This window comes from Geotrypetes seraphini, chromosome 7, assembly GCF_902459505.1.
Source record: "Geotrypetes seraphini chromosome 7, aGeoSer1.1, whole genome shotgun sequence".
NCBI lineage: Eukaryota > Metazoa > Chordata > Amphibia > Gymnophiona > Dermophiidae > Geotrypetes > Geotrypetes seraphini.
The window spans coordinates 66,966,499-67,210,291 of record NC_047090.1 but is presented as its reverse complement, the minus strand read 5'-3'; the positions used below and the strand labels follow the sequence as shown (position 1 = coordinate 67,210,291).

Sequence of the window (243,793 nt, the reverse complement as noted above, 5' to 3'; positions counted from 1 at the left end):
GCGGGTGCGGGTGGGAGCACGTGCGAGCGGTCGTTCGGGGTGGGGGTGCGAGCGGTCCTGCTGGGGGGGGTGAATCGGGCGTCGGGCGGGGTGGGAACTATGTAAAAAAAATTTTGTATACCGCGCTCACGCGTATAACGCGCGAGGGGTATGCGCGGTAGGTAAAAACGCGTATAATGCGCGCGTTATATGCGTGAAAATACAGTAGATCCTTTCCCTGGACAGTGACTCCTAACGTGGAACCCTGCATCACATATAGTTCGTGTTGCTCTTTCCCACATGCATCGCTTTGCACTTGCTCACATTAAACATCATCTGCCATTTTGATAACTAGTCTCCTAGTCTTGCAAGGTCTTCTTGTGATTTAACAACTTTGTGTCATCAGCAAATTGAATTATCTAACTAGTTATTCTCATATTTAGATCATTGATAAAATATGTTAAAGTAGTGATTTCAACACATATCCCTGGGAAACTACTATTTACTCTTTTCCATTGAGAATGACTATTTAAACCTTCTCTCTGTTTTCTGTCTTTCAACCAATTCTTAATCCATAGTAGGAAATTACCTCATATTCCATGACTTTCTAATTTCCTCAGAAGTCTTTCATGAGGTACTTTGTCAAATACCTTTTGAAAATCCAAATATACAATCATCAACTGACTCATCTTTATCCGCATGTTCATTCACCCCTTCAAAAAAGGGAGTAGATGGTGAGGCAAGATTTTCCTTGACTAAATCCATGTTGACTTTCTCTCATTATTCCATGCTTATGTATATGTTCTTTCTACCATCTTGCCCAGCAAGGACGTCAGACTCACTGGTCACCTCTGGAACCCTTTTTAAAAATCAGCATCACATTGGGCACCCTCCTGGCAGCATGGAGTTTTACTATTTATTTGGGTTTCTGCCAGATACTTGTGATGTGGAAACAGCATACTGGGCTAGATGGACCATTCGTCTGACCCAGTATAGCTATTCTTATGTTCTTATTGTTCAATCTGGATTGAAAGCAAGAAGGAATGCAGCTAAGTACTTGTGCCTGTGTCTGTTTTGACTTATCATGAATTCAGTGAACCTGTGGCCTGTAGTATGTTGATATTTTTGAATCAGTTTGAATGGAAATGAGCTTTTTGAAACTTCTCGGATAAATGAGACTGATATTCTATATGGTGGAGTTTTTTCTGGCCCATGAAGATCAACTAAGGTCCTTTTTGAGTTCCTGTTTTCATATATATAGGTGTGTGGTATGTAGAGTGAACGGGGTAGTTGTCCCAAAGCTTTCCCATCATCATTGTGCAGCCAGATTTTGGTGATCATGAAGATGTCCCATCTGTTATCCATAAGGAGATTGTTGAGGATGATATCTTTATTGACTGATTTGGTGTCTGTTTTTAGGTCTGTGTGTGTGTGTGTGTGTGTGGGGGGGGGGGGGGGGTGTGGAGAGAGTGGAATAAGTATTAGAGGTCTTTCTGTGAGGGCAGTGTCTTAGGTCTTTGTAGCTGCCCTGGCCTATAATAATTGGGATGGTAAAACATGTCATGGCTAAGATTACTGGGTTTATGAGAGAGTTAAGCCATTGTAGAGTCTGTGATTTTTGGAGTGGACTTATTCTTTGCATAAGCTCAAAGAGAGAGGTTTTGTGTGTGTGTGAGAGGGGGTGGGGTGGTTGAGCCAGGGTTTAGCAATCAAGATTCGAGCCTGGGTCTGTACTAGTGGTAGAAGGAGGTGAGAAGGGGCAGCAGTCTGAACATGCAAGGAGGGGTTTGAAGCACTCCTGTTCCTAGGTAGTAAGTAAGCAGAGTTGTGGCTGTGGGGGAGAGTTCAGGCAGCAGTCTGTTGCATTCAAGAAGTGAATTAGAGATTCACCTGCTCCTCAGCAGAGGCCAGTAGGTTTGGTGTTGCTGTTTCCTTTCATCACCCCACAGTCTTTGGGATTTCTAGGGTACTTGCGTGCTACAAGTTGAGGTCTGGGGAGGAGGTTCAGGCCTAGTTTCCAGGCTTGGTTCCACTTGGTCCACACAAAGAGCCACAGTTTGGTGGGGCTCGCTAGTAGGAGAGGCCTGCCTGGCTCCTGCTCCTCTTCAGCATTGTGGCCTCTTAATGGCACTACAGTTGGACAGGGGGGAGGCAGGTGGCTCCTGCTGTTTTTCAGGGGAGCTCTGATGGCATTGGGATGGGCAGAGCCTCTCATCAGCACTGCAGTTAGATGTGGGGGAGGCAGGGAATTCTGGCGGCATAGTGGTACTCCCTGCAAGTATTTTCTCCTTCCCCTTGAGCTGCACAACACCCTCACTCGTAACATACAATAATAAAGTGATATACAATATGCATACTTGATCGTCATCTGTATTTTACTATTTGTGGGATATAGACAGTAAGGACAGCATTCTGTAGATAGTGCCCAGTCTCAGCAGTTGCCTTAGTTCCCTAATCCACACCTCTCTTCTGCTGTTTATGGGACACTGATCATTGAGGTGGGCATCACTATTTAATAATACTAAAGTTTTAAATACAACCAAGAAAATGGAAAAATAAATTAGGAAAACTATACTGTAAATTTAAATAAATAAAAACAGCTGTCTTTCATAAAAGCTTCATGTTGGTCAGAAAGTACAGGATTTAGGGTTTAGTTTTGTGGTTCTTCTCATTTCTTGACTATAAGGAAAAGGATAGGCTTGGATTCTTTGTGTTAAAAAAATACATTTTATTATTTATGTATTTTATAAAATAGGCCTCTTATCTAGAAAGATTTAATGGTACAAAAGCAGGAAGTTACTGATAATTATGCTTGCAAAAATTTGTCAGTCATTCCACAAACTGCAATTAGTGTTATTAATCTGCACAGCAAAATGGGGGATACAGGCAGCTGTGAGTTTCCAGCTTATTTACAAACAGGTCCTCATTGTCTTTCCAGGGCTACTACAAAGCATACAACTTGCTGATAAGTTTGTGTGTCTCCTGGATGCAGTTTCTTATCTCACTCCCAAACTCCTTCAGTCTTTCAATGAATGGTAGGCTTTTGTTGTTCGGTTGTTTACAAAATCTGCTTTCTTAAAGTTAGCCTTTTGAAGAGAAAGAAAAGCAGTTATTGAGGGGTTAGCAAGATTAAGAAAACTTTCAGAATAAGATACTACATATTGCCTTGCATAACTCATTCTAAAAGGCTGCAGAAACATCACTGGCTAGCAGTACAAGACAGGGCTAAATTTAAAACTCTACAGCTGATCTTCAAAGCCCTTAAAGGAAAAGGGAAGAGTATTTGAAGAACAGGATCGCCCTCTATACACCTCCAAGGTCATTAAGGTCCTTCCAAAGAGCATCCTTAACCCCACCCCAAAGGACATAGCACACTAACTCTCGCCAGTGAACCTTCTCTGAAGTATGCCCTATGGAATGAAAGGCTTCACTCAATGCATGACTCTACTTCAGGCAGCAGGTGAAAGCTTGCAAAAGAGATGGCTGAGAGGAGATATGATTGAAGTCTACAAAATCCTGACTGGAATACAATGGGTACAAGTGGATCGATATATTTTTTTTTTTACTTCATCAAAAATTAAAAAGACTAGGGGACACTTGATGAAATTGAAGGGAAATACATTTAAAACCAATAGGAGGAAATAATTTTTCACTCTGAGAATAATTAAGCTCGGGTAAAAGCAGATAGTGTAGCTGGTTTTAAGAAAGGTTTAGGAAAAGTCTATAGTCTGTTATTAAGACATGTGGGAAGCTTCTGCTTGCCCTGGATCAGTAGCCTGGAATGTTGCTACTCTTTGGGTTTTGGCCAGGTACTAGTGATCTGGATTGGCCATAGTGAGAATGGGCTACTGGCCTTGATGGACCATTGATCTGACCCAGTAAGGCTATTCTTATATTTATTCAAGTCTTTAATGAAAGAAGCAATTAACTTGCTGGTCACACACACATATATGGACTACACTGACTGTACATACTACAGCAGGATATGCTCTATTTACTTAGACTCTAGCTGAGATTATATTTGTGCACCTTTCTGACTTCATGTGCAACTTTCTTTAAATTAGCTCCCGTATTTTCACTCATGTCTAGTGTGACAGGAATCCTGATAGCCCTACAAGAAACAGGGAAGAAGATCCTGCAAGCCCCATTAAAAATCCTGTTATCAGGTCTAGGAAACATCCTGAACAGTTTAGAAATCCTATGCACAGCTTTAAAGAGGAGCCTGCCTCTTTAAAGTGCCCAGAGCTCAGGCTGACATTCAGAGTTCAGGGCCCTTTAAGATCTTGCCTGTCCCTGCTAGGAGGGGGTGTGGCTGGATTCCGAGGCTACCATTTCCTGAGCTTTCCTTGTCAGACAAGGGAGGGAAACAGTGGCATACCTAGGGTATGTGGCACCCGGGGCCTATCATTTTTTTGATACTCCCCCAATGTAAAAAAATATTTTTTGTAATAACCATGAAACAGAATAAATGGTCAGAATAGAAACAGGCAGTGAAAATTTTCTTTTATTGAACCTCATATATGTAACCATTATTCCAAACATAACATAAATTATATCTGAATTATCATGACATCAGAAGTACATATGGAGTAGTTGCAGGTGATGCTTGGGACAGTTCTGATTGTGTTAGTTCAGTTTTCTGTGTTTTTTTGAATAGAAGGGTTTTTATTTCTTTTTTGAAGGTTTTGTAGTCTGTAGTCAAGGTCAATAGGTTGTAGAGTTGGGGGTCAGTGTTAGGAGGTTGTCGAACAGTTTTTTTTCTTTTCACGATTTTGGTTGGAGGGTGTGTGAATGGTGCACAGTTTTCCTATGTCTGGCTGAGGTGGATTGAATTATTTAGCTGAAGAAATTAGTTACCTCCCCATTCCACCCACATTAATTCTCTTCCATTTTTTGTTCCCATTATAAAAAAAAAACACTGATAAGTTCCCAGAAAAAAAAATACATTAAAATAAGTGAAAACAAAGGCCCATATAGATGAGAACATAACATAAGAATAGCCTAACTGGGTCAGACCAATGGTCCATCATGCCCAGTAGCCCATTCTCATGGTAGCCAATCCAAGTCACTAGTACCTGGTCAAAACCCAAAGAGTAGCAACATTCCATGCTTCTGATCCAGGGCAAGCAGACACTTCCCCCATGTCTTAATAATAGATTATGGACTTTTCCTCCAGGAATTTTGTCCAAATCTTTCTTAAAACCAGCTACGCTATCTGCTTTTACCATAACTTTTGGCCACTTCATTTTTAAGCTTAGATCTTTCCTTCCAAACAAGACCTTGCTAGATGTCAAATACAGCACAAGGTAACTTCACACGGACTTAGCTGTGCAGGAAATGTGAATCTCCTCATTCACCCACCATATAGTGCAAAAATGTGCAAAGGTCTGGTTTTTTCTTTTGATCGCTACATAGCCTAATGCCACACAAGCAGCACTGTTACAAACATATTCTGAAGGTCAATGCTAAGGTTAACAAAGTTTCCTTCCTTGGACCACAAGGAGATACTGACAAACCACTGGAAGAGATCCCAAAATAACTACCCAGGCACAACACCCAAAGACCCACTCAGTGTGTGAACCAGTTGCGTGAAGTGGACTAACTGGGGGGTGGAAATGGGCCCGGAGTTTGCTCAGCAGAATTTCCCAGACCACCTCTTCCTCTCAACACATTGATACCACCACCACCACTAGGAACACCACACCGGGTATGCCAGCAATGCTTATAAACTTTATAAAACACATTATTATATTTTCTTATAAAGCACATATTTTAACTGAACTCTGATATCCTCAGCCTTGCCATTCACAAAAATAGAAGGAAGAAAAGTTCCCATTTCCTGCTGTCGCATGTCCCTGGCCTATAAAATACAAGACTGGTAGCTGCCCTCTCTCTGAATCCCCCCCATCCCTTCCTGGTCTACCTCAGAGACATCCCAGCCAGTGCAGTGATTCATATTCATTGCCTGTACTGGCCTCTGTAGGTTTTCCTCTACTGCATCCCACCAAGGAGGAAACGGGACATGATGTCAGCAAAGGTGGGACATGGCAAAAGGAAGCCTCTGGGGGCCAACTCAGCCAGTGAAGGTGAACACTGTGGCTACCGGGACACCTCTGAGATAGACTGGGGAGAGAAGGAAGATTCAGAGAGGAAGCAGAACCAGGGCTGCCAGAAAGGTAGAGAAGGAAGTGAGATGCTGCCGCTGGGTGGGCCAGAGCCAATAATGGATGGGCATGTGCCCACTCAGGCCCAACCATAGCTACATCACTGGTACACTCCCTTGCAAATGCACACTATTTAAGTTAAGCCATATTTACAAAATAGCACTTAGGCAGAATTGTGGTAGTTACACAGTGTGTACCATGTTTCCCCCATTATAGGACCTCCTCCTTTAGTAAGACACCCCCCTTTTTTCCCCCACCTGGGAAATATAAGGCCCTCCCCCCCCCTGAAAATAAGGCACTATTTGGCAAGCATGTCTTGGCGATCCAGAGTACTGGTACAGTACCGTATGCGTGGTCACACAACTTCCTGCTTCCGCTGTCCAGGAAAACAAGCCCAGGAACAGCCTCTGTACACCGAGGCCCTGATTCTCCAAAAGTGCGTCCCGATTTTAGGCAGCTGTAGATGTCCTACAGCTGTCTAATCAGCCAATCGGGATGCACGTTTTAAAAAAAAAAAATACTCCCCAGGCAGGCCGCCCGGGAGAGGCGTCCTATACTAAACGCCGATTCTGTAACCGGCGTCTTTAGAGAATCGGGTTAAATTAGACGCGGCCGCTATACTTATGGCAGCAAGGGATCTCCCTGCTGCAATATGTATAGCGGCCGCGGTTGTTGCGGCCGCCTGTCCCATCACCGACAGGAGAATGCCTAACTCCTCCTGTCGGAACCCCGAGCCCCCTCCCCCCCAAACTCGTAATCGCCGACAGGAGGATGCCCAACTCCTCCTGCCGGAAAGCCCAACGACCCCCCGCCCCAACTAATCTCCCTCCCCCAACTAACCTTTCAATGTTGGTCAGCTGGACGGGTCTTGCTGCCGTCCAGCCGACGGGTCTGCCTCGTGGAAATGAGACGGCACGCCCCTTCCCGGCCCATCCCCGCTAAATCTAAGGCCTGATTGGCCCAGGCTGTAGAAGCCTGGACCAATCAGGCCTTAGGCATAGCGGGTCCGCCCATCCCCACTAATCCTAAGGCCTGATTGGCCAAGGTGCCTAGCCTGGGCCAATCAGGCCTTAGATTTAGCGGGGATGGGCCGGGAAGGGGCGTGCCGTCTCATTTCCATGAGGCAGACCCGTCAGCTGGACGGCAGCAAGACCCGTCCAGCTGACCAACATTGAAAGGTTAGTTGGGGGAGGGAGATTAGTTGGGGCGGGGGGTCGTTGGGCTTTCCGGCAGGAGGAGTTGGGCATCCTCCTGTCGGCGATTATGAGTTTGGGGAGGGGAGGGGGTTCTGGGGTTCCGACAGGAGGAGTTGGGCATTCTCCTGTCGGTGATGGGACAGGCGGCCGCTATACATATTGCAGCAGGGAGATCCCTTGCTGCCATAAGTATAGCGGCTGCGTCTAATTTAACCCGATTCTCTAAAGACGCCGGTTACAGAATCGGCGTTTAGTATAGGACGCCTCTCCCGGGCGGCCTGCCTGGGGAGCATTTTTTTTTTTAAAAAAACGTGCATCCCGATTGGCTGATTAGACAGCTGTAGGACGTCTACAGCTGCCTAAAATCGGGACGCACTTTTGGAGAATCAGGGCCTTAAATGTTTTTCTGGTTTGTGATAGTTTTTTCTGGTTTGTGATACAGCTTTTCTGGTTTGTGATGACCTGTACCATATACAGGTAATAAATGTCTTTTTTTCAGCAATAAATTTGTACTGTATGCTTCTTCATGGAAAAATAAGACATCCCCCTGAAAATAAGACCTTGTGCATATTTTGGAGTTTTTAAAAATATAAGACAGTGACATATTCGGGGAAACAGGGTATATGCATAATATATACATATGTACAATTGCCATGCTAATTATGCCATTAAATATGTTCTCTAGTACTTCAGAAATTTCTAGCTTCTTATGAAACTTAATTTCTACAGTACTAGTGAAGTTCTGACAGTCTCATTTCAGCTGGTTTCAAACTGAAGCCTCTCAATAAAAAAAAAAATAATAATAAAAAAAGAGTTAGCTCAAAGGTATGTAGCCCCATAGATTTTAAACAAATAAAACAACCCTTATCATTTTCTCTTGAAATCAAAAGTGGGATAAGCTGTGAGTCAAATATTTATAGCGTCAATCTGGAAACGGCCAGAACAAACATTTTCCTTCGATATGCAGCTGTGTGTTTCAAACTTATTCCTTCAGGCAATATGACAAGCTCGGAGACTTGTAAAGTTCACGCCTGTGAATGCTCTCAGATTCACAGAGGTCAGATATAGATTTCCAGGTTCAGCAGGTTAGAGGCAGACCTGGATTAAAAACTGAAAAACTAATCTTGAATACATTTACTGTGAATTTTTCTGAGAAGTCGGAGTTCTCTGTAGATCTGTGTTTTGTTGGTTTTTTTCATTATTATTATTATTATTACTACCAGCTAAATGTACTAGGAAGTGAAACACCTACTATAATTGCTTTGTGAAGTGTTAATTAACTTACATGTTCCTGTGCAGTACCTAAGGAAGACTATAGGCTTCTTGCAACAGAAAAAACTACATTTTTTGAGCAAATTAGAACTTTAAAGAGTTCTTAAATGCATTCAACTAAAAAAAAATCACCCGTGTTAAACTGCAGGATCCACATAAATGGATGGCACATAAATGCGCAATTCCTGTGAAGATACTTTTATTTATTGATTCTTCTATACTGTTCTCCCAATAGAGCTCAGAACAGTTTACATGATTTTATTCAGGTACTCAAGCATTTTTCCCCTTTCTGTCCCAGTGGGCTCACAATCTATCTAATGTACCTGGGGCAATGGGGGGTATTAAGTGACTTGCTTAGGGTCACAAAGAGCAGCATGGGTTTGAACCCACAACCCTAGGGTGCTGAGGCTGTAGCTTTAACCACTGCTCCATACACTTAGAGCTATGTGAAAGTAAAGTACATATATATGCTGCAAGAATTGATTTCAGTTGTGGCCAAGAGGATAGAAATATGTAATGGAAGAGGGTACATCTTTGGGAAGGGCACAAACAAGGTCAGTGCACAGCATCAATCAGTGTTTCTCAAGTCGATCCTTGTCGATTAGGTTGTCAGGATATCCACAGTGAATATATGTGATTTGCATACACTGCCTCCACTGTCTGGAGATCTCTGTCCTGCATATTCATTGTGGAAATGCTGAAAATGTGACTGGCAAGGGATACTTCAAGACCAACTTGGGAAACGCTGGCATAGACAGTGGCATAGTAAGGGAGGGGGCAGAGGGTCGTCTTGCCTGGGTGCCATATTTCTTTCTCTACGCCATCTGCTCCGTCCCACTCTTCCCCCTGCTGTGTGCACATACCTTCACTTCCCATCCACCATACATCTAGCTCTTCACTGGTGCGAGCAGTAACTCCAACCTGCTCCTCGCACCAGCGTTGGCTCTCTCTGACGTTACCTCCGGGTCCCATGCCTAGGAAGCGACATTAGAGGAAGAGCTGATGCAGTGTGAGCAGCATGTTGCCGCTGCTGCTTGCACCGGGGAAGTTAAAGAGGTACGGGGGTAGGGAATGGGCGCACACAGGGAAGGAGGAGGCAGAGAAGAACGCGGGAGAGGGAGATGCCTCCCATCTTCGCTACGCCACTGTAGACAGACATCTCTTAGGGCATTAGTCTTGAAAGGTAGCGATATGCCTTAAACTGCACTATTTAGGGTCCTCTAGGTTGCAAGATTATGGTCTTCAAAACCACCTTCCACTTTTCAGCCTCACAAGAGCTTATTTAAAGCACAATTCCCTTTGTTCCATGTAATCCTGCTCCTCTATGCCAGCACCAACACAACCTTGCTAACTCCTGCCATACTTGGGGCTTTCAGAAAGACATAAAGTTGCAGTGGAAGAAGTGAAAGTTAAGGAACAGGTTTTATGAGACAGATGACAACGACTGGCATTATTATCATCCAAGAGGAAATGCAGAGAGGCAAGCCTTTTGACTATGACTCCAGCTGGAGCCACCTATGCTGGAACAATCTCTGAGCAGAAGAATCGTTGAGTACTGACGAAACCATTGAGAACCACAAAAAGCACCATGACCCGTCCCCCTAGAGGCACATGGTCTACTGTCTGGCAAAGACTTAGGGTGATGATCTGCCACACTGGCAATAAGATTATCCAACCCCTTGCCAAAAAGCTTGCGGCCCTTGAAAGGTAGCCTAGTCAAAAGTATCCTTGGAAGCTGAATTTCACACCCATTGCCTGATCCATAACATTCTACGGGCAAAGATAGAATATGAAGAGACTTTGCTCATGACCCTGAACACATCATATAGAGCAGTGGTTCCCAAACCTGTCCTGGAGGAACCCCAGGCCAGTTGGGTTTTCAAGATAGCCCTAATGAATATGCATGGAGCAGATCTGCATTCCTGGCATCTCCATTATATGCAAATCTCTGTCATGCATATTCATTAGGGCTATCTTGAAAACCCGACTGGTCTGGGGGTCCTCCAGGACAGGTTTGGGAACCACTGATATAGAGCATCCACTACATAGTCCACTCCTGAAATTAACAACTAGGGGTAAGTGTCCTCCTCCACTGTCGGAGCCTGATGCAGGATAGTATGGCAGGCATATGCAACAAAGGACGTTGCTTCTACCGCTTTCAGCCCCAAAGCCAAGGCCTCAAATTGTCTCTTGAGGATTAAATCCACCCTCCGGTCTTGCACATCCTTTAAAATTACTCCACCTTCACTAGGTAGAGAAGTAGGTTTGGTTACTTTAGGCAGGACAAACAGCTCTTGGAATCAAGAGCCAGCAGATATAGCTTTGCCATAGTTCTGGCAACCCACAAGGAACCTCCGTTAACATCATTGTAATATCTGGATGTGGAGGAAAAAAGGTGGTCTGAGGCTTAGAGTTGCTTATGACAGAATGCTGAGCAGCGTGTGTCTACAGGGGTCCTGCATGGACTCTTCGTGTGGGCTCAGAGGCATGTGCATATCTGCGCTTCACTGAAGACACTGATTCGCTATCTGAGTGCTCCGGAGGGGGGAGTGTTTCTTCCCAAAACAAGCCACTTGCAAGTCCGTCACCCTAGAGCAGGGGTGTCAAAGTCCCTCCTTGAGGGCCGCAATCCAATCGGGTTTTCAGGATTTCCCCAATTAATATGCATAAGATCTATTTGCATGCACTGTTTTCATTGTATGCTAATAGATCTCATGCATATTCATAGGGGAAATCCTGAAAACCCGACTGGATTGCGGTCCTCGAGGAGGGACTTTGACACCCCTGCCCTGGAGGGATCAGAGGGGGCTAAGTTCAAAGCTCCCGCCTTCCTACAAGGACGCTCCACAGCTAGCCATCTAGCACAAATTGGGTTAAAACATCCCAAGGATTCCATCTCTAACAATTTTAATCAAAATATAGAGGCTTTTAAAATCAGACCACTCACCAAATGGCCCTTTGTGTGGGCCGAGGAGCGCCAAGGAAAATGCAACCACAGATCCAGGGAAGCAGGAATAACTAAGTTAAAATAACACAATATAACACCAGACAAGTTCCAGACATTAAGCCAAAGAAGTGACAAACCAAGACAAACTGGCTCCTATGCTTAAGTGCACTACTCACAAACTTATACTCCACCAGAGGAAAAGCTTCACGTCAGGCACAAGATAGCCTCTCAATCCTAGACCACCCAGTTTATGCCTGCACCATGACAATTCCCGCTGAAGTCAGCCCGCGAACCACTAGTACCATCTCATACCTAGTACCTGAAGTAATAATAGGCAACATGCCTTCCTTCCCACCCATCCACAACAACAGGAGGATAACTAGAACCCTGAGGTAAATTAAGCTCCTTGAAGCAGAGCCTCCCGAAGACTACATACCAATAGAGTGCAAATACCTTAATGCACGTTCTGTTTGCAAGGCCCTAATCATAAACAATCTTATAGCTGACAGCCAAGCCAGCATAATCTGCATCACATCACAGAAACATGAATCCCAGATGAAAACTCACCGACCCTGTTAGATCTATGCCCTCCAGGATACAAGATAATACATTTGCTGAGAACACATAAAAGAGGTGGAGGCTTCCTACTAATATACAAGTCATTCCTCACCATAAACACTCTTGACAAATAGGTGGACCCAGAACTGGAATACATGATCTGCACCCTCAAGAACCACAAGGTAGGTAAAGACACAGGCCTGCTGTTACTATACCGGCCACCTGGTAACTGGTGCCTGGTGGAGGACAAACTCCTCAAACTGATCTCCTACTGTGCCACACTCTTCCCTAACTTGGTGATGCTGGGGGACTTCAATCTCCATCTAGAAATGTACAATGACTCCAAGGTCCACATCCTCAAAGAACTACTCGATTGACTAGAGATCCACAGTCCACCTCCAGTCCCAACACAAAGAGATGGCCACGGCCTTGACCTTAACTGCTTCGAGAGGGCAAGTCCACTACTACACAAACTACACTGGCTTCCTCTGAAAAAAAGAATCCACTATAAACTAGCCTGTATGATTCACAAGTCCATCTTTGGACTAGTGAATTCACAAGTCCATCCAGTAGACTAGTGACCAACATTCCAGTCTCGCACACCTTTCTTAATTCAAGGACTATGCAGTAATTTAAGATATCCTTTTCATCCTCTCAAAGAGAATGCCAGAAGAGGATGTTTAACTCCACCTTCAAGTTCCTAGGACCACACATCTGGCCCACCTGTGATGACTACCCACGCTTTGCCTGTTCAGGAAAAGATTACAGATTTTTCTCTTCCCCAAGTAAACTCCTCCCAGCCTTCTTCCCACGAACTGACATCCTTAAACCGACATAGCAATACTAAACTCACCTTCAACAACACTATATCATAAATGTAACCTCTGTAGCACCGAAAAGCCGCTAAATTTAGACCTGACAAGCCTGACAATAGCAAACCGAAATCAGAGCAGATCAGAAAGACACCTTCAACTCATGTGTAGAAAGAGAAACTGAGGAGCAGAGCAAAGTGCAGAGATAGGGGAGGTGCAGACAAAAAAATGTATAGATGATGCCTTCTACACAAACTCACGAGTAGAGGTGAATAACTCACTGGTTCAAGACTCGTATGTCTTTTGCACTAGAAACAGAAATGCATTGCTAATATTGGGATCAAAAATTGTTGGCTTTTAGAACTTATCACTCACGTGAAAAAACATTTGCATGCCTCCATACCACTCCTCAGAGGGAGCATTGCTGATGACTTAGGACATGGACACCAGACAACCGCAATAGCAAGGCAATTCTATAACTCGACATTTCCACTTAGGCACCCCCGAGGACTGTATAATGGCATCTGTGCTCCCATATTCCATTATAGAATATGAGCATAACCCAGTTTTGGCAGACATTTACATGCCTGCAGATACACTAGACAAAGACAGGTGCATAAATGCGGCAAGGACTTGTGTAACGTACAATATTTATAAGTTACATGTATAAGTGGGAGCCCCACCCACTGCCTGCCCAATCTCCGCCCACATACATGTCCCCTGCAGTTCCATACCCAGTGCATAGACATTCTACTAGCATTATGGGCTGGATTCAGTAAATGGCACTCAGTACTTTTCTATAAGGGTCAGTCCAGGCTGAGTATTCTTTATAAAATGACATGTGGTGCCGATTCCTTCACCCAAATTTGGGCACCAAGACTTATTTCTGCTGAAATCAGGTGTCATTTCTGGTATCCAATTTGGGCATTCATCCCCGGTATTCCATAACACTGAATGCAAATTTTCTGAATGCCCTTGGCCTGACCTTGTCCCTCCTTTGGCTGTACCCTTTTTGGGATTTGGGTATCCAGTGATATAGTAAGCAAATCCTAATTGGTGCCAATTAACATTAGGAATTGATTGTTAGCACCCAATTGCCACTAATTGGCTCATTATCTAATTAGATTGTGTGCTACTCAGGATCGTGCCATTTTGGCATGTAAATTTGGGTGGCCTATAGAAAATCAAGGAGTACATGCGTAAGTGGAACTGACATGAAAGTGCTAGCATTCTGCAAGATTTCATGTGCAATGTGGGTGCCCAGCTATATAATTGCCCTTCATATGATTTTAATTGTTAAAGACATTACCTTTTTGAAGGCACTGTGAAGGTCATTAAGTTGCCACATGGAGTACAAGACAACTGATGCAGCTTTGCCAGCTTTAGTGGAAACATTCCTGCAAAGAGCACAATCCATGTTATATGTTTTCACAAAATCAACAATATTTGACATCTATGGCACGTTACATTCCCCACCCTCATGTTTTTTTTTTCCTTTTCATGATTAAAACTTGGTTGATTGAACACAATAACTTCAAGGTTGCTTAAAGATCTTTACTAAAAACAAGGTTCATCGACCCTGTATCTTGTCTCTGACAATGGTCACTGTAGGGCTCAATACTATTTTTGTTGCACCTTTTTTGAGATAGGGTGACCACACCTCTGTATAAAATTCCCATGATTCTAATTTTGTCAGGAGTCTCATGAGGAACTTTGTTGAAAGGTTTTTTGAAAATCTAGATAACACCTTCTAAAACTCTTTGGACGCTTATACATTTTTTCACATTCTACTATCTAAAAATATTCAATATTTTTTCCAGTCCTAGCCAGAGACCTCGGTAATTCTATTAAAATCAATCTTGGGCCTAACAGGTTTTTTTGGGGTTTTTTTTTTTTACATTACATTAGTGATTTTTATTCTGCCATTACCTTGCGGTTCAAGGCGGATTACAGAAGAGGATTTCTGGACATGTCAAGAGGTGTTACAGAGTAGAGTGGGTTGCTTCAGAGGATTGAAATGTTTCATAGGGTGTTAGTTAGTCTTCATGGATTTTTTGAATAGCAGGGTTTTTTTTTCTTTTCTGAAAGTTTTGTAGTCTGGGGTTGCGATTAGTAGATTGGAGAGTTGGTGGTCTAGTTTTGCTGCCTGTGTGGCTAGTTTCTTTAACTCAGTTACTGATTTTGGAGGCGGTGCTGTGCTGGTGCCAAACTGTTGCCTCTTCATTATGATGGACTTGACACTGCCCCAAGGGCTATTCAAATATATTGAAAATTTCTTACAGAATTTCTTCAGAATTCTTTCAGCAGCTATGTTTGATACCTTTGCTTCAGATTCATTTCATACACAGAAACAGCTTGATTCTTCATCTAGGATTATTCTAATCAGCTGAATGATTGTGATTGGATACAGCTGGACTCTAACTTATTGTGCACCATGTTGAGGCCAGCATTTTAAAGCATGTGATCACTGTCAGTTTCAAAAACATCTCATATGACTTTGAAAGCATCCTAAAAACAATGTAAAATTTAAAAAATTCTCAGTTGATTTAGCAAGGAGTTCAACAATTGAGGCCCTATAAATTGAAAAACTATTGCCTATTATTACCCACTTTCAAACATAGAGCCAGTCATAATTATGTTTCTATATATTTCATCATCAATCCACAACGGCATATAATAAACTTTAAAGTGCCTAATTTCTAAGCAATTTTTTTTCAGATAGTACATTTCTTAGAACTATTTGAAAAAAAAAGATTGCTTAGAAATTAGGCACTTTGAAGTTTATTATATGCCGTTGTGGATTGTTGCTATATATTACATAGACAACGTCATAAACAACATGGGGCTATTTCAATACATCTATATATTTCATATCATATATTTAAAATATTCAAGCCGATGAGGAAGCTTGCAGCCCTGTGAGAGAGCCGCTTCTGAGGGCCTCTTAAAGTGCTAGTGAGATATGTGTGTGTGCCAGAAAGTTAGTTAACATAGAAATATAATTGTGATTGGCACTATGTTTGAAAATAGGTAATGATTGGCCAGTCAGAAAATATTTTCCTCACGTCAAAGAGATTGCCTATTATTAGACAGCATGCATCTCACCCAAAGCAGACATTTTCAATAGAGTCTCCTAACTAGATCTCAGACTCCTTGAGGGAACATAACTTAATTAAGAATACAAAAAAAGATGGTCACCATTTCTCAAAGCTTTGAATGTTATTGCCAGCAGTTAAACTTAGCTTTCCATTTGACTGAAAACCAATGTAGTTTAACCAGTAACGGCACAGTTGACTCCCACTGAAGTACCCCCCAAATTGCCCTAGCTGTAATATCTTGACTGTGCAGTTTTCATACCATCATGTTTGGAAACGTTATCTAGAAACCATTACAGCCAAAAGCTGTACTAGCATTTATTATTCAGCCCTGTGGAGAGGTGGGCTTTTGGGTTAGCTTTGGGAGATTCAGTAGTTGGGAAGGAAAATTAGGAAACAGTCAATGATGGAGTGGGGGACAGGGAGTTGGCCATATAATCTAATCTAATCTTCATTTTATATACTGAATCTACTCCCTAAGGAGCTCGACTCGGTTTACAGTTCGTTTAAAAATGAAAAATAACAAGTAAAAACTGTGGCAGAAAAACAGAAACTGGTTAGATGGATGGAAAAAGTTAGAAAAAAGTATGTTGAATTGCTTAAAATTACTATACAACAGCTAAAATCAAATTAACTATTGTGAAAACAACCAGGTTTTTAAACTTTTTCAAAATTGAAATTATTGATCTACCAGTCTTAGAGAATCTGGAAGTCCATTCCAAATTCTCACCAATTTAAAAGTAAAAGATTTACTAAGCTTCCCAGTGCATTTAATACCTTTCAGAGAAGGAAATGCTAATTTGTGAATTGTTGTAATTCTTGAATAGCAGAATCTAAAAGAATTCCCACTAAGGGGAATCAAAGAGTCAAATATTCCATAAAGGAGTGTGAAAACCACACATGCACACTTGAATTGTATTCTATGATGGACTGGAAGCCAATGGAGTTTTCTCAGCAATGGGGAAACATGATCGTACTTTCTCTTTCCAAAAACAAGTTTGGCCGCTGTATTATGTATTAACTGGAGACGATCTAAACTGCCCTGTTTAATACCCAAATAAATAGAATTACAGTAGTCCAACTGGGCCAACACAGTGGATTGAACCAGTAATAAATAATGTTCTTGATAAAATAGTGCCCTGACTTTCCTCAGCATGCGCAAACTAAAGAAACATTTCTTTGTTAAGGAATTTTTCTGGTCATTAAAAGTGAGAGAGGAATCCAGAATAATACACAAAACTCTAGAAGTGAAGTCAAGTTGTAATATAATATTTGATTTCAATGCAATATTAGTAGGGAGATTAACTAATCTAGGTCCGATCCAAATCAGCTTAGTTTTTGAAGCATTCAGTTTCATTTGAATGGAATTCGCCCAATTCTGGAGCTTAGAGATACAGCTATCTATGCCTGTAACAGGTCACTGAAATCATGTTTGACTCCCAACAAAATAAAAATGTCATCCGCATAGGTAAAAATAGATTCTGCAGGCAAAAGACAGAAATTTTTTAAAGACATCATATAGATATTAAATAAAATAGGACAGCAACTTTGTCCTTATCTTGATAGGATAGGCTAAGGATCTGGATGCTTGGCCACGGCTATTTTTCTCCCATCTTGCTGGGAAGGAAAAATATATTGTTTGCAGGGCTGCTTTTTTTTTTTTTTTTTAATGTTAGAACATATTTGCTGCAACCAAAATAACTGCCTAAAATTAACTGGACAGTTGATTCTGACCCCTGACTTTAAATATTTATTTCTATCCTGTACTTATCTGGACACAATTTAGCCATTCTTTTGGAGGAGAAAGAGAGTGGAGGTGTGGCCTAGTGGTTAGTAGAGAATAACACGGGGACAAATTTATCCCTGTCCTTGCAAGAACTCAATTCCCCGTTCTGCCCCATGTGTTTTGTCGCTGTCTCTGTCCCATTCCTGTATGCACTTATTTTAAAGTGTTTGAGACTTGTGCAGATGAGGACAGAGCTTGCAGGAACAGGGCAGAAACAGGAAAATAACTTGCTGGGACAGGACGGTAAAATGAGTTCCTGCGGGGGGAAAATTTGTCCCCGTATCATTCTCTAGTGGTTAAAACTAATACCTCAGCACCCTGAAGTTGTGAATTCAATCCCAACCTGTTCCTTGTGACCAGGGCAGGATTCTTCAAGGGCCCCTAGGCACACATGCACTCTGGGTCCACCTGCCACACCCCGCCCCCATTTATCTGTTTTCTTATTTACTTCTTTATTTCCACTTGTATTTTTTTTTTTTTATTCAAAGCAAACAAAGATCAGCATACCAGTGCACAGTTTTTCTTCTATGCAACCCCCAAACATCTCTGAACAAATCCCTCTTCCTTCCCCTCCCACCTACTGACTCAGGACTTTAACTCTGAACCCTTTACATACATATATAAAAGTGTTCAAATATACTGTATTGTAAAGCAGTAATACTATCCGAAATACAGTATAAGTCTATATTAATAACCAAGTGTACGATGCCGCTCAACTGCCTCACTCTATGTCACAGTTCTTCAACCGCCGGTCCGCGGACCGGTGACGGTCCGCAGAAAATTTCTGCCGGTCCACACAGGGCCGGCGAGATCAAGTCGGCAGTTAAATTTCCTGCCGACTGCGGTTCCTTCTGACTAATGTTTCTCCCAGCCTCAGGCGATCAAGATAGGCTGCCAACGTCGGGGCCTTCCCTCTCTGAGTCTCGCCTGTTCAGAAACAGGAAGTTGAAACAAAATAGGCGGGACTCAGAGAGTTAAGGTCCCGACGTCGGCAGTGTGTCTTGATCGCCACCCCTGCCGAGTTGCTGAAGAGGGCCGCGGGGAAGTTGCGATTAGACCGGAGAGAGCTGCAAATTCAGGTGCAGGTGGAGGGAGATGGTCAGCGTGTGCGAACAAGATCCTGGGGAGCCTTCACAGTGGCTGTCTCCCCTCCCATCAGCTCTCCAATTTGCCAGGGAAGTGATTTACCGGCAACTTCCTGCAGGCAAGTACCAGAGCTGCTGGAAGGGGAGGAAGCCACTGTAGGAGGCTGGGAAGATCTGGAAAAGGGAGAGCTGTTACTGGACTTGAAGGGAGTTAGAAGGAGAGATGCTGCTGGGAGGGGAGGAGGGAAAGGGATGGGAAGAGAGTTAATGTTGGATAGAGAGAGGAGGGAAGGGAGAAGAAGGAGAGATGCTGCTGGGAGGGGAGGAGGGAAAGGGATGGGAAGAGAGTTAATGTTGGATAGAGGGAGGAGGGAAGGGAGAAGAAGGAGAGATGCTGCTGGGAGGGGAGGAGGGAAAGGGATGGGAAGAGAGTTAATGTTGGATAGAGGGAGGAGGGAAGGGAGAAGAAGGAGAGATGCTGCTGGGAGGGAGGAGGGAAAGGGATGGGAAGAGAGTTAATGTTGGATAGAGGGAGGAGGGAAGGGAGAAGGAAAAAAAGGAAGGAGGGTAGGGAGAAAGAAAAAAAGGAAGGAAACAGCTGGCAGGGAGATTACAGGAGGGGAAGGGGGTCAGGGTGGAATGGAGAGATCAGATGAGAGAAAGGGGAGAGAGAGGAATGAGAAAGTAGAGAGACATTGATGCTGGAAAGGGGGTCAGCAGAGAAATGAGAGAGGGATAAAGATGCTAGATCTGGTGTAGGAGAGATAAAAATGAAGAAGGCAGTGAAGCTGGAATGAATGATGTAAAAAGGAGAGAGGAGGATGGACAAGGAAGAAGGGCATAGAAAGAAGTCAGATACATATGGAAGGGGGAGAAGGCAGACATTGGATGGAACGGGCAGATGCTGGAAGGAAAAGAGTGAAAAGAAGATGAAAGCAGAAACCAGAGACAACAAAAGGTAGAAAAAAATAATTTTATTTCTATTTTGTCATTAGAATAAATCAGATTTGAATTATATATCCTGCTAGAGACATAACTGGGGACTGCAGTATTCTGTTAGCATGATATTTCTATGTAGCATTCTATAATAACTTGGCTTGTTCAGTTTTCTTGATAGTAGAGGGGATATATGTGAAGGGGAGGGGAGACAGGGGTTTTGTTGGTCCGTGCTCTGTATATTTGTATTTATAAAATCACAATTGTTCAGGATATTGTTTCTTTTTATACTTTAATAAAATACGTTCAATATAAAATCATAATTACGGCTTGTGCAGATGGGATCAGATGGTTTGCGGGGACCGAGCTCACGGAGATGGGGCGTAAACGGGGTTTTAAAATTTTAGTCCTAGTAGTTTGCCGGTCCACAAAATAATTATTTTATTTCTGCCGGTCCACGGGTGTAAAAAGGTTGAAGAACACTGCTCTATGTCAACCAACTGTAACCCATATGTATGGATAAACAACCAAATTTGTAACTCCTCTAGTACATTCCACTCCATGTATGTTAACTTGTAACGAAACAACAAGGCAAGCAGTCCAAAGAATCCAACATGAAACAAAAGATCAGCAGAAAATAAGGAGATTCAAATCAGATTTATTCAAGGTGCTCCCAAGAACCATGCCCGATGCATTTCACCAAACAAGGCTAGTCAATGCTAACAGAAAACCATGTCTTTCATACACACAGAACACAGATACACCCTCACCCAGTATGGAATAAGTAATTACAAACTAAAAATAGAAATATGTAGATAAAAGTTAAAATGAACTGCCAAGAAGCCAAACTGCATACAGTGAAATGCCACAGAAACCATGACACATAGCCCCCTAATACTTTGAAAAATATAAATATAGCAGATATACATTTGAAGAAACTGACAATCACCACTTTACAAATTAACAAATAGAAATAATGCAAAAATTGAAAATAATAATATACCATTTTATTGGACTATTCCATTTTTCAATTAACTTTCAGAGGCCATAGCCTCCTTCAGGTCACTATAGTATACTGTTGTTACATATACTGTCCTGACCTGAGAAAGGGGGTTTTGGTCTCTAAAAGTTAGTAAAAAAAGTATTAAAATTAGTCCAATAAAAAGATTACCTTAATTTCTGTTTATAAAAGTTTTATCACTACAACTACAATTCTATTTTATTCTAAAGCAACCAAAATAAATTTTACCTTTTGTTGTTTCTTCTTTAATCATCTTGTCTTCATGCTCTTCTTTCTAGCCAGCAACTGTCCTCTGTCTTCCATGCAGCATCAGTCCCTTCCATCCACTGTCTGCCCTCTCCCTGTTCCATAAAGTATCTTCCCTCTTTCTATGCTCCTTCCATAATGTCTATCCTGTGCCCCTTCTCTCCTTTGTACATGATTCATTTCAGCTTCACCCCATTTTTCTGTCTCCACCCCTCCCCTATGCTCAGGCATCTCTCTCTTTCCTTCCTTCCTACTCCACCCCAGTCTGGCATAGATCCTTTCTTTCCTTCTCCCCATGAATTGGCATCTCTTTCCCTCTATGCTTTGGCACCTCCTCTCCCTCTGGTCTGGCATTTGTCTTCTTAATTTCCCTTTCCTCACCCCATGCATTTGTCTCCTTAGTTTCCCTTTCCTCGCCCTCTCCTTCCAACTCCCCCTCCATTATCTGGCATCTCCTCTCCTTCCTTTGTCTCCCTCCCTCCTTCCTTTCCCCTGGTCTGTCATCTGTTTCCTTCCCTCCCCCCATGCCCTGGCATCTCTTCCTCCCCATCCAAGGTCTGGTATCTCCTTTCCTTCTTTCCTTTCCCTCCCTCCCTCCCATGGACTTGGCATCTCTCAAGTTCCTCTCCCTTTCCCTTCCCTCTCCCCAATTGGGTACAGCAGCAGCATTTCTCTTCCTCCCCCCCCCCCCCGTGCAGCAGCATTCCCACCACCCATGCAGCAGCAGCAACAGCATTTCTCTCCCCTTCCCCCTTCCCTGTGAAGCAGCAGCATTTCTTCTGTTCCTCCCTCCGGCAAGTGTTTTGTTTCTGGCCGGCTCCTTTGCTGCCTGTTCAAAGCCGTAGGCGTTGGCTCCTCGCTCAATCCGCATCATCGTCGGAAGCCTTCCCTCAGACGCAGACGCGGATCATGCGAGGAGCCAACACCCGCGGCTTTGAACAGGCAGCAAAGGAGCCGGCCAGAAATGAAACACTCGCCGGAGGGAGGCACAGAAGAAATGCTGCTGCTTCACAGGGAAGGAGAGAGAAATGCTGCTGCACGAGAGGGAGCACAAACTGATTTAAAGGTTTGTTGCTGCTGGTTAAGGGAAGCAGTAGTGGCAGAATAGAGAGGGTGGTTCTGGCGGTGGGCCCCCCTGACCATTTCAGGCCCTAGGCCTGTGCCTACTGAGCCTACCCGTTAATACGGCCCTGCTTGTGACTCTAGGCAAGATACTTAATCACTCCATTGCCCCACGTACCAAAGTTAGATTGTGAGCCAGCCGGGACAGATAGGAAAAATATCTAAGAGTACCTGATTACTATTCAGTGCATTGTAAACCACTATGTGAATCTTTTTATAAAAGGTGATTGATAAATCCTAAATAAATATCTGCCAAAGTTATCTATGAAAATATACTTTGAATATTGAACTTAAGTGTGTCTTTTGTATCTAGTTGAACTTTTTATATTTAGCTTAAATTATTAGTCATAAACATTGATTATATTGTATTATTTTCATAAATTAAGTATGCAAAATTTGAAAATATTGAACTCAATAGTCAGTCCATGGCAGTATGCATTATGCATCTGGTAAGCTACTTCTAGTTGTGAGCTGAACAAACCCTTATATCCGTGTTTTTCAACCACTGTGATGAGTCAAAACCGCGTGAGACAATCGTGTGTGGACAATGCCAGGCAGACAATCACGCGCAGGACGTCAGCGCGCTGGATTAAAACATTATTTTAATGCGCTCCAAGGGGGTGTGTGTGTGTGGGGAACCCCACCACTTTACTTAGAACTGCTGGCGCTCCTGTTGGGGGTGGGTGGGGGAAACCCCCCCCATTACAGAGGAAACTATAATTTTTCCCTAAAAAGGAGGGAAAGAGACTGTTTCCTCTATAATGGGGGGTTCCCCCACAGGCGCGCCAACAGTTCTAAGTAAAGTGTGTGTGGGGGGTTATCCCCCCACCCCCTAAAAGCGCTTTAAAATAGTGTTTTAATCCAGCATGCTGACATCCTGCGGGTGATTATCTGCCCGGCATTGTCCGCACACGATTGTCTCACGTGGTTTAGTCTATGTACCCTGTGCTGCAGATGCTCCACAGGTGTACCTTGGTAATTAGAACAGCTTAATTTGTGGAATAGAGTCTACCTTTTAAGTTTTCTTGTCTCTAGAGGTCGGCAGCAGCAAGCAATGATTTATACATCCTGCATGTGCCAGCCCCAGAGCTTTCACTCTGATGTAACTTCCTGCTTCCACATAGGCAAGAAGGCTCTGGGGTTGGCACAAGTAGGGTGCATGAATCGCTGCTCGCTGTTGCCAACAACTAAAGACATGAAAACTTTTTAAAGTGTGTGTGGGGGGGGAGGGACAAGAATAAAAAGGGGAGATGTCTGGTGGCTAGCTGGAGAAGGAGAGATGCTGGCTATTTGTGAGGTTGGAGGGGGAAAAAAAGGTAAATGATGGACTTTTTTTTTTGAGGGGGGGGGAGGAGGTTAAATGCCGGACCATGTGTGGGGTTGCAGTTGTGGGGTCAAGAAGGTAAAATGTTGGACCACGTGTGGAGGTGTGCTTTGATAATTTTAGCGCCATGTAAAGTGTGCTCCGAGACAAAGGCTGAAAATTTCTGCCCAAGATATTCAATGTCGGGGCATGTGCAGCTCCCATCGTTGAATATCTGGGTATGTCTGCTGACCCAGAGATTAACTTGGCGCTGGCTGATATTCAGACTGGTGTCCAGTTAACTTGGCGCATAAAGTTAGGACAGCTGTTTTTGCTGACCTTACTTTATGCAGTTACTTGGGCGTTAGACGAAAATCTCTGCTAACAAGCTAAGTTGAAGATCTATCCTAACTCTGCACTTGGACTGTTCCAACCTATCCAGTTAGCACTAACAAATACTGAATATCAACTGCTGGTTTGCTCAACGGAGATAACCATGCTTGGTTAAACATTTTTGAATACTGGGCCTATTCTACCCAGATTTTTTTTTTTTTAAGTTCAATAAGTTTTATTGTTTTAAACAAAGGAAATTTTTTGGAATTTATTAATAATTATTATATTTTTCACATAAGCAAATAAACAGGAATAAAGCAATCTTCATACAAATATTTAAATTACAAGTAGTCGTTGACTTACGACTGCAATTGGTTCTGACTGCTAGGTCGTAAGTGGATCAGGACGTAAGTCGGCCTATGTTAAATTAAGGCAAGAATATTATGATATTTTAATCATTTTATTCATCTTAAAACAATCTGTTAACAACATTTTCTTTCTTTGGAGAGCGGAAGTCGCGTCGTAAGGTCGAACAGTCGTAACTTGGATAAGTCGTAAGTCGACGACTACCTGTATAACATACCAGTAATACATGTTTTCTAGCCCACATCTTGAGGAAAAAAAGGCAGATTCAATTAAGAAATCTAAGAATTATCCATCCATTTATCAGTGCATGATTCTTTCATACTCCTATCTCAATACAATCAATCATTTCTCTAAACTGCTAAGGAAATTTTCCTATTGCAGAGTCCCCAAAATATAGTCCTTTCCTTGAAAAAAATAATAAGACATTTACAAGGGTATTTTAAGAAAAATGTTGTCCTCAGAATTGCTGCTCTTGATTCCAAAGCCAACATGGCTTTCAATCTGAGCTGAGTAGCCTAGGAAACATTAGGAATGAAAGATTAGGTTCTTACCTGGATAACCTTGTTTTTATTGACTTCAATTGGTTCAGAATGCTGCAGTTCGCCTGATCTTTGGTCTTAAAAAATATGATCATGTAAGCCCTTTTTATGCTAGACTGCCTGCCTTTTGGGGCCAGAGTGTTTTTAAGTTTGGGTGTATCTGTTATAAGGCTTTTTTTGGATTAGTACCCTCTTATCTGGTACCTTATTTGAAACTGTTTAATTAAAAAAAAAAAAAAAATACCAGAAATTTGGGTATGTTTATCTTCCCTACCCCAAGGGCCTGTCGTTATAGAACTTTTTTTTGACAGGACATTATAATATCAAGCGGGAAAAATGAATTCCTGGATAAGTCCGTTGATTGTCCAAGCTTATTCCTACCCTATGGGCTCCTTTTATAAAGGCGCGCTAGCAGTTTAATGCATGTAATAGCACGCGCTAAACCGCCGGATGCGCTAGCCGCTACCGCCTCCTCTTGAGCAGGCAGTAGTTTTTGGCCAGCGCGGGGGTTAGCACGTGATGAAAAGTCACGCACGTTAACCCTCCTAGCGTGGCTTTGTAAAAGGAGCCCTATATTTAGAAAATTATTAAGAACTCATTTATTTGATAAACAAGAATGTTGATTTTTACTAAGCCTATGTTTATATGGGTATTTTTATCAGGTTACGTTTTTTCCAATTTTCTTTTTAATTAAATTGTATTTAATTGAGGTATTAATAGTTGTGTGTTTGAAACTGTATTTTAACTATGTTGTATTAATTTGTTCATTAGACGCAATTGTGCATGAGATTGTATTTGAAATGTTTTAATTTTTTCTGTTGTGAACCGCCTTGAACTGCTGGTAGGATGGTATACAAGAAAATAAATTATTATTATTTGTTAATATGCACAGAAGTGCATACATTAAGGGCTCCTTTATTAAGCTGCGATAGCATTTTTAGCGCGTGAATTGCTGCGTGTGCTAAAACCACGCCACGCGGTTAGAACTAACTCTAAGCACGCGCTAAAACCGCTATCGCAGCTTAGTAAAAGAAGCCCTAAGTGTTCTGATCTGCTTTGTTTGGGAGGGATTTTCTCCCTACCACTTGGCCCCCCTGTAGTTCCCCAGCCCTAGAGGACTCGGAGTAGGTTAAGCCCCTTCGTGTGCACCACGGCACGCGGTTCATGGTTGCTCCTCATTCGACCATCAAAACTGACATGATAGAGGTAGAACAGCCCGAGGAGTCCATCCCAGTCGATTATGAGTCAAATTGAGAGGTTTTGAGACATTTGGAGGCTTTAGAAAAAAAAAAAAGATTGTTTAAAATCCAAATTGGCCGCCATCAGAAAAATTGCGCCAAAAATGGCCTGTAGGGGCTTTCCTGAAAATTACAAAATGCAGGGAAAGGGGTTTTGGAGGTGAGGGGATCCTATTTCTGGCCCTATAAACCCTTAAATTCAACTTTTTCAGACCCCCCCCTGATTTTCCCCAAAGGGAATAATGGGCTGTACTCATAGTGCTGCTGCTGGTGCCTGCCTGTGTTAGCTTTGCAGATGCCACACAAAGCAGTGAAATTCTTGTGGAACAGTCCAGACCTGCAAATCTTCGAGCTGCCAGTCAGACTAGAACTGACTGAAGGCTCAACCCCCACAAAGTCTTACAGCATGATTGGGGGAGGGGGAGAATAAAATGCTGCTGGCTCCCTGAACCTCAAAGGAATTCACATGAGCTCCACAGCCTGCACTCAAGCCTCTAATAAATCAAAAGGTGAGCAGGCTCCCAGGAGAACAGACCCTGAGCCTCGAAGTAACACAAAGCAGGCTGGTTCATCAGGTATACTCAGGGGTTGACCTGTGAGCTGCAGCCTGCTCTTGCGGAGTCTGCATTCTCTCCCAGGCAGAGTAGCCCCATATATGGGGTCCTCTAGCACCAAAGCCTCCCAAAAACAGAGTAAAAAGACCCGGAAATAATTTAAAATAAAAAACCAAACTGAGCAGATCAGAGCACCTCTTCTTGGTTTGCTTGCAAATGGAAAACCTAAGAGGGAGCTATACTCCATTGGTGAAGGAGAAGGAGCTGAAAAATATGATTGCCACCCGTCTGCAAGTGGTTCGTGAGTATGGATTGATCAGCTAATGGACAGACTCCTGGAAATATGTAACAGCTAAACATTTATCTTAGCTTCACAAAAACTCTAATATTTCTTTTTAAAGAAAGTCTTTAAAACTGATGCTTTATTATTTTCATTAGTAAAGAGTAGCTAAAAGAGTAGACCTGGTTGTAATACCATCCTGAGTGTCTTCAAGATAAGCAGATAAATCAAATTCTGGGGTTACAAGTCTGCCTACTCCTTGTTGAACATCCTGGAGTTTCTTTTTAGAAGGCAAATAATAGCAATTACTAAAAAGCATAGGGCTCCTTTTACTAAGGTACGCTAGCGGTTTTAGCGCACGCACCGGATTAGCGCATGCAATTTAGTGCACGCTATTCTGTGCGTTAAGGCCTTAGCGCACCTTCGTAAAAGGATCCCATAGTTTCAGAATTAAATAGTTTTAAAACCTCTCAGAGACATTTCCTTAACAGAATCTCAGGAGATACCCCCCCCCCAAGTTACAAACCCTATGTGCATTCTCCATCATCTCAAATGAAAAAAGGAGGTATCTTTAATTGCTAAAATGGAATTGCTTGCAGGATGGCCACTTAGGTTTGAATATCTGAAAACTTCTTATCCAAGAACTGAATATTATAATCCACATTTGCAAACTTGTTCACAATTTCTTCAGAAAAGGAAACAGTTTGGGAAATGACTGACTTCCAAGTACCCTTCCAAATGATTACAAGTCTGCATCCATATATCGTTCAAAGTTACCGTATTTTCACGCAGATAACACGCACCCGTGTATAACGCGCACAAGGGTATAGCGCGCAGAAACCACGATTTTATGTATAAAAACTTTTGTATACCGCGCTCACGGGTATAACGCGCGAGGGGTATGCGCGGTAGGTAAAAACACGTATAACGCGCGCATTATATGCGTGAAAATACGGTACTTCCTTGTCTATATCTCCTCCCTCTTTCTTCTCCCCTACTCCCATCTATCCATAAGAAGCATTTCTTCTTATCTCTTCCCTGTTGCACCCATTGCTGTGCACCATCTCCTCCATCTATCTCCCCTTCTCCTCTATCCCTATGCACCATCTCATCCCTCTCCCATGGTCAGACATCTCTGTCTTCCCCCTTCCCCCCTCATATGGTCTGGCATCTTTCTCCTCTCTTTCCCATAGCCTGGAATATCTCTCCCCTCCCATGGTCTGGCATCTCTCTCTCCTTCCCTCCCTCTTTCCACGGTCTAATATCTCTCTCTCCCATCCTTCCCTTCCATTCTGTGATCTGACATCTCTCTCTCTCCTTCCCATTCCAGTGGTCTGACATCTCTCCCTTCTTTGGGTTATCTCTTTTCCCTCCCAGTGTACCATTTCTCCCTCCCTCCTCTCCACCACTATCATGTCCAATAATTCTCCCTCTTTCTTCCTTTCCCCATATATATCATCTCTTTCCCTCATGCCACACACATATGTCCAACAATTCTCCTTCCTTTTCCCTCCTCCACTGGCAGCAATTCTTTCTCTCCCTTCCCAGTACTCCACCTGTGCAGCATCTCTCTTTTCCTCCTTTCCTTGCCCTCCCACAGCCCCTGCATTTGTCCTTCCCAACCCTCTCCCAGTATGTGCAGTATCCGTCATCCCAACCCCCTTAGCATCTGTCCTCACTGCCTTCCCAAAGCCCTACCGCCTGCATTCAGCCTCTCCCTCTCAGGCTCTGTAGCCAGCCCCCTTCCCTCCCTTCCCTGTCAGGCTCTGCACCCAGCCCCCTTCCCTCCCCCTTGTCGCGGGAGCCAGTCATGAAGCTGCTCAGTGTTGAGCAGGTGTGCCAAAGCTTGTTGCAGCTCAGCAGCAGAAGAAACACTTTTCCACAAGTGAAGACAGAGCCTGACAGGGGTTGGGAGGGAAGGGGGTTGGGGCAATGCTTGTTGCCGCTTTGTGGCAGGAAAAACCCGATTCCGCAAGCCTGACAGAGGTTGGGAGGGAAGGGGGCTGGGGCAGTGCAAATTTCTGGGGAGGCCATGGCCCCCCTCCCATCCCGACGCCTATGCTATGACATATTTCATTTTATTTTTATGTACAGAATACCTACATCTTTAACCAACACACATTTTTCAACAGCCTAACCTTTGCTTTTTTCATTACATATGATGTTCCAATTCTCTGGTTGAAAGACACTTTTTATGAAGCAGCTTATTCCTACAGCTTATTCAAACATTGTGGAATCCTTTTGCTATTAACCTGATCAGACAGCTGCTCACCCATCACTGATGCTTATGTTGAAAATCTTTGACAGACCATTGTTGAGGAGAGTCTGTGCATTCTGGGAACTGTGCTGGATCAAATTGTTCAATAAATAGCACATTGATGCTATTGTTTCAGTTTCTATAGTGGAATCCCAGGCAGAGTCAGGGAGTAAAGTCACCAGATCCGGGATGATGTCTTTAACTGGAAAATAAAAATGAAATATACTTTTCAGATTCTTCATTTGTGTACTTTAATATACTTGAAGAGCAGCTTTATTTAAACACATATTATAGAGTATATCAGCTGGTGGTTTAGGCCCCCCTTTTATCAAACCGCGGAAGAGCTTTTTACCACAGGTGTCAGAGCATTTATCTCGCTGCCCTGCGGTAAAAAGTTCTACCATGGTTTGATAAAAGGGGCCCTTAGTTATCCTAATATAACACATACCTTAGTCTACTGCACAGGGCTGGTTCAAGCCCAACAGATGGGCTGGTCCTGGAGGCACTCCAACAATGGTGCCCCTCAGTCCTTCCATTGCTTAACCGACAAGACATTAAGACACAATAACTGCTGAGAAATATCATTATTGCATGAAACAAATCATTATATATATTTATAATGATTAGAAAAACACTGAAATTCATATTGGATAATGGGTGTGGCAAATGACAATGAAAAAGTTAAGGGCATGATCAGTGGCGTAACGACGGTGAGAGGAGCCCGGGGTGGCGGCGGCGTTCCTTCCCCCCCCCTTCCCTGTACCTCTAGTTCACTGCTGCAAGCAACAATTACTTCAACGTGCTCTTTGTGACCCCATCGTCTCTCCTGCTGTCAATTCCTGTGCGCGGCACCCGGAAGCGATGTCGGCATGAGAGATGATGTGGTCGTGAGAAGCACGTTAAAGTTATTGCTTGTGGTGATGAACAACTAGAGGTACGGGGGAATGGGTGCACACGCATGGTGAGGGGAGGAATGGGAAGAGGCAGGGTGGAGAGGAGGATGAGGAGGGGGGCCGGCGCTCCACCAACATGGTGCCTGTGGGCAGACCGGCCTCCCCCCCCCCCTTACAATGCCACTGAGCATGATAGCTAGTGGGAAAAAGTCTGTGGTGCTCCCTTTCCCTTGGTACCCGAAGCATACGCTTATTTTGCTTAACAGTTAATCCAGGGCTGATATTGTATACAGTGTTCCCCCACAAATTTGCGGTTTGTGAATTGCGGACTCGCTCATTCGCGGTCTGCTCCAACCGTCTCTTCCTGTAGTAAAGTCGGGCTACACCAATCAGGAGCTGCGTGTAAAAGCAGCTCCTGATTGGTGTAGCCCGACTTGACTACAGGAAGAGGCGGTCGGAGCAGACCACGAGTGATTTTCTTCACCCGCCGGCGCTCCAGCTGCCCTCTCCTGCCTTTTGAAATTCGCAGGGGTTCCATTCGGGGAAGTACTGTATTGCATGTTGAAAACACCTATGCCAGTCATCATGGGTCATAAAGGTAGGGGAGGGTGGAGGAGAGAAATGTTAGTTAATGTGAAGGGAAGAGGCAGATTGTAGGAGAGACATACCAAAGGGGAACTAAAGGAGAAAAATACCAGTTACCACAGGGGGCAGGGTGGAGGAATGTCCCCATAAATAGCCCAGCCTAGACTAAAAAATGCTCGAGTACCTGAATAAATTCATGTAAACCGTTCTGAGCTCCCCTGGGAGAATGGTATAGAAAACTGAATAAATAAATAAATTGTGTCACAAGACTCTTCCTGGCTTAGTGAACCAGAGCATATCACTAATAAGTAGTATATCAAGGAGACAGAGGCACAGAGAGACCTTTGATACAAGGATGGAAAAAGGGTTATCTCTGATCCTGGAACAGAAGAGGGTTCAAAAGACAAGCCCCGGGAGCTGAGAAAGGAGGACAAGGGTTTATCAGGAAAGAAGCACCTGCAGCCAAATCTGCATTGAGTCTCCAGAAACTGCAGGATATTTAACAAGTGTTGGAAAAAAGCAGATTCCCAGAGCCAGTGAAGCAGAGTTTCTCTACCCCAGAGCAGAAACTACAGTGGGAAGGTAAATGAACTGTGCCTTTTGCTATTTTACACTTTACATCATTATATGCTTTCACCTTGTTCACTATAGTGTTTCAGTACACTGGAATAGCTCAGAAATTAAAGCTTGACTAGATTGTAAGTTTGATGGAAATAGAAACTGATAGTGTGAAATGATCCCAAGTCTATTGCTGGGTCACTTGCCTCTTTGTTTTGAACATGAATGATCATTCTTTCCCCATTGTAAAACAGTTTCCTTTCATCTTACCTAGGTCTTTGTGCAGCGAACTATTGTGAGACAAGTTTCTGAGCAATGAAATTGATGTTTTCCTCACGCCAGGATTGCTGGAGTTCATCATGCTTCGAATGTGCTGTAGACCATTTTCCTTCTGTACAACAGAATGGGCCACAGCAGATGGCATCTGGCAAATGGCATGATATTGTTACCAATATGACTATAGTAAAGATGAAATACACCATCAAAATTCCTGGGCTACCTTGTCCCGTTGGTAGGCTCTTAAATGAACTCTCTTCCTCTACCCTGTTTCTATTTGCATCTCCCCAACTCTGTCAACTTTTTCACTATCAATTTTTGCATTGTAAACCGCACAGTTGTCTTTGCATAATGTGGTATATCAAAACTTAATAAAAGCATTCTGGTACTTAAGCATGCTTTGATAAAATATAGGGTCTGACTGAGTTATTTTCTTATTTATTTTTAAAACTGCTTACATCTAAGCATTGTACAGGGATGACAAACTTCAAGCTCAAACTTAATTCAGAAAAAACAAAATTCTTCATTGCTTCACCACATCCGTTTGACACCAAAACACCTCTATGCATCAATGAACTTAATCACCCCATCCAGCCCACCATAAAGATACTAGGCGTATCTCTAGATCAGTGGTTCCCAAACCCTGTCCTGGGGAACCCTCAGCCAGTCGGGTTTTCAAGATATCCCTAATGAATATGCATGAGAGAGATTTGCATATAATGGAAGCGACAGGTATGCAAATCTCTCTCATGCATATTCATTAGGGATATCTTGAAAACCCGACTGGCTGGGGGTCCCCCAGAACAGGGTTTGGGAACCACTGCTCTAGATCAATGCCTAACCATGAAAGACCAGGTAGACTCCTTAATCAGAAAGGGTTTCTTCACTCTTTGGAAACTCAGATCCATTAAAGCTTATTTCGATACGTCGGCATTCAGAACCCTGGAACAATCCCTTGTACTAAGTCAACTTGACTACTGTAACATCGCCTACTTAGCCATTTCCCCAAAAAATATGCGACGTGTACAACTAATGCAAAATGCAGCGGTCAGATTAATCTTCGGACTAAAGAAATTCGATCATGTATCACCCTACTACCGGCAGTTACATTGGCTACCGATGGAAGCATGCATAAAGTTTAAATTCGCCTGCTTCTGCTTTAAAGCGCTAAACGGATTTGCCCCTAAATACATAATTGACCTTTTCTCCTTCTCTGCCAACAGACACAAGAGAAGCTCTCATTCCTACTTCGTTTCCCCCCCAGTTAGAGGTTGTAAACTGAAAAAACACCATGAACACCTTCTTTCACATCAAGCAGCATTGTGGGGTAAAGACCTAGATCAACTGCTTTCGCCCACTACTTATGAGGAATTCAGAAAACGTTTAAAAACTCAACTGTTCCTAAAGTATCTAGACAACTGACCCACTCATCTTCTTTCTCCTCCATAGTGATTCCTCTGTCCTATTAATCTCTTTCTCCTCAACAACGCATTTCTGGTCCTATTAACTCAACTCTTCACCCCTCTTAAATTCAATCAATTTGTACCTCGCTTAATCTATTGTAAACCGCATAGAACTTAACGGTATTGCGGTATATAAACTGTTATTATTATTATTATTATATATCATACATACACAAATTATAAAAACAAGAACATTATCATAATAAAAAATACACACATTAAATGAATAATTTATTATTTTATTTCTAAAATTTCTAGACCACCTATGATTAAGCAGTTAACAATTGAAACATTCACAATAGTTCAAAGACAGTACAATTGCAAAATACTTTCAAACAGTGCAATCAAGTAATAGCACATGAATAAAATAATAAACGAAACATCATAAAATACTACACTCCCCCATCCGCATTCGAGGTGATAGGGGAATGGCAAGGCAGCGAATAGAGAAAAACCGCAAATACTTTTCGTATGTTATTTGCGGTTTTTATGTTAAAAAAAAAAAAAAAAAAGACACAAAACCATGAATAATCTGGCCTGTTCCAGTGAAGAAAGTGCAGCTGGAAGGAACGATTTTCTCTGTGCAATGCTGAGAGTAGCGATTTCCTGTGATGTAAATTTGGGGGTGGGGCCTTGTTGCGCAAATAACCAAAACCGCGAATATGGAGGGGTAAGTGTATACTAAGTTCAAATCATTCTTTCTTAATCTTCTGTTAAAATTAAAACCACTCAAACCCGGAACAATCAAAACCCCATTGAACTTCTTAAATGACATATGATCCTCACATAATCTCTGTTTGGGAATCAGCATTTGGAATTTTTTTGAACCAGTGTTGGAATTGCTATTGTCCCAATTACAACTGTGAAGATAAGTGCTATACTGCTTGGTGGAATTTGAAGATCTGACACATTTTAATGGAGGAGTTTTTTTTTTTTTTTTCAAGAGACCAATGACTCTGCTTAGCCCCAATACAGGACACTTGTACTGGATTCAGTGACGTAGCGAAGGTAGGTGGCAACTGGAGCAATGGCACCCCTCCCTCAACCTCTTCTCCGCCTTCCCACTCCTTCGTGAACCCCCCTTGCTGCATGTGCACTCCCTTCCCTTCCCTGGTACCTCTTTAATTTTCCCAGTGCAAGTAGCATTATGAATTTGCTGCCTGCGTCGTATCGGCTCTCCCTCTGAAGTCACTTCCTAGGCGTGAGATCCGGAAGAGACGTCAGAGTTCCGATAGTGACATGGGCAGCAAGTTTGTGATACTGTTCGCGCCGTGAAAATTAAAGGGGTACAAGGGAACGGAAGGGGCAGACATAATGCAGCAGGGGAGGGTCGGGAAGGAATGGGGGATGCAGAGGAGGGTAGGTGACTGTGCATCCAATATTTCTTCCCTTCTTTCAGCCTTCTGTATGCTTCCTCTCCTCCAGACCTCATTCCCTCCTCAAACTTTTTCTTTGTTTCACCCTGCCCCCTTCTTTCTTTTTCTCTCTCTCCATATCCCCTTTCATTCTCTCTCTCTCTCTCTCCGTGCCCCATTTCTTTCTTTGTTTCACCCTGCCCCCTTCTTTCTCTCTCCATGTCCTCTTTCGTTCTGAATGTCTGTCTTTCTCTCCGTGCCCCATTTTTCTTTGTTTCACCCTGCCCCCTTTCTTTCTTTCTGGCTCCCTGTCCCCCCCCCCTTTCTTTCTTTCTCCCTGCCCTCCCCTCCCCCATGCCACCACCATTGGGAAAATGGTGCCACCGCCGCTGGGGAATAGGCTGCCACTGCCACCATCGGGAACAGGCCGGCACCGAGTTCGCCCTGCTTCTCTTCCCCATGGGGCCGACCAACTCTCGCCGCCCGATGTCAATTCTAACGTTGGGGAGGACGTTCTGGGCCAGCCAGGCAGCGAATGGCTGGCCCAGAACGTCCTCTCAGACGTCAGAATTGACGCGGGCGCCGAGAGTTGGTCAGCCCCACAGGGAAAAGCAGGGAGAACTCAGCGCCGGCCTGTTCCCGATGGCGGCGGTGGCATTCAAGTGGCTAAAGAGCCGCAGTTTGCCGGCCTAGTGAGAACACTGGAGGGTGGCTAGCTGTGCACCCCGTTGGGGCGTAAACCCGGGGCGGACCGCCCCACCCCCACCCCGGTATACCACTGTCTGTACCTCACTCCCTCCCTATGACCAAAAATTCTCCTTTCTTCCATTCCCCGTGTACACAACCATCTCTTTCCCTCCCTTCCTCTCTCCCAAGTCCATGCCTTCTGTGTCCAAAAACGCATTCCCTCCCCCTTTTGTGTTCCGCGTTTGCCTCCTAGCTCTCATCTTAGCAACTTTCTCAGCCAAATACAACTGGAGCCGCGAGGCTCGTCTTGTGTTCCTACCTGCCCTGCCGCGCACACATAGCCAACCGGAAGTCTTCCCCGATGTCAGCGCTGACGTCGGAGGGAGGGCTTAAGCAAAGCCCTCCCTCCCTATGACGTCAGCGCTGACATCGGGAAGACTTCCGGTTGGCTATGTGTGCGCGGCAGGGCAGGTAGGAACACAAGACGAGCCTCGCGGCTCCAGTCATCCCCGTTCAGCTGTCTCCTGTGCACCACCTTGGAGCGTGCACGCGGACCGCACCCCCCCCCCCCCGCCCCCCTAGGTACGCCACTGCTGCGAGGGAACATGATTGAAACTTTCAAAATACTGAAAGGCATTGACAAAATAGAGCAGGAAAATAAATTATTTACATTGTCCAACGTGACACGGACAAGAGGACATGGACTGCAGCTAAGGGATGACAAGTCCAGGACAAATATCAGGAAGTTCCACTTCACGCAGCAAGTAGTGGACACCTGGAATGCTCTCGCAGAGGAGGTTATTACGGAATCCACCGTTCTAGGATTCAAAAGCAAATTAGATGCACATCTCCTTACGAGAGGCATAGAGGGATATGGGTGACTAAAATTACGCCAGGTGTACACCTGACTGGGCCTCCGCTTGTGCGGATCACTGGACTCGATGGACCATGGGTCTGATCCGGAGATGGCAGTTCTTATGTTCTTATGGCATTTGGAGGTACATTTTACATTTGTGTCTCTGCTCCTTACCTGGCAGATTACCACACAGTGAATCCCAGGATGCCCTGCATGAGGTCAGGCACTACAATTTTGAAATATGGTAGTGCTGAAGCAGGAGTTCAAGTTAACATAGTAGATGACGGCAGATAAAGACCTGAATGGTCCATCTAGTCTGCCCAACCTGATTCAATCTAAAAATTTGGTGGTTTTTTTTTTTGGGGGGGGGGGGTTCTTCTCCTTAGCTTTTTCTGGGCAAGAATCCAAAGCTCTGCCCGGTACTGTTCTTAGGTTCCAACTACTGAAGTCTCCGTCAAAGCATTATAGATAGAATAATTACTGTTGTTATTACTTGTTGTAGTCATTATAGATAGAATAATTACTGTTGTTATTACTTGTTGTAGTCACATTTAAACCAATCTTCTCAGCAGCCAAATTTAATCAAGCAACTTAACTCATTCCTAAAATGGAAAAGGTAAGCTATGCCTACTTACAGGACCATTTCCAGCTGTCAGATTCTGGAGGGCACCGAGAGCTGCTTCTTGAGTATAGCTTCTATTGCTTTTTGCTATTAAAGATAGGTACATCCGTGTCACTATGGAATGCCACAACCATTCCACACCTTTTGGGCTACTTTTCTCCTCTGGGAACGGTGCTTCCTTCTGTTGCTATTGAACATATAAATAAGACATGTTAGCAATAGGATTTTAGGAATCTGCACTATATTAATATTTACTAGCTAGCCCCTCCCCTTCCTTTTAGAAAACTGTAGTGCAGTTTTTAGCACCGGCAGTCACAGCTCCAACGCTCATAGAAATCCTATGAGTGTCAGAGCTGTTACCGCCGTGGCCAGCGCTAAAAACCATGCTACGGTTTTGTAAAAGGGGAGTAAGATAAATAAACTATTTCTCGATATTTGGCCATTGGTAGTGAGTGTTTTGCTTCCCACTGCCAGCGTTACATCTAGATAACTCTGTCTAGGCTTTGGCACTGAATATCCATTTTCTGAGCAGACTAATACATAGCCGGTTAAGTCAACATTCGGCCCTTGACCACATAAGCCAAATCGCCTAAAGATAGGACTGCTATTTATGTGGCCTCATTTAAGATGTTCGTGATTAGGGGCTGAATATTGGCACATAACCTGACTCTGCCCTTGGGTTAGCTGATTTTGAATTCAGTGCTAACGGGTCATTTTTCAGTGGAGATAACTGCTGAAAATGACTGGATAGCAACGAACACACAATTTAACCAGTTGGAGGCTACAAGGTGGTAGGCGCCTACCAGCAAATAATTTTTAAAATCATTTTTAAATTGATTTTTAACAGTGCTTTCTAGGCTGCGAGCTGTGGGGAGAGCCTCGCTTTAGCCTAGAAGCAGAGAGGTGGGGGGGGGGGGAACTGGCAGACCACGGAATTAGGAAACCCGCCCCGACTCTCCTGCTCTCTGCTGCCATTCGCCTGTGGTTTTAAAGCAGGGCTGCACTGCGGGGAAGGGCGGCAGAGAGCAGGAGAGTCGGGGCTGCATTTTTCCCACACAGTGGAGTTTCTCATATCCAGGCTGCAAGCAGGGAGTTGCAGGGCTGGCATTTGAGCGCTAGAGAGAGCAGGAAAGGAGTGAGCGACTGGTCCTCACCAGTCGCTTGGTTTCTGATCGGCCAGCCCAGTTGCTGTGCCTGAAAAATGTTGGTGAATCGCTGCATTGCTAGATTTGCATGCCATTTCCCTAATTTGCATGCATGGATCGGATCAGGTGCGGCAAGAAAGTTAGTGAATAGGGTCGGGCTCGTAAAGGGGTCACAAACCGATCAGTACATGATCGGTTTGCTTAGTGAATCTAGGACTTAGTGCCTAGATACAAAACCTGACCAAGATCTGCCCCTAACCACACCTTCTTTCTGGTAGGCGCTTCGGTCTAGGCACCTACTTGGAAGTTGTAGGCACCTGCAAGCTAATTAATTAATTGTTTTTAATCGCTATTTAATTGCAATTTTCAATTACCAGTGCAAATTAAGCCTAATTGAATAACTAAGGCAGTAAAATCGACTATGCGCGCCTATCTAAGCACCTAACTTTAGGTGTTTTTTAAAAATAGAATCAGTGCCTAGGTGCCTAAATCTAGGTTAATTGTTATAGAATAAACCTGATGTAGATGTGGAAAATTCAGATTTACAGGTGGGGAACTTACAATTTATCAGTCTGTACTGAACATCTAAATCGGTGTCTCAAACTTTTTTAGCTCTGGCACACTAAACAGAGCAAATGTTTTTCGCGACACATTATAATTGAAATTATAAAATTGCAATACCAACAAAAAATTAAATTTAAGAGTTATTTATTTAAAGTTCTTTAAGCTATGTATGGGTATTTATAAGCGGTGAAACTAAAGTAGATAGAATAGAATTATCAATGTGATGGATGTACTTGTTTTTGAATGCAAATTAACTCAAAACACGGCTCAATAGTTGACAAGCAAACACACATTTCATCATCCACCATCTGCATTCGTTCTCTTTTTTTTCCATTTAATTTCTGTCAGGGCTGAAAATCCAAGTTTGCAAAAATAATAAGATCCAAACGGTGCTTTGTTAAGATAACTATTGCATAAAAAATAAAATTATTCTTGTTATTAGTTTTCAAGGACCAATCGTGTTAAATAATGATACTTGTCTGGCAGTTGTATCCTTTTGCACACAGACGCTCATAACACTGACAGACTCTTGCGTATGTGATGTCATCTATTCTAGTCTAAACTTATGAGGGGAATTTTTTAAAAATAAGTAAAATTCTGGAATCTCTTATGGCACATGGCACACCTGGAATCTCTTCAGGCCACATCATTATGCCACAGCAAACAGTTTGAGAAACACTGATCTAAGGGCTAGATTCATTAACCTGCCCGAATCGGAACAATCCGTTTCTGATTCAGGCAGGTCCGACAAATTCACTAACCTAAAATATGCAGATGGTGGCGGTCGAAGGAACGCCCCCATCTGCCTGCACAGATTTCGCATGTTGCGACTTTTTTTTTAACTTTAAAACTTTTGGGAGCCCATGGGTTTAATCTACTTCGGGTTAAAACTACGAGCTTGCACAGGTAGTCGGAGGCAGGCATGTTCGGGGCCCGACTGTCCTGCTCCTATGCGGCGGTGGCAGCAGCCTCTTCCCTCCTTCCCTTCAGTGCAAGCCCGCGGGTTTAAAGCTGGCGCTGCACTGCGGGGAAGGGCGGCAGAGAGTAGGAGAGTTGGGGCGAGCAGGCAGGAGAGATTAGGGCAGGCAGGCAGGCTCATTTGGGGCTGCAGGAGATGAGGCTGACAGGTTAGAAAGCAGGGCGGCAGAAGGCAGGGCAGTCGCAAAGGGCTTCAGTGGCTGGTCCTGAGCAGTCGCTTTTTGCGAGCCCAGTCGGATAGAAAAAAAGTTTAGTGAATCGCATCCCTGCCTACTTTGCATGCAATTCCCCTCATTTGCATGCACACACCGGAAGCAGATTGCTACACAGGTTAGTGAATACTACAGGAGGGAAATCTGGTTGCTAAGGGCTCACAAACCGATCGGTGCACGATTGGTTTACTTAGTGAATCTAGCCCTTAGTGCTTTTGAATATTGACCCATATAATAATGGACTGCTTGAAAGATCACAGAAGTAATGAAAAGAAAGGACATACCTCTTTAATTTTTTTAGTGTGGAATCCAAAGCAGCCCACTGATTTATCGCTCTGGGGAATGCTCCTATTTTGCATGTAGATGTTCTGGGTATAAAAGGTTGGCAGCTCTGACTCCAGCTGATATGAGAGGTTGTGGAGGATACATACACAGTTTTCTGTGGACTTGAAAGGAAAGACAGACTTATTACAGCTGCTGGATGTTTTTAGAGAGGATAAGAATGGAAGATCCAATTAATTGATTGGGTGTTACAGTCAAATTGTTGTTTGGAAACTCAGAATGAAATTTCATCATTATCTTTAAATGTTTTTATCAAGGTTAGAAGGGGAGGCTATTCACATTTGGACCATTTCCTGGATGGATTTTAATTTGGGTGCTGTTCATACTCATTTCCCTTGCTCTTGACTCGTAATTAACTACTGTTCTAAGTAACTACTATATGATGATGAGATGGTGCTTTGAGCACATGGAAGACTGACGGAGGCAACTCGATTAAAATGAAATATATTTATTTGTGCAAAAACAAGTTGAATAGCTGTTATTTTGAACTCTGGAAATTACAGTGCCCTGTTATGAGGAAAATCTTCAATTAAAAAAAGATATAGTAGAGACATGTTTGGTCAAGGCTGGAATTCCATATCCAACTAATTCTATTCTATATTCTATTTTGCACTATAATGCATAAACTCCCATATTTTGTATATGGTGCATTAAGTGGTGTGCACAACTTAATTGTTTAACAGGACTGATTGGTGCCAATAATTGGCCATTAACATCTCATAACTAATGCTAATTAGCACTAATTAGAAGTTACATGAACAACTGTGCATCAGTTCTAGTGCTACAATCTGAAAAAGGGGAGGAGCATGGGTGGATGGAGGGCATTCCTAAAAGTTAGGCGCACTGTTATAGAATACACCCGATCCACGCACAAGTTAGGTGCAGGTATTTAGGCCTGGTTTTCCTTGACCTAAATAGATGTACCTAAAAGTTATGATGTGCACAGGTGCATTGTACAATTCTGTAAGGTGTAGGGACCTTTTTATAGAATTGTACTAAACACTGTTTTAGTCAGCGCCGATTATTTTGGGCACCATATATAGAATATGGCCACAGTACATAGCTTCTGTATACCTTCCTTATAGCACAATAGAACCCACAAAGCGGGGGTGTCAAAGTACCTCCTCGAGGGCTGCAATCCAGTTGGGTTTTCAGGATTTCCCCAATGAAAATGCATGAAATCTATTTGCATGCACTGCTTTCATTGTATGCTAATAGACCTCATGCATATTCATTGGGGAAATCCTGAAAACCCGACTGGATTGTGGCTCTCGAGAAGGGACTTTGACAACCCTGCTATAGAGTGACCCAACAATAAAATATTTACTAAGGTGGGCTAGAATAATGCAACTTTAGCAAGGGAAAAATCTATGTGGAATCCTGAAGAATTTGCTAATCTGTGATACCAGAATACCTCAAGTTAGTAAATCCTGTGGTACTTTCGAATAGGTTAATACATCTGAGAAAATTTTGCTTTCCTAGCCACATTAACAAATGATAATAATTGCACTGTCTAGCCAAAAAGCTCTAAACAGGTTACATAAAACGGGGGAAGAAACACAGAATAATTTGCTCAATTCAGCTATTACAATTGATTAGAAATGAAAGCCTAATGTAAAACGTTTTCAAAGCTTTCTCAAATAATCTAATTTACCTCTCAATTCTTGTGATATGGAATTCCATAAGTTTGGGTTCACTGCACTTAGAAACCTCTCATGCACAAGTTGGTTTCTTAAAATAGCAGCTGACTAGTTCAAATTTGTTCAAATGTATTGTCCTCTTCGATCTTAAATCAAATTGTGTGACTTGGTATTTTTTCAAATAAGATGGACATTCACCATACAACATTTTAAATATTAGACATAAAACTTTAAAATCAATTCAGGCAGACACTGTCTGGAAGTCAATGTAATGAATGCAGCAAAGGAGTTACCCTCTCCCATTTTCTGTTTCCTTAGTACAATTTTTGCAGTAGAGTTTTTGATTAGTGGCAGCCTCTGAATTGCAATTTCAGAGGGACCCAAATACAGAGAGTTACGACAATCCAACCTTGATGATATAAATACATGTGCCATCTTTTACAGATGTCATGCCTCCATTCTATGCATGAGAGAAAGTGGCTTGTAAAGCTGGCAGGTTAGGCAAATTGGGATAACGCCTTGAAAAAGCTCCGGCAAAACATGTCTGTGGCCTGAGTATCCCTATGGTTAAGATCACACTGACTAAAAGCTAAGTACTTGTATAACGGTTAAGTACTGGTTAAAACCTTCAATGAAAAAGATAAAATGAGTCAATTTATTTGCACTTTACACTTTAAAGATGAAAAAATATATAAAATTAAATTAAATCATAAAATTATTAAATTTGGATAATTGAAAAGAAGAAAATCTAGAACCTGTGACTAACTTGCACGTCGAGCTTAAGGCAATGATTGCAAGGAGCCTAGATTGAAATAATGAGTGAGCACTAAGGGTGTATTACTGCAGTTGGTCCATTCTTTGCTCGACATCTTTTAAAGTTACTTTAGCAACCTCAAAATGTATCCTCTTCATGTCCCCTGCTGTGTCAATCAAATATTTGGTGGTCTAATAGTAAAGCCCAAGTCTTCCCTCACTGTGTCCCAACCCAGAGCTGCTAAACGGTAAAAAGTGTAACCTCCTAAACCATTTCTCCTATTGAAAATAGGCATAAAATTCTCTAAACCTCTAAATTCTTCTTGATACTTACTTCAAAATCATTTGTGGTTCAGTGAGGAACAGGAGTCATTAGGTGTCAATCTGCCATAAGAACATAAGAATAGCCTTATTGGGTCAGACCAATGGTCCATCAAGCCCAGTAGCCCGTTCTCATGGTGGCCAATCCAGGTCACTAGTACCTGGCCAAAACCCAAAGAGTAGCAATATTCCATGCTACTGATACAGGGCAAGCAGTGGCTTCCCCCGTGTCTTTCTCAATAACAGACTATGGACTTTTCCTCCAGGAACTTGTCCAAACCTTTCTTAAAACCAGCTAGGCTATCCGCTCTTACCACATCCTCTGGCAACGCGTTCCAGAGCTTAACTATTCTCTGAGTGAAAAAAAAAATCCTCCAATTGGTTTTAAAAGTATTTCCCTGTAACTTCATCGAGTGTCCCCCTAGTCTTTGTAATTTTTAATGGAGTGAAAAATCAATCCACTTGTACCCGTTCTACTCCACTCAGGATTTTGTAGACTTCAAGCATATCTCCCCTCAGCTGTCTCTTTTCCAAGCTGAAGAGCCCTAACCATTTTAATCTTTCCTCATACGAGAGGAGTTCCATCCCCTTTATCATTTTGGTCGCTCTTCTTTGAACCTTTTCTAGCGCCACTATATCTTTCTTGAGATAAGGAGACCAGAATTGAACGCAATGCTCCAGAGGAGGTCGCACCATGGAGCGATACAGAGGCATTATAACATTATTAGTCTTGTTAACCATCCCTTTTAAAATAATTCCTAGCATCCTATTTGGGTTTTTTTGGCCGCCACACATTGGGCGGAAAATTTCATTGTATTGTCTACGATGACACCCAGATCCTTTTCTTGGGCGCTAATCCCCAAGGTGGGCCCTAGCATCCGGTAACTGTGATTCAGTTTATTCTTCCCAATGTGCATCACTTTGCATTTGTCCACATTAAATTTCATCTGCCATTTGGATGCCCAGTCTTCTAATTTCCTAAGGTCTGCCTACAATTTTTCACAATCTTTATATTCTACCACTTTTAGTGTTCTAGGCAGACAACATTGACAGTACTAAACAAAAATAAACCCATCTAGGTCTTCTTACCAATGTACACCCCATTTATCTAATCTGCCTAACTCCATATAACCTCTCTCTATCCTGCATCAGTTGTCCTATTCTCCCTCCAGCACCTATTTATATTCAACCTCATCATCAATACCTTTTCTCGCTCTGTTTTACCTAGCAAACAAAAACAACAAAGGTGGCCAATTGGTGCTCAGTCTCTTTTATTATGATGGACTCGACACGATCGTGCTTCGGCCCACAAGGGCCTGCCTCAGGAGTCTTGTGGTAATCAGGTTGTACAAAATCCACAAAAAATTTTCAACACATTCTATAGAAAACCTCTCCTTGGTGGACTAACGTGTACTGCTGACTGCAGCATGAGTGAACAGCGTCTGCTGTTGCCCGCGGTTAAATGTTTTACCTACGCTATGTCTGTGGCAGTCATCCAAAGGCTTCTGAAATTTGAATCTCCAAGGGTTCCATGATCTGAAACTAGCTACTGCTGTGTTATTGCAATGGAATAAGAATGACCCTCACAGGGACAGTGCAAAGGTATCTTGGTACCCTAGGTAAAACTTAACTATGTGCTCCTCACCCTAAGACCAATCCAGTTCCTCCCCTTAGTGCAACATTTCATCTCTTCTCTTCCCTACAGCAACCCCTTTCCCCTCCCAACAACCCCCAGGTGTCAACATCTCCCCTTTCCTTCCTTACACCCAAAGCAGCATCTCCCTTCCCCTCCCTACCCTCCTTTCTATGCTTTCCCCAGGTCCAGCATCTCCCTTTTCCCTCCTTACACCCAAAAGCAGCATCTCCCTTCCCCTCCCTACCCTCCTTTCTATGCTTCCCCCGGGTCCAGCATCTCCCTTTTCCCTCCTTACACCCAAAGCAGCATCTCCCTTCCCCTCCCTACCCTCCTTTCTAAGCTTCCTCCAGGTCCAGCATCTCACTTTTCCCTCAGTCATCTCACATCCATTTCCCTACTCTGGCCCTATGTCCAGCAGCTATCGTTTCCTTTCCATCATGGCTATAAATGTACCTCTTCTTGGCTACCCCAAAGGTCCTCAGTAGTGGTGCAGGACATTTCAGTAAAGGTTCGCACTCAAGCCCTGGAGGGACGTGATAGTGCTTAGTAACATAGTAAATGACAGCAGATAAAGACCCGAATGGCCCATCCAGTCTGCCCAAACATACACTCCCTATATTTAATGATTTAATTTAAATTGTTCTTTTTCTTAGATATTTCCGCCCGGTTTTGTGCATCTGTTGGAGTCTCCGTCGAAGCTCACTCCAGCTCATCTAAACCATCCCAGCCAATCCTCAACTAAATGGCCATATACAGGACACAGACCGTGCAAGTCTGCCCAGTACTGGCATTGGGGTCAGATTCACTAACCTGCCCGATTGAGCCCGATCCGGGCAGTTCTGGCAAATTCACAAAATAAAAGCATGCATATGGGGGCGATCGATGGAACGCCCCCATCTGCCTGCCTGGATCGCTGGCGTGCGATCCCTGCGCATGCGCAGACCATCTGCTTTCCCTGCAGATGGTCTGCTCATGTGTTTTATGTCCTTTTTTTTTTTACTGGGTTTTTTTTTTTGAGCCCGACTCTCCTGCTCCTATCTCCGGTGGCGGCAGCCTCTTCCCTCCTTCCCTGCAGTGTGAGCCCGCAGGTTTAAAGCGGGGCTGCTCTGCAGTATGCAGCCCCACTTTAAACCCACCGGCTCGCACTGCAGGGAAGGCTGCTAATACTGATTTCTGCTAGATGCAGCATAATTGGAAGTCAGAGAGCCAACAGATAGCGAGCCAACAGGCAATGGAGCAGGAGAGTCCATAGAGAGGTGTGCGGCTGGTCCCCAGCAGTCGCTTTAGGAGTTGATCGGCCAACCCAGTTGGATCAAGAATTTTGTGTAGTGAATTGCTGTCTTCCTGCTCAACTGGAAAGTACGCAGGTGAGGCTGGGCTCATTTAGAGCACTGGTCTTTGACCTGGGGCCACCGTGTAAGCAGACTGCTGGGCACGATGGACCACTGGTCTGACCCAGCAGCAGCAATTCTTATATACTTTTGAATGTCCCTCCCCTCATTTGCATGCGTGGATCGGAGGATGGTCGGCAGAGAGGCAAGTCAATCGGGTCGGAGGGGAATTTGGTCGCTAAGGGTTCGCAAACTGATTGGTACACGATCGGTTTGCTTTGTGAAACTAGCCCTTAGTTCTTCAATATATATCATTATTTTCTGATTAGAGATCCTCTGTGCTCATCCCACGCTTTTTTGAACTCTGTCACTGTTTTCCTCTCCACCACCTCCTTCCATTCTCTCCATAAAGAAGAATTTCCTAACATTACTCTTGAGTCTACCACCCCTCAACCTCAGATTATGCCCTCTGGTTTTACAATTTTCCTTTCTCTGGATGTAACATGTTCTTGATGTAACATGCAGTAAAAAGGTTAAAGCAAGCTGCTTAACCCTATTACATAACAATGTGCTAATTTCATGAGGTACGGCTGATTATGATTTCCTTATGTTGCACTTGACCCATCCACTTAAGGAAGGAACGTGTTATAGACAGATTTAAAAGCAAGTTAAAGTGCTTTCTTTTTAAAGATGCCTTTGACTGATTAGTTTCTTAGATCTGGTTAGCTCCGTTAAATTTTAATCTCTGTTCCCTCTTGAAACCTCTACTTATCTCTCCCTGTTGTTTTATCCCCTATTTGTTTCCTTTTCTATCGATTATTGTACTTCTTACCCTTTTTTTCATTTGTATGCGAATGTCAAGTACATTGAGTCTAGTTCAGATGTTCCGTCTCCCCTGAAAGTTGTAAAGCTTTTAATTATGTACATCGCTTTGAAGCATTATTAAGTGATTAATCAAATTTTAAATAAAACTTGAAACTTGATCTTTCTTTCTTTTTTTTCCCTGCCTTAAAGCTCCATTGTTGTTTAATCGAGTGGGTGAAAAAAAAAATGGACACCTTTTCCCATCAAAGCCTATTGCCTTCCATTCTATGACTTGCCTTGCCTTTGCAGTTACCTTGTCATTGGGCCGGTAATCAGCGACAGTTCCACGGACATAATGCACAAGAGAATCGATTAGCCCTGCACATTCCCGCAACTGCTGCCTTCCTTCTGGACCTTCACAGCTCAAATTTCTATCAGGCAAGGAAAGAAATAACAAGTAATAGCAAGTCTACAAATTATTTTAACTAGGCATTTTCAGTTTGTTTTACTGTTTTTTTCTTGGCTAAATAGTTTGCTCTAGTCCCATTGTCTATTAATCTGTGATAACAATAGAGCACAGTTACTTACCGTAACAGGTGTTATCCAGGGACAGCAGGCAGATATTCTCACACATGGGCGACGCCACCGATGGAACCCCGGTAAGGACACTTGAAAAGTGAATCACAACTTTAAATTTAGAAAGTTTGCCATCAACCCGCATTGCGCATGCACGAGTGCCTTTCTGCCCGACGTAGGTGTGCGGTCACTTCAGTTAAGATAAGCCAGCTAAGAAGCCAACCAGGGAGATGGGAGGGTTGTGAGAATATCTGCCTGCTGTCCCTGGATAACACCTGTTACGGTAAGTAACTGTGCTTTATCCCAGGATAAGCAGGCAGTATATTCTCACACATCGGTGACCTCCAAGCTAACTAGAATGGGATGGAGGGAAAATTGGCCTTTAAGAAAATACATTTTGCAATACTGACTGGCCAAAGTGCCCATCCCATCTGGAAAAAGGTGTAATGTGAAGTGAATGTATGAACTGAGGACCAGGTGGCAAGCCTTACAGATTTCCTCAATAGGAGTGGATCTGAGGAAAGCAACAGAAGCTGCCATAGCTCAGACTTTGTGAGCAGTGACACGATTCTCCAGGGTCTCCAGAGTGTAGCAGAATAATATACGGGCAGCCAACTAGTTGGAAAGTGTCCTTTTGGTAACAGGATAACCCAACTTCTTAGGATCAAACGAGACGAAAAGTTGAGGAGATGTTCTATGCAGCTTTGTCCGGTCGATATAATAGGCCAAAGCGTGTTTACAGCCCAGAGTGTATAGCGCCCTGCGACACTGAAGTTAAAGTTGGTGGATCCACCGTGGTTGAAGATCTCAGTGTCGTCTTAGTCGGTGCACTCGTGGTTGGCACGAACGGTGTCGGAGATGACGTCGGCTCCGCTTCCATTGCAGCGCCAAAAAGTTATTTTTGCTGAAGCAACCGGTTCTTCAAGATGTGCTTCTGGAGAGAAGAGCAGCGAGAACAAGTTTCAGGACAGTGCTCGGGTCCCAGACACTGGAGACACTAGCGGTGAGGGTCAGTGACAGAGATAGCCCGAGCACAGCAACTGCACTTTTTGAATACCACGGGCGGTACGTGGACGGAAAGACCGCCATAGAAAAATCAAATTAAATGGTGAGAGGAATTCAGAAGGCCCCGCCGGGCTGAAGACCTGTAACGGCAAAAGAAAAGAAAAAAAAAAAGTCCTTATTTCTTTTCTCCCTTAAAAAAAAGTGACAAAAAGTCACAAACCGCAAAAGCGGGAAGGCAGCGAAAAAGGAAAAAATTTTCAACAAACGTTGAACGCTACTTCTTAGCTCCGCGGAAACTAAGAAACTGAAGGGACCACGTGACTATGTCGGGTGGGGAGGGGGGAAGGCACTCATGCATGCGTGGTGTGGGCTGATCGCGAAGTTTCTAAATTTAAAGTTACGATTCACTTTTCAAGTGCTGAACCGGGGCTCCCTCGTTGACGTCACCCATGTGCTGCCTGCTTGTCCTGGGATAAAACTGATTTGCATTCAGCACAAACATGGGGAGTTAAGAAATAAATGCACATATATTTAGCATCTTCTGCACTTCAGACAAATCTAAAACTATGGGCTCAGTTCACCTCCAGGTGAACATCTGGGCTTTGCAGATATTCGGGCACTATTCAGTGTGTTTTGAAATGCTCCAAATGTTCCTCTTAAATCAGTGTCTCACAAACGTTTTCTGCCAGGGCACACTAAACTCGGGGCCATATCTACAGGGCCTTTGAGCATGTGTGGACATCAACAGGTAACATCACACGCGTGTGTGTGACATCATCACGTCGAGGTCTGCGCATGCTCAGAGGCCCTGTAGATGTAGCCCTGAGCTCGGGAGCCTTCCAAAACCCAAACTGCTGAGTTATGGAAATCCCTCCATCGCTGGGAGGAAGAGAGGCACTGGCGATGGTGTCGGCAGTGACCAATTCATCTCTTTTGCGGCACAGCTGGAATCTCGCCATGGCACACAGTTTGCGATACACTGCTCTAAAGGAAATGAAAATTAGACATTAAAAGCATGTGGCATATAGAGACCAGCTAGTACAGCGTTAAGTACGATTCTGTAAAAGTTACGCATAACTAATATCACGCTTAGTGCTGGTGCGTATCATAACTTTTAGACACACCTATTTAGGACAGGTCGAAACGCTTGCGCCTAAGCTATCCACTGACCGATTGGTTGGTGCATAACTTAGGAATGTCCTCAGTCTGCCCCTGGCCATGCCCCCTTTTAGATTCACATACTAGACATGGCGCTTTACACTTTATGCAATGTACCTACCAATTAACATTAATCAACAGGTGTTAATTGGTAATTATTGGTGCCAATTAATTAAGTTATCCATGCAAATTGGCTACACGCGCTGATGGGCGTGCACAACCTTAGGCACCATATAGAATTTGATGGAAAGAGTCTACCTATTGCTCCTTTACTGAGCTATGGCCCCACCACCAAAGAGTTAATCCTAGCCTAGATATGCAGAGATTTAGAAACTTGTGACCTCCAGCTAAGGAAAAAGTCTACATGGCCTCCCGTTTGACTACATAGCTCCTATTAATTCCTTTAGAAGGAGAAGTGCAAGATTTGTTTTATTTTCCTCCAATGGAAAATCACAGAAGCCTTCTTTCCTGTTACTGATTGCACTGGAATGTAATCTGGAACATTTTTTGATACTCTATTTCTCAGCTTTTTTTGTATCACTTTTTAAAAAGACTATCATGATTACCACTTGTCTGCTGAAAAAAAAGCTTTCGTAATCCTTACCTTATGGATGTCACAAAACAGAGCAGCAGATGCACAAAGGCTCGTGTTAGAGCTGTTAACGGATATCTGAGTGCATGGCTTCTACCCAAGCGTAATACCACGTCATGGAAAAAATTCACAGCATGCAAATTTTATACACGGAAAACTTACAGCTAATGAGGAGAAAGCATGCTAGACACATGCATACAAAGTTCTGTAGTATGTGCAGCTTCTTGCGCTTGTGTCAAAAAAAAAAAGAAAGTGCCAGCATACATTGGTGCCTATTCTTTTGTGCCTAAAGAGGAGCCTCACAAAAACTGCGCGCACACAGAATTTTTTGCCAGGCTCGTATTTAAGTGTAGAAGAACAGGTGGCAATATTTGCTTTCACTTTCAGTTTTGTTCAGACATTTGCACATGTCTGTTACCTCCTTTCTTTGACCTTGCTGGGGCTTTCTTCTAGTTGCGATAGGAGACAACACTGGCAGTTAAATCTCAGAACCTGACATGAAATCCTCTCCATGAAGTTTTGTATGCTTATGGTTATCAGACATCCGAGAAAACCCGGACATGTCTAATTTTTAGAGGACTGTCCGGGTTCCTGGATGGACTTTCCAAAACCCGGCAGTTTATCTGGGTTTTGGAAAGCCCTGAGCTCTGGCCGCATCTGGAGGGCCTTCAACAAGCATGCACAGATGATGTCACATGCATCTGCGCATGCTGGAGGCCCTTCAGACATGGCTTGGAGGTCAGGAAAAAAGAGACTGCTTTTTGTGGGTGGGGTTGGAGGCAGAACAGGAAGGGGCTAGAGGTGAAAGAGGAGCCAGAACAAGGTGGAGCCAGAACAAAGCGGAGAGAGAGGGAGCCAGAAGGCCTTAAGCATGCACAGATGCTCAAGGCCCAGCCCAGGCAAGAGGCAGGATCTTCGGGCACCGTCATGTCCTGTGGGTTGGTGCTGCGTGCCAGATTGGGGTAAGGGCTTGTGTTTGGGCAGGTGGGGGATGCCGGTTCTTGAGGGGACTCACAAATCGAGTCAATGCTCGGTTTGCGAGGCACAATTTTCTCGAGTGTTTTGCTTGTCTTGCAAAACACTCGCAAACCACGTTACTCGCAAACCGAGGTTTGACTGTACTTCCCTCCATTCCTCCCTATTTTTGTGGTTGATTACAATCAATAAATACAGAAATTCCTTCATATCAGCCATTATTTACAGCACTCAACAACGTATCAATATTGTCTGACTCAATGTCCATATCTTTGTAATCTTACAAATCTTATGTAAGCCACAATGATTCCTACCTGAAATTTGTGGGGTACAAGAAAAAATAAGGTATGGTATGCATAAGGTGACCATACGTCCCGTTATGGGACCGACTGTCCCATTGTCCCGACCCACTGCTTCGGGACGCTGAAATGTCCCGTTAGCAGGGACAGCGTCCCGAAGCTGTGCGAGGGGACAAGGGACTGGTGATCGCTTCCCCTCCTGCGCTAAAGCCTGCCTCCCTCCTTCCCTCCCTACAGCGCCGAAATGGTCAGGGGGGGGGCCCGCCAGGTCCGGAATCACCCTCCCTATTCTCAGGGCCGGCATTAGGGGATGGCAAGGGGGCCCCGCGATCCAGGCAGATCACTTAGCTTCCATCAGCTGCGCCGGTAATGATAAACTGGACGGTAAAAGCAATGAGAAACGCCGCGGGACTTTTCCACTTGCCTACATCGCTCAAAGATCTTCCACTCTCGATCCCGCCCCTCAAAAACAGGAAGTCACTTCAGAGGGGGGCGGGATCGAGAGCGGCAGAACTTAGAGCGATGCAGGCAAGTGGAAAAGTCCCGCAGTGTCTCTCTTTACTTTTACCGTCCAGTTTAGCATTACCAGCACAGCCGAGGCAGGGCTGATGGCAGCTAAGAATCGCCTTCAGTCTCGCATCAGCACTGGAACACTGAGGGACTTCTATACCATTCAGGCCTATTAAGTTGGGGAAAGAGGGGAGGTACTGGAATGGGATGTGGGAAGATGGTGGGTTGGCTGGCTCAGGAAAGGGAAGAAAGCTGCTAAATCAGATAAGGAAGAAAAAAAGGAACACAGGAAGATGCTGGATATGGAGGTTGTATGGTGAAGGGAAAAAACCAGACATGATGTGAGTAGAAAGACAGGTGGGAGATGATAATCACGGGGTGGATGCAATAAGAAAAAAAAGGAGGTTCTGGACATTGGAGTAATAGGTAGATAGGGAGCATGCTGACAAAGAAGGAGGGAGAAGGAAAAGGGAGAGGAACAAGAGATGCCAAGTTCATGGGAGGGAAGAAAAGGAAAGGAGATACCAGACTATGGAGGGGGAGGGAGAGATGCCAGGGCATGGGGGGGGGAAGGAGACAGATGCCAGACCATGGGAAAGGAAGGAAGGAGGGAGGGAGAGAAAGGAAGGAGAGAAGATGCCAGATATGGAGGGGGAGGAGGGAGTTGGAAGGAGAGGAGAAATATGTCAGGGCATGGGAGAAGAGACAAGAAACAAATGCCAGACCAGAGGGAGAGGAGGTGCCAGAGCATGGAGGGAAAGAGATGCCAGGGCATGGGGGAGGGGAAGAGATAGAGATGCCAGACCATGGGGTGGAGTGGGAAGGAAGGAAAGGAGAAGAGAAAGATTCCAGAGCATAGGGAGACAGAAAAATGGAGAGGGGGTGAAGCTGAAATGAATCATATACAAAGGAGACAGTTTATGGAAGAAGCATAGAAAGAGGGAAGATAACATATGGAAGAGAGAGAGGGCAGGGACACTGGATGGAAAGGGCAAAGAATGGAAGGGGTGAGACAGAGGGGAACAGACACTTAATGGAAGTGTGGAAGAAAGGAGGGACAGACGCTGAATGGAAGTGTGGGGGAGAGGGGCAGACTGAATGGAAATGGAGGGAGAGGGGGAGCAGACACTGGAAGGAAGTGGGGAGGAGAAAGAAAAAAGGGCATATGCTGGATTGAGGGAAGAGGATAGAGTTAGATACTGGAAGGGGTGAGGGAAAGAGGTGGCAAGCTATAGGTAGACACAATGAAAGAGGGAAATTGAGGACTGAATAGTAAGAAAGAATTTAGACAGAGGCAGAAAATAAATTGAGAAGGAAGAACAGGGAATAACAGGAGGAAGGGAGCAGAGAGAGAGATGTCTGAGCAGGGGGGAAGGGGAGGAGACGGATACCAAACCTGGGAGGAGGAAAAGAAGAAGGAGACAGATACCAGATCTGAGAGGAGAAAAGGAGAAGAGAGATATGCTAAAATCTGCTGGGAGGGAGGAAGGAAGGCGAGAAAGAGGCAGAGAAAGGGGGGTGGCGTTGTAAGCAGATTAGAAAAACTAGAGAGAGAAAGGCCTGGACCAAAGGGGAAAGACAGGAGGCAGATACAGGACTATGGGAGGTTCAGACAGAGGGGAAGAGACCCTGGGGAAGAACAGGGAGATTTAAGATCATAACAGAGGAGGGAGAGAGAGAGAGAGACCTGGAACAAAGGTACAAATGAGACCTGACACTGGATCTGGTGAGGGTAACAGAAGGAAAAGAGGGAAAAGAGAGAGAGACCTAGACCCAAAGGGGATGGGGCTGGATTGTGAAAGAAATGTTGGATGCGAAAGAAAGATTGGATGCAGTCAGAAGGAAGTGCAACCAGAGACTCATGAAATCACCAAAGGTAGGAAAAATTATTTTATTTTTAATTTAGTGATCAAAATGTGTCCGTTTTGAGAATTTATATTTGCTGTCTATATTTTGCACTATATTTGTCTATTTTTCTATAGTTACTGACACTGCATATTTTAAAGTAATCTGCCTTGACATCTTTGAAAAAAAACCAAAACTCGTAAATGATAATTAACATTTTCTCTGCGTACAGTGTGCTTTGTGTTTTTTAAAAATTTTATGTTTACCATTATGAATTAATAAGATAGTGTGTACATGAAAAATGAATGGAAGAAATTGGGGGTGGGGCTAGGGCGGGATTGGGGGTGGGGCTGAATATTAATAGATGGCCCGTTTTGATGAAAAAAATAAATGGTCACGTTAGGTATGCATTACTGTAGAATACTCAATGGCCACATTAGCATTTTAGTGCAATGTGTGGCAATGTATTTCACACAAGTAAACACCCATGTTCAATCCCTCTCTACATTGCTCAGCAGATGGAACCCGTGTTCAACCTGCCGTAACCATGTGGTTAGGCCTACAGTAACTTTCTACATCAGCCCCTCACTATACTTACATGTTTCCCCACACACTCTTTATGTCAGCATCACATTTACTCTCACACCTATACTATTGGGACTTACAGTACAGTGCATTTATACATCACTAAGTGGTGTGACTACATCATGCTTCCAGGAAGACTGGGTAAGTTTCACAGAGCTACAAGGGTACTGATGCAAGGTGCAACAGAGGCATGATTGCTCTTATTGAGGCTGAGGCCTCAGTCAGGTGACAGAACTCCCCTTCTCCTCAGGTCAGGAGGTGTCATCATATCAGAATGGCACCCAGACACAGGCAATGCCACAGTCTGGCCTCTAAAGTATTTTGGAAGGGATGTTCCTAAGGCATTGCTGTGTTGGTGTCTGTGGTATATGAAAACATTGCTGGATGCCCCTGGTGAGATCGTCCACTTAGGAGATTGTCTTGATGAGTGGGGTGAGAGCTCTGGGGCTGGAAGATTGGTCTGCAGATGGTGTTGCTAACATCAAGCTGCGGAGGAACTCTTGACACACTGATATGTCAATCAAGCCAAATCTCCAGTAGTGAAACTTGAATCCCTTTGGGTTGCCACTATAGGAATGAAGAAACCTTTAGTAGCGAGAAAAAGGAGCCGAGATGTCCCAACAAAATATACTTATTGTGGCAGTATTAATGCAACCAAGTGATATTTATTAAAAGTTCAACATGTACATTACATTCATAAGGACCTGACACGAGTTGTGGGTGATTCTCATTTCACCCGACTGGCCGAGACGGCCGTGGTATGCTGACCTAGTTTGCTTACAGCTGGATCTGGCTTCCCCATCATCTTCATCTCTTTATGCAAGGCCTGACTGCGCTCCAGGATCTGGACCGATTTGGTCTTGTGGACTGGCTCTTGAGAGCACAATCTTAGTCAACAGAGGCTACTCTTTCATGTGTGATAGCTATTCCCTTATGCAGTAAGAAGTCAACTGTGGCAGCCTATGCTAAGGCTTGGAGATGTTATCAATCTTGGTATGTCCAGAGGAATGAGAATCCATCCTTGCCTTCAATACCCCCCCGATTCTAATGTTCCTTCAGGATGGGCTGGAAAAGAGTTTGGCCGTTGGCTCTCTGAGGGTTCAGATTGCCGATCTTTCCTGTCTTGGACCTAAGCCTCTGAGAGGCTCTTTGATTGCTTATCTAGATGTTGTCAGGTTTCTTAGAGGTATATTGAGGCTTTGGCCCCTGCTGCGGCTAACCTGTCAGACTTGGAATCTCAATCTAGTTCTCCGGCTCTGTATAGCTATTTCTTCTGCCTATATTGCTGCCAGAAAGAAGCCCCATCTTTCTGTGAGGGCTTATTATATTAGAGTTGTTTTCTCCTCCTGGGCAGAGTCCTCAGTGATTTCTCTTGAGGAGATTTGAAGAGCCACTACCTGGTCCTCCTTGCATACTTTCATGAAGTTTTACAGGATTGATGTGGCAGCCAAGCAAAATGTGGTTCCTCTGTTTTGGCAGCAGGCTCATCAGTCCCATCCTGACTCAACGGGACTGCTCTGTTATGTCTCAATTGCCCAGAAATAGAATGGGATTGTACAAGAATGAAAGATTAGGTTCTTACCTTTGCTGATCTTCTTTCTTGTAAATCCACATTCTATTCCTGGAACCTGCCCTGGGAGTTGCTGATTTTCTAATTGTCTGCCTCAATAAGTATTGGTAAGCTGAACTTCTGGTTTCTTGACCAGCCTTTCTAAAAGTACCATCTGAACATGTTATGCACTTTGCCTCAGGGATCCCTAACTGTGTCGCCCCAGTTCTTGTCAGATGTTTACTTTTGCTAACCTGTTTCAATTGTTATAAAATTTTAATATTATGAGCAGATTAGACTTGTTTGTCAGGGAGTTTTCCCATACCCCTCCCTTTTGTCTATATCCTCTATAGGTATCACATCTGCATTTGCACGAACTGGAGACCAGAGATCAGAGGCAAGAGGGGAGAGCCTGAAAAAATTATATAAATGAGGCTTCCCACATGAGTGCAGATTTACAAGAAATAAGATTAGCAAACAAACCTAATCTTTCATTCCACATTCATTTTTCACCCATGGTACATCCCCTTCCATAAATATTTTTCAAAAATAAATGCATATTTAGTACAGGAAATGGCAAATTACCATATAACATTTTAACATGTTTGCAATGATGACACACTAAAATAAGAGTTCCTTACAGAGGCCAGAGAAGGAACCTAATCAGCTGCAAATATTGCTGGATAAAAAAAGTGTTTCCTTTGTGGTGCTGTGGGTAGGGACTTTGGTCAAGGTTGGGACCAGAATTCAGATTTTAAAATGGTGTGAGAAATGTGCAATAGTGTTAAGAGCATCTTTCCCTTCCTTTTACTGTTCGTATTTCTGCTTGTTTCAGACCTTTTTTTTTGGGGGGGGGGACCTCTCCCCCTACTAGTGTGATCTCTATTCAAATTCTGTTTGTAAATTGTGGTATTTTTGTCTTTTTTTTATTTTAACGAATCTTTGAAAGGATATTACTTTTCTTTATCAAAAAAGTTTTTGACTTATATTTCAACATCTTAAGAGAAAGAAAATGACACCAGGATTACAAATCATATAAGCAGCCAGATAATGAATTCCACTGCTTATGTCTGGACAGATTCAAATGCTTGGTGAGGTCTTACTACTGCATGATTCAGTACTATTTGGTCTCTTGTGAAGCCTCTACCCAGTTTTGAATCCATCCCCCCCCCCCAAATAATAACATTTTATAACTGATTTTATTCTAAACATTTTTTCCTTCCAATGCCATTTTATGGCCTTCAATCAGATGAACTGAGACACAATATCTTTAACGACTTTTGTAAATGAATGGACTGTGGCCAATTTCCCTTGGCAAAGCTAGTGCACATTTAGCACAGTTACTTACCGTAACAGGTGTTATCCAGGGACAGCAGGCAGATATTCTTAACGCATGGGTGACGGATCAGCTCTGAAACACCTTACAAGCTTTTGCATAAGCAGCAACAGTTACTTGTTTCTTAGACCAAAAGAAAGTAGCTATGACCAGCTCTGAGTAGCAATTTCGCACACTCAAAAGCCATACCATAAGCCCAAAGTGTTCCAGATTCTCTAGAGCAATTGGACCCTGTGAGAAAAGAGCCGGATGAAGCGGCAGTTTGAGACAATTGTCTCTCTGCAGTCTGACCTGATCCATGTACCACGACTGACACGGCCAATCTGGAGCAACCAACATTACCAATCCTGGATGGGTTGACACTATATTATGACATGCACGTGCAATATAAGATGCCGCTATTGCTAATTTTAGTCCCAACACCAAGGCCTCAAACTGCCTTTTGAGGACCAAATCTATCCTGCGATCCTGCATATCCTTGAAAATCACTCCCCATTCATTGGGCAGAGAAGCACACTTGGCAACTTGAGCTACCAATGAATCCACCTTAGGTGGTACAAATAGCTGCTGAAAATCCAGATCCATGGGGGTATAACTTTGCCATGGTCTTGGCTACCCGCAAGGAACCTCCAAGACGTCCCACTGCTCCATGAGCATAATTGTAATAAGAACACAAAAACATAAGAAGTTGCCACCACTGGGTCAGACCAGAGGTCCATCGCGCCCAGCGGTCTGCTCCCGCGGCGGCCCACCTGTGAAGTGGTTCCTGACCATTTCTGTAACCTACCTCTACATCTATCTGTAACCCTCAATCCCCTCATCCTTTAGGAAACTATCTAAACCTTCCTTGAAACCCTGTAGTGTGCTCTGGCCTATCACAACCTCCGGAAGCGCGTTTTATGTGTGTATGGGAAAAATTTGATCTGAGCCTTAGCATGGAGCAGCAGAGGTCTGCAGTGGCTCTAGTTTCAATTCCTTCGGCACCTTAGTAATGATTTGCAATAAAGCTTCTGGCTTAAAGAGGTGATGCACTGTCAGTTCATCTCCCAGGTCCAGGGTCGCAATAAACTCCTAACTAGTGCTCTGGACCCAAGCACTGGAGGCACCAATTGTGTGGGTCGGTGAGGGAGATCGGGCGTGCACACCGCTGGCACTTCTTAAAGCCCGGTTGAGGGGGCATGAAGGGAAACACGGCCTCCGCAAAATCGAATCCGGAGGCTTGTATGATGGCAACAGGCCCCGCCGGGGCCGGCCTGAAAAAATAAAGAAAACTCGATGAGTTTTTTTTTTTTTTTGAAAACAAAAGGAAAGGGAATCCGATAATAAAAAAGGAAAAAATTTAGAAAATACGCGAGCGGAAAGGCAAAAATTAGTGTTTCAACGGCCGTTGAAAACACATGCGTCTTCTTCGCTCCGTGGAAATGAAGAAACTGGGGACAACGCTCTCCGTCGGGCGGGAAGGCACTCGCGCATGCGCGGTGCGGCCAACTAGAACTTTCTAGTTAAAAAGGTCCGTACCGGGGCTCCGTCGGTGACGTCACCCATGCGTTAAGAATATGCTGCCTGCTTGTCCTGGGATAAAAGGCTTTTATGCTGATGTCAACTTCCATGGAAAGTATAATAAGATTGCATATATTTTAGACACTTCTATAAATGTATTATTTTTATTGCCTGGGTGTGGAATATGCTTAGGGTGCTGCTGGACTTTGCACTTACAAAGTACTTTTCATACAAAAAGTATTCTGATGTGCTCTGTAGTCATTAACAATAGCATGATGCCAAACTATTTGTCAGCACACTTCATGAAAACTTTCAAATAGAAAAAGGACACACGGGGAAATTCTATAACCGGCACCGAAACTTAAGCATCGATAGCTGCCCTACTGGTGCCTAAGTTAATTGACAAACGCCATTAGAAATGGCGAAAAACCTCAATGTTCAAGCGCCTACCAGCGGCTAAATAAAGGGCACCAGAAAACGTCTACATAGGTGTGATTCACGGCATAGATAAGCACTGGAAATGTAGGCCCGGAAAACCCTGGCCTATATTTTCGGTGCCTATCTTGCCCGGAGGCGCATGATTGACAAGCGATTAGCAGCCACTTTTTAGGTAGCTGCCAATTGCGGCACCATATACAGAATCCAGCTGACAATGCTATTCATATTTTTCAGATCTGATTGGGTCAACAAAGGCATGAGGCATTCACCAACCTTGTGAATTTAATTTCCAATCCTGTGTTGGAAGTTAATTATACCATCCTTCTATTTAGTAAGCTCTCTGGTCATATTTCCTAAAATCTCAAGTTCTAGTAACCATTGATACAATATGGAAAAAACAATAAGGGAAGATTAGGTATAATACTCTTAAATGTTTGGGTTATGTCCCTCTTTAATTGTGAGATTGCTGAAAGGCATTCCCTATCTTTTTTCGACTCCGCCTCCTTCCCCAGTGGGCTATGCTGTAACTCTTCAGTCTACATACCAAAGCAATCGCCAATCACTAGAAAAAGAAATGAGAAGGAGGGGTATGGAGAACCGTCCCAATAATATGAACACTGTTCTACTCTGTAACAATTAGTGAAACAAAACATACTAATTCCAATAAAAACTTGATATAAAACAAGATGGAACAAACTAGCCACCTACCTGAGTGCAGCCTGCACTAACAGTTATGGAGATCTCACACTCTCCCTCTTTGTAGTTTGTAATGAAATATCTTCTCACTCTTTGACAGGAAATGATGAGCCAGCTGCTAGGACTGAGGACTCAAAAGCAGCATCCAGCCAGTTCATCACATCCACCCTGTAAAAACTCTGTGACAGCATGGAAGGTGGGTTACATAACCACCTGTGACACCGCCCGAGACTCTGTCCATGAAGAGGCCACACTCCTAGTAGAATGTGCCCTCATAAAAATTGGGGAAGGTTTCCCATACCCGATATATACTGAAGAAATCGTCATACAAATCCATTGTGAAATGGAAGCCTTAGAAGCTGGTATTTGTAAGGACAAAAAGATAATCTGTGAGCTGAAACTCATTTGTCACCTCGAGATAATGAAGACTTACTCTCCTAATATCCAGTCACTTCATAATCTTATCCTTTTCCTTTGCACCCGTGAACTGAAATGCAGGCAATCAAGCTTCCTGATTTACATGGAAAGTCAAAACCACTTTCAGCAGAAAACAAGGTACTATGAAAAGTGGCAACCCAGCTTCTGTAAATCTGAGGAAAGACTCTTTGCAGGATGAAACCTGCAGTTTTGACAATCTTCTTGCTAAAGCAATAGTAACCAGGAACACCATCTTAACTGAAAGATCCATAAGTGATGTTCCCTGCAAAGGCTCATGTGGAATTCCACTGAGGGCCTGCAACACAATATTGAGGTTCTATTTCGGAAACGGTTGATGAACCAGAGAATGCAGCCACTTTGCTCCCTTCAGAAATCTGGAGATGTCCAGATGCAATGCCAAGGACATTTTCTCCATGTGCTCTAAAACAAGAAAGGCCTACTACTTGCACTTTAAGAGAGCCGACTGCCAGATCCTTTTCTAGATCATTCTGGAGGAATGCGAACACCATGGATAAGGGGGCCCAAAAGGGCTCCACATTCCAGTTAGCACATCAGCTCTGAAACATCTTACAAGCTTTTGCATAAGCAGCAACAGTTACTTGTTTCTTAGACCAAAAGAAAGTAGCTATGATCAGCTCTGAGTAGCAATTTCGCACACTCAAAAGCCATACCATAAGCCCAAAGTGTTCCAGATTCTCTAGAGCAATTGGACCCTGTGAGAAAAGAGCCGGATGAAGCGGCAGTTTGAGACAATTGTCTCTCTGCAGTCTGACCTGATCCATGTACCACGACTGACACGGCCAATCTGGAGCAACCAACATTACCAATCCTGGATGGGTTGACACTATATTATGACATGCACGTGCAATATAAGATGCCGCTATTGCTAATTTTAGTCCCAACACCAAGGCCTCAAACTGCCTTTTGAGGACCAAATCTATCCTGCGATCCTGCATATCCTTGAAAATCACTCCCCATTCATTGGGCAGGGAAGCACACTTGGCAACTTGAGCTACCAATGAATCCACCTTAGGTGGTACAAATAGCTGCTGAAAATCCAGATCCATGGGGGTATAACTTTGCCATGGTCTTGGCTACCCGCAAGGAACCTCCAAGACGTCCCACTGCTCCATGAGCATAATTGTAATAAGAACACAAAAACATAAGAAGTTGCCACCACTGGGTCAGACCAGAGGTCCATCGTGCCCAGCGGTCTGCTCCCGCGGCGGCCCACCTGTGAAGTGGTTCCTGACCATTTCTGTAACCTACCTCTACATCTATCTGTAACCCTCAATCCCCTCATCCTTTAGGAAACTATCTAAACCTTCCTTGAAACCCTGTAGTGTGCTCTGGCCTATCACAACCTCCGGAAGCGCGTTTTATGTGTGTATGGGAAAAATGTGATCTGAGCATTAGCATGGAGCAGCAGAGGTCTGCAGTGGCTCTAGTTTCAATTCCTTCGGCACCTTAGTAATGATTTGCAATAAAGCTTCTGGCTTAAAGAGGTGATGCACTGTCAGTTCATCTCCCAGGTCCAGGGTCGCAATAAACTCCTAACTAGTGCTCTGGACCCAAGCACTGGAGGCACCAATTGTGTGGGTCAGTGAGGGAGATCGGGCGTGCACACCGCTGGCACTTCTTAAAGCCCGGTTGAGGGGGCATGAAGGGAAACACGGCCTCTGCAAAATCGAATCCGGAGGCTTGTATGATGGCAACAGGCCCCGCCGGGGCCGGCCTGAAAAAATAAAGAAAACTTGACGAGTTTTTTTTTTTTTTTGAAAACAAAAGGAAAGGGAATCCGATAATAAAAAAGGAAAAAATTTAGAAAATACGCGAGCGGAAAGGCAAAAATTAGTGTTTCAACGGCCGTTGAAAACACATGCGTCTTCTTCGCTCCGTGGAAATGAAGAAACTGGGGACAACGCTCTCCGTCGGGCGGGAAGGCACTCGCGCATGCGCGGTGCGGCCAACTAGAACTTTCTAGTTAAAAAGGTCCGTACCGGGGCTCCGTCGGCGACGTCACCCATGTGTTAAGAATATGCTGCCTGCTTGTCCTGGGATAAAAGGCTGATGTCAACTTCCATGGAAAGTATAATAAGATTGCATATATTTTAGACACTTCTATAAATGTATTATTTTTATTGCCTGGGTGTGGAATATGCTTAGGGTGCTGCTGGACTTTGCACTTACAAAGTACTTTTCATACAAAAAGTATTCTGATGTGCTCTGTAGTCATTAACAATAGCATGATGCCAAACTATTTGTCAGCACACTTCATGAAAACTTTCAAATAGAAAAAGGACACACGGGGAAATTCTATAACCGGCACGAAACTTAAGCATCGATAGCTGCCCTACTGGTGCCTAAGTTAATTGACAAACGCCATTAGAAATGGCGAAAAATCTCAATGTTCAAGCGCCTACCAGCGGCTAAATAAAGGGCACCAGAAAACGTCTACATAGGTGTGATTCACGGCATAAGCACTGGAAATGTAGGCCCGGGAAACCCTGGCCTATATTTTCGGTGCCTATCTTGCCCGGAGGCGCATGATTGACAAGCGATTAGCAGCCACTTTTTAGGTAGCTGCCAATTGCGGCACCATATACAGAATCCAGCTGACAATGCTATTCATATTTTTCAGATCTGATTGGGTCAACAAAGGCATGAGGCATTCACCAACCTTGTGAATTTAATTTCCAATCCTGTGTTGGAAGTTAATTATACCATCCTTCTATTTAGTAAGCTCTCTGGTCATATTTCCTAAAATCTCAAGTTCTAGTAACCATTGATACAATATGGAAAAAACAATAAGGGAAGATTAGGTACAATACTCTTAAATGTTTGGGTTATGTCCCTCTTTAATTGTGAGATTGCTGAAAGGCATTCCCTATCTTTTTTCGACTCCGCCTCCTTCCCCAGTGGGCTATGCTGTAACTCTTCAGTCTACATACCAAAGCAATCGCCAATCACTAGAAAAAGAAATGAGAAGGAGGGGTATGGAGAACCGTCCCAATAATATGAACACTGTTCTACTCTGTAACAATTAGTGAAACAAAACATACTAATTCCAATAAAAACTTGATATAAAACAAGATGGAACAAACTAGCCACCTACCTGAGTGCAGCCTGCACTAACAGTTATGGAGATCTCACACTCTCCCTCTTTGTAGTTTGTAATGAAATATCTTCTCACTCTTTGACAGGAAATGATGAGCCAGCTGCTAGGACTGAGGACTCAAAAGCAGCATCCAGCCAGTTCATCACATCCACCTTGTAAAAACTCTGTGACAGCATGGAAGGTGGGTTACATAACCACCCGTGACACCGCCCGAGACTCTGTCCATGAAGAGGCCACACTCCTAGTAGAATGTGCCCTCATAAAAATTGGGGAAGGTTTCCCATACCCGATATATACTGAAGAAATCGTCATACAAATCCATTGTGAAATGGAAGCCTTAGAAGCTGGTATTTGTAAGGACAAAAAGATAATCTGTGAGCTGAAACTCATTTGTCACCTCGAGATAATGAAGACTTACTCTCCTAATATCCAGTCACTTCATAATCTTATCCTTTTCCTTTGCACCCGTGAACTGAAATGCAGGCAATCAAGCTTCCTGATTTACATGGAAAGTCAAAACCACTTTCAGCAGAAAACAAGGTACTATGAAAAGTGGCAACCCAGCTTCTGTAAATCTGAGGAAAGACTCTTTGCAGGATGAAACCTGCAGTTTTGACAATCTTCTTGCTAAAGCAATAGTAACCAGGAACACCATCTTAACTGAAAGATCCATAAGTGATGTTCCCTGCAAAGGCTCATGTGGAATTCCACTGAGGGCCTGCAACACAATATTGAGGTTCTATTTCGGAAACGGTTGATGAACCAGAGAATGCAGCCACTTTGCTCCCTTCAGAAATCTGGAGATGTCCAGATGCAATGCCAAGGACATTTTCTCCATGTGCTCTAAAACAAGAAAGGCCTACTACTTGCACTTTAAGAGAGCCGACTGCCAGGTCCTTTTCTAGATCATTCTGGAGGAATGCGAACACCATGGATAAGGGGGCCCAAAAGGGCTCCACATTCCAGTTAGCACATCAGCTCTGAAACATCTTACAAGCTTTTGCATAAGCAGCAACAGTTACTTGTTTCTTAGACCAAAAGAAAGTAGCTATGATCAGCTCTGAGTAGCAATTTCGCACACTCAAAAGCCATACCATAAGCCCAAAGTGTTCCAGATTCTCTAGAGCAATTGGACCCTGTGAGAAAAGAGCCGGATGAAGCGGCAGTTTGAGACAATTGTCTCTCTGCAGTCTGACCTGATCCATGTACCACGACTGACACGGCCAATCTGGAGCAACCAACATTACCAATCCTGGATGGGTTGACACTATATTATGACATGCACGTGCAATATAAGATGCCGCTATTGCTAATTTTAGTCCCAACACCAAGGCCTCAAACTGCCTTTTGAGGACCAAATCTATCCTGCGATCCTGCATATCCTTGAAAATCACTCCCCATTCATTGGGCAGGGAAGCACACTTGGCAACTTGAGCTACCAATGAATCCACCTTAGGTGGTACAAATAGCTGCTGAAAATCCAGATCCATGGGGGTATAACTTTGCCATGGTCTTGGCTACCCGCAAGGAACCTCCAAGACGTCCCACTGCTCCATGAGCATAATTGTAATAAGAACACAAAAACATAAGAAGTTGCCACCACTGGGTCAGACCAGAGGTCCATCGTGCCCAGCGGTCTGCTCCCGCGGCGGCCCACCTGTGAAGTGGTTCCTGACCATTTCTGTAACCTACCTCTACATCTATCTGTAACCCTCAATCCCCTCATCCTTTAGGAAACTATCTAAACCTTCCTTGAAACCCTGTAGTGTGCTCTGGCCTATCACAACCTCCGGAAGCGCGTTTTATGTGTGTATGGGAAAAATGTGATCTGAGCATTAGCATGGAGCAGCAGAGGTCTGCAGTGGCTCTAGTTTCAATTCCTTCGGCACCTTAGTAATGATTTGCAATAAAGCTTCTGGCTTAAAGAGGTGATGCACTGTCAGTTCATCTCCCAGGTCCAGGGTCGCAATAAACTCCTAACTAGTGCTCTGGACCCAAGCACTGGAGGCACCAATTGTGTGGGTCAGTGAGGGAGATCGGGCGTGCACACCGCTGGCACTTCTTAAAGCCCGGTTGAGGGGGCATGAAGGGAAACACGGCCTCTGCAAAATCGAATCCGGAGGCTTGTATGATGGCAACAGGCCCCGCCGGGGCCGGCCTGAAAAAATAAAGAAAACTTGACGAGTTTTTTTTTTTTTTTTGAAAACAAAAGGAAAGGGAATCCGATAATAAAAAAGGAAAAAATTTAGAAAATACGCGAGCGGAAAGGCAAAAATTAGTGTTTCAACGGCCGTTGAAAACACATGCGTCTTCTTCGCTCCGTGGAAATGAAGAAACTGGGGACAACGCTCTCCGTCGGGCGGGAAGGCACTCGCGCATGCGCGGTGCGGCCAACTAGAACTTTCTAGTTAAAAAGGTCCGTACCGGGGCTCCGTCGGCGACGTCACCCATGTGTTAAGAATATGCTGCCTGCTTGTCCTGGGATAAAAGGCTGATGTCAACTTCCATGGAAAGTATAATAAGATTGCATATATTTTAGACACTTCTATAAATGTATTATTTTTATTGCCTGGGTGTGGAATATGCTTAGGGTGCTGCTGGACTTTGCACTTACAAAGTACTTTTCATACAAAAAGTATTCTGATGTGCTCTGTAGTCATTAACAATAGCATGATGCCAAACTATTTGTCAGCACACTTCATGAAAACTTTCAAATAGAAAAAGGACACACGGGGAAATTCTATAACCGGCACGAAACTTAAGCATCGATAGCTGCCCTACTGGTGCCTAAGTTAATTGACAAACGCCATTAGAAATGGCGAAAAATCTCAATGTTCAAGCGCCTACCAGCGGCTAAATAAAGGGCACCAGAAAACGTCTACATAGGTGTGATTCACGGCATAAGCACTGGAAATGTAGGCCCGGGAAACCCTGGCCTATATTTTCGGTGCCTATCTTGCCCGGAGGCGCATGATTGACAAGCGATTAGCAGCCACTTTTTAGGTAGCTGCCAATTGCGGCACCATATACAGAATCCAGCTGACAATGCTATTCATATTTTTCAGATCTGATTGGGTCAACAAAGGCATGAGGCATTCACCAACCTTGTGAATTTAATTTCCAATCCTGTGTTGGAAGTTAATTATACCATCCTTCTATTTAGTAAGCTCTCTGGTCATATTTCCTAAAATCTCAAGTTCTAGTAACCATTGATACAATATGGAAAAAACAATAAGGGAAGATTAGGTACAATACTCTTAAATGTTTGGGTTATGTCCCTCTTTAATTGTGAGATTGCTGAAAGGCATTCCCTATCTTTTTTCGACTCCGCCTCCTTCCCCAGTGGGCTATGCTGTAACTCTTCAGTCTACATACCAAAGCAATCGCCAATCACTAGAAAAAGAAATGAGAAGGAGGGGTATGGAGAACCGTCCCAATAATATGAACACTGTTCTACTCTGTAACAATTAGTGAAACAAAACATACTAATTCCAATAAAAACTTGATATAAAACAAGATGGAACAAACTAGCCACCTACCTGAGTGCAGCCTGCACTAACAGTTATGGAGATCTCACACTCTCCCTCTTTGTAGTTTGTAATGAAATATCTTCTCACTCTTTGACAGGAAATGATGAGCCAGCTGCTAGGACTGAGGACTCAAAAGCAGCATCCAGCCAGTTCATCACATCCACCTTGTAAAAACTCTGTGACAGCATGGAAGGTGGGTTACATAACCACCCGTGACACCGCCCGAGACTCTGTCCATGAAGAGGCCACACTCCTAGTAGAATGTGCCCTCATAAAAATTGGGGAAGGTTTCCCATACCCGATATATACTGAAGAAATCGTCATACAAATCCATTGTGAAATGGAAGCCTTAGAAGCTGGTATTTGTAAGGACAAAAAGATAATCTGTGAGCTGAAACTCATTTGTCACCTCGAGATAATGAAGACTTACTCTCCTAATATCCAGTCACTTCATAATCTTATCCTTTTCCTTTGCACCCGTGAACTGAAATGCAGGCAATCAAGCTTCCTGATTTACATGGAAAGTCAAAACCACTTTCAGCAGAAAACAAGGTACTATGAAAAGTGGCAACCCAGCTTCTGTAAATCTGAGGAAAGACTCTTTGCAGGATGAAACCTGCAGTTTTGACAATCTTCTTGCTAAAGCAATAGTAACCAGGAACACCATCTTAACTGAAAGATCCATAAGTGATGTTCCCTGCAAAGGCTCATGTGGAATTCCACTGAGGGCCTGCAACACAATATTGAGGTTCTATTTCGGAAACGGTTGATGAACCAGAGAATGCAGCCACTTTGCTCCCTTCAGAAATCTGGAGATGTCCAGATGCAATGCCAAGGACATTTTCTCCATGTGCTCTAAAACAAGAAAGGCCTACTACTTGCACTTTAAGAGAGCCGACTGCCAGGTCCTTTTCTAGATCATTCTGGAGGAATGCGAACACCATGGATAAGGGGGCCCAAAAGGGCTCCACATTCCAGTTAGCACATCAGCTCTGAAACATCTTACAAGCTTTTGCATAAGCAGCAACAGTTACTTGTTTCTTAGACCAAAAGAAAGTAGCTATGATCAGCTCTGAGTAGCAATTTCGCACACTCAAAAGCCATACCATAAGCCCAAAGTGTTCCAGATTCTCTAGAGCAATTGGACCCTGTGAGAAAAGAGCCGGATGAAGCGGCAGTTTGAGACAATTGTCTCTCTGCAGTCTGACCTGATCCATGTACCACGACTGACACGGCCAATCTGGAGCAACCAACATTACCAATCCTGGATGGGTTGACACTATATTATGACATGCACGTGCAATATAAGATGCCGCTATTGCTAATTTTAGTCCCAACACCAAGGCCTCAAACTGCCTTTTGAGGACCAAATCTATCCTGCGATCCTGCATATCCTTGAAAATCACTCCCCATTCATTGGGCAGGGAAGCACACTTGGCAACTTGAGCTACCAATGAATCCACCTTAGGTGGTACAAATAGCTGCTGAAAATCCAGATCCATGGGGGTATAACTTTGCCATGGTCTTGGCTACCCGCAAGGAACCTCCAAGACGTCCCACTGCTCCATGAGCATAATTGTAATAAGAACACAAAAACATAAGAAGTTGCCACCACTGGGTCAGACCAGAGGTCCATCGTGCCCAGCGGTCTGCTCCCGCGGCGGCCCACCTGTGAAGTGGTTCCTGACCATTTCTGTAACCTACCTCTACATCTATCTGTAACCCTCAATCCCCTCATCCTTTAGGAAACTATCTAAACCTTCCTTGAAACCCTGTAGTGTGCTCTGGCCTATCACAACCTCCGGAAGCGCGTTCTATGTGTGTATGGGAAAAATGTGATCTGAGCCTTAGCATGGAGCAGCAGAGGTCTGCAGTGGCTCTAGTTTCAATTCCTTCGGCACCTTAGTAATGATTTGCAATAAAGCTTCTGGCTTAAAGAGGTGATGCACTGTCAGTTCATCTCCCAGGTCCAGGGTCGCAATAGACTCCTAACTAATAGCCCCAGCCTGAGATCCTGGTTCCTCTATAACTGAGGAATCACTGTGAGATAGCAAAGGCATAGACTCTGATCCCCAGTCTTCCCAGTCCCATTCTGACTGGACCTCTGGTTCTTGAGCAAGGACTTGCTTGGAAGGTAACCCCCCCCCCCTGCAGAACCCCCAACGATTCTCCAGATGGAGCATGTAGGGTTACCAGATGTCCGGATGTCCCTTTTGAGGACATGTCCTTTTGAGGACATGCCCGGGGGTCCAGCCGGCTTTTCAAAACCCAACATTTTGTCTGGGTTTTGAAAAGCTAAACTAAACTAAACCTTAAGTTTATATACCGCATCCTCTCCACAGTAGTAGAGCAGGAGGTAGTTTTTTGGCTAGCGCGGAGGTTAGCGCATGATAAAATGTCGCGTGCGATAAAGCCGCTAATGCGGCTTCGTAAAAGGAGCCCTAAGAGCGAGCCATGCTTCAAAGGGAATTGTCCCTGAACCTCCAAACCTGTTAATGCAGGTCAGCTATGCAGGTGCCCTGTATAAGGGGGTATCCTGCTAGCTATAGACTTCTACACCGAGAGTCTGTGTCTTCTTGCAGTCCCGGGACCACTGGGAACCTCTACAGCATTGAAAGCCTCCAAATTCAATTTAAAACCTGAAAATAATAAAATGATCTCAGAGCAGATCAGAAAGACACCTTCTATTTCGCTTGCAGAAAGAAAGACTGAAAAGTTACAGCACAGCTTACTGGTGAAGGAGGCAGAGTCAAGAAAAGATACTGGATGCCTTCTGCAATCTCGCAATTAAAGAGGGACATAACCCAAGCATTCAAGACTACTGTACAGCAGAAGAAATTGCATTGCATTACATAAATTCTTATATACCGCAGCTACCTTGTAGTTCAGTGCGGTTAACAGCTAAGAGATACTAACCGTATATAGTATGATCATAACAAATTAATCAAAATATTTACCAAACAAATGGGTTTTCAGCGATTTTCTAAAGACCAGGTAAGAGGTTGAGATTGATATCTAAGTACTAACTTGTTTGTCCCACATAGCTGCCAAATATGCCAAAGTTTTACTAAGAAATCGTTTATAAACACATCTCTTTACAGATGGAAAATCAAAAAGTCGTATGACACGCAAGTGTTTTCTAGTAGCAAAACTGAAGCAATCTAAAAGAGCTGGGTAAAAGTCCATTCAAGGACTTAAAACATACACAACCAAATTTGAAAACTATTCTAGCCTCTATTGTCAACCAATGCAGTCTATAATAATACTGTGACATATGATCTGATCTTTTCAATAAGAAAATTGCTTGCCTTTAGATTGTGGGCATTGTAAAAAAATAAAAAAAAGTTGAATGGAAGATACCCTTTATGCCATTGTTATGACTGTCTATCCAAACAATGGACTGTCTGTTTTGGAAAAGCTCTTCTGCTACAATTTTTATTCACAGAATGCCAATGCTGGCATCATTAGGCAAAAAATATTCTAGAGGAAAAAAAAAAGGTACTGCACTCCATCAATTCTTTCAGAATAGAGTTCCTTGTTTTTATATCGAGACCCAGGGCAATATAAAAGCTCTGGGGAAAAAGGAGAAGGTTGTTGGATTGCTTGCCCAACCATGTTTCACATAACCTATCATAGCTTATTCATGTAAACCCTCATTTGGTATCACAGTTCATCATATGTGGAGGAAGTAAATTTATTATTTCTATGGAATAAGTTTTACAGAAGCTTATCTATTTTAGTATAAATAATCTGTATTGTGCATACTTTGTTTGAATAAGTTAGGGTTGTACTTTGCCAATTAGTATCTTTTATTGAATTGTGTTATTTCCTTTTATAAGCCACTGTTATCTGGCTTTGTATCTTACGTGAAATCCGTTTTTATTAAACAAAGAATATTACAAAAAGAGCTCCAGCTGAAAACCATGTTTTACAATAATGACGAACTCCGCGGAGGACTTTGCTCTGATGTCCTCCACGGTGACAAACAACACCCCCATCCTACCCCAGAAACCCCTCCCCAAATCACCCCCCCCCCCAACAAAGAGAACCAATGTGCAGAGGCAGCATACAAACATCAAACAGGTAAAGCAGAGTACCATTGTAAACGATTCAGAACATGGCTACGACTCAATGGGGACAAGTTGTCCAAATAAGGAGTCCAGGTGTCCACAAAGGCTTTACTGCGGCGGCGAGAAGAACACGCCAGCCGGGCCTCCCAACCCATGAGTTCATGCAGCCTGTTTCTCCAAAACCAAAAAGTAGGCGGCTCAGGAGCAAGCCAACAACACAGGATACATTTCTTCCCCAATATAAAACACTTACTGAGGAACAATTTCTCCGAAGAAGAGTAACCTGAAAGCAATGGGAAATGTGCAAAAAGCATAGGAAACACAGAAACAGGCACAGACACCCGAAGAAGGCCCTGTAAAAAGGAGGCAAGCGCAGACCAGAAAACCCGGCTTGCTGGACAACCCCAAATACCATGATAATAAGAATTGACCCCAGCAGAGCATCTCCCACATTGCTGGGTGTCCACACAACCCATATAATATGCCTGACTCTGGGAGCCATAGTCCCGCAAAACTGTACGAAAATGACATTCCCTCAAATCTGCACTAGAGACCAGACTAGTGGTACGTTTCAACACCCGCAACAAAAAGCCCTCCCCCAGATCCCGCCCCAGATCCCGCTGCCAAGCCTCCAAAACCCTGGAGAAAACCCTGGGTGGGCTCAGCGTCCAAAGCTGTCGATGAAAATAAGAAATCGAGACCCTGGTATCTGGATCTGCCACTAAAAAGGAACGGAAGTCGGACCCAAACACAGCACCCAAGGACCCCCTCGGGAGGGAGCCAACGTAATGAGTTAGCTGACAATAAGCAAAGAAGAAACCGGCTCCCGGAACCCCCCGGGCAAGCAAAGCCTCACTCGCCCGAAGGGTCCCATCAAGCTGCAGAACATGCTGTAAAAGCTCTACCCCCCCGAGCCCTCCAGCCACCAAAAACAGACAGGCCCACCCCCGGAGGAAAAGCCAAGTTCCCAACCAGAGGTAAAAAGACACTGACCAAAGGATCCTGACTCCAGAGCCGAAGAATCTGGTGCCACGTCCCCCTCAAGGGACGAAAGAGAACACTACGCCTACAAGCCCCTGGCAACCGTGACAAATGGGCATGAAGAAGGTAAAGCAGATGAATAGGATAGAAATAGTCCCGCTCCAAGGAAAGATCCGTATAAAAAGATCCCCCAAATGACGTAACAAACAAGCTTGATTATACAGCCGGATGTCCGGCACCCCAAGACCCCCCTCCGAAAGCGGACCAAGGAGCAAAGGCCAGCGTAACTTAGGCTTCCGTCCCCCCCAGCAGAACCGAGATAACAGAGTACAAGGCCCGGACATCCCTCTGCAAAAGAGATAGAGGAAGAGTTTGGAGAACATAAAGCCACCTGGGAAAGATAATCATGTGGAACAGGTGAATCCTACCAGACAATGAAAGCGGGAGATCCTGCCATTTAACCAGTAACAGCTTAGTATCTGAAAGGAGCTTATCAACATTAAGGCGATACAGTTGAGCGGGATCCATGGTAAGCCGAATCCCCAGGTAACGAAAGGAAAAGTCTGCCCAGCGCAGCGGAAAACTACCCTGCCAATGCTGGCGAAGAAGAGACGAAGAAGTCAGGGCCTCCGACTTCGCCAGATTTAGGGTAAAGCCCGAAAAATCGCCATACTCACGTATACTGTCCAGCAGGGTGGACAGCGACTGCGGGGGGTCCGTCAAGAATACCAAAAGATCATCCGCGAAGGCCGCCAATTTAAAATGAGAAGCCCCTAGGAGCAAACCCCGTATCTCCACATTAGACTGAACCTCCCGAAGTAGGGGATCAAGGGAAAGCACAAACAGCAGCGGAGACAAGAGGCACCCCTGTCTAGTACCACGACGAATACCAAAAGAAGCGGAAAGTTCCCCATTAACAAGAACCCGCGCCTCTGGATCCATGTACAGTGCTCGGACCGCATTCAGAAAAAAAGGACCCAAGCCATACTTCCACAACACCGCGAAAAGGTAAGCCCATCGCACCCGGTCAAAGGCCTTCTCTGCGTCGAAGCTAACAAGCAAGGAGGGGATATTCTCCACCGTCGCCCGCTCCAAAGCCAGCAAAATATGTCTAATGTTCTTGGCCACCGGACGATCACGAACAAAGCCCACTTGAGATTCAGAAATCACCGATGGTAACACCCGAGCCAGGCGAGTCGCAAGAATTTTTGCCATAAGCTTAGCCTCATAGTTCAGCAAAGAGATGGGCCGACAGGAATCAGGATAATGGGGGTCCTTACCAGGCTTCAACAAGACAACAATTTGAGCCAAATTCAAGTAACGGGGGAGAAAGCCCTTGGCTACACTCAAATTATAGACGTCCGCCAATACAGGAGCAATGTCCTCCACCAGGAGCTTATAGAACTCACTCAGAAACCCATCCGGGCCTGGAGCCTTTCCCAAAGGGCTGACCCGGATAGCCCATTCCACCTCCTCGGCAGCAAAAGGGCGGTCCAAAGCCTCAGAATCGTTAAGAGACAAACGAGGTAAGTCCACACTATCCAGGTATACCCTCCCAGCCAAATCTTCCGCCTCCGGGGCTGTGTATAAATCCTCGAAAAAGGAACGCAACAGGTCGCAAATCTCCACCGAGCGATGACGCAGTATCCCACAAGGGTCACGGAGCGCAGTAATGGCTGCCTGACCACGATGCACCCGCACCATGCGCGCCAACAGCCGACTACTCTTATTAGCGAAACGAAATAGTTGAAACTGGTAATATGCCCACAATCGCATAGCACTCTGGTGTAAGAACTCATTTAATTCCTGTTGTACTTCCAAAAGCTGAGTCCGAAGCGAGAGGGAGGGCCGCCGACCATACTGACGGTGTAACCCAGCAGCTCGTCGTTCCAACGCCAGAACAGCCCGATGCCGCATTTTTGTCTGCCGTGCCACATAGGCTATAACCTCACCCCTCAATACCGCCTTTGCCGTCTCCCAATAAAGAATGGGATCGTCTCTATGCTGCTGGTTGTCCTGTTTAAAATCCGCCCACCTCCGAAGCAGAAACTCCTGAAAGCGAGCATCCTGGTAAAGAAAACAGGGAAACCGCCACCCCCCCAAACCACTCCGGGAGTCACCCCACGACCAGTGAAATCCCACCCAAGCGTGGTCAGATATTTCAATGGGGCCCAATTCAACCCCCTGCATCTGGGGCAGCAATACACGCGAGATAAGCACCAGATCGATACGGGATAGTGTCCCATGGGCCCGAGATAAATGGGAATAGTCCCGCTCCAGAGGATGCAGCACCCTCCAAACATCCAACAACCCCAACGCAGATTCCAAAATGCGGGCCCCTGTACAAAGCTTAGCAGCTTCTCTGCCTGTGGAAGAAGAACGGTCCATACGCGGGTCAGAGACCTCATTGAAATCCCCCCCAAGAATCAGAGGAACGTCACCAAATTGCAAAAGTTGGTTGCGAAGACCCCTAAAAAATCAAGCCGGCGGATTGTTAGGGGCATAAACATTACACAATAAAAGCGGCTTATTATAAAGCGTAACCGAAGCGATGATATAGCGACCATTAGGATCACGGATCACACGGTGAGAAGTAAAAGAAAGACCCTTCCGAATCAAAATGATAACCCCACCCTTCCACCCGACCGCGGGCGCCTCCAAGTGAGCCCCCACCCACCAGGTACAGAGCTTAGCATGTTCTACTGAGGACAACCGGGTCTCCTGCAAAAAATCAATAGAAGATTTAGAACGATTCAAACGTTGTAAAATTTTTTGCCGTTTTATGGGGGAATGGATACCCCCTACATTCCATGAGGTTAAAGTATATTCCAGAACAGGGTATTCAGAAGAAAAAGACTACCAATAGATACTTCCCGTAGGGTGCCAGAAGGGCGTCCCAGCCACCACCCCTCCAGCTCAGACCGGGGCCTCCCAAACAGCCCCCCAAAAAACTCCCGCCTCCTGCACAAAGCGAACGTTCTACCCCCCATCCACTGATATCCCCACCTTTCCATCCCAACGAAGAAACTCCCTGAATACCCAGCCCTACCCCCCACCCCATCCCCAAGAAACCTCCCATTTCCCTTGTCAGCAACAAACAAAACCCCCTCCCACCCTACTTCCCCTACCCCAAACCCAGGACACCTCCAAACTGGCGTCATTTCCAGGAAACAGCGTACACCCGCCCCGGGATTCCTTACAGAACACCCCACCAATAAGCTAAGACCCAAGCCAAAACCAATCTGTGCTGAAATGAAAGATAGTAACATAGTAACATAGTAGATGACGGCAGATAAAGACCCGAATGGTCCATCCAGTCTGCCCAACCTGATTCAAATTAAATTTTTATTTTTTTTTTCTTCTTAGCTATTTCTGGGTGAGAATCCAAAGCTTTACCCGGTACTGTGCTTGGGTTCCAACTGCCGAAATCTCTGTTAAGACTTACTCCAGCCCATCTACACCCTCCCAGCCATTGAAGCCCTCCCCTGCCCATCCTCCTCCAAACGGCCATGCACAGACACAGACCGTACAAGTCTGCCCAGTAACTGGCCTAGTTCAATCTTTAATATTATTTTCTGATTCTAAATCTTCTGTGTTCATCCCACGCTTCTTTGAACTCAGTCACAGTTTTACTCTCCACCACCTCTCTCGGGAGCGCATTCCAGGTATCCACCACCCTCTCCGTAAAGTAGAATTTCCTAACATTGCCCCTGAATCTACCACCCCTCAACCTCAAATTATGTCCTCTGGTTTTACCATTTTCCTTTCTCTGGAAAAGATTTTGTTCTACGTTAATACCCTTTAAGTATTTGAACGTCTGAATCATATCTCCCCTGTCTCTCCTTTTCTCTAGGGTATACATATTCAGGGCTTCCAGTCTCTCCTCATACGTCTTCTGGCGCAAGCCTCCTATCATTTTCGTCGCCCACCTCTGGACCGCCTCAAGTCTTCTTACATCTTTCGCCAGATACGGTCTCCAAAACTGAACACAATACTCCAAGTGGGGCCTCACCAATGACCTGTACAGGGGCATCAACACATTTTTCCTTCTACTGACTACGCCTCTCTTTATACAGCCCAGAATCCTTCTGGCAGCAGCCATTGCCTTGTCACACTGTTTTTTCGCCTTTAGATCTTCGGACACTATTACCCCAAGGTCCCTCTCCCCGTCCGTGCATATCAGCTTCTCTCCTCCCAGCATATACGGTTCCTTCCTATTATTAATCCCCAAATGCATTACTCTGCATTTCTTTGCATTGAATTTTAGTTGCCAGGCATTAGACCATTCCTCTAACTTTTACAGATCCTTTTTCATATTTTCCACTCCCTCTTCGGTGTCTACTCTGTTACAAATCTTGGTATCATCTGCAAAAAGGCACACTTTTCCTTCTAACCCTTCAGCAATGTCACTTACATACATATTGAACAGGATTGGCCCCAGCATCGAACCCTGAGGGACTCCACTAGTCACCTTTCCTTCCTTCGAGCGACTTCCATTAACCACCACCCTCTGGCGTCTGTCCGACAGCCAGTTTCTGACCCAGTTCACCACTTTGGGTCCTAACTTCAGCCCTTCAAGTTTGTTCAACAGCCTCCTATGAGGAACTGTATCAAAGGCTTTGCTGAAATCCAAGTAAATTACATCTAGCATATGTCCTCGATCCAGCTCTCTGGTCACCCAATCAAAAAATTCAATCAGGTTCGTTTGGCACGATTTACCTTTTGTAAAGCCATGTTGCCTCGGATCCTGTAACCCATTAGATTCAAGGAAATACACTATCCTTTCTTTCAGCAACACTTCCATTATTTTTCCAACAACTGAAGTGAGGCTCACTGGCCTGTAGTTTCCTGCTTCATCCCTGTGACCACTTTTATGAATAGGGACCACATCCACTCTCCTCCAATCCCCAGGAATCACTCCCGTCTCCAGAGATTTGTTTTGACAAGTCTTTAATAGGACTCGCCAGAACCTCTCTGAGCTCCCTTAGTATCCTGGGATGGATCCCGTCTGGTCCCATCGCTTTGTCCACCTTCAGTTTTTCAAGTTGCTCATAAACACCCTCCTCCATGAACGGCGCAGAATCTACTCCATTTTCTCGTGTAACTTTGCCAGACAATCTCGGTCCTTCTCCAGGATTTTCTTCTGTGAACACAGAACAGAAGTATTTGTTTAGCACATTTGCTTTCTCCTCATCACTCTCCACATATTTGTTCCCAGCATCTTTTAGCCTAGCAATTCCATTTTTTATCTTCCTCCTTTCACTAATATATCTGAAAAAAATTTTATCTCCCTTTTTTACATTTTTAGCCATTTGTTCTTCTGCCTGTGCCTTCGCCAAACGTCTCTCTCTCTTGGCTTCTTTCAGTTTCACCCTGTAGTCCTTTCTGCTCTCCTCTTCTTGGGTTTTTTTATATTTCATGAACGCCAACTCTTTCGCCTTTATTTTCTCAGCCACTAGGTTGGAGAACCATATCGGCTTCCTTTTTCTCTTGTTTTTATTGATTTTCTTCACATAAAGGTCCGTAGCCATTTTTATCGCTCCTTTCAGCTTAGACCACTGTCTTTCCACTTCTCTTATGTCCTCCCATCCTAACAGCTCTTTCTTCAGGTACTTTCCCATTGCATTAAAGTCCATACGTTTGAAATCTAGGACTTTAAGTATCGTGCGGCCGCTCTCCACTTTAGCCGTTATATCAAACCAAACCGTTTGATGATCACTACTACCCAGGTGAGCACCCATTCGAACATTAGAGATACTCTCTCCATTTGTGATTACCAGATCCAGTATCGCTTTTTCCCTTGTGGGTTCCGTCACCATTTGTCTGAGCAGAGCCTCTTGAAAGGCATCCACAATCTCCCTACTTCTTTCCGATTCCGCAGACGGAACATTCCAGTCCGCATCCGGCAGGTTGAAATCTCCCAACAGCAGAACCTCCTCTTTCCTTCCAAACTTTTGGATATCCACAATCAGATCCTTATCAATTTGCTGCGATTGAGTCGGAGATCTGTAGACTACACCCACGTAGATAGAAGTTCCATCTTCTCTTTTCAGAGCAATCCATATCGCTTCTTCCTCTCCCCAGGTCCCTTGCATTTCGGTCGCTTGGATATTGATCTTTACATAGAGAGCTACTCCTCCACCTTTATGACCATCTCTGTCCTTCCTAAAAAGATTATATCCCGGTATGTTTGCATCCCATCCATGTGATTCACTGAACCATGTCTCTGTGATAGCAACAATATCTAGATCTGCCTCTAATATCAGGGCTTGCAGATCGTGAACTTTGTTGCTTAGACTGCGAGCATTTGTGGTCATCGCTTTCCAACAGGAAAAGCGCCCCTAGAGCGCAACAAAGGAAGGCAATACTAAAGGAGAAAGAGGAAGTCCCAGGAGCCCCCCTCCCTCCCTCCAGCTCCCACCTGCATACATCAAACCACAGGCAATCAACATATCCCTAACCCCCCCATCCCCTACCATACAAACAGTCCCAAAAAGATCACATTCAACATGCAAAAATAACAAGAGACAAGTGGACCCCCACTGGGGAGGTGCCGCATGCTCCAGGCTAAAGGACCACAGAGGCCCCTGCAACTTAGTCCAAGGGGATGAGGGCAGTCAGGATCTTCCGATGATCACGCCCCATCGTTCACTGCCACCATTCATACAGGGTCCTCCGGGAACTGCTCCGTGATGAAACGTTGCGCCGCCTCCAAGGTGTCAAAATGATGGGCCCTGCCCTGATGCACCACTCACAAACGGGCCGGGTACTGCAAGGAGAAAGCGATGTGGCGTTGGATGAGGCGGGTACAAAGGGGCGAGAACCGTCGACGAGCCTGAGAAACCTCGGCGGAGTAGTCCTGGAAGCAGAGGATGGCTCGGTTTTCGTACAACAACTTCTTCCCTTGCCGCAATGCTCTCAGGATCTCCACTTTATGGCGGTAATTAAGAAGGCGGCAAATAACCGCTCTTGGGCGATCTGTGGACTCCCGACGAGGCCCCAAACGATGAGCTCTCTCGACTCTCAAAGGACCCGGAGTCCGTGGAATGGAGAGGGACTCCGACAGCCAGCGCTCCAAGAAATCCCCAAGCTCTGTCTCCTTCAATGATTCGGGCAGGCCAATAAAGCGCAGGTTGTTGCGGCGCGAGCGGTTTTCTAGATCGTCAAGCTTCGCCTGCAACGCCGCGATGGTAGAAGTATGCCCCACTTGCTCGAGGGAGATTCACTGAATCGAGTCCTCCGTGGCACTGACGCGCTGTTGCGTCTCCTTCACCTCCGAGGTGAGCGTTGCGAAACGCTGGTCCAGCGTATCAAGTTTATCCAAGATATGCTGCAACTTATCGCCCAAGGAGCTATCAATAGCCGCCTGTACTTCCGCCGTGACTTCAGCCACCCAGCCAGAGCTCGGGGCCTCCGTAGATGAGGGCGCCACGTGGTCCGCCATTTTAAGATCCGGCTGTTTCGACCGCTCCCGTGCCGTTCGGGAGAGCTTAGAGGCCATCAGCGCGGAGCACTCCCGCCCGACGCAGGGAAGAAGAACGGGGAGATTAGATGCAGGCAAGAGGCAAACCGAGAGCGGATGTATCGGAGCTGCTGCAGCGAGCTGTTCACAGCTCCATGTTTCCGCCGGAAGTCTGGCTTTGTATCTTAAATACTTTGTAATTTACTGTGTAAACTGCTAAGAACTGATGGTGTGGCAGTACACAAAAATAAACTATTATTATTATACTGTATTAAATGAGTCATGAATAACAGACAAAGAGGGGCATTTTCGATAGGACGTCTAAGTCAGAGTTTGGATGTTTAGAGAAAGACATCCAGAAATTCAGCAGTAAAAATGTCCATTCTCAAAACTGCCACAATTCAATCTTTTTTTTTTTTTTTTTTTCAAAAAGTAAGTTTTAACCCTTAGCCCGTCTATCTTTTTTGGACATTCCCAAATATAAAGACATCCGCATGAAAAACGCATAAAAGCAAGCTGTTCGAATAAGAACATAAGAACATAAGAACATAAGTGTTGCCTCTGCCGGGTCAGACCAGGGGTCCATCGTGCCCGGCAGTCCGCTCCCGCGGCGGCCCCCCAGGTCCACGACCTGAAAGTGTTCCCTACCTAACCTAAAATATCCATACCCTATTCGCTCAATGTACGGTAAACCTCTATCTGTACCCTGTTATCCCCTTTGCTTCCAGGAAGTCATCCAGTCCCTTTTTGAACCCCAGAATTGTACTCTGTCTTATTACCTCTCCGGGAAGCGCGTTCCAGGTGTCCACCACCCTCTGAGTGAAGAAGAACCGCCTTGCATTCGTTGTGAATCTGTCTCCTCTCAGTTTTTCTGAATGACCTCTTGTTTTAGTTGTCCCTGCTAGTCTAAAGAATCTGTCCCTCTCCACCTTCTCTATGCCTTTCATGATTTTATAAGTTTCTATCATGTCCCCTCTCAGTCTCCGCTTTTCCAGGGTAAAGAGCCCCAGCCTGTCTAACCGTTCGGCATATGAAAGGTTCTCCATACCCTTTATCATCCTCGTTGCCCTCCTCTGGACCCTTTCGAGTATTGCCATGTCCTTCTTGAGGTATGGCGACCAGTATTGGACGCAGTATTCCAGATGTGGGCGCACCATTGCTCGATACAGTGGCAGGATAACTTCTTTTGTTCTGGTAGTGATACCTTTTTTGATAATGCCCAACATTCTGTTCGCTTTTTTTGAGGCCGCTGCACATTGTGCCGCCGGCTTCATTGTGTTATCTACCAATACCCCCAGATCTTTTTCTTGGCTGCCTTCCCCGAGTACCCTCCCTCCCATCGTATAGCTGTACCTGGAGTTCCCCTTCCCTATGTGCAAGACCTTACATTTCTCAAGTGTCCTACCCCGTCAGAATAGTTTGCCATCAGCTGATCGCGGCAGGGGAATCCCGATCAGTTGAGTCAGTTTTGTGAAGTCCTGCTGACTCAGCTGATTGGGGTTCCCCTGCCAGGATCAGCTGAACTGGCAGAGAGGACCAAAATTCCTCTCTCCCTCCCTCACACCCACCAATCCCCTCCAGTGACATCATCATCGCATTGCCCTCCTGCCCTACAGTGATTTTGAGGGAATATCTGCCTGGTTCTTGGGACCTGGGTTTGGCCACTGTTGGAAACAGGATACTTGGCTTGATGGACCTTCCGTCTGCCCTAGTGTGGCAACTCTTATGTTCCTACTAGTGTTTAAGCCCGTTATATTAACGGGTGCTAGAATAGATTAGTGTGATCCAGTATAGCTATTCTTTTTATGTCTTACCCCCATATTCAGGCTCCCATTTCCCCTTTTACCTTCCCTATTTTCACCAACTTAAAAATCTGTCCCCTTTCTCTGTCCTTCACCTCCATAGAACTCCCTCCCCATTCCCCCTTTCCACATCAATCTTCACTTATTCTTCCAGCTCCTATCTTCAGCCCTTTCTCTCACATGTCCCCTTTTGCAGCCCCCTTCTTTCATCCCCAGCTCCCTTCTCTCACACATTTCCTTTTTATAGCCCCCAACCCTAACCCCCTTTTCATACCTACTCTTCCAGCCCTAGCACCAGTCTCCTTATCACACCTGTCTTCCTTTTCAGCCCCCATATCCAGACCCAGACCCCTTCTCTCACAACTCACCTTTTGCAGGCCCAAGCTCCAGCCCGCTTCTCTGAACTGTCTTCTTTTAACAGCCTCCTACACCAGGTCTCTTTTCCCCAAAACTCCCCTTTTAAAGCCTCCTTCCCTCACATGTCTCCTTTTTTCAGCCCCAGCTCCAAACCCTTTTTTAGCACCCCCCCAGCCCCCAACCCCCATCTCTTCCCTTTCAGCTTCCAGACCCAGCCCCCTTTTCTCACATGTCATTGTTTGCATGCTCAATTGTAAACTTGTTCTTGTATAACTTACGAGTTTAGTTCCTGTGTTTATGTATTTTTTTATATGAAAATTTTCAATAAAATAAACCTTGACTAAAAAAAGAAGAATCTAAAAAATGCTGGAACAAAGAAGCCCTGTCACAGGAAAAGTAACCTTCCCAGACCAGAGCAGCCTCACCAACTTCACACCCCAACACAGGTACCTGAGCTACTTGTATCCCGAAAAGTATAACTGGTTTTTGACCACCCCAACCACAACCTTACTATCTCCCTGCTCACTTCACACCACCTAAATGCCCCAAGCCCGCAAAAACCCTTCACAACAGCCTTCACCATAATGCTCAACATGTAATGCTCAACGTGTATGCTCTTTTCAAAAAGGAATGCCCAATTATCCAGATTTTCCATTATCCGGACTACTCTCTGCCGAGTTTAGTCCAGATCGGTGCCCAACTGTATATGTATTTTAGCATGCTGTCTTCTCTTTGTTTTTCACAAAGTATCTAAATCACTTTAATATCCCATGGAATATTTTTATGTCCTGATGTCGCCTATAGCTTTATTTCTTATTATCATTAATCATTGCAGATGCTATCTGTACACTTACCCCTCTATATTTGCTGTTTTGCGGTTTTTCGATCGAAGTCCCCGCCCCCAAATCTACATCAAATGAAATCGCTGCTCCCAGCTGCACTTTCTTCACTGGAACAGGTCAGGTTATTTGCGGTTTTGAGTCTTTTTTTAAAAAAATTTTACAGAAAAACCGCAAACATACGAAAAGTTATTTGCGGTTTTTTTTCTATTCGCTACCTTGTCGTTCCCCTATCACCGTGAATGCGGAGGGGGAAGTGTAACTTGCTGGTCAGGGAAATTTGAATTGTTGCAGTTGATTGATTAGAAGATAGAATTGCTTACCTTAAGCAACCTGTAGCGTTGTAGAAGATATCAGGATCAGACAAGGCATCAGTCTTGGGGTAGTCTCCCTCAGTCCAGCCAGAGCAAGGAATAATAATTTTCTCAGTCACTGGCTTCAGGACTTCCTTGATCAGCATGTTCTTCAGCTGATCATTTGAAGACAAATTCCAGAACAAGCCTATGGATAGTAATAAATCAGATCAGCCCATAATATCATTTCCAGTATGTATTAGACTAACTGTGCTATATCAAATTTTTAAGCCTCATTCAATCAAAAATTCATTTCTTATTTATTGATTTATCTCCTCCCTCCCCTGCGGTAACTGCCCTGAAGCCCATAAGGATTTAAAGGGCTTCGGGGCTTTTGCCGTGCAGGAAACTAGTGCAGCTTTGTAAAAGATGCACTTATTTATTTACAGTACTTATATTTACAGAACTTTGGATAGTGCCGAATAGAAATTTAGAAAATAAATAAATATGCCAAAGATTTAATAGATAAAGCAAACAATAAGAGAGATAACAAGACACCCTGACGAGTTCCCCGCTCTAACTCTATTGGGGCTGACAACATGCCGTTCGCTTTAAATGCTGAAGTGAATCAGTGAATTGGGCAGCACTAGTGGACAGTGAGAGAGAGGAAGACATTGCTTCTGGGGGTGCAGGGGTGGGGAGGGGAAAAAAAAAAAGAGCATGCTTTGTGTAGTTTAATCTTGTGGTTACCATTATGTGTTGTTAATAAGATTATATTGTGTATATATGAAAAATGATAGGAAGAAATGTCATTTACAATTAGTACTAACTATTATTATGGGGTGAGTTTCCAGGCAGAGAAACCTTTGTTCAATATTGTTCCAAGTTTCCAAGTTTATTGTTCCAAGCATTTCCTCTCACCATCCTCATCAAGCTGGATCTCCCAACTGCTGCTCCCTACTCGCTCACTTTCTAAGTCAGCCGTCCTCCTACTCAGGTCACCCTCTGCCATCGACTTCTGGGAGGCTGGGGGGCCATGACCTTTGCTGTATCTCCCCTGGAGTTGGAGGTAGTAGCTGCATGTCAGGAAAAATTTCCAAAGCCTCCTCCAATGATAGGACTGTTTGTAGCAGGATAAAAAAGGAGAGCAAAAGGATGATACCACCGATATTTAATATGCTTCTCCTGTAGCTAGCTAATGAGTGCTTTAAGGCCTGCTCATCTTTCTCAGGGTCACTGAGGCCAAATCATGGTACAGTTCAATTTCATAGGAGTCTCATTTGATATTGAGCTGAGTTTGGGCTTTTTGCATTACCACCTCCTTGATCTTAAAATCCTTGAAGCTTGCAATGATGTCTCATGGCTTGTTGCCATGTAGCACTGCCAGCGTCCTATGTGCTCTTTCAAGGCCTATATCTTCTGTAGACACTTGCGCTGTATTATCGGATAGCAGCATGCTAGTTATTTGTTGAACTACTCCCTCACAGTTTATGTAAAATTTAAAACCAAACTTAAATCTTCCTTCTTTAAAGATGCCTTTACTCTTTAGTATCAGCTTCCGCCTTCTAATCCCTTGATTCTTGTGAAGCTTTGAACCATCTAATACTTCTTTTGAAGTCATTCCCATCCTAATGTTTTTACCACTCCCCATTTACCGTCCTTTTTTAAATTAATTTTACTTCGATGAATTTTAAACAACCTTTCCCTCCCCTACTTTCTTTTTGTTTCACGTATGTTAACCTAAATTTGTCTAGTATTTTTAATACTTGATAAAATATTGCTTTTATTTATTTTAACTGTTTTCTTTATAATCTTTTTATATTGTACACCGTTTAGACACTTGTTTTGACAGACGGTATATAAAAAATAAAGAAACTTGATTCTGCCGACTCAGGGATTCTTCTTATGCACAAGATGAAGTACCAACTGCTATACTCCAAATCTTGTTATGTTTAGGATATATGTCTGGTGCGTTTGCATTTCTTTTGTGTGAGCGTCTATATCCACAATCATAAGAACATAAGAATTGCCATCTCCGGATCAGATCCTGGGTCTATCAAGTCCGGTGATCCGCACACGCGGAGGCCCCGCCAGGTGTACCCTGGCGTAGTTTTAGTCCCCATATCACTGTATGCTTCTCAAGGGAGATGTGCATCTAATTTACCCTTACCCATATCACTCTATGCCACTCTTAAGGAGATGTGCATCTAATTTACCCTTTCTATGTTTCTATAACCATAAGGCTCTATGACATCATAATGCAGGTGTAAAGAGTCTTAGCCTATAGGGAGAGGACATGCAAATATTAAGAACTTTAACCAATAGGGAGAGGAGGAGATAGTGGATGCTGCAGATGGGAATACTGGATAGTCCATTTGGCCTTTAGCTGCCATCATGTTTCTATGCTTATATAACCATGTTTTGTTGTTCTTCTATGCACATTACAGATTCATTCACCTGACAGCCCAGCTCCATCATCTCACCCCACAGGTTTGTAACCAAAGTAGTGAGCTTGTCCAGGACTGTTTATGTCTGCTTTTTTTTCTTGTAATATCTACCAGAGCACCAGCATGGGATCAACTTGTAGGTGTGCTGTCTTCAGTATTACACTCATTCCTGCCAGCCCCAGGGATGATGCCGAGTAGTCACTCCTCTCTGCCATTTTGTTGAAATCCAGGCCACTCGGTTGATATGCGAACTCCTTCAAATTTCACTGACTGGGTTGAGACATCGAGTCTTCCAATTGAATAAAATACAGAATTCTGCTGTATTTGCTCAGGTCACCTTTTGGGTAATCGAGACAGTGGATTGACCACAATTTAATTTTGAGGCACTAGGAGCAAAGAGCTCAGATGGCCAACTCGCTGGTGATGTCATTTCCCCCAACTTTTCTAATATAGATTATTGTCAGGCAAGAATTTAATTTTGCACTGATTCACTGGTCTCTATCTTCAATTACCCTCTGTTTATTTTTTTCACCTTACCCACTAGCTGTTAAGCAGACTTTTAAGAGATCTCATACCTTACAGCTTTACTTAGTTTAGCTTACTCTTGCCTCATTATTGTGCCTATTATCTTCTCACCCACAAACTGTTTTAGCTCAAGACTTTTAGATGTTCTTACTGTGTGTCTCCTTTCTCCCCATCCCTCCCTGTAGCCCAACCTCAGCCTTTCCCTTCCCCTCCCCATTCCTCCCTGTAGCCCAGCCTCAGCCCTTCCTTTCCCCATCCCTCCCTGTAGCCCACCCTGTAGCCCTCCCTACAGCCTCAACCCTTCCCTATCTCCCTATCCCTCCTGTAGCCCAGCCTTAACTCTTCTGTTCCCTATTCTCTTTAAGCTGGTATCAGCTCTTTCCATCCCTCCCCCCTCCCCATTTGTCCCTGTAGGTTGGCATCGGATGTTCCTTTCTCTACCCCACATCCCTTCCTGTAGTCCAGCTTCAGCCCTGCCTTTCCCCCTCCCCCATTGTCCGGCATCAGCCCTGCTCATCCTAATCCCTCATCTCCACCCAGAAACACACCAGCATTAAGTATAAACCTATTTTTGCTAACCTTGGCAGTGCAGAGCCCCACCACTACCACAAAACAAAAATCTTTTTTATATTACCTGGGCAGTGCTTCTCTGCAGTGACCCCAATAAGGCCCTAATCAGTTGCTAGAGAGGAGGAAGCGGGGGAGCAGACTGGAGCACCGAACAAGGAGCACTCCAACAATGGAAGTATGAAGGTTCCGAGTCACCGACACTGCTCCTGCCTCATCCTCAGCCTCCTGACTCTCCCGGGTACCACCAGGGATGAATTGTGTGGCAGCTGCATCCCAAGCTTCCTTCTGACTGAGCGTGTTCCAAAGATCGATCATTGGTGTCAAGCACCCTGCCTCATATCAAGCATCTGGGCAGAACTTTGCTGCCACCTCCTGCAGCAGGGAAGTTGAGGCAGAGTACATAAGGAAGGCTGCTTGCTTGCTGGAGATGCACATAGCTGAATGCAACCTCCAGCAGCACTGTGCCTGTGCACGGAGACATCTCATTGACGCTCAGATGGAGACTGGGTGGGCTCGAGCCAAGACTCACCTGTAGCTTCATCCCCTCAAGCATATCAATGCTTCAAGGCCTTCTGGGGATTCACTGAGTCCCCCAAAGGCCCTGACGGCACCACTACTGAATTTGATTGGTTGAGTAGTCAGAAACTGCTCCCTGCTCAACCAATCAATTTAAGAGTAGTACTATCAAGGTCTTCAGGGAACTCAGTGAATCCTCGCCATAGACCATTTTGATTAATGTAGTTTGATTGGTTGAAGTTTGATTGGTTGAGCAGGCAGTCTGCTCAACCAATCAAATTATTTAAGGTCAAAGCATTAAAAAAAGTTCACTGAATCTCCCAAAGGCCCTGACTGCATGCCACTGAATCTAGTGAAGTTTGAAGAATAATCTGGTAATTGGCAACTAAGATTTAATGCTAAAAAATGCAGGGTCATGCACTTGAGCTGCAAAAATCTAGGAGAACAATATAGTACATATAGGGAAGCAAAGTGCTTCTGTGTACGAAAGAAGAGTGGGACTTGGGGGTGATTATGTTTGATGATCTCAGGGTGGCATAACAGGTAGAAAAAGCAATGATCAAAGCAATGATCAAAGCCAAGAAGAGGCTTGGGTATATAAGGAGAGGAATTGTCAGTAGGAAAAAGGAAATTATAGTGCCGTTGTATAGGTTGCTGGTTAGTCCCCATTTGGAATACTATGTGCAATTCTGGAGACCACACCGTCAAAAAGATATAAATAGGATGAAATCGGTCCAGAGGGATGCTACAAGATTGGTTAGTGGTCTTTGTCATAAATTGTATGGGGACAGACTTAGAGACCTTAATATGTATACTCTGGAAGAAAGACAGGAAAGAGGGGATATGATAGAGATGTTTAAATATCTCTGAGGCATTAATATACAGGTGAGTCTTTTTCAAATGAAGGAATACTCTGGAAGGAACGGACATAGGATGAAGTCAAGAGACGATGTGTAGGCTCAGGAGTAATTTGAGAAAATACTTCTTTATAGAAAGGGTGGTATATGTGTGGAATATTCTCCCAGTAGAGGTGGTAGAGACAAAGACTGGCTGAATTCAAGAACGCATTACTTAGAAGCATAGAAACATGGCAGTAGATAAAGGCACACATGGGACAGGCACATGGGATCTCATAGGGAGAGGAGGCAATAGTGGATGATACAGATGGACAGACTGGATGGGTCATTTGGCCTTTATCTACTGCCATGTTTCTATGCTTCTAAGTAATGCCTCCCTGAAATTTTAGAAGCTCTTAAGGAAGAAAGATGGGATTTGATATACTGCATTTCCATGGTTACAGTCAAAACAGTTTACATATTATATACAGGTACTTATTTTGTATATGGGGCAATGGAGGGTTAAGTGAGTTGCTCAGAGTCACAAGTAGCTGTTGACTGCAAATCTCCAGACAATAGGCTTGGAAATATCATGCAACTGGCTCATTAAAAATACCACGAGATGAAAGAAAGGTGAGTCAGAAAAAGACCCACTCATTTGGCAAGTTTTTGGCCAATATATAACCCGGCCAATATTGCAGGCCTTGAATTGCAAGACCAAAGATATTTCAAAGGTCAGCAAGTTCACATTCTTTCCTTTCAGAGCATTGTTTCTATCACATCCAGAAAACTGGCTATTTCAAAGCAAAACTCCCATTAGCATGAGAAACATTAAAGGCTATCACACAGGAGATAGGGATAGTGCTGCCAAGCAATGAACCCTTACTGCAATTCCAGTAAAGCAGATTAGTGGAAAACACGTTCCTGGGATTATATAAACGGATTTACTCCTTTAGTCAATATGTTACAATTGAAAACATAATGCAGTAGAAAATGATCAAGAATTGTAGGAAACTCAACAATGGGGGAAGAAACCTATCTGAGGAGACTAATTGGGGATGAGGGAGCGGAAAATGCCCCCTTTGTTCCACATTGCTAACTAGCCCAGTAACACAGGGCTGGATTCCATAGGGACTGTAGATTTTTATGGTAACAAAGGTTCACTGTGTGTGTGTTACATATAAAAGATACCAGTAGTAAACATAAGAATAGCCTTACTGGGTCCATCAAGCCCAGTACCCTGTTCTCACGGTGGCCAATCCAGGTCACTAGTACCTGGCCAAAATCCAAGGAGTAGCAAAATTCCATGCTACCGATACAGGGCAAGCAGAGGCTTCTCCCATGTCTTAATAACAGACTATGGACTTTCCCTCCAGAAACTTGTCCAAACCTTTCTTAAAACCAGTTACACTATCTTCTCTTACCAAATCCTCTGACAACATGTTCCAGAGCTTAACTCAGGGGTGCCCACACTTTTTGGGCTCGCGAGCTACTTTTTAAATGACCAAGTCACAATGATCTACCAACAATAAAATTTTAAAAAAACACAACGCACACTGTACGCATAGAAAATGTTAATCATCATTCCTATTCCAGGGTTTTCAAAGAGGTCAAAGCAGATGACTCTATGCACTGTCACCTCAGTAACAACCATACAAAAGTAGACAAATACCCACCCCCTCCCTTTTTACTAAACCACGTTAGCAGTTTTTAGTGCAGGGAGCTGCGCTGAATGCCCAGCGCTGCTCTCGACACTCCTAGGCTCCCTGCGCTAAAAACCTCTATTGTGGTTTAGTAAAAGGGGACCATAGTGTAAAATATAGACAGCAGATATAAATTCAGACACATTTTGATCACAAAATTTAAAATAAAATCATTTTCCCTACCTTGTCTGGTGATTTCATGAGTCTCTGGTTGCACTTTCTTCTTCTGACTGTGCATCCAATCTTTCTTCCCTTCTTTTAGCCTGTATGCTTCTTCTCCTCCAGACCTCATTTCTTCCCCCCAACTTTTCCTTCCTCTTCCCTGCCCTTTCTTTCTCTCTGCCTCCCTTTCATTTTTTTCTGTTTCTCTTCTTTCCTTCTGTCTCCCTGCCTGCCCTTTTTCTTTCTTTCTCCCTGCCCTCCCCCAAGCCACTGCCACTGCCATTGCCATCGGGGACCAGGACCCAAACGCCACCAATAACAGGCCCCAAGCTCTCCCTGCTTCGGCCAACCAGCATTCCTCTCCCTGACGTCAATTCTGCCATCGGGAAGAGGAAGGCTGATCAGCCCAAGATCGCGATCAACCTATTGGGGGAAATGCTGCCGGGTCCTGCCTTCGCGGAAACAGAAAGTAGGCAGGACCCGGCAGGAAGAAGAACAAATGCTTGTCTCCCGCATTAGCCCGTAGCGAACGCTTGCTTCAGGGCTCTCAACATGTGCGCGCCGGCTTCTCTTCTCTTCCCTCCGAAACCGGAAGTTATGTCCGGGGGGGGGGAGGGGAGAAGGGAAGCCGGCGCGCACATGTTGAGAGCCCTGAAGCAAGCGTTCGCTACGGGCTAATGCGGGAGACAAGCATTTGTTCTTCTTCCTGCCGGGTCCTGCCTACTTTCTGTTTCCGCGAAGGCAGGACCCGGTTTTTTGTTCAGCAGCGGCAGATGACAGCTGGGCGGATCGCCCAGCTAAAAGGCCCTAGGGAGAAAGAAAACTGGAGAGGAAGGCCGATCGGCCCGTAGATCAGGACGGCAACACGAGTCTATCACAGAGCCCGGGATAGGCTCCGCGATCGACTCGCGTTGCCTTCCTGAGCTACTGGTCGATCGCGATCGACGCGTTGGGCACCCCTGGCTTAACTATTCTCTAAGTGAAAAAAATGTCCTCCTATTGGTTTTAAGAGTATTTCCCTGTAACTTCATTGAGTGTCCCCTAGTCTTTGTAATTTTTGACAGAGTGAAAAATCGATCCACTTGTACCCGTTCTCCTCCACTCAGGATTTTGTAGACTTCAATCATATCTCCCCTCAGATGTCTCTTTTCCAAGCTGAAGAGCCCTAACCATTTTAGTCTTTCCTCATACAAGAGGAGTTCCATCCTCTTTACCATCTTGGTCGCTCTTCTTTGAGCCTTTTCTAGCACCACTATATCATTCTTGAGATAAGGAGACCAGAACTGAACGTAATACTCAAAATGAGGTCGCACCATGGAGCGATACAGGGGTATTATGACATTCAAAACTTACTGAACTCTGGCGACTTAATTCATTGGAGAGTAATTTTGATAAAAATTACCTAGATTGGGAGATGAAGTAGGCATCTATCTTAAGTCTATTTTATATAAACACATAGGAAAGGGAAGAGGGATGGGATTTGACATATTGCTTTTCTGTAGTTACAATCAAAGTGATTTACATCTACTATAATAAAATGCTAAGCGTGCATGCGCACTCTTACCGCTGTGTTCCCTGATCTGTAGTTCCGTGGTCGGCAGAGTGAGCATGCGCGCTTACCACGCATCTCTCTCTCTCTCTCGCAGTGGGCTTGCCGGCTTCAGCCCTCAATGTAAGTTCGCCACTGCTGTCATCGCCCCGTTCCCGGCACACACGAACCCCCATTGACCCTCCCACCGTGAGATGCACAAACCTCACGGCTCCAGCAGCGGCCGCATTACACTAAAGACACTGCTTCGCGGCCTTCCCATGCTCTGATTTCCTCTGCCGCATCTCTGATGCATCGTCTTTAGTGTGATGCGGCTGCTGCTGCTGGAGCAAGTAGGTTTGACCATCATCTCGCGGTGGGAAGGTCAGTGGGGTTGGCTGCACGGCGGCGATAGTGGCGGGGGGGGACGGTTCTACTGCACAAAGGGATGGCTGGAAGGCAAATTGGCTTCAGAAGGTGCGGGAGGGACAAAGTATGGAAGGCAGTGAGGGGGGAGGGAGCAGGGAAGAGAAGCTTCTAGACCGGGGAAGCAGGGAAGAGGGACCAAGGGAGCAGGAAAGAGGTGCTGCTGGACCGGGGGAGCAGGGAAGGGGGGTGCTGCTGGACAGGGGGAGCACAGAACTGGTGCTTCTGGACAGGGGGAGCAGGGAAGAGGGACGGGGGAGTACAGAAGACGTGCTGCTGGACCAGGGGAGCAGGGAAGAGGGACAGGGGGAGCAAGGAAGAGGTGCTGCTGCACAGGGAAGTGGGTTGGGGAGGGAAATGCTGCTGCACAGGAAAATGGAGGGGGAGGGTATGCTTCTGCTGCTACTGCACAGGGAAGTGGAGTGGGGAGGGAAATGCTGCTGGTGAGAAAAGGGGGCTGGGGCTGAAAGGGAAAAGATGGGAGAAGGGGGCTGGGGGGGAGGTAAAAATGGGTTTGGAGTTGGAGCTGGGGCTGAAAATAGGGGATATGTGAGGGAAGGAGGCTTTACTAGCACCCGTTAATGTAACGGGCTGAAACACTAGCATTATATAAGGTACTTATTTTGTAACTGGAGCAATGGAGGCCCAGAGTCACAAGGAGATGTAGTGGGAATTGAACCCAGTTTCTCTGATTCTCAGACCATTGCACTAGAGGTAGGTCTTGTCAGACAAATCTGATCATTTCTTGGACTGGGTGACCAAAGAATTGGATAGAGGGAGTGCGCTAGATGTGGTGTATTTAGATTTTAGCAAAGCCTTTGATAGTGTTCCACACAGACATCTAATAAATAAAATGAGTGCCCTCAGGATAGGCCCCAAAGTGATGGGCTGGGTCAAGAACTGGTTGAGTGGAAGAGGACAGAGAGGTAGTGGTTAATGGAGATCGCTCTGAGGAAAGGGATGTTACTAGTAGTGTGCCTCAAGGTTCTGTTCTTGAGCCTGTTCTTTTTAACATTTTTATAAGCGATATTGCTGAAAGGCTGTCAGGTAAGATTTGTCTCTTTGCGGATGATACAAAAATCTTCAATAAAGTGGACACCCCAGATGGGGTGAATAACGTGAAGAAGACCTAGCGAAGCTTGAAGAATGGTCTGAAATTTGGCAGCTAAAGTTTAATGCTAAGAAATGCAAGGTCATGCATTTGGGCTGCATAAACCCGAGGGAATGGTACAGTTTAGGAAGTGAAGAACTTATGTGCACGACAGAAGAGCTGGACTTGGGTGTGATTGTATGAGATGATCTTAAGTTGGCCAAACAGGTTGAAAAGGTGATGGCGAAAGCTAGAAGAATGCTAGGGTACAAAAAAAGAAATATGGCCACTATGAAAAAGGAGGTATTGATACCCCTGTATAAGATTTTGGTGAGACCGCATTTATAATATTTTGTACAATTCTGGAGACTGCACTTTCAAAAAGATATTAAAAAGATGGTTGCCTTTTGAAGCCAGGCCAACAAACAATTGTACTTTGAGGAGTTTTCTGAAAGTTTCTCTATCAGCACATTTCCTTAGCTGCCCTACCATCAAATTCCAATTTACCCCAGCACAATAAAAAGTCATTGCACAGGTTTCTACATATTTTGGATTAACATTGGCTTTTAACAAAGCTGAATTTTCAGAACGCACAATCTTTTGGGCTGATAAGTGGTCATCTTACTCCTGAAATACTTTTGAATTGTACCATACAAAAATTGATAGCAAATCATCACAATCTCATATTGTACTCTAAAAGCCACTGGCAGCCAGTACAGTTACTGAAGCCAAGGTGTAATATGAGCACATTTCAATGTTCCTGTAAGATTGGCTGTAGCATTTTGTACCATTTGCAATGCCCTGTACCTTGTCTTAGTCACTTCAAGATACAGGGCATTGCAATAGTCATGCTTCGACAGGACCATTACCTAAACTACATTGCGAAAATCAAAGGATGCCAGCATCAGATTCACTCGATACAATAGATGTATTTTTGCAAAACATGTCTGTACAGTCTTTGCCACTTGATAATTCATTGTAAGATCTTTTGGGTAACTGAAGTATTCCATCTATTGTGTCTATTTTTTTTCTTTTGTAAGCCACATAGAACTTAACGGTATTGCGGTGTAAAAGTGAGTTTTTATGTTATGTTTTTTATGTTTATATGATAGAGACATTTAAATACCTACGTGGCATAAATGTGCATGAGTCGAGTCTCTTTCATTTGAAAGGAAGCTCTGGAATGAGAGGGCATAAGATGAAGTTAAGAGATGATAGGCTTAGGAGTAAGTTAAGGAAATACTTTTTTACAGAAAAGATGCGTGGAACAGTCTCCTGGAAGAAATGGTGGAGACAGAGACTGTATCTGAATTCAAGAAGGTGTGGGATAGGCACTTGAGATCTAGAGAGAGAAAGCGATAATGGTTACTGCGGATGGGCAGACTAGATGGGCTATTTGTCCTTTATCTGCCATCATGATTCTATGTTTCTAAGGCTTTTCTGAATTCTAAGTTAATTATATCTAGAGCACTTCCTTGATCTATTTCTCTGGACATCCAATCAAAGAATTCAATGAGATTCGTCTGGCATAATTTACGTCTAGTAAAGCCATGTTGTCTTGGATCTTGTAACCATTTGATTCTATGCTCAGATGCTCAAGGCCTAGCAGAAGAGGAGGCAAATCTTCGGGCACCGGCACCAAGCACAGGACATGCCGGTGCCAGTGCCCAGATGAGGGTAAGAAGCGTCGGGGGGGGGGGGGGGGGGGAGTGCCGGATTGTGGTGGGGGGGGTGCCAGATCACGGGGGGGCGCTTGTAAATCGAGCCCTCGTCTCGATCGTCGACTGTAACGCGGGGATGAAGGGCCCGCATTGCCTACCATTGGGACAAATGTTTTGCTCGTCTTGCAAAACACTCGCAAACCAGTGCACTCATAAACCGAGGTACCACTGTACTTAATTGTGGTGGAAAATTCTTATACAGAAGAGCACTTAACTCCATTTCCCTTCTGCCTCCCATTTCCCCTTGACCAGCATCTTCTCTTCCCCTCTCTACTCCTCCTTATGAACCACTTCTGTCCCCATTTTCTCCCCTATGATGGCCTCGAGCTTAAAAGAAAATTTTTCTCTGAGGAAGACTTCAGCATGGTCCTGTACTTACGATGCCTGCCCTATGCTCAATCCAAAGGGCAGGCAATGTAAGCACAGGCCCATACTGAAATCTTCCTCCGAGGAGGATGGGAAAAGTAGTAATTTAGCACGAGCCTGTGCTTACAGGGTGTGCACTGTACTCAATCTTCTTTTAAGCTCCTGGAAGAACAGGAACAGGAAAAGATGAGGGTAGCCCAGCAAGAGGAAGGTTCAAGTACAGTGTCACTGCCACTCGAATTTTGCCACCTTAGGTGGATGCCTTTTCCATCTAATGACAGGGCCAGTTCTGTGCAAAGAAACCTTGTCCTGTAAAAAACAGGATGCAAGTTCATAATCTTTGCAACCAAGGGACTATATAGCAGAAGAAGCTGGAGCTTGAGGAATATGAGGGGTAAAAAAAGAGAAGAGTGCTCCGTTTGCACTATGGGAGGCCAATTTGAGTCCCTTATGTGGCAGACTGGCTAGTGTGTATTAAAAAAAAACCCAACAACAGGTAATTTCCTTTTTCCTTCTCTTGGTCTCAATTTCCTTTGATATGTGGATGATAGTGCATATGATTTTACCTTTGCTGAATTATTGTTACCATATTTCTGTATTTCTAAAAATTACATTGCAATGTGATTGTATAAATTTAATGCTTGAAAATCAAAAATCAACAGGTACCTGTGATTTGCTTTTTTGTGTCCACATCTCTGGTTTGTTTCAGCAGCTTGACCAAGACTGGGATTCCATGTTGCTTGCATACTTCTGACTTGTTGTTATTGTCCTCAAACACAAGATTCCGTAGTGCAGCACATGCTGTTCGCTGTACCTCTTCATTTTCATTGCTCAGCAGTTGTACCAACTTTGCAATACCACCAAGAGAATAAACCTGAAAGAAATCCCCCCCCACAATGTCCATTTTTATCTAAATGTTCTCATTAACTGCCCTAATCTCTTGCCTTTGAAATGGAAATGATTGTTCTGCACCTATGGCATGATGGTAAAAGTAGACTCTCTATTCTCATTTGTTTGGATGTTGGGGGGGTGGAGGTAGAGGGGGTAGATATTTGAGGGCACTTTTACCAAGATATAGTAAGCATTAATGTGTGTGCATACCATAGCTTAAAATGGCATATTGTGGCATCCACAGTAATTTTGACATGCGTATGTGCTACCAACATGCAGTGGTTAGAGCTAGAGCCTCAGCACCCCGAGGTTGTGGGTTCAAATCTCATGTTGCTTCTTGTGACCCTGAGCAAGACACTTAATCCTCCAATGCCCCAGGTACATTAAAGAGAGTGTGAGCCCACCAGGACAGATAGGAATAAATGCTTGAGTACCTGAATGTAAATCACTTAGAGGGGCAAAATCAAAAGAAACGTACAAGTCCATTTTGGGCCTAAGTCGCTAGTTGCCCAAAGTCTGCAGTGTCCAAAGTCCATTCCCAAAAAATACGTCCAAATTTTTTTTTTTTTTTTTTTAAATCATTTAAGTATACGTCCAGCCATTTGGCCGGCCAGACCGCTAAGTCATCTATCTTTATACCCCATTCTCGTCCAAAAAATCGTCCAAGTCAAAAATGCCTAGAACAAGACCTTTTGGATGTGGGAGGGGCCAGCAAAGTGATGGACTGGACACCCAGACATGGCAACACATTAGTGGGGCACCTTACAAGGCACTGCTGTGAACTTTACAAAAAAGGTGCCATATACATATCTCACCACAACTCCCTTATACGTCATGGTGAGCCCCCAAAACCTACTAGACCCACCTGTCTTCAACCCCAATAGCCCCAGACTACTTAAGCCACCTCTGTACTGCTCTACTAGGCTTTTCTATGCCAGGTGCTGATGTTCTGGAGGCAGATATGTAAAGTTTGTATTAAGATTTTAATGGCGGTGGGGGTGGGGTGGGGACTGTACTTTGTGTTTGCAGTGGTTATCTGGTCACTTTGGATACCTTCTGGTTTTCAATCGCCTGGGCGGGCATGTCGGGGCCAGCGGCGTATATGCGCGCTGCTGCGTGCCCATGTAGCAGCGCGCTTGTGCAATGCAGGCCCTGACATGCTGGTAATCAGCAGGCAGCTGTCCAGCGAAGCACCAGTGACCGGCACAATTAGGAAGTGTTGCGGGCTCAGGCATTAGCGCACTTGTGCGCTGCGGACTCAGACAATCAGCAGGCAGCCATCTTATGGAGCAAAAAATACCATATTTCCGTTTCAATTATGAGCCCCCTTAAGCTATAAGTGGTATATAAATACTGAAATTAAAAATAAAACGTATTGTTTTGCCAAGGAGGTGTGGCTGGGGCTGGAGAGTGGGCATGTCTGCACTATTCAGCACAGCCAGATTTCTGCATGCTAGCTGATTAGCATGCTATTAACATATGCAGGTCCTCTTAGCCCATTATATATGCTTTATCTTTGCAGGTAAGAAACTAAACCAAACAGGAATATTTTGACAGGGTGACAGGCCTGAACCCTGAGAAATTAAACTGCTACTACTTTCAGAGCACGGCACAGAGTTTCAGATAGCATTTAGAAGGGAGGAGGAACCAGCTTTGAAGAGGTGTATAAGTCTATTACCATGGGTTGATGATCCTAGCTCAGGGCACTGGGTCTGTGAGTCTTTATTGTTATATTGTTTGTCTGTATTGTCTAATTTCTATTGTTGGCTATTTCTACTTAACCTATTTGCAGTTCTCTTCGCCTGGCCTCTTTGCTATCCTATTGAATTGTAGTTTCTTTCTAAAAACTGTATTCCTTTAATGGTTGGAATTGTACACCACTGCGATGGTTTGTCCAGTGGTGGTATATCAAATAAAGTTGAACTTGAAATATTCACTCCTAGGAAATAACTATTAACTGCTTTTGATAGAAGCAAATCAGTCAAATATTTAAAGAGTCCCTGGATAGAGTTTTATGAATAGGATGGGACTAAAACTCAGGTGAGAAGTTTATGCTTCTCCAATCAGAATGCTAATTCCTCAAAACACTGCAGGGAAACACTGACGTCAAACCATGATGATGTCATTGTTGAGAATCTATAAAAATTGATGTGACTCCCCCTAGAGCAGACATGCCAAACTCTGGCCCGCAGGCCAAATCTAGCCTGCGGGGTACTGAAATTTGGCCCGCCAGCCAATTTCAAATTTCCCCCAAAGCTGGCCCGCCGGTACAAACACCACATCATTTGTAGGTTCACACGGCCTGCAGAGGGATCGCTGGTCGGCAGTAGCGATCCTCTGCAGGCTGCCGTAGCCTCAGCTGCATGTTCCCTCTAGCGCGGTCCTGCCCCTCCTCTTGACGTACGGGACCGTGGGCAGCCTGCTAGGATTGCTACTGCTGACCAGTGACCCTCTGCAGGCCGCGTGAACCTACAGATGATGCTGCGTGAACTTGCAGAGTCAGGTCCCAAGCAGACCTACAGCTGAGGAAAACTATTTCTGGAGTTTCCTAAAGGGAAGGAGAGAGATCAAGGAAGCCCACAAAGAGAGGCCCACATTCCATTTTCTATTCATTTATTACAATGGTGTGTCCAGGAGGCCTCATGCATTCCAGGGAACAGTTTTTATTATTTCAACACCCAACTGCCTGCATGCTTCTCAACTTTCTCTGCCCTCATCCCCACTCCTACTCCCAAGCTACCAGGCCCATGCAGTTATATTATTGAATAATACCGGTAATGCACAACACCCTCTCATTCACCCCTGCCTCAACAAGAGCACACACACACAAAATCAGAACAGACTGCCTAATCCCAAATTTGACACCCCACCCCCACCCCCCGCCTGTCTAGGACCTAAAAGAGAGAAGTAAAGTCTTTTTTTATTTATTTTGTTTATATCACAGAACTGGCGTGGGGGTGGAGAGGTTGTAATCCTATACTTCTGCTAAGACTAAGGGGTCTTTTTATTTAGTGCAAGCAAAATCGGTTAGCGTACCTTAATAAAAAGACCCCTAAGTACCTAAAAAAAAAAAAAAAAAAATTTGGCCCGCAGCTTAGCCTTTTTTTCAGATTTCGGCCCTTTATGTGATTGAGTTTGACACCCCTGCCCTAGAGTGAGTCTTGTTAGCCTCGCTGGAGATCTGCAGGATGCCAAAGGCAGAGCTGCAGAAAGAGGAGTTGCTTTTAATCAGGACTGTGGCACCCATTTTGAATCCTCGTGTCTTTTCAAACTTAATTGCTTATTCTAGATTTTGACATTTCTCTCGGCTACAATGTCTCCAAATGGGTTATTTCTATGCACAAGATAATGAACCTCACTTCTAAACCAGGTTATGTGAAGTCTCTAGGAAGGTTCTTTTGTTGAATCTTGAATCCTGAAATATCTACCCCGCTGGTCATAGCCTACAGCCAAAGCCCCTAGAAGGATTATGAAAGCTCTTGCCTAAGTATTCACTACTATGAAGAGGCAGATTGGTATGTTTATAGGTCACAAAGAGCTCTGGAATTTAATACATTAATAAAATGCTGTTATATGGAGAAAGAATTTAGATTCATAAGGAACTGGGGACATACTGGAAAAAGAGGACTCTATTCTGTTGTGAGCAGCTCCACTTTAACTGGATGGAACTTGATAGCTGGCTTTAAAAATAAAAAAATAAATAGTGCAGCTTGTCAACTGACCAGGAGGAGTGTGTGGTTAGAGCTACAGCCTCAACACACTGAGGTTGTAGATTCAACTCCCACACTGTTCCTTGTGACCCTAGGCAAGTCACTTAATCCCCCATTGCCCCAGGTATATTAAGTAAAGTGTGAGCCCACCAGGACAAATAGGGGAAAATGCTTTTGAGAGCCTGAATGTATATAAACACTAGAAAATAAATAAACAGCAGAAGTTGATGGGGGAGATGAACATGGTTGAAAGCCTACCTTATCCTCATCCTTCTCAATCTATCTGCTGCCTTTGATCACCACCTACTCCTCGATATGCTGTCCCCGCTGAGATTCCAAGGCTCTGTTCTCTCCAGCTTTTCTTCCTATCTCTCCCATTGCACTTTCAGTATATGCAATGGTGGAGCCTCCTCCACTGCTATTCCACTGTCAATTGGTGTACCTCAAGGCTCTGTCTAGGGCCCTCTCCTTTTCTCCGTATATACCCACTCCCTCGGTGTACTGATCTCCTCCCATGGCTTTCAGTATCATCTCTATGCTGATGACTCCTAGATCTACTTCTCCACACTCTACAGGAATCCAGGCCCAAGTCGCAGCCTGACTGTCCAACGTTGCTGCCTGGTTGTCTCACTGTCATCTAAAACTGAATAAGGCCAAGACTGAGCTCCTTATCTTTTTACCTAAATACTCCTTCCGTCCCCCCCATTCTCTATTTCTGTGGATAACACTCTCCTCCTCTCTGTCTCATCAGCTCACAAACTCAGGGTCATCTTTGATTTCTCCCTTTCCTTTTCCGCTCAGATCCAACAAACTGCTAAAGCCTGTCGTTTCTTTCTCTATAATATTACCAAAATCCAATCTCTCTTTGCCAAGCATACTACCAAAACCCTTATCCACATTATCATCATCTCTTGCTTAGATTACTGCAACTTGCTTCTCTTAGGTCTTCCGCTCAACCATCTCTCTTCCCTTCAAGCCAGGCAAAATTCTGCTGCACGACTTATATTCTGCAAGAACTGCCATAATCACTCTCCTCAAGTCACTTCACTGGCACCCCATCCATTTCTGAATACAGTTAAAACTTCTCTTACTGACCTATAGGTGCACTCATTTGGCAGTCCCTCAATATCTATCCACACTTATCTCCCCTTATGCTTCCCCCCACCCCCGTGAATTCCATTCATCGGGCAGGTCCTTCCTATCCATACCCTTCTCCTCCACTGCCAACTCCAGACTCTGTCCCTTCTATCTTGCTGCACCATATGCAGTCATTATGGGGTCCTTTTACTAAGGTGCGCTAACTGATTTAGCATGTGCTAACACATAGAATAACGTTACCTGTGAGGTGGCTAGCACGTAGAATGACTTTTAGCAATGGTTCAGGAACCTGCAGTACTGAGATACTACAGGTTGATGAATTCCATGATAAATCAAAGTGCTGTACCTTGATAACTTCCCCCCTAAGGTTTCCATGTACAAAACTGGGATATGCATGTCAAAAACCAAGCACAAGGAGGCAAGGTCTGGCTATGTTTTGGGTGGGACAAGGACATGGCAAGTTAACAGACATTTGCTCCCATTTCAGAAGGGACTAAGGGAGGAATTTATCAACGGGTACTGACTTAGCGCACACTAATTGCATTAGCCTGCGTGCACTAACAATTAGCATGCTAAATTCTAAGATAAGAACATAAGAATTGCCATGCTTGGACAGACCGACCAGTATACTGTTTCCAACCGTGGCCAACCCAGGTCCCAAGTACCTAGCTAGATCCCAATTAGCAAAACAGATTCTATGCTGCTTATCCTAGGAATAAGCAGTGGATTTCCCAAGCCATCTCAATAGTGACCTATGGACTGAAGGCCAGCCAGAGGAATGCCTCTTCAGAATGGTAGGCCTTCCCCTTCCTGGTGCATCCTAGGATGCAATGAGGAGGGGCCTAAGGCCCTGATTGTCCCAGGCACCTAAGACCCCTCTCATAGGAAGGATTTTAGGCAACTGGGCCAACCGGAGTCTTAGACCTCCTTCCCTCTGGCCGGCCTTCTTATTAAAGGTACAGGGAGGGGGTCCGGGTGGACTTTGTAGGGATGGGGGTTCGGGGGGGTGCCAGCAGGAGGAAGTGGGCATCCTTCCTGCTGTGGACTGTTTAGGGGTTTGCAACAGGAAGGATGGGCATCCCTCCTGCTGCAAACTGTGTGTGTGTGTGTGTATGTGTGTGTGTGGGGAGGGAGGTTCAGGGGTGGCTGTGGGAGGGAGTGGGCATCCCTCCTGCCGGCTGACTTGTGGTGGGGTTTCCTGCTGTGGCTGCTCAGTTGATCGCAGCAGGGAGATTTTGCTGGCCTAGATTTCAGGCACCTATCGCGGCCCTAGAGAGACACCTAAGGCCCCTTAAGCTCGCCCCCAAGACCACTTCTGGGTGAAACCACGCCCATGCCCAGCCTTGGGTGAGCTTAAGCGTCCCTAGGTGCCTTCCTGCACCAGCAACGGACACCCACAGTGTAGGCAGCCTGCCTCAGGTTGGTTTTTTTAAATGTGCATCCTGATTGGCTGGTTAGACAGTGGTAGGACACCTACCACTACCTACAATCGGGATGCCATTTATAGAATATGGCCCTTGGTATCCCTTATTGAATTTCTCCCTAAAAGTCTATGTCGTAAAAGAGCGATGTTCCGAGTTACATATGCTACCAAGCACATTTAGGTTTTGGCAGATTGTTCCTATGAGCAGCTCTCCACTAGAGGAATTAAGGGAGGTAGTGTGACATCTCAGTTCTGACTTCTATATCCTTTCTAAAATTGGATTGAAAATGTCATAATTGTCTTACTCTTCATTCTTCCAAGATTCAAATTTGGCGATTTAATAACAGTTACTCACCTTGGCTCTGGCTGTAGCTTTCAGGAAACACTCATGCTGAATGAAGGATGCAGCAGCACAGATCCAGTAAGGAGAGACAGTTTTATTGTCCAGTAGACTCACTGCTCGCTCGAGAGTCATGTTCACCTCCAAACTCCTACAAAAGTCAAGAAAGAGTGTTAATTCTAGATGCAAAATTCCACTGTAACACGTGCAATCTTTGAGAATTTGTGAGCTTTTTACAGATGGAACTATGGAAAAGAATTAATAGAAGGTTGAAGCCCCATATCTTCCTTAAAAGCATTTGTAATCCACTGAACATATAACATTGGATAATGTATTTTTGTTTTTTAAGCTAAATGAGTAAATCAACTTTTTTGTATAGTTGAATTTATTTCTACTTATTTCTAATGTGCGATTTTGGAACTGCCTGCTGGATTCTGTTTACAAAGAAAAATTCTGCAATGAGCTTTCCTATGAAAATTCCACCAGCACACAATATGGGAGCACACAGTACCTATTTACTTAGAAACATAGAAGCATAGAAACATAGAAATAGACGGCAGATAAGGGCCACGGCCCATCTAGTCTGCCCACCCCATTGACCCTCCCCTACCTTTCTCTGTGAATAGATCCCACATGTCTATCCCATTTGGCCTTAAAATCAGGCACGTTGCTGGCCTCAATAACCTGAAGTGGAAGACTATTCCAGCGATCAACCACCCTTTCAGTGAAAAAGAATTTCCTGGTGTCCCCGTGCAGTTTCCCGCCCCTGATTTTCCATGGATGCCCCCTTGTTGCCGCAGGACCCTTGAAAAAGAAGATATCTTCTTCCACCTCAATGCGGCCCATGAGATACTTGAATGTCTCGATCATGTCACTCCTCTCTCTGCGTTCCTCGAGTGAGTACAGCTGCAACTTATCCAGCCATTCCTCGTACGGGAGATCCTTGAGTCCCGAGACCATCCGGGTGGCCATTCTCTGGACCATTCTCAGTCTCAGCACATCCTTACGGTAATGCGGCCTCCAGAATTGCACACAGTATTTCAGTGGGCCTGATTCTCTATTTAGATGCCAAGTTCCTTCCAACCCTGTTGGTTTCGCCAGGCACATGGTAGTTGTGAATAACCCTCTTCTCAGATGCATGATCCTGGCAGCTAAGGCACCACACATGTGAGAATATACTGCCTGCTTGTCCTACCGCCGTCTAACAGACCAATCGGGACACGTTTTTCTTCTACAAAAATCAATGTGATGAATGATGCCCACAATGTAGGTGTCTGAATCGCACCTACGGAAGCATCTAAGCGCACCTGTGGATGCCTAAGGCTGGCCAAAGGCCACAAGTGGCCTTAGGTGTCCATAGGCGTGCCTAGGTGCGAGTCAGATGCCTTAAATTGGATTGGATTTATTGCATTTGATATACCGCTTGAACATAGTTATTAAGCAGTTTACAATACTAAAATATAGGCATTGAGCTACTCTCTCTGTCCCAAACGAGCTCACAATTAGAGAATGACACAGTGACAAAATTCATCACCGTTCCGGTCCTCGCGGATAACTGCGGGAAACCATCTTCATGTCATTCTTTAAGGAGAGAGGGAAGAATCAGAGTATGAATGGCCACAACCACTGACCCTGCCTGGGAGTGTAACGCCTCTGATATATCAAGGGCGGTCGAGAAGGTCGAGACTGAGCAGGTTTAGGCTTGGGACGAAGGATAGACTGGAATGACTTCTCATGGTCCGACAGCTTCTTCGTCACGGTCTCGATGGACTCATCAAACAAATCCACACCTGCACACGGGTCGTTTGCAAGCCTGTCCTGGAGGTTCGGATCCATATCAATGGTCTGAAGCCAAGCCAAGCGACGCATAGCCACGGAACAGGCGGCAGCCCGTGCCGAGAGCTCAAACGCATCATATGAGGATTGCATCAATTGAAGACGCAGCTGGGACAGCAAGGCGACGACCTCCTTGTATTCAAAACGAGCTTGAGAGTCGATGTAAGGCATAAACTTCCGAAGCACTGGAAGGAAGAACTCCATTGTCTCAGCACCTGCACATGATACTTTTTCACTGTTCTGGCAAGAAAAGACTATCTCTCTGCATTCCAGTCTCGGTCTCTCCACATTGTCATCTGACATGTCTGTGTCCCAGCCTACCAGTCTTTCACTCTCCTTATCTCCCTACCTTGTGATCCTTGGTCTGCCCCCTTACTTGTAAATTTGCTCCCCTACCACTCTATTTTTCAATCCTTCAGAACAGTCTACCACCAGGTTTTATTCTTTCCCTATAGAGGCATGCCCATGTTCCTCCTAAACTCAAGAAAGCACACTTGGATTAGAGGTCTGAACGGTGTTTCAAAACAGCGCATGAATGTCTGGTCGAGGAGCTTGTGGAAAGGCAGGCGAAGAGACTCAGCAGGAGGATGAGGCAGATGCATGGTATCAAGGTACTCCTTGGAGTAGCGGGAACCTGAGTCCAAGGTGATGTCGAGATCATCCACCATCTGCCGCAGAAAAGATGAAAAAGACAGCTGGTCCGCCAACACAGGATGCTGAGACGGACTCGAAGAAGTCGAGGCCTCCTGATCCAAGGAAACATGGGATCTACAAGGAGAGAACGACCTGATGGTATCCTCGAACTTCGGGCCCGGAGGAGGCGAGACATCCGAAGATGAATATACCATACGAGGAAGCTTCTTCTGAGGTGAGACTGTAGAATGTCTGGACGAATGCCTTGAAGAATGCCTGGAGCGGTGCCCCCCACTCCTCCTCGAAAGGGACCTGGAACGACGATGCGAAGATGGCTCCCCAGAGGCCTCCAACGAGTATATAGGGCTGGAGGCCATAGAGCGAAGAGGAGGGTGGGCCGACGCCTCTCGAGCAGCCTGCCACGGGTCGGGAGATGGCTTGGCAGGCAAGGGGCTCCTGAAGAAATCCTCCTGACGACACCCAGGGCTTCGACTCCTCGGAGGCAAATCCCAATTGCCCCTGTCCGAGGCGGGGATGGGTTCCAGAGGCGGCATTTCACTAAGCGAAGCATTCCTCGATGAACTTGCAGCCAAACGCTGAGCATCTTCGCCTAACAGTGAGAGCGAGCGGCGAGGCGGAGGAGAAGGGGGCGGCATGCCCATGCTGGATTGTGGCAAGCAACTTGGGCCCCATGGTAGTCATGAGCTCGATGAATTGGGCTTCCAGGATCGACCGCAGCGAAGCCGACAAGGGGGGAGCCGCATCCGAAGTGTGACCCCCTGTACAGTCTTCGCGGTCCTATGTGGTCAAGTGCTTAGAAGCCTTAGGCACCTTAAGAACCACTGGGGGAACGGTCTGAGGAGGTACCTGATCTGAGGAGACCGAAGAAGGCACCGGAGCAGGAGGCGGGGTCAAAACCGGAACGAAGGAGGCCGGTTTCAAAAGACCCAATGCAGCAGGAGCAGATGACGACTTCGCAGGCGAAGGCGAAGTGCTGGTCGAAGCCGAAGGTTCCTTGGAAGCTTCCATAGCGAACATCGACTCCCACAGGAAACAGCGACGCTTGAAAGCACGTGCTGTTAAAGTGGAACAAGGCCGGCACGATTTCGGAAGATGTTGAGGCCCGAGACACTGTAAACAGCGTCGATGCGGGTCCGTCAACGAAATCGCGCGCTGGCACTTGATACACTTTTTAAAACCGGTAATAGGCCGAGACATAGGCCGAAAAAGCTCCGCCGCTAGATCGAAGCGGCGGGGCCTCAGCCACGCGGCCGACCCAGTCGAATCTACAGAAAAAATTTATTATTTATTTTTTTTTAAATAAGAAAACGACAGAATAAAACACACGATTAAGAGAAATAAACTCAAAACCGTGAGCACTAGAAGGCAAGAACAAGGGTTCACTCAGCGCAGAGAGTTGAAGCAAAACTTCTCAGCTCCGTGGAAAGAAAAGAACTGAGGAGACACGCCCAGTGCATCAGGCGGGAAGGCACTCGCGCATGCGCGGTGCGGACATCTCAAAACTTCTGAAGTTTCTTCAAGCAAGTATGCTTGTGAGATGTCCGCATCGGGGCTCTGTCGGATGACATCACCCCTAGTGAGAATACCTGCCTGCTTGTCCTGGGATAATATATTATACCACTTCTATCAACACTTGATTAAAAAAAAAAATAATAAATGGGACACTTATTATTTATTTATTTAAGAGTATGTGAAAAGTTATAAGCACATAACGTGGTTTAGTAAATTGGCCAACATATGACCTAGTTTAGGGCTTCTTTTACAAAGCTGTGCGGCAAACACTCCGACATCCGTTAATTCCCTACGGATGTTGGAGCGATTACTGCAGCAGCAGCCGTTAGCACAGGTTTGTAAATGGGGGTGGGAGGTTACTTACTATTTCCTGCCAGTCCAAAACTCTGGAATCTTACCAATGAAGATCTTTATTCAATAAATAGGCAGAGAATGGGGAAATGTCTTATGTGAATAAGGCACTGAATGAGAATAATATACCCCCCAGGCAATAGCTGAGCTTACTGCTCGAAAGACAACATTAAAAATAGGAAATCCTGCCTCAAAATTCTACCGATGCATTGTCGTGTTTTAACAAGTACTGAAGGATCACTGCGGTCTTGCTTTGAAAAAAAAAATAGAAAAATGCTAAAGAAGGCTATTGTACATAAAATTGTTGGTTGTTTTAGCATTTTTTTTTAAGGTAATAATTTTAAAAGATCCTATGTGCTGGTTATTCTAGTCCTGTCATGTTCAACCGATGCCTCTTAATCTTCACAAGTATTATGTTGCCTAGGAAGCATTTTTCTCTACAGATCTACATTTTAAAATCAAATGGGCTTCGTTCCACTAGAAAAAAAAATCACTTTACAACATGGAAGAGGCTCCCATAGACCTTTGTTTATTACATGTCTATTTTTTCATATTCAGCTTCTAGTTTTACATTTTTCTGAATCCAAAAGACTTAAGGGAGGCAACTTTGGGCTCCTTTTACAAAAGGTGCACTAGCGTTTTTAGCGCACGTACTGGATTAGCGTGTATTAGCCGAGAAATTACCACCTGCTTAAAAGGAGGCAGTAACGGCTAGCGCGCACAGCATCCAAAAAAAAACAAAAACCCCCCCAAAAACTATTTTTCTTACAAATTTTTGGGACTATTAATGCCATCATTCTCGACAGTGTTCCTGCTGCCTTACTGCTCTCGTTGTTAAACACCTTTCTGTGTTTATGCCACTCTTGTAGCTGCCTTACTTCTTACTTGCTCTCTCTTGGTCCCTTGCTTCACCTTCACTCAGCACCATGGGTTGTGGATGACTGATCGGAAACTCTTGGATTAAGGTGCAAGGATAGCAATTGAATCATTCTTTGCTTCAGTCTGGTAAAATGGTGGAGGAAAATAGGCCAAGTGTTGTTGCTTCCATTTCTGCTGCCTTAGAAATAGAAACATGATGGCAGACAAAGGCCAAATGGCCCATCTAGTCTGCTCAACCGCAGTAACCATTCTTTCTTTCTCTCTCCGAGAGATCCCACATGCCTTTTGAATTCAGATAGTCTCTGCCTCTAACACCTCTGTAAAAAAGTATTTCCTTAGATTACTCCGGAGCCTATCACCTCTTAATTACTCAGAACTTTAAGGTTTTGATGCACCTGTTTCTGTTGCCCTATTCTTCACTTAGGAGCCCTTTTATTAATGGGCCATAAGACTTAATATGTGCTTACTGCAAAATGCATTAAAGCATTTTACTCTGATTTGTAATTTCCTGCAGGCTAAGCACACATTATTTATTTTTCAGTAATATTTTTTCAGATGGTTGATGCCATGGGAGAGGAATGAATATGGAAACATTATTCTGGCAGTACATTATGAAAACACATGCTATCTGAATAACGCAGACTTAACACAGGAGCATGTAGTACCTCCTATCGGTAAGTGTTCCCACTTTAATTTGCACTTACTGCGCAATAATGACATTAGTACATGACCTGCAAATAAAATTATTATTATTATTTTTTTTTTTTTTACTTTTTATGAAGCCGCATTAGCATTTTTTTAATCGCCAACCACGGCGGTAAAAGTTCCGATGTTCATAATATAAAATTTCTATGAGCATCGGAACTTTTACCGCCGTGGCTGGTGATAAAAAATGCTAACACAATTTAATAAAGGGGGGGGAAGCCTTATTTTACTAATGCGTTAACTATGGGTCTTTAGTAAAAGGGTCCCTTAGTGCCTTAGCTATTTATTTATTTTAAAAATTCTATACCGTTTACAACTAAACAGTTAACAAAGTACACATACATAATCTTAAAACATAGTAAAATAGACATACAAAGAGGTCTTAAAATTCATAGCTAAAAATGCTAGCATAGCTTTGCAAAGAAATGGAGCTTAAAACAGATAAAAGTTAATAGTGTGTCATGGATAGAGATTAATATCGTAACTGGGGATCATAAACAGTTCATCAGGTTTACCCCCCCCCAAAAAAAAAAAAAAAAGTTTGACTAAAAGAAAGCATCAACAAATAACTGGGTTTTAAGCAATTTTCTAAACATACCCCTCTCACAACAATTCCGTATCTGTCCTACCAAAGAGTTCCAAATCTTAAATCCTGCACAGCAAAGAGTCTATTGCCAGTATCGACCAACCTTGGATTCACAGTCATCTTCAGCAGAGCCAAATTCTCAGAATGAAAAGATCGTTTTGGAATATAACTAGATTTTTTAATCAATTCTGGAATATTTCTGTACAAAAATTGGTGACATAAGAACATAAGATTTGCCGCTCATGGGTCAGACCAGTGGTCCATCGTACCCAGCAATCTGCTCACAAAGCGGCCCTTAAGTCAAAGACCAGTGCCCTATTTGAGACTAGCCTTACTTGAATATGTTCTGTTCCAGTAGGAACTTATCCAACCTTGTCTTGAATCCCTGAAGGGTGCTTTCCCCAATAACAGACTCCGGAAGAGTGTTCCAGGTTTCTACCACTCTCTGAGTGAAGAACTTCCCTACTTTTGTACAGAATCTTTTCCCTTCTAACTTTAGCGAGTGCCCTCTCATTCTCTTCACCTTGGAGAGAGTGAACAATCTCTTTTGCTCTACTAAGTCAATTCCCTTCAATATCTTGAATGTTTCGATCATGTCCCCTCTCAGTCTTCTCTTTTCAATGGAGAAGAGGCCCAGTTTCTCTAGCCTCTCGTTGTACGGCAACTCCCCCAGTCCCTTAATCACTTTCGTCACTCTTCTCTGGACCCTTTCCTAGCATTCTGTTTGCCTTTTTCAGTGCAGCCACACATTGCACGGACGGTTTCAGTCACTTATCTACAAGTACTCCCAAGTCTCTTTCCTGGGGGCTCTCTTCGAGTATAGCACCGGACATCCTGTATTCGTACATATGATTTTTGTTACCGACATGCATCACCTTGCACTTATCCACGTTGAACCTCATTTGCCATTTTGCGACCCATTCCTCTAGCATATTTATGTCTCTTTGTAGGTCTTCGCAATTCTTCTGTCCTCACTACTCTGAATAACTTTGTATCGTCCGCAAATTTAATCACCTCACTCGTCGTGCCAATTTCTAGGTCGTTTATAAATATGTTGAAGAGCACTGGCCCGAGCACTGAATCCTGCGGCACTTCACTTGTGACGCTTTTCCAGTCCGAGTATTGTCCATTCACCCCCACTCTCTGTTTCCTATCCGCTAACTGATTTTTAATCCACGTGAGTATATCACCCTCGATTCCATGGCTTGCAATTTTTCGAAGTAGACATTCATACGGAACCTTGTCAAACTTTGTACTGTATTCTGAAGGCGACTGGAAACCGATGGAGTTTTTGGAGATGAGGCAAGTTTTGTCCACTCCAAGCATGGAATAAAATCATTACTTCATGTTATTTTTCTCTTCTCACATTTACAATTCCTTTTTTTTTTTTTTTTTATGAATTTTCAATATAACAATCAAGTATAAACTTGTACAGAAAAGCAAAATTGAAGAAGCAAAAAATATAACATAATACAAAACAAGAAATAATTGTATCTTAAATCTCACTCAAGTCCTCTATTTAGGATCTAAGATTCAAAATAAACGGAATTTAAGTAATCAATTTAAAGAAGAAAAACAGTTATAGTAATTCTGTGCTAACAGTCGTCTATCTTTTTTATCCATCCTGAGCTGGCTCTTTCTCCAGTCTTGACAGTGATAGGAATGTTGTCAGTTGAGATGGTTCAAAGAAAACAAATTTATGCAATTTATAATAGACTATACATTTACAAGGATAACGAAGAAAAAAAGTAGCTCCCAGGGCTATTACTGCTGGTCTCATCAGAAGAAATTCTTTTCTCCGCTTCTGTGTGTCTCTGGCCAAATCAGGAAACATTTGAACTTTTAGTCCCAAAAATTCTTTATATTTATTTTTGAAGTATAATTTCAATAACCATATCTTGTCCATTGTAAGAGCTACTGAAAGAAGCAATGTTGCCGGCGTAGCTACTTCCCTATCTGAGGATTCCAATAAAGCTGTAACATCCAAAGGCTCTTGATTAAGTTCTTTAACATCCTTAACAGGAAGGTAGTACACCTGAGTTAGAGGTGGTATAGCAGATTCAGAAATTCCCAATATTTCCGTCAAGTAACGAGTAATCATTTCTCTAGGAGTCACTGTTGTAATCTTAGGAAAGTTAATTAATCTAAGATTATTACTTCTTGTGGTATTTTCAAGTGACTCTAATTTCCTTCTCAAATTGGTGTTATCTTTAATTAAAGCCTCCTGTATAACTTTTTGGGAATTAATATTCTGTTGTTGATTTATAATCTGTAATTTATTTTCAGTGGTAGTTTTCTGTATTTCCATGATATCTTTATCATACACTTTAAACCGTTCCTCCACTTGATTTAATTGGGATGCTATAGTTTTAGGAATAGTAACTACCAGGTCCCACAGAGCGTCCAATGTAACCTCCTGGGGTTTAGTTATCTGAGGAAATTGAAAATGTAAAGTCTTATGCTCACCCACTGGCAAGTCTTCCAATATCTGTCCGGACTGGGCTGTTCCTTCCCCCGTAGATGTCCTGTCCTCGAATTCCTTATTCAGGTTTCCCAGAGAAATCTGGAGAACCGATTCTCTGTCCCCCGGACTGATCTCTGCTGCCTCTAGAGTAGGAAACACTCCGACTCCCGGAAGTTCCCCCTCCCTCGGGGAACTAGCCGTTCGTGGATGCGGGGGAGGTGCTCGGTTATCAGGGCTAAAGGTGGTTTCCAGCCCCAAGGAGGTCTGCTGCACGCCGTTTTCCTGCAGTGTCTCCAGCGGGGGTAGCCCTGATCCTGCCGACGTTCCCTGCATGCGCCTGATAATTTCATCAATGTTGCCGAATACGGAGGACTCTGAGCGCCGCGAGGCCCCAGCGGTGCTTTTTCCTCTCCGCTTAGGCATATCAAAGGTAAGAAATCAATTTAATACGAGAAAAAGTATCCAAATGAGAAAACTCTCAGGAGCTAGCGCACAGCGTTCCTATACCGTCGCCATCTTGGATCTGTACTCTCACATTTACAATTCCGATATAGACCGCCATCTCTCCAAACTACTGACCAAGATGACCAACTACAAAACATTCAGGAAAGAACTGAAAATTATGCTTTTCAAAAAATTTGTCAAATGATCTAACTAAAACCTTATAAACCCTTCCCTAGATCCCATTGCTCATGCTATCCATCAATTCTTGTAAGCTCATTCTATCAACTTTGTAAGCTCCCTGGGAATGCCCAGACCATTCTTTATGTAAACTGCCTAGAACTGAAAGGTATTGGCGGGATAGAAAACTGTAATGTAATATGATATAAAAATTGTATTTTTTATATATAAGAATGTGTTTGTTGAGAAGTAATATAATATTTATTTAGTGCATTTTTTTCCAAATACAGTATTATGCCATAGCACACTGGTTTGCCTAAAGTCTTAATCACAGAATACATTCACCACAATTGCCTGTGCCTGATGCTCAGGACCAGCTACTTACAGAGATACAAGACACCATTTAATTGTGTAGGAACTCCTTTCTGCCTCACCACAAAATTAAATTTGCTGATGACGCAACGTTGCTCAAAGTTGTTAAATCGCAAGAGGATTGTGAAAAATTGCAAGAGGACCTTGTGAGACTGGGCATCAAAATGGTATATTTTGATTCTTTCTCATTTAGACTACTGATGCAATCATTGATTTTGAGTTCCCTGAATTATTGTAACATCATTTATCTAGCCTCCAGCAAAAAGAATATCAAAAAGTTGCAGATCATTCAGAACACTACTATTCGGTTGATTTTCAGCTTAGAAAAAAATGTGATCATGTAACTAAATTCTACTAGAAGCTACGTTGGTTCCCACTTGAGGCAAGAATATTATTCAAGTTAGGTTGTATCTGTTACAAGACATTGTTTGGGCTTAAACCTGATTATATTATTGATTACTTTAAATTTACTGACAGAAAATGTTTTTCTCAGCATTTTAATTATTTACATTTCTTACTGTAAAAGGTTGCATATACAAAAAATTTTCCATAGAATTTTATCTTTTCAAGCTGGACCATGGGATAAATCCTTTTCTGTCCTAACAACAAACTCCAACTCCTGTATGTATTTCCTTTAGAAAAATACTAAAAGTGAAAAACGTCTAAAAAACCGCCAAGTTGGCACTTGGACGATGATAATAATCGAAATGGCTTTTTAGATGTATCCAGTGACTTTTTAGGCTTCCGAATCTCGCTGTGAGCTGTGGCAATTTTAAAGGAGTAGTTAGGGCGGGATGTGGGTCAACCTAGACTTAGTCATCCTACAGGGATAATCGAAGGTTTGACAAGACTGCTCAGACGGAACTTATACGTTGTGAGTTAGATGATGGAAAGACACGTGTAAGTGCCCAAAAGATATCCAAAGTGACCAGATAACCACTGCAAGGACAAAGTAAAGACCCACACACACTCCCCCCATGTACACCGACCCTGTTGCACCCCCACAAAGTGCAGAATATAAATGTACATACCTGCCTATGGAACATCAGCACTTGGCATAGGAAAGCCTAGTAGAGTTGCACAGAGGTGGCTTAAGTAGTCTGGGATGTGGGCTAGTGAACCATAGAGAGAAGGACCCAGGCCCATTAACCCCCTCTCCCACAAAATCCTACTGTACTGCCATATAGGTTGCACCTGCAGCCATAAGGGCTATTGGGGTTGTAGATAGGTGGGTATGGTGGATTTTGGGAGGCTCACCTTGACCTATAAGGTTGTTCTGGTGAGATGCTTATGTGGCACTCTTTTTGTGAAGTTCACAGCAGTGCCCTGTAAGGTGCCCACTGCTCTCTTGCTATGTCTGGGAGGCCAGTCCATCACAATGCTGGCACCTCCCATGTCCAAAAGGTCTTGTTCTGGGCGTTTGAGACTTGGATGAATTTTTGGTCTAGAAAGTGGTATAAAGATAGGCTTACTGGCGGTCTAGACCAGCGATGGCGAACCTGTGCCACGCGAAGGCCTTGCAGCTGGCACGCGCAGGTCCGCCATCAGGGCAGTACTACCAGGGGGTGCACAGGAGAGAGAGCTGAACGGGGACGATGGGGGACCCGCGGGGTTAAATATAACTCGAGCCGCGAGGCTCGTCTTCTACTCCGACTGCCCTGCCGCTCACACAGCCGATCGGAAATCTTCCCCGACGTTAGCGCTGACGTCGGAGGGAGGGCTTAAGCAAAGCCCGCCCTCCGACGTCAGCGCTGACGTCGGGGAAGACTTCTGGTCGGCTATGTGTGCGCGGCGGGACAGGCAGGAAATAAAAGACAAGCCTACGCGGCTCGAGCTACATTTTGCTGAGAAAGTTGCTAAGATGGGCTGGGAGGCAAACGGGGAACACAAAAGGGGGAGGGAGTGCGTTTTTGGACACAGAAGGCATGGACTTGGGAGAGAGGAAGGGAGGGAAAGAGATGCTGAGGTGGGGGAGGGAATGGGTTTTTGGACACAGAAGGCATGGACTTGGGAGAGAGGAAGGGAGGGAAAGAGATGCTGAGGTGGGGGAGGGAATGGGTTTTTGCACACAGAAGGCATGGACTTGGGAGAGAGGAAGGGAGGGAAAGAGATGCTGAGGTGGGGGAGGGAATGGGTTTTTGGACACAGAAGGCATGGACTTGGGAGAGAGGAAGGGAGGGAAAGAGATGCTGAGGTGGGGGAGGGAATGGGTTTTTGCACACAGAAGGCATGGACTTGGGAGAGAGGAAGGGAGGGAAAGAGATGCTGAGGTGGGGGAGGGAATGGGTTTTTGGACACAGAAGGCAAGGACTTGGGAGAGACGAAGGGAGGGAAAGAGATGGTTGTGTACACGGGGAATAGAAGAAAGGAGAATTTTTGGTCATAGGGAGGGAGTGAGGTACAGACAGTGGCATACCAAGGTGGGGGTGGGGGCGGTCTGCCTCGGTTTTATGCCCCAAGGGGGTGCACAGCTGGCCACCCTCCAGTGTTCTCTCTAGGCTGGCAAACTGCGTCTCTTTAGCCACTTGAGTGCCACCACCGCCATTGGGAACAGGCCGGTGCCAAGTTCTCCCTGCTTTTCCCTGTGGGGCCAACCAATTCTCACCACTCGTGTCAATTCTGATGTCGGAGAGGACGTTCTGGGCCAGCCAATCGCTGCCTGGCTGGCCCAGAACGTCCTCTCCGATGTTAGAATTGACGTCGAGTGGCGAGAGTCGGTCGGCCCCGCGGGGAAGAAAAGCAGGGCGAACTCGGCGCCGGCCTGTTCCCGATAGTGGCAGTGGCAGCCTATTCCCCAGTGGCGGTGGCAGCATTTTCCCAATGGTGGTGGCATAGGGGAGGGCAAGGAGAAAGAAAGAAAGGGGGGGACAGGGAGCCATAAAAAAAAAGAAAGAGGGCTGGGTGAAACAAAGAAAAATGGGGCACGGAGAGAGAGAAAGACAGGCATACAGAATGAAAGGGGGTATGGAGAGAGAGAAAAAGAAAGAAGGGGGCAGGGTGAAACAAAGAAAAAGATTGGGGAGAGAATGAGGTCTGGAGGAGAGGAAGCATACAGGAGGCTGAAAAAAGGGAAGAAATATTGGATGCACAGTCAGAAGAATAAAGTGCAACCAGAGACTGATGAAATTACCAAAGGTAGGAAAATGATTTTATTTTCAATTTAGTGATCAAAATGTGTCCGTTTTGAGAATCGGGCTCAAAAAGGTTAGCCATCACAGGTCTAGACAATCAAATGGCTGGACCTATAGATAGATAATTTTTGGAAAAAAAATATTTGGACGTACTTTTTGAGAATGGACATTTTCACCCTGTCGACTTTGGGTGACTAGCACCCTACGTCCAAATCGGATTTAGCCGTTTCTTTCGATTATGCCCCTCTGTGCTCGTAGAGTCTCTTGATTGTTGTTAACCACGTTGAACTGAGATGTTACTGTGGTATATTAGTGCATTTGTTATGATAATGTGAGCAAGTGCAAAGTGATGCATGTGGGAAAGAGGAACCCGAAATATAGCTATGTTAAGAGTCACTGCCCAGGAAAAGGATCTAGGTGTCATTGTTAAGGATACATTGAAATCCTCAGCTCAATGTGCAGCGGTGGCTAAGAAAGCAAATAGAAAGTTAGGAATTATCAGGAAAAGAATGGAAAATAAAGATGAAAATGTTATAATGCCCTTGTATCGCTCTATGGTTTGACCACACCTCGAATACTGTGTGCAATTCTGGTCGTTGTATCTCAAAAAAGATATAGCGGAATTAGAAAAAGTACAGAGAAGGGCAACAAAAATGATAAAAGGGATGGGATGACTTCACTATGAGGAAAGGCTAAAATGGCTAGGGCTCTTCAGCTTGGCTCAGGGTTGATATGATAAAATAATGAGTGGAGTGGAAAGGGTAGATGTGAATCACTTGTTCATTCTTTCCAAAAATACTAGGACAAGGGGGGGCATGCGATGAAGCTACTAAGTAGTAAATTTAAAACAAACCAGAGAAAATATTTCTTCACACCTTGTGGAATTAAACTCTGGGATTCGTTGCTGGAGAATGTGTTGAAATCAGTGAGCTTAGCGGGGTTTAAAAGAGGTTTGGATAATTTCCTAAAAGAGAAGTCCATAGGCCATTATTGAGATGGTCAATAATCCACTGCTTATTCCTAGGATAAGCAGTATAAAATCTGTTTTACTACTCGGGATCTAGCTAGGTACTTGGGACCTGGGTTGGCCACTGTTGGGAACAGGATACTGGGCTTGATGGACCTTTGGTCTGTCAAAGTATGGCATAAACATGATCTTCCCCTTCCTTAAATACAGCCTGAGCCCTGGAGTATAGAAATTATGACATATTTTAAGGCATGGATAGCTAGGCCTGGCTTTATTCAACATATGCACTGTATACAGCACTTCCTCTTACCTCTCTTGAGCCTCCTCCTCCAAGTGCTTCTAGCCTCAGGTGAGGATTTCTAGGCTTTAACTTTTCTGTTGTCCATGAGCCTTCTCCTATTTTCCACACTGCCTACTCTTTGGATCTGGGTGTGCCATTAACATTTTTGAAAATCTATATGTGCTTAAGAAAGTTCTGAAGCACTGCTTGTGTGCATTAAGAAGAGTTTTATTGAAATGGAAGCGACATCATCATTTAAGATGGAAGCCTAGATCAGGAACTCTAGAGACGGTTTAAGCAATCCACCCTCATGGCTATCTTATCCCCCACTATAGGTACGGTGGTTATATTCCTTAAAGAACCCTACCATTGAGGCTTGGTGATGGCAAAAACCTGGGGCAGTGATAGTAAAATGCCGCTAAAACAAAGTGAGAAGCAGTTGGGCCATGAAACATGGGGCCCCAGTGCAGGGAGTAAAGTGCTAGAGAGTGTGGCTGGCCTGGATAGTGCCATGATGGAAGTAGCAAAGGAGTTGGTGCTCTCGGGGGTGTCTGCATTCGATTTAATGGTAGGCTAGGAGAAATTAAGACCGAGACTGCATCAGCAAAATCCCAGATCAAGGAGGCTGTGCAGGAGATTAAATCAGAACTGGTGGGCAAGAGAAGACATAGTGTCTTCCTGGCATACTATGTATTCTTGTTAATGGCTATTGTGTTGTTTTCATGGATGCCTTTGTTTGCGTATTTCATCATTGTACCCCGCTTGTTTCTCTTGTTGACTAATAAAAATGATACAAAAAAAAAAAAGAGAACTGGTGGGCATGGGAGCCCAGATTGATCAAGTGGAGAGTGAGTTGATGAGGTGCAACCATAAGAAGAAAATGCTTAGTAACGTTGAGGACTTAAGAGAATCGAATAAAACAAAATAATTTGAGGACCCAAGACAGTAGAGTTTAAAGATTTGAGCAAAACTGTGTGCACCTGTGAACCACTGGTGTTGGAAAGAGCACACCAATTCCTGAGGTCCTGGTAGATTCAAGAGTAATGTTAGGAAATTCTTCTTTACAGAGAGGTTGGTTAATGCATGGAATGCGCTCTCAAGGGAGGTGGTGGAGAAGAAAACGGTGGCAGAGTTCAAACAAGCGTGGAATGAACAAAGAGGATCTCTAATCAGAGAAATAATGGGTATACATTGAAGGAACTAAGGCCAGTACTGGGCAGGCTTGCACGGCCTGTGTCCTTATATGGACATTCAGTTGAGGACAGGCTGGGGAGGGTTTTGATGGCTGGGATGGTTAAGATGAGCTGGAGTGAGTTTTGATGAAGACTCCAGTAGATGGAACCTAAGCACACTACTGGGCAGGGCTCTGGGTTTCTGGTCCATAAATATCTAAGGAAAAGATCTACTTAAACTAAATTAATTTAAGGAGAATGTATGGTTGGGCAGACTGGATGAAGCACTCAAGTCTTTATTTGCCGTCATTTACTATGTTACTATGTAATGATCATCCTAGAGATGTGGTGGTCTGTTTTCTGCAGTTGGCTAAGAAGGAAGCTATGCTAAAGAGGGCCAGAGAATGTGGAACACTGAGGTGGATTGGTTACTCCATTGAGCTCTATCAGGACCTGGCTGCTGGCAATTTGATTAAGCATTGGGCATTTTGGGAAGTTACCCAGGCTCTTTTTGGGCCCAGATGTGGTACTGATGGACCTTTCCATTTCAATTGCTTGTTACCATAAATGGAATGTATACAAGGATTTCCCCCATGGCAGAGGCGTGGGAAGTGCTTCAAAAGATGGTCCTCCAGAAGTTGGAACCATTCCAACAGCAGGAGGAGATCCAACAGCAGCTGGCAGGGTACCACTGGCAAGGAGTTGAGGGTCTGCAAAAACAACACTACCATGGAGAGCTGCAGGGAGTGACACCAGGCCCGGTGTGAGCACAAGTCATATTGACTGGAGGATGGTTCTTATACTCTTATAATTTTATAACTGGGTGCCTGTTTGGGCACCTGGATGCAACATGGGGAGTGTGTATTCTATAATGGCATCTGTGTGCACAGGTTCCATTCTAATAATAATAATGATTTTATTTTTATATACCGCTATACTAAAGATTCGAAGCAGTTCACAACAGGGAAGTTAATACATGTGGAGGGGCATAATCGAAAGGGACGTCTTAAGTCCGTTTAAGTCCATCTCGCAAGTCGTCCAAAGTTAAAAAGAGCTTAACACATTTTCAAAAGATACGTCCAACTTTTTTTGTTTCGAAAATTTGTCTAATTATACTTCCTGCTGATCTGATCATCCAAGCCACTAAATCGTCGATCTTTATACCACAATTTTCATCCAACTTTCCGTCCAAGTCCAAAACGCCTAGAACAAGCCCTGTTGGATGTGGGAGGGGTCTGCAAAGTGATGGACTGCACACCCAGACATGCCACCTAACTAGTGGGGTACCTTACAGGGCACTGCTGTGAACTTCACAAAAAGGGTGCCATGTCTTCTCCTCCCTACAGCTCCCTTATAGGTTACGGTGAGCCCCCCAAACCATCTCCAGAATCCCCTAGACCCACTTATCTACCACCCCAATAGCCCTTATGGCTGCAGGAGCCACTTATATGCCAGTACAAAAGGGTTTTGGGGGTGTATAGGGGAGTGCACATGTTTTAACATCAATGCAGTTATTACAGGGGCTTATGGGCATGGGTCCATCTCTCAATGGGTCCCTAACCCACCCCCAAGACGGTTTAAGACGCCTCTTGTACAGCACGACTAGGCTTTCGTATGCCAGGCGGCCAGGTGATAATGGTCTGGAGGCAGAATTTTAAAGTTATGATTAAAACTTTTATGGGGGGGGCGGGTTGGTGATCACTAGGGTAGTGTGTGGGGGTCTGTTTTATGTGTCTGCAATGCTTATCTGGTGACTTTAGGTGGGTTTTTGTTTTACATGGTCTAAGTCAGTGTTTTTTTCAACCTTTTTATACCCGTGGACCGGCAAACTACTAGGACTAAAATTTTAAAACCCCGTTTCCGCCTCATCTCTGCGAGCTCGGTCACCTCAGTAACTATAGAAAAATAAGACAAATATAGTGCAAAATATAGACAGCAGATATAAATTCTCAAAACTGACACATTTTGATTACTAAATTGAAAATAAAATCATTTTTCCTACCTTTGCTGTCTGGTGATTTCATGAGTCTCTGGTTGCGTTTCCTTCTGTCTGTGTATCCTTTCTTTCATTTCTTTCTTTCTGTACTCAGGCCCAAGAATTGTCCCTTTCTATTCCCTCCCTCTTTCCTTCCTATGTCCTTGGTGCACCAGTGCCTCCTTCCCATGTCTTTAGTGCCCCCAGTGCCTCCTTCCCATGTCCTTAGTGTCCCTTCCTGTCTTTAGTGCCCCCAGTGCATCCTTCCCATGTCTTTAGTGCCCCCAGTGCATCCTTCCCATGTCTTTAGTGCCCCCAGTGCCTCTTTCCTATGTCCCTCTCACTACCTTCCAGACTTTGTCCCACCCCCACCCCCGAAGCCAGCTTGCTTGCCTGCCTACTTCCATCCCTTCCTGCTGCGCAAAAAAAAAAAAAAGCCTCCCTCCTTCCTTTCCCCGGTCCGCTTTAGCACCAGGGCGGTAAGATAGCAGCGGACCGGGTGAAAGTAAGGACAGAGGCTTTTTTTTTTTTTTTTTGCGCGACAGGTAGGGACAGGAAATGATTGCCTGTCCCGTTGTCCCCGAGCACAGCTTCGGGACGCTGTCCCTGAAAACGGGAGAATAGTTAAGCTCTGGAACGCGTTGACAGAGGATGTGGTAAGAACGGATAGCATAGCTTGTTTTAAGAAAGTTTTGGACAAGTTCCTGGAGGAAAAGTACATAGTCTGTTATTGAGAAAGACATGGAGGAAACCACTGCTTGCCCTATATTGGTAGCATGGTATATTGCTACACCTTGGGTTTTGGCCAGGTGCTAGTGACCTGGATTGGCCACCATGAGAATGGGCTACTGGGCTTGATGGACCATGGGTCTGACCCAGTAAGGCTATTCTTATGTTCTTATGATTGCGCCCACTGCATGTTTAGGAAATTACACATATATTTATTTCTCTGTTGCCCTATAAAGTATTTTACTAAAGGCTCTCCATTCAGTCAATCTTTTGTAATATAGGTTGAAAATTGCGAAGATTATGATTTGAACATTCTGGGACTGATATTCAGCCAGTGACAGGCAGTGCTTTTAAAGCCCACTGTTGGCGCTGAACTTGGAAAGTCAATGCTGTGCTATATCCGGCAATTGGTATTGAATTTCTGGTTTCATTTTTGGCTGCCCAAACTTAACCATTTAAGCCCATATTCAACGCTAACCAGTCAAGTTCCTAGTGGGTAAAGATAGGACTGCTATTTATTCAGTTCTATTTAACTGCTAAACCCAGAGCTAAACATCAGCACTAACCACCTATATCTCACTTTATAGCCCGTTAGCCACTGTGCATTAACAGCAAATATTCAGCAGAATTAAATGGTTATGTTCTACTGAATATTTGCAGATAACCAGTTAAACACTATTTAAGTGGTCAGTGGTCATTGCTGACTGGTTAAATAGTGTGTGTGGGGGGGGGGAAGGGAAGGGGGTATCCATTTCCAACTTAAATGCCCTTGCAAAGTTAGACGTTGCATATTCTAATTGAAGGTAGCAAGCGTGATGACGTCACTGTTAGCGCTAAAACAGTATAGAGCAAAAAGCTTTAGCTTTTTGCTCTATACTATTCTAATTGAAGAGCACTTTTCCAAAATCCGCTCCGTTCATTTTTCGTCAGTTTTGAATTATGTGATTAATTTTGTTCATTAAGGCAAGATTCATTTACTGTAACTTATTCCTGTGCCAAAACTCGCTAAGTCTATGGTATTTTAATGATTTTGTGTTGAATACACTATGCAAAATTCACTTAGTCCAAAGGCCACTACCTACGTATTTTTCTCAAAACTGCTGCTGATGGACTAAGTGAGTTTTGGAAAAGTGATCTTCAATTGGGATGGATAAGTTGGGGTGGCATCTTTTATCTACATTAGAGATTGCGGTCACCATTATGAACCCAGATTGGTAAAGGCGGCAGTAGCAACTAGGGATCACTGCTGTCCACCTAACCCTAGAGACCATTAGGGCATCCTTCAAGTAGGCCTGGGGGGACAACAGGGTATGGAAGCTGGGAGGTCTCAGGAGAAGGTATATGTGCTTGAGGGGAATTGGGGGGTTCTTTTGGGGGTGCTTACTAGAGGGGGATAAATATGCTTGGGGGAAGGGCTTCCAGTAGGAGGGCCTTTAGAAGGAGGATGCCTGCTCTGGGGGGGGGGGGGGGGGGGGTTTGGGGCACAATGGTGGGCGAATCACACAGGGTGCCAATTATAATGTAGCTTGCTATGTCCCTGCTTGACCTTGTTAGATTTAAACAGCTAACATCAAAATTAGTTGGATAAATCTTATAAAAAAAGTGATTAGGCCACAAAAGGGGGCATTTTCCTACATGGCATTCCTACAAGGCATTCAACCATTAACCAAATTATTTATCCTTATGAACTTCAGTAGCACTGCATGCTTAAATGTTATCACCAGTTAAGTTTAGAAGATTTAACTGCTATGAAAACCAGTTCTGATCCAGGCAGAAACAATTTCCGAATTTGATATTAGCTATACTATGACGTGTAGCTTTATTTTATTATCGAACTTACCCAGCTTGAGATTGTGCCTGTTGGAAATCATTTTCTCTTGCTGCTGCTGAGGCTCCTGTCAGAAATACTTTTTTTCCATTTGTTTCTGCACCACCACTGGCCACTGAAGCTGTCTGAGAAGATTTTTTATAAGTGTTTCTTAAAGAACTTTCCATTCTCATCCCTAGCTTCACAGGCTGCACTGTGCTTTTGATTTCCCCTGTTATACCAGGTTGATATATGTTTTCCTTTTCAAAAAGATTGGTCATACTGCGACTGTTGCCAGACCTTTGATAATAGAGAAGTCCAGTTGGGCTGGTAGGAAGGCTGCACCCATGGACTGAGTCTCTGACAGTTCCTGAATGGAAATTTCGCCAATAATAACTGTTTTTTGATCTGCTTACAGAATCATGTTTATTTAAGCCAACAATGTCAGAGAGGGCATGTCTTGGGGTGATGAAAGAGCTGTTTCTGTTTGCTTGGTACCTTAGGCTGGTCTTATATGTATTTTCAGGTATTTTGGGGACAGCGTCTGGAGAGATTTCCAGTCTCAATGTGGGATGTCTTTGGGACTTTTCTTCCATTGTCTTGTATGGGCTGTATATTTTGGCTTCTGCCCAACCATTTTCATAACTCACCGGCTTGTACTCCTGTATAAAGAACAATCACATCAAATCAAATATCTATGTTATAGTTTTTGGAATAATCTATTACACTAAAGAAAATAAAGTTAAAAAGACTTGTTAACATGTTGATTGATGGATCCTCTCTACTGTCACAGATTTTCTCACAGCGGATTTGCTACTCTACTCAGATGTTACAGCATAGCATCAATTTCCTGTGGTAGCTCATGGCTAGATTTTGTGTCTGGAATTAGAAAATTCTGCCACAAAGATTCTAAAATTCTGCCTCAATTATGTATCACGTATGCAGAAATTTGAATTGTTTTGCATTTAATAATAAGTTAATAATGTGATTTAATTAAAATAAAAGTAATTTTCAAATCTATCCCAATTTCTGGATAATTTACTATTTTGGAAGCATTTTGAGAGAAATCTCAGTTATTAATAAGAGGGAAGAGAAGAAGAAGAGATCACAGGGATGGGTAGAGGACATGAAGGGATATTCAAGGATAAGGAAAAAAAGGAAGGAAGATTGGGAGTAGGAGGGACAGAAAGATAAGAGGGTAAGGAGGCCCTTGGAGGGGTCCAGAGAGAGAGGTTCTGGAATCTTAAATGGGATCTGAAGAAGGGAGAGAAAGAGGACTATTTCCTCTAACTTCAGCCTTGTTTCCCTTCACAAACCTACTCCCTCTCTCCCTTTTCACAATCCAGCCCTCATACCATCTATATAACAATCTTAGTACTCTATTTCTGATGTGAGGAAGTGACATAAGTTTAAAAGGTTTTATTTATTTGATATATTGCCTTCTGTCAAGCCATCCAAGTGCACTCCAGTATAACAGGAAATGAACGAGAATAAAAATAACATTTTGCCAAAAGTCTCTGTCCCTCCAGTCCCATAACCTCCAAATCAAGCTGAGAGAACAGTGCTCTAGAAATTACAAGCAATTAGATCCTATTTTGACACTACTCCATTTAGATTATTGGTGCAATTGTTAGTTCTGAATATGTTAGATTACTGTAATACAGTGTTCTTCAACCACCGGTCCATGGACCAGTGCCGGTCCACAGAAATTTCCTGCCGGTCCACAGGGCTAGCACGTGCATCAGGACCAAAACAGTGTTCTTCAACCGCCGGTCCACAGTGCGATCGATGCAGCGTTATCTTCGAGCCAGCTCCCTCTTCCTAACGGATTCAGTGTACAAAGCCACGGGCAGTGGCTCCTACGGGCATCCTGCGCTTGAACCGGAAGCCTTCTCTCTGACGTTGCAACGTCAGAGGGAAGGCTTCCAGATGAGGCATGGGACGTGCAAGGTGCAATTAGTACTATTATGGGGGCGGGGTCTGGGGTGGAGATTGGGCAGAGATGGGCAGGGTCTGGCCCACGACTTAGCCCAGTGTTCTTCAACTGCCGGTCCACGGACCGATGCCGGTCCACAGAATAATTCTTTTATTTCTGCCGGTCCATAGGTGTAAAAAGGTTGAAAAACACTGCTGTAATATACAGTAGTTCATCTTGCAGGTTATCAATTTCTTTTTGCAGATTACATATAATACAAAACATGGCTGTTCACTTAATTTTTAACTTGAAGCTTGAAGAATGGTCTGAAATTTTGAAGCTAAAATTTAATGCTAAGAAATGCTTTGGGGCTGCAAAAACCTGAGGAAATGGCACAGTTTAGGGGGTGAAGAACTTATGTGCACGACAGAAGAGCAGGACTTGGGTGTGATTGTATGTGATAATCTTAAGGTGGCCAAACAAGTTGAAAAGGTGACGGCAAAAGCTAGAAGGATGTTAGGTTGCATAGAGAGAGGTATAGCCAGTAGGAAAAAGGAGGTATTGATGCCCCTGTATAAGATTTTGGCGAGACCTCATTTAGAATATTGTGTACAATTCTGGAGGCCGCACCTTAAAAAAGATATAAAAAGGAAGGAGTCTGTCCAGAGGGAAGCTACTAAAATGGTGCGTGGTCTTCGTCATAAGAAGTATGGGGACAGACTTAAAAATCTCAATCTGTATACTTTGGAGGAAAGGGAGATATGATAGAGACGTTTAAATACTTACATAATGTAAATGCGCATGAGTTAAGTCTCTTTCATTTGAAAGGAAGCTCTGGAATGAGAGGGCATAGGATGAAGTTAAGAAGTGATAGGCTCCTGAGTAATCTGAGGAAATACTTTTTTACAGAAAGGGTGGTAGATGCATGGAACAGTCTCCCGGAAGAGGTGGTGGAAACAGAGCCTGTTTCTGAATTCAAGAGGGCCTGGGATAGGCATGTGGGATCTCGGAGAGAGAAAGAAATAATGAAAGATTAGGTTCTTATCTCTGCTGATCTTCTTTCCTGTAAATCCTCTCTTTATTCTGGACTGCTGGGAGTTATTTACCTTGGGCAGCCAAGGTCTGTAGGATCTTCAAACAACCAAAATTCAGCCCCTCCTACTGTGCTTATTTCCTGGAGCATGCTCCCTGGACACCAGTTAGTCATCAAGCTGCCAGAAATCTCTACAGGAGAAACAAGAAACAAAAGAGAGAGAGGGGAGACAGGGAACTCCCCGCCAAACAATCAATTCTGCTCATGTTAACATATTCAAAACAGCAGCAATGTAAATTATAAAACAAATTAGGTAACATTAAAATCCGAATTATAAAACAGAATTATAGGGAGACACAGCCTGTATAGTCAGAAGGGGCAACCACCCGGAGACCCCTCCAACCACACCATATAGTGAAACAGATGGCATTCTCAGCAAGGCTGGTCTGAGATTGAAATCCAGCTTACCAGTAATTGGTCAGGCGATTTGCAAATCAGACAATAGGGCAGGTGTCCAGGATAGAGAGAGGATTTACAAGAAAAAAAGAATAGCAGAAGTAAGAATCTAATCTTTCGCTCTTGTACAATCCCCACTTTATTCTGGACTGCTGGGATGTAACAGAGCAGTCCCAAAACATCGGGGGGGGGGGGGGAAGGGAGGGGGAAATGGATGACCGATGAGCCCACCACCAGAACCGAAGCCTCAAAAGCAGCATCCTGCTTGGCCGCCACATCAATCCAGTAAAACTTGGTTAAGGTGCGCAGGGAAGACCAGTTAGCTGCCCTGCAAATCTCTTCATGCGAAACCACCAAAGATTCAGCCCAAGAAGACGACATTACTCTAGTGGAGTGAGCCCGAACCCCAAGGGGTTTTTTTCCCTGCCGCTACATCTGGAAATAGTAGCCTTAGAGGCGGGCCTATCCTGATGGGCAGCACCCGAAAACACGAATAGATGGTCCCAGAGGCGAAAATCATTAGTGACCTCCAAATAATGCAGAAGAGGCGACGGATGGTCAGGGACCGCATGATCCGGTCCCTGGACTTGGACCCCGAAGGAACGAATGTCGGAAGACAAACGTCCCAATTTCCAAGGAAAACAGAAACCGTGATCTGCAGGAAAGTATCCCGGCAAGAGAATACCTGAAGCTCCGAGACCCTACAGGCAGACGTGACTACTACCAGGAAAACAGTCTTGATGGTGAGATCTTGTAACAAGGCCTGCTCAAGAGGCTCATAGGGCGGACGAGCTAGCGAGTGGAGAACCAGATTCAGATTCCACGTCGGACATGAAAACCACAAAAGGAGACCTTAGCCAAACCACTCCCCGAAAGAAATGGACAACGTCCAGGTGAGACGCTAGCGAGCCCCTGAGCTAAACAGAATCCAAGCAAGAGAGACCCACCATCTGCACCCTGAGGGAAAACACAGCAAGCCCCTTGAGGTCAGCTTGCAGGAAATCCAGAACCTGTGCCACTGAGGAACCCAAGGGATCCACCTATGAACTTGAACACCAAGCTTGGTAACACTGCCAGGCCTTTGCATAGGCCATGACTGTGGACTTCCGCTTTCTATGTAGAAACATAGCAAAGACCATGGTCGAGTAGCTCTTGGCTGTCAGGGACGCACGCTCACGAGCCATGCTGTAAGACTAAAGTGGTCCGGATCCTGCAGAGTGATTGTCTCTGAGTAAGAAGACGAGGGTGGCAGGGGAGCCAAAGTCTGGTCCCAATCCCGGGCGTACTTCTACGGAAGTGTGCAGCCTGCACGCCACCCCTTACAAGCCTGGGGCAAGTTAACTCGCAAACCTGGAACCCTGATTTGACATACAGGCTGTCTGGGGGGCTTACTGCAGTGGCAGGTAACCCCCCGGATGCAGACTTTTTTCTCCAAAGTCTGCGATCTCACGCCGAAAGGATGTCCCTGCAGGGTATTTCCACAGCATAAGGGCAAAACCCATGAAAAAGATCAAATCAATATACTAAAATTTAAGAAATGAAACAGGAGCAAAAGAGATGAGCTCCAACAGCTTGGCTTGTAGGAATACAAAACTGATGTCCAGGGAGCATGTTCTAGGAGATAAGCACAGTAAGAGGGGCTGAATTTTGATTAATAGAAGATCCTATAGATGTTGGCTGCCCAAGGTAAATAACTCCCAGCAGTCCAGAATAAAGAGGGAGTGTACAAGAATAGTTACTACGGATGGACAGACTAGATAGGCCATTTGGCCTTTATCTGCTGCCATCATGTTTCTATGTTTCTAAGTGGAAAAGGCAACAGCCAAATCCAGAAGGATGCTCGGGTACATAGGAATGGCCAACAAGGAAACAAAAGGTAATAATGCCTTGTATAAGTCTCCAGTGAGGTAATTTTGGAGGCCACATCTTCAAAGAGGTTTTTAAAAAAACAGAATGGAATTGGTCCAGAGGGCAGTTATAAAATTGCTAAGATTGTCTGTCAAAGCATATGGGGGACTTTCAATCTATTCCTATGGGCGATTCGACATTTGGTGTGTGCTGCTTGGCAGCGCAGCTTTGTAAGACATCCCCCAAATTAAAAAATAATAAAATAAAAAAATGGAAAATAAGTACCGGTAGATTTTATTAGACTAATTTACTACATTTTTGACTAGATAAAATCCAGACCTGAAGAATGAGACTTGGTACTCTGAAAACTAGTCAAAAAATGTATTACCAAAGTTTCAATTTTTTTTGTTTTATTTTAATTTATTAACCTTTAAGTGAACTATCACTTTACTCTAAATTAAAAATAAAATTCCTTTTTATTTTTGTTGTCTGGCCATTTACTTTTTCAAATCATGTAGCTTTCAATCTCTGGTTCCTCTTTTCCTATCTCCACTTAGGGCTCCTTTTATCAAGGCGCGCTATGGGGGTTAGCGTGTCGGGCATTTCAAAATGCGCTAACCCCCGCGGCAGCCTAAAATCCTACGCCTCATCAATGGAGGTGTTAGGTACTAGCGCGGCAGTGGTTTAACGCGTGTTAAACCACTATCTCGCCTTTGTAAAATGACCCCTTATATATTTAAGGTTTCAAATTCATTTCTTCTTCTCTCTCCACCAGTATTCTTTACTTCCTCCACACTCCCCGACTCTCTCTCTCCCCTTCCCCATCCTGCATTACCCCGACTCTCTCTCTCTCCCCTTCCCCAACCTGCATTACCCTGACACTCTCCCCCTCTCCCCTTCCCAATCCTGCATTACCCTGACACTCTCACCCTCTCCCCTTCCCTATCCTGCATTACCCCAACTCTCTTTCTCACCTCTCTCTCTCTCCTCTTCCCCATCCAATTTTACCCCAACTCTCTCTTGCCCCAGGGTTGCCAGATTTCCTCTTTAAAAAAACAGGACACCTAGCACTGCTCCATTCTGCCCTCAGTCCTGCCCTGCTCTACGTCTAGCCCATTCTGTGCCCAGCCCTGCCCCCAGTTGAACCTCCTGTCTCCTTCCCTGAGGCCTGGAGGCCCTGTGCGCATGTGCAGACATCGACGCAATGACATCATATGCATGCATGTGTGCATATGATGTCATTGTATCACCGTCCATGCATTCACACAGGCCTTCAAGATGTGGCCCCAAGCTCAGGAAGTTCCAAAACCTGGACAAACAGCCGGGTTTTGGAAATCCCTCCAGGTACCTGGACAGTCCTCTAAAATGAGGACATGTCTGGGTTTTCCTGCAAGTCTGGTAACCCTATCTTGCCCCCACCTCCTCCCCCTTACAGTTGTACCTGCTTAGCCTTTATCTGGAATGGTATTAAGACAGGGTCGGCAGAAGGAGCGTGAAGTAAGGTAGCCCTTAGAACAGGGGTCTCAAAGTCCCTCCTTGAGGGCCGTAATCCAGTCGGGTTTTCAGGATTTCCCCAATGAATATGCATGAGATCTACGTGCATGCACTGCTTCAATGCATATTCATTGGGGAAATCCTGAAAACCCGACTGGATTGTGGCCCTCAAGGAGGGACTTTGAGATCCCTGTATTAGAAGATTCAGAGCCTGGAGAGAATCCTCAAAAGCGTTTTTTTGAATGTTTTGTTTTAATTTGATTGGTTGGGCAGGCTCAGAAATTTTGCCAGCCCAACTAATTAAATTACAACAAAAACAAAAATTCCTTTAGGGTATTCTGTCCAGGGAATGAATCCTCCGATGCACTAGATTAGGGGTGGGCAAATCCAGTCCTCGAGAGCCGTATTCTAGTAGGGTTTTCAGGATTTCCTCAATGAATATGCATTGAAAACAGTGCATGCAAATAGATCTCATGCATATTCATTGGGGAAATCCTGAAAACCCGATTGGATTCCGGCCCTCAAAGACCGGAGTTGCCCATGTCTGCACTAGATGCTCCTGTGCTCCACACTAAGGAGTAGGAGCCGAAATGCTGTGCTGACCTAGGACTGCCTTCTTCAACCTCCCCTTCCCCCACCAGTAGCAAGATTTAAAAGAAGCCAACCTAAAATAAAGCTGGGACACTCTGCTCATTTAGCATGAAGGGAACTGGGAGTACCTTAGAAATTGCAATCGCAGACATTCCTAGGGGAGGGAGGGAACCTCAACTATTGTGCAGCACAGGCAACTATGGGTAGAGCATTCAGATTCTACACAGACTGGGTTGCCTTTCAGCAGACACACAGACTGAACAGAAATATTCTGTAACACTTATTTTCTCTGTTTTTCTTATTTCTGTCTTTCCTCCCCACATCTGCTGAGGATCTAACTCTCCTTAAATATCTGTAGCGCATTGAAAAGGGAGAAAGAAGATCTGCATAGCTGAACAGCTTCCTTACTGTCTGTAATGCTATCACAACAAGAGAACAGCCAAATATTTTAGAAAAAGAGCTGACATTACCATTCCTCCCCACCTTCCCTGTGGTCTTCTGTCCTTGTCAACCTGCATTCAGCCAGGGTCTAGACCTCTCAGGCCTACCTCTCCAGTGGGGGTCATTGGGGCAGGATCACGGCACCCTCACTACTGCCCCTTTTTGGCTCTTGTTCAAAATGGCCGCTGCGACTTCTTATGATACAACATGAAGTATTTAAACACCTGTATCATATCTTTCCCTATCCTTCTTTTCCTCTAGGGCAATGGTTCTTAACCTTTCTTCTGACGGACAACTTTCATTGTATGTGAAACACCAAACAATAAAATTGATAGCTGAACAAAGCTCACCAAAATATTTAATTGTTTAACTGTAAATTTGGTATGAATTTGCCTATCCTATATCAAAAAGCTGTATGCAATAAATCAGTCCCAGATTTCTCCCTTGACATCATACAACTAAACAATATATATTCAAATTCTAGTGTCATCTTAGTAATGGCAACACAAAATCCCTCCACTGCTAGGCTTGCACCAATTTTTTTGTGACACATCTCCCACTGCTCTAGTCTAGGGTATATGTATTGAGGTCTTCAAGTCTTCTTTCAAATGTCTTTTGGCACAAGCCCTATATCAGTCCCAAGTGACTGATGATCATGCTGTGTTAACTTTTTCATGTATAGCCCTTCCCTGAAGATTTTGTTGTGGAACAAGCATATCGGGTGGCAATAACAGACCCATTTTGGTGAAAATTTTAAATTTTCATCATAAGCTATTGCTGCTGAGATGGACAAGAAAATATAAATCATTCAAGTACAAGGGACATTAAACTCTGCTTTTCCCTGACTTCTACCCTGAACTGGACAGAAAGCACTTCCAATTCAGTAAAACAGTGTACTGTACAATCATGGCTTGCAAGTAACTTGGTATGCAAGTGTTTTGCAAGACAAGCAAAACATTTTATTAAATTTTAACTTGATATACAAGCAAGGTCTTGCAATACAAGCAGGGCCGGATTAATGGGTAGGCACAGTAGGCACGTGCCTAGGGCCTGAAGTTGTCAGGGGGACCCGCTGAAGAAACAAAGAGGACTCAGGTGTGGGTTTGTTTGTTTCTTTAGGTAACGCGGGCAGACCCCTCTAGGAAAGATTGGTAGCGGTAGCTCCCCCCCCTCCCCGGGAAAGATCAGCAGTGCCAGGAGATCAACATCTGCCAGCTCTGATCAGGGAAGTAGTTAAGTGACGTTGGAGGGGGATGGACCAGCAAATGCAGTCATCGCGGGACCTTGCAGCAACTCCCTGTGTCTGCCAGTCCACCCCCTCTGACGTCACTTACTTCCTGAGCAGAGCCGGCAGCTGAAGACATCGCAGGACCTTGCTTCACAGCATTGGTTAGTTTGGAGGGAGAGAAAGGAGCATAGAAGGTTGGTGGAGGGAAAGGAAGGGGCCAGGGTGGTGAGGCAGGGTGGTGGAGAGACAGAAAGGGGACAGGGTGGTATGGAAGGGTGGTGTAGGGAGAGAAAGAGGGCAGATGCTGATGGAAGTGAGGGGGGAAGGGAAAGGGGAGAGAGACATAAGGGGGAAGGATACTGGATGGAATTGGGTTGGAGGGAAAGAAAGGGAGCAGATGCTGATGGAAGTGGGGGAAAGGGAGAGAAGAGAGTGAAATGCCATTAGAAACATTGTGAGCCCACCAGGACAGATAAGGAAAAATGCCTGAAGTGTCTATATGTAAACCGCTTTGAGTGTGGTTGTATAACTACAAAAAAGCGGTATACATGTCCCAATCCCAATCACTATCCCAATGCCAGACCATGGGGGTGTGGGAGAGGAAAGGGAAGGAGATAGATGCTACACCATGGGGGGAGTGGAGAGAAGTAGATGGATGCCACACCAATGGGCAGGGGAGGGAGAGATGAAAGGGAGAGGCAGACAGTTTCTGGAAGAGACAAAGAAAGAGAGCAGATGCCATATGGAAGAGGCAGAGAGAGCGCACACAGTGGATGGAAGGAAGAGAACGATGAGAAGATGAGGAAAGCAGAAACCAGACAACAAAGGTAGAAAAAAATTCTATTTGTTTTATTTATTTCTTTTTGCTTTAGGATAAAGTATTATTGTAGTTGTGTTGATAATCGTTTATTAATAGAAAATGGAAATAAGGTGATTCTGTTTATTGGACTACATTTAATACATTTTTTGCTATTTCAGAGACCATAACTCCTTTCCTCAAGTCAGGACAGGGTTACTGTAACAGTATTTTACTGACCTGAAGAAAGAGGTTGTAACCTCTGAAAGCTAAGTGAGAAATGTATTAATCCAATAACATGATGGGCACTAAATTCTCTTCCCGCCATGCCCCATGCCTCCTACCCATATGCAAAATATAAATTGGTGGGCTTCCCAAAGCCTTGCCAGCTGAAGATCTCTTCCTCTAGGAAGGAAAGGGAGATTTGTTCAGAGATGTTTGGAGGTTGCATAGAAGAAAAACTGTACACTGGTACTGGTATGGTAATCTTTGTTGTTTGTTTTGAATTTTAAAATAAAATTTAAAAAAGTGGAAATAAAGAAGTAAATAAGAAAATGGGGCAGGGCATTGTGGGGGCAGGGGGGCCCAGTGTACTTGTGTGCCTAGGGACCCTCAACAAATTAATCCTGTCCTGTATACAAATACATACAGTATACACATATCACATCATCACAACTGAGCCAATGGTTCTTCTCTCTCTCTGATGCTGCGGGAGTGTAGTGACTTTCTAAACGAGCAAAGTCTTGCAATATGAGTACATACAATATACACGCGTCACATCACAACTGAGCTGATGGATCTTCTCTCTCTGATGCTGCGGGAGTGTAGTGACTGTTCTAACGAGCGAGATCTTGCAATACAAGTACATATAATATTTTGTATTAAAGTTTTGGGGTTGTGGAACGAATCGTCTGAGTTTCCATTATATATTATGGGGAAATTTGCTTTGATACGAGTGTTTTGGATTACAAGCATGTTTTCAGAACGAATTATGCTCGAAAACCAAGGTTTTACTGTATATTTAAGTACAGAATACGAATGGATCTGCTGTTCCTGGCCAGAATACAAGTAACATGGAAGGTGAAACTCCATTTTTCATTGAGGTAAAAGCAGTGCAGGACTTTTTGAAATTATACTTTCTGGATAGTCTTCCTCTTCAAAAGAAGTCCAGACCCAGATTGGAAGCAATTTCAAAGAAACCAAGTGTATAAGTAAGCAAATTCTGAAATGATTCATAAGGTAACTAATGGTTTCCCACACTCTCAGTTAGCGGAGGATGCAAGCTATGCATGACTCTTATAAGATGGATTTCTGGCTTAAAATTCTGTATCGCAGCTTGCTTTTTGTGGCATATTGCCTTCTATGGATATGCAACCAGAAGTGGGAGAATGGAACCAGTTTGACTCCTTGATTGCTTATCTGAAAACCACAAAATTATTCCTTGCGTCTGCACCCAAGTATTATGTCTCTAATGATACTGAATGCTAAAAGAGCACCGTTTGCTTTACTTAACTGTTGCATAGTTCAAGTGTGTGCATTCTTCTTGTTTATGGAGATTGGAGCAATGAAGAACTGGCAATGCAATGGGAGAGGGGGGGGGTCACAATTTTCTGTTGGTTATCTTTGAGACAGTATAATGAAAGAATTTATTTAGTATTACAGTGGTACCTTGGTTTACGAGCATAATTTGTTCCAGAAGCATTCTCGTAAACCAAAATACTCATATATCAAAGCGAGTTTCCCCATAGGAAATAATGGAAACTCGCTTTGATACGTTCCCACCACCCTGAGACCAGCGGCGCTGCTCTATCCCCCCCCCCAAGAACCGGCATTGCTCCCCCCGAAGGCCCCCCCCCCCCGCAATCCGGCACCCTCCCTCCCGCCGCGACCTGAAGTCCCCCAGATCCACCCAAACCCGCTTCTTACTTTTAGCTTGGCCTCGGCACCGGCACTGGCATGTCCTGTGCCCGAAGATTGGCCTCCTCTTCTGTGCTGGGCCTTGAGCATCTGCGCATGCTCAAGGCCTGCGAGTTTTCGGAGATCTCAGAGAGAACATGAACTTGCAGGCCTTGAGCATGCGCAGATGCTCAAGGCCCAGCTTCGGGCACCGGCACCAACGCACAGGACATGCCGGTACTGTGGCCGAGCTGAAAGTAAGAAGCGGGTTCGGGTGGGTCTGGGGGACTTCAGGTCGTGGCGGGGGGGTGCCGGATCGTGGGGGGGAGCTCGTAAATCGACCCACGCTTGGTTTCCGAGGCGCCGATTTTGCGAATGTTTTGCTCATCTTGCAAAACACTCGCAAACTGGTGCACTCGTAAACCGAGATACCACTATATTTTCAAATTTCAATCAATGCATAATAGTGTTTGCTAAATACAATAAGCCCCATATAATGAAAGCGCTTTTAAATATTGTAATTTAAACATTTTCATTTATAATTGCAATTTATAATGTGGAGTGGAGCTAGTGGTTAGAGCAACTGCCTCAGCATCCTGAGGTTGTGAGTTCAATTCCCACTGCAGCTCCTTGTGACTGTGGACTGTGCAAGTCACTTAACTCTTCATTGCCCCAAGTACAAAATAAGTACCTGCCTAAAATATGTAAACTGCTTTAATTGTTATCACACACACAAAAAAAAGAGGTATACAATTCCCATCCTACCCTGATGTGCAGAGTTTTCAGAAGAGGTGGAAAATCCTGTGTGAGCTGGGACAAATGAGAGGGGAAGTGTTTCTACTACACATGCAAGGCCAGTTTTAGACATGCTGGGGCTCAGGGCTATACATAAAAATATATGGTCCGTGTGCGCGTGAACCAAAAATAAACATACCTGCAAATGAAGAAATTTGGAAGTAGTGTTGCTCTCACCAGAGGCGAGTAAAATCCGCGCAAGACAAATATTCGTTAAAGATCAAGTTCTAGCAAAACCAGATCTTTACCTATAACGGAGACGGTCAGGCAGCGAAAGGAGGGCGGGCTGTTCGGAGCACATATATAAAGAGGAAACGTAACCATAGTAACGAAAATGCATTCATGTGACTAATATTCAAACGCAAAAGAGGCAAGGGAACCATACTGATAACGTGGTGACGGGATCACGTGTTAACGTGCTGAACGTGCGCATGCCCTTCTTTTGCCACGTGCCATTTTGAGGTGTGCTGAATTGTCGTTGCGCTGAGTTATCCTTGCGCTCAATTGTCTTGCACTGAGTTATCATTGCACTCAAATGTCTTGCGCTGAGTTATCCTTGCGCTCAATTGTCTCGTGCGCTATTGTCTTTGCGCGGTATTATCTTTGCGCTGATTTGCCTTCATGTTTTTGTCCGTGCACTGTTGTCTTGCGCGCATTTGACCTGTCACCATAATTAAGGAGGTGGCCTGATACCTCTCCTTCCTCCCCCAATCTCCCCACTTGCCATTACTACCATACATAAAACAACTTTTAATGACTTCTTCACACACAAAATACAGACAGACCTTTACCAAATACAGAACGAGATCACAAATAGAAACAGAAACAGAACTAGAAACCCCAAGAAATTAAACTCAACAAGTACTACAACACTGAAGAAATAAAGAACACTAACCACCCAGGAGCCATTTTCGGCTGGTTAAATCACTTTGAATATCGACTTCTAAATGTACAAATGAGAAGCCATAACATTAACCTTTCAGTCTATAATGGGGCCCCTTTACCTTCCAAGAAAAATCCCAATTGTGATGGATCCTAAAAATACATACGAGACTACAAACATGTACACGAGAATCTTAATTGAAAAAATCCCCCAATTCACTATAATGAATGTTTTAATTCCAAATGGACCCTCCTCCTACTCTGTGACCATTTAGAAATATTCAGAAATAAATTTATATGTGTTCTCCCAAAAAATAAATGTGTCTTGCAGATAGTATAATATTAATATAGACTCTTTATCCTGTAGAAATACAAATGTAGCTAACAATGCAGATCTGTCCATAATTTCTTCTTTAGAAGATTCTAAAATTTCTAGCTGACATCACTTCATTTAGGTTCATTGGAGATGTGGAGAAAGGAGAGGGTCATTGTAGAACAGCCCACTCTACATAACATAATACATAGCATAATATTGTGCTTATTGACCGCGTAACCAGAAGTTCAAAGCGGTTTACTAAAGATTATGAAAATAAGCATGTTACATAAAATAGGATGGCTAAGTTAGTCAGTCAAATATTTAGAGAAGAGATAGGTCTTTAATTGTTTTCTAAAATGTCTATAGGAACGAGAAGTGAGCAACAGTATTCGAAAATCATTGACATGAAGAGCCGCTTGAGATGCCAAAGTGTGGTTCAGAAATTTCTTACTCATACAACCCTGGCAGATGCCATCTTCTTCTCCCCATCTGTGTCGACATTATAAGAACATAAGAACATAAGAACTGCCATCTCCGGATCAGACCTTCGGTCCATCAAGTCCGGCGATCCGCACACGCGGAGGCCCTGCCAGGTGTACACCTGGCGTAATTTATAGTCCACGCCACCAAAAAAATATTCCAATAGGTACTCACTACTATGGAGAAGTATAGTTTAGAGATAAGCTAATATAGTAAATTGGAGAAAAGACCTCAGTTTCCTCGTTAAGAGGTCTCTATGCCTGCCGTACACAACTTAAAGCAGCATAGGAGAAAACATCCCAGGTCTGAAAAACTCCACTAAATACTACTAGTAAAGCAACTAATAAATAGAGTCAAAAAAACTAGTAGTAGAAAACTTATCTCATAACATCACCATTCTCCAGGTGAGACATGAATCCGAATGGATAATATAGAAATGTCACGTTAAGCTTCATCCATAAAGACCCCCGACAGGCCCTGTTTCGCTAACGCTGCATCAGGGGAAGTCTCTGGAGCTAAGGATCAAAAAAACATGTAAGTACAATCTCCATATTCGTAAAAAAGAAGGAAAAATCATTTCATTACTTACATGTGACATAAACCGTCGCTCTACAGATTCTAGATAACAGAATGGCGGCTCGGCGTTATGGGCAGGGTTTAAATAGAAGGCAAAAACACCCAAGTAACCAATCATGAGGAAGGGGGCGGGGCGAGTTCAAAAAAAGGCGCGCCATTCAACTTTGGCATTTAACCCCGCAGGAATAACAGATTTTAATCTAAATACCCATTTCTGTTCCCGCTGCCGTAGCAATATCTTAAAATCGCCCCCTTTCATGGATGGGACCAATTGTTCAATGACCCAACATCGCATATCCATAAAGGAATGATTGGCATCCAGACAATGTTGCACCATGGGAGCTTCCAGTTTCTTATTATGCAGGCAAGATCTATGCTCGATTATTCGTGTCTTGAACAATCGGGACGTTTGTCCTATATACAGTTTTTGACAAGGGCACTGGATTGCATAAATGACCCCTCTAGAGTCACACGAAGTAGGTGTTTTTAATTTATAAGTTCTCTGGTCTACAGGATTAATAAAATTCTCACAATTTAACGATACTGAGCATATAGTGCAGTGCCCACATTGTATATGTCCAGGTCTACCCTCACCAGATGGAATAGTGATGGGATATACTGCACATGTGCTGGTAGGACAGATAGTTTCTAGTAAATTTCTATTCCTGGAATATGCAGTCAACACCTTCCTCTCCTTAAAACAAGAATGTATAGATAAACAATTCCAATGTTTTTTAATGACGTTTGCGAAACGCCCCGCCTGTTGTGAGTGACGTAATACACAGACTAGTTGATCCTGCTCTGATGTAGATGAAGTGTACTGTAATAGATGTTCCCTGTGATTATGCAGAGCCCTTTTGTAAGATGTAGTAATACATGTCTCAGGATAGCCTCGATCCATTAATCTCCTACTCAACATTTGCGCTTGAACTTTAAATTCATGTTTGCTTGAACACAATCTTCTGTAGCGCAGGAATTGCGAGGTAGGTAGGCTTTCCTTTAAGTGACGGGGATGCGAGCTGGAAAAATCTAAGAAAGTGTTGCGGTCAGTTGGTTTCCGATGTACTGAAGTCTGAAACATATTGTCCTTGATATCAATACTAACATCCAAAAATGAGATGTTCTGTTTTTCAAAAGTAGACGTAAACTTTATAGTGGGAAGGCAGGTATTCAAAAAAGAGACAAACTTGTGCAATTCCAACACAGAGTCCTCCCAGATAATGAAAATATCGTCTATGTACCGGCACCACAAAGATACCTTAGAGAAAAAAGAAGAACAGTACACATACTTTTCTTCAAAATCAGACATAAAGAGATTGGCCAGGGAAGGAGCACATGTAGCACCCATGGCAGTACCATGTAATTGTTGGTAAAAAATATCTTGGAACATAAAATAGTTCTTCTCAAGAGAAATCGATAGTAGCTTAACCAGAAACTCAGTTGGTACTTGATGGGGGCGTTCACGATAGTTCAGACAGTCCTCAATAATTTGCAGTACTTGTGTTTGCGGGATATTCGTGTACAAAGATTGAATATCTAAGGTCACCAAAATTGTAATCGCAGTAGGTTGATGTCGAGCAAGGATATTCAAAAAATGAGTTGTATCTTGTATAAAAGATTTACTGCAAGGAACTAAAGGTTGCAGAAAGAAATCAATATACTGGTTTACTCTCTCCAATAATGAACCACAGGCTGAAACTATTGGACGTCCCGGCGGAGATGACAAGCTCTTATGAATCTTCGGAAGAGCATAAAAGAAAGGTACATTCGGATATAATGGAGTTAGAAAATTAACCTCATTTTGAGTTATAAATCCCTGTTTTAAACCTTGAGATACAATATCAAAAATTTCTTTCCTTAAAGCTACTGTAGGATCGTCTTGTAAAGGAGAATAAATATGTCTATCAGACAGTTGACTCAATATCTCAGCTACATAAGCTTCACGATCCAAAATAACTACTGCCCCTCCCTTATCTGCACGTCTGATGATGATCTGCTTATTAATTTGAAGTGAAGTAATAGCTTCACGCTCTCCTTTGGTGGTATTCCACATATATATAAATCTTTCTGATTCAATACTTTCTATATCATGCATCATATGTTCCAAGATATTTTTTACCAACAATTACATGGTACTGCCATGGGTGCTACATGTGCTCCTTCCCTGGCCAATCTCTTTATGTCTGATTTTGAAGAAAAGTATGTGTACTGTTCTTCTTTTTTCTCTAAGGTATCTTTGTGGTGCCGGTACATAGACGATATTTTCATTATCTGGGAGGACTCTGTGTTGGAATTGCACAAGTTTGTCTCTTTTTTGAATACCTGCCTTCCCACTATAAAGTTTACGTCTACTTTTGAAAAACAGAACATCTCATTTTTGGATGTTAGTATTGATATCAAGGACAATATGTTTCAGACTTCAGTACATCGGAAACCAACTGACCGCAACACTTTCTTAGATTTTTCCAGCTCGCATCCCCGTCACTTAAAGGAAAGCCTACCTACCTCGCAATTCCTGCGCTACAGAAGATTGTGTTCAAGCAAACATGAATTTAAAGTTCAAGCGCAAATGTTGAGTAGGAGATTAATGGATCGAGGCTATCCTGAGACATGTATTACTACATCTTACAAAAGGGCTCTGCATAATCACAGGGAACATCTATTACAGTACACTTCATCTACATCAGAGCAGGATCAACTAGTCTGTGTATTACGTCACTCACAACAGGCGGGGCGTTTCGCAAACGTCATTAAAAAACATTGGAATTGTTTATCTATACATTCTTGTTTTAAGGAGAGGAAGGTGTTGACTGCATATTCCAGGAATAGAAATTTACTAGAAACTATCTGTCCTACCAGCACATGTGCAGTATATCCCATCACTATTCCATCTGGTGAGGGTAGACCTGGACATATACAATGTGGGCACTGCACTATATGCTCAGTATCGTTAAATTGTGAGAATTTTATTAATCCTGTAGACCAGAGAACTTATAAATTAAAAACACCTACTTCGTGTGACTCTAGAGGGGTCATTTATGCAATCCAGTGCCCTTGTCAAAAACTGTATATAGGACAAACGTCCCGATTGTTCAAGACACGAATAATCGAGCATAGATCTTGCCTGCATAATAAGAAACTGGAAGCTCCCATGGTGCAACATTGTCTGGATGCCAATCATTCCTTTATGGATATGCGATGTTGGGTCATTGAACAATTGGTCCCATCCATGAAAGGGGGCGATTTTAAGATATTGCTACGGCAGCGGGAACAGAAATGGGTATTTAGATTAAAATCTGTTATTCCTGCGGGGTTAAATGCCAAAGTTGAATGGCGCGCCTTTTTTTGAACTCGCCCCGCCCCCTTCCTCATGATTGGTTACTTGGGTGTTTTTGCCTTCTATTTAAACCCTGCCCATAACGCCGAGCCGCCATTCTGTTATCTAGAATCTGTAGAGCGACGGTTTATGTCACATGTAAGTAATGAAATGATTTTTCCTTCTTTTTTACGAATATGGAGATTGTACTTACATGTTTTTTTGATCCTTAGCTCCAGAGACTTCCCCTGATGCAGCGTTAGCGAAACAGGGCCTGTCGGGGGTCTTTATGGATGAAGCTTAACGTGACATTTCTATATTATCCATTCGGATTCATGTCTCACCTGGAGAATGGTGATGTTATGAGATAAGTTTTCTACTACTAGTTTTTTTGACTCTATTTATTAGTTGCTTTACTAGTAGTATTTAGTGGAGTTTTTCAGACCTGGGATGTTTTCTCCTATGCTGCTTTAAGTTGTGTACGGCAGGCATAGAGACCTCTTAACGAGGAAACTGAGGTCTTTTCTCCAATTTACTATATTAGCTTATCTCTAAACTATACTTCTCCATAGTAGTGAGTACCTATTGGAATATTTTTTTGGTGGCGTGTCTCATAAATATTCCTCTTGCTATTACTTATATATTTTTTTGTCAAATTATTGGCAAGTATCATCTTAATGGCTACTGAGTATCATCGTAATTTATAGTCCACCATATCTTTATATGCCTCTCTTAAGGAGATATGCATCTAGTTTGCTCTTGAAGCCTAGGACGGTCGATTCCGCAATAATCTCCTCTGGGAGGGCATTCCAGGTGTCAACCACTCTCTGAGTGAAGCAGAACTTCCTGACATTAGTCCTGAACCTGTCCCCCCTTAGCTTCATTACATGTCCTCTAGTCCGTGTCAAATTGGACAATGTAAATAATCTTCTCTGCTCTATTTTGTCGATTCCTTTCAGTATTTTGAAGGTCTCGATCATATCCCCACGCAGTCTCCTTTTCTCAAGGGAGAACAATCCTAGTGTTATAAGTCTATCCTCATATTCCAGTCTCTCCATACCCTTCACCAGTTTCGTTGCTCGTCTCTGCACCCTGTCCAGCAGTTTTATATCCTTCTTTAGGTAGGGAGACCAATGTTGGACGCAGTATTCCAAGTGTGGTCTGACCATTGCCCTATAAAGCGGCATTATAACTTTCTCCGATCTACTCGAGATTCCTTTCTTTATCATGCCCAACATTCTATTTGCCTTCTTTGCCGCTGCCGCGCATTGTGCCGACGGCTTCAGGGTCCTATCTATCAGTACACCCAGGTCCTTTTCTTGTTCACTCTTCCCCAGAGTTGCACCTGACATTGTATACTCGTATTCCTTATTTTTATTGCCTAAATGCATTACCTTGCATTTCTCCACATTGAACTTCATCTGCCATTTCTCCGCCCATGTTTCTAACCGACACAAGTCGCTCTGGAGTTCCTCTCTATCCTCCTGCGATCTGATTTCCCGGCATAGTTTTGTATCGTCTGCAAACTTGATGATCTCACTGGATGTTCCTTCCTCCAGGTCATTGATATAAATATTAAAAAGGATCGGCCCAAGTACCGAGCCCTGGGGTACACCACTAGTCACTTTCTCCCAGTCGGAGAACTTCCCATTTATGCCCACTCTCTGCTTTCGGTTTTCCAGCCATTTGCCTATCCATCTTTGTATATCTCCCTCTATGCCATGGCTTTGTAGTTTCCTGAGAAGTCTTTCGTGTGGAACTTTGTCGAACGCTTTCTGGAAGTCCAAGTATATTATGTCCACAGGCTTCCCACTATCAATTTGCTTGTTTACGGTCTCAAAAATTGGAGTAAATTCGTCAAACATGATTTCCCTTTCCTGAATCCATGTTGATTATTTTGATGGTCTCACCTCGAGTTCTATAGGGTGAGGTAAGAAATCGATTGATTTTAAAGTTGAAATGGAGACTCCCATTCTCTTATCAGAGAATCCATATTAGGGTTTAGAGATTTGTGAGACTTACCCCCTCTTCTACTAAACTGCGCTAGCAGCCTGTAGCGCAGAGAGCCGCGCTGCTCCCGACGCTCTCAGGAACTCTATGAGCGTCGGGAGCAGCGCAGGCCAATCAGCGCGGCTCACAGCGCTAAAAACTGCCAGCGCAGCCTCGTAGAAGAGGGGGCAAGCCATGGAATCAAATGAGCCCCTCAAGAGGGTGGCGTAGTAAAGGGGGGGTGAGGAGGGGGTCTGCCCCAGGTGCCAGCACCCCTCCTCCTCTCCGCCCCCCTCTGCTTCTTCCCACTCCTCCCCTTGCCACTTGCGCACACACCCCCTTCCCTTTCCCAGGACCTCAAGCCGTTCACTAACGTGTCTCTCACGACCACGTCAGCTCTCCCACTGATATCACCTCTGGGTGCCACGCATAGTAAGTGAGGTCAGAGGGAGAGCCGCCAGGTTCACGAGGAGCACGTTTGAAGTTGTTACTTGTGGCAGTGAACAATTAGAGATACGGAGGAAGGGAAAGGGGTGCATGCACAGCAGGGGGAGTAGGGAAGGAATGGGGGCCAGAGATGAGGGCGAGGAGGGGCGCCTCCACCCCAGGTGCTTCTCACCCTCACTATGCCACTGCTTGGACAGGTGGTTACAAGAGCTCATTAAAAGGCAGATTCAAAGTCATTTTATGACATTGTGAGCATGTTCAAGATATATGGATCAGAATTTCTTACATGCTGCTCATTTTCACCATGAGATTAGTATTAGGAAATACTGGATTGCATATGGGGACAGAGTAGCGGTAGGGGCAGCAGCAGCAAGGGTTCCACCTGCTGCTTCTGCTCTCCCAGTTCCTAGGCCAACAGGATGTGTGGCTAGTGTACCTGTGCACCATACAATACTTGTGATTCCCACCCACCTTAGGCTGGCACCTAGGAGCTATGGTCTCCTTCACCTCTTTCTTGGTTATACAACTAAATCAGTGTCTCTCAAACTGTGTGCCAAGGCACAGTGGTGTGTGCCCTAGAGTAATTCTGGGTGTGCCATGAGAGATTCCAGAATTGTATTTTCTTTTTAAAAATTCCCTTCTTAAGTATATACTAGAATAGATTGACATGAACGTCATGGACACAAGAGTCTGACAATATTATGAGTGTGTGTATGTGTACGGATACAACCGCCCAGACAAGCGTCATTCTTTGATGCGATTGCTCCTTGAAAACTAACGGCAAGTAATTTTAGTTTTATTTTTTATGCAGTAGTTATCCTAACTTGAGCAACAAAGCAACAAGGCTTTGTTACCGTTTAGATCTTCATAATCTTTGCAAACTTGAATTTTCAACTTTAACAGAAATTAAGGGCTCCTTTTACGAAGCCGAATTAGCGGTTTAACGCATGTAATAGCGCGCGCTAATTTGCCGGCCGTGCTAGCCGCTACCGCCTCCTCTTGAGCAGGTGGCAGTTTTTCAGCTAGCGCGGGGATAAAGCCGCTAATGCAGCTTCATAAAAGGAGCCCTAAATTGAAAAAAAAGAGAACAACTGCAATTGGTGGGTGATGAAATGCATGTTTGCTTGTCGACTATCGAGCTGCGTTTTGAGTTGCACTCAGAAACAAGCACATCCATTACACTGATTAGCAATTCTATTCTACTTTAGTTTCACTATTGTTACAATTATTCATACAAAGCTTAAAGAACTTTAAATATATAATTCTCAAAATTAATTTTTTGTTGGTTTTGCAATTTTATAAATTCAATTATAATGTGCCACGAAAAACATTTGCTCCGTTTAGTGTGCCGGAGTCAAAAATGTTTAAGAGACACTACACTAGATGCATCGCTTTGCATTTCTATAAAAATGAATGAGCACAAAAAATTAAACATTTTTGCCTTTTCTGTTCCTTCTTCTCATTATCCCAACTTTTGTCTCATAATTATTTCCATTTGATTTCTTTTGTCTCTTCCTTCTGCATCTCCTCCTCTACTGACTGGGCAGGAGTTTTCTTTTTGGATCTTTCCTCATATAACTTATCATCCCTATCTTCTTTGTTTTTATTTATAATTTCAACTGTTCTCTGCCTGTGTGTTTACACAATATATTTTCTGAATACACTTTCTTTCCTGCTACCATATATAAATATATATATATTTAACTTGCCTTATACAGACTTATTGTTTTCACAATATTCTCTCTTTTATTGTTTCCTACAATTCCACTGTCCACTTTACATCTTGGGTTCTAGACAGGGCTTCTTCATACTATCACTCATCAACTTGAACTCATCTCTCTTAAGGTTCTCATATAGTTTAATTCAGGTCTTTGTTTGAACCACACTGGCAATAACCAATAAACCATAAATATTCTTTTATCATGAACTCATGCCACTCTCTCAGTCTGTCAGTGCCAGATCCAATATGTCTTCCCAGGAGTACATTTATTTCTTCCAGTCAAAGTTATACAGCAACCATTCATACAGTTTTTACAGCCATTGTTTGATGCTTGCTTACCTTGACATTGCTGTAGTAAGTTGAATGAGAAGGGGACAAACCAAAATCTTTTTCAATGATGTTTTGGTGATAGTCCTGTCCTGGAATGCTAGATGTCCGATTCATATTCCCTGCAATGAAAAGTTAATACTGAACACTGGAACTTAAAATGACAACTGAGCTTATTAACTGTGATTGACAGGTATACTTTTATTGATAGGTGGTTTTGCACGCAACATTCATCTATCAAGAACATATGGGTTGATCTTATATCTGCTAAATTTCCCAAATATTATAGACCTACCACTACTACTACTACTACTATTAATTATTTCTATAGCGCTATCAGACGCACGATCTGAAATATAAAAGGCTTGCTGCTGGCACAGAGCAAATGCTTGAAAAATTATAGTCCATGTATGAAAAATGTCTGAAGTCTGCTTTACTATTGAATGGTTCATAGACAACCCCGCGAAAGACAAAGGCGCGCGCCAACAACTGAGCGCAAGATGGAGGCACACGCCGAAGAAAATTACAGTTTTTAGGGGCTCCGACAGGGGGTTTTGTTGGGGAGCCCCCCCAGTTTACTTAATAGAGATCGCGCCGGCGTTGTGGGGGGTTTGGGGGGTTGTAACCCTCCACATTTTACTGTAAACTTAACTTTTTCCCTAAAAACAGGGAAAAAATGAAGTTTTCAGTAAAATGTGGGGAGTTACAACCCCCCACAACGCCCCCACAATCTCTATTAAGTAAAGTGGGGGGGGTTTCCCCCACACACACACCCCCGTCGGAGCCATAAAAACTGTAATTTTCTGCGGCGCGCACCTCCATGCTGCGCTCAATTGTCTGTGCGCGCCTTTGTCCCAGCGCGTTTTTGACCTGACACCCTATTGAACAAATGGTCAGGCTTAGCCATTTAGCCTAACCTTCTTCTACCTACTGGAATCTTTCTCCAACTAATTGTTACTATAATTTAGGGGAGTAGTTATCAGTGTTGCCTACTGTTAAGAAGTGTTATTTACCATCAACCTGTGCTATTTTATAAAGCACAATTTTATAAACTATGACCTAGTTACTAATAACTGGGTTTAACAGTATAATAACAGATCTTAATGGAAGTTCACATTGATAACATTCCCCCCTTTTCTCTTTAATGATGCCACATACCTTTTTCTTAGTAACTATTCAAAATATTTCCTGTGGTTATACATAGACTAGCTTAGTTGCTTTTGTTACGTGCCTTCTTCCATGGCTCTCCTGTCTCTAAAGAATGGTACAACCATGCTCATTACTTCACAAAGACCCTGAATTAATACATGCTTGAGCTGCAGAGAATCTGGTTTTGTTCAACAGGCCATACCACAGATTTCCTTGCCCTTGTGCCAATGAAAGTCAATAAGATCATTGTGTATTGCATGTTACACAATCAGCCCCATTTTAAAAGTTAGAATTGAGACATCCAGGTCAGCATGTCTCATGTTTCATTAAGATTTTAGAACAGAATTTGCTACAATGCAGGAGAAGTGGCCATTTATGGATCAACACCTAAATTCTTTAAATGGTGCATAAAATTGTATATGCATAACTTAGTTGACTAACCGGTGCTGATAATTGGCAATCAACACTAGAGAATAACACGGGGACCATTTACCGCGGTAAACAGTGGTCAACGCAGTAAATCCGCAGGAATGGAGACATAACCCCGTTATAATTTATGATGAGCCCCCAAAATCTCCCCTAAAACCTACTATACCTACCTGTGTACTACCCTAATAGCCTTTATGGTTGTAGGTATATTTAGGCTTTAGCAAATCCTTTGACAGTGTTCCACACAGACGTCTAATAAATAAACCGATTGCCCTCGGGATGGGCCCCAAAGTGACAAGCTAGGTCAGAAACTGGTTGAGTGCAAGACGACAGAGGGCAGTGGTCAATGGAGATTGCTCTGAAGAAAGGGATGTTACCAGTAGTATGCCTCAAGGTTCTGTTCTTTTTTAACATTTTTATAAATGATATTGCTAAAGTGCTGTCAGGTAAGATTTACATCTTTGTGGATGATACCAAAATCTGCAATAGAATAAACACCCTGGATGGTGTGAACAACATGAAGAAAGACCTAGTGAAGCTTGAAGAAAGGTCTGAAATTTGGCACCTAAAATTTAATGCTAAGAAATGCAAGGTCTTACATTTGGGATGCAAGAACCCATAGGAATGGTACAGTTTAGAGGGTAAAGAACTAATGTGCATGACAGAAGAGTGGGACTTGGGTGTGATTGTATGTGATGATCTTAAAGTGGCCAAACAGGTTGAAAAGGTTGACGGTGAAAGCTAGAAGGATGCTAGGTTGCATAAGGAGAGATATGGCCAGTAGGAAAAAACAGGAATTGATGCCCCTGTATAAGACTTTGGTGAGACCTCATTTAGAATATTGTGTACAATTCTGGAGGCCGCACCTTCAAAAAGATATAAAAAGGATGGGTTCGGTCCAGAGGAAGGCTACTAAAATGGTATGTGGTCTTCATCATAAGGCGTATGGGGCAGACTTAAAGATCTCAATCTGTATACTTTGGAGGAAAGGCGGGAGAAGGGAGATATGACAGAAATGTTTAAATACCTATGTAATGTAAATGCGCATGAGTCGAGTCTCTTTCATTTGAAAGGAAACTCTGCAACGAGAGGGCATAGGATGAAGTTAAGAGGTGATAGGCTCCGGAGTAATCTGAGGAAATACTTTTTTACAGAAAGGGTGGTAAATGCATGTAACAGTCTTCCAGAAGAGGTGGTGGAGACAGAGACTGTATCTGAATTCAAAAGGGCCTGGGATAGGCACGTGGGATCTTTCCGAGAGAGAAAGAGATAATAGTTACAGGCCATTTGGCCTGTATCTGCATCATGTTTCTATGTTTCCAAGGCAAGATTCATTTACTGTAGCTTATTCCTGTGCCAAAACTTACTAAATCAATAAGTTTTGGCATAGGAATAAACTACAATAACCACCCCCTCTTTTTACAAAGCACCCTGAATGAAATTAATCACATTACTCAAAACTGACAAAATAATGGACTGAGTTTTAGAAACGGGTTCTTCAAAAGCAGATCATTATTACTTTTGCTCAAGGTTATTTTATTTTTATTCTGTTTATTGATTATATATTGGTTTGGATTTTTATACCATTGCTTTGAGTTCTTCTTAAGACTTGATAAAATCCTAAATACAAGTAAACAGAAGCACATTTGTTTCTCTAAACAAAGATTTAAAAGAGAGGAAACAAACAGAAATATTGACATTTAGAAGAATGTGGCAGCCAAATGCTTTATTTGACCTTCATCTTATCCTGTTAAGAACCATACTTTGTCAAAATAAAATTACAGTTTCTAAAAGTGGTAAACTACATTTGCTAAGCTGCTGACTTTGACATTCCTAACACATTTCACAAGCCTACGGTTTGTTTCCCACCCTGACCTATGGTATCAGTGCATGATAACTGCTAGGATTTTACACAGCAGATTTCCTAAGTATGTAAATAAAGCCTTGCTTATAGCAGAATGTGTTACTTCTATCAACTATGGTCATTGCTACATGTATTAGAGGTTCAGTTGCAAGAAGAAAGGGATCAATTTAACTGAACTGAACTAGTGCATTTTTTTGCTTGGTTGTTTTTTTATTATTTTAATTCTAGTCCCTTCTTATTAAAATGCTTTGTTTGATTTTCATCAGGGACTTGGCATATGATGGTTTCAGCTCTATCTATCTCTGAAATGTACCGTAATGTCAAGTATCGTGTCAATTTCCTATAGCCCAAAGAGCAAAATGACAACTTAGGAGATTTTCCTTTTTTAGCCTCATCCTGCTTTAAAATTACCAGTTAGCAGGCTGAATATCACTGCTAACTGGCTATGTAATGACTCTGCCCACAGACCGCCCCACACTAACCGGCCAGTGTAGGGACCTTTTATGCTGATCCGTACTTTGGAGTACTATCTACTTAAGTGCTGCTGAATATCAGTGGATAGGCAGGCACAAGTAAGACTCTCCTGCCCAGTTAAATCACTTTGAAGATCTACCCATTAGTTTTTCTACTTTTTTTGCCTGGGCATTTTATTTTTCTGATCACATTGTATACTCTGGGAAAGTAGGAAAACAAATAGATCAGAGCCAATCTCCTCTATTTACTAGCTTTCCATCTCTTTCTGTCACTCCCTTACCAATATCCAAACCGTAATTGGCTAACACCCTTATTCCCTTTGGTGATAATGTTGGTCTTTACTAAATATTCAAGAAAGTTAATATAATGGACATCGGTATGGGCCCAACTCACTATATGGGAGGGAAATGTAGGCCTATAGATGACCAGCACCAAACAATAAGCCTAATGAGAACTGCCCCATACATCATATAGTCCAATGTTGTGAAATTAATTAATCCAAAACACTGTGTAAGTCATAAACAAACATTTAAACCAATCTTTCCAATGTCTAACCTAAACAAACAAGCCTAATTTATTTTCATTTTTCCCAAAATATGGGGGATTTTATTCTCTAAATTGGCACCTTCATATAGGCACGCTGATGCCATATGCTGTGCGCCAAGATGCCATTATAGAATACTAGCATAAACTGGCATTGGTACATGTCAGTTTAGTTATGGACATTTATGCCGTATCATTGACATAAACGGGTGTGCCTACATGCGTCAAGTTATCTGCATAACTGATAGTGTTCTATATATTATGTACATTACTTAGACATGCTCATGACTCTGCCACGTTATCTGGTAGGCACCATCTTAGTATGTCTGCTGTTTATATGGGTAGGGCTATACTATCTAATAACGGAGCTCTTTTTTATATTTGTTTTATTTTATTTTACTTTTATTGTATTCTGTAAACCGCTTGGACCAGTAAAATGAACGAGCGGTATAACAAGTTTAATAAACCATAAACCATCTTAGCTACCAGAAAAAAAAATGTCTCTGAGCACATTGGGGCAGATCCTACGTCAATCCACCAAAATATAGTGAAATTCTAAATAATGCTTATTTTACAAGATCATAATACATTTCTGAAACGTGAGAATCCTCATCAAATCTAGTGCAAAATTTTTCTGAAGCAGTTGTAGTTAGTGTAATTATACTGTTTTGAAGGATTGGTATAGCAAAAGTCATTCAGTAATGCCTGAGGTGCCTTATTATACAACAATTGCATAGGGAGCTATGCGATCTAGTACTGAGCACTCCAGTAACTAGACATAGGTACGACGAGCGAGGTGATTAAATTTGCGGATGATACGAAGTTATTCAGAGTAGTAAAGACGCAGGGGGATTGCGAAGATCTGCAACGTGACATAATCAGGCTCGAGGAATGGGCATCGACATGGCAGATGAGGTTCAACGTGGATAAATGTAAAGTGATGCATGTCGGTAACAAAAATCTCATGCACGAATACAGGATGTCCGGGGTGGTACTTGGAGAGACCTCCTAGGAAAAAGACTTGGGAGTTCTGATCGACAAGTCGATGAAGCCGTCCACACAATGTGCGGCGGCAGCAAAAAGGGCAAACAGAATGCTAGGAATGATAAAGAAGGGGATCATGAACAGATCAGAGAAGGTTATCATGCCATGGTACGCCCTCACCTGGAGTACTGCGTCCAGCACTGGTCGCCGTACCTGAAGAAGGACACGGTACTACTCGAAAGGGTCCAGAGAAGAGTGACTAAGATGGTTAAGGGGCTGGAGGAGCTGCCGTATAGCAAAAGATTAGAGAAACTGGGCCTCTTCTCTCTCGAACAGAGGAGATTGAGAGGGGACATGATCGAAACATTCAAGGTACTGAATGGGATAGACTTAGTAGATAAGGACAGGTTGTTCACCCTCTCCAAGGTAGGGAGAACAAGAGGGCACTCTCTAAAGTTGAAAGGGGATAGATTCCGTACAAACGTAAGGAAGTTCTTCTTCACCCAGAGTGGTAGAAAGCTGGAACGCCCTTCCAGAGGCTGTTATAGGGGAAAACACCCTCCAGGGATTCAAGACAAAGTTAGACAAGTTTCTGTTGAACAAGAACGTGCACTGGTAGGGCTAATACCAGTTAGGGTGCTGGTCTTAGACCAGAGGGCCGCCGTGTGAGCCGACTGCTGGGCATGATGGACCACTGGTCTGACTCAGCAGTGGAAATTCTTATGTTCTTATGGTGTACAATTTCAATAGTTAAAAATCACAGTAAAGGCAGTACAATACAAAAAAACCATAACTATCCCCTCTCTTCTGGTCTAAGTTCAAACTGTAAAATAATATTGCTCAAAAACCAAAAACAAGGGCGGGACCGCCGGAAGACGAAGCAGCGCAGACGCAGGGCTCACAGAAGGGCCAGGACCGCCAAGAGGAAGCAGCAGGCAGTGGCGTACCTAGGGTATGTGGCACCCGGGGCCCATCATTTTTTGACACCCCCCCCCATGTAAAAAAATATTTTTTGTAATGACCATGAAACGGAATAAATGGTCAGAATAGAAACAGGCAGTGAAAATTTTCTTATATTCCAAATATAACATAACATAAATTATGTCTGAATTGTCATGACATCAGAAGTACATATGGAGTAGTTGCAGGTGATGCTTGGGACAGTTCTGATTGTGTTAGTTAGGTTTTATGTGTTTTTTGAATAGAAGGATTTTTATTTCTTTTTGAAGGTTTTGCAGTCTGTGGTCGATGTCAATTGGTTGTAGGGTTGGGGGTCGAGTGTTGCAGCTCGAATGGCTAGGAGGTTGTCGAACAGTTTTTTTCTTTTGACGTTTTTGGTTGGAGGGTGTGTGAATGGTGCGCGAGTTCTCCTATGTCTGTTTGAAGTGGATTGAATTATTTAGCTGAAGAAATTAGTTACCCCCTCATCCCACACACATTAATTCTCTTCCATTTTTGTTCCCATTATAAAAAACACTGATAAGTTCCCAGAAAAAAAATACATTAAAATAAGAAGTGAAAACAAAGGCCCCTACAGATGAGAACATAACATAAGAATAGCCTAACTGGGTCAGACCAATGGTCCATCATGCCCAGTAGCCCATTCTCAATCCAGGACACTAATACCTGCTCAAAACCCAAAGAGTAGCAACATTCCATGCTACCGATCCAGGGCAAGCAGACACTTTCCCCATGTCTTAATAACAGATTATGGACTTTTCCTCCAGGAATTTGTCCAAATCTTTCTTAAAACCAGCTACACTATCTGCTTTTACCATAACTTCTGGCCACTTCATTTTTAAGTTTAGATCTTTCCTTTCAAACAGAGACCTTGCTAGATGTCAAATACAGCACAAGGTAACTTCACATGGACTTAGCTGTGCAGGAAATGTGAATCTCCTCATACACCCACCATATAGTGCAAAAATGTGCAAAGGTCTGTTTTTTTCTTTCGATCACTACATAGCCTAATGCCACACAAGCAGCGCTGTTACAAACATATTCTGTAGGTCAATGCTAAGGATAACAAAGTTTCCTTCCTTGGACCAGAAGGAGATACTGATAAACCACTGGAAGAGATCCCAGAACAACACCCAAAGACCCACTCAGTGTGTGAACCAGTTGAGTGGAGTGAACTAACTGGGGGGTGGAAATGGGCCCGGAGTTTGCTCAGCAGAATTTCCCAGACCACCTCTTCCTCTCAACACATTGACACGCTGCCACCACCACCACTAGGAACACCTCACTGGGTAGGCCAGCTATGCTATAAACTTTATAAAACACGTTATTATATTTTCTTATAAAGCACATATTTTAACTGAACTCTCTGACATCCTCAGCCTTTCCATTCATAAAAATAGAAGGAAGAAAAGTTCCCATTTCCTGCTGTCTCATGTCCCCGGCCTATACAATATTTTTTTTCTGCAGACCCTTCAAAAGTCTGACCAAATCCTCGTTTCACTTGCATTATAAAGTACTGAGGATGCAATCTCTACCCAATCCCAGGTCCTAAAGTCTAAGACAGTAGCGCAAACTAATGCTGCCAGATTCAGGAAAAAAAATTTTGATTCGATTCAGCCTATTGAATTGGTTTTTCAATTCGATTTTCCTGCCCAGTTGGGTGATTTTTTTCAAAACTCCTGGTGGGTTTTATAGCTTTTTCACCCCCTTTGGCTTCTCCTAACCACACTGGCGCTGTGGTGTAAATAAAATAAAGAAACAAAAAGGACTTTTCCTCTCTCTGTTAAATCCTAGCTCACGTTTGCAGTCCAACACCAGCTCTGGCAGGATACACATTTCAAATCTGACATATTATAATCACAAAACAGAAAATAAAATTAATTTTTCTACCTTTTGTTGTCTGGTTATATTTCAAATCTTGTTGGTCCAAGGCTCTGGTTTTCTTCTGATAACTTGCTTGCCAGGGTCTCCTTCTTTCTTCTTGCTAACCATCCATCTGCCAACTCTGTTCTCCCTTTCCATTTCCCTTCCCTTCCCTCCCCAGGAAGTCTGATATCTTTCCTTTTTTTCATCTCCCTCCACAGATCCACCTTTTCTTAACTACCCTTTCATCCGGCATCTCTCCCTCCTTCCCCACCACCCCAGAGTCCACCATCTCTCCCTTTCTTTTCCCAATTACCCTCCTATCCAGTATCTCTATCACTCCTCCACACCATCCCTTGTGTCCAATTTCCCTCCCTTTCTATTCCTTCCCTCCCTAAATCCCATGGTCCATCATCTCTCTCCCTCTCCTCTATTTTCAGACCCATTATTTCTTCCTCCCCCCCAAAGTTTGGCATATGCACGTCTCTTTGAACACCCCCTTCCCTCCGTGTACTTCTAAACCAGGGTCCCCCCCAAAGGCCTGTCCCCCCTTAAAGGCCTGTCCCACCCCCTTTGAAGGCCTGTCCCACCCCCTTGTAGGCCTGCCTGTCTCCCCCTTGTAGGCCTGTCCCCCCTTGAAGGTCTGAACCCCCCCAAAGGCCTGCACCCCCCCCAAAGGCCTGTCACCCCCTTGAAGGCCTGCCCCCCCTTGAAGGCCTGTTCCACCCTTGAAGGCCTGCCTGCCTGTCCCCCCCTTGAAGGCCTGTCCCCCCTTGAAGGTCTGCACCCCCCGAAGGCCTGCACCCCCCCTTGAAGGCCTGTCCCCCCCTTGAAGGCCTGTCCCTCCCCCCCGAAGGTCTGCACACCCCCCCGAAGGTCTGCACACCCCCCCGAAGGCCTGCCTCCCCCTTGAAGGCCTGCCTGTCCCCCCTTGAAGGCCTGTCCCCCCTTGAAGACCTGCCTGCCTGTCACCCCCCTCCCCCTTGAAAGCCTGCCTGCCCGCCCACCCCACCCTGAAGGACCGCTCGCCCCCCTGGCCTCCCCGCACCACCTATGAAGCAGCACTACCTATGCTCCCGGCCTTGCCGTTCAGTCCCCCCCCACCACCCCCGAAGGACCGTTCGCCCCACTGACCTTCCTGCACCACCTATGAAGCAGCCGCAGCAGGATCGCGACGCGATCCCTGTGCTGCTTAGGCTGCTTCCTGCGCCGCAGTCCCGCCCCTCCTCTGACGTCAGTGGGGTGAGCGGTCCTTCGGGGGTGGGGGGGACTGAACGGCAAGGCCGGGAGCACCCCCTCAGGGCTGGCACCCGGGGCGGACCGCCCCTCCTGCCCCCCCCTTGGTACACCACTGGCAGCAGGACACCGGTAGGAGCTTCTATATGATGAGCGGGGGGGGGTGGGTGGAAGGTCGGGAGGCTGTGGGGGTGCGAGCGGTCCTTCGGGGTGGGGGTGCGGGTGCGTGCGAGCAGTCCTTCGGGGTGGGGGTGCGGGTGCATGCGAGCGGTCCTGCGGGGGGGGGGGGGTGAATCGGATGTCGGGGGGGAACTATGTAAAAAAAAATTTGTAAAAGCGCTCATGCGGTATTCAAAGGGGGGGTTATGGGGGTGGTTTGGGGGCTGTGAATGTTGTCTCAACAGCAAATCCAACCCAACTGGGTAGCAGAAAACCTGAAGCCAGCCTGGAAATTTGCAACCTACGACACCTTGTTTATTTGCTTTTTCTTTTTTTCTTTCTAAGTAGAAGTGAAAGGAGCTTTAGTTAAATTGTGGTTTTATTGTTCCATGCATGCACTCTGCCTCTCAGGCTGTATAGGGTATTCTTAGATGAGCAACATGAAGAATGAAACTGAGGAGCACCAAAACAGAATTTACAAGTCTTATTAATCAATCAGTATTTATGGAACTTGAGATCTAATGTTGCCAGCCACTCCTCAATTCTCTCTTGTCTTTAGCTTGTTGTAATTTGTTTAGTGTGATTCTTACCATCTTACTTTCTTTTATAAATATTGATTCTTCTTTGTTGATGATCTTGAGGTCAGATTGTTAAAACACAAGTGGCGATATCTACAGTGTATGTAAAGTTTTTCAATCAGGTCATCTATTTTTATAAGGATACTTATGTTTTGAATAGCTAAATTCAGAAGAAACCACCTAAGAAGATCAACTTTGATTTCTAAAAGAATATTAGGGAGCTGGAACACAAACAAAGACAATATTCCAAATAAAGAAAATAGTTGAAAGATCACTTTTCCAAAACTCACTGTCCATTTGTTTTGTCAGTTTTGAGCTATATGATTAATGTAGTTCATTAAGGCAAGATTCATTTAAGGTGCCAAAACTCATGGATTTAGTGATTTTTTTGCACAGCCATAAACTACAGTAAATGAATCTTGCCTTGATGAATAAAATCAAATCACATAACGCAAAACTGACAAAAATTAGTGTTTGTGAGTTTTAGAAAAGCAGTTTAAGTAGGTAAGTTTCTCAAGCTGAAAAACTATCTTTCCCTCAGTGGGCAAAAGCACATAAACTGTCTCATAAGAGTGCATACTCTTTCCAGTGGGTGTAATAATGCCCTAGGGGTCAGTTTAAGTTAGGGAAGAGAACATAGGCATGGGGATTTAATTTTTTAATCTGAAATTTGTACCAACTGTAAATCACATGTAAAGTATTTATCTACTGAGCACATAGATAGATATGGTTTAATGGCACAAATTCAAAATGGATTTAGCTATCTGAATGCATGAAAAAACATATGGATAAAGGTATGCCAGTTGATACATTGTATCTGGGTTTTCAGAATGCATTTAAGAAAGTACCGTATTTTTCGCTCTATAAGACACACCTGACCATAAGACTCACCCGACCATAAGACTCACCCTCCCGTAGAGGAAGAAAAACCAAAGCCCAGAGCAGTCTGCAATACAATTGATAGCATGCAAAAGAAAACAAAACCCCAAAACCAATACAAAACAGGTATTCCAACAAATAATGCATAAATGAGAAATACTGTACCCCATCCACCAAATTAAAAAAAAAATAAATAATAATATTTAATCCCAAACAGAATACCACACCCAACATAGCTCCCAAAGAGGTGAGTCTCTGAATTTCTTTTTCATGATGGCCTGAGCTAGAATTTGAAACAGGCCTAGAGTTCAGATTGAAGTTGCTGATAGGCACTGAGCTGGACTGAAACAACTAGCTTGACTAGCTCTTCTCATTGTTCTGGAACTGGAAGCAAAGGAAAGTGATTGAAAAGATGCATGCCTAATACCCAAGCCAGTGCAAGGCACAAAATTACAACTGAAATCTACCCCTTCGCTCCCTTAAAGCGTTTTAGTGCTGACCGGCAAGGTAAATGTTCCAACGCTCATTCAATTCCTATGAGCGTTGGAATATTTATCTCATCGGCAAGTGCTAAAAACACGCTACTGAGACTTGATGAAAAGGAGCTTTAATTATTTAAAAATTGCTTGCACAAATAAATGTTTTCATTCTTTATTCATTATTTTTTTTTAATCTACTTAATCATTCAGAAAAACCTCAGACATGATCACAATTCAAGAAACAAAATTAAAATTATAGACTACTACATTATGGCAATCATCATCTAGCCTTGCAGACAAAGGAAAATAAGGAAGAAAAACAAATATCAATGAACAGAATCATTCTTACTAGTTGTCATCCAAAATCCCCAACTATAGAAACATATTAAAGGCTACATTTCATATATGGTGTCCATAAAATCAGCGTAGAAAAAAGAGCTATTTCATAAGCTGGGCTTAAAGTTAGGCACAGTTTATAGAATAGTGCTTATGCCTGGGCAACACAACTTAATTTAGGCATGGCCATTTGTACCAATGAAAATGTGATAGAAATGTCAGTGCCTAAATTTAGGGGTCCTTTTATCAAGCCTTGCTAGCGGGGTTAGCGCGTCTTGACATTTCATCACGCGTTAACCTCCGCAGCCGGCTAAAAAACTAATACCTACTCAATGCAGGCGTTAGCGGCTAGCGTGGCAGGCAGTTTAACACGCGGTATTACGCGCATTAAACCCCTACTGCAGCTTGATAAAAGGACCCCCTAGACTCAGCAGTCTTAATTCTGTAATTACACATAATTTAAAGGAATGCCCAGATCCATCCATTCTCCATCCACTTTTTTGACTTGTGTACACATAACTTAATTGATTCTAATTAATACCAGAAATTGCTTGTTAAAATGCCAATTGTTGATGCTAATTAGCTTGTTGATTTTGGTATTTCTTATAGAAATTTTGGCGCTTTTTAAATAGAATATTCCAACTAAATTTACTAGTGCACAAAACGCCATTTTCATTTCGGATTTTCTACTCTTCGGCTGGCATTTGAGAGCACAATCGGAGCACTCAGCTAGTTCCTGAGGAAGAGGGGTGGTTCCCCTCGAAACAGTGCCCCGTTGGACTGTTTCTTTCTTAGCTGGCTGTTCTGTCTTCTAGACTTTACCCGAAGAAGCTAAATATTTTTGCTTTTTTTGACTTTGTTAGCATTCGAGCCAGCCCGGGTGATTTGGACACTCCTTGCCCCCGGAGGAGGGGCAGAGATATCCGAACCATTTTACTGTTTAGTGATTTTTTTCACTTATTATTTCACTTTATTTTTCACCAGTAGCACGTTTTGTGCACTAGTAAATTTAGTTGGAAACCCAGGGATGTTTCACAAGTAACACCCGTTCTGGGTTTTGACTGTGGCAGCTGGTGCTGTAGGGACTTGTTCCCACAGCAAGCTGTGAGACTGAGGGTTTTCCACTCACATCACTAAGTATTCGCTCTAGGTTGTTTTCTTGGTTCGGATACCTCTGCCCTTCTTCCTTTTCTTGGATAGGGGAGACTTTTTGTGTTTGCTCATTGCAGTTTTCCCCATTTTGGGGTTTTCTAGTATTCATTAAAATCCTTCTCCAGCACCAAAGTGGAAAGGGCAGGCTACTTAGACCCTTACCATAAAGGGCCCACACCACACCTGGAATGTGTTGCTTAAAAGTATACGTTTATTTTGAACCAAATGGCAGCATAAAAGAAAAAAACAGAATGACAAGCATTCAAAGTGGAACAGAGACGATGTAATCTCTTCACCTGCAGAATGGAGAGAAAACACCCTGTCTGCTTGGGGATTTTTCAGAGGTTATCTATGCATGACTTACGCCAATTCCAAAAACGACCCCCATCCCGTCCTGACAGGTGCTGTGGTTTTGCATAAGTGGAGAGGAACAGATTCTTTGAACTTTCGAAAACTACAAGAACAAGAGGGCATTCGGATAAATTAAAGGGGACAGATTCAGAACCAATGCTAGGAAGTTCTTCTTCACCTAAAGGGTGGTGGACACCTGGAATGCGCTTCCAGAGGGCGTGATAGGACAGAGTATGATTTTAGGGTTCAAGAAGGGATTGGATAATTTTCTGAAGAAAAAGAGGATAGAGGACTACTACACAGGTCCTGGACCTGTTGGGCTGCCGTGCGAGAGGACTGCTGGGCACGATGGACCCCTGGTCTGACCCAGCAGAGGCACTTCTTATGTTCTTATATTCTTATGTCCATCTCATACTCGTGATGTTCCATGGACCATGACAACTGTAGTTCAAATGTTATCTGTGTTATCTGAGGTCCAAAGAGGCTTTTACTCCCTCTGTAGTGGACAACAGTCAGAAAGACAAACTTGTCACTTGTCACAGCTATCAATGCTTTGCACGCTGTGCATACGGTGCATGGGCCTTCTACCTGGCCTGCTGTCCATTGTTTCACCTTTGGCCAGGGAATATAGGAATCACTGCTGGAGGCCTTACATCTGCATTTCTCTCTCTGTCTTTCAGCTGGGCACCAGTATTATAACTTTTTTTCCATGCAGCAAGCAGTGAAATGCTGTTTTACCATAGCAAGGGACCCATACATCTTAAATCATGAATATATGGTCTAACTTGCAGTTCACCCACTTCATTGGAGAAAACTCCACAGACAAGCCTTTGTTTCTGTAATGCAACATAGCCCAGAGTACACAGTTTCCTCTCTCCGATTTAGACCTGTTTGCCAACTTTAACTTTTAGCAAGAAGCAGGAAGTATGTTAAATATGCACATTAACACGTGACTTAATACATGATTCTTTAAAGGTTGCAAAGGCTATAATTGATTATTGAAAGTGCTAATATGTGCATTAAAACTGAACATTAACAAAGTGTGTAGTTTTAAATCTTTGTATTAAATGTACCTTTAAAATAAAATTTTTATAGTTTTTTGGGAGGGGGAGGGGCTTCATGGAGGCCAATCCAAGTCACCTTTTCCAGTTGTAACTCAAGGTGAGTTATATGCAGGTCCAATAGGTAGGTATTTTCCTGTTTCTGTATAAATAACCATGCTAATGCATGAAAACACATTGATATAAACACATTAATATAAACATTTAAATTAGCTGGTTAGCATAATTTTACTTAAATTTTGGGAACCTTTTACTAAACTGTACTAAGCCTATATTGAGCACAGTATGAGGCTCATAATCAAAAAAACAATACTTCTAAAAACCCACCTAAATCGGTATTTGGACGATCTAAAAGATCTATTATCATCCAAGTGCTGATAATAGAAATGGGTTTTAGATGTATCTAAAAACAGCTTAGGCCTTTTCAATGCTGCTGCATGCCCAGAGTTGAAAGAACAAGAGGGCACTCGGAAAAGTTGATAGGAGACAGATTCAAAACAAATACTAGGAAGTTTTTTTATCCAACGTGTGGTGGACACCTGGAATGCGCTTCCAGAGGACGTGATTGGGCAGAGTACGGTACTGGGGTTCAAGAAAGGATTAGACAAATTCCTACTGGAAAAGAGGATAGAGGGGTATAGATAGATTACTGCACAGGTCCTGGACCTGCTGGGCCACCGCGTGAGCGGACTGCTGGGCACGATGGACCTAGGTTCTGACCCAGCAGAGGCATTTCTTATGTTATGAGTGGTGAGAGCAGGATTTGGGTGGGACGTGGGCTAATCTAGATTTAGTCGTACTGCAAGTATAACTAACGTGACCATTTATTTTTTTCATCAAAACGGGACATCTATTAATTGTCAATCCCGCCCTAGCCCCGCCCCCAATCCCACTCCCAATTTCTTCCATTCATTTTTCATGTAAACATAATATCTTAATTCATAATGGTAACCATAAAATGAAAAAAAAAACCCCACAAAGCTCACTATATGCAGAGAAAATGTTATCATTTATATTTGTTGGATTTTCAAAGATGTCAAGGCAGATGACTTTAAAATATGCAATGTCACCTCAGTAACTATAGAAAAATAGACAAATATAGTGTAAAATATAGACAGCAAATATAAATTCTCAAAACTGATGTATTTTGATCACTAAATTGAAAATAAAATAATTTTTCCTACCTTTGCTGTCTGGTGATTTCATGAGTCTCTGGTTGCGTTTCCTTCTGACTGTGCATCCTTTCTTTCTTCTGCCCTCAGGCCTAATAATTGTCCCTTTCTATCCCCTCCCTCCTTCCTTCCTTCCTATGTCCTCCTCACTGCCTTTCAGCCATTATCCCACCCCCTCCCATGAAGCTAGCCAGCCTCCCTCCCTCCCTCACTGCCGCGCTAAAGCCAGCCTGTCTGCCTTCCTCCAGCGCCAAAGCCTTCCCCCCCGGACCGGCCCCCGCTGCTGCTACCTACCCATCTGGCCTAAAGCAAAAAAAGGTCCAGGTGCTGACCCGCAAACCTTCTTCCCGACGTCAATTCTGATGTCAGAGAGTTTCAAGTTTCAAGTTTAATAAATTCTTTGATTAGATCGCAAAATCTCATTTCAATGCGATTTACATCAGATAAAAATCAGATAAAATAATAAAATCCACATATATCAAATATATTGCTAATTGATATCAAAACATTAGGGAAAAGGGCAACTTAAATTACAATATTTAAAAAAATAAAACAAGAAATAAAATCAGGTATAGGTTTAGTACACATGGGATGGGAGACACATACCCACATATTTCAGTAACCTCCTCATCAAACCCTAAAATATAGCGAGACTGATCTATTAAAAGACGTCTTTAAAAAGCCAGCTCTTTAGTAGACTTTTAAATTTGTTCAATAGTTTTTCTTCTCTTAAATTAAGTGGAAGTAAGTTCCAGATTGGGGGGGCCGAAACAGAAAAAATCATGTCTCTCCTAGAGTATATAACTTTTTAAAGAAGGAACTGTTAATAGGGTTTTGCCTTTTGATCTTAAAGATTTTAATGGAGAGTATGGTATTAAATATCTTTCTAGAAGTGCTGGGATTGGCTGGCCCGGAACTTCCTCTTTGACGTCAGAATTGACGTTGGGAAGAAGGTTTGCAGGCCGGCGCCTAGACCTTCTTTTGCTTTAGTTGTGGCGGGCGGCAGACCAGGGGGGTGTTTGAAACAGTGGTAGGCCAGGCAGGTAGGTAGTAGCAGCGGGGGCCCAGTCCGGGGGGGGGGAAGGCTTCGGCTTCGGCGCTGGGGGGAAGGAGGGAGGGAGGGGAAGCGATCGTTTGTCCCATTGTCCCCACACACAGCTTTGGGACGCTGTCTCTGAAAATGGGACATTTCAGTGTCCCAAAGCTGTGCGTGGGGACAACGGGACAGGGAATCTAAAAACTGGACAGTCCTGTTCAAAATGGGACATACGGTCACCTTAACTATAACCGAAAGTTTAACAAAACTGCCTAGACGGAACTTATACGTAGTGACTTAGGCGATCTAAAAACAGGTCTAAGTGCCCAGAAGGTATCCAAAGTGACCAGATAACCACAGCAGACACATAGTACAGACCCCCACCCCCACCCCGTCATAAAAATCAGAATAAAAATGTACATACCTGCCTCCAGAACATCAGCACCTGACATAGGAAAGCCTAGTAGAGCTGCACAGAGGTGGCTTAAATAGTCTGGAGTGTGGGCTAGTGAACCATAAAGAGGCCCATAAGCCACTCTAACCACTGCATTCATGGTGAAACATGTACACCCACCAAAACCCTATTGTACTGCCATATAGATGCTACCTGCAGCCATAAGAGCTATTTGGGTGGGAGACAGGTGGGTCTAGTAAATTTGGGGGGTATTTGGGGGGCTCACCATGACCTATAAGGAAGTTGTGGTGAGATGTTTATGTGGCACTCTTTTTGTGAAGTTTACAGCAGTGCCCTGTAAGGTGCCCCACTACTCTGTTGCCATATCTAGGTGTCCAGTCCATCACTTTGCTGACCCCTCTCACATCCAAAAGGTCTTGTTCTAGGCATTTTTGTCTTGGACAATTTTTTGGATGAGAATAGGGTATAAAGATAGACGATTTAGTGGTCTGGATGATCAAACAGCTGGCCATACAAGTAGACGATTCTCGGAAAAAAAATTGGGGGATGTATTTTTCAAGAATAGACTTTCAAAATAATAATAATAATAATAATAATAACTTTATTATTTTATACCACCATAACCAAAAGTTCATAGGCTGTTTACACTATAAAGAGCTGGACAATCAGCAAAACACAATAATAAAGTAAAAAAATACAAATATTTGTAAAATAGAATTTCAATAATAAAACTCACTAACTAATAAACTTATCAAACAAAGTGGTCTTAATTAATTTCCAAAAACTGCAATAGGATAACAGCTTGCTGAATACATTTACCTAACCAAGATTGTTGCCTACCTGCTTGAAATGCTAGGGTCCTATCTAAGAAGGTCTGTTGACGTAGGGCAACTAGTAACTTAGGCCCAAAACGGACTTAGATGTATTTTTTGATTATGCCCCTCCACAATGGTACTGGTAAAAAGTGCTCCCACATTAACTCTGTGTTAGCCAGTTAGCAAAGTAGATGTGGTAAGAGCGGTTAATATAACTGGTTTAAAAAAAAAAAAAAAAAAAAAGATTTGGACAAGTTCCTGTAGGAAAAGTCCATAAACTGGTGTTGAGACAGACATGGGAGGAACCACTGCTACTATTTGGGTTTTTGCAAGGCACTTGTGACTTGAATTGGCCTCCATGAAGACGGGATACTGGGCAAGATGGACTATTGTTCTGATCCAGTAAGGGTATTCTTATGTCTGCTTACTGAGCCTTGGAAAAGCCATGTGATAAAAAAAACAAAACAAAACTTAGCTAAGTTGGCAGTGGCTCTTCTGTGTAATTCATAATATGTAAAATACATTTTTTCATGCTTTTCTCATTATTGAAGATATGTATAATATTTGTTTATGAGGTATTTTAGGTGCTTTGGAGATTTATTGTGAAGATATTTATATATAAATGTGTAGTATTCCACTCCCAGCAACCACTGGACCGACAATATTAGCTATGCATTTGTTTTACCCGTTTGGGTAAAATGCCACTACTGACTTGTCCACAAAAAAAACAAAAATGAAATTTTAAATTTATTGTGATACTTTTTTTTTTAATTAACTTTTCAAATCATTATACAGTCCATAAAACAACAAAGAAAATGGAAATCATTATTACATCAATCAAAGAAAAACGAAAATCCATCAAGTCCTCTTCAAGGGAGGAAACTTTCCTAAACTTGAAATTGGAAACATTCAATCAAATAATAACTGGATCAAACGAGTCTAAAGATTATGAGTATTACTAACTAGTTCTATTCCTTTTCATGGCCTTTTAGAAATCTTTCTAGCTTTAGTGGATCCCAAAATATAAAATCATTATTCTGAAAATTCAATATACATTTGCATGGAAATTTTAAGAACTTGGCTTTCAGGGCAATCACTCTAGGCTTCAAGGCCAAAAAGGCCTTTCGCCTAAGTTGAGTCGTCCTGGCCACGTCTGGGAACATCACCTACTTCTCATCTTTTTCTTGAAGTACATTTTCAGTGATACTTCTTAAGAAGTGTGAACAATAAGGGGGAAATTTTATAAATGGTGCCTAGGTTAGGTCCTACTAGATACTTATTTGGGGACACCTAGCGATGCCTAACACTAACCTCCCCCCCTTTCGTAAAACCGTAGTGCGGATTTTAGTGCCAGCTGCGGCAGTTAACAGCTCCGATGCTGACAGAAATTGTAGGAACGTCGAAGCTGTTACCCCTGCGACCGGCGCTAAAAACCACACTACAGTTTTGTAAAATAAAAGGGGGGGGGGTGTAAATTAGCTTCATTGAGGTGGTAATCGACCGTGCCATTAAAAAACGATTAAAATTGAAAAAAATCAATTTAAGTTTCACAAGGAATACCATGTGGTGCCTTGCAACACTACTACTAATATTAATTATTTCTATAGCACTACCAGATGTATGCAGCGCTGCACAGTCACAAAAAACACAGTCCCTGCTCAAAAGAGCTTACAATCTAAACAGACAAGACAAATAGGATGCCATAAATACAGTTAAGGGGAACAGTTAATCAGTTGACTGGGTTGGAAGGCAGAGGGGAATACAGGACAAAGAAGCCATTGTGACATCACTGATGAGGTTGGCTCTTATTGGTGGAATGAGGCATTATGACTTCACAATCCCAGCTCTACTTCCCAAAGACTGAAACTCTTCACACTACTACAACTACTATGAATTATTTCTATAGCACTATCAGATGTATACAGCGCTGCACAGTCACAAAAACACAGTCCCTGCTCGAAAGAGCTTACAATCTAAACAGACAAGACAGACAAACAGGATGCCATGGATACAGTTAAGGGGAACGGTTAATCTGCTGGCTGGGTTGGAGGGCAGTGGGGAGTAGGGTTATGGATTGAAGACTATATCAAAAAGGTGATTTTTAGTCTGCTTTTAAACAAGATGAGGGAAGGGGGCTTGATGGACAAACTTGGGTAATTTATTCCAGGCCTATGGGGAAGCTGGGTGAAAGGAACGAAGTCTGGAATTGGCAATGGAGGAGAAGGGTATGGCTAAGAGCAGCTTATCTGAGGAATGAAGTTCTCTGGGAGGTGTATAAGGAGAAAGAAAAGAGGAGATATTCTGAGGGGCCATACTGAACACACTTATAGGTCATCAATAGGAGCTTAAACTGTATGCAAAGGCGGATAGGGAGTCACTGAAGTGATTTAAGAAGCACCTACTGGCAACAGCCAACGTCTACCTGAAAAGTAGACATACTTAGAGGTGAAGCATATGAGTGCTTGACTAGGCCTTTGTTAGGCACCGGTAAATTAGACCAGGAAAACCCTAGCCTAATATACTGGCACCTATAACTAGGATGCCTAGCGACATCTAAGTCTGCTTAGACGCTGCTAGGTGTGGCACCTAGTGGCTGATTAACAGTGCCGACCAATGGGACACTATTACCTGGGTACAAATTATATCGCATGGATAGAATAGATCAAATTGGAGGGGGTTGTGCAAAGAGGGAATTGAATCAAATAAACATTCTGCATGACAGAGATAGCAGTGTGGAATCCGTATAGATAGAAATTCCATGTGTGAAGGGAAGGAATATACAAAAGATTGCAGAAAGAAGAACACAGGCAAAAATATCTGGAAGAGTTAAGAGAAGCTGGTCATGTCAGGAAAACAAAGATGCAAATAGAAGAAAAAATAGCTGACACGGTAAAACAGGGAGACAAAACATTTTTTAAATATATTAGTAATAGGAAGAAGTGCAAAAGTGGCATTGTGAGACTCAAAGATGAAGGAGGGAAATATGTAGAAGCTGATAAAGAAAAGGCTGAATTACTTAATAAATATTTCTGTTCTGTGCTTAGGGCTGAAGCGCCGGGAGTGGGACTGCAGAAGATAAACATGAATAGGGATGTATCTCGGCTCCAACACAGACTGTGTTTCGCTAGAGCTACATCAGGAAGCTAAATGAAAAGTCGCTTTAATTTGTCTTTTTCTTTGCTTTAAATGTGGTGCCTGAATCCTCTAACACTCATAGTTTGAAAAAAAGATGCCCCCCCCCATGAGTGAGTGTGTGTATATATATTTATATTTTTTTTTTACTATGATTTAACTCCTTGTGAAATAGTATTTTTCTCTCTATTTCAAAGTAGGTATGCTTTTACCTATTTTTAAATTGTGTTTGTATTGAATTTTAGAGATGCTTATGAAACGGTGGAAGTTTATAATTATAATTTGAGCCATTTATTCACTTGAGCAATCACAAGACAGGTCTGTGCCTTCTAAAGAGCCGATTAGGTATGTAAACATTACTTTCACCTCATTGTGTGTGTATGTTGGGAAGAGAATAGTGTGTAACATTTGTATTGCTATATACATAACTAATGATTTGATGATGGAACTATTCTTAGAGATGTTGCCCATATTTACAAGCTTTTATGTATTCATGCTACAGTTTTTATTAAGCTCCTGATGCAGCCTTGAGGGAGAAAACGTAGGCATGTTGGGGCTGGTACAGCGTGTTATGTTTTATTCATCTGATTATAAATAAATTTTATATTTTTCATTACTTTGGTCTGCTCTGCATCTTTTGCTGTTCTGGATCTTATATACTTTGCAGAACATCTGCCTGTTGGCTTTTTGGGACCCTATTTTCAATTATTCCTTTTTATGTGTTCCATGGCTGGTAAAATGGGTGTAGCTACTGTGGGGATGTGACTACTGAAGGGAAGATAGTGATTCTGCTCTTAAGATTGGTTGGTCCTGTATACTACTACTACTACTACTACTATCAGTACCTTTTTTTTCCTACCAAAAAAGCAACGGGAATATGCATAGGAATTCTGGAAAAAGAGGTAATATAATGTGGAAAATGCAAAGAAAGTAGAGAATACAAGGAAGATTGGGGGGAGGGGAAGGAAGTATGCATGAGAGTATAAGAGGAGGCTGAGAAGGGGAGAGGATATTGGGTGGGAGGAAAGGGAAAGAATGTGCACCCTCCATTTCTTCTCCCATGCAGCCTCACATACATTCACACTTGTCCACATACAACCTCTGTAGGTATAGGCACACATACACCACTCAGCGCATTAATCCTTTTAGAGACAAACATACAAAAAGAGATTAAGTTCTTAACTTGCTAATATTTTTTCCAGTAATTAAGGTGGGTCATGCTGAAGACTAGAGTATTCTCCCCATGCTCGCAAGCTGTGCAGAAGGAATCCACTTAAACTTTTCAGTTCCTTCTCCCTCACCAAAGGACTCTGCTGACACCTTCAGTTTGTACCAAAACAGGTGACAGTCCTATATAGAAACACTTGAAAAGAAGAGGCACAGAGAGATTCTCTGACATACAGTTCTGTTCAAAAAAAGTACAACAAAATGTTAATATGGCAACTGAACTATTAAAGCATCAGCATAACAACTGTCCCCTGAAGCTCCCACACCCCTTCATACACTGCATAGCACTTGGCGCAAGGGTGCTCTTCCAGCATCCATCCAGTGCAAGTTTGGTATGAATTAGGGGTAAAAGAGACTAAAGACCTCATCCCTGCAAGTTTTGGAGGTTCTGGAGAACTTTGAAAAAAATTAGGAAATTGAAGATAGCCATGGCGGTAGCGTTTTAGTGCCAAAAAACGGCTCAAAAATAGCTTAGCTGAAAACAAAAATCTCTGTGAGAAGAAATCACTGCCTCAATGGAACTGTTCCTCCAATGCTGATATCTTTGGGCTGCCAGTTGAACCAATGTCTGACTGAATCTCATGCTTTACGCACTTGCCGACATGAAAAAGGGGGAAGCAAATTGCAGCCAGCACCCTGAAGAGCCCAGATAAGCCTCCTGCGCTCAAGACCCTGCAGACCAGTAGATGAGCGAAGCTCCTAGGAGTTTGGACCCCAAGCTCCACAAAGGTCTCTGCAGGCTGGCCAACCCATACCACAGAGGGACTGGTCTGTCAGCTGCAGACTTCCAGTCTGCTTCTCCATGCAGGCAGAGCTTTTCCCCCAACCTGGGGAACTCTGAGCACTGAAAGCTGCCAAAACCATGAAAAACACTGAGAAGAAAAAAAAAAAAGAAATATACAAAGCAGATCAGAAAGACTCTTTTCTAGAGTTACCATATGGCTCCAGATAAAGGAGGAAGGATTGAGACATCCAGGTTTTACTTCCATTGATGTTTCTATCTGTCCTCCTTACTTCCACTTTTTCAAAATACGGATATCTCAATCCGTCCCGTCCCCCCCCCCCTTTTTTTTTTTTTTTTTAGCCATATGGTAACCCTACTCCTTCCAGCTCGCATACAGAAGGAAAAACCAAAGGGGCAATTCTTCCTTTAGTGAGGAAGAATTGAAAAGCTGGAGTGGATTCCTTCTGCACTGCTTGTGAGCATGGGGAAAATACCTTAACATTCAGCATAACACACCTTTTGCACTGGAAACTGGATTACAGACTGACCTCACCATTCATACACTTTATACTCCCTGCTAGCCACAAACCCTTGGCCATTCTATCAAGGCACATTTCACCATGTCTTTTCCCACCAAGTTCCTTACGTAGACATACATGGGTCAGCCAGGTGCCGTGACGTCCCACTGTAAAGTGTGCCAGTCCTCATACATTCTGTTATTTATGAAGTCTGAGAACTAGTTTCAGGTTACTTTTAAATTGCAAATAAATTATCACAAACTATCATGCAATGCATTTCCAGCTAGTTTCAAACTTGTTTAGGAGTAAGATTCAATAACTACTATAGATCAAATAAGCAGACAAAATGCAGAAGTAGCCTTAAACAAAGCAAAACAATACGTTTCAGTGACTACATTGTACTCTGTGACTGTGCTTGGCAATGTTGGTTTCCCATGATTAATCACTGGGTATTATGTTCTAGAAATGTTTGATTTCTTTTCAATAGCGGTACTGTAGAATGAGAAAAAAAAAAAAAATTGTGTTTTGTTTCAATGCAGTTTGCACTTTCAGGGGCTCACAAGAGTTAATTCTATTCTGATTTAGATTTTCTTTTGGCAAACTTTACACCTTCTACCTCTTTATCCCATGAACAGTTTGGCAGTGCACAAATCCACAGGCTTAAATCGCAGAGCTTTCAAAACTACATTTGCAGCTGCAAAACACTTTCAATGTTTCAGGAAGGAAGGTGTGTTATCTAGATAAATACATATCCAATTACTAAATTAATGATCTAGCACTACTGAGCTTTGGATTCTCACTCATTCTTGTTCAGACACAAGTTCTGTGAAAATTAACTATTTCTCCTTCTGTTGCTTTTTTGTTAATTTCCAAATCTCTGGACCTGTCAGCTGTCATGAAGCATGATTCACAGTCAGTTATGCATAAAAGTATTTAAAAAAAAAAAATCAAATGTCTCACACAGTGGCGTAAATACCACCTGAGAATGTTCTCTCAGTGTTTGTAGCAGTGTTTGTCTCTGACATGACTCAGCGAGATCCGGAAACCTGCTACAAGCCACCGGAAACCACCTGAGCAGTTGATAATACAGTATAAAACAGTGTCCCGCAAACTTTCTCGAGCCGCTGCACACTAACGGTAATGGTCTTGGCTCAAGTGCGCGGATATCACCGTGATGACATCACTTGTCGATGGCCACGTGTGTGTGAAGACCCTCCAGGTGGGCCCTGAGACGCCACTGGGGGGGGAGGGGTGCCAGAAGGGAAGAGAGCCAGAGAGAAGGTTAGGTGCTGGTGCCCACTGATTGCCTACAGGTCGTACTTCTTGCCACAAGAGGCACATCCTGTAGGCAGTCAGCTGGCACCGGCGCCTCTCCTCCTCCCCAGTGTACCACCACACACCTGAAATCTCAGGAGGCACACTAGTGTGCCTTGGCACACAGTTTGAGATACACTGGTATAAAACAGCAGGATAATGTGCTGTGGTGACTGGGGAGCCAAGGGGTCAAGGTAAGAAAGAAAAAGGTTTGACATGGGAAAGGGGCAGTAAGAAAGGGAGAGAAAGAATACTGAGTGGGGGCAAAACAAGAGAGCGAACATGTACTGGGGAGGGGGAGAAAGGAAGGAAGGGAGAGAGTATGCTCTAGGTGGGGAAGGGAGATAGGGTGCATACTAACACCACCACAAATGGTATACATCCCAGAGTGCTGACAGTATTGAAAAATGAACCTGAAGAGCTATTGTTAGTTGTTTTTCTTTAAAATCCAGCATAGTATCAGAAGACTGGAGGGTGGCCAATGTGACGTCTATTTTTAAAAAGGGTTCCAGAGGTGATCTGGGAAATTATAGATCGGCGAGTCTGATGTTAATGCTGGGAAAATGGGAGAGACTATTATAAAGAACAAAATGACAGAACATATACGTAAGCATGATTAATGAGAGAAAGCCAAAGTGGTTCTACTAAAGGAAAATCTTGCCTCACCAATCTACTGCATTTTTTTGAAGGGCTGAATGAACATATGGGTAAAGGTGAACCGGTTGATATTGTGTATTTGGATTTTCAAAAGGCATTTGACAAAGTACCTCATGAAAGACTTCTGAGGAAATTAGAAAGTTATGTGATAGGAGGTAATATCCTATTATGGATTAAGAACTAGTTGAAAGACAGAAAACAGAGAGTGGGTATAAATGGTCAATATTCTCAATGCAGAAGGGTAAATATTGGGGCTCCCCAGGGGTCTATGCTGGGGCCACTGCTTTTTAAAATATTTATCAATGATCTAGAGATGGGAATAACTAGTGAGATAATTAAATTTGCTGATGATACAAAGTTGTTGAAAGTTGTTAGATTGCAAGAGGGCATCAAAATGTCAGATGATGTTTGATGTGAGCAAGTGCAAAGTGATGCATGTGGGAAAGAAGAACCCGAACTATAGCTATGTGATGCTGGGTTCTGTGTTAGGAGTCATTGTGCAAAAAAAAGATCTAGGTGTCATTGTTGAGGATACATTGAAACCCTCAGCTCAATGTGTGGCAGCTGCTAAGAAAGCAAATAGAATGTAAGGAATTATCAGGAAAGGAATGGAAAACAAAGATGAAAATGTTATAATGCTCTTGTATTACTCTATGGTACGGCAGCACATCGAATATTGTGGGAGGTTCTGGTCACCATCTCTCAAAAAAGATACAGTATAGTGGAATTAGAAAACATACAGAGAAGGGCAACAAAAACGATAAATGGGATGGGATGACTTCCCTATAAGGAAAGGCTAAAGCGGCTAGGGCTCCTTATGTGTTTTCCTTGTATGTTCTTTCTTTACTATAAAAAATGTATTTCTCCCTCTCTTTCCCTTTGTTTTTGTTATAATTGATAAATTGTATGTAATGTTTTCGTTTTCATATGTCTATATTTTATTGTAAATCGCTTAGAAATTTGATTAAGCGATTCAACAAACAACCTAATAAACTTGAAACTTGAAACTCTTCAGCTTGGAGAAGAGACGGCTCAGGGGTGATATGATAAAATAATGAGTGAAGTAGAAAGGGTAGATGTGAATCACTTGTTCATTCTTTCCAAAAATACTAGGACTAGGGGGCATGCAATGAAGCTGCTAAGTAGTAGATTTAAAACAATGTGTAATTAAACTCTGGAATTCGTTGCTGGAGAATGCATTGAAATCAGTGAGCTTAGCGGAGTTTAAAAAAGGTTTGAATAATTTCCTAAAAGAGAAGTCCATAGGCCATTATTGAGATGGTCAATAATCCACTACTTATTCCTAGGATAAGCAGTATAATTCTTATGTTCTTATTTATAGATAGATACCTACTACTTCAATAAAATTAGCTGAATAGCTCTCCTGGCAGCTGAAGAAGTGGTTATTTGGTTGCTGATCGAGCCTCTTTTTACTAACTGTATTTTGTTAGTTTTGGATCCCTGAGGCAGCTTCTCCACAACATGGCCATCAGGTCATTGAAACTTCTTACTGGTGATTTTCAACCAAGTCCTCAGGGGCCATCTGGCCAATTGGGTTTTCAGGATATCCACAATGAATGCATGAGAGAGATTTGTATATCAAGAAAGCAGTGCATGCAAATCTATCTCACGCATATCATTGTAGATATCCTGAAAACTCAACTAGCCAGGTGGTCCCTAAGGATTGCATTGAAAACCACTGCTCTATACAGTCAAGAATGATCACACAATTGAATCTAATAAAGTAGTTCCATGGAACTTTTGTGATCATGGTATCGTCTCATGATTTGTCATCATTCTTTTGTCTGTTCTGTAAGTCTGGTTTTACTTCACTCCATACATCAATGTATAATTATTGTTGTGGATCTTTCTGCTGCATATGATACCTCGTCTCATGGTCTTTCATCCTAGTTCCACCGTCTCCTTTGAAGTAATCCGCATGAGAATGTATACAGCAATCCCAGCGTTTTTTCCATGAGTCCATGCATCTATGGAAGTCATCTTGGGTGAGTGCCTTGAGGACCTCCTGCAATTCTGCCTGAATCTCTTCAATTGTGTTAAAACGGTGTCCTGTTGTAATTTCATTTTGTGGAATAGGAAAAAAAAATCACAGGGGGCAAGGTCAGATGAATAGGGAGGGTGCGTAATCACTGTAATGTTTCTGGAAGTCAGGAATTGTCGAACAACGAGTGATGTGTGAGTGGGCGCGTTGTCATGGTGGAACAACCAATTTTTATTTTTCTACTTGTCTGGGTGTTTGCGCTGAATGATCTCGCTCAACCACTTCAAAACCTGACAGTATGACTGTCCTATCTCACAAACATCATGGATAGTTTGCCTACGATCTGCAAGGATAGTCTTACAAACTTTTGCTATGGTTTCCGGTGTTGTGTTTGCTGATGGTCATCCGGAACAGTCATCGTCGTGGACAAATGTTCGTCTGTCCTTGAAGCGTTCGTACCAAAGAAAGGTTTTGCTTTGGCACATGGCATTATCTCCAAAGGCTTCCTGGAGCATACGATGGGTTTCTACAGCAGTTTTTTTTTTTTTAATTTGAAACAAAATTTGATGCAGATTCTTTGCTCAGTAAAATCCATCATATTGAAATCCGCCGAGTCACTAAAACACAACCTTATAAAATCGCACAGGACAAAACAACGTGACCACTCAGCTGCATACCCGTTGGCACACTGATTCACAAAGCATACTGCTAGACACCTCTAGCGGTGGAAGGGCATACTAAATCCAGTTCACGTGCGCTGTTCACATTCCCCAAACTTTTGGGTAGCATCTCATATAAAAGTGAGCAATAATTGTATATTTGTATGTTATATATGTCAATTTTATGTTGAAAACAGTGCTAAGGATTCTGATGAAACGGGGTGAAATCTACGATTTTCAGGTGAGATAAAGCAATCTACATAGGTCTGGACTTTGGTATAATTCATTTGAGGCATCATCTGGGGGAACGGGGTTATGATCGCAAATGAAAACCAATGTGCAGCTAGGTCTACACTTTGGCAAAATTCATTTTGGGGGGGGGTAATCGTGGGCATAGGTCAAGATTTTAGCAAAATTCATTTCAGGGGCTTTGATCCTGTGTAGGGGTCAAAGATCAATTTTGATGCATTACGATAAACTTTTGGGGTATCCCAAATTTGAACACACTGATTAACTTAAAAAAATGCTAACAATTTGTTTTACAGAAAGTGGTCATTGGTTGAACTACCGCATTTGGCTTTGAAGTCATAGTCCCTAATCTGTAGATGGAAGATTACAGTCTTATGCTAAAATTTGGCATACACCATAAGTTTAACATGCTGATTAACGTCAACTCAAAGTGGTCACAGGTTGAACTAACGAATTTGGCTTTGAAGTTGTAGTCTCTAATTTGTAGGTGAGAGATTACAGATACCCATGCGCATGACCACAGGCGCAAATTCGGTTGGTGGCACAGTCTCAGAGACCAAACACTGTCTGCACACAACAAAATCCATTAAGGGGGCCTAAAGAGCTGTATAGAAACACTATTAAGCAGGGCACAGAGGAATTACTGTCTGCAGTTTCTTCGCAGTGTCACCAACAGAACACACTAATTCAATGCTGAAATCTCAACTCACTTCATCACCACGTTAGTTCTTTTCACCTACCAATTTTTAACTCATTTTATTGTTCACTGAAAATTTTTCTCTTCAACATTCATTGCTTACAACAAAGTTGCCTGATGGACACTGTACCAAACTTCGAGATTTCAAGTTTACGAAGAAAAAGATGTCACCGGTTGAACAAGAACAAGCCAAATATGAAACAGCTTAGTCATCCAAGTCACTGCTTTCCCATCTCACTCCTGTCTGGAACCATATCACCTTCCTTTTCATGAAAATCAGTCTACAACATCTACAATAGAGGTTCCCAACACGCGGTACGCATATCCCAAGGGGTATGCATACCGGTGGCAGAGGGTATGCAGTGCTGGCAACTCTTGTGCACAGGCCCAGTACAGTGTAGGGCTGTGATCACTAAAGTTTCTTTTTTTTTGGACACAGCTATATATTTTGTGTGTTTTGCGTGCGTGTATCCCCAACGCCTATGGTCAGGACGCAGCTGTTAGGTGAGGAACATATACACACATAAAACATGGACAAACAGCTTCTGTCCAAGCTTCTGACAGCTCCGGACCTGCCAGAAAATTTTGACCACTGAAAGGTGGGCTGTCTCTGCTGTGCATTACACTGAGTGCTCATTTTAATATTAATGAGCTCCTTGTAATGCATTTACCTAGGATTCTTGGTGGTTGCTACCACGATTAGTAGAAGCCCCCAAGAACCCTTTTGTGCAATGGAGGTTGCGCTAATTTGCAAGTAAGTCTAGCTACAACCGATCTTACTTGCACAACAAGCTTTTGAGCATCGGGGCCTAGGTTACTTCTCCACTCATTTTATTGAAGCCGGATTAGAAAGGGAGATCCTCCTCTGATAATTTGTTCACCTTTAAAAGTAGTAGTTAGGTGCCATCAACTCGTGTTCGAGTCCTAGTGACTTGATGAATTACAGATTCAAAAAGAGATCGGTTTTGTGCTACTCCGGTAAGGTCCTCCAACGTCATCCCTATGGTTATTTTCAACACGGCCAGTCATCTGATTGCAGGCCGCCCTCTTCGATGGTATTCCAATTGAATTAATCAAAGGTCTCACTCTAAAAGACACTAATGTACAATAATCCTTTTGTCCCTTCTAAGAGGATAAAAGTGTTTAATCAAAAGATCTAGGAAAACTTCCAGAAAAGATTTCTGGAGGGCTGAGAAAGTCACCAAGATTAAAAGGTGCCTATGGCATAAGGACAATGTTTAATAATAATAATTTTATTCTTATATACCGCCAAAGCCGTAGTAGTTTGAGGCGGTTTACAACAAAGAAGGGCTGGACAATCAGTGAATAGGTACAATCAGCGAATATAGATACAATTTATATAGGTAAGCAGGATACAGGTACAATATATAGGTACAATATATATATGTGAGCAGGATACAGAGGAAGGCATAAGAGATCTTGGGAAACAAGAGGTCAGGCGTAAGAGTCTGACCCCTCCATTTTGTTTTTCCCAATAGGACCTTCAAATGGGAATTCTAAGTAAAAGCATTGGCATACCTGAGGTGCCAGTATGCATGCTCTTGTCAGACTAGGGATGCAGACCTAGAGTTTTGGCTTTTGGCTTTTTTGTGCTAAGGTCAAATGTAATGTCAAACATGGGATTTTAAGTTAAGAGCTAAAAGTCCGTTCCTTGGTCTTTTGATTGATAATGAATATATAGTGACTTAAAGCCCTGCTATCTGATCCTGCTAGGGACATGATTATGTAATGACCATTGCCAATGTGGGAGGATTATATTGCTTTCTAAAAAATAATATATATTTTATGGCCAAATAGTAGCACACTTCTGGATGGGCACAGTAGAATTGTTTCTGGTCTTAAAGATTCAGTTCAGGAAGAAGCCCAAAACTTTGATAGTTAAGGTATTGGCAGAAAGGAGCTATCTACTCGGCAAGAAAATAAACCATTTTCTTTCTCTTCTAAATATCTGTTATTCTTCCAATTCAACATTAATGCAAACCAATGTGTTGCACATGCTGCCTGCACCTGCCTTGTTCCTCACTTTGATGTCACTTCCTGTTCATGGGGCCATGAAGTGACTTCAGAAGAAAGGCTCAGCTGGTATGAGCAGCAAAGCTGGTATGAGCAGCAATTATTTCAGCCTGCTCACTGCTGGCAAAGATGTGAAGAGGTACGGGGTGCGGCAATATCAGGGCAGTGAGGGATGCAGCTATGTCAGGGTGGCAGGGAAGCAGTGGCGTACCTAGGGTATGTGGCACCCGGGGCCCATCATTTTTTGACACCCCCCCCTATGTAAAAAAATATTTTTTGTAATGACCATGAAACAGAATAAATGGTCAGAATAGAAACAGGCAGTGAAAATTTTCTTATATTCCAAACATAACATAACATAAATTATGTCTGAATTGTCATGACATCAGAAGTACATATGGAGTAGTTGCAGGTGATGCTTAGGACAGTTCTGATTGTGTTAGTTCAGTTTTATGTGTTTTTTGAATAGAAGGGTTTTTATTTCTTTTTGAAGGTTTTGCAGTCTGTGGTCGATGTCAATTGGTTGTAGAGTTGGGGGTCGAGTGTTGCAGCTCGAATGGCTAGGAGGTTGTCGAACAGTTTTTTTCTTTTGACGTTTTTGGTTGGAGGGTGTGTGAATGGTGCGTGAGTTCTCCTATGTCTGTTTGAAGTGGATTGAATTATTTAGCTGAAGAAATTAGTTACCCCCTCATCCCACACACATTAATTCTCTTCCATTTTTGTTCCCATTATAAAAAACACTGATAAGTTCCCAGAAAAAAAATACATTAAAATAAGAAGTGAAAACAAAGGCCCCTACAGATGAGAACATAACATAAGAATAGCCTAACTGGGTCAGACCAATGGTCCATCATGCCCAGTAGCCCATTCTCATGGTAGCCAATCCAGGACACTAATACCTGGTCAAAATCCAAAGAGTAGCAACATTCCATGCTACCGATCCAGGGCAAGCAGACACTTCCCCCATGTCTTAATAACAGATTATGGACTTTTCCTCCAGGAATTTGTCCAAATCTTTCTTAAAACCAGCTACACTATCTGCTTTTACCATAACTTCTGGCCACTTCATTTTTAAGTTTAGATCTTTCCTTTCAAACAGAGATCTTGCTAGATGTCAAATACAGCACAAGGTAACTTTACATGGACTTAGCTGTGCAGGAAATGTGAATCTCCTCATACACCCACCATATAGTGCAAAAATGTGCAAAGGTCTGTTTTTTTCTTTCGATCACTACATAGCCTAATGCCACACAAGCAGCGCTGTTACAAACATATTCTGTAGGTCAATGCTAAGGATAACAAAGTTTCCTTCCTTGGACCAGAAGGAGATACTGATAAACCACTGGAAGAGATCCCAACACAACACCCAAAGACCCACTCAGTGTGTGAACCAGTTGAGTGGAGTGGACTAACTGGGGGGTGGAAATGGGCCCGGAGTTTGCTCAGCAGAATTTCCCAGACCACCTCTTCCTCTCAACACATTGACACGCTGCCACCATCACCACTAGGAATACCTCACTGGGTAGGCAAGCTATGCTATAAACTTTATAAAACACGTTATTATATTTTCTTATAAAGCACATATTTTAACTGAACTCTCTGACATCCTCAGCCTTTCCATTCACAAAAATAGAAGGAAGAAAAGTTCCCATTTCCTGCTGTCTCATGTCCCCGGCCTATACAATATTTTTTTTCTGCAGACCCTTTAAAAGTCTGACCAAATCCTCGTTTCACTTGCATTATAAAGTACTGAGGATGCCATCTCTCCCCAATCCCAGGTTCTAAAGTCTAAGACAGTAGCGCAAACTAATGCTGCCAGATACAGGAAAAAAATTTTTGATTCGATTCAGCCCTATTGAATTGGTTTTTCAATTCGATTTTCCTGCCCAGTTGAGTGATTTTTTTCAAAACTCCTGGTGGGTTTTATAGCTTTTTCACCCCCTTTGGCTTCTTCTAACCACACTGGCGCTGTGGTGTAAATAAAATAAAGAAACAAAAAGGACTTTTCCTCTCTCTGTTAAATCCTAGCTAACGTTTGCAGTCCAACACCAGCTCTGGCAGGATACACATTTCAAATCTGACATATTATAATCACAAAACAGAAAATAAAATTAATTTTTCTACCTTTTGTTGTCTGGTTATATTTCAAATCTTGTTGGTCCAAGGCTCTGGTTTTCTTCTGATAACTTGCTTGCCAGGGTCTCCTTCTTTCTGCATGCTAACCATCCATCTGCCAACTCTGTCCTCCCTTTCCATTTCCCTTCCCTTCCCAGGAAGTCTGGTATCTTTCCTTTTTTTCATCTCCCTCCACAGATCCACCTTTTCTTAAATACCCTTTCATCCTGCATCTCTCCCTCCTTCCCCACCATCCCAGAGTCCACCATCTCTCCCTTTCTTTTCCTAATTACCCTCCTATCCAGTATCTCTATCCCTCCTCCACACCATCCCTTGTGTCCAATTTCTCTCCCTTTCTGTTCCTTCCCTCCCTAAATCCCATGGTCCATCATCTCTCTCCCTCTCCTCTATTTTCAGACCCATTATTTCTTCCCCCCCCCAAAGTTTGGCATATGCACGTCTCTTTGAACACCCCCTTCCCTCCGTGTACTTCTAAATCATGGTCCCCCCAAAGGCCTGTCCCCCCTTAAAGGTCTGCCTGTCCCCCCTTGAAGGCCTGTCCCATCCCCTTGTAAGCCTGTCCCCCCTTGAAGGCCTGCCTGCCTGTCCCCCCCTTGAAGGTCTGCACCCCCCGAAGGCCTGCACCCCCCGAAGGCCTGTCCCCCACTTGAAGGCCTGTCCCACCCCTTGTAGCTTCTCCCCCCCCTTGTAGGCCTGTCCCCCTTTGAAGGCCTGCCTGCCTGCCTTTCCCCCCCTTGAAGGCCTGTCCCCCCTTGAAGGCCTGCACCCCTTGAAGGCCTGCACCCCCGCCTCGAAGGCCTGCACTCCCTTGAAGGTCTGCACCCTCCCCCCCGAAGGCCTTTCCCCCACTTGAAGGCCTGTCCCACCCCCTTGTAGCTTCTCCCCCCCCTTGTAGGCCTGTCCCCCCCTTGAAGGCCTGCCTGCCTGCCTTTCCCCCCTTGAAGGCCTGCACCCCCCCCGAAGGTCTGCACCCCCCCGAAGGCCTGTCCCACCCCCTTGTAGGCCTGTCCCACCCCCTTGTAGGCCTGTCCCACCCCCTTGTAGGCCTGTCCCCCCCCCTTGTAGGCCTGTCCCACCCCCTTGTAGGCCTGTCCCACCCCCTTGTAGGCCTGTCCCACCCCCTTGTAGGCCTGTCCCACCCCCTTGTAGGCCTGTCCCCCCTTTAAGGCCTGCCTGCCTGCCTTTCCCCCCCTTGAAGGCCTGTCTCCCCCTTGAAGGCCTGCACCCCCCCTTGTAGGCCTGTCCCACCCCCTTGTAGGCCTGTCCCACCCCCTTGTAGGCCTGTCCCACCCCCTTGAAGGTCTGCACCCCCCCAAAGGCCTACACCCCCCCAAAGGCCTACACCCCCCCTGAAGGCCTGCCTGCCCCCTTGAAGGCCTGCACCCCTTGAAGGTCTGCACCCCCCCCGAAGGCCTGTCCCCCCTTGAAGGCCTGCCTGCCTGCCTGTCACCCCCCTCCCCCTTGAAAGCCTACTTGCCTGCCCGCCCGCCCCACCCTGAAGGCCTGATGCCCCGACCCACCCCGAAGGACCGCTCGCCCCCCTGGCCTCCCCGCACCACCTGTGAAGCAGCCCGCAGCAGGATCGCGAAGTCAGCGTCAGCGATCCCTGCGCTGCTTCCTGCGCCACGGTCCCGCCCCTCCTCTGACGTCAGAGAAGGGGCGGGATCGCTGCGCAGGAAGCAGCGCAGGGATCGCTGACGCTGACTTCGCGATCCTGCTGCGGGCTGCTTCACAGGTGGTGCAGGAAGGTCAGTGGTGCGAGCGGTCCTTCGGGGGTGGCAGGGGACTGAACGGCAAGGCCGGGAACACCCCCTTAGGGCTGGCACCCGGGGCGCACCGCCCCCCCCTTGGTACGCCACTGCAGGGAAGAACACATGGGGGCAGTGCACAGGGCAGCGATGCCAGGCACCAATTTCCCTTGCTGTGCCAATGCAATTCTGTACTACTTACCATGGAGAGTTCCTTTAACCACCTCAAAACCTTTCAATGGAATTAAATGCCTCCTCTACCTTTGAAACCAGACCAAGACTCTAATAATGTCCAATGACATTGATATATTTGCAAAACAAAACAGGAAGTTTGCTAAAGCCTTGTACAATTAGAGAGAGACATACATAAAACTGTGTTATTAAAAAAAAAAAAAAAAATCACAGCAATTTGAGACTTTTCCAGACATCCTTCCTGCAGAAGCAATGCAGCGTTCCAGCTTCTTCAAAGAGGCAAATCAGATGGGCATGAAAGCATTTTTTGAGAATAGGATCCCACTAACCCCGAGAAGAACCCGGGAAAAACAAGTCAGTTTTTCAGTGTAGTTTTTAAAGAGGAGATGGAGTCTTTCTACAATGTCCCTCTTCCCCACAAGCCAGGGAACAGCCAAAGAGATAAGAAGCTATAATTCTACTTTCAGAATTTCTGCTATCAAAGTCAGAATGAAAATACTGGGCAATCTTGCTTTTTATGTAAATGTTTAACATTGGTATTTGCAATTCCATTCACTCTTACTTACTTCATTCACCCCCAAAAAATTAATCTTCTATTCAAATGAATAGTGGCAAAACATTGGCCGTAGCTTTATTTTAACACAACATAAGAACATAAGAATTTGCCTCTGCTGGTTCAGACCAGAGGTCCATCGTGCCCAGCGGTCTGCTCCTGCGGCAGCCCATCAGGTTCATGACCTGAAAAGTGATCTTTTGTCTAGAACCTGTTCTTCCCTAATCCTTTATATCCTTCAAACTCCTTTTCTTTATCTATACCCTTTCTTTCTCCTTTATCTGTAACTTTCAATCCCCTTATCCTTCAGGAATTTATCCAGTCCCTCTTTGAAACCCCATAATGTAGTCTGACCTATTACACCCTCCGGAAGCGCATTCCAGGTATCCACCACCCTCTGTGTGAAGAAGAATTTCCTAGCATTGGTTCTAAATTTGTCCCCTTTCAATTTCTCCGGATGTCCTCTTGTTCTTGTAGTTCCCAGCATGCTAAAGAACCTGTCCCTCTCCACCCTCTCTATGTCTTTCATAATCTTGTACGTCTCTATCATGTCTCCTCTGAGTCTCCGTTTCTCCAGGGAGAAGAGCCCAAGTTTCTCTAACCTCTCAGCGTATGAAAGGTTTTCCATACCCTTTATCATTCGTGTAAAAACTGTAATATTAACAACAACATTACAACACAATTCTCACTTCCTCCACAGCTAGACAGTACTGCACTAGCTGCCCTTTTACCCATATAATCTTCATCTTTTCCCACCCGATATGACCTGCAGTACCACAAGGTCATACTTCATCTCATGATGGTATCACACATGAACCCCAACTTAAACACACACTGACCCAGCATCTTACTCATTCAGTTGAATTCCCCTCTTCCAACTCTCTTTTCCCTTCCACCATAAGCAACTGGTGGGCATTGCCTAATGAATTGCCCCACACAATAGAACATAAAAACATAAGAATTGCTATAATGGGACAGACCGAAGGTCCATCAAGCCAAATATCCTGTTTCCAACAGTGGCCAACCCAGGTCTCAAGTACCTAGCTAGATCCCAAGTAGTAAAACAGATTTTATGCTGTTTATCCTAGGAATAAGCAGTGGATTTCCCCCAAGCCATCTCAATAATGGCCTATGGACTTCTCTTTTAGGAAATTATCCAAACCTTTTTTAAACCCTGTTAAGCTAACTGATTTCACCACATTCTCCAGCAACAAATTCCAGAGTTTAATTACATGTTGTATGAGGAAATATTTTCTCTGGTTTGTTTTAAATCTACTACTTAGTAGCTTCATTGCATACCCCATAGTTCTAGTATTTTTGGAAAGAGTAAACAAGTGACTCACATCGAGTCATAATCCGAGATCTCCTGAAATGACTTTGCATGAATCAACCAGTCATCCAGATAAGGGTGTACCAGAATGCCCTCCTTGTGCAAGGCCGCCACTACCATCACCACCACCACAGTAATCTTGGTCAAGGTCTGCAACACTGTGGCCAGACCAAAGGGACGCGCACAAAACTGATAATGCTCTCCCAAGATCACAAAGCGAAGGAATCATTGATGGGAAGCCCGAATCGGAACAAGCAGACAGGCCTCCATCAGGTCAAAAGAAGTCAGAAATTTCCCAGGCTGGACCGCCAGAATTACAGATTTCAGGGTTTCCATACGAAAAAAGGGAACCCGGAGAACCCTGTTGACAACTTTGAGATCCAAAATGGGCCAAAAAGACCTATCTTTCTTCGGCACCACAAAGTAAATGGAGTATCTGTTGATGCGCCGCTCCCGAGAAAGGCTCCGCTCCCGAGACTACCACTTTGAGGTCCAGCAACCTGAGCAGTGTCTGGCAAAAAGGAAACGATCTGGTAAAGGTCAGGAATACTCCAGAGCAAAAATGTCCTGAATCACTTCCAGGATCCACTGATCCATGGTGATCTCGGCCCACCCCCCAGTAGACTCCCACAGCTGGGCTCCGACTGGAATTGGGAGAAGGACCCGCAACAAGTTATTAGGCTGGACAGGTGGCGGAGCCCCCAGAGGAGTTGCGACCCCCCCCCCCCCTCTCCAGTGGGCGCCCCGAAAGGACTGTATGCGTTGAAAGAAATGTCCTTTGGAAGGAAAAGAGGCCGCACCCCGACCAGGGCAGAACCTCCAAAAGTCAAGCAAATGCCCCTGGGCAGAACCATCTCATGAAGCCTGGCGAGGTTGGTCTTCCAGCAACCAAGGCACTTTAGAGTCACTCAAAGCCTGCTTATCTAACTCCTCCCCAAAAAGAAAGGAGCCCCAAAAGGGGAACTTACTGAGCTTAGTCTTAGATGCCGCATCTGCTGACAAACCCCAAAGCCACAGGGTATGGCGAGCAGCTACTCCAAGAGACGTGGACTTAGCCAAGGCATACATAAGATCATACATGGCATCAGAGAGATAAGAAGTGCCTAGCTCAATCTTAGCCACTTCCTGATCCACTAAGGACCAGTCAGGGGACTCGCGGTCAAAAACTCGCTCAGACCACCAGAAACAAGCCCGGGCCACCAAACCACCACAAATCGTCATCTGACAGCCAGGGCAGCAACATCAAAACTTTGTTTAAGCAGAGCCTCCATTTTTCGGACCCGAGGGTCTCTCAGGACCAAACCACCGGCAACCGGCAAGATATGTCTGCGCACAATAGCCAAGACCACCGTATCAACCACAGGAGACATAAAGGTTTCTCTATCACCATCAGGAATGGGGTAGAGTCTTGCCATGGACCACCCCATACGAAAAGGTGCATCTGGAACTTTCCACTGAGCGCATACTACATCCCGAATATCCTGATGCATAGGGAAAGAGTGGGATGCTGACTGGATCCCTCTCAAGAGGGTCCATAACCAGTGGGGTCCTTAGCTTCTTCCTCAAAGTGTAAAACTGAAGACAACTGAAGAATGAGCTCATGCAACTCTTCCCGTTGAAAAATGCTAACAGATGTATCTTCGCCAACCCGGCGCTTCTAAAAGTCTCCATCCAACAAATCAGGCCCCCCTGACAGATCTGTAAGGTTCACTCCAAGATCTCATTCCTCATCTGGAGAAAACGAGTCAGCCATAAAATAATCCTTGTTCCAAGACGCCCGCAACCACTTGGACAAGGCTGAGGGGACTGGACAGAGGCAGCCGCGGCAGGAGACTGAACGGGGGTGGCCATGGAAGGGACAAACCCCGCAGATGACCCCGAGACCCCTGGTACCAAAGCAGGACTCCCAGCCTGTAAATAAGCCTTGCACATGGCCAACACCAAATCAGGGGGAAAAAACCTCGGCGGCAACACAGCATTTATGTTAGGAACAAGTAAGACTTGTTCCTGCATTTCCAAGACAGGAGTTAGGTTGCCTGAGGCCTTGGGCAAATTAGACCGCTTCCCGTCAAAACTGAGGGAAGGGCCGTTGCCATACTGTCACTAGAAAACATTTGCAGTACCAAAGGATAGCTGACGCCACTGCTAAATGGAATCCCCAGCCCCGGAATCTGGCTGACCGCCGGCAGCTGAGGAAAACCCAGCATGGCGACAGGGGAAGCCTAGGGCTCACTCCTGCCTCCACCAACAAGTGAGGCGCATGCGAAGGAGAACCCGGCACGCCAACACCATATCTGGGTCTCCCTCAAGGCAGCCAGAACATTTCTGCACCCACCAGCCGCATCCACCGATGAGCATCCACACACAGCACACTTTTTCAGCTTTTTTTGTAGAGCTTATAATGAAAGCGCTAAACCCCCCCCCCCAAAAAAAAAACAAAACCCATGCACAACGCCATGTAAAAATGGTGGCCTCAGGCCTATTTTCTTTTTTTCCTCAATATAAAGCTCCTTTTATTTCTTGTGTCTTTATTTTCTCTTTTTTATTTTTTTCTCACAGCCACCAGCTGTATCAAGAGAACACACACCCCACAGGCACTCTAAACTGTAGTCAGTGCTGGTATTGGTGGCAAGGCGTACAGTTGAGGATTCAGAAAAACCTGGGGAGGTGGGGGAAAGGACTCGACCCTTCTGATTGCGACACCCCTGAGGTTGGTAGGACCCACGAGAAGGTCCCCCAAGCTCAGTCTGGACAGACACGGAACAAGAAAGATTCACTAACCAGATCCAAAAAGCCTTAACAAACCTCAGCATAAGACTGCACAAACAGACCACTCCACCTGCTGGGAAAAGAAAGAGTGGTAGATGCATGGAATAGTTTTCTGATAGAGGTGGTAGAGTTGAAGACTGTATCTGAATTCAAGATAGCATGGGCATGTGGGACCTCTTAGGGAGTGGAGGAGATAGCGATGTTGTGGATGGGCAGACTGGATGGGCCATTTGGCCTTTACTTGCCATCATGTTTCTTAGGAATCACACCCAACGGGATAAAACAAACTCATCCAATGGCGGAGCTGTAAATGGACCAGCTTTACAACCCAACTCCAATTCTTAACGTAATTTAGCCCTAATTAGACCGGTGAATGTCCACTGAAGGCACATTACAACAAATATGGACCCTGAAATTGGATAAAACCCTCGGAAAAACCCTTCCATGACAATTCCCTAATCCCAATATCTGGATAACCTTGTTGCCAGCAACCCAAAACAGACAAATTAATAGGTGATGGAGCCTTGACCAAACATTCCTGCATGGCCCAGCAATCCTGCCTTACAGCTGGACCCTCTCCAAAATTCAGAAGTCTATCGGAAAAACTGGATGCGCCCCATTACATTGGCTGCACTTGTGTGGGAATCTGCACATGGCTCTATCACATTTGCATTGAACTGGAAGCACACTCTGATCCCAGGCACAAGCCGAGGCCGGACGGTTCCAAGCTGACCCCCACCTCCTGCTGGCATTCACATACTTGATTTACCAAACTGTGCTTGGGCCCCCAAACCTTGAAAAACCCCTGAGGAGAAATTAAACACCCGAGAGGGGATCATAGACAAAATCGTGCAAGACAACGGCACGCAGACAACTGAGCGCAAGGTTGACGGCGTGCCAAAGAAAAGCACTATTTTAAAGGGTTCCGACGGAGGGTGTTGGTGGGGAACCCCCCTATTTTACTTAAGACATCGTGTTGGCGTTGTGGGGGGTTTGGGGGTTGTAACCTCCCTCATTATACTTGAAACCGAACTTTTTGCCTGTTTTTTAGGGAAAAAGTTCAGTTTTAAGTATAATGTGGGGGGTTACAACCCCCCAAACCCCCCACAAAGCCAGCGCAATGTCTGTTAAGTAAAGTGGGGGGACCCCACCCCCCGTCGGAGCCCTTTAAAATAGTGCTTTTCTTCGGCGCGCCGTCAACCTTGCGCTCAGTTGTCAGCGCGCCGTTGTCTCGCGTGATTTAGTCCCGTCAACCCCGAGAGGTACTTCCACAAAAAAAACTGCGATCTAGCCGGCGTCATCTCCGACAACCAAAGATCCGCATCCGTATACCCCATGCATCAGATACTGCTCATCATAATTCAGCCAAGCCAATCCCCTGATAAGCACATAAAATCATGTTAGCATAATATAACAAACCAGGTTACAACATAGGTTTGGCATCACCCAACACACTGGCATAAACATGGAAGCCTAACAACCAATTAAAACATAGCCTTGGACAACCTTTCCTTTCTTTCTTTTATTATCCTCTTTCTCCCCATCTTTCTTAGCCACAGAACTTTCCTGATCCCGAGCCAACATTGCAAACAAATCAATAAACTTGCCTCTTAAAATCCACTGATGCCACTTTTGTGAAATAACACAATCTAAAGGTGCAAGTGCACAAAAGAATTGCACCGTGTAATGTCAGTACCACACATGGACAACTCCACTTGAGATGGGCCTGCTAGGTACTTCACCCTGATCAGGCACACCATCAGACAGGACACCAACGAGTCATCAGGCTACTTCCATAGAGTAGCCAGGAAGTTTTGTGAGCAGCCTACTGAAAGTTTATTTACAGGAGTTTGTTATAGAACTTTGGAGTCACTCCTGACGCAGCAACAAATGCAAAACAGAAATTTCTTTGTCAGGTGAAGCAATCTGTAAGTCTGCGGGTTCACCAGCAGCCAAAGAGCTGAGCTATGGACTGATAGTGGATGATACTATGATTTGCCATTTTCTCAGCGCCAGCGTTGCAGTGAAACCAGGACTCCTTTCAGCTAAGTTCTGATTTTGTGTAATAGACTTTCCTGTTTAAAATATTAGGGTGTCCTAATTTATTCCTCAGTTAGAATACACATTTTTGTGGATATCTTTTGTTTCATGAGTAAATCAAGAGAAATTTTTTATGTTTACCTGCAATTACATCACTTTGTTTTCCAGAGATAAATAAATTTTAAAAAAACAAAACGATTTGACACCGATATGCAAACATTTCTTAAGAAAAAACTGAATATTTCATGGGGTGTCCTAATTTTTTCACCTGACTGTATAACAAAGAGACTCTGAAGTATCATAACAGGAGGGAATAACTGGCAACTAGACAGGATTTTGTGGGGTGGGGGTGGGGGGTTTGCAGTTAGATAGGTTTTGAGATCTTCAACTCTTGTCCTATTCCACTTTGGCGCTAAATTGTGAAACATGAAATATTTGATACAGGATACATAAGACAACGGAAGATAGGAGGATCTTTCCAGGTCACAATGGGTATCAGAGGTAGAAGGAACAGGATTTGAACCCAACTTTCCTGGTTCCCAGCTCATTATTCTAACCACTAGTCAACCCACCCTCTGTTCTATGTTATGCTTCAGGGTGGAGCTTTACCACAGTAAAGTGTGGATTATACTGACTGAACACCATGGTTCCGTGATATGTGGTCAGTGTGATTTGCCATGGTATGCTGAATAGATCTCTCTATAGTAACTGTTCAAGGCCTTTATGCCTTTTCTTTAGAGAAACACTCACGACTACTGTAAATAATTTTAAAACAGCACTCCTAATAAACTTTAGCTTACAAAAATGACACATACAGTACAATATACCATCTGGATTGATAAAGCAGGATATAAATGAATAAAAACAATAAAAACAAACTGTATTCATCCGAGATCATAATCTTTTTTCCAGACAGGGCATTCACTGTCAATAAATACTCTGTGCATCAAGGAATAGTTTGAAAAATGCAACCAGCACGACCAATATCCCACCCTAAATATTATTGAAAAAAACACAAAAACCAAACTACAACCTCGCTTCAACCAAACTCTAACGTACATCAAGGTCCAAAAACATCTTCTTAGGGAAGGGGTAAAACGCGGACCTGACGGACCTCGCGGATCTAAAACCGCACGTCCTTAAAAATCTGAGGTCCGTGCCACTTGTAGTTAGTTTCTGGCTCTGACAGACCTTGGTGACAATTTAGCGCCGACGGATCCGTCTTAGCTTAGGGAGGGAAAAGTATTAGGATCCGTCGGCGCTAAAATGTCACCGAGGTCCGTCAGAGCCAGAGACTAAAACCATTCCCCTTAATTAACTTTTGCAGAAAATCTCTCCTGCAAAAGATACCAGTGGCGGGGACCCGGCCTAACCGTCCGGGCTCTATAAACATTCAATTATTGCCAGCAAAGTAGTCTCTGGCTCCGACAGACCCCTGTGACATTTTAGCGCAAAACTATAGACTGAGTGGCAGGCTAATTGTGCCATTACAGAGCTAACTGCTTCATTGAGGCAGTTTTATTTTTCATACCATCTGTTAAAAAAAAATAAATAAATAAATTAAGCAATAACGGAAAGGTTGATGACATGAAGATTTTCTCCCATGTCACAGGAAAAGCATTTCGTGCATCTGGAGGCAAACAAATTAAAAATAGAAAGCGCCCCACTGAGGATGTAGTCATGAGAAAATGACTAAATAATTATTTTTGAAAACTCTCTTATGCTCAGTAGCTTAACCACTGGTCTGCGAAAAGTGTCAAGAAAAGTGTAGAATAACTTGTAAGTTTCATGGCTTCATGTGATCTTATTGTTTGGGCTGAGAATTTTTCAGTGGTTCCTTGTAGAATAATAATTATAGCACAGCCAGTTCAAATCTTATATCCTCTACTCACTCTGGGGTCAATTTTCAGAGACCCACTGAGAAGGCAGAGTATTAGCAGAAAATTTACCTGGTTAGATTTGGTTGGCTAGAGTTTCTAGGCTAAACATAACCAGTGTGTGCTGAAAATTTATACAAGAGCATTTGTACACTACTGGGGGATCATTGTATGAGCCTATTGTATAGGGCACATAGGCTGTTTCACATAGGCACCTTGTTATAAATTAGGCCCCAAGTATAAGCCTGCTCCAAGAATTTCTCTGGAGTCTTGCTTTTATTTTTTTGGTCTGGTTACATTTACTTGCCATCTTTTTGGGGGTGGGAATAAATTTAGCAGGGCAGAGGGAAGAAAAATTTTGGAAACAGCTTAGATTAACGTCACCTCCTGAATTAAGTAAATTCAGTAGACTCTCAGTTAACTGGTACCCATGGGGATTGATAGATGTTGGATAAATGTAGTTTCTGGTTGCTTGAGAGTTACTATTAAAAATAGGCCTAACTAATTCTATACCCCATACTATGCAATACCATAAACTGTTCCAGACAAACTACCGGACATGTGGTAGGCAAAGCGTGGGTGTACTCAGATTTTATTTTCATTTTTATTGAAATTATTTCAGTATCTCTTAGATTTTTTTTCTCTGGTTGCTTGAGAGTTCTGGTCAATTGAGTTCCGGTTAACAGAGAGTCATTGTTGTTCTTGATAATCTAAGTACTGTAGTTATAAGAGATATAAATTAACTCATGAAAGGAGAAGATTAAGGGCCTTAATGCACGGAATAGCGCACACTAAATTGCCTTGCGCACAAGACCTTAACGCCAGCTTTGAGCTGGCGTTAGTTCTAGAAGCGTAGCGTGGGTTTAGCGCACGCTAAAAACGCTAGTGCACCTTGGTAAAAGGAACCCTAAACCTTTTGAAAACTGACCTTGCTTTGCCTGCCCTTGAGCAAGTTACTTAACCTCCCCGATTTCCTCATTTGATTGTCACTGTCAATTACCTTCTTTACTGGTGTCCTATAAACAATATTGCTGTGGAAATATATTATAGCTTGTATTTTTCAGTCAGAAATAAGCAATAAGCTACATGCCACTTCCACTTACTGTTCTAATAGCACTGTTATTATAATCAGTGAATTTAAAGGGCTGAAGATTGCTTGGGTTTCTTTTCTTCTCTACTTTGAAGTCTATCAAAAAGTGCAGAAGTGCACTGTAACAACACGATTACTTAATTAAATTAACATTTAACAATTATTAAAGCCAGTAGAAAAGTTTATCAGGAGGTAACTCACCATTTGCCAGGTGCGCTTTATTTTTCTTGGCAAGGGTTAGCTCGATCTGTTGTTTAATGCGGAGAGTTTTGTCTTGGTCATGCCTCCTGGATAACATCAGCTTTCCCTCGGAGGGAAGAGCCAAAGTTGTATTGTCCGAAACCCTGAAATCCTGCTGGCCTAGGACCGTCTTGATGTAGCCAGGATTATTGGAAGAGCCGAGAGTTGCCATTATCTGTCTATCGATTCCCTAGACTGAAACCTGCTGTGTGTCTCTCTGCACACTGTGCTGGTGTAGAGTATGTGACAGGAATAATCTGCTCAAAATCCAGCTGCTTCAGGCTTCCATTCCTAACAAATAACTTTCCTCCGCCTGCCTGCCTTCAGAGAACGAGATCCCAAAGCGGGAGACAAATTCCACAAATTTCTGAGAGCTGGAGTTCAAAATGTCACCATTGCCAGGAGACCGGACAGGCAGCTGAGAGCAGAGCCCTGGTGTGTGCTGTAGAGCGTGGAAACGCCAATCCTGGGAAGGGAAAGGCACGCGCTGGGTGGAGTCATTTCACACAGGCTTCACCTTTATTTATAACTGACTCGGGGAAGAAGCGGAAGCCGACAGGCCATTGTGTAGCTCACCTGATTTTAAAAAAAAAAAAAAATTCACTCTTTTACTGCTCAGAAAAGAGCTAAAAGTGAAAACTGGCAAAAAGTGATTAATTCTACTAGGTGCTTGTTTACTAGGTGGGTGTGGTTGGCAGCTTTGAAGCCTACTGTTTGGTTAGCTTTTAAAAACTGCATAGCTAAGCCTGCCACGACTCCATTTTTATGGCACACTAGCAAGAATCAAACAACCTGCAGATAAAATATTGTGCACAGCTCATGTAGAATAGCTGCCATTTTTATGCTGGCCATAACACAACTGAAAATGATTTTGAATGATGTTAAGAATGACTTCCATTTTCTTTATTGTTTAATGGATTGTAAAAGATGTTTTGGAAACAAAAAACAAACCAAAAAAACAAAAAGGTGTCTGATCCGGTGTCTTACTAACAACGTAGGAGTTTAATAATCAAGAAATGTACTACCACTACTATTGTTAACAGTAATCAGCAAAACACTCACTGCCACCAGCTGAATATTTACTCCCTTATGCTTTTTTTTTTTTTTTTTTAATTATTCACCTTTTAAGCCAGAAAGGGGGGGTTATGTTTATATCCACTCTCTTTTCAACTACTGATTAAATGTATTTATGTTATTTAATTAGGGGCTCTTTTACTAACATTAATGCACGCTAATGGAATGGAGTTCAAGTGATAGAGCCTTAGGGCTCCTTTTACGAAGGTGCACTAGCGGTTTTATCGCATGCACCGGATTGGCGAGTCGAAAATCTACCGCCTGCGGCAATGTAGTGTGAGCTATTCTGCGCGTTTAGCCCCTAGCTCACCTTCGTAAAAGGAGCCTGTAATGCAGTGGCGTACCTAGGGTATGTGGCACCCGGGGCCCATCATTTTTTGACACTCCCCCCCCTATGTAAAAAAATATTTTTTGTAATGACCATGAAACAGAATAAATGGTCAGAATAGAAACAGGCAGTGAAAATTTTCTTATATTCCAAACATAACATAACATAAATTATGTCTGAATTGTCATGACATCAGAAGTACATATGGAGTAGTTGCAGGTGATGCTTAGGACAGTTATGTTTGTGTTAGTTCAGTTTTATGTGTTTTTTGAATAGAAGGGTTTTTATTTCTTTTTGAAGGTTTTGCAGTCTGTGGTCGATGTCAATTGGTTGTAGAGTTGGGGGTCGAGTGTTGCAGCTCGAATGGCTAGGAGGTTGTCGAACAGTTTTTTTCTTTTGACGTTTTTGGTTGGAGGGTGTGTGAATGGTGCGTGAGTTCTCCTATGTCTGTTTGAAGTGGATTGAATTATTTAGCTGAAGAAATTAGTTACCCCCTCATCCCACACACATTAATTCTCTTCCATTTTTGTTCCCATTATAAAAAACACTGATAAGTTCCCAGAAAAAAAATACATTAAAATAAGAAGTGAAAACAAAGGCCCCTACAGATGAGAACATAACATAAGAATAGCCTAACTGGGTCAGACCAATGGTCCATCATGCCCAGTAGCCCATTCTCATGGTAGCCAATCCAGGACACTAATACCTGGTCAAAACCCAAAGAGTAGCAACATTCCATGCTACCGATCCAGGGCAAGCAGACACTTCCCCCATGTCTTAATAACAGATTATGGACTTTTCCTCCAGGAATTTGTCCAAATCTTTCTTAAAACCAGCTACACTATCTGCTTCTGGTCACTTCATTTTTAAGTTTAGATCTTTCCTTTCAAACAGAGATCTTGCTAGATGTCAAATACAGCACAAGGTAACTTTACATGGACTTAGCTGTGCAGGAAATGTGAATCTCCTCATACACCCACCATATAGTGCAAAAATGTGCAAAGGTCTGTTTTTTTCTTTCGATCACTACATAGCCTAATGCCACACAAGCAGCGCTGTTACAAACATATTCTGTAGGTCAATGCTAAGGATAACAAAGTTTCCTTCCTTGGACCAGAAGGAGATACTGATAAACCACTGGAAGAGATCCCAACACAACACCCAAAGACCCACTCAGTGTGTGAACCAGTTGAGTGGAGTGGACTAACTGGGGGGTGGAAATGGGCCCGGAGTTTGCTCAGCAGAATTTCCCAGACCACCTCTTCCTCTCAACACATTGACACGCTGCCACCATCACCACTAGGAACACCTCACTGGGTAGGCCAGCTATGCTATAAACTTTATAAAACACATTATTATATTTTCTTATAAAGCACATATTTTAACTGAACTCTCTGACATCCTCAGCCTTTCCATTCACAAAAATAGAAGGAAGAAAAGTTCCCATTTCCTGCTGTCTCATGTCCCCGGCCTATATAATATTTTTTTTCTGCAGACCCTTCAAAAGTCTGACCAAATCCTCATTTCACTTGCATTATAAAGTACTGAGGATGCAATCTCTACCCAATCCCAGGTCCTAAAGTCTAAGACAGTAGCGCAAACTAATGCTGCCAGATTCAGGAAAAAAAATTTTGATTCGATTCAGCCTATTGAATTGGTTTTTCAATTCGATTTTCCTGCCCAGTTGGGTGATTTTTTTCAAAACTCCTGGTGGGTTTTATAGCTTTTTCACCCCCTTTGGCTTCTCCTAACCACACTGGCGCTGTGGTGTAAATAAAATAAAGAAACAAAAAGGACTTTTCCTCTCTCTGTTAAATCCTAGCTCACGTTTGCAGTCCAACACCAGCTCTGGCAGGATACACATTTCAAATCTGACATATTATAATCACAAAACAGAAAATAAAATTATTTTTTCTACCTTTTGTTGTCTGGTTATATTTCAAATCTTGTTGGTCCAAGGCTCTGGTTTTCTTCTGATAACTTGCTTGCCAGGGTCTCCTTTCTTCTTGCTAACCATCCATCTGCCAACTCTGTCCTCCCTTTCCATTTCCCTTCCCTCCCCAGGAAGTCTGATATCTTTCCTTTTTTTTCATCTCCCTCCACAGATCCACCTTTTCTTAACTACCCTTTCATCCGGCATCTCTCCCTCCTTCCCCACCACCCCAGAGTCCACCATCTCTCCCTTTCTTTTCCCAATTACCCTCCTATCCAGTATCTCTATCACTCCTCCACACCATCCCTTGTGTCCAATTTCTCTCCCTTTCTGTTCCTTCCCTCCCTAAATTCCATGGTCCATCATCTCTCTCCCTCTCCTCTATTTTCAGACCCATTATTTCTTCCCCCCCCCCAAAGTTTGGCATATGCACGTCTCTTTGAACACCCCCTTCCCTCCGTGTACTTCTAAATCATGGTCCCCCCCAAAGGCCTGTCCCCCCTTAAAGGTCTGCCTGTCCCCCCTTGAAGGCCTGCACCCCCCTTGAAGGCCTGTCCCATCCCCTTGTAGGCCTGTCCCCCCCTTGAAGGCCTGCCTGCCTGTCCCCCCCTTGAAGGTCTGCACCCCCCGAAGGCCTGCACCCCCCGAAGGCCTGTCCCCCACTTGAAGGCCTGTCCCACCCCCTTGTAGCTTCTCCCCCCCCTTGTAGGCCTGTCCCCCTTTGAAGGCCTGCCTGCCTGCCTTTCCCCCCCTTGAAGGCCTGTCCCCCCTTGAAGGCCTGCACCCCCGCCTCGAAGGCCTGCACTCCCTTGAAGGTCTGCACCCTCCCCCCCGAAGGCCTGTCCCCCACTTGAAGTCCTGTCCCACCCCCTTGTAGCTTCTCCCCCCTTGTAGGCCTGTCCCCCCCTTGAAGGCCTGCCTGCCTGCCTTTCCCCCCCTTGAAGGCCTGCACCCCCCCGAAGGCCTGCACTCCCTTGAAGGTCTGCACCCCCCCCGAAGGCCTGTCCCCCCCTTGAAGGCCTGTCCCACCCCCTTGTAGGCCTGTCCCCCCCTTGTAGGCCTGTCCCCCCTTTAAGGCCTGCCTGCCTGCCTTTCCCCCCCTTGAAGGCCTGCACCCCCCTTGAAGGCCTGCACCCCCCCTTGAAGGCCTGTCCCACCCCCTTGTAGGCCTGTCCCCCCCTTGTAGGCCTGCACCCCCTTGAAGGTCTGCACCCCCCAAAAGCCTGCCCCCCCCCCGAAGGCCTGCACCCCCCCCCTGAAGGCCGGCCTGCCCCCCTTGAAGGCCTGCACCCCTTGAAGGTCTGCACCCCCCCCCGAAGGCCTGTCCCCCCTTGAAGGCCTGCCTGCCTGCCTGTCACCCCCCTCCCCCTTGAAAGCCTGCTTGCCTGCCCGCCCGCCCCACCCTGAAGGCCTGATGCCCCGACCCACCCCGAAGGACCGCTCGCCCCCCTGGCCTCCCCGCACCACCTATGAAGCAGCCGCAGCAGGATCGCGAAGTCAGCGTCAGCGATCCCTGCGCTGCTTCCTGCGCCACGGTCCCGCCCCTCCTCTGACGTCAGAGAAGGGGCGGGATCGCGGCGCAGGAAGCAGCGCAGGGATCGCTGACGCTGACTTCGCGATCCTGCTGCGGGCTGCTTCACAGATGGTGCAGGAAGGTCAGTGGTGCGAGCGGTCCTTCGGGGGTGGCAGGGGACTGAACGGCAAGGCCGGGAACACCCCCTTAGGGCTGGCACCCGGGGCGCACCGCTCCCCCTCGCCCCCCCCCCCTTGGTACGCCACTGCCGTAATGTGTAGTAAGGGAACTAATGCACGCTAAATACTAAGAAGCCCATTTTATACCTATGGGCTTCTTAGTATTGAGTGCATTATTCCCTTAGCGCACATTAAGGCCATAATGCCCAAGTGAAGGCCCTAGTAATGCTTGATGAATTTCCCCTTTAGCATGTAATAAATGCTACAAAGCCCATGGTTAGAAATGTTTCTCCGCATTTAGCGCACACTAAATTCATTAGTGTCCACTAAACTTTAGTAAAAGGACCCTTTATAAAGAAGATTACTTTTCTATACTATCTACTATTTTAGGTGGATAACAGCATTATACACATAGGGCTTGATTTTATAACAGGACCCGCTATGTGAGAAGTCCATAAAGATGACTATTTTAAGACTAGATTATAAAGGCAAAACAGACACCTATCACCTACTCCCAAAAATATCTAAATATGTTCATATACCCATCTATTTATATAATATACAGTACACTCCACAAACACAATATATACCTGAAAAATGTTCAAAACCATTTTAACTGGTAACTAAAGACCTTCAGAGATATTGCCGTCTGGATGAATTCTCATATAAAGTATCCTTAAGAAATCGGTTCAAACTTCTTCATTAGGTCATCAATAATGAACTTTGTGATTATAATATCTTTTCAAATATACTTTCAAAAAAGATTATGTAGTTAAAATTATCTTAACTTCTTCATAACTAATGTGGATCAAAATTCAGGAGATGATTATTCCCGACATGAATTCATGTTTCACTATCAGCTGAATCATGGAGGTCTTCTATAAAAGAAACCTATATTATTATAGTGATTCTAAAGAAAACTATCATCAAAAATAGCACATCTCAAAAACCGAGGTACATACCAGGGAAGTAGATCAAAACATCTCTCTTGTGATCCAATTCAAAATGGCCGCAGTGTTTTTCAAGATTAAACACTTATGCTGGGTTTTACTAAGCAGTGTAAGAGCATTTTACCACAGGATAGCGAGGTAAATGCTCCGATGCTAATAGGAATTCAATGAGCATCAGAGAATGTACCTCACCAGCCTGCGATAATATGCTCTTACACTGTTTAGTAAAAGGAGTCCTTAGTTCTTAAGAGTCCAAACAGCCAATTATAGAGAACACCTTAGATTAACATCATCCATTCAATCTCCTTATTTAACCCCAATGGGGTTATTGAATTGAGTAAATATATCCATTGTTGTTCTTTGCAATTAAGTATTTTCTCAAAATGACCACTAAATTGCCACACGCGCTAGACGCTAATGCCACCATTGACCTAGCATTAGTTTTACGCAAAGCGCAGGGGTTAGCACATGCTAATCGGCAGCGCGCGCTAAAAACGCTAGCGCACCTTAGTAAAAGGAGCCCTTTGAGAGCCATTTTCAATAGGATATCTAAGTCCAACTCAGGATGTCCAAAAATCATGTTCCTAAACATTTCTAAGATCACCATATAAAACCTGTTCTACTGAATATCCAAATGTTTTGATTATTATCGCATTCTTAAAACGTCCAACTTAAGACATCCTAAAAATTTGACAATACGACTTGCAGGACATTTAACTTAAACGGCCCATCTAAAAAGCCTTATAACTTCCCTTAATGATTCATCTGTTCATTTTTTCAGTCCACGAAGAAACAGTAAATCCAGTAGCGTACCAAGGTGGAGGACAGGGGGGTGGTCCGCCCTGGGTGCAGGCTTAGGGGGGGTGCACAGCCAGCCAGGTCTGGAAAATTCAGCGGTGAATTTGAAACAGTTCCCTTTCTCCCTCCCTGCCCCTTATCTTCTTGGCCACGAGTCTAAATTACCTTCTTACAGCAGCTGGAGTTGCATGTGGCTGCCGTAAAGGTCATCTCTGACGTAACCGGAAGTTGCATCTGAGACGACCTTTACGGCAGCCATACAGCAGCCGGCTGCTGTACGAAGGCAGTTTAGACGTCGCCGTCACAGGGCAGGGACATTTGTCGTTCCGGGCCTGTTGTCTGGGGGGCGGGGAGAGAAAGCGCCACGAAGGTAAGGGGCAGGGAAGGAGAAAGTGAGGAAAGGTGGGGTGGAGAGGAAAAGACACTGAAGGGAAATGGGTAAAACAGAGGGGGGAGAAGGATGCTGAAAGCACATGGGGAAGACAGGGGGGGAGAAGGATGTTGAAAGCACATGGGGAAGACAAAGGGGGAGAAGGATGCTGAAAGCACATGGGAAAGACAGAGTGGGGAGAAGGACGCTGAAAGCACATGGGGAAAACAGAGGAGGGGAGAAGGATGCTGAAAGCACATGGGGAAGACAGAGGAGGGGAGAAGGATGCTGAAAGGACATGGGGAAGACAGAGGGGGGGAGAAGGATGCTGAAAGGACATGGGGAAGACAGAGGGGGGGAGAAGGATGCTGAAAGGACATGGGGAAGACAGAGGGGGGAGAAGGACACTGAAAGCACATGGGGAAGACAGAGTGGGGAGGATGCTGAAAGGACATGGGGAAGAGAGAGTGGGGAGAAGACGCTGGCAGGGAAGAAGACAGAGATGCCAGACAATGGGGGGAGCAGAGGGAAGAAGATGGGTGCCAGACCAATTTGGAAGGGGGGAGAAAGGGAGAGGCACAGTAACAGAGCAAATGGAAGACGCAGAGAGAAGAGAGACAGTGGATGGAAGGAATTGATTGAGAAGATGAGGAAAGCAAAAACCAGAGAAGACAAAGGTAGAACAAAAATTTTCTATTTATTTATTGCTTTAGGAGACATGTGTCACTGTTTCTGTGGTGTTGCATTGTATGCAGAGTCCAGCTTCTTGCTGGTTCAATTTAACCTTTGTCTATGTATTTCTATTTTATCCCCCCTTTTACAAAACTATGGAGTGTTTTTAGTGGTGGTAGCAGCTCTGATGCTCAGAATTCTATGAACGTCAGAGCTGTTACCACTGTGGCTAAAATCCGCACTAGTTTTGTAAAGTTTGTGATGACATATTCCATATTAGACAAAGGTGTTTTCTGTGTTCTGTGTGTTCAAAAGACATGGTTTTCTGTTAGGATTGACGGTGTAGGATTGATCTGTACTAGCCTGGCTTGTTTAATTTTACAATGGGTGTATTGATGTTGTACTGCTTACTGCAGTATGTAAGATGCTGCGTCTGAAATTTGGCAGCTAAAATTTAACGCTAAGAAATGCAAGGTCATGAATTTGGGATGCAAAAACCAGATGGAACGGTACAGTTTAGGGGTGAAGAACTTATGTGCACAACAGAATAGCAGGACTTGGGTGTGACCTCAAAGCTTTTCGAAAAGAAATCAAAACCATACTATTCAAGAAATACATTCTAATTTCCTAACCCCACTCCTCTCCCCTCTCTCCCCTTCTTAGGATCCTCCCTTCAACATGTGATTTAGACCTAACGCCTTTAACTGTATTCCTCTTCCTGAAAACGTCCAGCTATCGTTTAGATGTATTAGGCCCTACGTCGTTAATTGTATTCCTATTCCTGGAAATGTCCAGTTATCTTTTTGTTGTAATCCGCTTAGAACTGCAAGGTACAGGCGGAATAGAAGTCATTAATGTAATGTAATGTAATGTAATGATTGTATGTGATGATCTTAAGGTGGCCAAACAGGTTGAAAAGGTGAATACGAAAGCTAGAAGGAAGCTAGGTTGCATAGAGAGGTATGGCCAGTAGGAAAAAAGAGGTATTGATGCCTCTGTATAAGACTCTGGTGAGACCACATTTAGAATATTGTGTACAATTCTGGAGGCCGCACCTTCAAAAAGATATAAAAAGGATGGAGTCAGTCCAGAGGAAGGCTACTAAAATGGTGTGTGGTCTTTGTGATAAGGCGTATGGGGACAGACTTAAAGATCTCAATCTGGAGGAAAGGCAGGAGAGGGGAGATATGATAAAGACGTTTAAATATCTACATAATATAAATGTGCATGAGTCGAGTCTCTTTCATTTGAAAGGAAACTCTGCAATGAGAGGGCATAGGATAAAGTTAAGAGGTGTTAGGCTCCTGAGTAATCTGAGGAAATACTTTTTTATGGAAAGGGTGGTAGATGCATGGAATAGTCTCCCAGAAGAGGTGGTGGAAACAGAGTCTGTGTCTGAATTCAAGAGGGCCTGGGATAGGAACGTGGGATCTCTCTGAGAGAGAAAGAGATAATAGTTACTGCGGATGGGCAGACTAGATGGGCCATTTGGCCTTTATCTGCCATCATGGTTCTATATAACTGAGTCTGCCAATCCTTAATTGTCCAACCATCAAATGAGAACATACTGTATGTTGAGAAGAAGTTTCTGTGGTTGGAGTAGCCAAGATAATTTTGGCAACAGATGAAAGCTTTGACCAAACATCAGATTTCATACGCTAAAAGCTTAGCAAATCTTCTGAAGAATCTGTGAAGTCAAATACAAATCCAACTACTCGGATTCATGCTCCAAAAAAGTAACAAGTCTCTAAGAAAATGGAGATGGTCTGATTTCTCAATCAGCAGTTTTTATTTATTGGGATATATTAACTGCCTTTTTCATGAAGATATTCACTTCATCAAGGCTGAGCACTCAAAATCAAAGCTCCATGGGTTCTCCATGGGCACTGGCCCGACTGAGAAGATAGTGATGAAGAGGGAGCTGAAGTTTCTCATCCTGCTGAAGACGGATGAGATCCGCACACCACAGGTGACGAGGCCAAACCGGAGCTACTAGAAGCACAATGGAATTTAGGAAAATACACAGTTTACAGATGCAGTTGATGGAGATCCTGCCACCAGTTGTAGATAAAGTATTGGACAGAATTGACTCTCAGTTTCTTATCACACAGGATGAGTACCTCTCACTGAACAAAGAGGTGGATCTAAAGAAGAAAGTGAGGGAATTGCTTAATAAATGTTGGAGTAAGGAGAGAACACATCAAAAGTTCTAGAACATCCTAAATAACCTACAAACATTAGTCCCAGTGCTAAATCAACTGTTTGATATGATGAAGGGCCAGGAATAGGACTGCAGAAAACAAGCACAAATAACAATGGAAATGAACAGTAGTGATGAGAGTTGAGAATGCCCCTGACTCTTCTTCACTGACTCCAGTCAGCTTCAGTTTAGTGGAGGCAGCAGAAACTTCAACAGTTACCCCCAAAGAAGCAGAGAGAAAGTCACCCAAAACATTAAACGGGTATAAATTCCTTGTAAATGCGTTATCAGGTATCAATCAGACAAATGTACTAGATGAAAAGCTGGAGCGAATAGAAGTAAGCCATGAGGACGTCCTACGACAGATAGATAGATTAAAAAGCGATAAATCACCGGGCCCGGATGGAATCCACCCAAGGGTACTAAAAGAACTGAGAAAGGAAATAGCGGAAACACTCCAGCAAATATGTAATCTATCATTGAAAACTGGGGAGATCCCGGAAGACTGGAAAATAGCAAATGTCACGCCTATCTTTAAGAAAGGATCAAGAGGAGACCTGGGAAACTACAGGCCGGTGAGCTTGACTTCGGTTCCGGGTAAGATGATGGAAGCACTTATCAAGGACAGCATCTGTGAGCACATGGAAAAAAATGGGCAGCTGAGGGAGAGCCAACATGGCTTCTGCAAGGGAAGGTCTTGTCTCACAAACTTACTACATTTCTTTGAGGGAATAAACAGCCAGATAGACAAAGGAGAACCCATAGACATAATTTACCTCGACTTCCAAAAAGCTTTCGACAAGGTACCCCACGAACAGCTGCTTAGGAAGCTGTGGAACCACGGAGTGGAGGGGGATGTATACCGATGGATTAAACACTGGTTGGCGGGCAGAAAACAGAGGGTTGGCGTGAAGGGCCAATACTCAGACTGGCAGCGGGTCACGAGCGGAGTTCCGCAGGGGTCAGTGTTGGGACCGCTCCTGTTCAATATATTTATAGACGATCTGGAAACAGGGACGAAATGTGAGGTTATCAAATTTGCAGATGACACCAAACTCTGCAGCAGGGTTAGAACCACGGAAGACTGTGAAAACCTGCAAAGGGACCTAACGAAGCTGGAAGAGTGGGCCAAAAAGTGGCAGATGCGTTTTAATATAGAGAAATGCAAGGTCATGCATGTTGGGAAAAAGAACCCGATGTTCAGCTATACAATGGGGGGAACATTGCTAGATGTAAGTACCCTTGAAAGAGACCTGGGTGTGCTGGTGGATACAACAATGAAAGCATCAGCACAATGCGCGACAGCCTCAAAGAAAGCAAACAGAATGCTGGGTATCATCAAGAAGGGTATCACGACCAGGACAAAGGAAGTCATCATGCCACTGTACCGTGCAATGGTGCGCCCGCATCTGGAGTACTGTGTCCAGTACTGGTCGCCGTACCTCAAGAAGGACATAGCATTGCTTGAGGGGGTCCAGAGAAGAGCGACGAAAATGGTAAGAGGTATGGAAAACCTTTCATATGCCGACAGGCTAGAACAGCTGGGGCTGTTCTCCCTGGAAAAGAGGAGACTTAGAGGAGACATGATACAAACTTTCAAGATCCTGAAAGGCATAGATAAGGTAGACAGGGACAGATTCTTCAGACTGTGGGGAACAACAAGTACAAGGGGGGCACTCGGAGAAACTGAAAGGGGATAGGTTTAGAACCAATGCCAGGAAGTTCTTCTTCACCCAGAGAGTGGTGGACACATGGAACGCACTCCCAGAGGTTGTGGTGGGGCAGAAGACACTACAGGGATTCAAAGAAGGTTTGGATAAATTCTTGAAGGAAAAGGGGATTGAAGGATACAGATAGAAGTAAGGATAGGTTTTTTTAGGGCAGGGAACACTTGACAGGTCATGGACCTGATGGGCCGCCGCGGGTGCGGACCGCTGGGTGCGATGGACCTCTGGTCTGATCCCGGTGGAGGCAACTTCTTATGTTCTTATGTATTTTTTGATCCTTCACACTTGACATCTTTTCTGGCCACTAGACATATATCAAAAGAGCTTAGATTGCTCCCTTCTGATATTATCTCTCATTGAAATGTATAAGAGCCCAATGCTCTGAACTTTATTTTCTTTATAGATATTCTTAATTCTCATTTTTTTATTAATTTTGGATCTCATAAGGTGGACTGGAGTGTTATTTTCTTTTTCTTAATAAGGGAAAATTTGAATAATTTTTTTATCTTCTTCTTTTTGTAACACTTTACTGTACAAGTAGTATTTTGCTTTGAATAACTTTTTGAAATTTATATATAAAAAAAAGGACATGAATTTCGATCAGGAGCAGATTCTGTGTAGGATGCTGGTCTCAGCAACCACCTAAGCAGCAGCTGAGAATTGCACACTGGCATCCTTTACAGAGCCACCCCTATTCTCTAACTGGCACCCATGTCACAGGTAAGAGAATTGTGTTGCCATCAGCTGATTGCAGCAAGGGAATCTCTTTGCTGCAATCAGCTCAGTGGTTGCGTCTATTTAAAATGGAAGCCAGCATTTTGCAGGCCAACATTTCAGACGTCTATCACGGTCCTAGGGAGATGCCTAGGGCTGCTTAAGCTTGCCCAAGGCCACTTCTGGGCAAAACCGTGCCCATGCCCAGCCTTGGGTGAGCATAAGTCACCCCTGAGAATTACACTTTTAGTCTCAGAACTCCATAGGAATTGCAGACTTTGGGCTAGATTCACTAAAGTCAGCCATCGTCGCTAAATCTGTTTTTTTCACAGGTTTAGCAACGAGGAAGGCAGAGCTAAGGGTTTCTCAATTTGAGGCAACAGGGGTTTCTCAGGACTTTTAAAACCTGGTCATGTGATTCAAGGACAGGAGGAGGGGAGGAAGCTGAGAGCAGGGATGCAAAGCAAAGGGTTTCTCAATTTGTGGCATCATCAGGTGTTTCTCAGAATTTTTAAGACCTAGAGACACACATGTGCATTAGGTGAAAGCAACAGCAGTAAAAATGCAAAGTTTTCATTAACAGACAAGAAGATTAACTGTTACATACAATATCAGAAGGAAATTATTCTTACATACAAGACACTAGATGGAAGAGAGTCCACCCCTCCAGACTGAAAAGGGTCACTTAACTGTGCAGTTTTTAAATCACCTGGTCATGTGATTCATAAGGACATAAGAATAGCCATACTGGGTCAGACCAATGGTCCATCAAGCCCAGTAACCCGTACTCACAGTGACCAATCCAGGTCACTAGTACCTGGCCAAAACCCAAGGAGTAGCAATATTCCATGCTGCCAATCCAGGGCAAGAAGTGGCTTCCCCCATGTCTTTCTCAATAACAGACTATGGACTTTTCCTCCAGTTTTTTTATTTTATTTATCATTATTTATTACAATTAAATAACAAATATTCATGAATATCAACAGCATTTCAGCATACAAAATACACTAAATAGGCATAAAGAAATTAGTCATCAGTGACCTAGTCCCCATTATAAAGGTCGCCAGTTCCCAGTCCAAAAAATTAAATCAAAATAATTAATCATTACCATCGTGGACAGACATAGTTTGTGGTTTACTTACTATGTCACACAGAAACCTCCTAAACAAATAAAGATGAAAACTTAAACTTTCAGCATAGGTTTATCCTTAATAAAATCTTCAACTGGACTGGATCAAAAAACACATTTCTCATTTCCATATGAAATAAAGCACTTACATAAAAATTTTAAAAAGAAGGACGCTCCAACTGCTAAAACCTTCAACTTTAGCAGTAGGAACTGCCTTCTTTTAAATTGGGTCTGTGTAGAGACTTCAGGAAAAATTATTACCTGTTGGCCACAAAACAGATCTTGCTTTTTCACAAAGTATAGCTTCAAAATAGCCTGTTTATCTAACTCAGTCTTGAATGCCACCAGGAGTGTTGCCCGTTTATCTATTATGTCTTTAGAAGATTCAAGAAACTGTAGCAATGTCTTGCTGCAGTGTTCGCTCAAAGCCGCGGGCAGTGGCTCCTATGTGCCTCTTGCGGCTGACCCGGAAGCGTTCCCTCTGACGTCGCAACGTCAGAGAGAAGGCTTCCAGATCAGCCGCGAGAAGCGCATAGGAGCTGCTGCCCACGGCTTTGAGCGAACACTGCAGCAAGACAGAGGAGGGAGCACAAACAGGACAAAAGAAGGAAGGAAGGAGGGGCAGGCATAAACTTAGGACACAGAGGGAAAGAGGGAGGGGGCATGAGCCATAGGATGCAATAATGGAGGGAGTGAGGGAAAGAGATGCTGAGGTGAGGGAGAGAATAGAAAGGGAGAATTGGGTGTCTGAGAGAGGAAAAGCGATGGTGCACATGGGAAGATGCAGAGAGAGGAGGGAGAGAGAGAGAGAATTATTGGACATGGTGGTAGGAGAGAAGTGAGGTAGAGATGCATGGGCACGGAGAGAAGGGGGAGAACATACTGGGCCGAGGAGCCTCCTGGACTTTAAAAGAAAAATGTACAGAGGGGGAGGGTATTAAAACAAGTGCTAGATTGGGCATGGGGGGGCTTATGGGGCCAGAAACAGAGGACAGAGAGATGGTGGGCAATGGTCTGAAGGGAGAGAAGTTGGACCTGGGGTGGTGTGGAAGAAGAGGGAAAGAGATACTTGAAGGGAGAACTGTTGGGAAGAGAAAGAGAGAAATGGTGGACCTGGGGAGGCAGGCAGGCAGGAGGAGAGATGGGATGGGGGCAGTTGGGAAGAGAAAGGGAGAGAAGTTGGATCTGGGGATGGAGGGAGAAATGGTAGGCCTGTGGATGAAAGGCAGAGAGATGCAGCATCTCTCTTTTATTTCCCTCCATTTCATTGTTCAGCGTCAAGGGGGGGAGGGAAGAAGAAAAACAGAAAAGAGAGGGAGCAAAATGTTGGACCATGGGGATAGAGGAGCAGAGATGGACCCATAGGAGGGCAGGAGGAAAGAGAGCTGGGATAAGAAAGTGGATGGAAAGAAAGGGACAGGGAGTTATAGCCTGACCAGTGGAGAGAAGGAGGGGGATTCTGAAAGTGGTGAACCATGTGAATGAGATCAAAAGGGAGAGGACAAGATGAGTGAGAGAGCAGTGAGTAGAGTGGTAGAAATGTGGTAATGGGGAGTAGATAGAAGGGAATAGGAGGCTGAGAAAGGAGTGAGATGGGAAATGGAAGAGCTAGGGACTGAGAGAAGATGGAGAATTGAGAGGTAGCTGAACATTTAAAAAGAAGAAGGGTGAGAAAAAAGGCAAGATTTGAGTGGACAGAGGTAAAAAATAAAATAAAATGTTAGGAAAGCTGAAAAGGAAAAATCAATACGTTGGACAGGCATAAGAAGGAAATGGAACGAGAGGAGAAAAAAATGGACAGCAGACACTGGAAAGAGAATTAGTTGAAGATAGACAAAAAGCAGAAAGAGAAACTGGGACCAAGATGATGGAAAAACAAAACATCCAGACAACAAGGTATAAAAAATTGTTTTATTTTGAATTTATTAACTGGAATATGTTAGCTGTGGGATATGTGCATCACAATTATTTTTGTATTTAGTGGCGTAATCATATACTGCTGATTTGGGGGAGGGACTGGAGCCCAAAATTAGTGCATGGGCACTAAAGTTTCTCCCTGCCTGAGTGCAATTTATAAATACTTGATATTGAAAAATGTGCACTCCCCTATACACCCCCAAAATCCTTTTATACTGGCATATAAGTGGCTCCTGCAGCCATAAAGGCTATTGGGGTGGTAGATAAGTAGGATCCTTACTGCCTCCTGTCCTGGCCTACTCTAAGAGGTTTTACCTCCTTTGCCCCTTCCACACATACCTTTCGAATCCCTGGTGGTCCAACAGTGAACCACGGCAGGAGCAACCTTCCATCACTCCTGCCTGTGCAGAGCTGCTAGCTGATTGGTTGTCACGGGTTCTCCATGAGAACTTGCGCTTGTGCAGAGGCGCTAGCTGATTGGCTTCCATGAGTTCTTGCGGGACTGGGAGAATTTGCAGCAACCAATCAACTAGAACCTCTGCACGGGCAGGAGCAAAGGAAAGTCACTCCTGCCACGGTTCACCGCTGGACTACTAGGGATTCGAAATGTATGCAGGGGACAGTAGAAGAAGGTAAAACTTCTGAGAGTTGGCAGCGGGAGGGTACAGAACTCTTCAGGGCAGGGAAGGAGGGGGGCTCGGTGCAGAGACCGACAGGGGAGGCAGTGAGGGAGGGGGGCTGGATGTAGATCCTGGCAGGGCAGGGAGGGAGAGGGGCTGGGTGCAGAGAGTGACAGGACAGGCGAGGGAGTAAGGAAGGGGGCTAGATGCAGAGCCTGGAAGAGCAGGGAGGGAGGGGGAACAGGGTGCAGAGCCTGGCAGGACAGGATGGGGCAGGGCACTGCACTTGAATATTAACCCCCAGTTTATATTTGAGTCAACCTTTTTTCCTCTTTTTTGGGGGGAAAAAAGGTTACCTCGGTTTATATTCAGGTCGGTTTATATTCGAATATATACGGTAGTCCGCACTTGGGTGGAGCACATGTAACTCTAGAGTACTATAAATTGTGCTTTTATGTCTGAAACATATGCTCTATGGCTGGTATAAGTACCCATACCTATGTATATAAGCGTGTATATACCTGGTTATGCTAGTATTCTAGACTAGGGTTACTAGACGTCCTGATTTACTGGACATGTCCTCTTTCTAGGCGGCTTTTCAAAACCTGGCACTTTATCCGGGTTTTGAAAAGCAAATTGCATTGGGAGGGGCATCCGCACATGCGCAGATGCAACACGGTGATATAACGTGTAACATCATCATGTTGCATCCCCGCGCAATGCGCAGATGCCCTCCCAACTGAGATAAGCAGGCTGAGGGAGCGTGGCTGGAGTATGGCATTGGTGTAATAGGGCGGGGATGTGTAGAACTGGGCGGGCCTGGGGGGGGCAGGTCTCGGGGTCCGGATTTATACATACGTAAAATCTGGTAATCCTATCATAGAACAGATAGATATCCCACAAATGCATTGACTGGGAATGTTAACATTTGATTGCCCATTTATTTCAGTTTCTTTTACTATTTCTACTCTGAAAACAACTTGAAGAATTATGCACTTTTCTTGTTGGTTGTTATATGTATTGCTAAGTAACACATATTAGAAGCAAAAAGAAAACTGCAGACTAGTATGCACAAGATGTCACCACCTTATTACAAACCAAGAGACCCGACACGGTCCGTGTTTCGGAGAACACACCTTCTTCAGGGGTCCATGGTTGACAAGGTTTGTAAACAAGCGCAATAAAATGGTATAAAACAATTGCCTATTTAAAAGAAGGTTGTTTTCGTTTTAGCTTTTTTTTATTAAACAGGCAATTGTTTTATACCATTTTATTGCGCTTGTTTACAAACCTTGTCAACCATGGACCCCTGAAGAAGGCGTGTTCTCCGAACCACGGACCGTGTCGGGTCTCTTGGTTTGTAATAAGGTGGTGACATTTAACTGCATTAAATATTTGGTATAATAAACATAGCCTGCATCTTGTACATACTAGTCTGCAGTTTTCTTTTTGTTTCTTGTTTGCTGTTCTTGCACTGCAGACCCTGTTGGACTTTTTTGCTGTTTAAGTAACACATATTGCCATGAGCAGGACCAGATTAAGCAATTGGCAAACTTTGCACATGCTTAAGGTGACCATACATCCCATTTTTAATGGGACAGTCCCGTTATGGGACCGACCGTCCCTTTGTCCCGACCCACCGCTTCGGGATGCCAAAATGTCCCATTTTCAGGGACAGCGTCCTGAAGCTATGCGCGGGGACAACGGACCGGCGATCGCTTCCCCTCCTGCGCTAAAGCCTGCCTCCCTCCTTCTCTCCCTACAGCTCCAAAATGGTCAGGGGGGGCCTGCCAGGTCCGAAATCACCCTCCCTATTATCAGGGCCGGCATTAGGGGATGGCAAGGGGGCCCTGTGATCCAGGCAGCTCACTTAGCTGCCATCAACCCTGCCTTCAGCTGCGCCGGTAATGCTAAACTGCACAGTAAAACCAAAGAGAGAAGCCGCAGGACTTTCCCACTTGCCTGCATCACTCTAGGTTCTGTCGCTCTTGATCCCGCCCCCCTCTGAAGTGACTTCCTGTTTTTGAGGGGCAGATCGAGAGCGGCAGAACTTCAAGCAATGCAGGCAAGTGGGAAAGTCCCGTGGCTTCTCTCTTTGGTTTTACAGTGCAGGGCTGATGGCAACTAAGAATCGCCTCCAGTCTCGCAGCAGCACTAGAACACTTGCCTCTAAATTAAGCTAGGGGCTGATTCCCTGTGGGTAAAGAGGGGAAGTTCTGGAATGGGATGTGAGAAGATGGTGGGTTGGCTGGCTCAGGAAAGGGGAGAAAGCTGCTAAATCAGATAAGGAAGAAAAAAAGGAACACAGGAAAATGCTGGACATGAAGGTTGTAGGGTGAAGGAAAAGAAAGATACATGAGGAGTAGGAAGGCAGTTGGGTGATGCTGGACACAAAAGGAGAGAGAAGGAAAAGGGAGAGGAATGAGAGATGCCAAGTCCATGGGAGGGAGGGAAAGGAAAGGAGATACCAGACCATGGAGAGGGAGGGAGAGATGCCAGAGCATTGGGGGGAGAGAGAGGAAACAAATGCCAAACCAGAGGGAAAGGAGGAAGATAGATGCCAGGGCATGGGGGAGAGTAGAGAAGGAGATAGAGACGTCAGATCATGGGGTGGAGTGAGAAGGAAGGAAGGAAAGGAGAAGAGAGAGATTCCAGAGCATAGGGAGACAGAAAAATGGAGAGGGGGAAGCTGAAATGAATCATGTAGAAAGAGGGAAGATACCATATAGAAGAGAGAGAGGGCGGGCACTGGATGGAAAGGGCAGAGAGGGCAGAGAATGGAAGGGGCGAGACAGAGGGTGAACAGTAGATGGAAGGGGTAGAGAGAGGGGGGACAGACACTGAATGGAAGTGTGGAAGAGAGAAGGGACAGATGCTGAATGGAAATGTGGGGGAGAGGAGGGACAGATGCGGAATGGAAGCGTGGGGAGAGGAGGGACAGACACTGAATGGAAGTGGGGGAGCAGATGCTGGAAGGAAGTGGGGAGGAGAAAGAAAAAAGGGCACATGCTGGATTGAGGGAAGAGGATAGAGTTAGATACTGGAAGGGGTGAGGGAAAGAGGTGGCAAGCTATAGGTAGACACAATGAAAGAGGGAAATTGAGGACTGAATAGTAAGAAAGAATTTAGACATAGGCAGAAAATAAATTGAGAAGGAAGAACAGGAGGAAGGGAGCGGAGAGAGAGATGCCTGAGCAGGGGGGAAAGGGAGGAGACAGATACCAGACCTGGGAGGAGGAAAAGAAGAAGGAGACAGATACCAGATCTGAGAGGAGAAAAGGAGAGAGATAAGCTAAAATCTGCTGGGAGGGAAGGAAGGAGGGAGAAAGGTGAGAGAGGCAGAGAAAGTGTGTATTTGGGGGGGGGGGGGGGGGGGGGGGGGTTGTAAGCAGATTAGAAAGACTAGAGAGAGAAAGGCCTGGACCACAGGCAAAAGACAGGAAGCAGATGCAGGACTATGGGAAGTTCAGACAGAGGGTGAGAGACCCTGGGTGAAGAACAGGGAGATTTAAGATCATAACAGAGGAGGGAGAGAGAGGGAGACCTGGAACAAAGGTACAAATGAGAACTGACACTGGATCTGGGGAGGGTAAGAGGGAAAAGAGAGAGAAACCTAGGCCCAAAGGGGATGTGGCTGGATTGTGAAAGAAATGTTTGATGTGAAAGAAAGAAAGATTGGATACAGTCAGACGGAAGTGCAACCAGAGACTCATGAAATCACCAGACAACAAAGGTAGGAAAAATGATTTTATTTTAAATTTAGTGATCAAAATGTGTCCGTTTTGAGAATTTATATCTGCTGTCTATATTTTGCACTATATTTATCTGTTTTTCTATAGTTACTGAGGTGACATTGCATATTTTAAATTCATCTGCCTTAACATCTTTGAAAAAAATCTGAAACTCGTAAATGATATTTAACATTTTCTCTGCATAGTGTGCTTTGTGTTTTTTTTTTAATTTTATGTTTACCATTATGAATTAATAAGATAGTGTGTGTACATGAAAATGAATGGAAGAAATTGGGGGCGGGTCTATTGTAGGATTGGGGCGGGTCTATGGTGGGATTGGGGGCGGGTCTGAATATTAATAGATGTCCCGTTTTGATGAAAAAAATAAATAAATGGTCACGTTACACATGCTTCTATTCACATGCTGGTGGGGAGGGGGAGGCTGTGATTTGTACCTAGGACTCAGTTAAGAATGCCAACTTGCTTTTTTCAGAAGTCATTAGAATTTTTTATAATGTCTATTAGAAGAGGAGTGGGTAATATTTCAGAACATTTCATTGAGTTTCAAACCTCTGCAGCTCTCAATCTAATACCCCTCTCCAATTTGTGAGTGAGCCTGCCCTCTTTGTGTCCATTTTTACTAACAGCAGTGACTATAGGTAGAATCCAGTCAATGGGAAAGCAAGGGGAGGCTGTGATTTGTGCTCAGGCCTCAGTTAAGAATGGCAACTTGCTTTTTTCAGAAGTCATTAGAATTTTTTATAATGTCTTTTAGACAGTGGAATGGGTAATATGTCAGAACATTTCATTGAGTTTCAAACCTCTGCAGCTCTAAATCTAATAACTGCCCCCCCCCCTCCAATTTGTGAGTGAACATGCCCTCTGTGTCCATTTTTACTAACAGCAGTAACTATTGGTAGAATCCAGCCAATTGGGAAAGCTGTGGGGGCAGAACATTAGCAGGTAGCTAAAATCACTATAAAGTTTCTGTGCTGTAGAAAAGAAGCTTCTGGTTCTGGTGGGAGCCAGTAGCTAAATGAATCTGCTTAGAAATACTGTACACTCAAATTGAAAAATTTGGTAGTACAATCACTAAACTCATCAATCCTCCCAAATACATACTACTGTATATTTCTTCTATTAGAGAATTGAGTTATCATAAAAAATAGAATAAAAGGTGTTTTAAATTGAATAATGTGCTCAGTGAAAAAGTCAACAAACTTTAGACATAGCACCATTCCTACCTCCCTAACATCCATTATCACAGTTCCACATCGGGGAAAGTAAGAGGGTATCAATAACTATCTGCAAAGTGTGATGGCAAATAAGCAAGATGGAAAAAGATTTTACTTAGCTTTCAACAGCTGATTTTCACTGTGGCTGGATTTTATTTATTTAATTTTCTATACCGTTCTCCCAGGGGAGCTTAGAATGATTTACATGAATTTATTCAAGTACTCAAGCATTTTTCCCTGTCTGTCCCATCGGGCTCACTATCTATTTAATGTACTTGGGGCAATGGGGGGATTAAGTGATTTGCCCAGGGTCACGAGGAACAGCTTAGGTTTGAATCCACAACCTCAGGGTGCTAAGGCTGTAGCTTTAACCACTGCACCACACACTCCCCAATACGCCAGCTTCTCAACATGCTTCAAGTTCTCACACATGATCATTAAAAAAAAAACCCCAAAAACCAAACCCTTAAACCCAAAATAAACAAATGTCTATACAAAAAATGTGAAACAAAAACATTTTAAAAATCTATACAATAGTCCACTGATATTTTGATGGTCCAAAAACTTATTTTCCATTCTTCCCCAACAAAGTAAGTTTTTCCTGGTGATCGCTTCTTCAGGAGAAAGAATAACCAGCGATTTTCAAATATCGGAAGAGCTTCACATCGAAATGGAGTCGCCTCCAGAACCCACTGACCGATTAACTGCTAAGAGACACCGCCAGCCAAAACGCTCTCCTTAGAAATGCCACAAGTAGTTCCAACAGTTTCAGTATACATACACTGATTCCCTGAAATAGTGTGATTAAGTAACTGCACCTTTCAGTCTAGATTCTCTTCCCTCTCCTAGATCAGACACAAAGAAAGCACATGGATTTTTTATTTATTTATTTATAAAATTCATATTACTTATCAAGCATACAAACTTGTACAGAAAGAAATTGAGCTTGGGTCATACTCAAAAAGAAAATACATTGGCTATAAGCCATCAAATATAAGACATTTTACATTTAATCTCAATCTCTCAAGGCTACATAGATCCAAGATTTACTATTGGTGGAAGATTAAGAAAATACAATCAAAACAAAAACTTGAAGCTGAGAACAAAATGTAATACATACTTTCTTCTAACGAGGTTAAGATTTTAAGATTTTTCTTTACCCAGTTGGGTGAGTGACAAGAAAGAAGTTCATTGATATGGCTCAAAGAAAAAAAGCACATGTTTATTTGTGTTGTTATATATATGTAGACTGCTTGCATGTGTGTGCCTGCTTCTATATGTCTATACTGTACTTGTGTTTATATATATATATATATATATACACACAGTAAAACCTTGGATTGCAAGTACCTTAGTTTGCAAGTGTTTTGCAAGACAAGCAAAACATTTTATTAAATTTTAACTTGATATACAAGCGATGTCTTGCAGTACAAGTACACACATTATACACACATCACAAATGAGCCGATGGTTCTTCTCTCTTTGACGCTGAGGGAGTGTAGTGACTGTCCTAAACGAGTGAGGTCTTGCAATACGAGTATGCATAGTATTTTGTATTAAAGTTTTTGGGTTGTGGAATGAATCGTCTGAGTTTCCATTATTTCTTATGGGTAAATTTGCTTTGATATACAAGTGTTTTGGATTACAAGCATGCTTCTGGAACGAAATGTGCTCACAATCCAAGGTTTACTGTACACATGCAAGCAGTCTACACATATAACACAAATAAACATGCTCAGATCCACAGAAATGTATGCACACACAAACTCACTACCAATACTCCTACAACATACACACATTTTCGTTTTACAGTACACGCAGAAGGGATGAAAAGAAATTCCCTAAACCATGTTCTGCATGCTTTCACCATCTGTTTTAATGGGAAAACAGCTAGAAAGGCAAAGCTTGGGGCTCCTTTTCCTAAGGTGCACTAGCGTTTTTAGCGCACGCACAAGGTTAGCGTGTGCTATAGCGCGCTAGCTGAAAAATTACTGCCTGCTTAAAAGGAGGCAGTAGCGGCTAGCGCGCGCTAAAACTACTAGTGCACCTTTGTAAAAAGAGCCCTTGGTGTAAAAGTGCAAGAGCTGCCAGTATCATTACTCGGCTCCTCTCGTTTCACCATTATTATGGTGGAAGGGCAGAAAAAAAAAGCAAGAGTCAATGGAGGATAGTGACCACAATTAAAATGCATCAGCAAAAGCAATTAACGGTGCCTCCTGTCAAAACAGAGCACAGTAGGGGTAATTCTGTAAAATGGATACCAACATTTATACATTGTTGAGGTCCTTTATGCTTCTTTTGCTGTACATTGAAATAATAGCAACTATATGCTTTGGGGATAATTCTGTAACTGATCACTTCCATTTAGGCTCCCCATGCTACGTCTCACCATTTCATGTTTTTACCATATTATGTTCTACCATGCTGTTAGTTATGTTTTGCCATCTTGTCTAAATTTAACAAAGACTAGGGAACACTCGATGAAGTTATAGGGAAATACTTTTAAAACCAATAGATGAATTTTTTTTTCAATCAGAGAATAGTTAAGCTCTGGAACACATTGCCAGAGGTTGTGGTAAGTTTCAAATTTATTAAAAGATTTTTTAGACCGCTTAATCAAATATCTAAGCGGTTTACAATGTAGTAATACATTTAAATAAATGTACATCGTTATAAAAACAGATAAAAACAGGGGATACTGGAAGAGAATCCAAGTATAAAAAAACCCAAACCCACAGACGTACGGACCTATGCAAACAATAGGGAAGTGGGGAAGAACTACAATTTTTATAGAAAAGGTAAAACATAAAAGGAAAGTACAGTATGCTAGGATAAGATAGCAGTTTATTTTAAATTTTCAAAATTTTAAGAATTTAAGATTTTTGAAATTTTAAAATATCAAAATATTGAAATATTAAAACATTGAAATATTAAAATATGCCCTTAAAAGGACAGTTGTTGTCCAAAGGCTTCTTGGAACAAAAAAGTTTTCAGTTTTGCTTTGAATTGTTTTAAGTCTAGTTCATTACGCAAATAATTAGGCATCGAGTGACGGCAAAATTATTAGAGAGCAATGTATTACCGTAATCATTTTTAAGGAAGGTATAGCAAAGAGATTCTGTGATGTCGAACGAAGAGGTTCTGATGTATTATAAGGAATTAAAAGTCTGTTGATGAAATCGGGTTGGTTGTTTGATTTTGTTGTGAATGATAGAAGTAGGATTTTATAACTAACTCTATGTTCAACTGGTAACCAATGTGCGTTGAACAAAAGAGGTGAGACGTGATCGTATTTCTTTGCCCCGCAAATAATCTTAATAGCAGTATTTTGCACAATTTGGAGCCGCCTGGTTTCCTTTTTTGTAATGCCCTTATAAAGGGCGTTACAGTAGTCTATACAGGAGATTACTAAAGAATGGATCAGTGTGTTTAAAGAGGCCGGTTCAAGCAACTTGGCAAGAGAACGTATCATTCTAAGGTGATGAAAGCATTTCTGAACAAATGTGCAAGGGTGGTAAGAAAATTTACAATCGAAGGTGACTTCAATAATTTTAACGTTGGAACAGTTTTAATAGAGAGCGAATCGAACTTCAGGGGAGCCTGGAGTGATGTTCCTTCTTTTAATGGAAAAATCATAAGTTTTGATTTATTTATATTAAGTGACAGTTTATTCAAGTCTAACCAAGTTTTGATCTTTTCTAATTTGTGATTAATGGAGGCAACTTCATCTATGTTGTTAAGGTCAATAGGGTGAATTAATTGTACATCGTCCGCGTATGCAAACGTGGTGAATCTGATGGATTGGCCAACCGTCAGTAAGGGCGATAAGAAGATGTTAAAAAGCTATGGTGATAGAATGGATCCCTGCGGTATTCCGTGTTTGGTGGAAAAGGATATAGAAGATGTGCCGTTAAAGATGATTTTTGAAGATCTATCTGTAAAGTAAGAAACAAACCAGTCCATGACCTGGTCAGATATGCCGATTTCTTGGAGTCGCAATAGAAGTAAACTATGATCTATGGTATCGAAAGCAGAGGAAAGATTTAAGGAAATGAGCAGTACAGATTGGTGATGATCGAGATGGTATAGTATTTTAGTAGTAAGACCTAACAGAGAAAGTTCTGTGGAAGACCTAACAGAGAAAGTTCTGTGGAAAGAGCGGATAGCGTAGCTGGTTTTAAGAAAGGTTTGGACAAGTTCCTGGAGGAAAAGTCCATAGTCTGTTTATGAGAAAGACATGAGGGAAGCCACTGCTTGCCCTGGATCGGTAGCATGGAATATTGATACTCCTTGGGTTTTGGCCAGGTACTAGTGACCTGGATTGGCCACCATGAGAATGGGCTATTGGGATTGATGGACCATTGGTCTGACCCAGTAAGGCTATTCTTATGTTCTTATACTATTGCAGCACCGTGGTTGATCCTTGTGACCCTGGGCAGTCACCTGCTCCCCCCATTGTCCCAGGTACATTAGATAGACTCACTCATTTACGGTCTGCTCTGACTGCCTCTTCCTGGAGTACAGTTGGGCTGCAGCTCCTGATTGGTATAGCCTAACTTTACTACAGGAAGAGGCAGTTGGAACAGACCGCAAGTGATTTTCTTCACCCGCCGGCGCTCCAGCTGCCCTCTCCTGCCATGAATTTTGGGGGAGTATTATACTATGTTTCCCCGAAAACAAGACACTGTCTTATATTAATATTGGGCACAAAAAACACACTAGGTTTTATTTTCGGGGTACTCAGTGTTCTATAGTGTTATGTGTTCACTCCACAGCTCCTCATTGCTTTTCCTCTGTTATCTTCTGCTACACCCCTTTTGCCTGTCTCTGGTCATGAGGCAAATTGTTCTGATTGTGCCCTTGTACTTCTTCACCAGGTTCTAGCTTTGTGCCTTTCATCTTTCCCTCCCTTCCTCCCATCCCCTCGTATAGCATCTTTCTATCCCCCTTCCCATCCCTCCCCCAACGCCGCTGCGCATACCCCCGCTGACCCTTCCATTTCTCTCTCCCATCTGAACTCCGCCGACTGTGAGACCGAAATACCTTGTTCCAAACGGCAGTGTCGGCAGCAATCTAGACAAGCTACTTTACAGCCTTCCCCAGCCGGGGCATTCCTCTGTCACATCACTAATTATGTCATCAGTAACATGTCACACAGAATGTCCGGACGAGAGAAGGCCGCGAAGCAGCCTGTCTAGATTGCTTCCGATGCTACCGTTTGATACAAGGTATTTCAGTCTCGTGATCGGCAGGGTTCGGATGGGAGGGAGAGATGGGTTAGTGGGGGATGCGTGGGGAAGCGCTGCTACCGAGAATCCAGTTCTTCAATCAGGGCTTATTTTTGGAGTAGGGCTTCTATTAAGACCTACCTCGAAAATCATGCTAGGACTTATTTTCGGGGTAGGTCTTATTTTTGTGGAAACACGGTAGTAGCATAATCTGTCATTGGTATACTGCACTTAACATTTAATCACAGAGCTGGTATAAGTGAAGATGCCGGGACATGTGTAAGTGGGAGCTCTGCCTATGTTCTGCCCACATGAAGGTTCCCTTGCAAATAGGCGCAATTCAAGATAATTGCATATTTAGAGAATTATGCTTAGGTGACATACTAACATCTACACTCAAAAGTGCACACATACATGTAGATCTGTAAGCTGCTTTGACCTTTAGCTATAGTGGGGTCTCAGATTTTAAATAAACATAAACCAGTAGTCTAAACATTTACATGATAGCACTGTTTACAGAATTGTCCTTCATTTGCACATACGTGTGTAAAATGCCAATTTATGTGTCTGAATACTATTCTGTAACCAGAATGGGATGATTCATCACGGGATGTTTCATCGTAGGCTGCAATGAATCATCCCATTCCGAGAGGGGACAGACACTGGAGAAGGAAAGCTGTGCTAGAGTGCTGGATCATCCCATTCTGAGAGGGGACATGGCATAGGGTAGGAGAGGGGAATGGTAGAATTTTTGGGGGGGAGATATGGGGGGCATTGCCCTTCGAAACGTTAAAGTTCGTGGACAGAACTTTAAAAGCTACAAGGCCACTAAATTAGGTGTGTTTTAACCTACTGTTATTCCCTTTTATGTTTTCCTTTTCTTTATGCATTGTAGTTCTTCCCACTCCCCTCTTGTTCCTGTCACCGTTTATTTGTCCGTGTTAAAGTCTTTTAAATCCCCCCCCCAAATATTCTATCTATCACTCCCTTTTTAAAAAAAATATTTGTACATCGCATTGAATTTATGAGTAGTGCATACCAGTTCCAAAACTACTATGAGACACCTAAATATGTCCCGTGGTAATAAAATTTAATCTGCCATAAGTACGCATTAGTGCTTAGTGTAGCTTAGTAAAAGAGCCCCAAAGTTACACGTACCCATATATTGCATACATACTGTATATATCGGGTTACGCTATTATTCTTAAAGGAATGTATGCACCTAATTTCTTTTATACTTTAGAATTGTGTCAATCAAACTATTTTGAAAGCTGAGATAGGTGATCATGTACCAGCTAGGAGAATGAAGGCCCAGGCACAGTTTATTCCAAAATCCCTGCTAATGTTTGAAATATGTCAAAAATCTCAGTGTTCACTTATTGTCCCCATAATTTTAGTTTGGCTTTGAATGCAGCCACTTTATCTGCCAACTTGAAGGCAGTTGTCATTCTCCCCTGAAGTGACAGATTGAGTTTGTTGAACAGGTTTAATAAGTCACACAAGTAAGCAAGTCTGGAGTCTTGGTATTGATCCCCCTAATTAGTAAGGTTGAGGGCATCATCTCCAGGACAAAGGACCTTTAAGTAATCCTCATAGGGGACTCCCCTCATGAGGTCTTCTTTATTCATTTCCTGGATGTCCTTCTTTCCACTTGGGTTTTGTTTTTCTGAAACAATCCTTCTTTCTTGTATGTAAATTAAGAATGCAAATTCTCCTCTACAGGATTATGGCCCCTGTTTCTAGACCCAGGAAGTCTTATGATAATGGTTTCTCACAGTGGAGGTTTACTTCTCCCCCTCGATTCCTAGTGACACGATGTACACCTAGTCATACCAGTCAAACCCCAACTGTCCATTTTTCCAGCCTTATCCCCAATCACTCTGCCATTCTATTCTTCAGCGACTGTTGCAGTCTTTGATTTTGTCAAGATTGGATTATTGCAATATTGTACTAGCAATTCATTCTAAACCATTTATAGCTCATTTATAGCTGGTCCAAAATTCAGCAGTCAGATTGATTTTCGGACTTTGGAAATTTAAAGATCTACAACCTTATAAGAGTTTACCTTATCTGTTGCATCTAGAATAAAGTTTGTTAGGAATTACAGTCTTTAACATCTTAAATGGCAATACTCCTATTTATCTTATTGTAAACAGTCAGACTCTGTGCCTGACATGTTCCCAGCTAGAAACCCCAGGAGAGGCAGAGACAGGGCTAGGAAAGCTGTTCCAAAGCCCCGCAGAGCCCAGCAGCCTAGGTTCCCTGAGTACACTAGGGAGAATTCTGCCGAAGATGAGGTCCTATCTGACTGTTTAGAAGCTAAGGACATGGAAACTCAGCCCAGCTGTGCTAGGTTTTTCTCCAAACCAGTGAATATTAGGTTTAGACAGAATGCTCCTATGAGAAAACCTGGCAATTTCCAGAACATCTACAGGGGGAGCCCAAGAGAGCTTCGGAGCAGTGCAGGCACACTGAGTGCAGGGCATGGCTCTCACTCTGAAAAGCAGCTTTCTCTTCAGCAGCTTTCTCTTCAGAATCAGAGAGGACAAGGAAGGGAAAGGGTCCTCTCTCCTGTGCTCAGCAGTCAGCCAGACCAGAACAACTAAATAGCCTGGAACCCATGGAAGTGGAGAATTTTTGTAAATCCTGCCCTTCCTGTCAGCGGCTGTCTCTAGCTAAACCTGCTAGGGCATCTCTAATTCCTATCCCGGTGGTAGGAGAACTTCTTATGAGGTTGGCCATGGACATTGTGGGACCCCTTGAGAGAATTCCCTGGGGATATAACTTCATCCTAGTTGTTATGGATGCGGCTACTAGGTTCCCGTGGGCTTTCCCGCTATGTAAAACGTCTTCCTCAGCCTTAATGAAAGAATTAATGGGTTTGTTTACACTGTAGGTTTCCCAAGGGAAATGTTTTCTGATCAGGGCAGTAATTTTATGTCTAAAGACATGGAGGCCTTTTGGAAAGGTTTTGGGGTAAGACACTTTAAGACCTTCGCCTACCACCCACAGGCGAACAGTATGGTGGAGCGTTTTAATCAAACTCTTAAGAAAATGTTGAAAAAAAGCTCAGAAGGAAGTTTAAAGGACTGGGACCTCCTTGTCCCATTTGTGCTCTTTGCTGCCCAAGAAAAGGTCCAGGACTCCCTAGGGATTAGCCCTTTTGAAATGCTGTATGGACGAACTCCTAGGGGCCTCTTGGATGTGGTTAAAGAGAGATGGGATCCCCCAGAGGAGAATGAAACCAATGTGCTCTCTTATCTGACTCAGTTAAGACAAAGGCTGACCCGGGTTGCTAAGATAGGTAGGGAGAACCTTGAATGGGGCCAGAGGAGACATAAAACCTACTACGATCGCAAGGCTAGGGGGCATCAGCTCCAAGTCGGCGATAGGGTGCTAGTGTTAGTACCATCAGACCCCTACAAATTTCCGGCCCAGTGGAAGAGTCCTGCCACAGTTGTGGAGAAACTGGGACCAGTTGATTACAGGGTTAGGATAATAAAAACCGCGTTCAGACTTACCATATAAACTTGCAACCAGGACTTTTAATTTGAGTTTTTCCTTTTTTTGTTTGCCATTCTGATTTTGGGTGTAATAAAGAACTCTGGATAGGATTCTGACTAATTATCTGGTTTCCTTTTGACTGTTTTATTTGATATTTTGCCTGTGGGGACTGTCTCCTTATTGAGCAGCATGCCAGCGCAGTTTTCCTGTGGTCCACTCAGGGCGCTATCAGCCTAGTCCAGGGCCTGGTGGCCACATTATTTATCAGTACTACTTCATGGTTTCACTAGATTCTCTACTAAAAACTCTTTCCAACTAAAATTTCCAATGTACAAGAATTTGAAATTGACTAGACATCTATCCCCCTGCCTCAAAACTAGCAAATTTATGGAATCATTTTCCGCTGAGCTTACGCTTATTTATTTACTTTTTTATTGCTATACTACTTACACTGTTCAAGGAACAAAGCAGTGTATGTATAACCAAATCATGAAAATGAAAGGAGCTCCAATGAATAAAAGGAAAGAATCAGCATTCATTCAAAGTGTGATCATTATCTTAGATTTAGAAAAATGTTAAAAGTATTTTTTGGTCTCAAGATATTGAATCAACTATGGATTAATCTATACTGTTTTGGAGTAATTTACTATTGTGGGGTGATTCATTCTATTGGTTGCAATTCCTGGGTTAAATAGCCTGGTTGTTGATTTTGTAATCTGTCCTTGAACTGAATAGGTAATAGGTGGATTAGATGAATTTGTATAAGTTCCTGCTCTGCTGCTGCTTCAGATTCTACTATACTTCTTGCAGGCCTTATTTTCAGTTCTTAGGCCACTGTTGAACTCCAGACCTGGACTGAGTGTCACTACTCCATTTCTCATGGTGCTTTAGTTTCTTTAACTTGCAGAACCTAGGAACCAACCCAATTGCTCCTTCTTATATTGCTGAATGACCAAAATTAGGACTGCTATTTATGTGGTCCTATTTGGTCACTTAGTTATGTGGACACTAGCACTGAATATTGCCAGCACTCACATTGCTGTCAGCTACTCCTTGACTCTACTCTCATAATGCCGCTGTCCAGTCAAAAATGGCTGGTCTGCCCAATAAAATCCTTCTGAATATTGGCCAGCCTACAGAGCACAATTTAAATGGGCAGGAGCTTTTCCTGTCCACATAAATAAGTCTGAATATTGATCAGAAGATTTATTTTTCAGTCTTTATCATAACTGCTGTCACCATTTTTAAGCATTAGACGTACAAAATAATGGATAGAATTATATTAAGAGGATCGTTTCCCAACCGTCTGTTGAAAGGAAATATTTCTTTCCAAACAGTGACAGAATCACCAAATTTAGCATACAGAAAAAAATGTCAATATCATAAATGAGTTCAACCAGAAACTTTTGATCAGAAAACTAAGCCACAGACCAAAAGAAAATCTCCATTACATGTCATGATATACATTCAACACTTGTAGAATATTTTGACTATATTTTTCCATTTTATAAAAAGTAAGTAAATGCTTTCAGCCTGCACAATCTAACCTATACTGGCTTTTACAAAGCTGAAGTAGAGGTTTCTACCACGGGCCAGTGAGGTAAAAGGAGCCCCATTCTAGTTCTGAATCTTGCTCTATTAATTTTTCAGTGCTCATTGGTCATTGATGGAAAGAACATCAATTGAATCATCATGCACACTAAACTCAACATTTGATCATTGATGGAAAGACAATCAACTGAATCTCCATGGACACTAGACTCAACATTTGGTCATTGAAAGAAGGACCATCAACTGAATCATCATGCACACTAGACTCAACATTTGATCATTGATGGAAAGACAATCAACTGAATCTCCATGGACACTAGACTCAACATTTGGTCATTGATAGAAGGACCATCAACTGAATCACCATTCACACTAGACTCAACATTTGATCATTGATGGAAACACCATCAACTGAATCTCCATGCACACTAGACTCAACATTTGATCATTGATGGAAACATTATCAACTGAATCTCCATGCACACTAGACTCAACATTTGATCATTGATGGAAAAAGGTGCTCTTGGGACAACATCCTTTGGAATAATGTTAAGATGATTCCTGTCTTTTCTGATACAGAATTCTAAGGTTTTCTAATTGTTCCTTGTATCAGGAATAAGCCAGGCTCAAGCTCTGATTTTCCTCTGTCAGTTCTTTGTACTCCAGGCCAAGCTTAACTGCTTTCTCTTCCACATTCTCCTTTTCTGCTTGCTCCAACTTGGCAATCAGTTCCTGCTTTCTTTGTTCAAGAAGTGTAATTTCTTTTTTGACTTCCTGGTATTCTTTAGCAATTCTGCAGTGCTGTTTGAACAGCTGCATTGACTCTTTTGAAATATGGCAAGGTGGATGAGGCTGAAGCTGCTTTTCTAAATCTGGAAGTTCCAGTGGAAAGGTATTCTCAGGATTATCCTCTGTGGAGTCATCTACTCTGAAGGCAATGCGAATAGGCTGAGCAGCAGGTAGCCTTGCTGTGCTGATCATGGGAACACTTGACTTACTAACTGATTTATTACTTCCAGCATGTTAACCTTCTGCAGCAAAAGCTGTTGTGAGTTGCTGTGAGCTGCTGAGCTTGCTGTGTGTAGATTTCTCAGCTGATTTTTTATCAAAATCAGGATGAACACGGTACTTTGTAGCTAAGGATCCTCTTCCTTTACTCATTAATTCTGAGCATCTCCATCACTCAGCAAAATGTGAGAATAAAAAGCTCTATGAATTTATGCTCCGGCAACCATTACTGCTACAGCCAGCAACCATTACTGCTACAGCCAGCGTCTCTCCTCGTACAACAAAACCATTAAATTTTTCTAAATATGAATTTAATTGGATGTTGACTAGTGAAAAGGCGCTGCTAACCTTTTCAGAATATGACCTCGCAACAACAACCCAATTGCTATATATAATATAGGTTTATTAGTAATAGACAAAAGTTAGCTTATATAGAACAACAGTACAGCAGATTGAGCCAATGGATAACATACAGAGTAACCAGCTTCTGTCATGGATCCATCCTGAAGCTTAAGCCATCTGGTGAGCTACTTATATACTTTAGTTCAGTAGCCTACAGTACTACCTAGTTACTGATTACATATTCACTTTCTATTGGGTTGACACATCTATCATATCTTGTAACCAGCACTAGAGCCTTACTCCTTAGCGGGACTCCTTAGTGCCCCTAATGGTTACAGTTAAAATTGCACCGACATGTAACCCAGTATGGAGTCACCCTGCAGACACTGCATTAATAAGTAAAATAAACAAAAATCTGAACCAAGGCACACAGCTCCAGGGTTGGCTCTCCAAAAGAAAATTTTAATGTCAGAATGGCCAATGGCAAAATTCCAAAACAAATAATGCAACTTGCAAAATACAAAACAAAAATATCCAAAAGGAAAACTCTGGTTGCTTTCAGGATTTCCTCCTCAAAGTCAGTACTCCGCTCTGTGAATCTGCTCTCACTAGAGCACTTTACAATAAGGCTTCCAAAAACTTGCTCTTAGCAGGTTTCTCAAAATGCAGTTCTCCTGCTTTAATGTCTCAAACACGCTCAGTCTCAGCACAAGCCTCCAGCTTATTTTGTAGCACTGCTGGGTTCAGGGGAGTGCCTCAGGTTTGCCTTGCAAAAAGCACTAAACAGCTTTCAAAAATCCCTCCCGGTTTTTTAAAAAACCTCTCCCCACAAAACACTCCCAGCTTTAAACAAACAGTGCTGAGAAACAGAATAGTGCAGTAACCAAACAAAAAACAACTCACAGTTCAAACAGTCACTGTAGCTGGCTGGCAAAATCAAACACTCAGCCCAAAAATAGTAAACAGAAAAAAGAAACTCACAGCTTACAGTTCAGTCCTTGACAAGGGTTGTCAAGCCTCTTGCTATTCTTGAACTTCAATTCCCACACAGGCTTGTGGGCTGCTAAAGGTGGTATGGATCCAGCCTCTACCATACCCGGGTCTACAGCATTACCCTTCCTTGAGCTAGCACTGCTTTCTTGGGAAGAAGCCCGTGTCTTCCTCACACCTCCCTCTCCAAGTGCAAACTACAGGCTTTTCATGAGAAGGAGCCACACCCTGCTCTACCTGAGCCTGCTCACAACTGTGCTACTCTCTCTGGCTCCCCCTGGTGGACGCCAAGGAAATCACATGTACCAGGGCAGGCACGGAGCCTGACCGGTCACATACCCCCACACTAAAAAGCATGCTTATCCAGTTAAGCATGGAACGGTAGGAACCTAAGATACTAACGGCGCTGCCTATTCCTATATTTTCTCTCCTCAGGGTCAGGACAAAGATTTTCAAAGTCCTCCGGCCAATGGAGGACAGCGGGTTCAGGGGTACATGATTGCTCAGTCCTAGTTTGGGGATCTAGGTTTTCTAACTCTTCTATTTTTTCTGTAAAAGCAGTAAGGACCTGAGCTATATCTTCTAGTTACCCTTCGCGCAGTTCCTGCATTTGGTTCTGTAGACAGGAAACATCACCCCCAACCCCCTTCAAGGAGTCCTTAACTGTCCCCATCTGGAGAGCCTGTTGCTCCAGCTGGGCGCTATTCATCTGACTCTGTTTAGCCAGCTTGCCCGAATCTGCTCCCTTGGTAGCCCACTCCTCCTGGGCGGCCTGTATTTTTATTAGTTGCTTCATTATCTCCTGCTGTTGGATCTGACCACCAGCTAGTTAGGTTTCTACCTGCTGTATCTGATTTTTCATTTGGGACATCAGGCTTTCAAGAGTGTCGGCCTATTGTTGACCCTGTACTATCATTTCCTGCTTCAGGGCCTCTCTCAGTTCAGGCAGGGGATCCCTAGGAAGGTGTTCCTCTTTCGGCGTTTGCTTAAAGCATAATTCTAAGCATTTCTGATGAACTGCTTCCAGTTCCCCTTTCCACTGGGCAACCTGCCTATTTGACATCTCTCACAGTTCACCTTTAAGGATTGTTGAAGGTGTTCAATGCTCTCCTTTAAGGGTTGTTGAAGGTGTTCAATGCTCTCCTCCGACTGAGTCTTACTATTATCACTAAGGTTTTGAAATTGCCTCCCATCCAGACTACCCCTTTCGGCTTCCTGGGATGGGTTTAGTTCAGGTCCTAGAGTATTGTTTATGTGGCCTATCCCTGTAGAACCAAACCCTTTTATCCCTCCATTCACATATCATCTGTGCAATTTTATCCCCAGGTTGAATCTGATAGTTGGTATCACCCTGATTCACCAACAGCACAGTGATATTGCCCCTATAATCAGGATCGATCACACCTGCAGAAACATCAAGCGAATGCTCTGATGCTAACCCCGACCTGGCTCCTATTCTTATATATGAGCCTGGCGGAGGGGAAACTTGTAAATCTGTTTGTACCAGGGCCCTTCCTTTTGCTGGAATCACCTGCCCATGAGCCGCATACAAATCATGCCCCGCAGCTTTAGAATAAGCTTGAGTAGGGGCCTGAGCATTCTTAGACAATGGGACCCATCTGATAGTGGGATGCCATCCCTGCCGGGGAGTTCTACGCTGAGGCTGCCTTCTTTTCCAATCTATCCTGTCCGAGTTCCTGTCCCTCCTAATTTGGGCACCTATTACCCGCTTCTCGGGTTGCTGAGGTTCTCCTTGTCCCTCAATCAAAACACGGCCAGCCCACGTTATTACTTTACTCAAGTCTGGCCAGTCCCTGCCTAAAATTAGAGGGAAAGGAGTAAAATCTAGGATAGCCAATTGTATACTGTGTTTCTTCCCCCAGCGTTCTAGATCCATTCTGGCCAGTGGGTAAAATTTTGTATCCCCATGAACATATACCACCGGTACCTTGTCAGTCTTCCCCTTCCCTAAGGGTGACTCACAAACCTGTTTCCACAATTGGCAAGACATTACAGATTGCTCTGTTCCCGTATCCATTAAAGCCCACACCTTTTTCCCTGCTACCAGCACCGGGACTTGACATTCTCGTATATCCTGTCTGCTAGACCCCCAAGTAATCGTGAAGTCCCTCCTTTCTCCGCAGAACCTCTGGTGTGACCTGCCTTCCCACACCTATAACATTTCCTCTGTCCGCCCTGGGAATTGGTCCTATGAGAGGAAAATTTAGATTCCTTTGGGGCAGGTTTCTTAGGCCACTCACTGCACGGTTCTAAGGGACCCTGCCTAGGTGGGGGTACTTGCACAGGGACTGAGCCTTCTCCTGAGGGTTCCTGGGCATCTATGTAAGCCTCCGCTACCTCAAGGACTTGCCCTAGGGTTTTACAGTTTTGCCTCCTAATCCAAGCCCTGAGATTCTTAGGGACTGCTTCAAGCATTTGTTCCCTAACTATCTTTGTGAACAAAGCCCTAGCATCACTCAAAAAAGGTTGTAGCCACTTCACAGCTAATTTAGTAATCCTTTGCAATAAGGCCTTAGGTCTTTCAGTACTGAGCATCTGAGTAGCTCTAAACTTTTGCCTGTAGTGTTCAGTAGTGAAACCTAGATAGTATAAAATGTGTGTTTTAACTACAGCATAGTTGCTAGCTTGGTCTAGACTTAGGGTCTGAAATGCAGCTAAGGTTTCGCCAGCTAGACAGGGTAATAGCCTGTAGACCCATTGCTCCTGAGGCCAACCTGCGGTCACAGCAATTCTCTCAAAAGAGCTGAGAAAATCGTCAGGTGAATCACCAGGTGCTATCTTGCACAAGTTCACGTGTGTAAGCAGATTAGGTCCTACCAGAGCTGGAACTGGTATGGTCGGTAGCGATTGTCCCCCAGGTTGTATAGCAGTCTGTGGCAAGATCTGCGTGAAGACCTTGGCTTGATCTTGCATGGTTGCAATTAGCTCCCCATGTTGTCGCATCATGGTTTCTTGGTTTGCATGCCAGTGCTCCTCACTGGTTTTCAGGATTGCCTTCAGGTCCTCGCATTGCCTCTGGCGCTTGCCGGCCAACATTGCCAACATCTGGGCCTGCTCCATGGCGACGTCCTAAAAGGCAATCAAAAAGAAAACAACCCAAGTGTGGCTGTACAACAGGAATGTTCCTTCCTTAGTATCCTTCCCCAGCTTCCAGGCCTCCCCAAACAGCACCACTTTATCCTCACCAGCTACCTCCCAGGTACTCTTACCCGAAGCACTGGTGAGTCTTCACCTGCGTGCTGATTGGGTGCACTGCCCATGCTGTCATCGGTCTGGAACTGGTCTCCGGCTCGATCCTCCTTCCGGACTGGAACTGGACTCCTGCTCGAACCACCACCAGGACGGGAAATGAGCTCCTGCTCGAACTGCTGCCAAGACTGGAATGCTGCTATTTATCTGGATCTCCACCTTCCGGTTTCCGTCACACAGACTCCTCCTTCCACAGGTCACAGGATATTCCAGCAGGTGAAAAGTTAATTATCGCTCAAAAGGTATAAGAAGATGCAAGCGAGGTAAATCGAGCCTTAACAAATCCAAAACTCCACCTCACTTCGTTAGAGAAGGAAATATGTGGCTGAATCTCGCAATGAGGAACAGCCACCTCCAATATATTGTACAGTAAGCATTTAAGGTAAACAGTCCTTTTCCAGTGTTGGTAGAAGTAAAACAAACCAGATGTATAGGATAATTCCTTCATTTATTCATTTATTTATCTTCCATACAGCAGAAGTACTAGCATACCCCCCAACGGGACCCGTTTCGCCCAAACAGGGCTTTTTCAAGGGTTCACAGTGGGCTCTCTGCATAATACAAAAAGATTTTAAGTACAATATATCTAAGTATCTAAGTGACCAATATCTAAAAATCAATTTATCACATATGTATAATATCCTACTCGAATAAGACTGTGTAAACAGTCAATCAATTTTTCAAGAAACCCTTATTCAAAAATACACAAAATCTAATTCAACAGGATATTCCAGCAGGTGAAAAGTTAATTATCGCAGAAAACCAATAGGCAATCAGTTCAGCAATCCAAACAAAATTAGTAATATGGCTCCCAAAACAAAGACAAAAGAAAAACTCTTTTTTTGTTGTTTTTTTCTTTTTGCAGTTCAACCGTGTCACCTGCAGGAGGTGCTATATCCCACTTCTAACACCAAACACTGTAACCGGCAGTAGAGCCTAACAGTGGGACCCCTTGGTGCCCCTAATGGTTACAATTAAAATTGCACCGGTGTGTGACCCAGTATGGAGTCACCCTGCAGACACTGCATTAATAAGTAAAATAAACAAAAATCAGAACCAAGGCGCACAGCTCCAGGGTTGGTTTTCCAAAAGAAAATTTTAATGTCAGAATGGCCAATGGCAAAATTCCAAAACAAATAATGCAACTTGCAAAATACAAAGCAAAAATATCCAAAAGGAAAACTCTGGTTGCTTTCAGGATTTCCTCCTCAAAGTCAGTACTCCGCTCTGTGAATCTGCTCTCACTAGAGCACTTTACAATAAGGCTTCCAAAAACTTGCTCTTAGCAGGTTTCTCAAAATGCAGTTCTCCTGCTTTAATGTCTCAAACACGCTCAGTCTCAGCACAAGCCTCCAGCTTATTTTGTAGCACTGCTGGGTTCAGGGGAGTGCCTCAGGTTTGCCTTGCAAAAAACACTAAACAGCTTTCAAAAATCTCTCCCGGGTTTTAGCAAACCTCTCCCCATAAAACACTCCCAGCTTTAAACAAACAGTGCTGAGAAACAGAACAGTGCAGTAACCAAAAAAAACTCACAGTTCACAGTCACTGTAGCTGGCTGGCAAAATCAAACACTCAGCCCAAAAATAGTAAACAGAAAAAAGAAACTCACAGCTTGTTGTCAAGCCTCTTGCTATTCTTGCAGCTTCAACTCCCACATAGGCTTGTGGGCTGCTAAAGGTGGTATGGATCCAGCCTCTACCATACCCGGGTCTACATTCAGCCTTCATTGAGCCAGCACTGCTCTCTTGGGAAGAAGCCCATGACTTCCTCATACCTCCCTCTCCAAGTGCAAACTACAGGCTTTTCATGAGAAGGAGCCACACCCTGCTCTACCTGAGCCTGCTCACACCTGTACTACTCTCTCTGGCTCTCCCTGGTGGACGCCAAGGAAATCACATGTACCAGGGCAGGCACGGAGCCTGACTGCTCACAATTTTATTGATTGTATAGTCTGTGTATTTATCTCAGAGCCATAATGATGCATGATATCAGCTTGTGTCAAATTTGACCTCCCTATTTCCTCTGACAATGCATTCTTAAAACTAAGTTCAATAATTTCTGAGAGTAGGCCCCCCTTCTTCCTGAGCTTCATTGTCGCTCTGTCAGCAGTTCAGATAACTTTCGGTAGGACATCATGTTTGGGTTTGTCTTCTTGGAAAGTCCCGAAATATCCAATACTGTTGCAGACAGCAAATATTTTCTAGCTACTAGAGCAAAGATGAACCTCTTACATAAGCATATTGTTTCTGCTGACAGGGAGAGATATGATTCTTTTATTATTCAGAAACCTGCATTCAATAGCACAATGTCTCTCTTAAAAATATCCTCTGGGGGCCTCATAGGGGTCTTCACCTACATTTTCATGAAGGTCTTATTCCTGATTCTCCCTCACTAGACCTTCTAATATTTTAACTAGTAATGGTATTGGCACTACCGGTCTATAATTGGATACCTGGTCAATATGCCCCTTAGAGTCTTTTATTAAAGGTGTTAATATTATGTGTTTTAAATAGTTTGGGAAAAGACCTCTTTTTATCATTTTATTAACCCATTCAAAAAGAATTATTTGAAATGAAAGAGGTGCCTTCTTTAAGATGTAAGATGGACAACTATCCAAATAAGAAAAAGTATTGATATCCCTATTATATATTTTAATGAATTCATTACACTTATCTTTTTCAAAAGATGTTCAATAAAGGTTCCCCCTTATTATATTTGGATCTTTGCTAAAAACAAGGTGTATAGACTTTGAAACAGGTGAGAATTGAGCTTTTATATCTTTGACTTTATTTATAGAGTGACAAGCTAATTGTTGAGTAGTCAGTGGTTTTTCAATAGGAATGTTAGCTAGATATCTAGTGTCAATTCCTTTATTAATTTGAATAATCTTTTAGGGTGAGTAGTGGCGCTGGCTGGCTGGTAGGGGGCGCTATAAAGCGGTAATGGAATGAATAATGTGCAAGACATATTTGTGGAGTATGTTGTAGATTTTTCTGCATATGAGTTGCCTCCTTTTCATATGATTCTGGGTAAATCTAGTTAGATGCAAGGATATGTGATAGATAAGGCCACGCCCAATAGAAACTTATGAAAAGTTGGTACACAAATATAAACAAATCTGAATATGGATTGTAGCAAAGGCCAGAAAAATAGCATTAGAGAATAACAGAAAAACACTAGGGGTTACCAGGAGGGCTGGATAAGCCAGATCATAGGGGAAATCAGGTCATACATAAACACACTTCTAGAGGTATTAATGACTCCATTTTGTTTTCTGTCGTTCTTTGTGTCTCTTCTAGGTGTAAAACATACTGAAGGTTTCCCGCTTAAAAAAGACCTGGGTTTCTAGTGTTCTTTGGATAAGAGAAACCTCATGGCTTAAGTATTAACAGATGGTCCTGGCATTCCAATGCTGGGTAGAGAAGAATCTTTCTTTTATTTTTTTAAAGAATTATGGAATAGGACTGAGATAGGAATGAAATATGAGTGTTGCTTGTGTATGATGGGATCCCATGAGTGATTATGAATGTGAATGTATGTTTAAACATGAGAATTGGTTTTGAAAACATATTTTATATATTTTAAACCTGAAGAAATTCTGAGAAGACAACATCTGCAGTTTGACCTCTCTGACCTTTAAGCTAGGCAATTCTCTCTACACTGTGACATTCCAGGAGGCTGTTTCAGGGCTCCTTTAAGCCCATATTAGGAAATTCTCAGAGGGGGGGGGGGGGTCTGGGTCTGTCAGTTCTTGAGTGTGTCAGTGAAATTTGAAGCTGTCAGATCTTTCCAAAGCACGAGTTCCTGATAGAGAGCTGAGTTTGGATTCAAACTTTTTCTCTAATGTGTTATATATTCAGAAATTGCTGTGTATAATTTGTAAAACTGTTTTTTGAGCTGGTAACTATGTTAAAAGGAATTTTCTTTGTTCATACTCAAGGATGGCATCTTTTGGCTGATTGGCAGGTGTGATGTTATACTAGGCATTGTAAAAGTATAAAAGTGAACCTTGTGGGAGTGGTTCTTTGAGACCATGTATTGTTTCAGGAGAGGTGCAATTTTCACGCCTGAAGGGTCTTCATTGCACATATGCCTTCTAATACAAGAATTTACGGTTAATATTAATAAACAATATTGGACTGGTAATATACGTGCAATTGTCATTATTCCTAAACACCTAAGAGTGAGGTTGGCGCAGTGCGCTAATCAAGGGCTTCTTCTATCAAAACTGCGCTAGCAGCTTTTAGCGCAGAAAGCCGTGCTGAATGGCCCGCACTGCTCCGGATGCTCATAGGAACTCTATGAGCATCAGGAGCAGTGTGGGACATTCAGGTGGCTCACCGCGCTACAAACTACTAGCGCAGTTTGATAGAAGAGGCCCTTAGTGTCACTAACATCTGTTCCTATAAGTTTAGAATAATAATGCTTTCTCGTTTCTTAGTTTCCTTTTATAAAAAGAGATAATTTCTCTCCATCTTATTCTTAACTCCTCAATTTGATGTTTCCACCATCTCTTTTATTAATTTCCTGCATGCTTATTGTAGAGTGATTAATTCAGTTGAGAACCATTTCACACTGTTATATTGGTTTCCCAATTTCTTCTTTCTTTTATGAAACATTCCAAACTGCTCAGTTGCCAGGACAACCAACTATGTTTTTGAAAACAACAGAGAAATGAAGTTGGAGTTCTTTTGCCATCCAAAGCTGTCATAAGTTGAATTTTGTTGGCAACAAGTCCCACCCTCCAGTAGCCAAGTGATACTCAATGTAATTGCCTCAGGCACTCTCTCAAAATGCTCAGTTGTCAAGGAAAATACAGCAGTAGAAGGAGAGTAAGGCTGAAGTTCAGATGCCAAATCATTGTATACATTTTCAATAAAAGATCCAACATAACAAGTAAGTATGTGCTTTTCATACCTAGACAAGATCTCCTTGCTCTAATTCTGAATGTTGCTCTGTTCATTTTCCAGTGCTCTTTGGTCATTGATGGAATCTCCTTGGACACTAGACATATTTCATTTACCATAATTTTTTTGCTCCTTGTACCCATCTGAGTTTACTGATTTGTGTACAAAATTAATAATAAACTGCAATTTCATCTAAAATATCACTAGGACTATTTTAATTGTTAACCAAAATCTTAGCTACCAGAATGGCTAGGGTTCTTCCTTCCCTTTTACATGATTCACAAATGGGGTTCATTAAGGGCCGTTCTGTGGTGAAGAATATGCACCATTTCTTAACATCTTTGGAATATAGGGATCGGCAGGGTTTCCCCTGTTGATTAGTTTTGACGCCGAGAAGGCCTTTGACAGGGTTCGAAAAGACTTTTTATATGCTACACTGGACTAATATGGCCTTCGGGGTTGGTTTGTCTCTGCAATTCAGGCACTTTATGCTTCTCCTTAAGTGCTTCTTTCTGTTAATGATTGTGAGTCCTCCCTCTATGAGAATTTTCAGGGTACTCAGCAGGTTGTCCATTGTCTCCTTTGTTATTTGTGTTATCCTTGGACCCCTCTAATTCAGATATAGAGGGGATGCAGATTGGGAACTGTGGGTTTAAATTGGCAGCCTTTGCAGATGATATCTTAGTCCATATTATAAACTCTAAGTGGTCTTTGCTGGCCCTTTTGGAAAATATTAGAGAATATTGTCACAAGCCCGAGTCCAATGCCGGCCTTGTGCCAGGGAAGAATGATAAAAAACACCCCCTGAAACTAGTCCGGGCTAACCATGTTGTCCCTGTTAGGCAAGAACAAGAACAGGAAGCACAGGCTGTGTTTAAACCTAATGCAGAACACAGCCTGGTGAAAACTGGTAGGGCCCCTTTAAATCCTCCATTTTGTGGAAAGCTGGCTAAGCAGGGGAGAAGGCAACCACAGCTGAAAGAAGTTCAGCCCCGGAGTAGGGCTGGGCGTGGTACAGCAGCTTGGCAGCATTTAGAGAGCTGGCTGACCAAGAGGAAAGGAGAGAGGGGAGAAGCTCTCATGTGGAAAGAGCCTCCAGGTCCCCCTGAGACAAGGGACATTGAAATGCTGGACACAGAACCAGATGATACAACCCTGGTAAATCCTGAAGGTGAAGCTATGGAGTGCAGCCCTTTACCAGAGGTGGGTCTATTTGAAGAAATGGAAATTAATTAAGTTGGAATTGGGTTTTTTTTTCTCTAAAGTTTTGTTGAATGTTTCCATTTCTGTTGAACATGAGGATTTTCTGGAAGTCTGCTAATTAATGGAATGTATGCTAGCCCAAGGTGTGCTTGTATGAGAAGGTTTTTTTTTTCCTCTCTTGCTTACCAAGAGGACTGCTGTGGAAGGAACTTCAGCAAGTTCTTTTCAGAAAGTGTGAATATCCTGGAAGTTTGAGACAGGATTTACACAGTACCTTGGTGAATAATTTGCAGGTTTCTTTTCTATTGCTAACAAGGAACCCTTTGACAAATCTGCCAATCTTTGTTACTGCATTTAATGAGGCAGCGCTGCACAGTGCAGTGCACCATGCATAGTTGGCCTATTTACCAATAAGACTCTGGTAGAGTCAAGGACTATCAAGAAACTCTGTTACACCTGGGACATTGATAAAGAACTTTGAGACAGATATCCAGACCAGGCTGGTTACTAGCAGATTATGTTGTTCTTCATAATTTTGCCAAAGACCTTTGGAATACATTTTCTTTTGATGCATTTTTTTTTGGACTTGCCAGTTGAACAATAAATTTGATTTTTGTTTCATTACTTACCTGTGTGAGGCCATCCTGTTTATACACATAGGTTAAGTTTATGCACAACAGGGACTTCCTATATCGTGAGGAAGCACGCTGGGGAGAATATTGGAAGTGTGGGCCGGTTACTGCGAGCCTTGAGGGCCGGCCACGCTACAATATAGAGATTTTGCAGGCTTTTGTCTTAATCTGGCTAAATCGGAGGCTTTGCCATCATCCTTGGAACTAAGGTCTTCTTGGGGCTCTTCTTTTCCATTGAAATGGGTGGAGGGCTCCTTTGCATTTCGATCACTAAATTGAAAATAAAATAATTTTCTCTACCTTTGGTGATTTTATTAGTCTCTGGTTGCACTTCCTTCTGACTGTGCACCCAACATTTCCTTCTTTCTGCCTCCTGCAAGATTCCTCTCCTCCGTACCTCATTCCCTTCCCCAACCAACATCTCTCTCTGTCCCTCCATGAGTCCAACTTTTCTTCCTCTTTCCTCCACTCCCATTGGCAACATGTCTCGCCCTCTCTCTCACTGTCTATTTCTCATTCCCCCCCTTACTGCAAAGGGAATGAGGAAAGAGAAAGAGTGAGATCCAGAGTGCATCTCTCCCACCCCCTCTACTGCCACATCCAACATTTCTCCCTCTCTCATTCCCTGGATCATGGGCAGCATCTTTCACCAGCCCCATACCCAACATGTCTTCTTCTATCACTCCTTTCCAGCACATGCTTTCTCTCCCTCCATTCCCTCCACCACTATGTCAATATTCCTCCCCCTTTCATCCCTTTCAATCTATCCCACTGTTCCTTCTTCACGACCATATCCAACATTTCTCCCTCTCATCCTTCTCTTCCCCATGCATCTCTATCTCATTCTTTCTATGCCCAATTGTCTTATTTCTTCCTTTCCCCATGTGTACCATCTCTTTCCCTCTCACTCACACACTCATGCACCCTTTTCATCTTTATCCATGTGCATATCTTCCCTTTCTCTTCAGTTCCCCTTCTCTTCCCTCCATCTATGTGCATTTCCTCCTCTTTCTTCCCTTCCTCTCCATCCCATAAGAAGCATATCATTTTTCCCCTTCTCCTCCATCCATGTCCAGCATTTTTCCACCAACTCTCTCCATTTTCCCACATCCCTCAGTCCAACATAGTTCCCTCTCTCCTCCTCCCCACCTCCGGAAAGTCCAGTATTTCTCTTCCTCCAACCTTCCTCCTTCTGCTGCCCTACCACTGCTTGATACGGAATCTGGAGTCCACACAGGGCCTGGCACTTGCGCTAACTTCAACGATGAGCCTTCATGTCCATGCAGTCAGGAAGTCCCTGTCGGCTCCACCCACTTTGACACATTTATGTCAGAGAGGCGGTACCAACAGGTATAGATAGACTCAAAGGCTCTGCTCTGTGTCAGTTAATCTAGTACCAGTTCTGAGCCTTGTATAGACTCTGGACTCCCTAACAGGCAGCAGGAGCGTGGCAGAAGACGGAGGGCTCTTCATTGCTGGAGTTAGCTTTGTGTTGCTTGGACTGTGGGGCCACCTCGGCTGACCCAGAAGACTTCCCTCCGACCTCAGCACTGACATCGGAGGGAAACCTTCTGGGTTAGCTTCAGTGGAGGGGGGCATGCTGCTGGAGGAAGGGGGGTGGGAGACCCGCGCTGCATACTTTCCACAAACGGCTCGAGTACACCTAGGGGTACGTGTACTGCGTGTTGAGAAACACTATACTAGACAGACCAAGTGGGTCTTTATCTACCATCATATACTGTATTACTAACACATCTAGGCTCTGAAATACTAGATACGTATATTGCTGCTGATACCCAGATTATCAAGTTGCCTTTGTTGATGTTTTAGATGTTGATAATTGTAAAATGATTGCCCCTACCACATACAGCTATGAGTATCTTTCAGCAATCAGAGTCCCTCTCTTGAAGCACTTAAAGACCTGTCTGCAAATAAAACGTAGTATATAAAACCAGAGGAAATAAATCTTCAGTTAAAGCTGAGATATAGAACCCAGAGGAAAAAATAAAACCACTGTGAAGGCAGCAGCATGTTAATGAACAAACTGACAGGACTTATTTATGCTTTCAGAAGCAGAAACAATTCCTAAAAGAGGTTCAAAAAATATAGGGCTTACTCTCAGCTTTAAGAAAATAAACCCTGTGAAATATTAGCCTGCAAAGATGATATATTTGAAAATCTTTTTTTTTTTTTAGTTCATGAAATTTTACTGAAATATTGATACAATAAAGGAATACAAAATCATAACCAAAAGAACAGTCATGGAAGAGATATCATCGCATACACCGGGGCATAGTAACAACCAAATATAAATGAGTGAATGATCAAAAACAAGTAATGCATAAGATACCCAGAAAACCTGGAGAGGGGACAGAGGATATATAGCTTAGCTATGTATATATTCAACATGTAAACCTTAATGAAGGAATTAACCCATGAGATATCTTAACAGAGACCTATAGTGAGAGTGATAGCATACAGGTATGGGAATGATTGTAAGATACAAGGAATGTCAATTATCACTGTGAGTATCGTGCAATAGGTGTGATATATTTGAAAATCTAACACTGTTACACAAAGGGACCCTTGTACTAAGCTGTGCTGAAAAGTGGCTCACGCTAGTATCAGCGAGGGGATTTCGCTTGCGCTGAGGCCACTTTTAGTGTGGTTGTAAAATGGCTGCAATTTCTACTTTCCTATTATTGGCCATGCGCTAATTTCCCTATCAGCATGTGACCATTATCGCGTAAGCCCTTACCACCACTTATTTAGAAGGTGGCAATGGTTCCTGCGCTAACCCCACATTAATTGGTCAGCATGCAGCAATTTACCCGCATTAACCAATTAGTGCAAGGTATGTCTGTTCTCTGCCTCTAAATATGCCCCCCATGCTTAAAAATATTTCCAGTTTTTTACCACGGGGTTAGCGAACGCAGATCCCACAACTACTCATGACGCCTGAACATCAGATTGCCTTTCTAACCTGCAGTAAGTACATCCTAGTGCTTACTGCAGTGTAGTGAAAGGACCCATAGGGAGTGAAACAAATAGGAACAAAGTGCTAATATAACCAAAGATCTAAAATTGACTATTGCAACACCCTATACAAAGGGACTACCTTAAAAGAAATACGTAGACTACAAATTCTCCAAAACACCGCAATAAAAATTATCATGAAAAGAAAAAAATTTGATCATATAACCCCACTGTTAAAAGAAAATCATTGGTTACCGGTAAACCATAGAATTACTTACAAAATAGCCTTACTTACACATAAAATATTAGTAAATAAAGCCCCTGCATTTTTTTTGAAAGATTTCTAATTCCATACACCCCTGTAAAATTTCTAAGATCAGAAGAAAAATCTCTGTTAGTAATTCCCTCATTAAAAATCATCTATTCAAGCAGGGATATGATCTTTTCTGTTACAGCTCCTCAAATTTGGAACTTTCTTCCTTATGACATAAGAGAAGAAAAATTACTTAACAAGTTCAAAGGCCTACTAAAAAGTTGGCTGTCTAAGGACGCCTTTAACTGACCCAATTAAAATCACATGACCTCACTGGAATATATCTGGACAAGGAACACTGTTAAGTAGAAATTAAGTGGGTAACGCTCCCTAACCTTTTGTCTCTTTACCCATCCTTTTTCATTTATTTTGGAATTGTATTTATTTAAGTTTTTTTAATCCCCCCACTCAACTTCATCTTTATGTTCTAATTATTTCTAGTGTCCTGTTTGTTTTGAGTTTTTATTTTTTTTAAATTCTTTTTAAATCACATTGGATTTGGATATTGGGATCATATCAAATATTTTAAATAAACTTGAAACTTGAAGAAGAAGAATCCTTTTCCTAAAATTGAAGAACATATGCAAAATAAGATGCTTTTAAAGTTTTAAATATTTATAACCATAAGGCTACCTATAATCAGTGACAAATGAAATAAAAATATTTGTATAGTAGATTGAATCTACCCAATCCAATCCAATCCTTAGTGTTATATACCAGGTCTTTCCCACAAGGGACTCGATCCGGTTCACAAAGTTAACCCAAAAGGGTAGGAGAAAACAATAATTAAACAGGAAGTACAACTATTAGAATCCATTATTCATCAGTTAATAATTTCTTAAACAAATATGTCTTCAAAGTTTTTCTGAAGCATGTCAGAGGAAAGGAGTCTAATTTCTGAAAGGAGGTCATTCCAGGTTTTTACCAAGGCAAATGCGAAAGAGTGGGAGAATCTACCTAAAGTTCGAACTTTATACCCCTAATAGAGAGAAATACTAATTTAAGTTTATGTATTCCTCTAGTAGATGTTGAGAATTGAAGAAAAAAGTAAGTAATGGGGGGAAAAAATCCCATATAAACTTTTGAATACCAGACTTGCACACTTAAACTGAACCCTCCAATACACCAGAAGCCAGTGTAATGCCCTCAGTAATGGAGTGACACGATCGTATCTTCTCTTACCAAAAATTAATTTGGCAGCCGTGTTCTGAATAAGCTGTAATCTCTTTAAATTGCCATTATTTAAACTGATGTAAAGAGAATTTGCATAATCCAGATGAGCTAATATAATAGCCTGGACCAGCACAGCAAAATGATAGCCTTTGAATATGGGTGTGTCCATAATTTTGAGAGAGGCATGCGAGAGGAAATTCTAGCACAGAGATATTGTGGATAAAAACACATAAAAGCTCAGAGGAGAAAGGGGACTTGAGTCTGTGATACAATACTGGGCCTGTTGTAGCCCTAAAAGCTGCAAGAACTTCAAGGAGCCCCTAGAACTGACAGAGAGGGGAAGCTGGTGTAGTTATCAGCAGCCTAATGTGAAGAATCTGCTATTTGTGGTTTACAATATTCCTTAACGTGAAGAATTGTAGTCTTCTGATTTTGTGCTTGGTTTGAGTACCTATTCAGAGTGCTGCCACCGATGCTGAAGAGAGCAGAGGTACGGTATATTGGTCTCGCGATGGTAGGGTCAGCGGGGTTCTGCTGTACAGGAGGATGGGCTGGAGAGATGGAAAGATGCTGTGCAGGGGGATGGGTTGGCGGGTTTCTGCTGCACAGGGGGAATGGCTTCGTATTATCTGTTCCACAAAGATCTCAAGACTTTTTGTATTTCAGAAATGTTATGACATTTGAAATTCAGTTTGGCTAATGATCTGTAATTTGTTAACCATTTAAAACTCTATTTTATAGGGAAGATGTGGCATATAAGAACAATGCTTAGATTAGATCTAACACAACGCAATGAAATTGCTTTTGGGGTTCTGCTGCACAGGGGGGGGGGGGATAGGAGAGAGGGATAGAAAGATGATGCACAAGGGGGATGGGTGAGAGATGATCCATTGTACACAATAAAAATCCCCTGAAAATAAACTCTAGTGGGTTTTTTGGACCCAAAATTAATATGACAGTGTCTTATTTTCAGGGAAGCACAGTAGCTAGTAGTATCTGTAGTTCAGTGAATGCTGGCACGATCCCAATGTATTTTAAGTTGGTAAGATACATAGATCAATTTGAATTCAAAACTGAGAATTAAGAGACACATTTAACTTAAAAGCAACTTTAAACTTTCATGTTAAACAGGACTTGAGAGAAGACTAAAAATGAGCATCAATATTAAAACAACTCTAGTTGCACCTATCTCACCACACTGTGGCACTCTTTCTCCTTGCTGTATTCTCAGTGTTATTTATACAGATTTGAACTGGGCTTGATCATTTGTATTTGATTAAAAATGTGAATCCTTCCAAGAGTTGCTGTTTATGGACTCTGGACTGTGAATTTCTTTGGTTATCCTTGTTTTGTCAAATAGCCTCTGTATTAAAAGGAAATGTTTAGGCGACAGGGTAGCAAAAGATATATTCAGAATGGAACAAGAAAGATAGACAAGGCACAGAAGGCAGAGCTGCCATAAATGCAATGCTTTTTGCTCTAGGAAATAAAGATTCAAATTCAAACTTACTCGACTGACAGCCCTTGTGGTTTTGAGTTAGCCATCTTATCTCATGTTGCTTCAGGTACCCATTTAGAATATAGGGTCTCTTTTACTAAGCTGTGATAAGAAATGACCTTACTGTGTCCTAACATGGAACTTTTCTGCATGATAAGGGCATCGTAACATGCCAGTAAACAAATCTTTTTATTTTCTTTTTGCTGGGCCTGTCTTAATTTCTCCATTGGCAGGTGGGAAGGGCAAAATTTTTAATGCTGGAACAATAAGGGGAAATTCTATAAGAGGTACCTAAAGATAGGCATCTAAGTTAGGCCCCCTTTTCTTAAGCTGCATTAAGGTTTTTTATCACCAGCCAACACTCACAGAATTCTTATGAGTGATGGAGCTTTTACTGCAGCGGCAGGCAATAAAAAAACCCTAATGCGGCTTGATAAAAGGGGGCCTTAATTAGAAAATTGACTTCAATTATGAGCTTTAACAAGCTCATAACTGAAAAAAAAAAATTAATTGGGTGATAGGCACCTATCGCATGATGCCTAGCAGCAACTAATTCCAAAGACAAGTGCCACTAGGCACGATTCTATAAAGAACTTAGGTGCCTTTAAAACCCTAGCCTACATTACAGGCGCATAAGTTTTAAGTTAGATGTGATTTTGTAATAGACACCTTTGTGTGATTGACAAAAGATAGGCACCTATCTTCTTAAGACACCATTTACAGAATTTCCCCCTAGCTGCCTTCCATGTTAACTGTGCATTTACTAGTTAGTATGTGGTATTGTCCACGTGCTAGCTGGTTAGTGCAGGAATGCCTACTCTCTGCACATCCCCTGAAAAAATAGTGTAACCTTATGAACTTTGAGATTATGCAGTAAATAGTTAAGAAGAAGGAAAAAAAAATTGAAATTGAATCAGGTTGGGCAGACTGGATGGACCATTTGGGTCTTTATCTGCCGTCATCTACTATGTTACTATGTTACTATGTTAAGCTATCAGCATGTATTATTTTTTTTTTTATTGGGATTTATTAACCACCCTTTCATTAAGAAATTCACCCAAAATGGTTTACAATACATTGAATAGTATTTGGGTATTCTTAGGCATTTTTCATATCTGTCCCGGCAGGCTCACAATCTAACTGTGGTACCTGGGGTAATGGTAAGTTAAGTGTGGCACAACCTCAGCACCCTGAGGTTGTGGGTTCAAACCTACATTGCTCCCTGTGACTCTTGGCAAGCCATAGTTCCCCTATTGCCCTAGGTACATTAGATAGATTGTGAACCTGCTGGGACAGACAAGGAAAAGTGCTTGAGTACCTGAATAAATGCATGTAAACTGTTCTGAGCTCCCCTGGGAGAATGGTATAGAAAATTGAATAAATAAATAAAAATTAAGTGACTTGCCCGGAATCACAAGGAACAGGCTGGGATTGAACTCACAACCTCAGAGTGCTGGGACAGCAGTTCTAACACTAGACCACCTGTTTGTCAGAGCTTTTTACTAGACTGGCAAATTCAAGGATAGCCAATGTCAGCCCAAAAGATTTTATCTGTCAGTGTAGTGAAATGAGCATGTTTTTTGTTATCTGTATGTATGTATTTATATGTATGTTATTTGTATGTTATATTTATTTATTTATATGTATACAGAATATAGTTTTAAATAAATCAATTAATACAAATAACATAGGCATGCTGCCATTTCAACATCATCAAACATACAAATTGAAGGTAAACAATTCAATCTGTGGTAACACTGGTCACAGCTTTATTAACCAATACAACCAATCCAGATGTTCCCATTAAGCCCACCCATAACTTCAACAGTTTACATTAAAATTGTTCAGTACTGGTCGCCGCACCTCAAGAAGGACATGGCGGTACTTGAGAGAGTCCAAAGGAGAGCAACGAAAATGGTAAAAGGGCTGGAACACTGCTCATACGCCGAGAGGCTGGATAGGCTGGGGCTCTTCTCTCTGGAAAAAAGGAGGCTCAGGGGAGATATGATAGAGACCTTCAAGATCATGAGGGGCATAGAGAGGGTGGATAAGGACAGATTCTTCAGACTGAAGGGGACAGCAAATACAAGGGGGCATTCTGAGAAACTGAAGGGAGATAGGTTCAGAACAAATGCAAGGAAGTTCTTTTTCACCCAGAGGGTCGTGGACACTTGGAATGCGCTACCGGAGGAAGTGATCAGGCAGGGTACGGTCCAAGGATTCAAACAGGGATTGGACGGATTCCTGAGGGATAAAGGGATCATGGGATACTGAGGGAGGAGCTGGGATGTAACAAAAGTATAGAAAGTTTGTCAGGTAATGAGTATAAACCAACCAGGTCGTGCATGTGCAGGACCGGAGGGCTGGGACTTCGATGGGAAGGCAGGACCAAATTGGGAGGCCAAGGTGGCAGGGGAGCCCCTTCAGATGATTCAGACAGGTTGTGATCTGTTTGGGCCGCCGCGGGAGCGGACTGCTGGGCAGGATGGACCTATGGTCTGACCCGGCAGAGGCACTGCTTATGTTCTTATGTTCTTATGACTCTTCAGTTAATTGGTAACAAACTAACCGCCACATTTACAATTCACAACAAAATACACTGCAGGGTCTGCGGTAACACAAGACTCAGTGTCTGCCCCCCCCCCCAAATGTGCCGCACATGAACCATGCCCTTTGAATCTCTCCAAGCTCTTTAATATCATCAACTCCATCATCACTTATGAGTATTTAGTCAATTCTCGCTATTATCAGTGGCAGCTGTGCTTGTCACTGCTTCCCCGCTGCTAGTAGCTTGTAACTGGCGAGAATGCACAAAGGCTTCTAACAAATTCTGTATACCAGAAAGAAAAATATCCAGCCCAGAATTGGAAAGATGAATAACATCCTCCTGATGTAAACCTGGACAGTCCACAGTAATTAAATCATGAATCAAGATCAGCCCACCCAACATACTAACAAATGTAGAAACTTCAGCTTTAACACACCTCCTCAGCTTCTCAATGGCTTTAACATCCTTTGCATCTTGCCACACCCTCTGGGGAAATATTTGGGGCCATAACAAGCGAGTCATAGGAAAATAACAATGAGCTACTAGGAAAGCTTTCTTCATCTGTCGAATCAATTCAGTTCCCTTGATGGAACATAAATCGTTATCCCTACTACCAACAGAATGTCAGAAGTAGAAAATTGTTTAGCCTGCAGCAACAAAGGTGGCCATTGTCCCAGAGCATTCCTTGAATCCCAACCATCGGCTCCTAATGCTCAAGTGGGCCTAGGTCTCTGATGAAGACCCCATCGAGACTGATTTACTTTCTTCTGAGTCCAGAACAGGAAGGAATATCTGCAAAGCCAGACACAAATCTCTGAAACAAGACAAACCTGGAAAGTAAACCACTGGTTTAAAGTAGATGGTGCACCCCAAGCAGCTGCACAAGTCGCTGCACCTATATGAAAAGAATGGGTCCCGTAAAGCTGAGAATCCCACCCACAATATTTGACACATTGCTGAAAAACTGAAACAAACTGGAATTTAGTAAGAGGGGATCCATCCACATGAGCAAGCTAGAACAAAGTGGATACCGGGTGCACCTGCAAATAAGACCAGGCCCAAAGCCAAGGGCAAGTAACTAAATCTGGGGCTTAGCCAAGAATTCTAGGCCAACTGGTCCATCTTGGAACAACAAAGCAACAGGTGTGCTTGATTGTCATCCTGGAAGACGTCACTGGGGGCATGTTTGGAGATGGATAATAGGCATGCCCTACACTAATTGGTTAGTGCATAGGCACTGGTGTGCACTGAGGCCTGGATTCTGTAACCAGTGCCATTGTCATCGGTTGGCTTAAAAGCAGTTGCTGATCACGTGTCAATCAAGCAACAGCACCGGCTACAGAATTGCACTTCTGGCAAAGGCAGGTGTCAGAAATGAAGGTCAGGGTTTACCTTGCCTACATTTCCAGTGCCCACATTTGATGTGCCTCTGTAGACACTTTAGGCTGCCTAACACCGTTTCTGGCATTAGCCACGCCCACAGTGATATTAAGTGGCCTAAACCACCTACAGAGGTGCAATTCTGGTGCCAATTTTTTAGGTGCCAGTAGGCGCATTGAAACTCAGTTAAAAACGTCATTTCAAAAAACTGGCACCGTTTAGAGCAGTGTTCTTCAACCTTTTTACACCTATGGACCAGCGGAAATAAAATAATTATTTTGTGGACCGGTAAACTACTAGGACTTAAATTTAAAAAACCCGTTTCCGCCACGTCTCCGTGAGCTCAGTCCCCGTAAACCATCTGATTCCATCCGCACAAGCCTCAGTTATGATTTGATATTGAATGTATTTTATTAAAGTATAAAAAGAAACAATATTCTGTACAATTGTCATTTTATAAATACAAATAATACAGAGCAAGGATCAACAAAACTCCTTCCCTTCACATATATCCCCTCTACTATCAAGAAAACTGAATAAGCCAAATTATTACAGAATGCTACACAGAAATATCATGCTAACAGAATACCGCAGTCACACATAGCAGGAATAGGGTTAGCGGAGTGCAACTAGGGCAACTGCGCCCCTGGTCAGAGAGAGCCCTAAGCCACTGCCTGGACTTTGCAGTCCCCAGTTATGTCTAACACCAGCTCTAGCAGGATATATCTGATATATTCTAATCACAAAATAGAAATAAAATTATTTGTTTCTACCTTTTGTTGTCTCTGGTTTCTGCTTTCATCTTCTTTTTACTCTCTTCCTTTCAGCGTCTGCCCTCTCTGCTTCTTCAATCCAGCATCTGCCCCTTCCATCTACTGTCTGACCTCTCCCCCTTCCATATGGTATTTGTATTCTTTATATGTCCCTCTCCCCTTTCCATCCAGCCTATGTCCCTCTCTCCTTTTTACACGATTCATTCCAGCTTCATTGCTCTCATTTTTATCTCTCCTACACCAGATCTAGCATCTTTGTCCCTCTCAATTTCTCTGCTGAC

The 243,793-nt window shown here is 43.5% G+C and overlaps 2 protein-coding genes across 3 annotated transcripts; both read right to left on the bottom strand.

Moving 5' to 3' along the window:
* Positions 1-875: 875 nt before the first annotated feature.
* Positions 876-222,988, bottom strand: PKP2 (plakophilin 2). Of its 2 annotated transcripts, none has more exons than XM_033952694.1 (13): positions 222,831-222,988; positions 144,016-144,125; positions 121,491-122,119; positions 101,432-101,567; positions 94,621-94,828; positions 82,095-82,272; positions 46,424-46,541; positions 39,568-39,729; positions 36,398-36,571; positions 31,396-31,549; positions 29,105-29,291; positions 14,238-14,325; positions 876-3,065 (listed from the first exon to the last, which is right to left on the bottom strand). In XM_033952694.1, exons 2-13 carry the CDS (start codon positions 144,118-144,120, stop codon positions 2,997-2,999), a joined length of 2,208 nt encoding a protein of 735 aa, XP_033808585.1. In that variant the 5' UTR covers positions 144,121-144,125; positions 222,831-222,988; the 3' UTR covers positions 876-2,996. The 2 variants fall into 2 exon arrangements, with proteins under 2 accessions (XP_033808585.1, XP_033808584.1); XM_033952693.1 differs by lacking the exon at positions 222,831-222,988 and adding an exon at positions 189,088-189,641.
* Positions 221,109-221,480, bottom strand: LOC117364003 (MAP3K7 C-terminal-like protein). Its single transcript, XM_033952695.1, has one exon. It carries the CDS (start codon positions 221,478-221,480, stop codon positions 221,109-221,111), a length of 372 nt encoding a protein of 123 aa, XP_033808586.1.
* Positions 222,989-243,793: the final 20,805 nt, after the last annotated feature.

Excerpts from the sequence above, each read along its gene's own strand:
- PKP2 (XM_033952693.1), bottom strand. The coding sequence starts at position 189,298 with ATGGCAACTCTCGGCTCTTCCAATAATCCTGGCTACATCAAGACGGTC. Across the intron at positions 94,829-101,431 it reads AAGCTACAGCCAGAGCCAAG|GTTTATTCTCTTGGTGGTAT; the intron begins GTGAGTAACTGT and ends GATTTCTTTCAG. Across the intron at positions 14,326-29,104 it reads AACATAAGCATCAGTGATGG|GAATGTTTCCACTAAAGCTG; the intron begins GTGAGCAGCTGT and ends TGCTCTTTGCAG.
- LOC117364003 (XM_033952695.1), bottom strand. The coding sequence starts at position 221,480 with ATGATCAGCACAGCAAGGCTACCTGCTGCTCAGCCTATTCGCATTGCC.